General features: G+C 38.8%; 4 protein-coding genes and 1 long non-coding RNA gene across 6 annotated transcripts in view; 4 read left to right on the top strand and 1 right to left on the bottom strand.

The window, feature by feature from the left end:
* The window catches only part of LRRC1 (leucine rich repeat containing 1), a 68,205-nt gene extending 2,198 nt beyond the window's left edge, over window positions 1-66,007 (top strand). Inside the window, exons 2-14 of one of the 2 annotated variants that reach the window (XM_050972379.1) lie at window positions 13,172-13,289; window positions 26,824-26,902; window positions 30,057-30,146; window positions 43,899-43,955; window positions 45,268-45,331; window positions 46,102-46,176; window positions 47,910-48,054; window positions 50,676-50,794; window positions 51,798-51,881; window positions 60,190-60,227; window positions 61,157-61,329; window positions 62,839-62,975; window positions 64,787-66,007. In XM_050972379.1, coding sequence (XP_050828336.1) covers window positions 13,172-13,289; window positions 26,824-26,902; window positions 30,057-30,146; window positions 43,899-43,955; window positions 45,268-45,331; window positions 46,102-46,176; window positions 47,910-48,054; window positions 50,676-50,794; window positions 51,798-51,881; window positions 60,190-60,227; window positions 61,157-61,329; window positions 62,839-62,975; window positions 64,787-64,945 — 1,338 coding nt within the window. In that variant the 3' untranslated portion in view covers window positions 64,946-66,007. Of the gene's footprint in view, window positions 1-13,171; window positions 13,290-26,823; window positions 26,903-30,056; window positions 30,147-43,898; window positions 43,956-45,267; window positions 45,332-46,101; window positions 46,177-47,909; window positions 48,055-50,675; window positions 50,795-51,797; window positions 51,882-60,111; window positions 60,228-61,156; window positions 61,330-62,838; window positions 62,976-64,786 lie in introns of both variants that reach the window. The other variant, XM_018919751.3, reaches the window with a different exon arrangement.
* Window positions 66,008-74,069: 8,062 nt separating this feature from the next.
* Window positions 74,070-93,210, top strand: LOC108962763 (protein scribble homolog). The gene is made up of 6 exons (XM_030235771.2): window positions 74,070-74,371; window positions 76,531-76,773; window positions 77,337-77,426; window positions 78,103-78,180; window positions 79,906-80,001; window positions 93,036-93,210. Exons 1-6 carry the CDS (start codon window positions 74,150-74,152, stop codon window positions 93,186-93,188), a joined length of 882 nt encoding a protein of 293 aa, XP_030091631.2. The 5' UTR covers window positions 74,070-74,149; the 3' UTR covers window positions 93,189-93,210.
* Window positions 93,211-100,225: 7,015 nt separating this feature from the next.
* Window positions 100,226-202,025, top strand: MLIP (muscular LMNA interacting protein). Its single transcript, XM_050973066.1, has 14 exons — window positions 100,226-100,304; window positions 140,467-140,625; window positions 142,609-142,977; window positions 148,895-150,523; window positions 155,925-155,996; window positions 165,152-165,217; window positions 165,300-165,383; window positions 165,479-165,538; window positions 167,211-167,255; window positions 169,937-169,981; window positions 175,698-175,823; window positions 192,129-192,182; window positions 199,618-199,652; window positions 201,768-202,025. The coding sequence occupies exons 1-13, from the start codon at window positions 100,242-100,244 to the stop codon at window positions 199,642-199,644; spliced, it is 2,799 nt and encodes a 932-aa protein (XP_050829023.1). The 5' UTR covers window positions 100,226-100,241; the 3' UTR covers window positions 199,645-199,652; window positions 201,768-202,025.
* On the bottom strand, window positions 165,431-196,721 carry LOC127059470 (uncharacterized). Its single transcript, XR_007777365.1, has 4 exons — window positions 196,505-196,721; window positions 196,265-196,391; window positions 167,391-167,488; window positions 165,431-165,505 (listed from the first exon to the last, which is right to left on the bottom strand). It is a non-coding gene; the product is annotated as an uncharacterized LOC127059470 (long non-coding RNA).
* A 7,167-nt stretch (window positions 202,026-209,192) lies between the features above and the next one.
* On the top strand, window positions 209,193-247,602 carry TINAG (tubulointerstitial nephritis antigen). Its single transcript, XM_009094562.4, has 11 exons — window positions 209,193-209,687; window positions 213,983-214,046; window positions 215,073-215,162; window positions 216,719-216,833; window positions 222,393-222,516; window positions 224,216-224,366; window positions 229,815-229,995; window positions 230,432-230,477; window positions 234,922-235,027; window positions 245,545-245,590; window positions 246,805-247,602. The coding sequence occupies exons 1-11, from the start codon at window positions 209,318-209,320 to the stop codon at window positions 246,919-246,921; spliced, it is 1,410 nt and encodes a 469-aa protein (XP_009092810.1). The 5' UTR covers window positions 209,193-209,317; the 3' UTR covers window positions 246,922-247,602.
* The last annotated feature ends 40,756 nt before the right edge of the window (window positions 247,603-288,358 follow it).

Here is a 288,358-nt window from a genome sequence, read left to right as displayed (position 1 = left end):
ATGAACTTTCCTTGTCAGTTCTTTCTTAATGATTTCTGATAAATGAAATATAGCACCATCACCTCATGGAAGTGTTGACTTTGTAGAGTCTTGAGGTACAGAAATAGAGCTGTAGTCCTGAATGTGAAACTAATGTATTGAAGGTGAAACTGATGGGAAGAGCCCTGTTCAACTTTTCTACCAGCCGATAGTTCTGAAAGTTCTCCTCTAGGAATCTGGTTGAGGAGACTCAATGGGAGATCTCTCAGTGGAAGGTAGCTACAGCATCCATTGCTCATTCCTGTTACATTTAAAGGGTAGTGTCAATGCAAAGTACAGATTCAGAATTGGTAATCAGTGCAAAAAGCTGGGGTAGACCATACCTCTGGTAGAGGAAGAATGGGGGAAATCATCAGAGTGTGTAATTAACAAACTGTTGGGTCAGCATAGATAAAAGTGGTTGTTACATCCTTAATTTAGTGTAATTAATTATATTAGTCTGCCCTTACCTTCATTAAGTTTCTTCTCTGTGTACATAAAGTCAGTAATACAAAATCAAGCTAGATTTGGGCTGAGCTGAGGCCTAAACAAGTCAGGAGAATTATGTAATTCTCAGTGGCTGGTTAGTTAGGTGTTTTTCAGTGCTTGATGAAGTCCTAAGTTCACAGTGATCTGTGTCAGTTCCTGGTGAATCACCTGTGGGCTGTGCTGATGCCATAATATAATCCTTCAACACTGATAAGGTGTTTGTGTTGCTGAGATGGTTGTGATGCTCCTTAGGAAATTGCTGCTGTAAAGCCTCACTTGGCACAGTGAAGAGGAATCGCCCTGTAAACTCTTGTCACTTGCAGCAGAAGTTGCCATGGATGGAGGAGGAAACCCCAGCTCTGCTGCTCAGCTCTTCATTGTGCACATAGGTAGTTCAGACTCATTTCCCCAGCGTGGGCAGCTCTGGTCTTTTACAGCAGGCAGGAGGTCTTGTAAAGCTTCTCTGAAACTGAGTAGATATTGGTGAGTTCTTTTACCAACTTGGCCATGGCTACAAGACAGACAGTGATGATGGCTTTATTTCTAGACATCCGCTTTCCATCCACTTGTATTTTTTTTCATCCCTTCAAATGTAAAGCTTTCTGAGGAAGATAAATATCAGCAAGTGGCATGATGAAATATGTGGACCTGCTGCATTTCTCTCAAGCTGATGAGGCAGTTTGTGTTGGATGCACATGCTTCTCCCCTCCCCCCCAGTTCTCTCTGCCCCTGTTTCTATCAAGTAGAAATAAAAGGTGTTCTTTGGTTGGTTTGATCCAATACACCAGTAAAAGAATATACTCTGATACATCCTAAAATCTCCATTTTGAGAAACAGAAGCAGTCCTAGGCTTTGTTTAATTTGTAGTCTTTCCTAACATACTTAAAACCTCTCTTATTCTAGAATAAGCTAGTAGAATGTGGCGTGTGTTAGGGTGTTAATGAAAAAAACCCAAAAGAAGAAACACTCGTAAAAATCCTATCAAAATAGGAAGACAACTTAGAGAATTGCTGTAGCATTTTGAAGGAAAATGACAAGCAGGACTCAGCACTATTGCTGAATTGTTATGAGAGTCGTGTGAAATATCCTCAGGAGAAGCAAGGAGTACTTGAATCATGTTGAGGGAATTATTTTGCTAGTTTTACTTCTGTTCTGTAAGCTGACCAAAATGCATGGTAGAATTCTTCACCTTTTTCTAAGGGGAGAGGGTACGAAGGGTTCATCAGGAAAACACCTGAAAAGAAATGTCTGAGAAGCAGAGAGAGGTGCCCCTGTTATTTCTACTCTTTCCCCCTGTTTGCTTCCTTGTGCATTAACATGTGGACCAGAAAAATAACTTTCTCTGACCCCCTTTTCCTACAAATACTTTTTCTTTTACCAAGTTATATCTGTCAGCATTTTAAGAATATAAGGTAATAATTTTTGTTTGTAGAGTAACTTAAAGGTTTTTTATATAATTTTGCTGCTGCACATTTGGTTTCCCATGTCAGTAGGTGAATCTTTATTGAGGTTTCCTTAGCTGCTCTGCTGGATCCCTGGGCCTCTTCTTTACTCCATTCCCCAGTTACACGATGCAGAACTTGTTCTTATGTTGACAGCGACCTTCTTCTGTCTTTACCACTGGTGTCTCAGACTCCTCACCCTGCATGTTCATACTTTCCCATCCTCCCCCATCCTTCATGTTCCAGGATCTTTCTTATTTCCTCCAACCTAAAAAGCTCTGTCTGCTGTCTGTTGCTGATGCTTTGCTTCCTCTCCTGTCCCTTCTGTGCTGGGTTCTTGACTGCCCTTGCAAACATCCCTTTCCTTTTTACTCTGCTCTTTCCCCTTCCTTTCTGTTGCCTCCTAGGTTCCCTCCTCTGCTCTTGCCCTTCTTGCAGGATAAGCCAGCCTGGTGGGATGTGCTGGAGGAGCAAGCTGTATACTATTAAGCTGCTGGTGGTTTTCCACAATAATGAAGTCTCTCTGAAGCCTTTCTCAGCAGATGTGGCTGTTTTCCCACAGAACAGCAATTTCTAGCTGTCAGCATGCTTCTTGCCACTTCTGTTTTACAAGACAAATTAAAGAGCTGCACCCTTTGGTCTGAAAAGGATGGGCTATGTATTGAGCTGGTGGTAAAGTGTAGCTCTTAACTTGCTGAAATAATTCTTTCTCCTATGTTGGATCCCATGTGCCTTCTGTTGATTATTTTGTGTATCTGATTTTATTGGGGGAAAAAAAAGTGGTTGCCAGTGTGCATAGAGTGACTCAAGAATGTAGTTTTTGTGGTTTTTTTTCTAAACCCATAGCATTTTTATTTTCCTTGGGAATGAAAACTTGAGGAATTTTTCAACTCATGCTGTAATGTGCAGTATATCATTTGCTGCATGTCAAAAACTATTCTTCACTGAAGAGTAGGCTTTCTGGCAAATTGCTTTGATGGAAGAAAATAACACATTCTGCATGATGCGTTTCAATAGCTTTTCTAATGAAAAGCATCAGATAAAAGTAAAATGCTTTCAATTCTATAGATAAGTCTGTAGTTGATGAAATGGTGTTTTCTACTCCCGTACATTAGAATTTAAGGGCAAATACATCCTGTCAGCTTAATTTCTCTGTGATTCAAATTTACAGTACAAAACTGAATCCCAGCATATTTCTTTCTCCAGTGATAGAAAAAAAATCTTAGTAAATCACAGCATTCTTTGCTTTGGTGGGTGGTGGAAATAGCTTATAACACTTGTTTTGCTGCTGTTTTGTCTTGCTGCTGCTCAGTTCTTTAACTCAAAGAATAAAGACCACTTTCCCATGATACTTCTAGCACATGTTGTTTATGGAAAAACTCCAGTGGCAGAAAAAATTTCAAAATTTTTTCTATGCACTTAGTTTAGCCTAAGAGTCTGAGGAAGTTTTTTTTTTCCTTTGGGGAATGATTTTTATGTAGCGTTTGTAAACCTAATGTAGTGCAGCACTGAATCATTTTGCATCTCTGAGCTTACAAATTATATCTGTCATCTGTAATTTTTCTTCTTGGTGCTTCTCTGTAGAGTTACTAGATAGATGTGAGACCCTTTTCCCAAGAGACCTGTTTAAACCCTGGCCTCTTCCTGTGCCCCAGTTTCTTTGTTAGACATGCTGCTGGTCTGCTGCTGCTTGGCATTCAGCACTGTTGGTATCTCTGTTATGTGTGGCATTGAAAGCCAGGGTGCTGTTATCTTAACAAATCATGTGAAAACTCCTTAAGAAATAGTCCCACTGTTCTTCCCATACCATACTTTTGTCTCAGGAAAAAGCCTCTTCTGGACAGAGTTTCACTGTTCCATCATTGTTTCTATCATTATGCAACCATAAGCCTGAAAGGCACTTGTTTGGTCAGTGGCCAGTAATCTGTGGAAAGACATGATTATCATACTATACCTCTCTTTAAATTTGTGTTTATGGCTGCTTAAGTTGTACATATGTAGGAACTTTATTTGCTTTTATTGAATGCATAGATCTCCTTGAGTTTGGAGAGATGTAGTGGGATGTCTCATGTGGATGGAGTGCTACAGTGGATAAACACAGGCTCTTTAAGGACAGGCCAGGAAGGCAAGGATGGGGGAGTTGCCCTTTGGATGAGAGAGTGGCAGGATTCTGTGAAGGTTTTCTTTGGCATGGATGATGGGCCAGCTGAGAGCAGGTTGGGATTAGTGGATGACATTGTTTTGGGTGTCTGCTGTAGACTGCTTGATGAGGATGAAGTAGTAGATGATGGTTTCTTCATGTAACTGGAAGAAGTCTCATGTTTACAAGCTCAGGTGAGGTTTCATATGTGGGTATTGAATGACATGACAGCTGGAAGGACAACACATCAGGACATTAGCAATCCAGGAGTTTTCTGAAGTGCTTTGATGGCTTCTGAACACAACTGCTCAAGGATTTAATGGACAGAGGTGATCTGTTGGACCTCATACTTAAAAACAAGAAAAAGCATGTTGAGATGTGAAGATCAGGGTTGCAGTAGCTGTACTGACCTTGGTCACTTTGGCTGTAGTGCCCATGAGTTGGTGGAGTTCTGGGTTGTGAGAAGAAGGAACAGGACAATAAACAGCATCTTGAGAAAACAAACTGGTATGTTCAGGATTCTCCTTGGAAGAGTTTGGTGAAAAAGATGTTTATGCTGCCATTCATAGGACAGGGAGAGGCTGGAGAAACGGACAGAGAGGAACCTCATGAAGTTCAGTAAAGAGAAATACAACTGCACCTGGAGAGAAATAACCCAGTTCTCCAGTACAGGCTGAGGGCCGACCATCTGGAAAACAGTTTTCCAGTAAAAGGCCATGGGTGACCTAGTGGACAAGTTGTCTGTCAGGCAGCAATGCTGCTTCATGACTGAGAGAGCCAACAATATCCTGGGCTGTGCAACACAAAGCATTGTCAGCAGGTGATCCTTGTCCTCTAGCATTGGGGAAACAGATCTGAAGTGCTTTGTCTAGTGCTGGGTATCCCAAAAGAAGAGACATGGACATACTGGACATGCACTGTAGGGGTCACAAAGACTGTTAAGGGCTTGGAGCATCTCTCAGGAGACAAGGCTAAAGGGCCAGAATAGTTAAGCCTTGAGAAGAAAAAGGCTGATGGTTGTATATAAATATGTGTTGATCAGCATGAAACCTTGCTTGGGGTGCCCCGTGACCTTACAAGAGGCAGTGGGCAAAGGCTGAAACACATGGAACTGTCTGAAATATGAAAATACTTTTTTGCTGTGAGGATGGTCAAACACTGGCATGGATTGTCCAGAGAAATTGTGCAGTCTCTGTTCATGAAGATGCTGTAAACCTGACTGAACATAGTCCTAGGTGACCTTCTCTAGGTGACCCGTGCTTTGAGCAGGGGGTGCACAAGGTGATTTCTAGAGCCCCTTCCAACCTCACCTGTTTTATGATTCTGTAGAGGGCATATCAAAGATTTTGCCTGTCTTTAACTTGGGTGTTTTTAATGATAGAATTGTTGTGGTTTTCAGGATTTATGCACCCTCAAGTGTTTACTTGTTTTACTTTCTGCATTGATAATGTTATGGTGTTTTTGCACATCTTGCTGTAAATCCTTAAAGAAATACCACTGTGTGATTTGAACAAGTATGTATTTACAGTTAGTATCAGAGAGAGAACTGTGCCACTGGGTGAAGCTGAAGCAGACTGTACACACAGAGTAAAAGTAGTTTTAGTGAAAGTTTGAGATTTTTTTCAGTATGACAAATGCTATTTAAAATACTTGCTAAGAGCACTGGTATCTGGAAACTATGTTAACTTTTGTAACCTGTTGTGATTGTAGTCAGTTAGTACTATCATGCAGTGTATATGCTTGAATTATTAAAATCCATAATAGTTTGTAGAGAAGCAACATTGGATCCTTATATTAACATACCTCTAAACATATAGCTCTGTGTTGAAGGCTACAAAGAAACTTATTACCAGTTAAGTATGTCTAGGTTTGCTCCTCCTAGTTTCCAAATTTTTCTGTTGTATTGCTTAGGACTTGAAGAAATGATTTACCTTTGGACATCAAATAAAAGACCACATTCTGATGGAAGCAGAGGAAGAACTTTCTCTGCTGTTTCCTAAACAAAGGAAAGTCATTGTCTTCCCTGTTAGTGTCCCTGTGATTGTTCAGAAGATTTTTGAAGTGTGCTTGGTTTGAAATATTTTCTAATGGCAGTTTTTTGTAGTAACAGCTCAACTCTACTGATTTTTGACCTGAGTTGAAAGTAATTACGTACTTTAAATACATTTCAATACCTTTAACTTTGTTTTTGTAAGGTGTGTGCTGTTGTAGTAAACTGGTAGCATTCCCTTCTCTTTGTGATGTACATAGGTGAGACAAGGTTTGCGGGCAGAGATTATACATCTGTACCTCTAAAATAAATTTTATGATTAACATAGAATTATTTTTCTGATTATATCAGTTGGTCAAAAATAAAGACATTACCTCCTGCCAACAGTCTTGTATACTGGAAAAATACATGCTAGAACTTCATTAGAGAGATTAATGTGGGCTTTGGTTGTTTTTTTCCTCCAAATGGCAAATGCATTTAACTGCAATGAATCTGTATTTCATTGTTGTAGATGTTTTCTGGCCTCTCTTAAAGGCAGAGGTAGTTCCTTTCACCACTGTGCTCTAACTAATAGTTCTAGCATGAAGTGCTTTTTAACCTTTGTTGCTTCTGCTTAATTGACATAAAAAAGAAAGTAAATCCCTGTCTGCCAGGAACAGTGGGAGACAACCTGGTCAATGCAGTGCTTGGTAGGGCAGCATTTTGATTCAGTGCTGCAGTGTATTGGTTTTTGAGAGTGGATTGTCCCCTATTTGTCTTTTAAAAGGAATGGTAACAACTGAGAGTAGGACCTGCAATTGGTCCATCCTTGTCAGTGGTTTAGAAAATGGCAGATGCATTGAAAATAGGGTTTTAGAAGTGTAGCAGATTGATGCTGAATACCAGCTTCAGTGAGGCATTGGTATCATTTTTGCTCTGTCTTCTGTAGGCCTTCCCCCACAGCCTGGCTGATCTTTTGGGCTTTCATTTCAAGTACCCACTGGAGGGAGAGACAGCAGTTGCAGCATCTGGTTCTCTTTAGGATGTGTGCCCATGAACTGTGCTGTTTCATTAATATTTTTATCTTTGTTGTGAAATCTAGTTATTTTATTAATGTTTTGTATGGACTCCTGCTTAAATTTCTACCTCCATGATGTCTTTTATTAATATTCATGATTACAAAGTTGGTAGTAGAATGTTGCAAGACCAAAGGATAGCTTGAATATATTCTGCATACAGGGTTGGGTGTGTGAAGCAGTCTTTCATCATGCCAAGTATATATAACAGTTCTGGCTTTGCTCATGGCATATGTGAAGACAGAATTACAGACCTCAGCTGCATGGAGTCCATTTGCCAGCCTGTCACAGAACAGGCAGGCAGGGTCTGTGTGCTGCTGTCCATCACCAGCTGCTGCTGCATCTCTTCCTGGCTCCAGAGGAAGTCCATCAGTTGCTTCTTTGATGCAGTCATCAATTGCATGATGACCCTGCTTGCTGCACTGTGAGTTCATCCCTGCCCTCAGATATTGTTTCAGTATCTCAGGGAGTATTTTATTTGAAAATTAAAAGGGTGTTATGCCCAGAGGATCACCTGGGATCCATATTTGTGAAACCCTGTTGCCTTTTTCAGCTGTCCTTGCTCTCAGGGGAAAGCAGACAGAGTGACTTGAGGAGTCCTGATGTTGCTAGCAGGCTTTGTGGGAGATGCTGAACTGATGATGCCCATGCTAGGCTTTACTGGAGTCTGCTGAGATCTCTTTTTACACTTCATGAATCCAGAGTAGGATTCAGCTTCCTCAGCATTTTATTGTGCAGCTAGTTTGGATGTGCTTCTGCAGGAAAGGTGTCTGTTTTCTATGCTCTTGCTGGTTTTCCTCAGTGCTCCCACCCATGCTACTAGCAGAAGTCTCTGGGTTGGATTTTAAGACAGGATGTACAGGATTGCATCCTAGAAAGAGTTGTTTTGCTCACAAGTTAGTTGTGGATTTTGACTGAGGGTGATATCTTGAGGCTGGAGTGGAGTGCAGGGTGCATTACAGCTTGCTGAGAACTCCAGACTGGGATGTCCACCGGCTGACTGGAGTAGAAGTAATAATTGGAATCCCACCAGTTGGTGGAGATAGGGCACTGAGTGTCCTATCTCCTTGGAACCCTTAGCACTGAGTGACCCCTACTGATAGTTTGTCAAAGGCCTTTCTGTTGATGCCTTGGATAGAAGTGGAGTGGAGAGGAATGAGGAAAAGCTCACCCTTCCCTCCTTGCCTTTGCCCTTAAGGCAGATGGGGAATATGTGTGTATGCTTGTGCCAGAGTCTGGTTATTAAACCCATTCTGAATGGTTTTTCTGAGGAAGCTGAATGCTTGGATTCAGAGGTGCTGCTTCACTGTGGGATTTAATCCTTGCTTTCCTCGTGGTGTCCTGACCACCAAGCAGTGTATTCACCTAAAGTGGGTTGGGCTTCTGTTGTCTTGCACTAAATAGCATGATGCTCTTACAGGCTTCCTCTGCTGTCACTGAAGCCAAGCAACAAAGTGGTAACTCCTAGGGGCCAGAAGCAAGGGGCTAAGGGACCTTGCTGGGCAGCAGCTATGTTGCAAGGTTATTTCATGGATTTGATGCCTTGTATCTTGTTCACTGCTTTGCTTACCAAAATTACCTCTTCTACTTGTTTTTGCCTGAAGAAAGACCTCAGAAGATCTTTCTGAAGCAGTGTAAAAAGTGTGGGGAAGGATTGGCTGTAATTTCTCTTATCCAATGACCAAAGGAGGACACGTCGCTGGAGATTGGAAGTAAACAAATGAAATGGTGTCCTCATTGATTTTTGTTTACAATGTAGGAGCCTGAAGTAAGGTTTAAAACAAGAATGCATTTAGGAGTTAAACTGTGTTTAAATTACTATGTACCACTTCTTAATTCTAAAGCACAGATAGCCTTTAGTTGGTCATTTGTAAGTTTGGAAAATGGGTGAAATAAATACAGATGTACTTAAGAAACAGAACCTAATAACAGACTCTGTCTTATATCTTACTTAATTCATTTTAATATAATAATGTGATTGCCTGAAGAAGCCTTAAAAGCTGAGGCAGCATGTGTATGTGGAAAATCCATACTGGCATCTGAGGGAAGTCTGACATAAGAGGAAATGCTTACAAATTCCTAATCTTGTCAGGAACAGATTAAGTGCTTGCAAAAAAAAAGTCCTGAAGCAAAAAACCACCAGACCCTCATCTTATCTGGTGTGTGTGTGTAACTGTGAAGCAAGTTAATTTGCAATTTTCTTTCTCCTTTACATCTCATTCTAATTTCTACTGCTTATGCTAGCCCATTGTGAGAATTAGGCAGTGGATTCTGCCTAAAGAGAATTTTTAGTTCTCTCTGCTGCTAGTTGTGGTTTCAATAGCTAGTAGTAGCCTTTTTATGGAAATGTTTTGCTTAACAGAGTAAAACTTTAGTTATGCTACCTGTACCAGATGGGTTTGGAGTGTGACATGTCTCTAGCACTGCAAAGGCTCTAGCAGCTCAGATGATGCTGAAATGTTTCTCTTCCCCTTAAACAGCATTAGCTGCAAATATGTCTTTATTCCCTCCTATGTGTTTTACTTCAACTGTTCATTGTTTTCATGTATTTCCATTAATTTTTTTTTTATTCTCATCAGCTAAGGTGCTGAATTTTCAGGGAAAATTCTCAGGCGTGAGTATTTTTTGTTTTGGGAGAGAACCATTGAAAGAAACCCAGAGATACGTTGTCATGGCCACTTGCACAGAAAGAAATATCCTACTAGTTTATATATATATAAATATATATATTCTTAACTTTTTTTTCTAGAATTGAGTGTCAGTTGTAGTGGTATTCTTAAAAAAAAAAAGGTATAAAAACGAGGGCTGTGGGATCACACTGTCTGTTTATACTTGTCAGTGAGTCATGCACTTATCTGTTACTTTTTTTTTTCTTCTGTTGGCTGACATCGACCCAATTTTGTCAGAATGAAGTTTTTTTTAAATATGTGTCTGGGTGAGAGAGTCTTGGTTAGTTTTCCAGTGAGAGAAGGGATCTGTCCAAGATGTATATTCTTAGAAAATCCATATAACAGAAACCTCCATAAATTCTTTGATAGCAAGAGAAGCTTCAGTTGAGGGTCAGGAACTAGTACTAAATTAAATAGCAAGTTGTAGGCTACTTCAGTGCTTATGCTCACAGCATTATTTTTCTCATTGAGGCACTATTAATTAGGCTGGCTAAACTAAACAGCATTACAAGTGTTGCCAAGGTACTCATAGAGGCATTGGGTCTGCAATCAAAACCAGCTATTAGAGCGTGCTGGGTGGATATGCTGCTCTGGCCGCAGCCCCATTGCACTTTGGATCATGTTTGAGCTTATCAAATAGAGGCAGAACTGTGTTAGAAACATCAAATTAGGAACATGTTTCTTGTTGGCATATATTTTTAAAATCTCAGCTATTTATACAAATATAGATCTATACATACACATATATATATATATGTTTATGTTTGTTGAACTTTATTGAGTAAGCTTTTAGTTCTCTTTGTTCCCTGTTTTCCCTTCGTTCTCTTTGTTGCCTTTTTGAAAGGCAAAACATATATGGGCAAAAGGAGTTGTTTGCCTCTCCAGCAGTGCTTTAGAGCACTAATGATGTGTCTTAGAGAAAGGAAGAACACTTAACGAAATGGGAATAGGATGCACTAAACATGCACGAGTCATTGAGTCTTGTAGTTTAAAGGAAAAAAACCAAAACAAACCAGAAGTTCAAAGAAATGCCATTTGTGTAACTGTAGTTTGATTTTATCTAGGAAATGGTGTCATTCATTAAAAATTGTTAGGCAGATGGAAAATAAACCTTCCAGTTAATTTTCTTTTGAGTAGTAGTCAGCTGAAGAAACAGGAATGTCTTTAAATACTGTGTAATCTTGCAGAGCACATTTAATTAATATGAACTGCATTGACATTGGTAGTGGGAGTGCCCTCAAACCTTCCTGAGGATATCCAGCTCTTTGGATGACTGCTCTGTCTTTTACCATGTTCCTGCTGTCTTTGCTCACTTGCCATTGAATATCTGTCAGGGACAACTGTTGCTCAGACAAGATTTGTAGGAGAACATCAATATTTATAACTTTCATTTAGTATAGCAGCTACACACTGCTTTGAGGAACACATTTGGGCAAGTATTTACTTTCGAGTGTTGGGCAGATTGGGATCTCACTCTGTGGAGTGTTCTCCTGCTGTGTTTTCACAAAAGTGTCTTTAAGTGCTTTTCTAAGCTTCTGATGGATTCTTGGTTTAGTCATATTAATAAATATTTAGAGAAAAGGCTACATTTGTTTTAAGGTAAGAATGGTAATGATATGAAAATGCAGTTATGGATCTTTTGAGGACAGTAAAGGATTAGAAAGCATTTGTGGCTATTTTAATTGGAATATAAGTTTTTAGGGAGCTAGAAATATGGAATTGCAGAGAATTTTACCTTCCTCTTAAAACTTCAGCTGTGTTATAAAACACTTTTAATATCGGGGAAGGTAGAGGAGTGCCATTCTGACTCAAAAATGCCTTTGAAATTCCACATTCAAATCTGGTGCATCTTTTACTGTCGAGTGTTTACAAACTTCTTAAAGCTTTATCCTTCTTATCCCCTGAAAGGAACCCATGTTTTTGAGGGAAAACACATTTGTTTCAGATGTGGTTTATTTTTCTGTGACACAGTGTATACTGAAAGATTGATGCAGAAGTGCAAAACTTTGCACTTAACCTCATTTATAATCTTGACCACTCAAAATAAGATTGAAAACCTGTATTGTAATACAGACTGATGAAACTGCTTTTGCCTTGTGTCCTAGTCAGATGCCTTACTGCCCCTTTTTGTGTCAATCTAAGTCATATCTGAGTGACTTTTAGAGCACATACTCCATCACCTAAATAAAATAAAAACTCAGGAAGAGGTGTTAATTTCCTAGAAGAGATTGCAGATGATTAAATGTAAGTGGGTATCCCAAATTTACAATATCTTCCACTTAGCTTAAGGTGGCAAAACCGTGGGGGTGCAGGCATGCACACATGGAGAGTGGGTGAGATGCACGTGTTTGACTGCTGGGTCAAACTCCCTGTGCACTCCAGGGGCACAAAACTCACTCAGAATTGGGGGAGTCTGTTCAGTTTTGATCAAGATGACTTGTGTGTAGTCATTTCATTCTGCACTAATCCTCACCCCTTGCAGTCACTCTCCTTGAAAGGCCTGCCTGGAAGAAAGGAAAGTTGCGATAAGAGCTCTGCAACTTTCTTAACAATGCCTACATCTCAATATGTTTAAAATGATCCTTTTTCAGGCACCAGCTGCTCCCAGTGCATGGGGCTGACCTGACTTTCAGCTTGGCCTGTTTGATTGTTATTTTGTCTTGGGGGCTGCCAGACCCCCTGAGCCCATAGCTGGGGTCAGGGAATGTTTGCACACTGCACTGTGTGCTGTGTTCTCACGTGGATGGGGCTGGGCTGGCTTTTCCTCAAGCAAAGGAGACCTGAAATGCTGCCCAACTTTCATTAGTCCTTCTGAAACTGGGCCGTAGAACAGAGGGTGTTTGAGGCTGGAAAGAAAGCCTGCTTGGGGGAGGCTGGTTCTGTAACCTAGTTGGTTTTGGTGTTCACTGCTGAAGAAGACCTTGTCAGCTCCTCTTCATCACTTTTCTGGATCTTGTTCTTTAGAAGTCTCCCTCTGCATTAACTTCCTAATGAGCCCTGGTGTGTAATTAGGATGCTTTTAATTACTCTGCTTGGTAGCCTTGCCCCATTAATGACTTAAAGCTGGCACTCTGGATTTTGCTAGTGTCTGTCTGCAATGATCTTTAACAGCAAGCTTTAGGTTTATTTTTTTTGACATACATTTTCATTTTAGGTAAAATACCAGGTTATAGTTTGTCTGCATGTGAAAATGAGAACAAAATGTTTGTTCTGGTACAGGTGTGAAGGAGATCTGCATAACTAATGCCATGTAATGGCTTTAATTAGCTGACATTTTGGAAGTGATTCCAGGTATTCCTCATCATTTATCATGCCTATATGTGAGTTATGTCAATATTTTCTGAAATGTAATTTTTTCTTTCTTTCAGCCTTTCTTCCAGCTTGTGAAGTTACGGAAACTTGGACTTAGTGATAATGAAATTCAACGGCTCCCTCCAGAAATAGCAAATTTCATGCAGCTGGTGGAGCTTGATTTGTCTCGAAATGGTAAGCTCCAAGGTTAATTTGTTAGATTCTACACTGTCCTATGACATGGTCTAGAAAGCTGTGTTAGTAGGGTTTTTCTGTCTCAGAAATTGCTATCTATGTCCTACAGAACACTTTCTTGTCTAATTCATGGATTTACCTCTAGTTCTAGACGGAAAGAGCAGAAGGGAGCTTTTTGGTATAAATACAGTAATATTGTGGTATAAATATAGTAATGAAATGCTGCTTGACTGTAGTTCTGTGTTTCTGAGAGCCTGCTTTATTTTCCAATTTAAAAAATGCTTCATGTGGTAGTTTCATGTGTGTGTCTCTCACAATGTTGACTTCTTTTCCCAAGCTCTCTGAAATGCCTGGCATTTAGAGATTGAAAAAAACAGAAAAAAAGAAAAAAAATAAGTTGAAAAAAAAAGTAAAGCTGCTTTCTGTCTTAAAAAAAGAACTGCCTGTGGGTTAGAAGTCCAGTTCTTTATCTCTGCTTTGCTCTTTACCTGGGATTAGCAAGAGGCAGAGTGCTGGTATTTCTAGTTGTACTTTTGGAAGAAAAATCTGTCTGTTTGTCAACTGCAAAGATAAATTCTGAAAAGAATGCTGGGAGAAACTACCTTCTAAAATGTGTTGTTGGAAACAACATGGGTTTATTGTTTGCTTGCAATGCTTGCTGTGTATATTGGCCTGCATTGTGATGGAGTGAAAACATCTTTTTTTTTTCTGTGGCCTGGTGAACTTACTGGTTCTACAAGAAGTTCAGGGGCTGGTGGGTCACCTTTAAGCAGTCTTTTGACCCAGTGATCTAAAAGCAGTGAATCTGTGTTACCAAATTAGAGCAACTGTCAGCTATTTTTGCTTCCTTACATGCAGTGGATGTGCACAAAATGCTCTCTCAGCTGTGATGGAAGGGGTGGGAGCAATCAAGGTTGTGTAACCTTGTAAATAAATGAGGGTTGTAATTCTTGAATATTTAAGAAAATGAAGAGTGTAACAGGGAGTCTTTTTTTTCTTGATGGCTTAACTTCACATCAACCCTTTGTGACTGAAGAATATTGTTGGTACTTCAGCTTTCTATAGCATATTTCCTTTATTTGTTTGGTGCTTTAAATTCTGTCTTTGTCTGATAATATAATTGATGAAGCGTGATGAGTCTCCAGGCAATTGCTGAAAAATTTCTGTGAACCATATAATTTTATGCACATTTGGAAAACCTTTTAAGAGAAGAAAACTGGAAAAAAAACCCAGAGACTGAAGAGACAAATTAGTTAAAACATTTTAGAAATACATGAACATTAGTTGATGTGGTATTTGGCTACTGAATTTGGCTGAGTTGGGTGCTGTCAGTGACAGACCTCATACGAAAAGAAACCCACTGTTGGCTTAGTAATTCTCTTTGCAAATGAATAACTAGTTGGAAAAGAGCTGGTGGATCAGAGCCATGTGAACTCGTGTCAGCCTGGCCTGGAAGTTGGCTTGAGAACTCAGCTGTAACAAGAGCAGATGGTGTGAATGTTTATGGCTGGCTAGATGCGTGTGTCATTAGAAGTTACTGCACAGGGAAGTATTTTTTCCAGTAATGGGTTGAACTAATGCAGGTGGCAGGGAGCAGTTCCTTTACTAAATCCAAGGTTCAGTGTTAATTACCCATTTTATTGCATTGCTTTCTTTTCTCTGTGGTTCATTGCAGAAGGTGACTGATACCATTTCCCTCTGCTTAATTATGTCACAGTTACTGCATGACTTGACTCTTCAAATTAAAAATGCACCGTGCAATGTGGTGCACGGGGGGCCTATGGTGGAAAATAGCTAGTCTTACTTTCCACTGTTTGGCCATTTTTATGATTGTCTCAGGGTTCTCCAAATGAAAAGGCATAACACACCATCTGGGATGCTGCAGGGGGAATTCTCACAAAAGGTTTTTGAGATTTACAGTACTTTAATTTATTAGCTTTGTATTTTGAATCCACCTACCAGTATGTCTCATTCTAAACCTGCCACAGGTTTGTCCTGTTCAGTTGTTTGCACTCCAAAAGGTTTTGTTTTTCTGACTGCCCAAAATTACTTGGGAAAAAAAAAAAGGAATTCTTCATATTCCTTTCAGGCAGAGGAAAACAGCCCTGCTTTTCAAAATGCAGTATGCTGCATGAATAGGAAAGTGTGCTGGTGACATCTGAGCTTGGGAAATAAGAGATCATTGTTCTGTGTTTTTTGTTGTTCTAGTTGTCTGGTTTGGTGCACTAATTGCCTTCAGTTCTGGCCATTCTGTTTCCTCAAGAGCTTAAAAATGGAGATATAAAATCATTTAATGTTGCATGGGAATAGCTTTTTCTATTTTAATTTCTCATCACAGAATGAGGAAAGGGTTTTGAATAAACCGGGTACTTCCATTTCTGCCATAATGAAATGGTAACACGTCTTTCTTTCTCTACTTTATAACCCTTTGGCCAACATATGGTCTTTGAAGCCATCTGAGATGGTGGGTGTGTCTTGGGGGACTTGGGGGCTCTTCCAGGCTGCGGTGGCCAGCTGTGCTTGGAGGTGCTGAATCTAGAGGAGGGATCAGTCTCTGCTGATCTCTGGAGGTAGCTCTGTATACCTGTGTCATACAGCATTATGTGCCATGTAAGTAGTGTTGCTTTGTAGACACTTGGGAAGGGTCCATAGGGAAACTCTGAAATGTGTCTCTTTTAAATTAATTCTCAGGTGTTCTAAAATGCCCCAGACATGCTAGTATATATGTTAAAAATGGGCTACAATAATAAATTCTTTAAGAAGTTTCTTGGTTAATGTGTGAATCTAGAACTACAAAAATCCTTCAAAGAAATAAAACTAAAAAGTCTTGAGCAGATGTAAATATGATGCTCCCTGTGTATGTGAGAGAAGCCTGGGGAAGGTAAGGATAGCCTCAGTTGTGCAGAAGGGAAAGGATTTGGGAAGGCTGGCAGCCATATATTCTTAAACTTTTCCTGGAGTATTTGCATGTTGATGCTATTTCTCATGCCCTGCAAGGCCCATGTGTTCATGCAGATTTTCCTAGGAAGCATCCCTACTGTGCTTTTCTAGTCTGACTGAGGCTGTTATTTGTGCTAAGGTTGAAAGGATGAATCAAGGACTGGAATATAAGAGGGCAGAGAAGCTGTGCTAAGAAAACAGCATAGTGATGGTGAACACTTTGAAGGGTTATTTGGCAATCCTATTTATTTCTGCTTCTTGGTATCAAGTTGTTCAAAAAGCTTGTGTACTCATTCTAAGGCTAAAGAAAACAGACTCAGTGATTTCAAATGTACACGCCTGAGCTTTTGACTTGCTGGCAAAGCGTGTCTGAAACTCAGAAGTGTTCCCTGAAGAATCTTCTGAGACAGATACTCACCTGCTGTGTGTCTGAAGCTGCTGCTGGTTCCCTCAAGACTCACCAGGGTTGATTAAATTTTTCCCTGGATTCTCATACCACAGATGAATTCTGTGAAGACACTGGGTCACTGAAGCATTCTTGCTTGATGACCCTAAAGTTTGGGAAGGGCTCAGGGGCTTTGCATTGAGCTGCAGTGCAGGTCTCTGCTCTGCATGAGGGAGGGGGAGATTCTGCTCTAAGCACAGTCAGAAGAGCCTGTGTACTACTTTTTTTCCCCATAGCACTCAGACATTGCTCTCAGGTAAGTCCTGAAAGACCCTGTGATTTATAAAGTGCAGTCTCCAAAGATAGGAAGATGTGCTCAAGTGTCTGCAGTTCTTTCCTGGTGCTTCGACTGGCACTTCTTTTAGCTTCCATTTCTTCCAAAGGCATGCCCCTTGTTTCAGATCCTTGTGAGCTGTAGCAGGTTGCTACCCGTGCTTCTCATCCCCCAGAGATTGCCTTCAGTGACTCCATCCCCCCTTTTCTTCTTGCACAACCCCTGGAGGCCAAATTCTTAAAGCTTAGGGCTCTGCTGTCCCGGATTCATTAAAATGTTAATGGCTTTTCTTGTTCTGTAGCTTCTTCTAGACAGGAGGGGCAATGCATACAGTTTCTGTAGTTAATTTAATGCATGCTGATATTCAGGATTATGTATACTATACATATATGCTGTGTTCTGGCAGAGGTGGTGCAATCCTTTTTAGTATCCCTCTTCTCCAAGAAGAGGAGTATTGTTTGCCTTTGACAAATACTAAATCCTCCAAGCTCCACTGATGTGTTTTTTTCATGATAGTGCATGTTCCTTAAAATGCCCTAAAGGTGTTAATTTAACTGTCGTATTTTTACTTGAAAGAAATTTCTATCCTGCACACACTTTTCTTAACAGGTGTGCTGTGGAAGCCAGATTTTTTGTTCCTAATGTCATACACCTTTCACAGCCATTGACAGATGGTCAGCAACTTGTTTCATTCAGCTCTTTCAGCATGAAAAGAGAATCACTGGGAGCTAGGATAGTAGGAATTAGGCACTGGCTTTCCTTCTCTTCCCAGAACCATCCTGTTGTCCATCCCTTTCTCTGATGCAAGCTGACCCCATTGTTTTTGTAGGAGAGGAGCTTCTTGCGCTGCTGTGTCTACCTGTGAGTTGCTGTCTATTTGTGATCAAAGCCTGGCAGGCTTTTCTGCTGCTCCTCTTGCTTCCATTGAAAGTGTATACCAAGGGCTTGGTCATGCTAGCCCATAGCATTGGTAGTTCTCTGTGCTGGCAGTTTTGCCCTGACTGTCTGTAGTGACTTTGCAGCTGGCAGCAGGTAAGGGACTCAGATGGTGTGATCTTCTGTGGAAGTGGTCTGTAACCTTGCAGTTTGGTGTTATGTCCAAGCCCCAAGACTCAAAAATGTGAAAGAGATGCAAGTGTGAGTGCAGTGGGAGAATGAAATTGTTTTTTACCTTATTGATAGATAGATTACTCCTGTTCTGTTTGCTGATTCAGCTCTCAGTGGAGCTGAGATCCATTATGAACTGAGAAGTGATGGGTTTTGCTGTGGCACCTACTGAGGAAATCTGTGTGTGGGCACATCTTTTTAAGCTATATTTGGCTCTGCATGATGCTTGATACCAGACTCTCAACATGTTTTTTTACTATGATAACCAATAAGAATAATACTGTTTGTTTAATGTGTACAGTTCATGTTTTACACCTACCATAGAGATGAATTCTGGCTACATGGTGCATTAGTTGCTACCCATTTGTGTAGTTTCTGGTTAAACTGAGCTTATGACTGTATTGATAGCGTGCTTGTTCTGGACACAAGTCTTGTGACATGAGGATGTTCTAGTGTCAAAACTTTTTCAAACTAGATATTCTGATGGAGGAAAGGCTTGAACACTTGTTTTGGTTCAGCCTGGGCTGGTGATCCAGCTATTTTTCAGTGAAGAGATAAGCTAAGTAGGGAGAAGCACTTTTGAGTCTTCCGATCTTGTCCCGCAGCCTCACGTGGACTCTGCTCTCTTGCCCAGCAGCTGCTGCTGTTGCTTTGTGCCCTTGCCTGGAGTCTGGCTGTCCACCTCTGCTGCATTTCCACAGCATCTGCAGCAGAGACTTCCTCCATGAAATCCTCTTCTTCTTTGCCTTCCACCAGCTGCCTTAAAGTGAATGTGCTGATACAGGTCTGGTGGCAAATAGCAAAGCCTAGGATGCTCAGAAATAGATGGGAATTGATGCTTTCTTGCTCAGTGGACAAGGAAAAAAACCCAAGCCAGCAACCCATGCTGGAAGGCAGTATAGTTGACATATGCATCTATTTTGTTAACATATTCAACTCCTGGATGTTGCTTGTTTGCCTTCTGAACTGATTTGTGTCCAAGTGAGTGCTTACAGACAAACAAGATTTGCTCTCCTATTCCTGCATGGACATGTCTTATCTGATGCAAGAAAGCATCCTGTGAATGCAGTTGCTGCAACCCTGGTGTGTACACCTGAAACTGACGGAACACCCCACCAGAAACTGTTGTGTTTTGTACGGTGGTAGAGTAACTTAAGTGTCAGTCTGCAAATAGGAACTGAATAGTAACTGCATATAGTTGGAGTAGTAACTGGTTTTTGGTTTTGGGGATTTTGGGGATTTTTTTTTTTGTGCTAATGAAAGCAAAACAGACTTGGAGAGAAGAGAATTCTTTGCTCTTCTAGATGGTTGCTTGCTAACAGTTGCATATTTGAGTTTTGATGTTGGGGTTGGGGTTTTTTTGACATATCTAGTTTCTTGTGATGTAACTTTTCTTTGTATTATCTCCTGTTTATCTCTTGAGTTTAGTTTAAAATTTGTGCTTTAAAACATCATCACTTTAATGTCTTACACATGAGGTTTAGGAATTGATGTAGAAAGGAGCATATTAGGGAAGAAAGAAACACCTACTGCAAATTACTTTTGGACTCTGGAGCGCTGCAGAGTGCCTCAGACACGTAGAAATTCTTACTTTGAAGAAATGATGTAAAAGTGAATCTGATTTATGAATCTGTGTTACTAAAATTAATTTGATGTCAGTGGGTTGGAGGAAGAGGAGAGCTGTATATGCTGCAGAAGTAAGGTGAGGAGAGAAATTACTGGATCATGTCCTTGCACAGGGCTTCTCATCAAGGAGAGGAAAGAAGCAGCAAGTGATGGTTGTGATTGAGAAAGAGAAGATAAATGAAATCTCATGATAGAATAATTTAATTAGAGAAGTCTAGAAGATGTTATTTTTAAATGGATTAAAGAAAAGTGGATTTTTCCACTTTTGGAAATGGCATGTTCTGCCAGATTTAACTGTTCTTTCTGATGAGACTTTGCTAATGTACTTATGTGTGCATTTAGCAATAGTGCTTTCATACAAAGTCAAAGAAAAGCTATGGAGAGGAGCAGGCCAAGTTGGAGCAGAAACCTTAAGCCTGTCTCAAGTGTCAGCTGGAGTGTTAAACATCAGACAGTGCATATAGGAGAGATGTAAAATAAAGACTTCATTTTCTGGATAATCTAGATTGGAGATCATAAAAGGGGGCAATCTGTAGACAGAAGTTGTTAGTTCTGGTATTCACAGATTTGCTTGCGTTTCAGTTTCTATTTTATTGAGAATATAAGATAGCATGACAATGAAGTTAATGAAGAATTAGTCTGGAATAAATCAGGAGTTTGCTGTTAAAACACTTAAAACCTTTTCTCTCATCCACAGCTTTGTAGGTAGAAAACTAGTTTTCACATTTTTTACTTTTATTTCTCAGACTGAAAGTATTTAATTCCTGTTTTCCTTGAGGTCCAAGGTGGAAATTCTTATAAAAATATCTCCATTAACTGTTCTGTTTAACTCTTGACTGGCATGTATAAATGAAAAGGTAGAATACATAAATTTGTTTTCAAACATGGACTCTTCCACTCAGTTCACATGGAACTATTGTTTCCTTGTGATCTGGTCTTCCAGCTCTTCCCTCTCTCTCCCTGCCTTCTTTTTTCCTCCTGTTTCAAATTTACAGCTCCTGATCTCTGTTCCTGCTGCTTGCTGCAGCTGAGAAGGATAGTCTGTTGAGTTACAGCATGCTGTCTGTTCAAAACCCCAGCTTGTTCTTATGTCCCTGCACAGTTTTCTTTCAGGTAACATGTCTAACATAAATGTATGAGTGAAATGCTGTTTGTGAGGACTTTGTCCCTGGTGCTTCTGGTATTTTGAAAAGGGATATTTCCAGAAGCAGTGAGGAGGAGAAATGAGACATGTCTCTTCAGTTTCTTGTTAATTATTCAGTAAGGGATTTACTTGAGCAAATGCAACCTGAACCTGTTGGTGAATTTTCCTTAAAGCTTTAAAGACAGGTCTTGAAAGAGCTTTATCTCTTGTGTGTTGTATATTCTCAGCTTCAGAGCCTGAAGAGGAAAAATGTTACAGCCTGTTAAAGAACCACTTAATCTCAACAGACATTGCAAGAACCACATGACTCCTGTCACATTGTGCCCCAAAACTTGTAGCACTTCATTGAAAGATGTTGATTTCTTCTGACTTCAGGGCTAGTAGCAGAGCCTCCTGGTTTTAAAAAAAGGGAAACCTGTCTGATCAATGTCAATGTCATGATCTCAGTATGGAAATGGAAGGAGAGGATGAGTAACCTTCCTCCATCCCTTCCCTCTGCAGGATCAGATGCTTGGGAGCTGCATTTGGCTGCTTTCGGGAGGGTGGAGAGATGTGGTGGGGTCATTTGTGTCACAGCAGCCTGCTCAGCTGGGCTTTCCATCTGGAGAGCCCTTCAAAAAGACAAACAAATGCTTGCAGCACCGATTCCCACTTGAAAGGTATTTGACAAAGTGGGCAGTTTCCTTCCGTGTTTAGTAGAGGGAGGAGAGGTGGAGAGCAGGACTGGAAAACTGAGCTTTTCCAAGAGCAGGCTTCTCAGGGATCCCTCTGAGAAGGTGGGTGGCACAGAGGAGCCCCCCTGGAAGTGACAAGAGAACCTTCAGGCTCCTAAATCAGGCTCCTTTGAATTGAGTAGTGTGGCACTTAATGCTTCAGTGGACCTTTGGTGTGTGGGGGTGTATGTGTAAATGCCGTATTGATAATGTATATTAGATATGTGAAAAGAGGGGGGTGGGAAATAATCTGTGTATTGAATTGGATGGATGAGCCCTGTTTGCTGCTGGTTCTCTTTCCTGAGGGATAATGGTGCATGGATTCATGGTTTTTGAGTCTAGAATGGGTTTCCTTGGGTATAAATTTGGTGTAAACTAATCTGCTGTTAAATTACATTTATGAATTACTAGTAGTTGCTAAGCAGTTAAAGGTGTTTTGTCTCATGTAGAAGTGCTCTATATACCTCTTGGTGGACTTTCCACTATCACCAGGTAAATCAGGTCTGTTCAGCTGATTCTGGCTGGGGTGTATGCAGTGTGCCAGCTCCAGTGCTCTTAACACACGGTGCTCTGTGTTGCCTTCATAGCTGGAAAATATGACTGCATCCAGTAATTGCTCCCTGAAGGACTCTTGAGCCTGGTAAACTCTCCCTGAGGAATGTGGTGCATCTCTCATATCTGAGAATTCAGCAAAGTTCTTGCAAAAATACTTTTTTTACTTTTAGTCTTTACTTGAGAGTCACGGTTTGAGTAGCTCTGGTCTGGCAGCCCTGTCACAGCCTAGGACTTTCCTGGCCATTGCTGTTGTGATATTGATTAGGTGTTGGAAATTATGTTCAATATTGCAGGATGTATAAAGGATGTTGTCTGTACTGTAGCCTTTGTGTAGATGGAATGTTATCAGTTCTTGAAATTTAATATAGAATGCTGGAAAAAAGTGCCATACAAAAATTTTATCCATTTAAAAATAACCCTCCCAGCCATTAGAGGGAAGAAAAGTGGAGGAATGTGGATTGAGTGATGTAACTGTTGTAAAAATCTTACAAAAAAGGTTGGGGGTGGAGGAGGAAAGGATTATCATCAGTCAGAAGGATTTTTAGAAGTAATTTCCTTATCTAGGCAGTACAGAATTCACTAGTGCCAAACTTACTTCTAAAGTTGCTTGTACAGGGCTTGCTAAATTGTTAGCAAATTCTTGTGCAAACTGTAACAATAAACATATAAACATCTGAAGAGGTGTTTTGAATGGAGGACAGGACACATGCTCTCTTGTAGACATGACTGCTGAGCTTGATTTTGATCAGTGCTGCTGCCACAACTTCATTTCTGCTGTCAGTGTATCTGTACTGTCACACGTCACAGGGCTTATGTTTGGTTTATGGCTTTATTATTAGCAGTGCTGCACAATCTGCATGCCAGAACATCTGGGGCATCGTGTAAATGCAAAGCATTCATCAGAGTGTAGCATTAGAAGAATCCTAGATATTTAAGTAGGATTTGAGCTGGTTATCCAGCAGTGGCAAGAAAAGTATTCAACCTTACTGTTGCTGATATTGGCAGGTATGTACATGTTAATGTCTGTAACAAAGTCTGTAAGTCCACACTAATGGTGAAAGGTTCTTAATCCATCAAGTGACACAAGGACTTCTTTATATATTTTAATATCCTCTGTTGCATTCCAGTTGATTATGTCACTGGTTTTATTATGTACTTCTATCTTCTTTGCTACAATGATCACTCAATTTTTTTGTCATATAGTAAAATGTGCCTTTTCTCTTCTGAATTCATTTATTCAATGCAGTGTTACACTAGTCTTCACACGTAGTGATACAGTATCGTAACTTGTGTTTTGCTTGAGAAATCTTTTTAAGATGCTTGGCAATGAAAATGAGTACATTTCAACCTTTTTGAATTCAGTAAATGCATAATGATCCTCGCTTCAGAGAGCTGCACTGAATTTTTGTCCATCCTGTTGTCCAGACAGGCAGAGGAGAGAAACAAATAGTGAAAAAGAATCAAATGAGGGGGAGGAAAATGCCCTTTACAAAATCAGAGAGTGGGTAATGTTGGAAAGGATCACAGTGGGCCATCGATCTAACCTCCCTGCTCAAGCAAGATTGTCCTAGACCACATTGCACAGGATTGTGTCCAGTTCATTCTCGAATGTCTCCAGGGAAAGTGCTCCACAACCTCTCTGAGCAACCTGTTTCAGTGCTTGGCCACCTGCATAATAAAAATCCTTTTCCTTGTAGTCAGGTGGAACTTCCCTGTGCATCAGTTTCCATCTGTTGCCCTTTGTCCTATTGCACCAAGAAGAGCCTGGAAACGTCCTCTTGCCGCCCTCCCTTCAGAAACTGATAGACATTGATAAGTTCTCAGTTGTCTCTTCTTGAGGTGAACAGGCCCAGCTCCCTCAGCCTTTCTTTGTAAGAGAGGTGCTCCTATCCCTTAATCATCTTTTGGAGGTGTTTTAGGAGCTCCCTGTCTCACACTGGGGAGCCCAGAATGTGACACAGCTCAGTGAGTTCTCTGTCCACCTGTCTCTGTCCTCTGTCTCTTCATTCAGTCTGCACCTACTGAGTTTGACTACAAGGTTATTGTGGAAGACAGTGTCAAAAGCCTTGCTAAAGTCCAAAGAGACAATATCCATTGGTCTCCCCTCATTCATCCAGATAGTTGTTTCATTATGGAGGGCAATAAATTTCATCAGGTGTGAATCCATGCTGACTATTCCTGCTCACCTTCTTGTCATCCATTTAGAGGGGTTCAGGTTAAGCTGGCAGGCCAGCAGTTGCTTAGGTCCTCCTTCTTGCCTTTTTTATAGACTGGGCTGACATTTGCTTCTGTCCAATCCTCAAGACACTTCTCTTCATCCCCATGAGCTTTCAGAGATGATCATGAGTGGCTTGGCTGTGGTGTCCACCAGCTCTCTCAGCACATGTGAGCATACACCAACAGGGCCCTTGGACTTATAGAAGTCGAGTCTGCCTAGGTGTTCTCTAACCCAATGCCTCTTGTCCATGGAAAAGTCTTCCTTCCAACATTGCTTTACCCACGTCTCCTGGGTCAGAGGTTATGTGAGAGAAACCCACAAAAATGAAATTTCTCTTGTTTTTGCCGTGTCTGTTTGCATTTCTTATTGAAGAATTTTGCTTGTGTAGTGACTTCATAGTCTGTGAAAGCACATTCTATTTCCAGAACAGATTCAGTAATTTTCAAATGCATCCGAACTATAAGCAGTGCCTATACTGTGTTATTGCAAATGGTATCTTATATATATATTAGAGTAATTTTTTCCTTAGCTTGGATGATTGTTGGCTTTCATGGATGGTATCCAAGACTGTTATAACAGGAAAAGCATGTCAAAATACTTTTGCTAAGAAGGCATATTTTCTGTGTTTTGTAGTCCATTATACAGAAGTACAAGAGAAACTATTTGCAGTATGGCAGTGAAACTATATTTTGGTGGAGGAAATCAGTAGCATGATTAGTTTTAGAAACTTCTGCATTGAGGATTTATCTTCTGCTTTGTATGTTGTATATTTTTATGTGTATATATATTTTTTCCCCGAACAAACTAGGATAGTTATTTTTAGTTCAGCTTTAATTTTTGTTGTTTGCTTGTTGGTTTGTTTTTAATCAGTGTGTATGATTGTCATGCTAAAGCTTGTATTTCTCTTGTGTGTGTACATAAATGCATTTTAAAGTTTGTGGATGCTGGCTTGGTTGCAAAGAAATAAATAATTCTCAGTCCTCAGAAGCATTGAAATAGAGATGTCCCTTACAGAACATTTCCAGCTACTTCCCAGGGAAGAATAGCATGCAGACTAGATAGTGGATGACGTTTTTTACTTGCTGTTGGTTAGCCAAGTTCAGTGTCTGGATTTGTTGTTGCTGTAATGCAAGATAAAAGTTCCAGTGTCTATTTGACTAGATTTAGATGAGATTTTAGGAAGAAATTAACTGCTGTGAGGGTGATGAGGGACTGGAACAGGTTGCCCAGAGCAGCTGTGGATGTCCCATTACTGGAAGTCTTCAAGGCCAGGTTGGATGGGGTTTGAGCAGCTGGGTCTAGTGGAAGCTGTTCCTGCCCATGGCAGGGGGGTGGGACTAGGTGATGCTTTCTTACTCAGACCTTTCTGTGATTTTGTTCTGAGTTGTGAAGTGTTCAAACTAGGTGCTTTTGGTGAGATTACCTGGCAAGAGATATGATCCTGGTGAGCAGTTTCTTTCCTCTTTTCTACACTTCTTTCTCCATCACTCCTCTTTTGGGGAGAAAATCAGAACAAAATACATAGGTAGTCAATTCTGAGTTAGTCATCTAGGTAGGAAAAGAACTAATTTCCTTTTTTTTTTTTCCAATGTACTTAGATCATACATGGCTGGTGAGGTCAGTGGAAATACCAAAAACTTTGAAACAGAAGTCCAACCTTTACTTAAAATTTTACTTTTTAAAAATTAATTTTAAAATCAATCATAAAGATTAATTTTGACATTCAAGGAAACAAAAATATTAATTTTTGCTGGATCTCAGTGACTGTAAACATGTACTTAATCAGAAGACTCACAGCCTGTTTGTGGATATTCATTTTTCTGTGAGAGTGGCAGAAGACAATTTTATTTCTAAGATGTACTTGACTTGAGTAGATATATGCGCTGTATTGAAGTTCCTTGGAGAAAATCCACCTGTTTTCTTCTACAAATATCTCTGTTTACTTCCTGGCATCTGAAATGGTGTAGTTATGGTAGCACTTATTTGCAATTTGTTGGTGTAAATATAATTTTCAAATTACTTAGCTATGGTGTAAAGGAGGATGTTTCTGCTCCATGTGTGTAAGTTACTCATGGAGAGAATTGCACGTTCTCTTCCTCCTTCCACTGTTTTCCTTTCCTGTGTTTCTTCTTCCACTACAGAATGTGGGCAGGTATTGATCATTTCACCAGAGGCTCAGATTATAACTGGTTCTTTAGGGCAGCCCTAGTGTATTGGCTGTCTGATTCTTTTGATGGGCAGAGTCTGATAAAGACCAGGCCAAGGACAGGTCTGAGTAGTAGGAAGATGAACATGGAGCAGGAGCATGGGGAAAATGGGGTGTGAAAAAGCACAAAATGGGTCTGCTTCTGTAGTTCTGTACTTGGACAGGGAGCTGTCTTGCATGTTGAAATGTCTTGAAAGATAGCAGATAACACCTTGCAGTAGTGAGTTACTTACTGACATTAGGCAATAATTTTAATGCAGATGCAGTAAAGTTGCTGACAATTTTTTCCTTTTTTTTCTTCTGCAGATATTCCTGAAATACCGGAAAGCATCTCATTCTGCAGAGCACTACAGGTAGCAGATTTCAGTGGCAATCCACTGACTAGGTAACTTCACCTTCTTCTTAGTATATGACATACCAGAAACGTAGTATTTCTGTAACAAGTTTGATTTTACATAATCCCTTAGAAATTGTGACCTAGAGTGTTTGCCTCTGGCAGGGACTGTAGCAAAAGTTCAGATTTAAAAAGTGGTGTGCATCTTTCTGTGGGTGGGGATGAAATTTGTTAGCCAGCCAGAAAAATCTGACTTGGTAAATCTGATTGTCTATAAAATGATTTTCATTCTTTTTCTTAAGTGCATCGGAAAACTATGTTCATACATGGGAAAGATAGAGCAATGGTTAGAGCCCGTGAATTGGCACAAACCCAGGTGCCTGACGATTTGGAATAGACTTTAGATCAGCTGCTGCAGATAATGGCTTTTACTAATGATTAAAGCTTGGACTAGCATTTCATCACCCTCCCATCAATTGGGACACAGTGACATGCAGTAACATGAGGCAGAAATGGGCTGTGTTTGTCAGTGGCTGCTGAGTCTGCTGCCAGCCTCTGTTCTGAGCAGCTGATGTTCGGAGGTTATGCACACTTCTAGTATGGAAGAGGAGTTTTGTTTACATTTCTCTGTTCAGTTTGCTAAAGAATTTGGAATTTATCTAGTAAAGTGAGGGTGGAACTGGCAAAGAAGAGATGATTTGCCAGTTAAAGCCTTGGAATACTATTTGGAGAACTATTTCTTGAAGCAGCCGTTGCCACAGAGCTCCTTTGTGATGCTGAGCAAGTCACATAAGCCAGAGTGTTCACAGTGGGTGCTCACTGACCTGCTTTGCTTTGTACTGAGATGGCCAGATACTTGCAGGGTTGGCTGCCTGGCTGGGCTGCTGCAGTGCTAACAAACAGGAGTCTGTAAGAGCTTAAGCCGCTCTGGTGGTTTTGCAAGACTGCTTCTCCCACGTGTACAGCTCAGATTCTTCAGAAGTGTGCTTTGAATATTGCCCATAGTGCCTCCTAAGTTCTCTGAAAGTCACATCGCTGAGCATTAAAGGGACACTTGTGATCTTAATCCCCGTGGCTCTGTAGCCTATTTATATAGTGAGGGTAATAATACCACAAAAATCCAGCAAAGCAAACTGAGGCTGAACTGATGTTTAGATACACAAGTGGTGAGGGTCACTGAGCAGTGTTTTTCCAGGCATCAGTTGCAGTGTATAAAGCTCAGATCTGTGTCCCGTGGTATTGAAATCAGAAGTGTCAGTAATAGTGTTCTAGTTACCCTTCTTCATTCATTCTGTGTGCTCAGTAAAGCCTGAGGACTGAGTAATGTGTTTCCTTAAACAATGTGTGTAATGCACAGTTACAGCTTTGTGGAATTCACAAAAGAGTTTTTCAGCGATGTTGAAATAGATCTCATAACTCCGTGTTGATAATTTAAGGGAATTCTAAAAATTCTTGATAAAGTGGCTCCAAAGCGTATGCATGTCCTGGAAAACATCACTCCAAGCAGTCCAAGTTAGAAAGCACAGATTCCAGGAACTGTTTACTTATGGTTGCCAGGTATTTCTGTGATGAGATCCAGAATTTCAGTTTTACCTATATAATAGCCTGTAGGTTTCTGCACTGATTTGCCCAGACAAAGTGGGAAAGTCAAATAGTTATTTTTGTGTAATATTCTGGAACATTTCTTAGCCATTGATTCTTGTCCTTATTTCCTCTAAGCTTAAAAGCCAGTTGGAGATCTTTGCAGTCAATGTCCTACCACTAACAGTATGCTGCCTCATTGTCAAACTTAAATCACTGATGAAACTGAGCATTAAAGATGGCAGACCATTTTTCCTGCTGTTTTCAGATTATTTCAGGTTTATATATTATTTATATCAGTAAAAAGCAAATGCATTTATTTATATTTATGCACATGTATAGATTTATTTTAGATATGAAGTCCACTGCCTGCTGTAGAGGGAATAGTTCTAGTTGGAAGGGACCTACCATAATTATTGAGTCCAACTACCTGTTAACATCAGGGTGAGCAAAAGACAATCAAACTATTTAAACCTGTTAAACCTCCAGTCTTAAACCTGTTAAGAGTCTAAATGGTAATGACTGGTCCCAGTGGAGCTTTTGAAGCTCCATTTTTATGATACTGGGCATCTTCTGTTAATAAGGTCCAGAATATGAAACAGTGCAGTACAGAACTGATCACATGAAAACTCCCTTTCACCCCACACTGTAATTTGCCTTTTTCCTTCTCCCCATCCCCCTGTGCAGAGTTGTATTTGTCTGTTAATATGTCTCTATTTGACAAGTTGCCTGCAGGTCATACCATGTGCCTTGAGCTGGGTGATGGGGAGAGCAGGAACCAAACCAAATGCTACAGCTTGATCTTAGGTTGCATGCTCTGGGGGTTGAGCAGAAGTTGAGTGGCTGGGCCAGGGGCTTCTGCTTCTTTACCTAATTGGCCCCCTTAGCTCATCCTGTCTCTTGTGCAACTGCAAACTGAGCTTCTTGGTATGGCCAGTGAGCAGCAAGTGGCACAGGAGCCCCTCAGTGGGAGGGAAAGGAGAGCCATGCCTTGCAGAAGACCATCTGGGTGATGGACCTAAAGGTTTTGGGAACTTTGGAAGTATTCTGCATGTGACTGCATTTTATACTGTAGGAAGGGGGGGTTAACATGCTGTTGTGCTGTGAACACAGTAAATGTGAAATGCTGTAACAGCAGAACATTGTCTTCATAGTGAACAGCATGTTTCTTCAAAAAAGCAGCAATTGAAGAGCAGCCTAGCAGCTAATACAAAATGGCAATGCTATAAGTGTGTATATTTCTGGAGCCAGAATAAGAATAAAATTTAATCACTTTACCATTTGTTTATACAGGAAAATTACAGTAAAAAAGTTTGCGTTTTTTTTAATGTGTTTGATTTTATTTTTCAATTTTGTTAAAATGCTTAAAATGTTTTCAAGCCCTATAGCATTTTGAAATTGTAAATTGGATGCAGGGAAGAGAGTGGTATGTCACCTGTTCTTTGACAGAGAATAAACTTTAAAGTCCTTAAATCATGGGTAATTTTAATGATCCTTGGAATTTTCTGAGAGTCATGCTAGAATCTGGGCTTTGCTCCCTCTGTGTGTATTTGCTAAATAAAGTCTTACTCACATGAAAGAGAGTACTTTTGAAAGTCTTTGATTAGAATTAATGTCTCCATAGGTTGCCTGAAAGCTTTCCTGAATTGCAGAATCTGACGTGTCTTTCAGTAAATGACATCTCTCTGCAAGCACTACCTGAAAACATTGGGAAGTAAGTTCTTTGCACTTTATTACTTCTTAAATATTGTTTTTCTTTATTGTTGCACTTCTTGCATAAGTGACTCACATAATTGTGTTTAATACACCTATAAAATTATTTACAGGTCTACCTTTATTTTTTCTTTTCTTTCAAGTTGGAGGGATCTGTTTAAAAAACCCCTAAAAATGGCATTTTCACTAGACATCAGCTGGTTAATGTAGAACTTGTAGTGTGTATGTGTACAGTTCAACTCTGTTCTTTAGGATTTAAAATAACTTGGAATTTTAGGTGCAAAATTAATTCAATGTTTTGTCATGCTGATCTGACCTTTTCCTTTCCTAAGTAGACCATTGATCCATTATTGTGAACATGTCAAATGGCTTGCAGCTTAGCTCAAAACCAGGCAATTGCTGGCACAAGAACAGATGGGTAAAAGCTGGCTGTGATCAGGATGGAAATTTAGAAGCTTCCTAACTAGTTATGGGAGCAGTCTGATTTTGAAAAAAACTTCAGTGGGAGCTGTGGAGATGAAAACTCATGGAACAGCTTTGAAGATGAAATGTTATATGTTTTTAAGGTGTTTGTTCACTTTGGAAGGTAGATCAGCATTGCAAGGAGAGACTTTCAAAGTGGATACATGTAGAAAGTAAAGTGAGCAGTGTTTATGTGCCTCCTTTTGAGCGAAATAAACATCCACGCTGGCAGATGGGAAATCTCTTTCCCCATAGTGGAAGAAGGGTGTCTCTTCCAATTTGAGGGAGAAGTCGTGGTTCCGTGTCTCCTCACTTAAACATATGAGAATGACTGTGCTGATTCAGCTCAAAGGCTCATCTAGCCCAGCTTCCTTCTGCTGTGTCCCTAAGTAGATGCCTGGTGAGAACAACGTGTGTGTGTGTGATGACTCTTTTTTCCATCCCCTGACTCTTTCTGGTTCAGAGGATTTCCTGAGCTTTGGATTTTGGTTTGTCTAATTGATAGTCCATAATGAATCTGTTTTGTGTACTTGTCCAGTTTCTCCTTGAGCATATGTAGACATCTTTAGTATTCTCTTCTGGCAAATAGCTGCACACAACTATTACCCATTTTACTGGTTTGGTGTTAGTTCAGTAAAATCAGATGTTTCTAAAGAGAGGAGTCCTGCAGAAAGGATCTTAATCATAAGAGCTCCTGCAATGTAGTCAAGTTCAGACTGGAATTCCTTTAGCCACTTCCCATGGGTATGAAAGCTCTCAGCTGGCAGCACACCAGCTGCAACAGAAGTGGAAAATCTCTTTTGAAACCTCCCGCAAGCACTAACAGGTACAGATAGTGTGTGCCCAGTGACTAGGGCAGAGTCTTGCCTAAAAATTGCATGGGCAATGTTGTGATGTTCATACTGTGATATATTGTGGTATTCTTCCTTCACTATAAAACTTCACATAACTTTTCATGCAGCTTTTTCAGCACTGGCAGCTAAGAAAAGGCCTGTTCAGGTTTTGCATTTACTGAAAATCAAGGCAAAAAAAATTTGGGATCCTGGGATTCTGAAAATAAATAGAAGAAAACATGACAAGCACAATTCCCAAAAGCATGCTGTGAACTGCTGCTTTGCAGACAGTAGCTGCAGGAAGGCTGTTGGCTTCCCTGAGAGCCCTCTGGCTGTGGTGGCTCTGGCTTCTTGGTTGTTCTGTCTCTCATTTGGTAGTTTGGCTGGTGATAGTCTCTGTTTTGGAGCAAATGACTGGAAACAGTCATTTTTGTCATGTTGATATGAGGAGCTGTGCAAGAAAGGTGAAAATTTGCCTCATACTATCCTAAGCAGTTTCAGTATGAGCTCTCACAGAACAGAGCAATGCAACCCATCCTCTTTTAAAATCAGTATCTGATCCTTGATATTGAAACTAAAAATGTGGCATCCTCACTTGTGCCAGGGAGAGCCACAAGCTTGTCCTGGTGGTCTTGGTGAATTCTTATGGAGGGATAGGCTTTATTCAAGTCTGACAGGCCTGCTTTGATCTGGGAAGTGTTCCCACATTAGCTGTTTAGAATATGAATATTGTATTTTTACAAAAGCACTTTAATCTCATTAGTAGAAACTTTTATTATCAGGTTTATTTTTTAAAAAGCAGAAACAGATGTGTGGTGCTGTTGTTTTTGCCTTATCAAGTATTCAGAATAGGTGGGAGTATGTTGGGAAGTCGACAGGAAGCTTGGGCTGAAAATGCATGGTTTTGAACTCAGGAGAATGATAATGTTGCATGAGGGAAACTCATGGGGTGTCCACCCAAAATGTAACTGTTCCTGAAGTCTATGGAGCAATGTCCAACAGAGAGATCCTATCTGATTCCAGCTTGAAATTATTGGGGGGTCTTGTAGTGAGGTGGAACTGCAACCTGAAGTTGTTATGGATCACTTCTGGGAGTGAATTTTACTGACTTTTTAGCATTAGATCTATAAGTAAGAAAATTTTTTTTTCAGTCTGGCTACCAACACGTGCAACTGTCCTGTTTTAGTTGCCAAAATTTTCATCATTTACTGGAAGTGAATTTGATGGTGCTGCCAGTCGCCTTGTATTTGGTAAAAGCAGTGGAATGCTCTGTGGCTTTTCCAAAGGTAAAACCCACAAACTTGTACTTGTTGTTCCTTCCTTTGTTCTTCTTCATCTGCTGGACCCCATTCCCCCACTGCTGGGAATTGAAAGGTAGTGCTAATTTTGTTTTTCTGGCTGAGCAGACTGAGTAAGTCTGTAAAAGGTGTTTGGATATGTTTGCAAATGCCTTATTGGAGTTTCACTATGCTTTGGATAATAATGCATGTTGTTATTTGATGGAATAGGCTGGACCAATGGGCTCTACATGAGATCTGCCAAATAGCCAGCAAATATATACTGGTGTTTATTCTACTAGAGTTGGACTCGTTCGGGGAAAGATTTGAAGTCCCTGTGCTTGCTGCAGGTCTTCTGGCCACTAGAGTATGGGGAAACTTGGAGAAATGCATCCTAATTGCTTACAGTCTTATGGTGCTGTCTAGGAAACTGCCTAGAACAGCCAGTGAAATCTCTAACTCATCTTCATGTTGTACAGAGATCAGTATGTACTTAGTGTCTCTCCACTTTTTTTTTTTTTTTTAAGCTACCTACTTACAATCTTGTGGTGATGGAAATTTGCCCTTAAATGGGGAAAGCAGCAAAAGCAATGGCAAATCTTTTACAAACAGCAATACTTTAACGTTAGTAAGTTCTTACTAATGGCAGATAATAGACCTGAATTGCCTTGTGGCAAACCCTTACTGGAAGTGTGTCTTCCTTGTGCATTCAGATCTGTTTTTCCCATGGTCTGATGTATGAGTGCCAGAGTTCAGCTTCACTGTCCCAGGCCAGTCTCTGAACTTGTTCAAACTGCTGATATGTAGAGTTCCGTCAGTACTTTCACTGTGCTGTTAAGCATTCTTCTGCACAGATCTTTTATGTTTTTATTTTCCTTTGTATTGCCAAAAGGAGTATTTTTAAGGATCTTTGAAGAACATAGGCAAGGCTTTCCTTGAACCTTTTGTCTTTCCTCTTGCTTGTGCTTAGCCATGCTCTGAGTATGTCAGCTTTTCTTGCTCCATGTGACCACTTCAGTCTGCTTTCCTGGTGCTGTTACATGTGCTGTTTTCTCTTGCTGGATTAAACCTACTTCTTTTAAGCTCGTGTATTGTTTCAGGGCTTTCTAGAAAGATGTATGATGAACACAGGACTGGATAACAGCCTAGATGTCCTAATATTACCAGTGCTGCTTTTTCCGTTTCTCTGTGATTTGTTCTCTTAACTTGTGGTTTGGTTCCTATTTGGAGTAAAGCAGTGAGTGCTGTTGCATGGGAGATACTTAAGCTGATAATTAGGTGGGTGCAGTTAGGAGCAGGACTTGTCCTGTTGGCTAGTTGAACCATTTGGGGAAACGAGTTACACCATTTAAGCTGTGAGTAGGAGGAGTGTCTTTTACAGCCTTTCTCAGACTAATGAGAGCAAGTCTAATTTCCTTGCTTATTCTGCAGGGCCGTCTGTGTCTAGAGCTGCCCAACAAGCAGGCATAACCTGTTCCTCCCAGCGTGGGTAACATTTAGGAATTTCCCATTGCTTCTAGGATTATTTTTCTTCAATACTTCCTTATTCACATAGCAGCCAAAACACAGGGCATGACTTTTTCCTGAAATTGAAATTCAGAGTATTTGTACATAAGGATATTTGAATAAATTGGGATGTCTGTGAGGCTTCCTAGGGCATGTCTTATAATAATAGTATGAATATTCCAGCACCTTTCTTGTCCATATGTGTTCATCCTGTAGTGTTGGCTTCAGGCCACTGTAATATTGGCTTTTTCCCAGTAAAGACTGATGATTTTAGAGATCTGCATAGTGGTCTTCCGGCTTAATGTCTAGAAAGAGAAGAGAGATTGTGTCAGCTTTGTGTATTTGTTATTTATTTGTGGTTCTTAGGCTTGAATAAGATCCAGGTACCTTCTTTGGAAAGCCTTTTATGTGTCTGTAATGTTTAATCTAGCATAGGACTCTCAGAACAGTACTTCATGAGGAATTGGCCTTAGCTGAAAAAACAGTCATTTCAGCATGAAATGCATATCTGAAAAAGACAGTTATCTGTCACATTCTCTAAGGGTGGCAAAATTAACTCAATTCTTAAATGGCTGAAGCAAAGGGCAGGGCTTACTAGTGTAGTTTAAATTCTGATTGAAGACCTGCTGCCCATTGGCATGCCAGACACCTAACTCATATCCAGTTTTTAGCTTTCACCATTTTTTCAGCAGTCTTGTCTGTGCCTGGGAAAGATAAAGATTACCAGATTACTTTTTTTTTTTTTTTTTTTTTTTTTTTTATGTTAAGCTTTAAAGTAAAAGATTATTCATGACTGGCAGGTAGGGTATTTTGAAAGTTCCCTGCATGGCAGATGAAAAAAGCTTTCCTCGGCTATACACAATCTTTACTCTTCTCCTAAAAATATACAGATGGTCTCCTACTTGGACATGATTTCAAAATCCTGAGGATTCAACAAAAGATCACAGAAATATAATGATTTGTAGTATTCCCATCATTCACAGTTTCCCCCTCCCCCTCCACTCCCTTTTTTAAAGACAGTTGAACAATCTGTGATGCAAGAAAGTAGTGTAGCTTTATTTTAGCTTCAGAAACTTTTGATGTGGGGAGGGGTGAATTTCTTTAGATGTGAAGGATATTCTGATGCTGATGACTGATGAGTCTGGTTTACCCCCAAGCTGCAAGCAGGCTGAATGGATCTGTGGAACGTTACTACTGAAAGGGAATTACCAGGTAAGCAGAGATATTTTCCTCTTAACATTTGCAGCTAGCAGGTAGAATGCTGAAATAGGCACTTCATTATGAAAGTGAACATAATGAAAAGAATAGAACAAATGTTACTGTGCTTTAGGAGCATTGTTTTGCAGAAAGATTTGTTACAGGCATGCTTTTCAACAGTCATGGAACCACAAGTACCCAGAGATTTCATGTTAGTCACTGTGGGTGATGTTTTTTGCATATATATGTTTAATTCTAGAGGTATCAAAGTTTTCAGCAGCTCCTGAAACAGAATCTCTAATGTTGATCATGGAAGAAGTAGCTGGAGAATAAAAGATCTTCAAAGGCAAGGGTGAGCTGCTCAATACAGATGGTGCAGAAGCAGATCAGAATGGCATCATACTAATCCTTAGAATGGGTTCTCGGGCCAGTCCGTGCCTGTGTTTTTCTTAGTGTATGCCTGGATGTTTCAAGTATAGATAATGCATCTGGTAGCATCACACACAATGGAAAATGTTCTTTAAATTGTGTGGAACAAGACAATTTAATTCTCTTTTCAGGTTTATCCTAATAATGTCTCATTAACATGGAGTCTTAGATGACAGGACAGAAGTGATGGGGAAGCTTATCTCACAAATACGTAGGAGGAGGACTATATGTAGGTGGTCTGGCTAGGCTGGTATAGATAGTATTAAAAACTCCTACTGTGGCTTAACTGAATTTAGCATGGCAAGAAATATTTGCAGTTTTTGTACAGAGTTTGAGTAGGTAGAGCATTCAGTGTTAATCACAGCTGGCTGGTAAATGACAAAACTGAATGTCAAGGACTCGGAAGTTGATTTCAGGAGCTCTAGCAATGTAATAGTGAATGCAGTGCCATCTGGCCTTCAAATAAGAGATGTTGCATCCATTATGTTAAACAAGAAAAAGATATTTAACATATATTTAACAGTATTTTTAAAAAGTGAAATAATTTAATTTTTATTGAAGTAATTGAAAATGGGTGTTGCATGAGTGGACAATATTTTATAAACAAAAATTTTGTTGTAATAGTGGGCTGGCTTAGCCTTCTCAATCAATTTCAGTAGTCTTGATAAGCAAGTAAGACCAATTTAGACTATCTTTGTAACACATTTAGGGAATTCCTTGGCCATAAAATGTGGAACTTAATTTTAAAATTTGAATGTGACTTGTACTATTGGCCATCTATTGAGGCTTTCCCTCCCTTAGTGGCTGATTACAATGCCTTTTTATCCTGTTTTTACTTGTGGAAGATCTGTTGCTTTTTATGAGCCAATTAATAGTATTGACAATTCAGTTCAAGTAACTGACTAAGCAAATGCACTTTTCTCTGACTTTCAGTCAGAGAGTCCTTTCTGTTAAGATCCAGGATGACATAATTGTCAACTTCACTTCTTTGGTTCCTATTTAAAATCAGTCTTTGGAAGGACTATTTCCCCACCTAATTTGTGTCCAATTCTCCCTGCTCTGTAGAAATTACAAATGTTAAGAACATAATCCTTAATTTCAGATACTGCTAGGCTGCTGTTCCACTTACCAAACTCCAGAAGTGGACTGCTACAGAAAGCCTCATGCCTTTCCCCTGGATATTATACATGTCAACTTGAGAAGAAAGAATAGTGTTTAATTTAGATACAAGTTACATGAAGTTACTTTGCCTCCAGTAAGGAGGATAAGGAAGAGGAAAGCTTTCAAAGATATTTCTGGAAGAATGGTCTTTAACCCTACTGGTGAGATAAAATAGCAATTTCATCAAAAGCAAATCTAGTTACTTTGGTTTCTGGTTGCTTTTCCAGTTTCTTTTGTATTCCGAGGTAGAACCACAGGACTTCATGTATGTGAAGATCAGTTTGTTTTGAAATAAGGAAGTGCCCTCAATTAGGAAATTATTGCTTCCTGTAATTTCTAACTCATCTAAGAATTTCGGGCATTCACTACCTGAGGGTTTGCGTAGATCACTCTCCCCTATTGCATGGTTTGGGCAGAAGGTCTCTTTTTCAGTTGTGTCAGATTAGTTTTACAAAAGTTCATCAATGCTCTTTTTTATCATTCACATTGTAAAACAAGTTTCTATGAGCAAAAAGTAACAAAGGCAAGGCTATTCTGCTATTTGTAGGTTGCCATTTAATGGATATGAATTCTTATGTGGCCAATACTGCTTCTGTTGCATTGGAAATATCATGATTCCAAAAATTCACATGGAGCTGGTTGTTCAGACCCAGGGAACAGTGGCAGGTACAGTAACTGGGTGAAGTAAGGCAGACTCAGAGAAGAACTGAAGTGGTAATTAACTCTGAAAATGGGTACATGCTACAGGAGCTCTTGAAACAATCCAACTTTAAGCACCTAATTTGATAGGGTGGTTTGGTTTGGGTTGGTTGGAAGAGACCTTCAGAGATCATCTAATCCAACCCTTCTCTTGTGGGCAGAATGCCTTTCATTAGATATGGTTGCTCAAAGCCCTGTTCTATCTGACTTTGGCTTCTAGGGAGGGGGCCTCTGCAGCTTCTCAGTGTCCTGTTACAGTGTCTCACTGCCCTCACTGTAAAAAATTTCTTCTCCTGACTGAAAAATGCCAACTCTGCAAGCCTGTCCTCACAGGATAGGTGCTCCAGGCCTCTCATCATTTTTGTGGCCCTCCTCTGGATCTGCTCCAGCAAGACTGTGCCTTTCCTGTGCTGGATGCAGTGCTCCAGGTGGGGTCTCAGCAGTGCTGAATAGAATCAGTTCCCTCGACCTGCTGGCCACACTGTTTTTTATGCAGACCAGGATGATGTGGTTGATGTAGCCTTGGGAGTTTGGACATTTGGTCTTTTCAGGGTCTGTTGCAGTGGAGGAAACAGTCAAGAAAGGAGAAGAGAAAGAAGTTGTTTTTGGGAGTGACTTGGAACAGGAGCCCATCACAAAGGTATATGCTGTACCTTCAAATACTTAGAGTCTGAGTAAGTGGTATTTTGAGAGCTAGCTAGTTATTGATTAACTGTCATTTTCTTGGAGAATAAAAGCTGCTAAACACCAGGCTCTTGGTGCATTGTTGATCTGCAGCTGGAAGCCTTGTGGGATGGGAGTAGCTTACTAGGATTCTGTCACATGAGTCTGTAGTCATCTAACTGGTGTGTCCTGGGGCAGGGTCATACATGTTACTGGTAGTTTTATTTGGCCAGTGGGTATGGGATGGAATATATTTAAATATGGCTAGTTTAATCCATTTATATGCCATTGTCAGAGTACCACAATTACTCTATGTCTTGGAATACCCTTAAATAGACAGAGAAACCATATTCCTTTTCTGCACAAAAAAAAAAAAAAACAAAAAAAAAAAAAACCCAAAAAAAAAAACCAGGACAGTAAATTGCCTAGTTTAGACTCCTTTCCTTCCCAGTTTACTGTCATGATGGATGTTTCAGTGTATGTGCTGTATACCCAGGCAGGGTGTCTAAGTACCAGTAATCTTCAGATGCTGGCCCAGTGAACTGAAGTCATTTGGAACTGGTGCACTGGTCAAAATGTGGACTAAATTTCCCATTTCTGTGTGCTGCATCCTTGGGCTGTGTTTCGTTGTCATTGCTGCTGCACAAAGAGTGTAATACCAGACCATATTCAGAATCTATACTGTGTTCTCACATTACCTATCCTTACTGTGCAGGACCTTATCTTATTCTGTATAAATATGGGGGCTGTGCCCATTCTCCTGTCTTCCCCTTCTTTTTGCAGTTTTACAAATGTGAAGAAAAATTGCATTTGGGATTTTATATTCCCCCAACCAGCTGAAACTTGCTGGAAGGGGGGGTGTGTATTGGGCCATGTATTTCTGCAGGTTCTTTAGATCTTCATCTCTTCCAACTTTGCTTCCTTATTTCCCAAAGCCTGTACTCTCCTTGTGCTGGCTCAGCTGTGTGCTGCTTTTGACATAAGGTGAAAAAATGTAGCTTTTATTAATCAAGAGAAGGGCATTGTTCAGGTTTTATTGACTGAGCATCTTCAGCTTTTATATCAATTATTTTTTGTCATCTTATCTTTGATTTCTCTTACCTTTTCCCACATTTCTCTTTCCACTTCCATAATTAAAGCATTTTTTTCCTCCCACAAGGAAATAGCATATGTCTTATCATGCGTCCCAGTTGCTCTCTCAGAAACCTTTGCTGGTCTCTGCCAAGGGCTTGGAGCTCCTAGTCTTTTTGCAGGGACTGTGATAGAAATGGGGTGTGTGTATTGTGCTGTCTATTGTTAATCTTAAGGTTGACTTTCCGTCCCCATGGATAGAGGAATATGCTGCAACTGTCCCTCAAGTTTAAAGTTCTAGGATAAATTCATAGCAGTTTTGCATTTTATAACTTTAAAAAATAAATACATTTAATGTCTGCTGTACACTGAAAGTGTAATTTCATCCAGAGTAATTGTAATAGCTGTCGTTTTTTTCCCTCCTGTTCTTTTTTTTTTTTTAACTTCAGTGATGTTTTTAAACCTATTGCAGTAAATCTCTGTTGTTTACAGAGTCATCTGTCTGTGAAAAGGTTGTTTTGTGGAGCATGGTGGTGCTCATAATCTCGTTGTAATCAATCCAAATGGACTTGCTTTGGAAGAAAAAGAACAACAGGCTTTGTTTCTGGTTTTGGTGGATGATTCCAGTCTGCTTTTTGTTTTAGAGCAGACTGCTGCAGTTGATGAAGGAATATTTGTGGTATTCCCTCTCTGTAGATTGTGTTGAATTGCATGTTTCTCTTTCAAAACTTGACAGGAATGATCAGGAAAGACACTTCCAGCATTTTCATCTACGTTGTTGCTATTAGTTTTGTTCCCAGTTACTGATTTCACATCCTCTTCATTGCTCTAGCTCACACATTCACACAATGAATGCCAATATTTGCAGTTACTGTAGTTATATTGCTGAACTGACATTTTAATCCATGTTTACCTTTGAATTCAACTTGGTTCCAGCCTTATTCCAAAGTCGTCTGGAATGCTGAGATGGAAAACTTGTGATTATTTCAGTTACCTTCATCCTCTGCTTGGTTTGCCTGTTTCCTTGTGCTCAGTAATTTCACACACGTGCTCAGTGTTTGAGGTCTGTGTGGTAGCTTTTGTAGTGAGAATTATTACAATATTACTGCTTTTTTCAACCATGGTGAAATAGTATCTTCTGATAGCGGGTTTTTTTGTATGTTTGTTTTTTACTGGTTTTTACCTCTTTTTGTGTTGTTTTGTTTTTTTTTTTTTTTCCTCCTTTAGAATATAAATTACATTTGCTTTTGCATTTTCTGTTGGATTTTTTTTTGGGGGGGAGTGAGGACGGTTCATTGGAAAGCAGCCTGCAATGCTCTATGGTGCGTTTGCATTTCTAAATGCAGTTGGTGAGCAGCTGCTAATGGATCTTTCTTTAGTCTGAGTAAATTAGATTGCTGTTGCCTTTGTGTTTATGGTAACTTCCCATGACTGATTTTTCTCTACAAGATGGAGATTAGAATTAGGGGAAGATTCTGAAATCAATAAGGTATAGCTTGCTTTAGTTCATTTCAGGGACTTTAGAAATACTGGACTGACAGTGCACCTGTAAAATTAAGGGTGTAGGGAAAAAAGGAATTATTTCATTTAGTATATTGTGAGAAATAGCTATTTGTAGCCAAGAAGAGGAAGGATTGCACTTTCTGGAGAGAGTGTTTCTAAATCAGAAAAGATATTTAAAAAATAACAAGAATTTTCAAGAATTCATGTAGAATTTTTCTTGCAAAAGACTTAAAATTGTGTTTCTTAACAGAACGTAAAATGAGAACAATGTTAGTACATACACAATTTGTTAAGACCCCATTGGTAAATTTAAGGACAAGCTATACATGTGCTTTTTTATGTACTGGAGATTAGTGCTTCAGTGTGTCGGCCTGTCTTTTATATGGTACTGTTTTATATGGTAGCTGGCACATTTTAGGTTGCAGCACATAGGTTTGCTGGGAGCCGTTTCTGTAACTTGTCAAGATTTAAGAATAAAAAGTGGCAAATTTCCTTTCATCTTCTGACCTTTTTATGAAATGGATCCATCTTAAACATAGTACTTCACTCTAATGATGCAGCTTTGCTGGTTTAAACTTCATAGAATTAGGTCTCTGTATTGGTGGGAAGCCTAATTTTGCTTATTGGGGTCTGCTTATATTGGACTTGGACTCAAGACCTTGGAAGAAGTAGAAAGGATAAAGGAGGGTGGGGCAGTATCTTTTCTTTTGTTCCAGGCTGAGTTAGGGTTGTGAGCATGCTCTGGGTGAGAAAAGCTGTAGAATAAATAAAGCATTTCTCCCTCAGAAAGCTGTGTCCTTAGAGATGAAAACATAATCTGGTAGGTTGCTGACTCCCACAGGAGGAGAAGCTAGGCTGGGACTGTGGTGGGCCACAGTCTCTCTGCAGAGATGCTCACAAGGGCACAGCTGCCAGTGAGTGCTCACAGTGCTGCAGCACAGCTGCCTTCCTTGCACCTTCTTGGCAGCTGTACTGGCCCAGGTGTTTAAGGGGATTTAGTCTGTTTTAGACTGGGGATCTGTGCTACTCTCCTTGCGGGGTTATTTTTAAGCAGGATCAGTTTCTTGAGCTGATTCACTGGCCTGCCCCAGTCTAATGCTATGATGCAGCTGGTAAAGATGGTGGTTCCGGAGTTCCTGCTGTTAAATATGCTTTTCTGACAAAGATTTCTGTTCAGCCACAGCCAAAGTGGTGTCTGAGGTAAGAAAAGAAATTAAGAGATTGCACCATTTTACTCATCAACGCTTCAGCGTGATGGGGAGGGAGATAAGCAGATGCAGGGTGATGTGTAAACACAAGATTACAAGGCAGCTTGGAGGTGTGCACATCTCTTTTGTATTCTCTTGATAAAAATGAATCATGGACCTCACCTAATATAAGCTTGAAGAGAAAGTGGAACATTCAAAGGAGGGTGGAAAGAGGTTTCTAGAAAACCTGTAAACACGGATGTAATGGCAGTCTATGGGTGGCAATGGCAGCAAGACCAGACCCACATTCCTTTTGGAGAGAAGTGGTTCTCATCACCCCTTCCTTCTCCCACTTTTTTGGCTTCCTTGAGGATGTTGGATACCCTGTCCTATCTTGACTTGTGTTTTATAGTGTTAAAATTTTTATGTGTGAATATTCTCTTGTGTTGTTGGAGTGGTGGCTTGCTTATTTCTGTCAATGATTTTGAGTGGCAGTAGCAGAGTTATTCTCGCTTATCTTTTAATTGAATTTGCAATAGACTTCTACTAAAGTGTTTTTGCTTGTATGGTATATTTAAACTATACTTCTGGACGGATACAGAACCCAGTGAGTAAATTGTGATTATTTTAAAAGCTGTAATCAAAGCTCCCATGAGATTTCATTCACTGTTTTTTTGAATGCAGTATGAAACAGGTGCATGAGATAAGGATTTATTTTTCAGACACCATCAAAAGTCATTCCATGAAAAATCTTCTTTCCCTTTTAACTAGTTATTACATCAGTTCTGTTGCTTTTCTCTGCTTAGATAACTGTACTGAAGTTGCAATGTGAAGATTTCTCTATTTCTCTTTTTTTATTTTGAGGCTTAAGTTTTATTATCAGCTGGTTTTTTTACTGGAGCTACCTATTCTGTAATTTGGTAAGCTGGTATTGTTTGAGATGGGAAAATATTTCAGTTTTATGTAGTCTGAATGCATGGACTTGTTTGTTTTTGTTTTTTTTTTTCCCTAAAGTGTACAATTTAGAATTAACATCTATATCAAATTTAGTGGAATTCTTGTTTTTTATCTAGATTTTATTCAAGGTCTAGCCCACTGTCCCCCTTCCCTGCACACCAGGACAGAAGACAATTCTGTCGTCGAAAACTTATTTGCAGTCACCATATCTGATTTTCATTTTTCCCTGGGATGGCGGAGGATTAGAGCTGATTATAGTGTTGGGATAATGTCTGACTCCTTGTGTTCCATTTAGTCATAAATAAACCCCTGAGAAATCTGAATGTTGCTATGGTGATGCTGGTAAAAGCCTGGGATCTGGAGTAAGCGAGCCGCTTAGCAGCATAATGTCACTTAGAGTAATGAGCACGCTGTCATTAGGACAGTGATGGGTTTACCTGGTGCTCTCTAACTTTGGTAGCCCCTGCCAGATTCTGAAAGCCAGTAAGTAAAAGCAGTTCAGATATGATATAGTATACTCTGTTTTGTAGCTTGGTACTGCAAACCTTTTAACAAATAGAAATCTGTGCTTTGTCTGTTTCCTTTCTTGCTTTAATCTGTTGAAGTGTCACAGAGAAACAAGCAAAAGGTTAGTCTTTCTATTCTGCCTTTCACAAGATGATCTGGTGTAATTAAAACAACAAAAAATCAGTTTATAGCAACTTGTTTTAAACTGTGTGAATGCACACTTTTCTTCACAGAATGTGGAATATAAAAAGTAAGGTGGTATTAAAATATGGTTTTTTTGGTTTTTTTTTTTTTTTTTTAGTCTTTATAACCTGGCTTCACTGGAACTGAGAGAAAATTTGCTGACATATTTACCTGAGTAAGTCACATTGTATGTGTTTCATTGTATTAACATAAAATGTTCTTCTTAAAATCTGCTAACATGAAACCAAATGACAGCTGGAAAAAATATTCAAAGCCAATTGACAACATGAGATCCAGCCTTCTTTTAGCAACATCTACTTACATCCATTAATTCTAGTTGTACTTGGTTAGTAGCAGGAACCTGCAGTCTGCATGGATTCTGTTCTATAAAACATATTCTGTATGACCTACAGTGTCACCAAACATATCCTACATCTCTGTACTTTCTGTATCATGGCAGAGGAATTGGTGGTCTTTTGTTAGACTAATATGGTATCTTATACTTTGGGGATCCTTTTTTGTCTGCCTGGGAGCAGCCTCATCTTTCTCTAGTGAAGAAATTCCCTTCCTTCCTTCACTACCTGGTAGCTTCTTGCAAGAGTTTTAGTGACTCCTGTTCTGCTTGTTTAGGTAGTGTAATAGATATTGTAAAAGATTTAACTTTTTTAAATCAGAATTTCTTCCCCAGTTGCTTTTGGGGTAATTTTTTCCTGTTAATCTACCCAAGTGCCTTGGTTGTGGCTCTTCATAGCAGTGAGCCACAAGACACTTTGTCAGTGGTCAGAAGACAGGAATTGCTAGGTAAGTTTGGCCATGCACAGTCAGTATGAGGCTATCAAAAATGTTGACAGTTTTATTGCTCCATGAAAATTCTGACTGTCAGTAATGGAGCTGACAATTCTCTCTGGTTTTTGTGCTACTGCAGCTTTGGGGGAAGTAAGCAAGAGCTTTATGAGCCTGATTTGAAGGGTGGCCCTCTCTTGTCTGTTGCTTGAACTTTTTTTACATCCTTTTGTGCTTCCCTCTGTTTGCAGTCTCAAAACCAGAAGTATTTCAGAAACTGATGGATCATGTTGAGAAGATAAATGATGGATATTGAGTCTTGAGTCACATAGTTATGGGATCACTATGGGGAATTTTTATCCAGTTGCATAACTGTAAATTTCTCCTAAAAGTAAATCTAACTAACTGTGATAAAGTATGTGACATTTGCTGCCCCCAGGGACTTATTGTTGAAATAAAAAAGGTAATGATTTGATTGCCTATACTAAGTTTTTAAGTTTCAAGGTCATACAGTTACCGACAAACCAAATTATTTTTTCAGAAAGATACAACTGCAAACAGTCTGTGCCTGGTAAAATAACTGTCTGCCTACAGTACATTGTAATTTGAAATGCAAGTTTCAGTAAAATGAGCTTATTCAAATACATGGGGTTTCTGTTGCTTTAGTCTTATGTGGTTTTGTTTTGATTTATCTCATCTCACAGATCACTTGCCCAGCTGCAGCGACTAGAAGAACTTGATTTAGGAAACAATGAACTTTATCATTTGGTAAGAGAACATACCACTGAAACTGCACATTGGTCTTGTTTTATGCATAATTTAGATTAAATAGGTTGTAGGATGTCCAAAACTGAAGAAACAAAAATGCATGGAGGGAGAGTCTTTTTATAGGTACAGATGAATTTTGACAGTGAGCTGGTGCTTTCATATCTGTTTAGTCTTGTTCAGTACTGTATCACTTTACTCAAAAACTGCAGCTGATCTCTAGAAAATGAGAATGCAGCACAGCTTTTTTTATGGAAATAAGAAGGAGTGGGGGGGACACAAAATCTTGTCTGTGCTTGCAGTTACAGTGACCACATGGACTTGTGTCAGGAGCTGGATGGGCTAAGCACAGAAAGTTAAATTTCCAGGGTGAGAGTGGGAATCTTTGGGAAGGGGCTGAGGCAGAGCTGAGGGTCAAGAGGTCACACATTGTCGCAGATTGATCTTCCAAAAATGTATCTGTCATCTCCTTAAGGTGATTCAGGTGAACGTTGGATGGATTTTCAGTAGGGCAGGGGTGTGCAGGCAGTTAAATCCTCAAGAAATCCTTGAGGATTTCCTGGTGCATGCCAGGAAAGAATGGTATATTATTAATCTATAGCAATGAATTTGTGTGAGTTCCCAAATACTTACAGTCACCCTTGCTACTTCTAACCAAGGCACCTCTAAATGGTGCAGTAAGAATTGGTTCACTTAGACTGTAATTGTGGGGTAGCAATTTTTTTTACTTGAAGCTACTATGCTACTTAACTTTACTGCTTTTTATGTTATAGCCAGAAACAATTGGTGCACTTTTCAATCTTAAAGACCTTTGGTTGGATGGAAACCAATTAGCTGAAATACCTCAGGTAAAAATGAGCTCTGCTGCTACTGTTTTGAAGATGTTTTTGAAAGAAAGCATGTTCATTCATTCCTACAGGGAAGTGCTTTAAAATGGAATATTTTCTCAGTCTACTTTGCCTGGGTTTGGTTTTGGGGTGTGTAAGTGTTTTCTCTTGAAAAATTCCTCTGCAAGGGATTGGCCATGATACTGTATGTTGTCAGAAATTTTCTTTTAAGCATTTTGACAAAAGAATTGTTTCCTAATAGGCACATTGTTCAGTTTGTAGGATGACACATCCTCTGTTTATAGTTCTTTCCCTAAGATCAGGGAGCCATAAGTTGTCTGAACTAACCCACACCTTGTGTATCTATCTGAATTGCAGTTTTAAAGTTTTGAGTATGAATTTTTTTTTGTAGTCATCTTCATCCATTTAAACATGGTGTTTAGAAGAAGTACAATAATGGAACCAGTGCCATAAATATTAATTTTGATTTATGGAGGCAAATCCCCCATCTGACATCAGTCACAGAATGAGGGATCTTAGCATTTAAAGTGTATAGGGCTCCAAATTCCCTTTCTTAAGAACTTTTGTAACATGTAAGATGGTTCCTCTTTCCTCTTTTTCCCTTACAGCCAAGTCAAAACCTGTTTTCTTCTATTCCTCCTGCAGTTTGATGTTACTTGCTGTGTGGATCTCATTGTCAACTGTGTGTCTTGTAAATCAGTTAGAGTTTAGTGGATTTAATTGACTTTGTTTTTGTTGGGTTGGCCTAATAAGTAGAGATGATCTTTCATAAAAGGTCAAGTGTGACTTCAGCAGCCATTTTTATTGAAACTGGCCATTATTGTGTATTTTTTTTCCAAAGTTGAAAGGATGAACTTGTAGGATAAAGGGTCCATTTTTAATGAAAGATCTTCTTGAGGGGCAGACAGTTCAAAAGTGAAAGAACTGATCTAGTAAGTTAGAATCAAGGCCATTGCTGTTTGAAAATTTCATATATGTAAAAGTAAAAGGCACTTCTTCATCAGCTGTGCTATTCTCTGAAAGGTGATTTGGATGACTAAAATGAGATTTGTCTTCAATTGTGTATAGGGATGTCTGTGTGCTTGGGGTATGGGGTTGCTCTGATACCTAACAGAGACAAAGGTATTTCTCTGTCTAATGGTTGGATTGCCATGATAAATACTCAAGTAGTCATTAATAGTAGTAGGTGATGGCAGTATAACTTGGCAGTTCAAATATGCCTGCTAGAGCAACACCCCCAATTCTTATTTCTACATTTGTTGTAGTTGGGAGATGTGAAGATATGAAATCCCTAGATGTTGTGGCATGTTGCTGTAGCAGCCAAGAAAGACTAATTCTAATTTGCCTAGGGTTGATTGGGAGGAGTAGACTTTAATTATGTAGTGGTTGATAATCTGCCATTCTGAAAACACCAACTCTGCAGTCTTTACTTGAGGAAAACTCCAGGTTTGGCTGGTGCTTGCCTGGGTGTGCTCAGTGTAGCTTGCCTGACAGCTGAAGCCAGTTTAATATTTAAAATCAGAAAGTGTGACTGGATCACTTGGTTAGTTTATCATACGTAAAGTGTAAGTATTTACTTTTTTTGTGCTTTTAGAGGTCATACAAAGAATGGCCAATTAAGAGGTCATACAGATAATTGTTTTTCTTTGTGGAATTTCATTGTGATGGTACATTTTTCAAAGTGCTTTCTTACGTGTTTGGGCATGACTTAAATTTTTTTCCTTGTATCGCAGGAAGTAGGAAACCTGAAAAACCTGCTTTGTCTGGATGTTTCTGAAAATAAATTGGAATGCCTTCCTGAAGAAATTAGTGGTCTGACTTCTCTAACAGACTTGCTTGTTTCTCAGAATTTACTTCAGGTCTTACCTGATGGCATTGGTGAGTCCAAAGTGAATGCTATCACACAGAACCATTTAATCCACTGTAACTGGAAGTCATTTGGGCTTTCCAAGTCTTTTTGTGCAAGAGATGAGCTTGTCTCATGTTGGTTTTTATTCCTTTTGCTGAGTAACAAATGCATAGCTCTATTAATGCTGCATTTTAACTGTCTGCATAATGACTCCCCCATAATCCTCTTTCAGTTTTCACTTGATACCTCTCAAACAACATAAATGTTAATATGTCCCTTCAGTTCCCATTGTATCTATATCCCCATCAGGTCTCTTTAACACTGTAAAATTTTAGCTTGTAACATGCTGTGGGTCAAGTGATAAGACTGGCTGAAAGTATCACTACAAAAAATACAGAATTTGGAATGGTGATGTGTAATTATCTTCAATGGACAATGTGATTAATCCTCTACTGAACCTAGTGGAAGACTCTTTGCCTTGCAGCACATTAATCCTTGCCTTGAGGATTCAAACTACAACCATTCTATGTCTGATCACTTAGATTGGGTTCAGTAACTAAAGAATGTTTCCTGAAACATTACCAGTGTCTTTTTTAAGGTGTGTGTTTTTTACCCATGCAGTGGTTGTGACAAGTAGATGAATGAGCATTTTTTTTTCCCCTCTACTCATCAGCTGTTTTTCTGGAAAGTTGCACATTGTAGGAGTATGCCTTCTCCTTGAGAGGACTTTTTTAAAAAAAAGAACAAACCCAAAATAAAGGTGTAGTGGAAGGAGGACTCATGAATATGGTTTAACTATATTTAACATCCAGAAAAGAGTGGTCAGACCTTCCCCCTTCCTATATATATTCTATATAAGACTAAGAAAAGTTGCTGTAGAAATTAGACTTGGGGGAGTGGGCTGACAACTGTGGGTCCTACAGCTGCCTAATATGTGTTTGACAGGGAGTGTAGCAGCCCTCTCTGAAGTGTGCTGGCCAGTAGAATTGTTGTACATCAGAAATGGAGCTGCAGCTTCAGAAAGTCAGCAGCCCATGCAGCTGTCTGGACCGAGCTTGTTGGCAGAAGAGAACCTTGCTGGCCTCTGTGGAAGCTCCTGGCATTGCCCAGCTGATCACTGAATCGTTGGTGGGACTGGTGGATCTGCAGAGCTCCTGTAGCAGGGCTCCCACCAGCACCAGTGGCTCAGGTTAGCTGTGGCTGTGTCTCCTCAGTGCCCAGAGCTCTGATGGAGCTCCAGCACCCCCAGGCAGCCTGTGCCAGTGCTGCACCACCTCCCACTGAGGAAGCTGCTCCTCATGTCCAGATGGGATCACCCATGCTGTGATTTGCAGCCCTTGCTGCCTCACCTGCCCCTGCAGAAGAGGGTTTGGCTCTGTCATGTCTGTAACTGCCCTGCCAGCAGTTCTGGGCAGTTCCCAGATGCCTTCTTGGCTGTCTCTTGGTGGGAGTCAACAAAGCCAGCTCCTTCAGCCTCAGCTCACATGTGCTCTGGCCATCCTGATAGCTCCCTACTAGACCCCCGTCACTTGAACAGGGGAGTTGAAGGGGAAGACAGGACATCACATGAAACTGAGAATGATTTTACAGGTGTGGTTTCACTAATTGCAGGTTGATAGGATACAGCAACTTGCATTGATCTGTTGGCTATAATTCTAATGTAGTCTAGTTGGTGTTTGTTTCTGATCAGACCTCACTGCTGTTTACTATTTAGCCTGGTGCTCACCATGGTATCCGTGTCCTTTTCAGCAGGGCTTTTCTAGCTGTATATTTCACTTCCCAGCCTGTGCTGGTGCACAGGTTTATTCTGTCTGGGTGCAGAGCTCTGCACTTCTCTGTGCTAAACCTCGGGTTTCTGTTTAGGTTGCTATCTTTCTGTGTCAGACATCTCTTCATGCTTTAGTGTCATCAGTGAATTTGATACTCCGGATTATTACAGCTGTTTAGGACCACAGAGGGATGGCAGTGAGGTATCAGCACCTAGTATTGTCTCCTGAATTCTGTGTCATGGGCTCTGCCTGAGTCAGCTTTTGCACCAAAAGACCATTCTGATACAAAGGAGTAGAACAAATTGAGTTTTCTGGCCTGAAACAATATTTTGTTCTTCATGAGAGAATCACCTTCAGAGAAGTTTGGTTTCTCATCTGAAGAATAAACTTGGGTTTCCTGTCTGACTAAATAGGTTCTCTGTTAGGACAAAGAGACCTTGATCCTGTTTGGGTTTGGGCTGTCACTTCAGTGCAAGATGGTCTCACTGTGGCTGATTAGGTGTAGGTGATCTTCTGAACATTCCTTTATTAATAAACATTGTATAATTGAGGAACAAACAGATAATTTTCCTATAGGCATTTGGGTAGACACATCCTTGATGTTTATATGAGATATCCTTTAGATTGTAGCTTAATTACAATTTATTATGCTTAAATGTTGGCTATGAATATTTATATTGAGTATGAATTCAGTGATACTAAAATTTGCAGAAATAGTGCAAGCACTAAGTGAAGCAGTGCTTGGGTTATTTCATTTTACCTAAAAAAAATAAATTCATTGTTTTAGAAGATTTCTGGAAGTTTTGCAGCAGTAAAAATGTATGTATTTAAAAGTATTGGAGGATACTAGACTAAAAATCCATGTTGTTTTTTCTGTCCAGGAAAATTGCGGAGGCTGTCCATTTTAAAGGTTGATCAGAACAAACTGATTCAACTAACTGATTCCATTGGAGACTGTGAAAGCCTTACTGAGCTAGTTCTCACAGAAAACCAACTGCAGGTATGCATGGTCATGGCTGCTCAAATGGCAGGTGGTAAAAGGAGCTGCTGTTAAGTGCTGAATCACTTAGCTCATTAGGTTACTCACCCTTGCTACTGCTAAGCAGTGCATTTTCTTTAAATGCATCCTATTTCTTACCTGTTAAATGAATGTGGAGAATACACTCTGTGTAGTAACAATCCATCCTTCAAATGCTTAAGCAATTACATATTCACTCTTGAGTCTTTCATGACCACTGAGAGAATTGGAGCCTGTGGAGTGCAGGTATCACTTACTTAGTTGTGGTTTTGATGTGGGGGTTTGTGCTGTATTGCATTATTGCCAGTTTTTGCTGTGCCTTATCTGGATCAGTCTTCCTGGAACTGAATAAAAGCCCTGAGCACTGCAGAACTTGTACTGCTCCTTGTTCTGCTGATCTGCTCTAGACAGGTGTTAAATATGATACGTGGCCAATAAAATAAAATCTCAGAATTCCTTCTGTTAGGTGTTTCCTTCCATTACTTTGAAACTTCATGTGATACTGACACTTGGAGAGTAGCTGTCTTTAAAGAAACTAGGTTTGAGCATTTCTTAAGCCCAGTTGGTACTTGGTTGACTTAGAAGCTTAAGACTGTTAAGAAGATGCCTCTCCAACAGTCAGTTCATAGCACCCGAGTTAGGAGATAGCTAGCTGAGAAGCAAATTTGGAGGTGTAAGGTTAGATAATACATCCTACATACAAAACAATAGATCCTACATACATGCATTCTGTACACAGCTGTTGTGCGTCTATTATTGTAGTGCAGAGATAATTAATGAGTGAATTTGTGTTAGAAACTGGTATTCCTAGACACTTGCTCTGCAGTATAAACCTTTGGATCTTCTTTGGAAAGTCTGGTAGTAATGAGGATTAACTCCATTTCAATTTTGAGAGTCTGTTAATTAATTTTAAAAGTGAGTTAAAAATTCCTGACTCTGTTTATTTATGAATTGCTTGTATATTATTTTCTTTTTGTTGGCACAGTCATTGCCGAAGAGCATTGGAAAACTAAAGAAGCTGAACAATCTGAATGCTGACAGAAACAAATTAACATCTTTGCCCAAAGAGGTAAGTTTTGTGCAGATGGCATTGTAGAGACAGAAAACTCTTGATTTCAAATGCCTATGAGAAGTAGCAGGCAACTTTGGTCCACTGGGTATTCTTTCCAAACTGATCACAGCCAGGATCTTGTCCACTAGATCTGAACTGTAGTGATTTGGTGGCTTGAAAGTGCAAAATGTCTTTGCAGTTAAACAGAAAGGCTTGGATCTAATTAGCTCATAACTAACTTGGGTCTAATTTAGCTTTTAACTGGTAGTTCCCAGTGTTGATGTCAAGTCCTGCACTATTTGAAGACTTGGAGTTCTGGTAAGGTGAATGCAACAACATGTCTGTTCTGCATGTAGTATGAAACTACTGCCACACTCTTCACCTCACCTCGCTCCTGTGACCAATATCAAAGGGAAGGTTTCATACTCTGAAAAGTGGCTCAGTGACTGTCTTGACAGTCTTTTTGGTGTTGAAGATTTCTGGACTACTTCTGCCCTTAGATATAGGGACCTGACATGGCCAAGATACCTCAAATTTTACAGCTATGAGCACTAGGACTTCTTGTCTGTTGTAACAGTATGTGGAATGAAATGAGGCTAGAGTTTGTGTTGTGAAACTAAATATAATGAAGGCTTTACAAGTTTAGTTCTGCAGTAAATTGTGGAAAGAAGTTGGGAAAGCAGCATCCTGTGATTGGAGCATGGAGCTGTGAGTTGGTTCTGTTTTTACTATTTTTTCTCTGTAATTTTTATCCAAGTAATTCTCTCTCTTAATTTTCATATCTAACATGTGGCTCTGAGCTTTTGTTCTCCATTTTCAGTCACTTAAGGAGAAGGAGGGTTTTGTACTCAGGTGGCAGCCAATGGATGGAAATTGAGAGGAGGACTATCAGTCCTGGCTCACTTCCTTGTGGAGCTTGGACAGCTCAGGAAGGAGGTGTGAGAAGGAAGTGAAATGGCAAGGAGATGGGTGAGAGCTGATTGAAGAAAAGGGATCAAGCAGAGGCAGACGATGCTGCTGTGGCACAATTCTGATGTCCTGGGTCTGTGCTGCCACAGGCCAGTCACCTAACTGAGGGAAGGTGAGGGGTGAGACATGTGAGTACTGCAGCTTTTCTAGCAGAACAGTGTCTTCCCTGCTGTGGTGCTTCTGGTTCTGAACAAAGAATTGTGACAGGGCTTACCCAGACAGGTTGCATGATGGCTAGCAAGAGACAGGACCCTGGGAAGACTACTAGGATTGGTATGTGATAGCAGTTTTCATCATAAGATATGCTGAGTTGGAAGGAACCCATCAGGAGTCCACCTCCTGGCCCTGCACAGGACACCCCAAGAGTCACCCCATGTACCTGAGGGCATTGTCCAAACACTTCCTGAGCTCTGCCAGGCTGTGCTGTGACCACTGCCCTGGGGAGCTGTTCCAGTGCCCAACAACCCTGGGTGAAGAACTCTTCTCTAATATCGAGCCTACACCTCCCTTGGCACATCTTCAGGGCATTCCCTCAGTTCTGTCACTGTTCACCACAGACAATAGATCAGTGTCTGCCCCTCCTCTTCCTCCATGAGGAATCTCTAACTGCAGTGAGGTCTCTCCTCAGTCTTCTCCTCTCCAGGATGAACAGACCAAGTCCCCTCAGTCGCTCCTCATGCAGCTTCCCCTCAAGGCCCTTCACCATCTTTGTTTCCCCTCTTTTGGATGCTCTCTAATAGCTTCATATCGTTCTGATCTTGTGTTCATTCAGCAGAAGACTTCCTTTGCTAAAATACCTGTACTTTAGACTTGTGCAATTTTATGTCCACTTCACCTTTGAGCAGAATTGTTCTGAGTTTTGCATGGAAAGTTTTACCGGTACAGTTTATTTCCAGACTGGCCATGAATAGCTTGTGTAGTGTATAAGCAGTTTTCTCAGTTAATGGAATATATGGTATTGGAGGTGGTGCATAAGGGCAATCAGTGTGGCTTGGAAGAAGCAGGGACAGGAGCAGGCAAGAGGAGAAGGCTCAGCTGCAGAAGCAGGTAAAGCAGGGTGAGTATGGAGTGTGTCTGTTTGGGGGTATAGTGGGGTCAGGAGCTCAGTGCAGAGTGATAGAGGCATTGATTCTGAAGGCTTGGAACCAGCAATGTTTTCCAGAGGTGGAATGTGTTGCTCGGTTGGTGAAGGAGTTGGGGGATATCCAAGGGTGAAGTGAAGAATGAGAATGTGTCTAGAGAACATCTGGGCACCTGCGAGAGGGGGGGACACCTGCACAGAAGTGGAATGAAGATAGGGATGAGGCTGTGTTTGGAGAAGGTGAATAATGAGAAAATGGAAGGTAGTGTCTGGAATGAGGTGAGCTTTGGGGCGTTGTGGAAGTCCAGTAAATAAAAATGAGAGAGGGTGGTTCCCAAGGGAGCTTGGCAGGGAAACAGAGGAAGCAGTGCTCTTTGGCTCCCTATCAACCATTTTGAAATAGAATTTTTATATTTGCTTTAAAGGTGTCCACACAAATGGGTCTGTCTCATTAGAACAAATGCCTTGAAATTACATGTAAAGATTTTATGCTTTGCTCTGCCAGTATTTAATTTTTTTATTATTTAATTTTAAAGGAAGTCAGCCCTTCTCTAACTGTGGGGTCATCTCACTCTTGATCAGTACGTTTGAATTCCAAGTTGGTAATGTGCTAATAGAAAGAATAAACAACTCAACCACAAGCTTCTGACAGAAGTAATTTTAAACACCCCTGCCTGCTCTGTGTTGCTTAAGATGTTTTCTGAGACAGTATGGCCAAGAGTGGGTCTCAGACCTCTGCACTTCAAAATTAGTACTTGTATTGTACAAAATGAATACTTGTGAGTACCAACTCACAGAAGCAGAGTTGGATGCAGAAGTAGAGTATGCACTGGAGATATTTTTCCTCAGTATCTTTTCCTTTATGTGTGTTTCTTACCTCTTCCATTCCTTCTCTGCCTTACAGAGTGCTAGAGCAGCTGTTCATATCTGGTCTTCATCCTGATAAAAAATGGATGTGGGAGAAGCTGTTACTGGTTTCTGTTGGAGAGGGATAGAGACACAGTCTTGTAGTGTGTGTAGAAAAAAGTGGAATTCAGCTGGAGAGAAGAGTACATGCACCCAATACTGTATCTGCTTGGTGTTGCCAGAATTAGTCCTGTAGCAAAGACCACTTTTATAGGTAGGATGGTGGAAATTATGTGCCTGGTGAGATAATCTTTGATTTTTAGTTTTTCTGTGGTAGTGTGTGTTTTTTTGGGGGGAAGGGGGAAGAAGGATGTTGATTTGGTTTTGTTTTGTTAACAGTTTGGGAGAATTTGATTTGAGTCAGTGTGTTAAACCATTACATTGCAAGATGGCTTCAAGGCACACTTGTAAAACCATTCTTTTTCTTTTGGTGTAAAACGTCTTGACTTGGGATTATTGAGGAGTTTGTATGCAAATATACCTTCAAAGTTTCCTGGTTCAAAGGTTCTTCTGTATTGTGTGGTGATAAAGGTAAAACCTGGAAGAACTGAATGTATGACCAAGGCTTGAGTCACTGACAGATTTCATCTACAGCATCTCATTCTGCAGCTTAGTGCCTCTCTGTGACTGAAGTGGTAGAACAGACTTCAGCAAGAACTGAGAATGTCTAAACCTGTACATAGTTAGAAATGTTTTTCCCCTTAAACTTGAAAGACCTGCCTGGTGACTCTTTGGTATTGAAATCCCACCCTGGCGCAGGAACGCTCATGAAACTGGTGTGTTGACTTTGGCACTTGCATAAATAACCTCCTTGGAATGTTTTCCAGTTTATATGCTTTTGTTAATGAGTCTTTACACCCAGCAGAGATCTGGTAACGTGTCCTTCCTGGCTCTGAGGTATATTGTGAGAATTATTACTCAATTAGGTAAAACTACAGGTTTTTTTTTTTTTTTTTTGGCAATAACTGTGCTTTTTAAATTTTTTTATTTTTTAAACTAGTGGGGACTGCTTTGTTTTTTCTGATTTTAACTTTTGATGTCCCGTCTCTTCATTTGTGTAGAAGTATGTATGTCTCAGAGGTTAAAAAAAAAATGGGCACTAAGGAAAAGTGCAGGAAAACTTGACTTGAGTCAGAGGGCTGAGAAGCTCCTCTCCTACTATTCACCAGTGGTGCACGAGGTGTTGAAGTGAGTTCGCTGAAGATTTTCGTAGCCAATTTAAAGTTAATAGCAACAACGGAATAATAGTTAATAATAATGAATTGGGCAATTTTTTCCACCCCTAAATGTATTCAGTGCTTGCATTTAAAGAATTAGTATACTTTATGTAGAGCCAAGAAAAATTCTGACTTTATTTACTTTGAACCTAACCAAAATTTTGGATATGACATGCTGGAAAAGATTTTGCAACACAAGAGGGACTGTGTTTAAATTACCACTATATTTATCAGACTTGTGTAAGTCTGTGAGAGTTTTTGGTGCTGACAGCTGTTTTGAGAGTTGAATAAAAGAGATGTGTCACTGGACTTTTAGCTATTCACATGACAACTGAAGACTGATCATTACAGTGTTTGTCATAATGTATTTCTTTTGCATTGCTTATAGCTGTGTGAAAGATGCTAACTGGTAAAGGACAGCAGAATTGATTCACAACTTTTGAGTAGTAAACAGATGTACTTCAGAGTCATTAGAAACACCAGCAGAGAAGCATTCTGTTAAGTCTTGCACTTTCTGGAGGACTGTCTAAGATAGACTAGTAGTGGGTGTATGAATGGCAAGAAGGCAGGAGGGTGAAGTGCTAAATGCTGATCGTGATGAGAACAGGGGGGGAGTTTTAGCAACCGAGCTGACTTCCTGTCTGTGTTTGTCCAAGCCTTACTGTTTCTCCAGAATGAGTAAGCTGTTAGAAAGGTGAGCCTCAGACTGAGATAGAAGAAAAGAGCAAGAAGAGCATCTATTAAAGGGTTTAAAGGGTTGAAGTTTGGTGTGGAATCCAGAGGTCTCCTAGTGACAGTCATCCTCTCAATCAAGCCCACCTGAATGCAAATATGCAGTTTTATTCCATCTTCATAGTACCAATGATCTTAAAATTAGCACTTCATAGTAATGACCATTTACTGCCTGACTGACCTGTGGGCTTTGTTTTTGTGGTTTTCCTTTATCTGGGCTCACTATTCTTTGGAGTTGGTGTGATGTGACAAGTCAATAACCCTTAAACTAAAGTTGCTAAAATGAACTAAGTCTCAGGAGCACGACTTAGGCATGCACAACTCATGTGAGATCTTTTCTTGATGTCCTGCTCACTACAGAAGAGTGTGAGGACTTCTTTAAGCCTTGGAACAGTTACTGATGTGCCTATAACTAAGCACATGCTTGTCCCCATTAAGTGAAGTCTGTGCTGGAAATGCAGCGTGTGCTTAACTGGTGAATGGGCTTGTGGCCTCAGCTGTGTCCTTGGTGCACATGTGGTGGTCTGGCACAATTTGTTGTGAGCATGTCACCTTGGAAAGCATGGCTCTTCCTCAGTTAGCCACTCTGAGCCAAACCAGTGATGTTCCAATACTGTGTAACTTCAGTGTTTTCCTTTCTGCTTGCCATGTAGTGTGTGCACATTGCCTCTGTGGTACGGCTTCATGTTTAGGTTTTCAGACATTGGACCTGATGTCTTTCTGTACTGCTGGATGGGTGCCATCTTTGTTTGAAATGACAAAGATTTTTAATTGTCAGCTTGTCTTTTTTTTCCTTTGTAGTATCTCACTCAATGCTGCTCGTTAAATGCTGTCTGCATTTTCTAAAAACAGTTTCAGTAAAAAAATTCAGTGTCTCTTTTTTATCTACCCTACTACCCTATTAAAATAAAAGGTCTTCACTACCTTTGAATGAAACAAAACTTTTGAACAGCAGCCTGTTGACTGATGATAGAGAGCAAAGTTAAACTAACTGAAGTTTAAATGATTTAGGAGTTACAACCCTCTTTGGCAGTAGAAGAATGAATGTTCTGTCTCCATTTGTTGGCATGCTCTTGTCCAGTATGGATAAAGAAAAATAGATTGAACATGTCTTGTATTTTCTTAATTGTTAGCCGCTTGGAAAATTATGGGTCAGGTAAATTGATAACCCTGTAAGTATTCTTCAGTCCATGGTTCTCCTATTACCTTTCATTAAGCTCCTTTAAATGCATGATGGCTCAGGCTGTCCCAATTCCACTGCTGCATTTTTCCATTGTCAAAAGTATAGAAATGTTGGTCTCATCAGGGCTGCATGGCTTTACTTTGTTTGTTTGGCTAACCTGTTTGGATCTCCATGCTCCAAGACTGAGTAACACAAACTTCATTCACGAAAAGGGAACACTTTGTGTACACTGAGGGCATCATTGCCAGCTCATTAACATTCCCTAATTGTATTTCTTGCTTTTCACCGCTCCTCATGTTAGCAGCACCAATGAGACACTTAATGTGTATATATTGTTTTTAATATCACACTGTGTTCTGTGAACGTGTGAAGGCACATTATTTAAGAATTTATACATGCTTGAAAGCGAATAGCAGAATTCTTGAACCAAGAAATGTTTGCTTACTATTTGAGTGCTGGTTTCTAAGGGCTTTGATTCACAAGCTAAAATGGCTTGCAAGGTTCATGCTTCTGTTGTACACACAGGGCTGGGAAAACTGATAATCTTGTGAAATAGCTGCATCTTAAGAGTGCAGTGATTTAAGGGAAATAGCACAGATTTTGTTTTGTCAAGAATGTAGCACTTTACCTTTCTGCTGTAAATAGCTTGTGAATCAGAAGCCTTGAGCAGCTGATTGCTGTTTTCCTCTATTAAAAAGCATTTATGATACAAAGGAAGGTGAGTGGAATGTAAATGCTCAATTTTTTATTTTTATTTTGTGAGTCACAGTTTCATCCTTTAAAAGCTGCTTTTTCCTTAGTAAATAGTGTACATTAAATCAACACTATTTTTCCTTTGACTAGTTAAAGTGTTTTGTGCTGTTTGTCCATAATCTCAGTCTTGGGTTTGGACTGAATTGTGGGTTTTGCAAAGACACAACTGACAGTTAACAAGAACACAGTAATTTCAGCTTAGTTTTGGGAACTCCTGGCCAAGGTGTAGTTACATATTGGCAGTAGCGTGAGAGGAGAACCTTCTCAGATGTATGTCACTATAGATGTCCTCTAATTTTTGAACTGAGATTTTCCACTGTGTTTAGTTTGGACTCTAACTCTATAATTAGATTCTAAGTCCACTTAACTTGAAAGCTTCAAAGGGCATTGGGATATTTTGCCTCTATTATTTGAAGTAAGAAAAGAAAAATCTTTTTTCCCCTTCTTATGGTGAGTTTTGGAACTGGCAAACAAACAACAGTGCTTTTTGAAACTCTGTATGATAAGCAAACAAAGGTAAGTTTCCTTTGTTAGTAGGAACAAAGAGTTACTTGAAGCAGCTCATGAGTTGCTAGAGCTAATATTCTTCCTGTTTATGTTCCAGAGGGAACTTCTATAAAGAGTTGGAAGAGGTTTTTTTTAATCAGCTGTGGGGGATTTGTCTTTCTGAAAGCAGCTACTTTTGGTGCAAGATGCAGATTTTTAAAGGTAAAACTGAAAAATCCCATCTTTGCACCCAAAGTATGCAAATGCTTATTTTTGGATAAATTGATAGGGACAGAGGATATTAGGTTGAAATAGATTAAAGAAGGCCAGTTCATGTGGGAATTGTGTTGAAATGAGGTGCATTTCTAATGAATCGGGGCATCAAAGATTTTACTGAGTGTTCTGCTTCTAGTGAGCTCTTCATTAATCTTTGTGGACTCAAGAAATTTTGGGAGTTGGTTGGTATATTTAGCATTTTGCCTTGCTTCAAGGCCCGTTACACTTGCTTGGATATAAAGTTGCCATGAGGAAAGAATAAATTGATATGTAAAACGTAGAGCAAGAAAATGTTAAATGTAGGGGTTTTTGTGAATGTTGGGCATAGAGTAGCCTCTGTGTGATTACTGGTTTCTAGATGTGGAAGGCTCTGAAAGGTAGCTAGAATGTGACCTATATTTGAAGTTATCCATTATTTGCAGATACAGATGTTCAAGACAGTGCTCCTACAGATTTGCTTCAGGTCAGACTTCTTGGAAGCTGACACTTGTTTGCAGTCTGTACCTCTGGGGGAAGTGTCTGGCAGGCACTGTAACTTGAATGTGCTGTGACACACTCAGTGACCCACACTGCATGCCTTTGTTACACTGTGGTACTGCAACAAAACCAGACTTGCTTTTTTTCCCCCCCTCTTCTCAAATGTAGGTTGGGGGCTGCTGCAGTCTTAACGTCTTTTCTGTACGTGACAACAGATTATCTCGAATTCCCTCTGAAATTTCACAGGCCACTGAACTTCATGTCCTGGATGTTGCTGGAAACAGGCAAGAGATTTTTGTATTTTCATGTTCTTTTGCTGTATTTACTTAATTCTTTCTGATAGCAAAAGATATTATGTCTAAGAAGAGAGTAATAAAAAACCAGTTATGACATTCATGTTAGTGTTACTGTTGAAATTGTCAAAGTAGTCTTCCCCCTGGGCCAAAAGTAGCATAAATTGTGTGTTGTCATGAGTGTGATTTTTGGATTACTTTGATCCTGAGGAAGAAATTGGATTTTTTTAAAAAAACCTCTGGATTCATATATTTCTGTATTAAAACTGAGAATCTAGGCAATGGCTAGAGCTTCAGGTGAAGCTACCAAGCTGTAATGTCAAGTGACACCAATATTTAGTGTTGTATCTTCATGATACAGTGTGAGTAGCAAGGAAAGCCACTTCAACCTTGCAGCTTCTCACAAATCTTAGTGCTTCAAACACCAAAAATAAGTGGAGTAAAGCATAAACCAGCAAATTAGTTCAGCTTCTTAGGAGGAAGTTAAATTAGAAAACAACCCCAGAACAGAAGAAAAGTGAATGGTATCTCATCTATGCAATATAATTGTCTCACAAGCCCTTACACATTTCTGTTCTAGCCAGTGTTCACACGTAAAGCTCTGATGGGAAGCAGCTGTCTGCCTTCCAGGGCACTTTACTGCAGTAGGGAAAGCTCAGCATACTTTTACCTGGTTTTCTGCTTCAGAGGATTATTAAGTTATAATAAAGTTAAGCTGCATGTTTATTGTTTTTTTGGTTGTTTTTGTTGTTTTTTTTTAAGAATGGAGTAGTTGATGACTTGCAGTGCCTTCTGTTAGAGGCATTAATTTCAATCCTGTTTGTTCCAACTCAATGAGATATGCTTGAGTTGACTTCATGACCATCTATTAAGACTTCCAATGATTGCCCTGACTTTTTTGCTTTTCTTTTTTGAACTAGGCTGATGTATCTTCCCATTTCTCTGACTACGTTAAGGCTGAAGGCTTTGTGGTTGTCTGATAACCAGTCCCAACCTCTGCTGACATTCCAGACTGACACAGACCCTGAAACAGGAGAAAAGATTTTAACCTGTGTATTACTTCCTCAAATGCCTTCTGAGTCTGGTTGCCAAGGTAAGTGCCTAGAGTCAGTTCATTATGTACAGAATTATTACTTCTTTGTTTACTGAGTTGTCCCATAAAGGTTTGTAAAATGTGCATAAGCTCTAGTGAGCAAAGTAGCAAAATTCTAGATGAATTTTCAATATTAAACCTTTTTTTTCTATTATCCTGTTAGTCTTCAGAAGACTTCAAAACTTGGCACTGAGTGTTATTGAAAATGCAGTGACAGCTACAATAAATCCAGATCTGGAGGAAAAAGACTATTTTGAGGCTTGCCAGTGGGCCCAGTAGTGGTGTCCATATTTGTGTACATTATAAATATATATATATATATGTGTGTGTGTGTATGGAAAAATGGTGGCTTTCCATCTTCAATCTCTTTACCAGCAAAATAAATTGCATAGCAAATAGTAAACAGTTGACTTTTTACTTTTTAGCAAGCTAATTTTCTTTCAAACAGAGGTGTCTTACAGTAACTTTATTATATTCATTACAAGTGTAGAATTGCAGTATAAGTTGCTTTTACCTTTTGTGATGAAACTTACCTCTGGGCTAGGTGGAACCATAAACTCTTTTGTTAGCTGTGTTGCTTCTCCAGTAACTTCTGAATGTTTTTTGTCTTCAAGCTTTTAGAGCTGTATGTGAACATTCAAGGGGATTCATCTGAGCTAATATTTAAATTTCTGCTGTAATGACTGGAGAGTGATTTATCCTCTCCAAGAATGGAGTTTTGAAAGAAAATCTTGTGGATTCTTCTCCACTGAATACAAAGGGGCCTGAGGAGAAAAATTCAGCTCTGGGTATCTGTATTGTAGGTACCCAGGCTTAATTCCAATGTTTCAATCATATATGGCTGGAGCAAATAGAAAGCATTAAAGCAATAGGGGTGTAGAAATGTCTCTGTTTTCAGCTCTTGGATTTTAAGAATAGTTAAGAATTAAAACAAATGTATGAATTAACTCCTTTGGAATTAGACAGGATTAAGCTGGTTCAAGAAGAGTAACAGAGGTTGACTTGACTTTCTCTAAAGACCCACTACTAGAAAATTAGATTTCTTCCTCTCCAGGTGAATCTCATGGCTTCAAGGGTAGAAGGCATGGAATTTAGATTGCTGGATGTGTATGCCTAGCAATACTCAAAGGATGAGGTTAGTTAAAGCAATGATCCTGTGTTGTGGAATGCCATTTAGGGAACTGGCTAATGTCAGCTGGCAGCCATGTTCCACAAGAAAAGCATGCATAGTGGCAAGTGTATTAAATTATATAACCATCAGTCTAAAACTCTGAAATGGTCCAAGTACAGAAATACCTAATTTATACAGAAACCATTTAGTGTATGTACTTGATAACAGAAAACTAATGCAAGTTCTGTTTTCTTCAAAAAACAGTAGAAATAGCCACTTGTAGGTATTGGATGACTGATTGTACAGATGTTGCAATTATGAACAATAAATCATGTTGATTTTTTGACTTCACATGCATGTTGCTGTGAATCTTGAGTTACATTTTCCTGTTCTAACAGATAACCTGCCACGATGTGGTGCGTTGGAGAGTTTGGTAAATGAGATGTCAGATGAAACATGGAATGAGCGGGCAGTGAACAGAGTCAGTGCAATTCGCTTCTTGGAAGATGAGAGAGATGAAGAGGAGAATGAAATGGTATGTTTTCCAAGCCTTTGGATACCTCCAGACACTGTGACATTAATGCAGAAGTATAAAAAGTGTCTGAGCATTCTTGCTGTAAATATTTCAGCTTGGCCTGCATGCTTTGTGTGTATGTTTGGAGAAGAAACTGTTCATGTTGGCTGCTGAAACTTTTTATGTTGACTTTGAGTGCCTTTGTTTTTTCTGCTTTGAATATGACTTTTATATTCTGATGCAGGACAGTCTTCTGTTTTGCTTTGTTTTCATCTGTCTGCTCAGGATGTTTTCTTTCCAGAAAGAAGATAGGATCTTTCTCTGCATCTGGGAAACTTTACTGCCTGAAAGTATATAGGGTCTGATTTAGGATTCCAGCACTCTGGCATGTGTCTCCATTAAGTTTGCTGTTGTTTGTCTCTCTAATTTCTATTTCCAATCTCTTTTGTGCTCTCTCATTCTTTTTTTTTTTTTAACTCCACCATTTGCATTGAATCAACCATAGTGTCCATAAACAGCAGGAATGTTGCTCATTAGCTTCCCACTTAAAGGATGTGGGAACATCTGTCACTGTACTTATAAGACCTCTCCATTAAGTTGGGCTCTGCATATCCTGAAGATCAAAACACAACACGATCTGTCGTTTTACTAGCTTTTATTAACAATTAAAACTCCTTGTAAAGATTAACACTGCTTCAGTCACATTTTCATTGTGCTCTGATGCTCTGAAACGTTGCTGGTGGTCCTCATTAGATCTCAGCTTGAGATACTTCAGGGCACTATCTGGATTGTTTTAGTGAAAAAAGTGACTACAAAAACTCTTTCTTTAATTTGGAAACGAGCAAGTAAGGTAGTTGATGGCTCCAAAGCAGCAGAAACAAAGTGTCTCTTAACAGGTATGGTTCACTGACTGATAGGGAGTTCAGGATGATGCTGCTTAACAGCCCTGCCAACCCGAGAATGTCCATAGAGTAGTGAGGGCTCAGGTGCTCAAGATGAGTGCTTGATTTGCCTGATTTGAAGCAAGAACCTTCCTATGAGAAAAAAATTTATGATCTTTGTGAGGAGAAGGAAAGGCAAATTTCTGAAGCAGTCTTGACCAAAGCACTCATGTTTGGGTCATCAGTTCTGCTGTTCGCTGCACAGGTTACATGCATGCCACTAAAACGTAATTGCATGTATACATGTATTATACTTATATTGCATTTGTGGTGTTCTGTTGTCTCCAGCCTGGATGCTAACTGGAGTTTTTGTGAATCTTGTTTTCCCTGTAAAGGTTTCAGCACAATGATATACATTCTTCTATCTAAGGTGGGAGAGAAATGGTCCCTCTCAAGGTGCTTGTTCTCAATTAACTAGAGAACCAGACTGTGTGATCAGGCTGAAAGGCAAATGGAGCTCCACACAAACACTATTTAAAACCATAAAGAGATCTTGTGGGATTCTTTCAAAATCAGATGAAATGTTTTAAGTGTGATCTTAAATCACTTGTATGGTTTTGGGGAGAAAAAAATCCCCAAGTATAGTTATGAAAGAATCTTCACTTCATAACTTGTAATTGTACTTCACATGAGTGGCTTTCAGATTAGTAGTCCAAAAGAGGACAAAATTTGCTCTTAGACAGTTCTTAAAACCTCTTTCCCTATCTTCAGAAACAACTAGCTTTTAAAGTGATGCTCAGCACAGAGCATTGTAGTTTGAAAAGGAAAAGGGGGGGAAAAGGAAAATAATTGATACTTACTATTTGGTATGTGAATGCTGAAGCCTTGCAAGTGTATGTTGTTTTGCAGAGAGACAAAGGCAAAACCACTTATTGCACTGTTTATTTTTAGAGAACACTTCTAAGGCGAGCCACTCCACACCCTGGAGAATTAAAGAACATGAAAAAGACAGTGGAGAATTTACGGAATGATATGAATGCTGCTAAAGGACTGGATTCAAACAAAAACGAGGTCAATAATGCCATTGACAGAGTGACCACTTCTGTGTAGAGTTCCATCTCCAGGTTTTACCTCCTGTGTCTTCCCCTGCTGTTGAAATGTTCCTGTTGTCTCCTGGGACCTCACTGAGCCCCTTTTTGTTTTTAACCAGAACCTGATTCATCGTCTCCATACACACGAAAAGTGCAGCCTGCTGGAAGAAAGTGCCTTATTTCATCCAGGCAGTGAACCAATAATTTCCAAATCAATATTGTAATTTTAATAGTCTAGGCTTTTTTAAGTTTAATACACTACTGTATGCAGAATACAATATTTTTGTCTTAAACACAGGGGAAATAATGCTTTTCTTTTCCAGAGTGCTGGGATATCTTCTTCCCAGTGGCTGGATGTGCTGGTGAGAAATATAGTTTTGTGGGAAATCGATACACTTTTTTTATTTTTTTTTGGCAGCTCAGATGGTGTAAATTTTAAATTTTTGTATAGGACTTTCATAACAAGATGATGTATTTCATTTTTAAGAGAAAATTTATCTTGAGCGGTACATATTTTAGTATTTGTGGAAGAGACCAAGTTTCATGGACAACTGTATTCATTTGTTTGTACCACCCATTGTGCCTTATTGTGTTTGGTATGTCATATTAGTCTTAAATATAGCAATTCTTGAGGAAAGTGAGTAGATTTGGTCTCCTGCTTTAGATATGTGTTTCTTTCTGGACAGTAATTTGTTGGGAATTTTACAGCAGAGAACTTATGTTTATATTATGGGATCTTAGGTTGTGAAGCACAAATGTTAGTTTTGTTGTAAACAGAATTAAGATGAAATGACCAAACTGCTATTGTTTATTACATAATGCACTCACACTTTAACTTAGTTGTAATGAAACATCTTGGTTTGGATGCCTTGTTGCATTGCATTCACTAGAAATTCATGCTTCCATTATTTTTTTTTAAATGTGCCATCTGTAAAATAACTTGAAAAACAGCACGATAGACTTTGAGAAGCACAGTATGAAATTAGTTTTATGTATTACACAAGAAAGCATGATTCTTTAAAGTGCTTTGGTGGTTTTATAAGTTTATAAAACCATAATAAAAACATCTTTAAAAGCTTCAGTAGATGTGATGTATCATTAAAACAGCAATTAAAGTATCTTTGCATTAATGCTGTCATTGTAACTGTGTTGCACTTCAATTGTCCAAGGTTGATTTCAAAGTCCTACTAAATCTGTGGGTTCTGGGTTGTTTATAAAGGTGAGTATTAACTGAGTTTAATTCAGTAAATTACAATTTTGCAAAAGCCTGATAAAGCCTGATGTTGATGACTCTGGGTTCTGTTCATTTCTCTTCCCCAAGATTCCTCATTTAAGCTTCAAAACATGGTTTTGCAGGAGGATCCTGGAGGTTTGTAGGTGTTAGGTCAGTTCAGTGGTAGTGCAGTTTTGTTCTTCTCAAGGGTGAATTCTCCTGGTTATTCTTGGTAAGCTGCTGTTAAAATAAAACCAAAAATAAAATCAGGTTTTGGTATGGCTGACTCCAGCCTTGGGTAGAATGTTCTTTTTAAAGTACTTACTGGAATTGACACAACAGAAGTTTAAAAATGTAGTAAACCCTGTACCCAAGAAAGAAGCAACAAACCCATTTGAGATGAAAGGAGGTTCCTAAAAAAGACAGTTCCTAAAAAAAGCCAAAGACAGCAAGACTCTGTGATGCCAGTTTCTCATTTGGAAGCTGTGGCTTGTTTTGTTTTTAGTGTCTGCTCCATCAGCAAGATGAATGGGTAAAGCCTGGATTGGGGCCTTGCCTGACCTGCCACCAAATGAAAATAATGAATTGCCCTTGTGCACCTACTGCAGTCAGAACAAGATGTAAATCCTGTTGCAGCTCTGTGATATGTGCTTTGTCATTGGCTCTTGGTACATTCCAGCAGGCTCATGGAGGCTGTTGCAGCCACAAACTCACCACAAGGCAAGCACTACTTGCTGCATCCACTTTGGCACAAAGTAACTGGTCAGCAGTCAGTATTTTTTACTTTGGTGGGTTTTTTTTTTAATAGTGGAAGGAATATTTGTTGTGGTTTCTCTGGCTTCAGATAAATGAGTGAATGATCCAGTCTGGTTGCCTTCATTTGGAACAGTTTCACACTCCTGCCACCAAGGGTGGCTGATACTGTGTTCTTGTGGTCATCTCAGCCAAAGATGGGTGCTGTGATGGGTGTATTGCCTATTGAAGGTGTTTGCCTAATGAGAGATTAGAGGAGCTGAAGTCCATCATCAGACCAGCCAGCTGCTATCCCCAGAGGAGTGTTGGCATTCCTTGCTTTTCACTTCCATTTCTTCACTTTGTTAACCTGTGTAGTGGAAATCTGGATTTTTGTTGTGCTCTTTTCAGTCAGTGTCTGGGGAGAGATAAAGGAGGAGGTGTATTTTTTACTCTTCTGCAGTAATACTGTGTAGCACTGTATCTCATTAATGTTTTTTGTTTATGCTTTTTGGTGAGGCAATTTGAGATTCTGCTCTGCTGCAGGTAGTTCAGCAGTGTGTCCAAGGCAGTGTAGTGTTTGAGTCTGGCAGTAATTTCCAGGGTACACCTTGAGGTGTGGCAACAGCCAGGGGTGGTGTGGAATAAGAGCAGATGAAGTGTTGTTTTTCAGGGCTGACAAGGTGCTTGGATTCTTTCTGTGCAAACAGAGAAAAGTAGCTACCCTCTCTCTCTCCTCCTAATGCTGGTTCAGAGTGACTTGCATGTCATTCTATTTGATCAAACCCCCATCAGTCTAGACCTCAGGAGTCCCTCTCATCTCTTGAGTGAGCCATGTGTGTGCCATTTTATAGAGTGGCTGAAGTACCTTCTCCACCCAACAGCGCTGATAACATTACAGGCAGTTTCAGCTCTGTTTTATAGCCAGAAAAAGTCTTTGACACATGTTCTGATGAAGCAAAGTCTGTCCTTGAAAGCATAAGCCCTCTCTTCCCAGTCTCTTGTTTTTTTTCTCTTGCTGATGCTGTGAGGAGCCTGAGTAGTGAATGTGATTGTAACTTCTTTCTCTATAAACTTTTCCTTCTTTACTTTGTCTTTTGAGAGGTGGGTTTAATGGAAAAAGGCTACAAAATTTGCATGCTGTTTTATTAGCTATGAACAGGTAACCAGGGTAAATTAACTGACCACAGTGGTGGAGTGGATTTAATATTAACCTGCCAGTTACTGCATGCAAGTTCTCTTTATTCAAAGTCACAATTCCTAGTGTTAAAAGAATAAGAAGCAAAAAGGCACTCTTGTGCTACCATAGTTAGTGTAGCAATGGATTTTTCCATCCCCTGTGCTCCAGGCTTTTCCCACAACTTCCCACAAATTTATGGGTTGAGATTATTTTTCTGGTTTAAGTTCCATATTTTTGATAATCAGTGCATTGTAGGAAAGTGTGTACTTGAAACTTGTATAACACTGTTCTTTCCAGCAAGTGACTTGTTTGTGTCTTGCTTGGCCTGCTTCTGGTCTAGCACTGATGCTTTACCAGTGCTGGCTGAGCAGCTTTTTTGCTGATCAGCTGCTTAACAGGTTTCACTACTTGGAGCTCGTAATTTCAGTTTTTAAGGGAGAGTAGTGACGCCAGTGCATTTTTTAGTGTATTGGTTGATACTCTCCAGGTTTACTGTAAATGTCTGCCTCCCACTGAGACAGAAGCACACTGTTTATCAGAAATGTCTAGACCTTTTGTTAATGGACAATTCACCACCATTCTTTGCCTTGACTCCAGAAATTAAAATTACTTTAGTTTTTTGATTGACTTGATAGGAGTGTTTCCCATCTTCAGTTTCTGACAAACACACACAAATCTGTTTCTGTGCTTGGATTCCTGTCAGGGAATGACAAAAGCTGGTCTTGAGTATCAGTAATTGTTTTGGGTGTTCCCTTTCTCCTGGAACAATTGTGAAATTTTCAGTGGGACAGTGCCTCCATCTTTTGTTGTAAAGTCAGGACTATAATCATTGTTCCACCAGCTGAATGAAGAATGTGATTTTTTTTTTTTTTTTTTTTTTAGAGTGGGTAGCATGCGCCTTATTTGAGCTGCCTCTGTGAGCTGCTTAGCAGGAGCCATCCTGTCTCCTCTTCTGGTGGGTGTTGGAGGCACTCTGTGTTTCATTCCCTGTTGTGCAGTTCTTGTGGCACTGGGCTGGGCAGTCCTTCCTTGGAGGAGGGAGCTTCATGAGTGTCGCTGGACTGTGAGCTAACTTCAGGTTCGAGGGTTCATGGCAGTCTGGTTTTGAATTTGTAACCTCATCAGGGTGTTTGCCTCTAAACACTGTTGTTACTAGTCCATTAAACTCTTAACAAGCAGTTTATCTTTTCCCAGGAGAAGACCTCTCCTGAAAATACAGTATCCCTGCTGTCCATGGAGAGAACTGTGTGGCTCCTCAGTGATGTTTCAGAGAAGGTTTTAGCAAACCTTTCTCAGCATTAAAACCAGGAAATGGACACCTGATGTACAGTAACCTCTGACACTGTTTCTCTGATGTGCTCATCTGTTGCTGGGAATGTTGTCTTGGCTGAAATCTGATGTACAGCTGGTGCTAACAGCCAAACACAAAATGTTAGCAACATGCACTGTGGAAGACCAGTGCAGTAACTTCCCTCAAGATCCACAGAGCTTGGAAATACCACTAAAGCATCAGCAGCTTGGATTTCAGTTTGTTAGCATCCCCAGTATAATGCAGAGAAAGTTTTAGCTGGACACAAAACTTATTAAATGCTTCAAAGTCCCGTCTTCTTTTTCTCCTGAAGCAGACTCGGGCAAGTTGTGGCGATGTGCTTGTGCTGGAAACAGACTGGTGCTATGAGCATGCTCAGTAACTTGCCAGTTTCACTCAGTTCCAAAATAAATGGGCTGCTTTAAATCATTCTGAAGTTGCTCATAGGAGATAGGATTGTCCTATACTTCTGGGACATTAAACATTATAACCATGTCTAGATGATTATAAACATGAGTGAATTTCTTTAAAGTTTGTTAATGGCATCCTGGACTTCTACCAAGCAACTTAAAACCAAATCCAAATGAACTAACAGAAAGGTTTGTTTGAATATTACTGATGACTTTTCTTCATTCATAACGGGAGAAAACTTCAAGTCTGAAGAGCATTTGCATAGTGGATGTTTTTAGGATAACCTACAACAATTTTTAAAATTGTATTTTCAGAAAATATAAAATATCTTATCTTGATAGCTAATACTTAAGTATCTGAGTTTGAAATTAAATTGTGTATTTACTGCTAGCAAACTGTATAAGGCTTGCTTCCATAATCATTTCAGGCAGCTTTTATACTGCCTCTCCTCCAGTGGAAGCATATTCAAGGATGCCTTTGTTTCAGCAGCATTTTGTTTAGCTTTGTTTTCATGTGAGTTACACAAAGCTTTCTTAGAAACAGCCTTTTGTACTTTAAAAAGGGAATGAGTCTGAAATAGTTTTTGATTAGTAGAATATGTTATGTATAGTTGTACTATGTTCTAGCAAATGCATCCTTAAAACCATTTTCTCTCCCATAATTGTGCTATTTAAGCCAATAATCTTTTAAATAGAAAAATAGGTGAGAATGTGTTTGGGGTTTTGGGTTGAATTGTAGTAGCAGGTGTATAACCATTGAAATGTTCCAGGTAACTGGATTCTACTTGCCAGTGGAGACCAGGCTGTGGCTGTGGGTGTTTCACTGTCACTGTGATTTCAGAGACAAGGGAGGCTTTCATATCTTGGCTTTTATTGTTAGGCTGTTTTGGATTCTCTTTCATTTACCAGAATGTTTTAGGGTGATGCATAGCACTTGCACACCATTGTTTTCTGGAGGAAATTTGTTCTCTAGGGCATCTCTTAGTGAGATCTTATCAGAATAGACACCTTGTGCTTTATGAGAACAATTTGTCCTTTTAAGTACAGGGGTATGATACAGAGCAGTAGTTATGTTATGGAGAGACTGCCTTTGAAAAGATGAAAAACATGTTGAAAGGAGGTAAGAACATCACTTGACTTGCTGGTGAAATACTGAAGCAAAATGGTCTGTTACCAATCAGTTAGACTCATTAACAGTGAAAGGAGAAGAAAAATGTGTTTCCATGGAACATAATAACTGCTAGGCTGATAAATATTTTCTCGCTCCAAACACTTCTGGTTTTACAAAACAAGCAGTTACACCACCCACATACCCATGAAGCTTAAAGTCCTAAATACAGAATTTGCCTTCTTTGTTTCATTCCAGTTACTGTTAAGAAAATGTAAGTTCTGTGTGCATCTCACTTTGTGTTTGCTGCTAATGACTGAAACCAATCACATTAAAATTTTTTTTGGTCTTTCCCACATTCAAAACAGAAGAAAGAACTTCCAAACTCTACCTGTATAGTAAGAAAACCAACTATAATCTGTAAAATTCTGTAATGAGAGCTGACCTTTCTTCATATTAGGGTATTTGTAGCCTCCTGTCTCAAAGTATAGTCTTGTAGTATTTAATAAAAAGAGAACAAGCTAATAAATTACTGGAAGTTTTTAAAGAGAGCTTCCTTTTTGGAGTACAAATCTGCTGTCACCTGAACAACACTGAGGGGTAATGGAAGCTTGTTGCCTATCTAAATCAGTTTTCATTAATACATCAGAGTAAGGAATTGGTTTTATTTTTGGCAGGGAGAAAAAAATCCAGTTAAAAAATCAGACTGAGAGGTTGAATTCACTAACTTATTTCCAGCCCTCTCCCTTTTCTTTTATCAAAAAGGATCAAGTTGTAAAAAACAATTGGGGGTTAAGATTTGTTTGCAAAATAATTTTAGCCTGCACTCCCAGCAGTAGTATTCATTGGCTTGGCTACTCCATTTTACTTTGTGGAAGTGTAATTCATGTGTTTTGCATATAGCAGCTAGGTGCAAGTATAGACTAAAGGGCATTTCTAACTGTTCCATTCCATCTTTTACTATTGATACATCCAAATCGTGAAACTGCTTTCATAAAGATAATGCTATCCACTGTACTATGCAGATCTGGTGAAAATTCTTTGCCAGAATTCTTCTGTTGTTTCTATTTTTACCTTCTAGTTCTGGAGATCAATAATATTAAAGACTGAAATTTCTTGGGTTACAAGTGTTAAACAGGTACTGAATTTTCCTTACAGCTGTATGTCAGCATGAGGAAAAGCTTCCTGCCACAGGAGAAGGCAGACAGGGAGCAGGAGTGCCCTGCAGCTCTGTGTTCTCAGCTGAACTGCAGGGGCATAGGGATGTAAAATCTACTGATGTTCATCACCTCTGCCTACAGGAGGCTGCCACTGCAGCTGAGGGTACGCCTGAAATGATGAAGGGATTGTCAGCATAAGTTGACAATTTGAAATCTGTCTGTTACTTTGAGAGAATAGTCTTTTACTGGTTTTACAGAATTTTTCAGGCTGAGTTTGAGAAGCTGTTGTTTAGGATTAGGTGTCAGGGTCAAACAAGGATGAGATGTTTTCCTGGAAGAAGTTAAATGCTTCACTGTACCCATGTTTATTTTTAGAGTGAAATTGCTTTATGACTTCCTAATGAGCTTAAAAGTTGACAAGGATTTGAGCTGTGTCTTGAAATACCCCGAACATTGAGAGATGGCACATTAGCTAGTCTGCAATACAACTGTCCAAGCCACTGGCAAACAATTTCACTGAGTGTACTGTTTGTCTGTCTGATTAGAATTGCTATCCCCCTAGTTAATATTCACAGAAAGCAAAGTTTCTGTTTAAGGTCACCCGATGTTTTCTTATTCAAGACGAGTGTGAAGAAATACCAGGAGATATCCTGCCTTGCATTTTGAATGGTCAGGAGGAAAGGGAGCCACTGCTGTGTTGTGATTGTTTGTGCTGCTTTCCCATTGATCAGCTAAATTGACAATCAGCTCCACTGTCCTGAGCAATGTGGTTTAGAATAACTAGAAATATGGGCTATTTACCAGCAAATAGCAATATCACTGAGTGTCAGTGCAGTTCAAAATGTGGTTTAACAGCAAATTTCCTGCAGGAAAAGGCCAATCATGCCTTCCTTGTACAATACAAAAAATCCTGTTATGGGGTTATCATCTCTTCAAGACTCACAGGAAGGTCTAGGCTGCTTTCCAATGAGATGCTGGGGTACTTCCATTTCCATTTCTCAGTGTTTTCAGCCATCCTAAAACTGAAAGCAAATGAAGAATCCCCAGGGGACAACCTTCTTTGGCAGCTGAAGATGAATCAGTGTGTCCAGCATGTACAGTCTTGTCCTATTTCCTTGTCTTTTTCCACCTTACATCTAATAGAGATGGTGACATCTGGGTTGCTGGTGGCAGCAGTGTCTCTGTGTGTGTGAACGTAACCATTCTGCATTTAAAAAGGAAAACAGAAACCTAAAGAACTGTTAAATCTGAATCAAATACCTGTTAAAGCATGTGAAAGTCCCCATGTCCTTCTGATTGCCCCACCACAAGCTTGCTGAAAGTTTGTTAGTTTGTTTTCTCCATTGATGTATCATATTTGTTTGGCATCAGGCTGCTTTTTGCCATTGGATTTGTATTACTGTAAGAAAATACAGAAGTGAGATTTAAAGAAAGCTTCAAAGAAAGACAAATGTTACTTTGAAAAATTAATTAATTAAAATTCAGTGAAATTTAAATATGTAAGCAACCTTGACACAACTTGTCATGTCTAAACTTCTGAGCAGGAAAGGTGGAGTATTTTGGATGCAAATAAGTAATGGACATTTTGGGATAACTGAACTATAGTCACTTTGTACATCAGCAATCCTTAAAAGATCAATTAAGTGTTGTGCTTTCTATTGGTACCATTCAACAAATGAAACATTTAATTTAATGAATAATGAAGAGGGCACTGACTTAATAGTTTTTTTAACTCAGGTCATGTTAAGGTGATGATGAGGTGGTCACTGAAGGTCTGAGTACTCTTGTTTGTTTTCTCAGTAGCACACTGTATTGAAGGCTGCTGTCCATCATTAATTCTTCTTTACGATGCTGAAGGTAGGCTTGGTCCCATGCTCTTGTAAGTCTCTAAAGGCTTCCACTATTTTCAGCAGCCTCTGCTTGCTCTTTGTATCACCAGTAACACCCATTAACTGGCAAAGGCTCTCTGTGGGACTGAAGGAACTTCTGAAGGTAAAAAAGGAAAGGCAGTATTTGCAAGGATCTAAAATACCTTGCAGAACTTGCCAGGAGTTTCTGCACTTACATACCTCATCTGCTTTCTTAAAATCTATTCATTGCCTTTTTTTTTAATGTCCTCTTTCTGTCAGGACTCTATTAAGTGGCTTCCCAAGTCTCCTAAACTGTACAGTGGCCATCACTGGAGCTCCCAGGGCTCTCGCTGGGCCTCATTGAAAGGGAAGGAAGGTTTTCCTGGTGGTAACCTGCACAAATTCAGCTCTGCTAATGGAAAATGGAGAGAAGGAAGGATCAGTCCCGAGCAAGAAGCAGAGGAACTCGAGGATCCTGATGATGTAAGTAGTCTTGAAATTGAGAGAGACAATGTGTATCTGTGAAGAGGCTGTAGCTGCTCACACTGCTGTGCAGCAGAGCACGTTGGGTTTGTGGGACCTGCACTGCTTCCACTCTCATGTCCTTGCTTGTGCAGAGGGTACAGAGCTGTGTTCAATGTCCTATTCCTTCACTTTGCTTGCAATTAATTCATCCCATCCTCAAGAGTACAGTTTGACCTGGAGGTTAAGATGAGTAACCTGAGCAGTGATGAGACACATTTTTTACTTTACTCCTGCTCACATCCCTAGTTACCAGGCTCCCTCCATCTCTTTCAGGTAAGTAGGTTGCTGGCAGCTCTTGGGGCTCAGCATCTCCCTAGGCCTGGCTGGTAGAAAAGTGAGGTTGCAGTGCTCCTGCACTGCATGTTGATTTGGGGTGCTGCTCTTCCAGGGTGCTGGTATCTGTGAGTCCCTGCCTGCTATAATTTCCCCAGCCCATGCCTGCCAGGTGCCTGTCACCTGTGCTGCAGCCTGGCTGTCCTCTTGGTCCTGGCCTGGGAAAAGGAGGTGGTGTTTGCACTCTTGCAGCCTTTCCCTTTCAGGGCATTGCTCGCCATTCTTCCTGATGTTACCTGGGAGATGAGGCAGGAATGGGGGCTCCTGCTCCTCTTCCAGGACCTCTGCTTCCCTCCTAGCCCCCGTGAGTGCTGCTGGTGTGCCCCCTCCTCCAGCCCACACTTCTGGCTCTTGCTCATGGCCTTCTTCCCTGGCACCCACAGCCCTGCAGAAGTGCCCAGGTTAGTCAGCCTGGCACTGTAAAGAGAAATCTCTCTCAAGAGAAGAAAGGTAATGAATGTTTTATGTGAGTCAAAGCTAAGCAAATTCCCTTTTAAGTGAAAGTGGGAAGCAATCATGCCTTGTATGCTTTCCCTGGGCTTGGCAAGGCTTTTTTCCATCCTAACCAAAAAGAGATTGTGGGAAAGTGCCAGTATAGATTGAAAAATAAACTGTCCAGTGGGGTTCTGCACAGCTGTTCAAGGTAATTCCACTGCTTTTTATTTTGGTATTAAACTTCCAAGCTTAGAAAAACACTTATGGGGTTTATTTTCAGAAGTGTTGATGTGTGCTTGCTGCATCATTTTACTGCCAGCAGAAGATAGAAAGATTTGGGCAGTAAGAAGATCTGATTTGACATGAACCCATCCAATTAAGGAGCAAAAATCAGCTAAATATAAGTAAAGCATTCCTAAGATGTGAACAGAATTTGAGCATTGTGTCTGAATTTAATTTAGCCCTTTGCCAGGAATAAATGATACCTGGAAAACATCACTACATTTTACAGTCAAACTTGTCTGAAGCTTTAATTATTTGGTGGATGTATTAATTGTGTATTTCTCTCTTCAAGCCCTTGTGGTTTAGCTAATCACAGGGTGACATTGTGAGCTCCTCACTGCATCTCAGAGTAGGTTAACCCTAGGGCCAGGCTTCAGAGTAGGCTTTGGTATGCATCACCTTAGAGGTTCTATTTCCAGGGGACTCCTAAATCATTTCAGTGTGCAGGTCTCCACTCACTGCCATTTGCAACTGAGGTCAATTCAATGAAACAAAGTCTTCGATGCAAAGACGTAGATGCAAGGTGGGGCCTTGCCTTCCCTCTCACACCTGTGCTCCCAAGAATGGAATGTGAGTTTTGAGGAACTGTAAGAAACATTTTATTTTCTGTATGGAAATATCTTTCCTTTGCCTTATGTGTGTGATTCCTTCCCCCAGAACAGTGGATTCAGTGCTACAGAGCTGCCAGAAGCTGTCCAAAATAGTCTCGTTCTCATGCTCTGCTATTTTCACAGGGCATTGCAGGATTTGTGCACATATGGATATGTGTGTGTTACCTGGGCTTGTGTGTGCCAGGGAATCTAGTGAAAGGATGTACAAAATCCCAGCCCTCTCCCTGTTCCTACAATTTCAACCCCAGCACTGAAGGCAGAACAGGCCCAGAGAAATAATGGTAAAAGAAATTTTTGTGTGTTTGCTGTAAAGTTCCAGTTTTGTCTTCAGTGAAATAAATTCTTTCATACAGCAGTGTGAGAGTGAGGAACAAGTTCACGTTAGCACAGGTTAGGTGTGTGTTTCAGATTCTCCTTGCTGTTTCTGTGTTTACCTTTTTTATCTTTAACCCTCAGGAACCCGTTTCCAAGTTTTCCGGCAGCCTTTTTGATAGCAAGGAAAGCCTGCGAGATCAAAGAAATACCAGAGCGACGCTTCAAGAAAAGCACAAGCTGGCCATGAAAGGGAAGGCTCCTCCAGGATCTACCAGCTCTTCCAGGGTGCAGCCACCCGTGTCAGCAGCAGGCAGCTTCCCCAGCCAGAGCGGCCGGGCCGCCGAGGAGCTGCGGGTGCTGGATGTGCCGCAGCCCCCGCTGAAGGTCTGGGGCTGCTGCAGGGGCTGGGCTTGCTGCTCCTGGGGGCTCTGCATGTCTGGGGCACTCCCTGTGCCTGTGGGGCACTCCCTGTGCCTGTGGGGGACCCCTCTTGGGTGAGGCGGTGTATGAAAGATGCAAAGAAGGGGGGGACGTTGCATGGCAGATGCAATGAAGCCTGCCTTAAGGAGAGTAAGCTGAGGGTTGTCACTGCTCCCCATGGCTGACATGGGAAAAGAATTTCCCATTAAGAAACCCCAACAAAGCCCACTTTCCTTGCAGCCGTGCATCTCACTTTATATATCCAGTTTTGGTGTTTTGAGGCCAAGTCAAAGGTACGTGCAGGTGGGCATGGAGCTGAGTCTTTGTTCAGTCCATGGTTTCAAGGCAGTGCTGATAAGTCTTGCATGTGCCAGTGTTGAAGTGTAGCACCATTTTTCACAGGGCTGGGCTCTCCAGGGGCATGTCTGTTGGTGTTCAGAGTGGGAGGCAGATTTTCAATGCTCACATAATTAATAGGCCATATTTTTGATTAAGCAGGTCACTTATCCATTATAATTCTTTTCCAGGTAACCATTACTGTGTGCAGTCAAATGGGGAGCCTTGGTATTAGCATTGCTGGTGGAAAGGGCTCATCTTCTTGTAAAGAAAGCGAAGAGGTGCATTTCATTACTAAAAATTTGTCTAGTGATTGTTAGGAATAGACTGATGAGTAGTTCCTTGAGTTACTGTATTTTGTTGTTTGCTTTCTGAGATTGTCCTTCATGTAACATTTTGGTCTTTCTAAAGCTAACGAGGTTATACACAGGTAGCTTATTTCCCAGAGTAGGATCTGGCATTAGATTTTGATGGAGGGATGCTCCAGGAGGGATGATTTGGGAGAGATACCCAAATGTAAACCAATGATTTTGCAAAGACAGCCTGATGGCTGAAACACTGTTGTCTAATTCTCACTTTCTGCCTCAGTTTGGGGTCACTCCCTTGGCAATCTACATGCCTCTCCCATCTCTTTTGCTCATGCCCAGGAGCTAACTTGATTTGAGAGAAATGTTTCACACATCTTCTCACTCATTTATCTTTTAAATAAATCTTTGTTTTCCAGTCTGTTCCCCATGGCACAGTGTAAACAATTACTGACTTTTGTTCATTGTTGTATGTGTCAGCTATGGAGGCTTTTTTTTGTCTTGCTAATGTGCTAAGGCATCTAGTTTTTAATTGTATGGAGGAAATAAAACAATAAGTCTTGAAAATTAATTACTTCCCATTTGCTTTTTATATCAATGGGCGAACAATGTGGAAACTGTCACTTCTGAAACCTGTGTTTTGTGTTACCAGGGGATCCTGATTGCACGGCTGCCAAAAGATGGTCCACCAGACTTGGCTGGTGTACAAGCAGGAGACAGAGTGGCTGAGGTAGATGGGTTGTTTGTCACTGTGGAGTGTGTTCTCTTGTTGTTGTCTTTTAATCAAACCACTTAGAGTTTGGGAACTTGGCATCCAGATCTAGGCTGGCCTTAGCTTTTTAGATGCTTGCCATTATGTAGAAGTTATAATGACATTAAATTGTTGTATTCTTTCTTATTGTGTTCTAGTTGTCAGATCTTTATGTTCAAAGAGCTTAACAAAATATCATTCACTTAAATGAATGTTTTACAAAGGAAAATAATGGTCTTAAGTGGTTATGTAAGTATAAATGAAGTATTTGATCCAAGAAGCTTTCTTGTGACATGTATTGGATTTACTACATGAGTTCATTACAGTTGCCACAAAGTAATATAAACTAGATGAGCTTGTTTCCCCAAGGTAATGTTTGGTGGGAAGAGAACAGCTCAAAATAACTCTCCTGATGGAGGCTTGCAGTGCCAAGGGATAAACGTGCTCCTTGGGCTGCTCTACCTCAAGCCTCATCTTTACTAGCAGAAGCCACATTCTTGAGCTTCAGAATTTCCCAAGAACAACAGGGAAAAAATGATCACATATAATTTTATATTATATACTTTTGATGTACTGTTTGGTTTCTACCTGCTGAGAATGGTGGAGTAGGAAGAGAACCTCTACAAAATTACTTTAAGGTGAAACTGGGCCATATTTCTTTCAGTTCTTCTCTTAAACTGTCATTTATACTTGGTTAGAGTAATAGTTTTACTCCAGCATAGTTCATGTTGAATTAAGGTGGGATTGAGCAAGAAATATTGCATGTCTGTTAAATTGTTAGGAGTAATGATACAATCTGTATCAGCCAAAGACTTTAATGATAAATTAATCTACTAATTTTGTAAAATTATGCTATGGAGTTATTAATGGAGTGTGGTGTTCCATAATATGTAAATATTGTGTTAGTTTGACAGTTCTTGAAAGGTTAATTGTAGATAAAAATCTGTATAATTTTGCATTTTTCCTTTGATGAAAGGTATTGTAATAAATGGGACAGAATGTAAATAATTCTCTACATATTTCACATTATCAGATGAGTGGGAAAAAAACACAGGATTTTTAGTTGCTGTACCTTTACCTTCTGAGCAGAGTTTCTGATCAATGTAGGATCTTAAAAATCAACCCCATTGCTCAGGTTCCTCCATGAGGCTATAATTAATTATTTATTTTGGAGACTATTTGAAATATACTAGGTGTTAATGTCTGTTTACTTAAGCAATAGTGAAATAAGTGAAAAAGAAGAAATTTTGGTTCCATCCTGTTCTGCCCTGCTGTTACTGTACAAATAGTTAGAATTTCTCCATCTCCCACAAGATGGCAGAATCATTCATCTGTTTAAAGAATATAGAAAACAGCACTCTGCTTTGTGTGTGTGTGTGTGTGTGATGAGAAGGAATTAATGGGGTGTGCTATAGAAATAGCTGCTATTCTTACCACAGGACTAATCTGTGTAAAAATAACAAGAATTTTTCTCATGACACTATGTGTTACAACTTCTTATTCTTGTACTGGTAATTTCAACAGTTCAAGTATAAAATTCACCAAAAATGGGAAACAGCAGGAATTACAATTTCATTTGCTTTTGTTATACAACCACATGTAGCAATAAGGCCAGGTGTTTGTGTACTAACTTGAGAGGGAGGGATCTCCTCTTCTTAAAGAGCATTCAGAATAAAAATGTGTTTCTGGTGTTTTCTTTTGAAGGCAACCTTTGTTTCAGAGCCTGCTGTCCTTAATGCTGGTCCTACTGAAGCTTCCCCCAAGGGCAGCCCCTCCCCAGCAGTCAACCATGTCATAACAGTAAGTAGGTTGCCCCCAGTAAATAGCAAGCCTCTCTTACCCCAAAAATTTGTGTTGTCTTAATGTTTGTGTTGTCTTTATATTAATGGTAATAAAAATTGGCACAGAACTCAACACGTGTCAAAGATCAGAGACCCACCAAGCATTTAGGTGGCTGTCACTGCAGCTGGGACATGGCTTCTGGAGGAGCTAAGCTCCTGGGAGAGCACCCCATACCAGAGCAGAGCTTTTGAAGCACTCTGGTTTGGGGACTTCAGGGTGGTGTCCATTCCCCCCAGTCTGAGTCATCATTCTGCTCTCTGGACTCTGTCTCTAGCTAAGGCAAGGAGCAGCATTTCCAGGGTCCCTCTTTTAGGAGGGAGAGGGTGAACTGCTACCTGGAGGTGACCATTTTCATCTTCTGACGGGAGGGGGAACTTGTGTCACAGGCTGAGACACGCCTGTGTTTTGGGTGAGTGGTGAGAGAAAGCTTACTGCACATGTCACAGAAGGCACAGCTGAGCCTGCAGGGTGGCTTTTAGAAATGCACTTTTTTGAGCTTCTCTAGCAAGTTCAACTTTCTGAAGACCTACCCTCATCTTGGTCATCTATGGGCACCACTGAAACTATGGCTTCACTTGGAAGATACAATAAGATCAAGGTATCTGAATAACTAAGGTCAAAAAGCATCTTACTTGTGTGGAGCTTGAAGTACCAGGAAGCAACAACTGTTCTTCCTGCAGCAAATGCCAGAGGAATGCTTTGATTCCTCTTCTTTCAGTCTTTGTTTAAATCTTTTTCCGTGAATACCATTCACAACATTTTTTGCTAATGGCAAAAAAGGAAAGTATGTGTATTATATAAAAGACTGTAATCAATGACCATATCAGTTTTTATTAACCATTCAGATAACTAATGTGATTTGTTAGTCAACTGAAAAAGTGAGCAAATAGATCATGCAACTGTTTTTCTCTGGTTTCCTGTGTTAGTCACTATTTGACATGTTGAACTACAGCTTTTGTCCATAAGGTAGACTAAGAAAGGTTTTCCCTTCTATTAGTTGCTTAAAGAAACTTATTTTGGGGCCTCTGGCCTCCAACACCATCTTGTAGATCATAATTTAGACCAGTTTTATTTTCCAGCTTAAAACACTCTCATCAATTGGGGTTTTTTTTGTCCAGTTTTACCTGGTAGCTGTTTCTTGGTCTTTATCAGCATTGCATGAAGCATGAGGCTTCCTGTTAGAGGGGCCACTGTTGGGAGGGTTTATTCATACATTGGTGGTGGCTTGGATCTGTTGCAGCAGTGTCTTTCAATATTTTCATCCAAAAAGGAGAAATTACTGTTTTTTTATGTTGTATGCCTCCCTTTAATGTTCTTCAGGTGTAGTGGGGGGAGGAGGCAGATTAGACTGAGATACTTAGAGCAGAGTACTCAGAGGGAGTCAAGTGGCTGAATATGTCCCAAGTGTCAAAAATGCAAATCCTTTTGTGAAGAAACATTTGTATTTCTGGTTTTGTTTCTTTTTTGAAATCAAAATCTTGGTGCTGTAGCAAATGGTACATGTTATTGCCTGTAACCTGGAGCAGCATTCATCAATTTTAGGGATTATGGGCTTGTGGGGAGTATTCTGCTGACTTGGAACTGTTCAATTTCTCATCTGTTCTCACTTTGAAGTCCCTCTTATTTCTCAGTAACTGAAGGAAATCCTATTATCTGAAAAATGTTTAGAGCCTGGCTTCTCATGGAGGACTTGCTTTGCATGTTCAGACAGGCAGGTGGTGATAGGACCTTAATGTAGAATCTTCTTCTGTGCTAGAAATATGGGAAGGTTCATTTCCTTTGTGTTTCTGATCAGGTTTCAATAGAAGATGGTTGTGTCTACATCAAGGGAGGGAAGGATTGAGGCATAGTGGCAGAGAAAACAGAGACTCCTATTACTATTCTGCAAAATCTGAGTATGTGCCAGATGGTGTCATCTTTCTTCTCCCTCTCTTCCATGTCATCATCCTGCCTTCCAGCAGATAATGTCTTCATCTGTTTATTTTTGTTGAATTTTAATAAGCATCCTCTTTGCATATGCTCTCTGTGATAATATTTGTCTCATTCTTGCTTGCCACAGCCCACCCCATCTCTGAGCCAGCTGCTCTGGCATTACAGCAGGCAATGCTGCTGCCAGGTTCAGGTTTCCTCTCTGCTTTCCACAGGCTTGGTTGCTCTAACTGCTTCTAAAAGGCTCATGTAATTGTTAACTCATCCAGCCAAACTCAATTTTAAACCTTTTGTGTCAGCTTTAAGATTTCATGACAGTGTGAATGACCAGTAATTAATTGGACAAACTAAATGTTCTTTCACAGTGAGTCATTGTTTTGCAAAGGAAAAATGAGAATCTTCCTTGGTTTTAATTATAATTGAGTATTTTGCTGACATGTAGATAGAGGGCTCAGAACTTTAATTATTTAAAGTAGATAGTTTTTGCATACAGTACATTATAGACTTGCCTCAGTTATGGAGCACCTCAAAATTATGAAAATACACTTTATTTAATATATATAAAAATTTACAAACATTTGAATTTAACCTAAACAAAAAAAAAAAATCAGGGATATAAACAAATGCCCATTCTGACTTTAACAGAAGGAACTATAACTTGGGTTATGAAGTCTTCATTTCCAGTTTTGTTATTCTTTCCTATCTATCCTCTCAAACATAGAGCCAACTCTTCACAATCTTTCTCCACCATAAATATTTTCATTCAACCTCTGACTGAAATTCCCAGAGGATTTTGTCTGACTGAATGGAGAGTGTTCACAGGTTTCAGCATTTTTTATAATTTCATAACATGCATCATCATGCCATCTTCTTTGACTCATTTTTGGGGCTATTAACATAATAAGGATATTAGGTAGTTTGTAATTAATATCAAGTCTTCAAGATATTTCAGTCTAGTATTTAACTTAAATTCTTAGCATATTATTTGATTTAATTGTATGCCTTTGCCCTGGGAATTTCCTCAATTATATTTTTTCATTTAGTTCACCAGGGGTACAAGTGTCACTGATACTGGGATTTTCAAGGAAGGGTAAAGTAAGAATTACTAGTTAAAAGTGATTGTGTGGATAAATAAATAAAAGGTGAAGCTTACATACTAAAAAAATCTGAAGAACTTCTTTAGAAGGCTAAAAAAGCCAAATTTTTTGGCTGCTCTGTTAAAGATACCAAAGAGATACCAAATGTTCCTAAATCTGCTGAGAAAACAGACAAGTGTACTAGAACCTGTTACATGTATCAAAATGAAATCTTCTTGTGCCTGCAGAAGGTGCATAAGCAGGTGCACCATCTCTCACAGGATGCAGTTGCAGGTCTTCTGCCTTTGTCTCATATTGTTCATGTGCAAGTTGTGAGAAGTATTACATGGATGAGAATCCCAGTAGATCTACCTTCTTCATTTCCAGCTGATAAAGACTTTCCAAGAAAAAACCTTGATCCACTTACATTAGTTAAAAATCTTCAAAAATCGAATTATCAAGCCCTTTCTTAATTCGTCTGAGCATGTTCTAAACATATCAGGAAATTGAAATCATACAGCATAAAATAAAACTTGCATTTCTTTAATCATTGTCTTTGTTGAATTCTAAAAGCAAAGCCAGTGGAGTACTCAGGTCAGAGGAGCAGAATAAAAGGAGACAACTAAAGTCAGATTCAGAATGTCCTTATCATGAACAAAGCCAGGTTTCTTCTTAAGCTTGTTCCAAACAGGAAAGACCTTGCTCACATCACATACAGTGTTTGACTGACCTATAGCACTATAAGATCTACTGCTTCAAGTTTCTTATGAGGAACTGCTTTATCCCTTCTCCAAAACATTTTCCTGGCTCTTTTAATCTTGTCAGGTAAGGGTGTTGGTGTTTTTATGTTATTCTTTTTTCTCTTCTGACAAGCTGAGTTTGTTTAAGAAGTCAGGAATCTGACTGTCCCTTGCATCTGCCTTGCATCTTGTGCAGGTTTCCATATGTTTCTAAAGAAGCCTGTGAGCCTTGTTGGGTGAGGTAACCTCAGTCATCCTGTGAGCTCCAGTGGAGTGTGAGCACCCATGTGCCATGGGACTGCCTCCTCCATTTCATCTCCTGGTTTGCTTCTGCTTTTATCTAAGCAGCTGAGTATTTCTGAGTCGTGATGAAAGATGGAACATAAAAGGTCTGTGTTGTAGATATTGTGTTGGCCTCCACAGTGTAGTGGGTAGGGAACTTATTTAGTGAATTTGAAATTAAGTTCCTGCTCCCAACAAATGCTTCTGTTTGCACAGTGAATCTTTTTCCTCTCTTCCTTTTAAGTAGTTTTCTCACACGCTCAGTCAAAACTGACTCATTTCAAACTTTAAGTTCTTCATTTTTGCAGAGCTTGTAATTAACAATGCTAAATAGGAAAAACCTTTTAAAAAGACAGAACGTTAATTGATCTTTTCAAGTTACCATATTAAAATATGTCCAAGTTAGAGAAAATCTACAAAGTGAGCCCATCATAGGGTAGACAATATAAGCACTGCAGACAATATAAGCAAAAGCATAAAAAAGACAAACAGGCTCAAGCAAGGCACCTTGAACTGTGCTGTAGAATAGCTTATTATTTGAGAATAAAAGAGGATAAGTATTTAAAGAACTACACAAATAATAAACAATGTCCTCCCTGGTGAAAGGCATCCTCATGGACTCTGGGAGAACTGCAGGGGAACAGACTGCACTGAGTTCCTGCAGGCTTCCAGACAGCCACTGCCTTCCACAGGGGTGATGAGTTTTCTTCAAAAAATCCAAGGGTTGGCAGCTTTTACCACGGGTAGCACTGCTTATGGGGGCAATGCCTTTTAAGGCTCTTGATGTGGTCAGAGCAATGCATTTTCTTTGATGTTTTCATAGCATCAGGCCATAAATGATCACTCACTTAGATGAAAATCTACAAGTCAGGTTCCAGTGTCAGGGAAGTCACTATCCAGTGGTACATTAGAAGATGAAAGAAATGGACCAAGGACAATTTTTCATACACAATTTGAATCATATAAAAGCCTTTTGTGCTTGACAGCATTGCAGATATGACATGATGAGAATTGATCTTCCATTTTTGTGTTGAGTTCGACAGAGCTCCATCTCTCTTGTCTTGTGCATTGCCCTTGGGAGGCACTTGGCAGAGAGCAAGAACAGAAAGAAGCTTTGCTCTAAATGTGACATGACCAAATGTTATATATACTGCATGCTGGAAGACAGATGAAACATGCAAGATGTTCTCTTGCTATTCCAAGAAGTAGAGAAAATACTCAGTTTTAAAACTGGCCTATAAAATATATCAATACCTAGAAAATTCCCACTGAGGAAATTTGCACAGAATCATAGATTGGCTTGGGTCAGAATGTACCTTTAAAGGCCATCTTGTACCCCACTTGTAGTGACCAGGGACATCTTCCACTAGAACAGGTTGCTCAGAGCCCTGTCCAACCTGTCCTTGAATATTTCCAGGAATGGGGAATCCACATCTCTCTGAGCAAGCTGTTCCATTGTTTTACTGCTTGTCTGGTTCACTGACTTGCAGGAAATCATACTGGGCTAAATTAGATTTTGGAGTTAATCACTGTGCACAGTGTGGGAACAACAACAATGCAGAGGGATGGGCTGGTGGGGTAGCTGCTGCTCAGGTCCCTCTCCAGGCTGCTGCACACAAAACTGAGGCAGCACTTCCAAAAGCATGGTGCCAGAGCTCCTCTGTCAGTGCTTGAGAGTGGTGTGGCTGCTCCAAGGGCAAGGATGAATGAATTATGTGCTGCCCTTTCCCAGCCCCAAGCAACAAAAGGTGTTGCCATGAGCCAGTTGCTCCCTGAGGGCAGCAGCACAGGTCACACACATTTCCTTCTGCAGAGGTCTTCTGTGGCCAAATGTATTGAGGTGCTTCATCCATGCCTCACCAAAGAGTTATCTTCCCCAGAGTGTAGGAGAGGTTTATACCTCTGTCTCCATCTGACTTTACAATTTCTGGGCTTTGGCCAGAGGTCAAACACAGCAGTAAAACAGCAGTAAAATGGCATTGTAGAGTGCTGGGGAGAGGGATGCAGCCAGGGATTTCTACGACCAGGAGAGTTGAGAGCACCATAAAACACGTAAAACACCTGCTTAGTGAAACGTCCCTGATATGCTGTGAAAGGGGAGCTGTGTTGAACGCCTGGACAGGGTTTCCAGGTTCCTGTGTTCTCATACACAGCTGGGCATCAGCTGGTTTCTGTCCCCTTGGCCCTGCCCCAGCTGTGCCCTGGCTGCTGTGCCCACTCCCACCTGGAGCTGGGGTTGCTTGTGAGTGATGAACTGGATCTCGTTCTCTCTTGTATTTCCTTGTTCCTTTCTGGGGAGAAGGTTGGTTTTCTCTATTGCTGCTGATATCAGTTAAGAACAGCATCAGATGCTGGTTTGTTGTGAACTGTGCAGCTCAGGTCTGCCCTTTCTCTGCTGTTCTGTTGGATGCATTTTTGCATCCTCTTTTAAAATTTTTTTTTTTAAAGTCCAGTTGTGTAATATTTTTTAGGCATGAGTAAATGCCCTACTTTAATAAATTAGATTTAGACAGTTTCTTCTGTGAATACAGTCATTATCAAATGTCATCTTTTCCATCTAGCAAAGGACTGTTTCCATTGTTTAGTGAGAAGTCTAAATTTCCTGTTCAGGTCTAAAAACCTACTTCCATCCCCAGCGATGGCGAAACAGGTAAGACCAAGTAAGAAATCATAACATTGTTCATGAGGTTTACATAAACCCCTACACATGCTCTCAACTGTTGATAATTTTGTTTTCCCCTGTTTTCCCCAGTTAAGGGTACCATCCTTAGCAGTGCAGTCACTGCAGATCAGCTGTAAAGTCAAATTTTAAAAATATGCATGATTTAAATACAAATTTCAATATGAGCAGGGCTAGGCAGGCATCCCTATTACAGGTATTTTCTAGCTGGGGAACATTTTCTTTTAAATTTACCTGTTGGAACTAGAGTTAAAAGTATGTCTGGTTTTCTTGCTAAAAAAGGTCAATCCAAATTCTTTCTTCCTGCCCTTATTCCATCAAACGTTAGCCTTTCATGTGTCATTTCACCTTCTGATTTGTAGCCTCTGTCCCCAGCAGCTGGCCTTGCTGCCAGCTGTGATTTGCCCTGTCGCTGCTGGCTATGCCTTTGATGAGAATCTTGGCTTGTAGCTGTGGCTGTTGCCTTGAGAACTCCCCTCTCTGGTTGATATTGGAGTATGGATCTGTGGGCTGGCAGAGGCCAGGGGAAGGGAAAGGCTCATAAAAGAAAAACAAGATGATGGGGTTTGTTCTGTTCAGTTTTAGTTTTGAAAAAAATGATACAAAGACATAATGAACTGTCTTTTGGGGACTGTTCTGCAACGTTTTGGACAGACAATTTGACTAGAAGTAAGCAAGGAAAGCATCTGGAAATTAAATATAACTGGATGTTAACCTGTTGGCAAGACATCTAATTTATCACGTTTTATTTTAAAAACTGCTTTCAAGCATCATAGCTAGTTGTGGGATTGTTTCTATCCCGTTTCAGTATGAAAGAATTTTTGCAGCAACACTGCAGCTGAATTGTCCCTAGTTGTTTAGATGGCTTTATTTTACTTCTTCCTGCAGAGGTCCAGGAGTGCACGGGCAGCCCCCGGTCTGTGCTCCAGCTGAAGGACTCTGAGTTTCAGTGTAGGCTGTTAATCCCATTAAATGAGTGTGTCTGAAATAATTTGATTTTCAGTTATGTGTGATTCAAACAAAACTGAATTTAAGTGTAGAAAGTCTTAGTGGTTTTGTTAAGAAAAGTGACACAAACAAGGTAATGGAAGAAGTTTCCACAGAGAGCCCACTGGTTTTGCTACAGGACATGTCCATTTTGAAGTTTACTTTTTAGGCACTGAAAATGTAATTTTGGGGGAAAATGAAAAAATAGTAACTTGTTTCAAGTAATTAATGATGCATTTTTCTGGAAAAGTATTCTATTTATTTTGACAGTTTGAGATTGAATAGTAGTTCCAATATTATTTAAGTAATGATATTTAAAGCATGATGATAGAAAGTGAGTAGGAGGACTTTGCAATTTCAACAGAAGAATTTTAAACAAGCTCAAACACTGCTGAGTAACCACCAGTGGAGAAAACAATGGAATAATAGAAAATCTAGATAATTTGTCCTCCTACACTGGCATCAATTTTTTTTGCAGAATTATCTTCAGAAGATGGAAGTTTCACACCTTCCCACATGCCTTAAACAAGCAACTCAGGTGCCTGTACTGGAAGGGTTTTCCATTGCCATCCTGAATGTCTCTGTGTTGCCCTGTCTGTAATGGGCAGTGGAAATAGTTTTCTTCCTCTTTGCTGTGCCATTTTTTCACATAGGAAATCTGTTCTATCTTCCCTCAGTCATGCTGCCCCAGGAAATTACGTTCAAATACAAATAGTAAAGAAAAGCTCCAAGAGCAAAGCTTGCCTATTTAATAGGGTAATGCTGAGGTCAGTGAAGATAAGCAGGGAAATAAGAAAGTGAAGGTAAAATCCCTCTGGGATTCTGGGAAGAGAAGCACTGGGTTTGAGAAAAGGATAGAGCAAAATATAATGCAAGTTTAGAGTTGTTGAGTTTTGTTACTTTCATTTGTTTGTGGTTTGTTTTGTTGTTGTTGTTATTTTGTTTTGTTTTAACAAAACAGAAAGAGTAAAGGAAGCTGATAAAGCTTATATAGTGATGCTCCTGGAGCTTGAATGTGAAGGCAGTGATAGAGGGTGCTGGGTTCTTAGGGGATGGTTGGGGAAGGTGGTTAGGCCACTGTGGTTAGAAATGTGATGTGTGTTGCTTCCATCCATTTTGTGTTGTTTTGCTTTATAGAGGAGCTTGATTGATAACTTTTGCTGCAAGGAGAGAGAGACTAGAGGCCTGACCCTGAGCCTCTTTTCATTGAATTAGACCTTGAACAAATGCATGCTCTGTTACTTAGTTGTATTTGCAATTGCAAAGTTGGCACCATCCTCAGCTGGGAGTTGTTTTTCTCATTGGTCCCCATGATTCAGATTTGAGGAAGTGGGCTCCTCAGCACCCCATCAGGGAGAGAGGCACACAGGAGGATGACTGGCTGCAGGGGAAGGAGCACCATGGTGCAGGGACAGTAGTGGCATGGGATCCCATGGGGTTTCAGAGGGAGAGTGGGCAGGGAGATGTGCAGGAAGCAGAGGGGCAGAGATCCAGTTGCACTTGGACCAGGGCATTTGACTTGTTAGAAAGACTCAACAGAATGTCTCCAAATCTGTGAGAATCAGTCTGTGTGAGCTTTCACCTGCCTGGAGAGGGCACAGAGGGGCTGCTGTAGATCTCACCTCAGCACACCCTTTTCCTGGGAGTGCAGGTTTCCAGCCTCTGCAGCACCTCTGGGCTGAGACACTGTTCAGCCTCTGCTGTAGAAAATTGGTTGTTCATTTAGTGTTGCTTCCTTTTCACCTGCAGCAACATGAAACACTAGATGTAAGACTTCCCCAACAGCATGTGTTTTCTGGAGCAGTTACCACAATCACCTCAGAAATGTTGAAGGAGCACTTTTCATCAATTAAATTTATTTTATAATTTTCAGACCTAGTTCCATCATAATATTTGAAAGATAGTATGCAAGCAGTCACGAAATGTTTGAAAAAAATCTCTTTTGGAGATTTAGTTTTAGTTCTTTGGAAACTGGGCAGCAGGATTCCATGCTGAAAAAGAGTACTTAAAAGACTAATATTCAGAATGGCTAAGATCTGTTCTTCAAAATGACAAAAGATACAGGTGACTCAGCATTGCTATTGAGATACATGTCAGCCATGGGGAGGTGTGCACATAGCTATTTTTGAGCAGCACAGTACACAAAGAAAATTCTTCCCTGAGCTGTGAACTGACAGCTCAATGAAATGCAAAGCCTGGTCCTGGATATGACCCCAGGTAACTTAGAGCACAGACCTCTGCAGTAGTTCTTGAGGTGTCAGACCTTCATTATGTGACCCAGCAAAGCACCTGTATGTGTAGGTGTGCATTTGCTGCACTGCAAAGCAGCTGGCTGTTTTCAAGCGAGAAGGAAAGCTTGCTTATGTCATGTGTGCATGACAAAAACACACCTTCCCAGGACTTGTAGCTTTGCCAGTGCTTGGGATCCATATAGGTTATTTAAAGCTTCCAGAAATGTGCCCTTCTTAGTTTAAACAGAAGAAGGGGGAAAAAAGGTATATAATTGGGTGCTAGTACACCAGGGTATGCACTAAATTTATACATGGTTTTAAAATTAGTTTGCATCTATCAGGGGTGAGATTCAGCTCTGCACTGACACCTGCACTTTGGTGTCTGTGTGTAGTGGGCTGTGAGCTGAGGGGAGTCAGACCTAGTGTCAGGGGAGCCTGGGGAATAATTCATTTTACTTCAGTGCAGAAACCCCCTGGCTGAAAGTGCAAGACCACAAAGCATCTGTATGCTTGTGTCATTTCCTAAATTAAATAATGTACAGTGAGGAAATAATAGATAAACAATCAAATTGTGTGATGTCAGTATTAAATGTTCTCATGAAGTAGAGGTGGCTGATAAATAAGAAATTCTAACTTTCCTGAAAATTTTCACGCTGCTAGTAATTTAGCTACTTTATTTATTACACATCATCATCTTACCTGTTTGTTAGATACATTGGCTCACCCTTATATGTTTTCATTAAATGTTAAACCTTTTTTTGGAAAGCAGTAAAAAAGAGGATGATTTTGTGCATCAGAGTGAAATTTGTAATAATCTATTCATTGATGAAAACAATTACTGATACATTATATGACTATACATCAAGAACCTGACACTGTTTTTTTTTCCTCAGTTGCAGCATTTAAATGAATTTTAAAACATTGCAATACGATTCTCAAAGAACACAAAGTTCTTGTCCAAAAAAAAAAAAAAAAGAACCAAATCCATGTATGCATATTTTACTTACAAATTTAAACATTTATATTTTCGCTTAATGTTTCCCTTAAATATGTTTTGTCAGTAAAGAAACTGAAATACCCAATTTTTCAACGATCAATAATTGATATGATTTATGGTTCTTAATTAATCCTTTATTGCTTTCAGGGGGTTGAATTGAATGAATTATGAAGTTAAATTAATTTTTCATATTTACTTGTCTTTATTTTTAAAGAGTATCTTAATCTTTTTTTCACTAGAGGAGGTTTTTTAAAAGATTAGTTAATGAGAGGAAAAGGCAATTTATCCTAATTTGGCTTCATCAATGGCTTTTTGGCATAAACCAAAAAATGAAAGGAGGACTAAGGGGAATCATCCTTTATTGGAAGTGGTGAGAAACAGAGACAAAGGATAAGGAAAAGTCTGAGGTGCTTAATGCCTTCTTTGCCTGAGTCTTTAATAGCAAGACCAGTTGTTCTCCGGGTGCCAGTCCCCTGACCTGTAACACAAGGATAGGGAGAATCATGAGAGCCCCCTAATCCAAGGGGAAGTATCCAACACCTGCTGCACAAGTTAGACACACACAGGTCCATGGGGAATCCAGCCAGGGGTACTGACTGTGCTGGTGAAGTGCTCCCGAGCCCCTTTCATCCTCCCTTGGCACTCCTGGCTAACTGGGCAGCTCCCAGCTGACTGGAAGTTGGCAAATGTGATTCCCATCTAGAAGAGGGGCTGGAAGGAGGATCCAGGAAACTTCAGCCTGACTGACCTTCTATGACAAAGGGACCCCCTTAGATGATGTCTACCTAGAATTTAATAAAGCCTTTGACTTAATTTCCCAGAGCATTCTCCTGGAGAACCTGGCTGCTGATGGTTTGGACAGGGACACTGTTGCTGGGTGAAAAGCTGGCTGGATGGCCAGGCCCAGAGGATGCTGATGAATGGTGCTACATTCAGCTGGTGGCTGGTCACTGGTGGTGTTTCCCAGGACTCAGTACTGGGGCCAGTCCTCTTCAATATCTTTATCAATGATCTGGATGAGGGGACTGAGTGCCCCCTCAGTAGGTTTGCTGGTGACACCAGGCTGGGTGGGAGTGTTGATCTGCTGGGGGGCAGGAAGGTTCTGCAGAGGGATTTGGACAGGCTGGATTGATGGTCCAAGGCCAGTGGTGTGAGGTTCAATGAGGCCAAGTGTCAGGTTCTGTCCTTCAGTCACCACAGCCCCATGCAGAGCTACAGGCTGGAGACAGAGTGGAAAAGGACCTGGGGGTGCTGGGCTTCAGCTGGCTGAGCATGAGCCAGTGTGTGCCCAGGAAGGCCAGTGGCATCCTGGCCTGTACCAGCAATAGTGTGGCCAGCAGGAGCAGGCAGGGATTGTCCCCCTGCACTCAGCACTGCTGAGGCCACAGCTCCAGTGCTGGGTCCAGTTCTGGGTCCCTCACTGTGAGAAAGGCACTGAGGGGCTGGAGCCAGTCCAGGGAAGGGCAGTGGAGCTGGTGAAGGGTCTGGAGCACAAGTGCTGTGAGGAGCAGCTGAGGGAGCTGGGGGTGTTTAGCCTGGAGAGGAGGAGGCTCAGGGGAGACCTTATCACTGTCTGCAGCTGCCTGAAAGGAAATTGTAAAAAGCTGGGGTTTGGTCTCTTCTGCCATGTAACAAGTGACAGGGCAAGAGGAAATGCTCTGAAGTTGTGCCAGGGTAGGTTCATACTGGATATTAGAAAAAGTCTTTTATAGTAGGTTTATATTGGAAATTAGAAAAAAGTCTTTACAGAATGGGTGTTCAAACATCAGAACACATTGCCCAGGGAAGTGGCTGAGTCACCATCCCTGGAGGTATTTAAAAGACATGTAGCTGTGGCACTTAAGGACATAGTTTAGTGGTGGGCTTGGCGGTGCTGGGTTAGTAGTTGGACTTGATGATGTTAAATGTCTTTTCTAACCTAAACAATTCTGTCATTCTCTATGGTGTTATACCTCTCACATATTTTTTTCTCATCACCTGTTTCCCCTGTCCCTTTAAAATATTCCTATTAAACACTTCCCTGCTCTTGATGTGATTCTCTTCTCTGAAATCTTTCCCATCTTGCTGAAGATACCTCGGATAATCCTCACGCGCCCATCCACTTCTGACGAAGATGCCGACCAGTTGCCCCCCGACCCTGAGGACTTTGAGCCCGAGGAGCCTGACAGCACAGAAGGCCATGTCTATTCAGACTGTCTGAGCAGTGCTTTCTATCCTCCCTAATAAAGAAAGTACTTTTCTGGCAGGAGTCCATGGGTGGTTTTCTTTCCCATTGTTTGATTACATTTAATGTAGTACTTGAACCGCTATGCCTTATTTATAGTGAAAACCATGACGTGGAGAATGGATTTGTGGGGAGAGCCCTGCTTGTATTTCTTTGCCTTGAACTTCCTTCAGCAAGAACTTGTGAACCTGAAATGAAATGCACTGGGTCAGGTTTTGTGAATATCACCACATGTTTTGGTAGCCACTTGTAAAGGTACCCTGCAGCACCTAAATGTAATGGAGAAAAAAGCAGGTGATTTTTGTTCAGAAGGTACTTTACCCATTTGGAAACACACTGAAAACAATTGTATAGTTGGGTGGGATTTTTAAAATCTTGTGTCCATGATTTGTCTATACAGCTCATCCTTCCATCTCCCCCCAGGTTCCTTTGATTTGTCCCTTTTTAATGTCATTTTCTATGAGAATTTAAAAAAAAAATCTGTCTTTAAATAGTCCTGGTTTTTTGTTTTTTTGGTTTTTTTTACCCACTGAGTAATGTTATCTGTGTTGGAATTCTGTATCTCATTTTATTGTAATAAAGAACAGTTTCTCCAGTTATATCAGTAATGTGAATGTATATCAGATTTGTACAGGACCTGTAAGTTGTATTTTATTTATTTTATTGGGATCCAAATGCACGAGGCACCTTATGCAGCCATGTACTTGAGAGTGAAGTGAGAAGGAATTTCTTATGCATAAGGAACTGTCTGAAACTTCTTTTTTTCCCCTGACTTGCATATAAGCAGAACACTTAATTTGCCTTACTGCAGGAAGCCTGTATTTCATGTATATGTATGTGTGTGCATATATATATATGTGTGTGTGTGTGTGTGTGGTAAGCATTTAAGAGCAAATTGTCCTGTACAACACTTTTCAATCCTTTAATTCTCTTCACTGCTATTCAGTGCATTGGTTTCTAATGCATTTTAAGCTCTTTAAGAGGAACTTTTTGGGGCTGTTTTTTCTTTGGGGTTCCACGGTGCTGCCTTAACTCAGAGGTGGGGTCTGGCCCTGCTAGACTTGAATGCCATGACTTTTCTTCATGTACATTAAGTGTGCATTGATGGTTTTTATGATGTTTATACAGTTTATTTTCCTGTAAATGTAATATAACACGACCCAGTGACCTGGTAAATGCTCATATTTTATTCACATTCTTGAGAAAGATTTTTCAGGTGATCATCCATAACTTCAGTGCTGGTAGCTGGCTTTTACAGAATTAGAAAGTTCCCAGGAGAGCTGTCACAAAGAGAACAATATCTCCTTCTAACAAAGGGGATATTTTTATTTTGAAAAGATGGATTTGTGCTAACAGTATGATATCAAGTCAACGGCATCCACTTGTTTTTTTATTATCTTGTACATCTGCGATTTAATTGATGATAGCAATAGGAATATTAAGCTAACTTCATTCATTTGCAAAATGAACATTATCTTAGAATCTCCTATAACTGTAATATTAAAGACTGTATCATGTGCCTAAGCATAGGCTTGAATGATATTGATAAATGAAATTTTATTTAAAATATTTGTTTTCCATCTCTTCTCTTCCTCCAAAATATACAGGGTTCTTCCACTATGACTTAATTTTGATCAATGCATGTTGCAAAAATATCAGTCTCAGAACCCACAAATGCTTTGGCCCTCTCACTAGTAATGCACCATTTACTACGACTTTATTTGGTTCTTACATTAGACACAATAAAGACTGCAAAAAAACCCAAAACCACTCAGCTGTTATAAAACAGCTTTAGACTGCAGAACAAGCTAGTAAAAATAGGAGTTCTGTTGAGAACTTGGTATTTTCTTCCTTTTTACTTCCCATGTGCAAGAGTTTGTTTTAGATTTTCCATTAGATCTTGGAAATCAAAACAGTTGCTATCAAAATGACAAGCTTTTTACCAAATTCTGTCGCCATTCAGGTAAGTTTTAAACACTGAGATTTTTATCTGTCCTTCTTCACTGATTTTCAAGGCAAATTTCATATTGCAGTGTTGAAAATTTTGCTGTGAGTATAAACTTACAGTGGTAACACTCTCTGCGGATGTGCAGCTCTACAAAATATATCAATCAAAGCCTATGCTTATTCAAGCTTTCATTAAAGAAAAAAAAAAGCCAGTGGCTGTTGATTATGTTTTGCTTTTGCTCTGTGAAAGAGGAGCAGAGGTAAAGGTCAGAAGGAGGTGTCCTTATCAGCACTGAGTAAAGTCTCTTGAGGTTTGGCTGTTTGAGAAGAATGGGCAGAGACAGATGGTGGAGAGGCTCAATGGGAGTTGGTCTGCTAATGACAGCTCGTGTCCTGTGTCCTCATTTCCTGCTGACCTGGGAGGTGACTAGAAAAAGCTACTGCCTGGCTATGGACTACTTGTTTTCTATGGGGAATGGGCTCCTCCTCATTCTCAGCTGCCACATCATTTAAAAGATAGCTATGAAGGTATATAATGATTTAGTAGTGTGTTTCATTAGCCCAATCTCATTATTGTTGCATCCATCGTTGTGGAGGAAGGCATGGCAAACAGTACCAATCAATATGGGAGGGAAGATTTTTCTTTGTGCAGCTTGATTGATGTATATTTTACAGCCCAGGATAATTTGGTTTGCTGGGATGTAGCAGGATTATTCAGGGACATCATGTATATAGCTGAAATAATGGATATCTGACAGAAGTCTGTTGTTCCATTCCTGTCCTTACTGGAGGACAGTAGATGTAGGACCTTGCCAGCACAAGGATAGTCCACTTTAAAACAATTAACTTAAAAGACCTGCAAAGAGAAGAATGCATGTGCAGCTTCCCAGGATTGCCATGTCAGAAAAGGACCTGAGCTCTTGGAATCAAATTACTGTAATGCTGAAATAACCTTCCTTGTTTTCATCCTCAAGCATGAGCAAACTTCTCTCTTTGGAGAGTATTTGTCAAGGAGCCTTCTGCTCCCTGTCATGACATGTAGGACTCTGCTTCCTCACACACAAGGCACAGACCTGTGGTGCCTGTGCTGTTTTCCTTTCTCCACACCTGCTCTCTCCTGCTCTGGGAGTGTTTGCAGAGCCAGTGGGGCGGACCAGGGAGTGACAGCAGCAGCTGTCAGGTGCTGTGGCAGGAATGTGGACCCATCTCTCCTAAGGATCAGCTTCCCACCCTTGGCTCCAGGCTGCCTGGAAGGTAAGCATGCTTCATATGCTGTCTCTGGAGCTCTGTCATGCTCTTCATTTCTGCAGGGATCCTGCTGGAACAGCAGCTCGAAATGCTGCTGGGTCCTGTCGTTTCCAGGCGTGTGCATGTGACCTTGGGTGCATGTGACCTGGGGTAGCACAGGGAATGCTTGCTGCCAGGGCACAGTGGGGCTGAGAGAAGGGTGAGCACCAGAAATAACCTGGGAAGCTCTGCTGGCTGCTGGACTGGATGTTACAGAGGCACTCTGCTGACTTTGGTGCTTGTTGTTCCTTTCAGCTTTTCGATTGAAGTGCGGGACAGAAATGCTCTCCGCATTTAGAGCTTTAAAAATCACTGTGAAAAGAATTTCTGTGTTAGTTTTAGGGTTTTTAACTGGTAAATGTGACTTAAGTAGATGGTTTTCAACTGAGTATGGTCTCATTGACCACATCAGTATCAATATAATCAGAATTAGTGCTTCTGTTGAATTCTTATGATGTGTCTGATGCTGAGCAAATAAAAGCTACAGCCTTAGGAGAGCAGAAGGGCAGATGTGTGACGTGTGGTGCAGCCACTGGCTGGCAGCCCTGGGCAACTGCTGAGCCAGGCTGAAAATGAAAATGTGCAAATTTAAAGAATTGCAGGAGCCATGAGAGTGAAAACACAGCTGAGAGTGACACACAAACTTCATGATTGCATCACAAGCATTCACTTGCTTCCTTCTCCAGGAACAGCAGATCAAATGAGCACAGAAAACACATCTGTTTAAGTGCCTTATTTACACAATGCTGTTATTTGGGATATTCAGCACTAGCATCTTACAAGAAAGCCCACAGCCCTCTCCTCCATCAGCTTCTTCTCTTGGCCTTTTGTTGTTTCTCTTCTCCTGCTCTGAGAAGAGAAACAGGTGTCAAGAGATGAGTAACTGTAATAAAAAGAAGCAATTGGAAATAGCACAGTAATTTAGGCAATGTCTACAACATTCTTTTTACTTAGCACCTGTTTGCTCTGTTTCCCCTTGTGAAATAAAACAGGAAATATACAGTTACTAACAGTGTCTCAGAAAGTTCTTGGAGTAGCATAACGATTATTTCTCTGTAGGAAAAAGAAATTTACTCTCATAATTATATAAAACCATGGTCTTTCCTCAGGTTTGGTGATGAAATGCCATGCTGAGCAAAGTGTGGTAGATAATAAGGTGATGTCAGATTTTCTATGCTATCTCCAGGGTCCTTATATAAAATAGCATTCAGGCTACAGAAGAGCTCTCCATCCAGTGTTTCCTGGGCTCCTTGATTTTAGTGTGATGGGATGAAGTTTGGTGTCATAATCCCTTGAATTCATAGCCTTTTTTCCATGTTCCCATCTCCAATGCAGTTTGCTCCAAGTGCCTTGCAGTTGCATGGGCAACTGCATGCTGCATCCAGAATATGAATTTCCATTCATGAGAAGTGGAGATTCTCAAGTGAATGCTTTAGATGCTGTTTCAAGAATGCTAATGGGAAACCCACTCATGAAATTACATACTGTCATCACTATCTTATGTTAAAATTATTGAGTACAGTTCACACCATAATCAATTCCTTGTGTCTTTCTGTAGTGATTGTTTTCTATATCAAAGGGTGAGCTGACATGAAAACAGTATTAGACCCTGCAAGTAAAGACTACAAACATATTTGAATATTAAGTTCTAGGGTAATTAGGATGAGTGCTAAGTTACATGCAACATAAACACCAGATAAAAATCTGCCATTGCTTGCTTGTATACATCTTGAGTCCTGCATTGCTGGTTTCTTGCACCGCTGAGAGCCTGCTCTCTTACCAACATGGGTGTCTGTTCCCCATCCCAAGGAGGAAGTGACTCCCCTGGGAGCCAGTGTTTGGAAGCCTGCTGACATCCAGGGTCTCCCAGCTAGCAGAGGGACAGGGCTGGCAGGGCACCGAGCCCCGCAGCTGAGTGTGCCCACCTGAGCTGCTCCTGTCCTTGTCTGTCAATTAAAACCATTGCAAATGGACTTCATTGCAAATGTAGATTAAGGGGATTGGAGGGGCTTTAGCTTCTTCACCTGCCCTGCAGGAATGGTCAGTAATGTAAGCAGCAGCACAGTGTGAGCTGCTGTTTGGAGCCCACTGAAGAACTCCTTTGAGGTCTTTAAGTGGTGCGAAGCCATTATGAAGTCCCTTGCCACAGGGATAGGTCTCAGCTTCACAAAAAGATTATGGAGCTATGAACTTTTTATTACTGTTTGCCTTCCCACTGAAGAGTGGAGAACTGCAGCTTTCCTCTGGATATTATGTCACTTACTCTCACTCCTTTTGTCCCAGCATTTCCAGGAGACTCAGTGGGGTGTATTTTTACTTCATGACATCAAGCTCATATTTATTCCCTCTGCTGCAGCAGCCCTTGCAGATTTGACTGGTTCTTTGCATTTGCCTTGCCATATTTACTCTTCTGATGGCTGTCTTACACTTCTAAAAACAGGTAAAGTAAAGGGTGAAGAAAACTATTGTCACTGAAGTAACTTTTTGTTTGTTCTGAAGAATGTTTCAGAACAGGAGCAGTCTAAGGTTTTATCAGCTTTTCATATATAAGATATAAAGACTGTTGGGAGATGACTGGCTACCTTTTCTTCCTATTCAAGGCTCTAAAGATCACGTGAGTATAGCATCTCTAAGGAAACATGCAGAAAGGAGTGTGCCTAGTTAGGGCTCTTGAAAAATTATAGATGAAAAATGGCTCAATATTCATTTATTCATTTATCCTATCTCCTTATTTGTCTATTTTATGAGAGTCTTCTTTTGCCAATGTGTTGACAGGAAGAGGTGGAAAGGATGTGTGTTTTCTGGGGATTTAGCGAGATGCTTAAACAGCCAGATTTAGAGGATGTCTAATGAACCTCACATTACCAGGGAGCACATTCCTGTTTAACAGTAACAAACATTTTCTGTGTTAGTCTGTGTCTTCATGCTTCCCCTTCCCTTGCAGGTACATGCAGAGCCAGGCTTGTGTGGGAATCACACCTTAGACAACACGATCCCAGTTGATGTGGCAACAGAAGGGTGTTGTAAACCTTGGCATCCTCAGCAGAGCTGCTGAGAGGTTCCTCCAGCCCTGCAGTTTCTAATATTGGCCTCCTGACTTTGTCACTGTGAACCAGAGCCAGGTTGTTCTTCAACACTCAGCTAAAACTCCACAGCCACCCTCGTGTGGCTGTCTGCTTCACGTTAGTTGTTCACTGGTCATTTCCTCATAGTGCCTGCTGGAAGTTCAGCAATTCCTCCTGCATTTCAAAAGTGCAAGGTGTCATTCTCATTATAGGATAGGAGAGTACTCTCTGCTTGAGGGGATGTGGGGATAGCTCAGTCCCAAACACTCAACAGGGAAAGATCAATAGTTTTGGTAAAACACTGTTTTAAAGTGCTTTTCTGTACTTTTGTCTTGGCATAGCACATATGAATTATATTCATTATCTTGCTTGTTTAATAATCTCTGTGAACTCAAGTTTGTGCTGCTGAGACATATAGCTATTAATTTTCATGGGCTTTTTTTGGTATGAGCTTTTGGGATAGAGGGAAAAATGGAGAGAGTGAATGGGGCTGGTAACCAAAATCCATCCTGAACAATCTGCTGTGATACCAACTCGATGTTTATTGTTATCAGAGGCAGCTGTCTGCCCTCTCTTCACACTTCTATTTGTGGATTTTCAATGGCTATAAATGGAAACACACGCTGACCAGAAATCACCACAGTGCTCCTGATACTTTTCTGTCCCGACTCCAAAAGTGCAGGGATATCTAACATGCAGTCAGGTTCAAGCACTTCTGCTCAGGATATTAGGTGATTTTTATTCCTCTGGGAAATGGAGTTAGGAAACCATGAAAGCAAAGCCTCAGGAAGAGAAGCTTTAGAGGAAAAGAAAATGGTAAGATATGTTGAGAAATGCTGATATTTTAAATTTTTAAAAATGTAATTATAAGCAGGAAAAGAAATAATCCATTGTACTTTACAGGCAGGGGTATTTCCTGTTTTCCTTTAACCACTGACCTTGAAGATTAAAACTTCATTCATGTATATTAAATTAATTATGACAGCGCATTTCTGTGGAAATTATGGAAATTTGTGAATTCATTTTTGTGTGCATGTGAAATGCCAAAACTGAAATCTGGTTAAACTTAGTTATCATAACCCAAACTGATAGCTAATATGGGTGGTTTTCTTGTATTTTTCTTAAGGGACTATGTCTTTGCACATTATGTTCCATAACTTTAGATCAGTAACTGGCAGAAGAAATTGTTTGTGTCTGGAATGAACCTGAAACTTAGTGAAAAAAGGTGTGACAAAAACAAATTATCACGAGAAAGTGAAAACAGTCAAAACACAGCTTATTCCTAATTAGCTGAGGCTTGCAATGCAATTTATAATTTGCCTTGCATTAATGAGTTTTTTTCTTGATACCACAAAAAGGGCAGTTTATTCTTGGCTTTGCAAAGCTGTGAAGAAAAGTGGTCGTCACTCTTGCTAAGAAACAAATTAGCACTGATTTTTTAGCACCCGAATGGTGGTATTGCATTGATTTGGTTTCGTAGTGGGCCAACATTTACTCCTGTTTGATCAAATGTTGGCCTCTACCAGCCTCAGTTAGATTAGTTTTGGCAAGCTTGTGTGTTGGTTCACAGTTTTCAATACCCCTTCACCAAGGCAAGGTGCATTGGGCAGGAAATAAGGAAAACACCGAAACTGAAAGTAATGACCTGGTCTTATAGTACCTTTTCTTAAAAAAAACCCCAGTATTTATCTAAAGAGTAATATCTGAAAGAGCATTGCTAAAGCTTCATTGCTCAAGTTCTAATGGGAATATTATTTATTGTTTTAATTGTATATTTTCTCATTAATAATGAATTAATTCTTTAGACAGTGACCTTATTTTCAATTTGTGATTGATACATAAAATATAAGGAAAACTTCAAAACTAAAAACAACTATAAAATCCACTTGATCTTTAAGGAAGGTTTCGAAGGAAACCTTTGACATTTTGTTCTAGCTCATGCAAAGGGAAAATGCATAGCAATTTAATCAGCCTGTATGGTTATCTAATTGCAGACCATATCCTCATGCACAAAGAATTGAGCAGCCAACCTTAAGTAAGGCTTTTCCAGAATGCAGAGTGCTTCATTTGGAACACTAATGATCTGCTGTTGACCTTCTTTGTGTGCATCATTTACTAATTTTAAGAAGAGCAAACTGGAGCAAACAGGGACTGCACTGCTGGGAGCCATGCTAACACCCATGTCAGGTCACACACACTGTTCAGTAGCTTCAAAACTAAATCCTCCCAACACTGGAGAGTGTCCCTGAGCAGTGGCAGGGCACATTCCTGTGGGTGCTCAGCAAGGGGATTGAGAAGCCTTGGCTCAGGAGGCTTCACAGCACTCTGCTGACAGTGGAGGAATACCCCTGCTCTGTCCTCCCAGCCCCTTCCCTGTCCCCTTCCAGCTGAGCCCCAGCTTCCTCTGCATCCCACCTCAGCTGTCTCTGCCTGTTTAGTCTTAATGCCTTTCTTTCTGTTTGCTAGATTGATTTCCCTTTGCCCCCACATTTCTTCCCTAGTTTTGTATTGCCTGGATTTTTATTGATTCTGCCTTTTACTCTTTGTTACATGCTGGTCAACTGACTGCAAGGGAGCAGTGTCAGTCTGAGTTACAGATGCTGTTTGTACATGCTGCTGTGGATGTCTGTTCACATATTTAACTTCAGTACAGCAAATGCATACACTGTTTCATACTCTGCTTCCACCTCCTGTGCTGCCTTTTTGCACTTCACCTCAGTCACAAACTCGCTGTTTTGCCACCCTGGTGTCCTGGCAAGTCTGCTGGTATTCCTGAATCATGAACAGCCTTGCATGTGTAAGAGGTTGTTTTCAAGGACATGACAGCTTTCCCAAATTCCCTGTTTCCAAGCTGCCTTCTACAGTATCCCACTTACCAGCTCCTGGATAGGCTGAAGTCTGTTTTCCTAAAGCCCAGGATGTGTGTTTTGGTACTTGTCTTCCTCAATTCCCCACAGGGTCTTAGCCTCACTATTTCACAGTCACTACAGCCAAGCCTGCCACTGAGTGCACACATCCACAGCCACTTCTTCCTTGTTTATGAATGACAGATCCAGCTGGGTGTGACACTGCTTGGCCCACCCTGTGCCCACATCAAGAAGCAGTCCTCGACACCCTGCAGAAATTGTCTGCATTGCTTGTGCTGTGCCATTTTGTTCTCTGCAGGTGTCACAAAAGCATGTCTCATGTGAAAAAACCCAAACAAACAGGGTGTGCAGTCCAGATACTTCCTTGAGTTGTTGAAAGAAATTGTTGTGAGGAGCACTCTCTGCTTCCTCACCCCTTCCAGGCTGTCTGTAGCCCAGTCCCACTGCGATGTCATCCTCACTGAACTCTCCCCTGATCCTGACCCACATGCACTCACCCAGCCCTGCTCTTCAACCTGTACAAATGTTCTCCACATTTTAGCTGCTGCTTCACACAGAGACTGTTCTTTTCCCTGCCTTTCTGTAGAGCCTGTGTCCCTTGCAGCACTACAGCCATGTGAGCTATCCCACCACATCTCTTATTTCTGTAATGTTGTCGTTCTATGAGCTATATGTATTTGTGTGTGTAAGACCAATCTTGGATTTGTAGGCCTTGTTACTGATATTTTCTAGCTATTTTCAAAAGAACAAGGTCTATGTCTTCCTGAAAATGCTCCGATTGTAGCACGTCGATCAAACAGAGAGCAGTTCATGCTCAGAGTTTAACACAGAAGACAGCAGCACAGACAGTTTTATGAAGTGGTATTGTACCTTTACATTCACTGCTTACTGTGCATGAGATAAATACTATAAAATTCTCTACCACTTCAGGCTATTTCACGTAATATTTCACATAATAAGAATTCTTATCCTTGCTTCCTGGAGGAAGACTGGGCAGCCAGTCGAGAGAAGAGAGTCTGAAGAGAGTCTTTGTGTGGAGCTGACTGTGAGAATGGAAGATAATGGAGGGCCCATTTTGTGAAGGGAAAAGAGAATGACTCACTATAAAAGGGATTGGACTAAGCAGATGAACATACTTGCCCTTTTCAGAGCTTTGATAGCTCAGAAGGACCCAGTAATTCCAAAGTTCCCCTACTGAAACAACAGCTCACCTCAAAATAGTCTGTTTTCATTCTGAAGTCCTCATCCCTTAATGCATGTTGCCTTGTTTGAATTTATTATAATTCTATTTCACACTTGCCTCTTTCCTATTTGATGTCTTCTCTTCTCATGAAAAACAGCACTATTGCATTTAAAATAATGTTTACATTGGTATGTTTAATGGGGAACATTTAATCTTTGTACTTTAGTTTGCATTATGAGACTTTTTCTTTACTTTCTTCTTGCATGGACTAGCAGTAAAGAACAGTTCTGTAGTGGAAATAGATCAACCAAATGGATATATGAATCAGAAAGGATGCCATGCACTCCTTAAAAGGTTAGGTTTTGAATGACAGAGTTGCAGGACTTCATTCAGAGAATTAGCATTTGCTTTTCACAAACAGGATGTGTGCATACAGCTTTACAGAGCAAGGCAATTTGGATCAATGAAACAATGGTCAATCTCCATTCTCTGATAGCAACATCAGGAGTCCTGACAATATCAGGCCTTCTCCATGGCAAGTGTGGGAAGTAAAGATTCCTTGAAGAAGGCAGCCTGTTTCCTGAAGTTTGCCACCTAAGGGAGCCCAGACAGAATGAGGAGGGTGACTAATGAGGTGATGGCAGCTCCTGCTTGCAGGTTATGTTGTTGATTTAACGATGTGTAAACCAGGTGAGAAGCGAGTATGAGATGGGAAGGGCAGTTTGAAAAGGGACAGATAAGGGAGCTGGGTGGAGGCTGGTGGGAATGGGCAGGGCAGGAAGCGCTGGGTACAGCCGTGCCCCATGGAAATCCTTCTGCCAGGTCAGCCTCGCTCTTGTGCCGTAGGGATGGGGTCAGGGATGGCAGCACAGCACTCCTCCTGGGATCAGGGATGGCAGCACAGCACTCCTCCTGGGGCCAGGGGTGGCAGCACAGCACTCCTCCTGGGATCAGGGATGGCAGCACAGCACTCCTCCTGGGGTCAGGGGTGGCAGCACAGCACTCCTCCTGGGATCAGGGATGGCAGCACAGCACTCCTCCTGGGGTCAGGGATGGCAGCACAGCACTCCTCCTGGGGTCAGGGATGGCAGCACAGCACTCCTCCTGGGGCCAGGGATGGCAGCACTCCTCCTGGGCTGCTGGGCTCTCTTCCTTGCCATGGCCAGTCTCTGCCAGGCTCCCTGGGTGTGCAGCAGGCAGGTGTGCTGTGGCCCAAGGTGGGCTGGGACCACAAGGAAGGAGGTGGAGCTGAGGGAAGAACCAGTGTTTGTGCACAGACAGGGGCTCAAACGCCTGGACAAGGGGATCTGCTTTGGCACAGCAGAAATCTCCGTGGCTGAGGAGCAAAGGATAGTTTGATAATTCAGTGCTGAAGTTTGAGTATCGTGCTCATTTCTTGACATAAAAATAAATAAACACAAAAGTCAGAGAAGGATTTATATTTGGTGATATTTAAATTATTCCTATTTATCTAAGAGGAAGGTTTTAGTTCTTGCTGTGGAGGGTGTGTGTGACCTCCTCTGGGAGATTTTGTCTTGTAGCTGGATTCAGGTGGGTGAGTTGACCCACTTCAGGCGTTTTGTGCTGCTTTGTCCCAAATTACAGCAGCTTTGGCAAAAAGGGTTGCTTCAGAAGAGGAACTTACAAATTACCCAGAGCTTTGTAGATCAGGACTGAGGCTTTGCAGTTGCTACAGCAATAAGATCCTAACATGGTGACAATTGCATCTTGCTGTACAGGTGTAGGACAGTGACCAAGGCAGAGCTCCAGCCAGAGGACCAGCATTTCCTCCTGCATACCTAGAGCTGCATTCCTGCCTCTGTGGAGGCATGGATTACTTCAGCAAGCAATCACCCAGAAGGAGGAGGAGGAGGGAATAAATTGGAGCCTGCACGTAGCAACATATTTTTAGCACTGTTGATGTGACATTAAACAGGACAAAAGAAAGTGGGAAGCACTGAATCTTGGTCTGCCCTTCTTTCTAATCCTGTCACGGAACACAAATGCCATGAAGCAAGAGCTGCCTTCTCTTTGGGCTGACACCAGTCTTACAGAGGCACTGCTGGAACATTTGAGGCAGGCTTTGGTTGTATCAGTGGGAAAAGAGCTGTCTTGGAGAGGTGTCATCAGTGCATTTTTGGTTGGAGGTTAAGAGAAACGATACCATGCAATATCCCACAGGGGTTCAGAAGAGGAATGCAGCAGATTCCTGCAGGGTCTTGAGTGTTGTGGTAAAAGAGCCTTTTCATGAACAAGTAGCAATTGCCTGCTTTAATGTTTTGGGGTGAGGAAAGACAAGAACCCCTGTGCCCCTGTAACAGTTGCATCAATTGCATCACAAAGCTACACAGGGCAATTCAAGTGATTGAATTTTGGGTGAGGCATCAAGAAAAAGTGTTAGTATGGAGAGACAGCCTGTGTTGATTAATTGAAGCAGGGAGATAGTTCTAGGCATGAAACTCTCTAGAAATTAGTTAAATGGAAATTTTTTCTGTGGTATTGGTTTGAGGCTTCCCTGAGTGATGCTCAGGTATAACCTGAGAGTTATAATGAATGAGAGATCATTTTCAGAAATAAGTTTGGCCATGGAGACTGGTATTTAGAACAAAACAATTTTTTCCAAAGATATTCCTCGCGAATCTCTGAGTTATGGGTGATACTTGTGAAGAGTTCACAGCTGCTGCTCACACTGACATTCAGAATGAATTCTAGGAAAAGCTCCTTCATTAGAAGTAAAGTGCAGCACTGGAACAACCAGGGAATTTGTGGACTATCCACTCTGGGAAGTTTTCAGGACTTAGCCACATGAAACCATAGCCTTGCTTTGGCAGCAGTCTGAATCCATATGCTGGAGTGGATGATTTTTGGAGGTTCCTTCCAAGCATTTCTTTGATTTAATTTTGAAGTTACACTACAGCATTTGTCATGAAACATGCTTATAGCTTTTCCCATCTGGAAATCTCCTTTAACACATTTAGTATGGATACACAATGAGACTGTACTTATCATTAAGGCATCCTCATTCCAACATTTTAAGCCTAATGTTTTCAATTCACTGTTCTTTGAATTCTGAAAGCACTCAATAATAGAGTGGCAGCATTAAATCTTTTGCTTTTGTATGAATTCCTGAAAATAGAGAACTTTGTGGTTTAACCCCAGACAGCAATTAAGTGCCACACAGTTGCACCCTCCTTCCCCTTTCCCAGGAAGGAGAAGAGGTGTGGAGGAGGATAAAAAACCCCAAAAAACTAGTGGGTTGAGATAAAACCAATTTTTATCTATTTAATAAGTTTATCTGTTTAACAAGTTTAGTAATTGAAGCAAACAATAATGGCAATTATAATGAAACAGTCAAAGGAATAAAAGCTAACAAAGACACGTGATGCACAATACAATTGCTCATCACCTGCTGACCAATGCCCAGCCTGCACCTGAACAGCAATCAGCTCCTCCTGACCAGCTCCTCCCAGTTCATGTACTGGGCATGGTGTTCCATGATATGGCTCCTAGCTTTGGCTGGATCAGGTCAGCTCTTGTGTGCCTGCTCCCTGGCAAGCAAGGGAAACTGGAAAGTCCTTGATTTAGAGTAAACACTAGTTAGGAAAAACTGAAACATCAGTGTCTTACTAAGACCTGTATCCCAGCTGAAACCAGGACAAACTACTTGACAATGCACAGAATAAAAAGAGAGGAGTGGTAAATGAAAGGGATAAAGAAGACAGATGTTAATGAAGCTGGGCTTGGAGGACAACGTGTGTGTGGTGTCCCACATTCCTCCATAAGGGGAGGAGGCACCCAAGATTCACAGATGCCTGTAGTCAAAAAGGAACGACAAAAGTCAGAGGGTTCACAAAAATTTGCAAAGTTTTATTATGGCAGGGCAACCAGAGTGTTAGTCCCTTATGATATAAACACACTGCAGTGGATTTTGAGTAAGGAGTGGGGGGAAAGAGGAGGGAGAGAATAAAGAGAGGGAGAAGGAAGGAAAGAAAAAAGACCACCAGTCCTGGCTCCAGCATCAATCCTGCTGATGGGGTGCCCAGGGTCCTGGGTCATATGTGTGCCCAGGTTTTGTGGAGTTACATTTTTATTGATAATTTTTGCCTGCTCTGGAGCTAAGTGTCTCCCTTTCAGTGCAAATTAGTTGTCATGTGCAGTTCATTCTTCTGGATCCTTCTGGAAACAGGTTGGAGGACGTTGGGGGTCTTTGGTGGTCTTGATCCCCCTCTGCTGGGTTGGCCTTTTGTTGGCAGCCCATTCCTGATTCTAGACCTGATTCTGGCACTTTGCTTATCCTCAGAAACCAGGACAAGGATGTTTATCCCAGGAAAGTGCTGCCCTACCTCAGTATAGCCTCTTCTCCAGTCACATTAAGTGAGGCATCGAGCCTCCCTCAAGTGATGGTTGCTTTTCTCTCCTTGAGAAGAGGATTCCACTGGATGAGGAGAAGCTGCAGTAGGGCAGCCTATATTTCACTTTGTAAGCAGGTGGTCTGCTGCTCTGAGGTAAGCAAAGGCAGGCTGAAGAAACACAAACTGTGTGTGGAGTGAGTTTGTGCCCCAGACCGATGATGAGGCACTGGTGGGTACCTGCCCCTTCCTAACAGGATGGAAAATGGAGCAGTGCCTGGTGGTCCTTAGTTTCTGGGATCACCCAAAACCTTTCCTTCCTGTTGCTTCTCCTTTAGAGGGAAGCACTATCCTAACCCCCAAGTTCTCGGTGTCAAGGGAGCAGAGCTTCAGCTCTTGATTGAACATGGAGGTCATGCAGGAAACTTTTCTGCCTTTAATACTTCATTTTTGAGAGTTAACTGCTACCTTTTTTGAAAGAACTGATGGTCACCTGTAGTACATACTGCAAAATAATTTCTGATGGAAATTTTACTATATTGGTACCTTCCTGGACACAAAGATTCATTCTTGAGGAAAAAGAACAAAAGCAAATTTGCTGAACATGGGTGAAAAATTAATTTTGCTCAACCACTTTTAATTTGTTTGGGATTCTCAAAAGTAGAAGGTTGAAGCTTTTCCTATCTTGAATTGTACACAAATGAATGTATTCATACCCCAGAGCTGACAGAAATCCCCAAAGCAATTTCACATTTTTCTCTATGAGACAGGAAGTGAATCACTGCCATTCTCTCTTTGCTGTACCATGCTTCTTGTTCTTGAAAAACATTTGGAAACTAAACATGGGAAACTTATAGTGTTTTATAAATGTAATGTTTTTAAATTATGTGAAATGAGCCAATGGGTTTGCTTTAAACATTTAAAACTGAAGATTCAGGGAACGGCCATCAAAAGTTTTCCCCTGTTGAACAGATTTAAAATTGTTTTTATAGAAACTCCATGCATCTCATAAAATGTTACTGACAGTACATTTATCACCATTTTACTCCTTGAAAATACACCTGTTGGTGATGATGAAAGGAATGTTTGAAAAACATCATTAGATTTTTCAGCCTCAAGCAAGAATCAAATGGCTTAATATACTTTTTTAGTAAATACACCTTAAAATACATCCAGATCAAACCCAAAATATCAACTGAGTTAAATGATAATCAGACAAAGAGTAACTCTTAGCAAAGCTCCTGAGCCTAAACTCAGTTCTTTCAGTCTGAGCAACAAAAGCAAAATGCAAAGTCTCTGTATTTGAAGTTCCAGCAAAGGAAAGGACATGATTTGTCTTTCCCACTGCTTTTCTTTAATAGATCATGTTTTCACTAATGTGATGGAACAGAACTCAGTTAAAAATACATCAGCTTTCCTTATAGCAATCTTATTAACAACCTTTTAGGTGAATTGACACTGATATATGCATATTAAAAAAATCCAAAGAAAATGTCAGTGTTTTTTATTGGGAGAGAAGTGGCTAAATCTAACAAGAAAGATTTTCTTTTTTAAAATTTCATTTTATTCTTAATAGTAATATATTCTAGTTTACTGTGTCTTTTTCTGAGAAATAAAGTGTATGTGCTGAAGAATTATAATGATAAATGATTCATGTAATGATTTTCAGCTCCTTCCCAGTTTCTAAGTGTTAGAAGTCAGGGCTGTGCAGCTCCAACCTTGCCAATGACTTGTGGTGACACAGAGCTGCATCGTGTGATGGATTGCCTGGGGTTTTCAGAGGCTCCAGTGCACTTTAAAGTTTGGGAAATAGGATTATCAGAGCAAATTTAATTTTCACTTGGTTGTATTTGCTTTGTTTTATTCATAAGTGTTATGATAAAAGTGTCAGTAACAGGATCACAGGCTGTTTCTTTGTTCTCCAATGGTGATTGTGCTTAGGAATCACCAGGACCAGCTACATCAGGATACAATGGGATCTGAAAGAGAGTAGTTACCCACAGTGGTATAGTAAGTAAAATGCAGTAAAATAAAACCTACTATTTCATCATTCTGTTTTCAATTGAAATTTTTTTTCATTTTTTCAGAATGTGCTTTTGACATATGTAGAAAATCTAAGTCAAATGATTGAGATGTCCAAAGAAAGGGAAAGTTGTAATTTTCACTCTTCCACATAATGCCAATCAAAGGGATGTGTCCAGAAAATGATTCTGCAAAGTGCTCTCAGAAATTACCCCCTGGCAGCAAGTGTGTGGGTAACACTCTCCAAATTACTAGGGACAAGTTAAACCAGTTTCTTAAAATCAGCTAAATTTGTAGATATTAGTCATTTTTAAGAAGAATAAATGGTCAGACTGCATGACTTCTAGGAGCACTGCCTCTATGAAGTGCTCAAGTACTGCAGATATGAGTGTCATGTAAAAGTATGGAAGTAATTTTCATGACCCTCTGGGCAGTGCATGTCTTGGGAGGGGTGTGAGATTGGGATTTGCAGAAATAGGATGTGCTTTGACACATGCTGATTTTCAGAATATCCTCTGGTGTAGCAATATTACATATTCCTCAAAATTCAAATCTTATTTGAAATGTTGACCCCAGTATTCTGAAGGAATCTCTTTGCTGTTCCTATGTTGGAGCTTCTTGATAGGAAACTCTAATAAGAACAAAAGTACTTATATGCTGTTATATTTGCTGTGTGTTGTAGACTTCCTGTAAAAAATTATTTGTCTATGAAATGGTATATTCATATTTTCTAATTAATGTTCTTTTGTTCTGTTTTTATTACTATTTCTCATGCAAGACCTTACAGGTTTAGGTGTTTCTTCATTAATGCAGGAGATAGTTGCCTTCTTTCAGATTTCTTAAACAAGAACAATTTGTTCCAAGAATAGAATTATATTTGAAATAATGGCTTTTGTATAAAACATAAATAGTTACAGTACTTATCTCACTGGGCTGTCTCAGGATGGCAGTGATTTGGTTTGACAGTTGTTTGTCTTCCTTTGTAAGTGCAGAGATTGTCTTATTTGTAGCTACCCTCTTTTTGATGTCTGTGAGAGGGTACAATTCTAAATGGATATCCAGCAGCTAGCATGTGTGGTCCAAGAATTTCTCATCTTTTCCTCATGTATAAATGGTTTAGAAGGCTTGTCATGGATATAAAATTTATTATATAGAAAATAAATTTATTTATATCAATGCAGATGGCCACTTTCAATCAATGTGTGAGTGAGCAGATGATGATTTTCCAGTAAATCTGTTGTCACTTACATGTGTATGTCTTGCAAATAGACTGTATTTTATGTAAAATGATGGTCTGTGTGGCATGGCTGAAACACTGCCCTACAGTAGATCAGATGCCAACAATGAAGAGCACTGTTTTTGTATTTGCAGGTGTGGGACAGAATTTGCAGCATAAAGTGTGAAAGGAGTTGATAAGCTGCTTTGTAAAACCAGCTTTCACTTTTCAAGCAGAGTGCAAAGGTATTTTTAGCATTATTGGATGTTTCTGAGTTCAGTGCACCAGCTTTTCCTCCCAAAAGAAGGGACCAGAACTTTTTCAGAGTGTGACTGTGACTGCTTCTGAGAGAATCAGGCCATTATGGGAAGTATCCTAGCCAAATATTCTTTTTTTTATCTGGGAGCTGGAGGAAATTGTGAGAGGATTTTAGTGCTCCAGTTTAGTGAACATAAAAGGAATCAGATAATATTTGAATTCCAAATGATTGTTTTGGAAACCAGTGGAGAATCAAAATCATTGCATAAATATTAATAATATTTTCATCATCATTAGCATTATTAACATTGTGATTTTCTGATGTATGTTGCAATTTCAGCCATGAATCCTCTACATCAGGGCCTTTTAGCTCAAGGATAGGAGTTGCCAATGACTACTTATCTGCAGAGCCCACTGCACATGCTATTGTATACTAAATTCTTCTTATGAGCTCTCTGTAAATGCCTTTCAAGTGAAGATGTTTGCTATTGAATATGTAGAAAGGGCATGAATTCAAGGGATCTTGAAGCAATCTTCAGAAGACTATGACCAGCTAATTTTTTCCCATCTGATGCATAAATGAACATCCCAAACTGTTCTATTCTTGAATTCAACAAATAGTTCTCTAATTAAATGTGTGTAATTAAAAATATGTAGATTTCATGAACAGAAAGTTATTTCCATAATTTACAATGTTTTTGTGCTGGAAAATGAGGCACGATTTAAAGCAGTTTTAATGAAGGTTTAAAACCATAATTATATAATTAGTTTAAAATGTTTTCTATGCTGTTACTTTCATTTCAAAGGAATGAACATATCTGACAGAAAAATAATCAGAAAGTACATTTATGTGTATTAGCTGTGTGCTGAAATCTGTTATTTAGAATTTCACTGAAGTGACTGGCTGGATATTATGTGGAATGGCAAGGACTTGAGCTGTTTGGGACTATTAACCCACAAAGAAATTGAAAGACACTTTTAAAATAGACACAGGTTAATGAACTATATCTCAGTGAAGTTTATTTGCACCAACCAGTTACTTTTCAAATTTGTTTTATTATGTTATCACCTCCCAGTTTCACATTTTTGGCCTGTTGCTGTGGTGTGTCATCCCTGCCTGTCCTCCTCCAGCTGAGCAGCAACATTCCCCTGCCAGAAATGCCTCTGGTTTCACAATGTGGCTTTTCCTGAGCATGGCTGCTGCCTGCCAGGAGATGTGGTCTGTGGCACCTGAGTGATAAACCCAGCCTGGCTTTGGGTGTGAGATGAGCACCCAGGTGGGTGAGCTGAGCCAAGGCAGTGACAGCTTTGGATAAGCAGCAGTGGTGGCCTGGGTACCTAAGGATGTTTTGTCCCCATATTTTGGCACATGTGAGTTCACAGGTGTGGAAGAGGGATGAACACTGAATGGAGGAGGAGCAGGGGTTGAAAAGTTGAGCTTGGGAGAAGCCTAAGTGCTATTTTGAGTTGCTAAATTGGTTTTGGTGGGGAGCTTCAGCACTTCATTGTTTCCTGAAGCAATGGGACTTAACAAAAGCCTTTTACTCTTTGCTGCATATGTCAGTAAAATCAGTGCTGCAGGGAAAAGTACTGGTGATGAAAGAAGTGGGGTGAATCTGGGGGGCTCTTTGTACTCACTGGTGCTGTGGCAAAATGTGGCATGCACCACAAACCTTTTTAGTACTGCACACCAAAGGCATGGTTGTGATACACACATTAGACAAGACTTGAGGAGAAAGCTGATAATAAGACAGGAGAGGCAGGGAGTCCTAAAAATTATTAAAAGAAGGTGGAAAAAGAGTAATTAATGTAATTCTCCTTGAAATTGGAAAAATGAAAGAAAAGGGAAAAAAGGTAATTACTTTTGAAAAATGAAGTAAAAAAAGCCTACAAGATGGTGGGAGTGAGAATTAAATAGATATCTGTGAATTAAAGAAATTCAAGAAATGTGGGAATAGAGATGGAGAATGAAAAATAGGGGATGTGTTGGGCTGAATTTTCAGCAAGCTTGTCTTTTAATAATTGATGTTTGACTAGCTGTATTTTATTTGTCAATGTAATAATTCCATCCTTTGGGCCTACTATTAAGTTTCCTCACACTTTTGGTGAATGACTATGAAATATTCACAGAATACTTGGGAGAACACCTGTAAATATCTTCTAGTTATGGCTCAACAGCAGAAACTCTTCTTCTAATGTGTTTATAGCAACCCTTTGCATTGGTAAGTGATTCTCCCAACATCTGTCAATTCCCCACTAGAAACTTAGAAGCCTCTTCCATGAAAAAGTTCAGTTGTGTTTTTTCAACTATTACAGGATAAAAGATTTCAGTGAGGAGACTAAAACCTTGTTGCATTTTTCTTGCTGGCTTCATCAGCACAGTTTTCCACATGGGTTGATGCTGATACCAGGGAAAAAACTTCTTTTCCTTCTGTACAAACACGTTTTGCCATTGATTTCCATACCTGAGCCTTGCTCAACTGTAAACAAGATTTCCCTCCTTTCCCTGCAGCACTTTATATAAAACACTCAGCTGCTCTTGTAACTGAGTCATAACCAATTGTTTTTCTGCTGATCTACAGAAATAGATGTAGATAGGTAAAGATTTTATATTTATAAGAAGATTTTATTTTATAACAAGATTTTATATCCTGCAACTGCTGTATGACTAGAAGATATATTTCTACTCAGAAAGCTGGGAGTGATACTTTGCATCATATCTTAAAGTGAGAATGCTTCATCTCTTTTCTTGATTTATTTTGTTATTATTATTTCTATGGTTAATATCCCTCCAGCATTGCAGACAATCCTCCTTTGCTGCTACTCTCTCAGTGACTGGCTGCCTTCTCACTCGACAGCACTAGGCAATGTGTCATATTTTTGACTGACCTCTTGTTCTCCTGTGTTTTCTGAAGTGTTTACAGGATTTGTGGTGCTCCTGCTCGCTGCACTCCAGGCAGCTGCTGTGCTCCAGCCTGGCAGGAGCTTTGGGCATGATAACAAGAATTGTCCTTTCACAGCTTTGCAGTGCTCTGCAGTCCCATGGTTGGTTCTTTTTGGGAGTACAGAGATATCCTTGTATTTTTTCAGCATTAGGAAGCCTGAAGTAATATCAGATAACACAAATTAGATTGTGCGGTTGCCCTTGTTGTTTGTGGGCTCTTACAAGATTGTATTTTGGTTCCTTTATTTTCATTTTGGTTGTCTTCTGTCACTTTCAGGAGCAACAGACTGACTGCTATTAATTTCTGACATATTATTTATTTTTTGGCATCTGGTTGGCACCTGTTTCTCTCTGATAAATACTTAGGGCTACGACTTTGTGTGGATCTGTGCACACACTTCATTAGCAGCACTCCTCCACTGATTTTGTTTGGATTGTTTCTGTGATTTACTATCCATAGGGACCGGAGTTTGCAGTTGAAAAATTTGATAACTCCATGAAGATTATTGTTGTAAGCACTGTGTGTCTGGCTGCTAATACTGAGATGAATGTAAGCACTGACTGTGTGTCCCTTTAGGAAAAGCACTTGCACTGTTAATTGCTAGTGCTCAGCTTCATGTGGCTCCTTTTCTACAAATGTAGGCAGTTTTGATTTTATGCCATTTTGTTTTGATTGAAGGAAAACAGCATCAAGGCCCCAAACACTACAGATTTTTTTTTTAAAGCTTACCACCACAGAATGCAGGTTTATCCAGACAGCTGGCTTGCATCCTGATATCCTCCCTGTTCCTGCCTGTTGTTATGGGCTCTCTGTACAGGCTTGGCTGCAATAAACATGGGTAAAATTGGGGGGGAACCCCTCAAACACACACAAACCTTTTTTTAAAAGGATTTTCTTAAAAACACTTGTAACTATTTCCTGGTCTTAGCAGCATTTTAATAATCCTGTTAGGGTGTGTGTGTGTGTGTGTGTATCTATTTCTACACATTTTTAAATAACTAATGTACATTGATTGTACTGGAAATAACAGTAATTAGTTTTTCTCTGAACAGAATGGGATGAAGGGAATGGTAGTTAGTGCAAAAAAAAAATATTCCTGTGTTTATGGATTTTTCACTTTTTTCCTGTAGAGTGGACTCAAAAGTGCTCAGAAGAAATTCAATTAGCACAATATGACAGTTTTATTCCCTAACATAATTATTTCAGTCAGGAAGATGTATTTAATATAAGGGATATATGTCTCCTTCAGCTTGGCATAAGAGTTCATATTTGGTAGTGCATAGCAGCAGTGACTGCTGAAATACAGTAGTTAGCCTGATGGCTAATTTAAAAGTAGAAGGAAAATGAGATGTTTGGACAGAAGGAAAAAGAATGTCATATGTAAAATACTTTTTATCATAAACAGGTCAGAGCTTATTTTGTGTTGCAATGATAGTTCACTACTGAGCTCCATTATATTACTGGGAAATCCCCATGTGTCTGATTCTTCAGAAAACAGGATTTAAGAAGAGGGTTTTGAGCCATAGTCTGGTGTTTCACTGCCATAAAAAATAAAAGGGAAAAGAGACAATGTAATAAATAAAAAGAAACATTAGAAAAAGAAACCTTGTCTCTTACTGTTTGAATTCTCCCCTAAAAAGATGGAGGTAAAAATTCAATTAGCAGCATTAGTCACAGGCTAAGATTTGAGTTCCCTAGGAAAAAAACTCTGCAGTCAAGTTCTGCTGCTATTTTTAGCAATTTTTCTACTTTGCTCGAAAGGATGGAAGATGAGACCACTGCTGGTGACTCACACTGATGACAGAATGGATAATATCAAGTAGGTGTTTGGCTCCAACTCTAACTCTCCTCACCAGTAAATATCTCTCCTGAAATAATGTGTCAGGAATGGAGGACTGGACCAAGTACAAATGTTTTGAAGTAATGTTGTGAAAGCAGGTAAGGTGATGCTTGCATTTTTCGTTTATGCTTTGGGTGCTTCCTGTGTAAAACTGAGGCTTGACCTGCATTTGGTAATCCTGGAAAAAAATGGTATGAGTGAGGTAGGACTAAAATATTCCTTGCTTGGCTCACTGCTGTAAGAACAGTGTTGCAACATGATGTCAGAAAACAAGAATGGATTTCTGAATTGGAGATCCAGTCTATCTAGCTCAGTCCTGTCCTCAGCTGTTACTTGAGCTTCATGTTTATGATTAAAAAAAAAAACAGAGTGAAAAGGACAGATATTCCTGTGTCTTCCTGTCCCCCTGAGCTTAGTGTAAGTCAGTGGATCTGTACACTGTGGATGTATTTTCTTGGGTTTTGATCTGTTTTTCTTTTTGGCATCTGGAACTTCCTGATGCAAGTTTCATAATAATTATGTGTTATGTGAGCTGACACTTTAGTTTGCATGATAAATTCATGTGGTGCCTCATGGCAATTTTGTTCTTATCCCAAGAATCCATGACACTGTAGTAGAAACTTAGCTTTATACAGGTCTGTTTTTCTATACAATATTATAGTAGTCATAGTCTTGTTCCAGGCACCCACTGGCTCATATTTACAGGGAAACTTGTGCATGAATGGTCCAAATAATGTTGCTTAGACAGGAGTCATATTCCCTCTTTGAGATGTCTATAATGTACATCTGAGTGAGAAAATAATCTGATTTTTTTAATATCAGTTAAAAAAGAGACGATGATTAAACTGACCCATATTAAACATTTACCTTTGGGTAGGATGGACTGCATCTCAGAAGTGCCAGTTCCTCTCTCTTGTATGTAGAGACAACATGGCTTAGATGTAGATTTCTGTTCTGGACACCTCTGCATTGGTCAGATGAATATTGCTTTTGGGGATATCAGTCACTGCAGTAGGAGAAATATACATTATCCTGGGAAAAAAACCAGCTTTATGAATCATTCTCCATATAATAAGCTGGTAAAATGCATTTTACTTTCTGTCCTACCTCAGACACTCTTTGGGCAAGGGGTAGCCAGATGCTTTGGGCACTGGCTACAGTGATTTTGCAGTACAGAAGGAAATGGCAAAGGAGATTTTATACAATGAATACTCTTAAGCAGGGTTTTTTTCCTTAATGCCTGGCATCATGATGTGCCCACATTTTTTTTTTTTTTTGGTGGAATTGTCTGTAACCTCAAGAGAGCCCATTCCTTGGATGATGTGTTTCATTTAGATTGTGAAGAGAGCTCCCAGCACAGTGTCTCTTCAAAGGTCACCCAGAACATTTTGATTAATGCTATCTTGTGTCTGTTTGGCAGCTAACAAAAGGGAGGGAAAGAAAACAGACCAAAAAAGCAAGGCAAGGTGAAAAAAACACTTTGCTCCTTTAACTAAGGCAAGGTGGCAGATAAATGTTATCGTCACAAGCACATGGTGTGCAGTGTGCTGAGGAATAAGAGATGATCCCAGGGCCAAGGGAAGAGGAGAGCTGCTCTCTGCACCTGGGAGATAGTGAGGCCTCAGCTTGCAGGTGCTTGGTGGTGTGCCTTTAATTGAGAGCTTGCCATCTTAGATCAGTTCCAAGCATTTGATCTCCCTGATGGCTGAGGAATCTGTTGCTGCTGCGCTGAACACTGGCACAAACACACTGCCTGCCAATTGATGGTGCCCTCCTGATCTCAAGCCTTTCCTGCTCCTGAAGCCAAATCCTGAGAGTTTGATTCCACTAGGTCATTGGAAGCTGTATTTTGATTTTAACCATTTTCTAATAGTAAAATACAAGAGAAAAAGTTATTCAAAGACATAAACAGCCCTAGATTGAGCCACCTGAGTAAGCTTCAAGAACCTCTAGCATTTGACTTACCTTGGTTCTGCAGTTTCTGTAACTAACAGCAAATGATATTTAGTTCCTGGTTGTGCTTTCTGACATTCTAGCACTAAGCTTTCTTCAAAAAAATCAAAAAAGAACTTCGGACCTATTTCTTGATATTTCTGGCATTCCAGCATTCATTCCCACTACGCTTTCAGCTGCCAGCGTGATATTTCAATGCAGATATTGTAAAGAAATATCAGAGTACTGTTTAAATTTTATTCAAGACCTATGCTATGAACTTTGGATGTGGAAGGCAGGCTCTAAGTGTTTGAGACCTACAGAAGATTTCAATATTTTACTTGCTAGTCTTCAGAAATAATTGAAGAGGAGAGAGTGGGTAGACCCCAGGTTAGAGTCATTTTTCTCCAACTACTTCAGAGTCTGACCTTGCCTCAATTACCTGATTTTCATTCCCTAAAATCAGTAATTTAGAAATCCTTATTTTAGCTAACAGGGCTAATCAATAGGCTGTGATTCCTCTCTCCTGAATTGAGACAGCTGCATTTACACCTGAAGAGGTTGCCCAGGCTCCTGTTGCACTCAGTGGAAGGAAGTAGGGTCTTCTTGGGCATTATTTTCTCATGCAGTTTAGATGCCTATCTTCACTCTAAGTGTCTGATCTCTCTCCTTTGGCCCTAATGACACCTTGAACAAGCTCACATGTAGATTAGGTGAATATATTAGGTAAATACCTATGTTTCCTAACTGTTTGTATAGGAAACACCCCTTTAAGTTTGCAGAAACTTTGGCTTTTCATGTTATTGCAATACTATTTTTTTTTGTCTGTCAATTCATTTAATTCATTGCTCAGAGTTATATTTGATGTGGAGCAGAGGTATCAGCAGGTACACCAAAACTTTAGATGTGAATTTCAAGATACACACAAGTGAAAATGCAGGGAAAATTTAGACTGAAGGCACAGTCCCAAGAAAGCAGCCGTTGACATTCCTACTCCTGTGGAAAGTGTTAGGCTATATTAAGAACCACTGTTTTTGATTGATAGCAGAGGGGATTCCAGTCTGGAAAAGTATTTTCAGCATGTTAAGTATGTGAGGCATTTATTATCTTACACATTCTTGTCTTTTTTTCATGTTTTCCGAAGCTGTTTTTTCCCCACAACCTCTTTTAATATCCTACTACACCCTATATATTCTTTCTGGTGCATTGGGCAAGGCTCAGTGTTCCTCTCTTGAACACTAAAGGATCAAAGGGTCAGAAGAGCATTCAGTTTGTTAATTATGTGAATTTAAGTACTGCAGTTTCCAGGTTGTAATAATCACAACTCCTATCTCTTAGATAATGTTGCCATTTAGACATCACCATTGCAGTGGGGTTGATCCACAAGGCTTTATTCCTTTATTGAATTGTCAAACAGAATATCCTGGGAGATTGCTCTTCTTGCTGTGTTGTGAATTCAGGACAGTCTCTGATTTAGTAGGTACTAGTCAGGAAAGAAAAACTTGTGAAGGGACATGACATGTCCTGAGAGAGGGCAATCACACCCACAGAAAATAATGGCTGTAGGATAAATGTAATTATCTTTTTTTTCCTTGGCAACTCTATAGTGTTTTGAGAAAATAGAATTAAGAAATGTGGAGAAAAAAATCTGCTAATGGGATGATTTACATGTACTTAATAAATGCTTTTCACCCAGTATTCATTTGTTAGGAGGAGATGGAAATAATTTAACTACTGTGTATTCAATGATCATCACAGATGCAGAAAAAGAACAAAGAGCAGCAGTTCTTTTCCAGCTCTCCTCCAGCCCAACTCCTTGTCTGCAAGAGATGTTCTTTGTCTCCTTAGTTCAACTTTCCAGATTTTTGCTTTACCTTAGGCAATGTAGAATTTTTCCCTTGAAAATTAAGTTTTGTCTGGACAAAACAACATAAGAAAAAATAATTTCAAAAAACTACTTGCAAAGACTTCTGATTTCAGTCCAATAAGTGCAAGCACAAGGGAAATTAGGTTAATCTGACACCAGGGGCAATGAGTCAGAGTATCTGGTTCAGTCATACAGGTACTGAGTGGGTTTACCTGCCATGGGTACCATGGTCAGTACCTTTGATAAGTATCATGGAGTCAATTTCTGTCACTACATGTCTATTGGTACAAATGTGTCACTCCAATAATAACCCTCTCTCTTCCTACAAACATCCTTTATTTGTAGACAGAGTGTCCTTTGTAAAGTTACTCTTGTTTAAATGAGAAAACCTGTTTTGTCTGTAAAGATTTTATATTGCAAGGCATTTTTCCCTAGAACTGAATTTTTCTGCATTATGATTTTCTAACAGAATTAGAAAGCTAGATGAGAACAATCAGCTGGTTCATCTGTTGCTATATCAATTCTTGCAAGAATTTTTGCAGAGTTCCTGCATAATTTTACTGCTTTAATTCATACTCAATAGAGTATTTACACTCTGAAATTTAGCAAAATTCAAGCAATGGATGAGTTTTACCTCTTTAATGAACTCCTCCTCAGATACTTCAGATTTTTTATGCTTTCTTGAAGCTGCAGGATTCATTCTTTACTATTGCACAATTTTAGCCCTATATAAACTTTGCTCCATCATTGTTATAATGCTTTCTCATAGGCACAGCAGAGTCAGATTTTTTTCTGTTTTTCTTACTATTACCAACATATCTAGACAGCTTTAAAGAAAAAGAAGAGACCTGTAATGGTTTCTGTGATGTTGAAGTGCTGCTCTGCAGCAGAGTGTTCCACAGGAAAGGTGCAATATGGTAGGTAGTGCTTTGTATGGAATTATGCATGCACAGATATTATAGGTGATAACAAGTCTGAAGCTGGTTTCTAGGTGATCTCTGGTTTAACCAAGACTTGTGTTAATGAGCCAAGCTTTGTATTTCTTAAGAGATTCTCCACCCCAAAGGAACAAATATCATGGTGATTTTGTGGTTAGAAAGCTATTTGCTACTTTGTCACATTTGAGGTATAGTTTAGGATTTGCCTACAAGTTGTGGGGACTTGAAGAATATGGGTCACTAGCTTTCCCTTTCCTCAGTATCATGTCCTTGTCAATTTTTAGGCTATTTGGTTTAATTTAAAATTGTCTTTCATTGCAGTACTTACTCTTACTGCAAGGATCAGATATGTTTTTGGGAATGCCTTTAGAGAATTAGGGTTTGACAAGGTGCAGTGATATTTATGCACATTTATGTACATTGAGGCATGCAATTGATTCTTTTTGGAGACAACAGATAGATCCCGAGACTATTGCCTTTATACTGGTTTTCTCTATCACTAGAGAACTTGTCTGGCTATCATAAAAAATCTTAACTTTTGTAACAGGCACAGAAATGTAGTTGCTTTTGTAGATTTGCACACCATAAGCTCAAGGGCTCTAGTGTATTTTATCACAGTTGGAGTTGACTGATGGAGATTAACCTCATGCTAATCACTGTAAATGTAAAACCTACTGTCTCAGTCCTTACTACAAAGATCACTGATGCAATTTGTTCATATAAACAACAAGGTTTTTTAGTTGTTTAGTAGCCTTTGTAAAATCTGACAAACTAATACATGACTTCTGACCATCTATAATATTTATGGTGCACTTTCAGTCATACAAGATATAGTGCTCTTCAATTGGACAGAAAAGACAGAATTTAAACCCTTTTAAAGTTGACAGCATTTAAACCCTTTAAAGCATCAAATTTGTGAATAATATTGTTAGCATTTTTGTAAGTGATTATTCAAATATTTTAGTCCCTGTCATGTGTCCTGCTTAATGAGATGGATATTTAAGCCAAAAAAGAATAATAACAAGAAAGATTTTTATTCTGGAGACTCATATAAGGAGTAATACATAATGTATATTTTACATTTAGTTCTGAATTTAGCAGAGTAATATCTAGCCTTGTTAATGGTGTGTTCTTCTGTCTCATGTTTTGGGAGGATCTAGTGAAGGGTCAGACAAGGTTTCCATGACAGAATATAACCCAAGTCCACCCTGTGCTTTCTTTTCTCTTTAGAGAAAGTAAGAGCAGCACATCTGACCTCACACAAACATTTTCTTTAAAGTACTCTGGAAAAAATTTGATGACATTTCTTCACTGAGATCAATGAAAATCTCAGAGTGCAAATCTCAGAAGCCTCTCTGGTTCCAGAATTTCCACCCCACCTCTCCTCTCCTCAGCACTCATAATTGGTTTGGGCAGATACAGCCCTACATTGTCCCCCTTTGGTCTCAGAGAGCCATGGACACGCTGGCCAGTGGCTGTGACCTGAGCACCTGCTGCCACCACTGCAGGCAGTGCTCACCAGAGCCCGTGCAAGAGGGAATGAGCTACCAAGGACTGGTGCCAAGTTGCCAGAGATTTAGGGACTAGTCTTTCCTGAAGGTGATACTTGGGCCCAGAAAAGCTGCTGCCATGCATATGAGTGTTTTTTAAGGGGTATTTTTATTTTATGAAGGCTGGAAAACAGTAGTTGGGCTAAAATGATGCCTAGAAAGTTTTTTGTCTCCTTTATTGACAGTAGAAAATGCACTGTATCTCTTGCAAATGTGTTTGCTGTGGACCTTAATAAAATCTTCACTGGGATAAAACCTGTAAAATGATTTCAAGGTCTTCTATAGGTAATCAGGCATTTCTGTTATACTGCCATTATTGTATTACTAGATGGTATATGTGGTACTAAAGAATGAGGCATTTTCATAATATAAAAGCTATTAGAATATTCAACTGTAGTCACTGCCAGCCTTTTATAGTATCTACATTGGCAGAACCTTAGTTTGCTTGTAATGCTTGAAAGTTTATTACTTATTCATCAGCATCTCAAATTAGACAGCCTCAGTATCTCAGCTCTGTGTAGCAGGGCATGTTGATTAGTGTTTCTAGAAAGATTTGGCATAAGTTAGGTTGATGCTGGCAGAGAGAGGTGGGTAGCATATGCAGTGCATTATCACTATACGTTTTCAGTGTCGACAGGAACAGAAGGAAGCTGACATAACACATCTTGATAAGTAATACTGCTATTACCACTGTCACTTTTATCACCAGCTATGCAAAACATTGACCTAGCACTCTGATTTGATGATAAAATAACATTGGTGTGTATTGACATATATATCATATTGATTTTGTCATGACATTCCTTGGCAGGAATATTATTGTATATTGCTTCACTTTACTTGTTAGTGTTGCCCTTAATATCTCCTTCAGAAGGCAGGAGTTATTTTGTGCCTTTTTTCCATCCCTAGTGACAAAGATAGTACTTATTACTTTGGATATGAAATGCTTATAGGCAACTTTTTCATATGAGAGGCTGTCAAACAATTAATTTCATCACCAGCAATTCAAGTAATGAACAGATTCAATGTCATTCAAAGATTTTTTTTTTTAGAGCACAAATCCATTTTTGATAATTCCGTCAAAATTTGATGTCTGGAACAGCATAGTTTTTCTGTTAAAAATGGAATTTTACTATTACTTATGTAGTGATTGATGCATCTTTAAGATTTGCCAATCATTTGATTGCAATTTAAAGCTGATTAGAAGGTGCTGACTTCTGAATGTGAATGACTGGTATCAAAACACTGGGCTGATCTAGTAGAGCTACTCTGGAAAACAATGTGCTGCAAATTGCATAACCCTCCAAAGCACAGGAATTTTAGGGTGGTATAACTGGCATGGACTCTGAATGGGTGGTGGGAACCTGAGCTGAGAGGCATTAGCTTGCACAGGTTCATGATGACTTAGCACTCCAGACCTCACTGGAGTTGATTTGGCCCTAGACTTTTATTTTCACCACGTAGGTACTATGGGTTCGTACAGAAAGTGTGGGGATCTGTCCTGGGCACAAACAGCTCAGCAGTGCACATTTGGACAAAAAAGATCTTTTGTCAGAACTGAGGGTTGCTTGCTGGAACCTCTGAGACGTGAGAGGTGGGACCACAATGGCTCTTAGTCCGGTGCTGCCTTTGCAGGACTCATCTGCAGGTGCTGTGCAGTGCTTTGTCCATGCACACAGGCACATCCCCTCTAAAGCCTGGAGGGCCACGTTTAAGGGAGAGGAGACACCACCATGCTCCATCTGGATGGGAGCCACTTTGGTGTGGAGGATGAGTCATTTGGCTGGCACAGAGCTGTGCTCTCCTTATTAAATTAGGTGACGTGTTACACAATTAGCCTGTATTTGCAGGGCTGGTGACCCAGACTGGCTCAGGTCTCCCGAGCTCTGGAGCTTAGGAAGGGATAATTTGGATCCATCTGTAGTAATCACCCAAGAAAGTTGTGTCCCTGGAGTGGTGAGCTGCCTCGGGGAGCCATCAGGAAAGCTGGCTGTAGAAAAGCGCCCAAGCCCCGGCCTTTGGAAGCGGTAAGGAGCCGACACGGAGCCCCGGGGAGCAGCTCGCCCTCTCGGCATTCTCAGCTGTGACTCCTTCCAAATTTAGGCCTCTAAACAGGGGATCAGTTTCATATGAGAATGAGAGTGTGGAAACTGCCCCGCTGGATCAGGCGGAGCGCAGCTGTGCATGGCCCTGTCTCAGGCTGAGTCTGAGCACTGGCACCAGAGAGCAGCGGGGCCAGAGCAGAGCTGAGCTCACATCTCCCCATTTGCTGGGCAATTGCAGTACTTCATCATTAGGCACAGAGTATGTCAGGGAGTTTCTCCTAATGAAAGTCTTTCATGCTGTTTAATTAATTGAATATTCACTGGGCCAGAGCAGGGGACCTAAATTGTCCTTTCCATTCCCGTGTCCTGATCAACAGCTAATCCTTAGCTGCTTCTACATTGCTCTAAATATTAATGATTTATTTGGTTTTTTTTGGTGGAATTTCTATGTATTTGTTGAATGAATCCCTCTTTGTTGCCCTCTATTAACCTAATATTTTAACTTTTTCTCCCTTAAATATTCTGATTATTGTCTTCCCCCCCTCCAATGTTTCAATTTTCCTCAGAAAATTTTGAGAAGATTTAAATGTTTCATTGCATTTTGAACAGAATTTGTGTGTTTAAAAATCTTTTACATTTGATGTCAAAATCTAACAGCAAACCAATACTTGCTGACTTTTTTGTGCACCTTCCTTTGCTGCTACATGAGTAAATGACATTCTTCACACATTCTTCAAAGATGTCATGCCTCTATTTTATTTTAGTTTAGATTTCATTTTTCATTGTCATTTTATAATATTAATAATAGTGAAAAAGCTTTTGATAGGACTAACTCTCATTAGGCTCTCAGAAGTTGTGTTTGATAATTTAGTGAGTGCATTTTTACAATTCTTGGGAAAGTGTGCAATCAGTGTGAACAGATAAGAAAAATGGAGCTTTACCAGAGGGTTTCTCTAACTAAACAGTTGCAATGATGGATGCAGGGTATAACAATTCTTTCCCAGAATATACTTTCTAAGTGTGTGTCTGTGTAACAGATGTTAAAAAAAAAAACAACAAAAAAAACCCCAAAAAAAGAAGATAAATGTCTTAGAAGTGATGTAGAATTCAATGTTGCTGGCTAAGAAATACTGCAAAAGAGTTTTTCAGTATGTTTCAGGCTTGTTTTAGCAGGTATGAAAGGCCGCATGACTGCAACTGCTTGACTAACACATTCAAATAAGTCATCCCCTGTTAGCAGAGACACATTCTCATGCTACCCAGGGAAGAAGTAATGGTAGGTTATTTAAATAAATCCATTTGCACCACAGTATTTTTTTATTTTGCAGTTGTGGATGTCCAGCAGTCCCTAGATGATTGATTCACTATCTGTACCTCCACTGATGGATAATAACCTTTAAAAATAGTCTTGCAATCAGATGCTCATGTTACAAGAGAGATAAACTAAGTTTGGATGAGAAAACAACTTCTGAAGTGTGCCACATTGGTAATTAGAGTTGAAACAAGCTGATGGAGTTTAGAATTTGGTCTTCTGAAGTGATACAGCATAATTCTTATGGAACTGTTCCTTTCATTAGTCTTCATGGAATGAAGTGTATTTTAAAGTAGCAGGTGCAAATGCATAAAAACCTATTTTATTTTTATTTTGATGCAATCTCAAAAACATCATAAAACCTTGCTCAAGGTTAATTTTTTTCATTTAAAAAATCCATTAAACTGTGGAGTTTCATGTGAACAAGGCCTAGTGTATTGTTATAGGACAAGTATATAGTCTGCTGATCTAGCTGTTTGCAAAAGCAAATCCCAAATTCTTGACACTGCACCTCCACCCACAGAACATTCTCCTGTCTTTCCTTTGAGCACACACACGCACAAAGACATGCACTTGCTCCAGAAACCATGCCAAAGCCTCTTAATCCTGAATGCTCTATTGAATGTTTGAGGTTCTAGTAAATTTGGAGTGAAAAAGCAATGACTAAGAAATAGTTTGTGTCCTGTGCAGCAGACAAGGAGTTCTTAAGCAGATCTGATTTTGTTTTTGTAGCACAAATCACTCTCTATAAACCTTTTTGGCTGTTGAATTTTGCCAAGAACAGCTGTGGGTCACTACAACCTTAAATCTTGTGTTTATTTAGCATTAGTGAGGAGCCAAACAAAAATGTCTGCCATTTCCTTCAAATCTGTGATTATGTGCAATTCTCAAATGCACTGTTTTGGAAGAAGAATAAAGGCTGATGGCAGGTCAGTTGTGCAGATCTTTCACCTGCAGCTTTCTGGCTTGTTTGTGACCATCTGGTGTTGCAGTGGCTCTTGGCTGCTTGCAGGCAAAAAGCAGGTTCCAGTGAGTGCTGCAAAACAAAATCTGTCACCTCAGAATAACCTAAATCTCATTTCTTGCTCCACACATCCTTCTTCCAATGCCTTAGTGTCAGGATTTTTGAGTCAAATGCTTCCCCGACTCTGGAAAGTTGTAACACCATTATAACATGCAATAATTGTGTCTGACAATTCCGACTAGGAAAAGACTTCAGCAGAAGGAAGGCTTCAACCTTTGGCAATCTGTTTTCTGATGCTAATGGTGGAAGACCTCTTTCAGATCTTGTGCTGAAAAACACATCTGAGAGAGAGACATCTGAAAATAGTCTGGTAGCTGGGTCATTCATCAGCACTGTAGGAAACGTGGGGTGAGTTTACTCTTGTCATTCAGAGAGACATTTTCAAAATCAGTTCTGTCTCTCCATTCTGGTGCTTCCACCAATTATTCCCTCCTGGATTCAAGGCACCATCTAGATAAAATGAATGAAGCCAAATATGTTCTGTTAAAAGGTTTTGCTCAAGCAAACTGACTTTTTAGTGTGGGAGAAAATACTTAAATGAAAACTTCCTGGTCCACTGAAGAAATGCAAAGGAGATGGGACCTCCTATGTACAATGGCAATATAGAGTCTGTTGAGGCAACATGCAACAAAGCACAGCACCTGACTTCTACTGACATTAAAGGCAACCTTTTCAATTGATGGAATTTCATAATCTACTAGTATACTTGGTAATTTTCTAAAAGAATCTTTCTTGGAAAGAAGAGTAAAAGTTATTTTTTGGTACAAGAGGTCTTTTAAAGTTACTTCATAAAACAGCTTCATTGATTTTCTTTTAAATTCTTTTCTTCATGCCAGTTTCTGGCTAGTTAACAAGCAAGACCTTATGGACAGGGCAGATGCAAAGTCAGAGACTGGAGCTGGGAGACCAATACTGCATGAGGGTTTTTGGGAGAACACATGCCAGTGATCACACTTGCTTTAAGTGTCAGAGAATGGGTGTTTTAGGGAAGAGGGCTGGGCTTGTGGGTATATCTGCCCTTTGCTCACCTCGGGTGCCTGAGTTCCCCCCTTGACTTGTGTTCTCTGCTCTAATCAAAACCTCACCTGGACAGCTGTGGCAGGACTCAGCTCCTCACCACTTTTTTTCCTGAAGAAAGAGCTGTGGTCAATAGGGGCATAAAGTCCAACACTATGAAAAAAAATTTGGCATAAATAGTACAGCAGTGCCTTTTTTTGGTAAAAACTGAGTTTAGAATATTTTAAAATAACCCAAAGATTTAGTGAAAAGTGTGAATAATTAAAATTTTATTGGATTGCCAATACATTGCTGTTAGGGTGGTTTTGATACATGACCTAGAGTTTTAGGGGTTTTATTTATTTATTTATTTGTTTTTAATTTGAGACTAGCTATCCTTCTGTGTTATGTAAACTAATTAAGCTGTTCAGAAGATATTGATTATGAACCTTTCACAGATTGTGCCTTGTGCAGGCAGATAGGAGAGCTTTATTAAAAATGCTTCTCATTTCTTAATATTGCACACAGGACATATAATCTCTGGGATAAAGAATACTTGCAAGAGTCATTTGCTGATGCAGAACAAGGACTTTTATTAAGTCCAAATCTGTTTATTATCTGTAAATCTTCTAACTTGTCAAAATATTGGATGAAAAAATAATGCATGAGTTATAGGGTCTTTTCTGTTGAATTTAAATGAAGGATATATATTTGATGTCTGGTTTAATGATCCCTGCTTTTGAAAATTAAAACTATGACTGATATCTCAGACTTAAAAACTGATAACTGAATTGCTTTCACTTTTTAAAATTTAATATTATCCTCCTATTTTACTTAATTTGAATTTCAGTTTCAATTTTCACCCAAGATATATTTCTTCCCTTTTCAAAGCAAAGACCAAGTTCAGAAACTCAGAATCATACTTGTTTTCACTCAGTTCTTGGGTGAAATTTGACTTATTTCAAGCAACTTTAAGAAAGAATGGTCCAAAGTTATTAAAAAAAAGAACAAACCACCATTTCTTCTGAAATCTTGTAAGATTCTCTTCAATCCAGGCATTTTAAAGCACTGCAAGTAAGCAAGGGATGTTTTCCCTGAACCTGTCACCTTTGCTTTTTGGGAGATTGCAGATTCATCTCCCACTAAGGTAAAAGGAGCAAAGGTCTCTTTGAATAGCTACAAAATTTTGGGCTCTAAAGCCTAGAGTCTGAAGAAGAGGGCATGTGTCTTTAGCTAATAGAAAACACAGCACAAGAGAACCTTGACTTATGAATGTTCCTAACGTCATCAAAATGCGAATTGTCCTTTTCAGGAGGAGGGACAGAATCCATCCTATGTAATGTATGTCAGGATTGTCACTTAATGCACAGCCTGAGGGTAATCAGTCCTCCCTGGTGATGAAGGTGGTTTAAGAATCTTATGAATATACTGGAATTACTGCCAGGGCCAACCTTGATTGTACTGAGTTTATTTTGTAGTATTATGGGAAATACAGGCTTTGAACTATTTTAAAGTAACAAAAATATTTATAAAATCTCTGATATTGTAGTTCTGCAGTAAATTAATTCAATTGCTTCTTTTATCTAGAGCTATGATTATTACATTCATGCCTTCCTCCAATTTCCTAGAATGAAGATACAACATGACAGTACAAATACATAGGAATTAAGTACTGAACCTACATTGTTTCTTACTACCTGCCAAAGTGGTTTCCATTGCATTGTCACCTGGATTCTAATATTGGGAACTCCTGAAGAAAGCTGAAGAAAGTATCTGTAGACAGCACGTAGACTTTTGTTAATTTCAATTAGGTCCCCTCCCCTTTTTTATAATCCTTTGAGCCTCTGATCCTTTCAGTTAGTTTGCAGCATCTATGCAAAGAGTGCTATTTACACATTTTCAACTGAAACACCAAAGTATTCTTTGTAACACTGACAGGGTTTTGCTTAAATTTGGGAGAGTCTTTAGAGCCCTGACTTTAGTAGCAGGCTTGGTCATGAAGTGTTTTCTCACTCCCCAGATTTGTTGTCTAAAGAAATTATGCTTGGTCTTGGTGCAAAATGTACAGTCTGCTGTTCTCCTACAGTTCTTCTATTCTTTCTCCTACACTCTAAAATATCTGAGGAATGGTACATGACTGTGTTTAGTGAATTATTAAGCCAAAGAGGAAAAGTAACAACTGTTTTTTGGATGAGACAAAGTCAAGTTTGTATATATATATATAACGTAAAATTATTTAATAAGTAAAGGTATTTAATTGGAACAAGGGTAACTATTCTTCCCAATAGATAAAGTCACATGAAAATGACCCTAGCACTGTCAAACATGCATTATTCTTGATATCTGGGAAAGCTCAAGTTCAATGCTTGAAGACAGCTGCTTTTAAATGATTAACACAGAGAAGAAAACAAGATTCTCAGTTTATTATCATGCCCTCCTGTGAACGTGCAGAAGAAGCCAACAGCCATTCAGCTTTACCTTATTGTTTGCTAGTAGCTGAGGGCCAGAATAATTACTCTTTGTAGCCAGCATTCTTCTGGGCCCACACAGACCTACTCAGAAAATAGCTCATTAAAAGGACCTCTGAAAGTCCTTGCTGAGAAGGGGAAAATATGACCTCTTCTTCAGTTTTGTCATAGACATTTTGTTGCTGCTTTTTTAATGTTCATTTTTTATTTATCTTCCAACTGTGCTCTACATACTACAGGCAGCAGTCTGCAGAAGGAGGCATCTGAATTATCAACCCTCTGAGTTTTATTAGTAGGGGACAGGTAAGAATGCTTGTAGATGAGCTTGTATTGATTGTTCATTAAATGCCTGGCACAGATGACTGTAAAGGGTGCAGCTTCTGATGAGAAGCCTATTGCTGATAATACAAGACGAAACAATCAATTTCTTAGAGATTAAAATATTAACTGCCTTCCCTTATGTGTGCTTTGTTTAAAAGCTGAAAATTTAGCAGCAATTTCCAAAGTACTCTGTGTATCCCTAATGTACCATCAATGAGAACTCTGTTCTCCTTTATGGAAGGGAGCTGAGGAATATGGGCTAGCTGGTATTACAAGACTTTCACTGCTGTCTGCTGAAATGACAGTAGAAAAAAAATGATGTCAGATTAACTAGAAGCTTTCAGTCTGGTCATATATGGAGTAGATAAAGACTAAGGTTTTAATTTGCCTCTGTTGAAATCTATGACAGCATTGCTTTTCTCTTTTCAAAATACCCTTTTCTGACTGATAAAAAATTTGCAAAATTCAGATGGCTTTTTGAATCTTGGAAAACATATTTGAGAGTATGTCATGGTCATTTTGTGAGGTAACACCAAAACATGAAAGATGTGCTATTATCTGTCATTGGCACGTGGGTGGCAGCTATATGGCCTTTTGAAAATTTAACACAACTCTTTATTAATATTCTTTGGATCCCAGCTCCAAAAATACAGTTCCTCAGCAGTACCAGTGCCCAGACACTGGTTGTAGCAGTTTGGGAAAGGAGATACCTATTGAAGATGTTATTCTTATTTTAAAACAATAGTAATTGCAGAGTTCAAACACAGGAAGGAATATGTGCTGCCAGAAGCAAATCACATCAGCCTTTACTTTCCTCCTGCCAGATCAACTATTTTTAAATGAATATTTACTTTCCAAATAAATTAAACTTGTCCAAAACTTGTCTCAAAATCTCTTATTTTCTACAGTTTTAAAAAAATGAAAATATTTTTATAAACTAAACTGAAAAAGCCATCAAAAACTTAAACATACTTTTAACAAGTTTTTTTTAGCTGAGAACAGACAGCAGTAATAAATGAGGAATATTAGAGGAAAAGGAAACTTTTAGGAAATCAGGAAATCAAAATGAGGAGACAGCTGTCAGTGGAGACATGCATGTAGTAGCTGCAGGTTGTGTATGAGTCTATCACTGCATTTTGGTGTCTGGATGAGAGCAGCTGGAGCTGGTTGGTTGTATCAAGGCAGGAGGTAATGACAGGATCTGATAACCTGGGGCATGGGAATGGGCACATTAAATCTTACAGAGGTAGCTGCAACCTCTGAGGGGGGAGTGTTGGAAACTGTCTTGTATCCTTTCTTGGAAAGAATTTTCTTTGCTGAAAGTGCTGGCAGTGACAATGAATTTGAACCTGAAGTTGTTGTTCTTTGGGCTAGAGGACAATTTTTCTTGGAGTAAATGCTACAATTAACAGGTGGCCATGGTACAAAGGGCCATGGTTGTTCATTTCTTCCTGTCAGACTTGGATGACTGGGGTGTTCACACTGTGTTGGAGTGTTTTGGATGGAGTTATACCTGGGGAAAAACAGAAAAAAAAATGCTGTTGTGAAACAAATGATGTTGTTCTTTCCAAAATATTTGCTGAAGTGCTCTTGCTAAGAGCAGGTTTGCCCCAAAGTACTGAGAGCCCTCCATCCAGCATGTCCTCAGAAGGGTCCATGAGGGATTTCACACACAGCTGTTAACCTGGAGAAGTTTGAAGTGTAACTCATCTGCTGAAGTGGGGCTGTACCAGTCCTCCTCTAGCTGCATCCAAGCAAACCAGCCAAGCAGTGCTTCAAAACCAAGCAGAAACCTTGCTCAGGTGGGAAATGCTCAATCTCATCTCCTGAATCCAAATCACTACCAAACCTCAAGGGAGGTAAGACCAGGCACCTTGTGCAACTCATGCAAGCTAGAGAAGCACATACAGAGGTGCAAAAATTCCTAGTTACTCTAATTGGAAAATTACCAGTCTAATCACAGAGTTATAATGTTATTAATTCCCTTTTCCCTGACAGGAACAAGTTGAAGGAAACACTTCTCAAAAACAATATTTATACGAACCATTTTGATAGTCAAGGTATTAAGAGAATAAGGTTGTTATTAAAGCAGATAATTTTTCACAGGGTGTGTTTGGTTACTCAAGCAGCTTTTTCAAACCCTCATGTACTAACTCATACCCAGCTGGAGCCACAGCTCTTTGTGCAGAAGTAGAAAGCTTTACTACTGTGCCTTTGGCCTCCTAGGGAGTGAGCTGTATGTGTAATCCTGTGGTCTTTGGGTACAGCAGATACAGGGGGGGTTTGACTTGTTCATTGCTGGTTCCAGTGTGTCCTGGTGGTTTTGGGCTGATGCTTGGTATTCTGAATTTATTATTTATTTTGTATTCAACCTGACCACTAATCCCCTGAGTTTATCCATTTAGGAAAGACTTTTGTGCACTACCTCTCACACTGACCCTCTCTTCAATCTGTTTTCTCTCAGCACCTCCTCATGGTACTGTTCACCCAAGTGCACACAAACTCTCACGTACACAAGACTTATATTATGGTGTAGTCTAGGTACAGACATACACTTAAAGTCCAAGTGGTCCTATTATTGCAGCTCATTCCCAATAATCTCACAGCTGAAAGCAACCTAGACAACTTTCTCATTTCTACCTCTTTTATTTTCTATGTATTGTTATGGAAGCTGCCAGCATCTCCAGTTGTTCACAGGAAGGTGGATGGAGATGGGATGGGGCTTACCCTGGGCTTTGGGCCCACTTGAAGCTACTTTACTGTCTTTGTTAACGGTTTACTTATTCCTCCTTCATCAGCCAGAGCATCCTAAATATAAATTTAATAGTGTTTGATAAGTTTTGGGTATGCCACATACTGGTTTTTTGCTTGCTCTGTTATCCTTCATACCAACACACAAGGTTACATTCCTGTAGAGAGTAATAACTTATTATTAACAATTTGTGCTTGTAACCCTAAGGCTCCTATTCCACACTCACACTTTCAAGGCTTCTGCTATTTTCTTGTCCTTGTACTTTTGGAAGCATCTTTTAAAATCCCTTGTTTTTCTTCAGCAGCCTTCAAGCTATGAGAGCATGACATGTAGTATTAGCACATACATATCCTTTTTCTGGAGTCACTCTGTAGTTAATCCAGTGTACAAAATTAATGGTGTAATGGTCTGCTTGGAGATAAGCTCAATTGGTTAAAAACTATGCTAAGAATGCCAAGGTTGTGGGTTCCATCCCTGGCCACTCACAACACAAAAAATGAGTTGGACTCATTGATCCTTATGGGTCCCTTCCAACTCAGGCTATTCTGTCATTCTATCAATAAGAGGGTGTAGTTTTCAACACATGCAGGGGTATGTGCAGGCATAGCTGTGGTGCTGGGCACCACCTGCTTCCAAACTGCATTGCTGCAACAATGTCCCTGGTGTGCTCCCTAACTTGCTCTGCAATGTGTTTTTGGAAGGAGAACAGCAGAGATGCTCACCTGTGGTGGCTGCACCACTGGGCTTGGTTCTCCTCAGGTGTGGCAGGCAGGACTGGCAGTGCTCAGGGTGTGGTGGCAGAATGTCATGGGAATTGGTGGCATGTGAGCCTCAGCTTGGCTGGGAGGGAGCTGCTCTGGCTGAAACCCCTCTGCCCCTCAACCTCTCAGACATTTTGTGACACCAAAAGGCAAATGGGATGTAGGATACTATAAAACTGAAGTTCCTTGCTAGCATCACCCCACAAGACTGATGTCTCAGCTCTGACAGATGTAAGGAGGGATTTATTTATCCTTCCCAGTGATTGTTTTGAAAAAACATCCTCTTATTCATGGGCACAGCTTTTGGGAAAACACAGTGAGGGGAATTATGTCATATAGATTAATGAGAACGTGCTTTAAGTTTGCTGTGAGGGTAACAGCAGCATTTTGGGACTCTCTTACAGGGCTGAAATTGCAAGAAACTTACAGGAAAAAGGAATAAATTCTAATTTTCAATTTCTCACTCAGTAATCAAGTCAGAATTGTTCAAAAATGGACTGTAAAATGGGGATCTGTTTTGCCTCTCTTCTATACTAACCAGTGTTCAGCCTTTTTTGTTGGGCAGAGGTATCATGACATTGCATAAGAATATATTATGGATATCAGTTTTTAATGTATCTGCTAATGTGCTAGTATGAATGCTTTACATTTGAAGGCATAAGTCCTATGACCTTGTAAGGACTCCAGTTGCTAGGCAGATATTTTTCTTTATCTGCAGGCACTGGATTTGATCTGAAGCCTCACATTTCCCAAGAAGTCTTCTGACAATGATCAACATAAAAAATTTGATAAACAATCCATGTGCATGTTAGACAGCGCCAGTTTTTTGTTTTGTTTTGATTTTTAAGTAGTTTTCTTTTGCCTTCAAACTTTTTCAGTCTACTTTTGTCAGTCCTTGACTGCCTCCTGTGGAAGGCCAGATGGCAAGCCTGGCCATACTAGTGCAAAATCAGCAACAAGATTTCAGCTTAATTTCTGGTTGATCCACACAGCAAAACGAGCACAGGACAACCAGAAGGAAGTGGTGATTGCCTGCTGCAGGAGGAGCTAGGGGCAGTCTGGGTGTGGGACAACCTAGCTGTGGTTTTGTACATGGGTGATGGACTAGAGCAGCTTGGAAGTTACAACACAGTGTTTTAACTTGGGGGATGCTGCTTCTTAGGAAGTTTAGGAGACTGAAAGCAAATAAGCAGTTTAAGGGTGTCAGTGACACTAGAAATATAATTTAAAGACCCAGATCATCTTAGGGTCTAATATTTTATCACCATTTAGTCACACTACATTTAATTAAGTGACAGGCAAGGTATTTTACTTGCTTTTAGCAAAAGGAGGAAATTAAATGTTATTTTTACTTACTTTTCATCAAACTTAGCTGCATATGTGTAGAGCAGTATCAAAGAGCAATTACAGTTGTATAAAGTCTACTGGGCTGAAGAGCTAATTAAACTGATGTTTGAAAAAAACACTTAATCTGAATGAGCTCTTGCATTTTGAATAATAGATTAATTTTTTTTTACTATTATTCATTTGCTCTTTCTAGTGCTTTGCACACATCACACATTAATTTTCAAGAGATACTTGTCTGCATTTGAGTGTGTGTTGATGTAATGAAAGAAGCACAAACGATTTGCTGAAGGTGATAAAATGGGCACATCACAAAGCTTGGGGAAGCTTCTGGACCACAGTTATCCTTGAGAACTTTGGCACAAACTTCCTCCTGACTGTAATTTCATTCTGGACTTTTGGAGTGGGTTTAACTGTTTCCTCTGAAGTTTCACAGTGAGAAAGCTGCTGTTCAAATGATGATCTGCTGCTGTTTGTAAAAGGTTTTAGAAAAGCCAGAGCTCATTTCACAATAAGCAGCTAATCCATATTAGGTTACTGTGATAGCTATAATGAGTCAGGATATGAAGATAGGCTAAAGATTCTTACATCTCATTCACTGATAGTTCCATCTGACTGGATTTTCCTCTGTCTCTAGGAGGAGGCAATGTCTCTTTGTGGTTTGACTTTAGTCTGGACATAGAAAAGGAGTTTAAGGAGAGATTGCAGAACTCAGGCTTTGTTTTTGGATGGCCCCTCTCCCTAGCTGGGTGAATGAGAACTGTGCTCTCTCTAAGTGTCAGAGTTATATTTATCACTCAAGAATTGTGGGCATGTGAATTTGTGCTCTGACCAAAACAGTACTTCAGTCAAAGTGTTTCTGTTTCATGATGTACACACTTGTTATTTGGCTGTTATTTACTCATAATTTCCTTTTCTGTCCTTTTAACAAATAAATATCTTCAAAGGAAGAACTAGATGTTTCAAGAATGAGGTTTTCTCAGGGTGTTGTTTTATTAATAGAATGACTTACATTAACAAATCAGTGGAAGAAGTGGTAACGTGAACCAGCATATTGAATTTCACTTTAGCAATCTGTATTCCAGAAGGAAGTCCTGAGAAGCAATCACTGACAATAGAACCTCTATTTAAATTACAAAATAGGCAGTATGCTGAATGCATATGGAGCATATGAGAGATTAAATAGAAGTGTTTGTTTGTGTTCATAAGGTAACCAAGACAATAAAAATGGGCTCTACAACTAAGGACTACAGAAGTTGTGGTAATGAAAACAATAATTAATATGATTTAAGTTACTATCCCCAGGGCAGCTGTAAATTGATGGTATTAATTATGCAACAAACCTGTTTGTAAATTGATGACATAGGAGCTCATGGAAGTCATCCAGAATAAATTTTTCATTTTGAAGCTTTTTTGGCCATATATTACGTAGCTGCCAATAGACACCAATGGATTTTCAAAGGTTATTTATATTAAACTCTATATTTTTTAATTTTCAAAAAGCTAATTATTATGAAGGCTGCAATTATAAACAATCAGTTATTTCATGTGCATAAGATTAATTATGTAATATAAACCAGAATTCCTTAGTATTGAATTCAATAGATGTCACATTCCTTAGTACTGAATTCAATAGATGTCATATTTTTCTGCAACTGTAACTGTATTGATTCAAGTGAATTTCAGCAGCAGGGAATGTATGATATTGAATTACCTCTGCTGTTACTACTGATTACAGAGAAAAGATGATAAGAAGTTTAATATATTTTTTTATATATATTTGAATTTTAAGCTTTTTTCTTTTTTGTTTACCTCCACATATCAGAGTGGCTATTAACAGATGTAATGAAGCACTGGAGGTCCAGCCTCTTCATTTCTTTTCAATTCTTCAAGGCTAGAAATATCAGCCAAAGAGAGAGATGGTAAATGAGATGAGTATATAAAAAAGGTGCAAAAATCTTTTTTCTACCTAAAAGAAGGAAATAGTACGTAACAGTTCCTTCTGCTTCACATTGTTAAATGAAAATTTAAATTTTAAAATGTCAAAGTATTTTTGATATTAAAAGAAAATATGCAAAATGAAAGTAAGCACTTAAAAATAATTCAAAGCCACAAATATTTCTCATTTGTTTTCCCTCAGTGGCGATGCTTGTGTTTTCTGGCTAGTCATGTGATATTTGCTTGTCTAGGTTTCTGTGAAGCAGCTTAGATTGTGTGACCAGTTTTACCTGCTGGAAGTACTTGTTTCTCAATTGCTATGAGTGAAACTAAGAGGAGCACAGACCTGTCACTGCCTAGTGCAGTACCTAGCAACTTGAAACTGTCTGAAATGCAGTAATTGTATTTGCTTGTGTATGCTTCTAAACTTCATGAAAATAATATACACTAGGGGAATATAAATAATGCCATGATTTGATGGCATCTCCCCCCGAAAAAAAAAAAAAACTTGTTTGTCTACTTTTATGTATTTTCCAATCATAGTTTTAGCTTGCAAGCAATTTTGGTGATTATTTCCACAATGTCTTTAGGCCAAAGACAGCAAGGTTTACTTTGTGAGTTCTGTAATTTTTCCACCAAAGCAATAAAATTGGAAGTGCAGGGTAAGACACATACAAAATAAGGTGATATCAAGATATCTCCATTACTGTGCAACAGCCTGGAGCCTCTAGTCTAATTTCTTGTTTGCATTTTCTCGTTACAAATATTCAGATAAAATAGTGGGAGTTTAGCAGTGCTGATACATTATATTGGAATTTGCCACAAATCTGTTTGTGTTTGGGCTTGCTCTTTGTACACTTATTCCCTCTCTTCCTTTTTCTTTTATAAGGAATATTTTGCACTCTGACTCAAAAATGTCCAGTGATACAGAACAGCTGCTGTCAAGTGTCAAAACAAGAGCATGACTAAAGGGTGAGGTAGAGGGGGAAGATGTTTTTAGAGGCAACCAAGGTAGTCAAAGTCATCAGCTGCACTTCCCAATTAGAGAGAGAAGATGAAAGCAGAACTACAGGTCTCCAGGAAAGCAAAGGCCACCTCTAGCTGATTTTAGTGTAGAGCCAGGTAGGGCGTAAGACTGCAGTGAATTGTGTTAGCTGTACAGAAATCACTGATGCTGATGTGATGCTCCTGCCTGTGTGCAGGTAATCCTGCCCCTTGAAGGCACCTTTGGGTGCAGCAGGTGCTGGGCTGGAGGCTCCATCCCTGGCTGTGCCATGGGGAGTGGCAGCCGCTGGCCAGCGAGTGTCCTTGAGTACTGATGGTACTCGGCTGGCTTGGATCAGGTGCAAGGACTAAGTGCTCATTGTGCTGGCTAATAATATTTAAAAGCTATGTTGTTCTGATATGAAAAGCAATGATCAGACTCAAGTACCTTAGCTCCTGAGACAAGGACAGAACTGTTGTTTCTCCTTCACATAAAATAACATCCCGAGCTCCTGGCATGGTGCAGCATTTAGCTGTTATTATTTCAGTGTTGATTCAGGCCATGCATTATTTATTCCAGTGCTTGGTCACTTGTGGGAAATGGAGGGGGAAGTAAAAGTAGGAGAGCACCTTGTACCTGCACACCTGGATGTGTCTGAGAGAGCACAGTTGTTCCAAACTGCAGAGGAAAGAGCAGTTGACAACATTTCTACATATAACCTGCCTCTGTTTTGCCCAAGCAATCCAGGAGACAGCAGTTAGTAGAAGTAACTAATATTTGCCTAGAGTTTTTTAAAACTGGAAATCTGTGTCCATCATTTTAATGTTCCAGCCACAAGATGATCAAGTAATGTAAACCATAATTCTGCTCTGTTCCATAATTGCTATTTACTTATGGATGCAAATTACAAAGAAGCATAATGAGAGTCATAGCTCTTCAATTTGTTTCACTTCAAACAAGCAAGCAAGCAAAAGAAAAAAAGCTGAGTCAATAATCATGTTTTCCTGTGTGATTCAATACAGTTCAACCTTCTGCATTTTAGAGTTCATTGAAAAGATGATTAACAGCCATCAGATTTACATAAGATATAACAAAGGAATATCAATGTACTTCATAGTTTTGAATCAGAAAAAATAATTTTTTACACCAACAAGTAGTGGGGAAGTCAGCGTGTCAGCTTCAGTGGTTTGGGTGTGGCTCCCTCTATTTACCTGGTGAAGGCATGTGCAGTTCCTCTTCCTGATATCTGGCAAAGCAACTGGGAGTTGTATGATGATGTGGACTTCTTCTGCCTGGTCTATCTCCTCTGAAGGGGATTCAAGTGATCAGAGAGCACTGTGATAAAATCAAACATTTAGGTGAAATTGCCTTCATTTAGTCTCTCTTGTCTTTGATGCATTCAGGCCCTATATACACTACTGAAAGGGCAACAGGGGGAAGGATAAACAAGCAGACAGACAAACAACTAGTTGGTGTATGTGGCTAGGAAGCCCAAAGAAAATGGGGAAGATACTTAAATTGCAATTTATTTCTGATATTGCTCAGAATTAGCTGCATTTGCATTAGAAAATGTGAACATATTTTGCTTTTTTTTTTTTTTTTTCAGAGCAATAAGATTTTCCAATTTGGTTTTTGTTAAGCAAATACTCTAGGGGCTGTAATTTGCCCAGATACACTGGTATAATTGAATTTTTGTTCTACTAAAGTGGAGTTAAACAAAGATGAAAACAGCCTTGAAATGGAATAAATATGGTTTCCTGATTTTGTTATGGAAAATTGAAAGAATAGCAAGCTATCAAACAGAAGTTCTCCTGCCTGCTGAGCCAAACCACTAGAATATAGAGAATGTTGATGAGTACAACTAAGACAGTGTTTTGTCTGTTAAATAAGGCTTTAATACTCAATTAGCCAGTTAAAAAACCTCACCAAAACAATGACAGGCAGACTTAAAAACAGACATGTAAGTTATATAAATTCATTATTTCATGTTACTCATATTATCTCAATTCTGATAAAAATTGTCTTTATTTGGATAAAGAAGATGAATTAATTTTGTGTTTTGTAGGTCTCTTCTCAAGAATCTGGGACCAAACCATTGACCTTCACATTCATACCATCCATTGGACAGCTTCCAACTCATTTTGAGGTTGTGGATATCTCTAAGTTCCTTGTGACAATTCCAGAGGAACCAAAGGATCTGAGCAACCAAAACATTGTAAATAAGGTAGATTTTTGTTTGCATTACTTTTTACACTTCTTCAAAAGATAAAGAAAATTTTATTCTGAGCATTGCTGAACTGAAACCCTTTCCCCTGAATGGTTTCTTGGCTTGTGCTTAGTTTAATTACCAAGATGTGGAATCATTGTGCAAGAGAAGGCAAGTGTCTGCTCAGTAGCTTGCTTTGCCTTTGGCAGACTTTATATTGGAAGGAAACCCTTGATCATCTCAATTCTGTGCTCTGTCAGTCATGCAATGGCAGAGGGGGATTCCTTCTAGATCTTCATGACAGCAAGGGTGGTGTGCAAGGAGTGTTATCACAAGGGAATTGACCAGGAGTTGTTCACTGGATCCTGGTTTCAGCAAGTGCCAGTGCTGTGGCTTCCAGAAAGGTGCCAATTCCTTTCATAGCTGCATAGTAATGCATCAAAGTGGAAGTGAGCTTTTGATTTTTGAAAACTTGTCCCTGTGATTTCCTGCAACAGTGGAGCCAGCTGCACAACATTCCTGGCTCTCCCTCCTTTAGTCAAGCCTTTGTTTGTTCCTTTCCTGCCACACAACACTTAATGTGTTATTTTATTCCATGCTGCTTGAAAGGCTACCACAATCCTCAGGTTAATATTAGTGCTTCTGGCAATTCTGCTTTTGTGTAACAGCTCTTTCCCTGGGGCATTGCTGGGGCTGCAGTTCTGGGTGCTTTGCCATGTAGTAAAATTTTCAGAGGAGTTCACAGCCCTCTGACCTGAACATGTTCCAGCATTTCAATGACCTATCTGTTGAAAAAGGGGTTAGGTCTGGGCAAAGGATGGATGTATTTGAAGAGACATTCACTGGAATATTATTCCCAGGTGGTTTAACTAATTAGTTACATTTCCAGCTGCTCAGTATTGGTTTTGTTATAAGTAATGCCCAGGCTAAAGCAGAATCAGGTCTTCCTGTGTTTCTCTTCCCCACGTGTTTCTCTGTAGTCAAAGGAAACTGTTCTGACAGTTGATGCAGTTGTGAGGCCTTCATAGCACAGATTAGTCCTTCTTCTGAAATGTCTAGACCTTGAACAATGTTTTGACAGCCAACATCAAATTATCAAAATAACATTGTCAAACTCATAGGGGTGATATCCCCCTTTGTGGTCCAAAAGTTTTTCTAAGAACTGAGCTCCAGGACTCATGGAGCTGCCAGTGAAGTGGAAATTTGTAATTACTGTGTTCCTCAAGCAGCATTCAAATATGAGCCCCATCTGTAGGCTTCCTCTTGCAGTACACAATATGTCTATTCATTTACCTGGTTCCTCCTCTGAGGGAAACATGATTCACAATAGCAGTTTCGATACTGAATGCTTTAATGATATGTGTGTCATGTGTGCAGTCTGCCCTATTCCTGCTTTCATCTGAAGCATGCTTGAGAAGTGACATACTGGATGTGGAAATTGCAGAAAATACGAGGAACAATTGTGGTCTGTGCAGCGAAGCTTGAGCATACAGCAAAGCTCTCTGACCTCTGAGTCCGTTTGCTCTCTTCGAAGAATGCCTTGTCTTAAGGGCCTTTGTTTCTTCATTAATATGTATAGGTTTTGTCCCAGATTTGTCTGTCAGACTCCTCTGAGGAGCATTGTCTGCTCCGTGGATCCCGCGGCCGGGGTGCCTTCCCACCGTGTCTGGCGTGGCGCGGTGTGACAGCTCACTCGGCTCGGCTGCACCCTCTTTCCCGGCCCCTGTGCCAGCCCTGTCTGGGGCCACCACTGTCTCAGAGCCCCCTGCTGCTCTGTGAGCTGCTGGGAAGGCAGCCCCCACAGCACTGGCTGGGGGCTGGAAGCTGGGGCTCCCCGGGGAAGTGGCTTCTGCTGTGTACTCATGCCTAAATTCTTCATTTGCCTACTGCACTTTTGGTGGTGCAGAGACAGCCGCTACCTAAAGCCAAAATCACTTCACAATTTGGGGAACACAAATAAAATGCAGTTAATTGGGATCTTTTTTCTTGTGTCTTTTGCAGTCTGACGCAGTCTCTGATGAGCTGGTCTTAAAGAGTGGGGCCAAACAAGGCTGTGTGTCCACTGTCTGTGCAGGCAGCACCCGAACGGCTTTCCCGCCCCTGGGGTGTCATTCAAGCAAAGGAGAAATGCAGGAGAATGACCTTTTTAAGGCTGAGTTTATCCTGATTACGGACTCTGGTGATGAAGATGAAGTAGCTGCTGCCTCAAGCAACGTTCATCAGCCTTCCAATGGCTACAGTCCCATCAGTGCTCAGCTGCTGACCACATCCCACGTTTCCCCTGGCACCGAGGCAGGGAAACCTCCTGGCGATGGGCACCTTCCAGGTGTTGCACTTTCCCACGGTCCTACTGATCCCCAAAAACATCAGGTAACGAGCTCTTTAGACTCTAGAGATAACCTTTGCTTTCTAAACCTTTCAGGATATGGAGCCAGTTTGTGCAGCAGCTGGGTCAGTTTATTCTTTAATTAACATTTTCATTGGCCATTTCTGTAACATTTGGACCTTAAGGAGGTGGCCCAACCCTTTTGGCTTGCTGCCTCTCCATATGATACTGGTGTGTGTGTGGAGCAGATGAGGCAGATCTATTCTTTCCTTTAAGAGCAGCTCATCATGACAGCAAGTTAATCAGGAGATGTTAGATTCCTAGCTAGCCTAAATTGGGTAATCAATGGAGTCTCAAGATCATTTGAATTATTAGCATCAGACTTTCCCAATCTAGATTCTTTTTTCTCCTAAGCACCTCTTGCAGTCCTTTATGCAAAAGAAGGAAGCTTTAAAAATCCCATTATTCTGGTTGTTGGTTGGTACATCTGACTTTGCACAGGTGTAGAGAACTAATGAAGATGACATTTCTATTTTATGTGGATCTTTATAGGTGCATTTATCAACTTATTAAATTTTCAATTCTCCCTGGGGCATTTCCAAAAAGAGTCTTTGAAATGTTTCATTTACAAAATGCATCAATCCAAACTACTGCATGAAAAGTTAATGTCTCCCCTCTTGGGAAGAATACTGATATATACTGAAGGGGTTATATGCAGTGGAAAATTCCACCTTTAACAAAATAGGAATGTCCATGTCACATGAAACAAATTGAGGCATTTCCTTTGACCTTGACTGGGTTACCATCACTTGAAAATGCAATTCTTCATTGATAGTTTAAAAACAAATGTTAAGCATGACTATTTTGTTTCTGAAAATGATTTCCAGATTTCCTATATTGTGTTGAAATACTTTTGCCACTCATTTTTTCATAAAAATTCAGAGTCAATTTATGATAGAAGACATTGTGGATAAGAAATCCACTCTGGTTTGGGATTCACAGCAATATGAAATGTTCATTTCTTCTGAAAAACTCCCAGTAAAGTCAGTGAGAATTTTCCATGAGGAAGGTTAAAGTCATAGGTAAGCATACATAGAGGAAGCAGCCTGTAACAGAATACTTGTTCTGAGGAAATACAAATTTACTTTAGCAATGTTCAGACTTACTTGGGTATTTTTTAGAAAAGCTTTTACAGAAATTGGGTGAATTTTGGAACACTATACAGAAGAGTTCCTATGTTGGATTTTTCTTAAGCTTCTTGTGACTTGAGAAGTAAAGAGGGGTTTGGCAGGTGAGGCAAGAGAAGATAAAGATTGCACAGAACAAGAAATTAAATGCAGCTTTGATAACTGTTCACCTGAACAGGAAGAGAGGCAGCATGTAGTATGGGTAATTGCATATCTTGTAATTCTTCTTTAGTCACAAGTTTTCAAGACTGTACTTCCTCAGTCTTCATTATCTCAGTATCTTTAGCCATCTCTATTGCTTCATAAAAAAGATGTTTTTACTAAAAAGCTGCCTTTCACTGTTGTTCTGGTTCTAAGGTGTTTCCTTAGGCATCACTCTTTCGACTTGTTATCTAATGAAGGATCATCAGTTCTGAAATGAGGGAAAAACTACAAAAAGATTAAAGGGATGAATTGTTTATCTGTTGGTACATTTCCTTTTTACAAAGGACTCCATATATGGACTACCTTTTCAGTTCTTGGATTATAAGGACAATATCATGTCCCTTTAAGGAGTTATTGCATGTAACATTATGTTAACTTAAAAACATAATTAGACAATGAGTTTCCTGCCAGAAGTGAAAAGAGCAAGGACCAGTATTGGGGACCATTGCGTTGCAGAAGGGATCACTCTAACTGACCCAGAGGGCTCATTCAGCTCCATTCATTTCTGACTTTGTTTAAACAAAAGGAAAAAAGGAAAGCATTAAAAATTTGGAAATTTCTGTTCTGTGAGACATAGAGGTCCTGACTGATGTTGGAAAATGCCATGCTATATTCAAAGTCTGAAAAATAAATTACCTGTTATTCTAGTCACATTTGGAACTTTTTGGTAAGAGTTTAGTGTTTATATATTGTGTTAGGGTTCTTCGGGGCTCTTTAGCCCCCCCCCCCCTTTTTTTTTTTTTTTAATGTTAGAGAGAGTCTAGCCATCCAAGAGAGCCAGACTGACTCCTGCCTTTGGGAGTTTACCCTTCGGCTTGAGGGGGATGTCTGCTTCCCTGAATGTCAGGGCATGAGCTCAACTTGGAGAAATTTCTTGACTCTCTGTAGGGATCAGTAACCAGAAGGATTTTTAGTTACTTGAAGTCACTTGACATTCCTCAGTCCCTTGAGGGACATCTGGTTTGTCTTTTCCAGACAAATGAGTCAGGGGTCCCTGCAAACTCATGCCTTTGCTTGAACAATGCACCTTCCTTGTTGGGAGAAACTGGACTGAATAGCATTTATGTTAATTGGGTGTCACCTCACAGTCTGATTTACTGTGCTGTCTCTAGGAATTTTTTCAAGTTTTCTAGAGTTTCTGGTGTTTCCTTATGACTTTCTGGTTCTCAGGTTGCAGTCTTTGTAGGTAATTTGTTTTTATTTTTTCCTGTCTATAAAAAGATTCTACTGAAGTCAAAGCATGGTAAATTGGGCCCAGGATCATGTCTAGATTGAAGACATGATTCACTCAGACATGATTTGCACACTCAGTTTGCACACTCTTTCCCTTTTCCCGTTTGACCAGCACATCTTTCAGGGTCTTGCTGGTATAACTAACCACATCTTTTGTGCCCTTCCAGAACAGTGTGACCTCACCAGAATGACCATTTTCCTTATCTCCAGGTCAGTTCTGCCATTTCAAATGTGCTAAAGGTCTTCTGGGCAAAGCTCAAATCTAGTATTATGTCCACTTTGAAAATTCTGGAATGATTAACTACAAGGCATCAAGATCTTTTTCAAGTGCCTTTATCCCTTTGTGCTAGCATAACCTTGCCACCTATTTCAACTTTCTTCATACATTTTTGGGACATGTAAAAGTACTCAAGAGGTAAGAGTACTTTTTCTCTCAAGAGCAAGAAAAAGGCTTGCAGTTGAATCACAGATCAAAGAAGCACAAATCTACTTTGGTCACTCACTTTTTCTGCACTAATCCAATTCACCTACAGGAGGGTTTATTCCAGAAGAGAACCTGAACAGAAAAAATTCTACTGATTGAGGGAAGTTATTCTATCTTGCCTGGCACTGTTGAGGCTGCAACTGTAAAGCTGTGCTCAGTTTGGTGGCCAACAACCCTCAAATTCAAGAGAGATGTGAGGAAGGGAATGGGGTCCATCACAAAAGTGTCAATATATGGGACACATGTGAGCTGAGGCTGAAGGAGCTGGCTTTGTTGACTCCCACCAAGAGACAGCCAAGAAGGCATCTGGGAACTGCCCAGAACTGCTGGCAGGGCAGTTACAGACATGACAGAGCCCAACTCTCCTCTGCAGGGGCAGGTGAGGCAGCAAGGGCTGCAAATCACAGCATGGGTGATCCCATCTGGACATGAGGAGCAGCTTCCTCAGTGGGAGGTGGTGCAGCACTGGCACAGGCTGCCTGGGGGTGCTGGAGCTCCATCAGAGCTCTGGGCACTGAGGAGACACAGCCACAGCTAACCTGAGCCACTGGTGCTGGTGGGAGCCCTGCTTTGGGTAGGAGGCTGGACCAGATGACCTCTGGAAGTCACTTCCAAGCCGCTTCGATTATGATTTCCTGATCCTGTAAATAAGAGGCTGATCCTCTATGGATTTGGTTATTAATACTGAGTTGCAATAGCAAAATAATTTCTGAAGGCTTGATTAATGGCTCAATTAGCTCAGCATGTAAATGTTCAGTGGTATTTAAACTGGAAGAATACTGCAAAATGTCTTTATCTTACTTGCAGGAACATATTTGTCATCCAACCATGACCATTTTTGTAGCTGCTTATAAATCTTATTAAGTTTTAACTAATTAGAAGTCAGTGCACATCATATGATTTTATTATGAAGTTTCATATTTGTTCCTCACTTTCTTTTAATCTGTTGTCTTTGTAAGGGAAATTTATCTATTCTAGTTTGAAATACAGAGATTAAATACACTAGCTCTGTTTTGGTAGTTGATTAACTTCCAGAATTCATTATTAAATTCAGGAGGCTGCTCCAAATTATCAGATTTATTACCACACTGCTTTTCAACTTGTTAAATAATTTTATCTTTCATGACATATTTAATAATCATTTTTCATAATGATTAAATGCTGGTAAATTATTTTCAATTTCCAGTATTTTTGCTTCTTCTTCATTAGCAGCGTTTTCAACAAGATTCCTAATTTCTCAATTGAATAGAATATATATACAACGGTATAAACATTAGTTTTTCATATCCAGTATTTGCCCTGCATACATCCATTGACTTTCCACTTTGAAATGGGACACCTTAACACATGTATAAAACAGGGGAAGTTAGTGTTGTTGCAAAGGCATTCAGAGGTTTTGTGTTTATTCCTATGAATCAGAACGTTGAGCTGGCTTTTCTGAATTACCTTATGCAGAAAGTGTCTTTGGTTTAAAAGGCTTGCTATTTGTATGGTATCATTTAGCAGGAAGAGCTCACTGGTTTTAAGGCTAATAGGGTTTTGAAGTGAGGGTTTAGCCCGTATTTAGGCATATTTCTGCCTTTGAAAGCTTTTAAATCTTCCTCTTCTGTCACAGCTTCTTCCAGCATGTGCTCTTACTTGGACAGTAGTTGTTTTGTTCTTATTTTTGTTTTCTAATATATCAATACTATATTACATAATCATAATCATCATAATTCATCTCTATTATTGGTAGGACATATGTATTAAAAATATAATTCATAGGCTGAGCCACAACCATGAACCAGCTGTGTTGAAACTGAATCATATAATAGTCTTTCATAGAGCTGCATAATGTTTTCAGGGTATCTAACAGCAGTTAAATAGGTGTTCTTATATTTACATCAAGTTTTATGAAATTGGAGTCAATTCCCCTGCTTTCAAGTTGCTCAGTGAAATGTTAGGTGACAATTTGTATCCTTTTGGGTTTACAGTAGACTTTAATAATGATTTCATACTGATATGTTTTATTCATATTGTGTATACCTCAGTTTTTAATTTTAGCATTATAATAACTTGGAAGATTTTGAGAGAATTACTTTCTTTAGAAGCATGAAACTGTATAACAGGTTGATAATAAACTTGTATGCTCTAATTAGTTTTGACAAATCCTAATTAGAATAGACCCAAGAAAAAAGACACTCATGAAAGAGCTCATTACTGTTTTATTAGTGTATCGAAAGACTGTGGAGAAGGGGATAAGGACTCTCACATGCCTGCAAACTGTCAAATGCTCTGCTCTGTGAATGACAGCAGAAGTGAAAAGCAGACTGGATGTCTGATTTAAGTAGTTCCAAGCAAATTTCTCATTCTGATATCACAGTGCTGCAGAAGGGCAGTTCAGTTGTTTACTGAATGAGAAAAAGAATACTTGACTTGAATCCTATTTTCAAAAAGGCTGCTTTCCAATGAACTGGCAAAGTGAGATTGGACACTATTGCAATTTTCTTACCTTCCATTGTGTTTACATAATGTGGATGGCATCACATGATTCCAGACACTCATGGCACTACTGTCTTGGGTTTTACCTAAAAGGAAAAATAATGTAGCCTTGAACCTTGTTTACATCAACAAAACTGAAGTGTCATAAACCCAAAGTACCACATAGCTTGTCTGTCTCAATCACCTCCCCATAAGGACCTTATCCATCAGGCTCTATGGCCAAGCTTAAAAAAGCCCTGTGCTTTTAACCCACACAGCAGTACTAATGGAAACCCTATTCGCATGGCCACAGGAATGAATTGTGGGGTGTTTAACAGTTCCACAAGTTCCACCTATTTTAACAATTCTGTTCTTTTTTTTTTTTCTCTCCAGTTAATTTCTACTCTTTCCACCTCTGATCATCTTTCCTCTAAACCACCTGCTGTCCACTTAATTTCTCCAATTAATCAGAAAGTAGCGTGCGGTGCCATGGTTAACATGAATCAAGCCTCTTCGCTGGAAGATTCCTGTAACAACTGGCAGTCAGCAACCAGGTTTTCTAAGCAAGACTCATCTCTCTACTTTCAGTCTGCTTCCCATAGTTCACTTTCCTCAATGTCTAAAATATCCTCTTCTGCATCAAAGAGTTGGTACTCCACTCCTCGATTGTCTGATAACCTACAAACACCAAGTCTCTATAACCCTGACTGTGTTTGCAAAGCGGGAGGCTTCACCACATCCTCTGTTCCGGCAAGGAGTCCAACTCTTTCCTCCAATTCTCCATGTTCAACTGAAATTCAAGGATCTTTAGCTCAGTCTATATCCCCCAGTTCTTCCAAAAAACGGAATGCTCTGTCTCCTCTCCCTGTACATATAATAACACATTCATTATCTCCTAGCCCAAAACCTTTGTCTCCACCCTCTCTTTACGGGTCGTCTTCGACCATATGTAGTATAAATGAGCCTTGCACTCAAACTTTATCCAGAGGAACTTTGGCCAAGTCAGGAGTCAAATCCCCTCTGCCAACCAGACTGACTCTATTGACTGCTATTCTGAGATCAGGCTCCTCTCAGCGGAGGCCGCTTTCTCCTGCTTCTTGTCCCACATTTTCCCCTAGCTCCCTTAGTTCCTCAACACTTACAATAGATCAAAAGTTTAAAACAACTCCCCCAACCCCCAAGAAATCTCTTTCAAGCCCTCCTGTAAGGCCAGATTCTCCCAGCAAAGAGGATTATTGGCTTTCAGGATGGGCTCAGCATCTGTCTTTACCTTCCAAGTCTCATCCCACCCCTCAAGCGAGGTCCCTTTCTCCGAAAAAGCACCCTCCCGTTCAATCACTTTCTCCAGACTGCCGAAATTCTTTGTCATCCCCTCTCTCCTCCCATAGAAGATCAGCTGCCTCTCCAGATTTGCAGCCTTCACCGTATCCTCCTTGTGCCCCAGCTCCCTCTTCCTTTGCATGCCCCACCTCTCCTTTTCCAGAAGGGCTGGGCTATTCTGCCTCCCAGTCCCGGGCACCTCAGAAGTCTCAGAGAGTGCACACTTACTCACCCATCTTTACTTGCCGGTCATATCCTTTGCTTGCTTCTCCCAGTCCTAGTGGTGCATTGTCTCCCCCCCCAGAAAAACATTCATCTCCTTCCCCAAGTTTTTTGCACTCACCTTCTAGATCTAGATCAGATTCATCCCAAACATCTGTTCAGGAGATCAGTGCCTCCTCTCCTACCTCTTCTAGAATCTCAAAGCAGTGGTCTCTCCCACGGCCTCACTCTACCCCACTGGCTCCACGAACTGGTAATATTAATTCCCACTCACTACAATTGAATTCTTCATTGGTGCAAGAAAATTTTAGGTCTAACTCCTCCTCTCCGAGATCTGAGCATTCTGCCACCTCATCAGTGATAAAGTGCAGATCTCCCATCTCAGACAAGTCACCAGGCACACTGCCATCAAGACTCAGAGAGCTGACTTCACCACAGTCTTTTTCCCTGCCTCCTGACCATGAAAACATCAAACCCAAGGTACTCTTGGTGCATGCTTATTTTATAATATTTCTTTGTCCCTGTAGGAAAAAAATCACACCCACGTTGCAGAATACTAGTAAAATAAATGGGATGTGGAAAAAAATGTGGAAAAGGAACAGGTTTTGTATCAAGAGTGAAGATGGTAAAAATGAAATCCTACCCTTGAAATTGCTAGCACTGTGTTCTGTATTATGGAGAAGATGTTGTAGGAATCCTTTAGCATAAAAAAGAAGATACTTTATTCTTGAGTATGATGATTTACTACTAAAGATGGATTTGTGTGCAGTGGCTCTGATGTACATTTGGTACACATATTTGTGAAGCTCATCTAAAATCCTGGTGTATCAAAAATCAACCATGAAGAATGTTCTCTTCACCCCATTCTAAAATAAATCCTTATGCATTCCCAGGGAAAGTAATAGAAGTGTGGTGATCTGAGGTTCAGGGCTGAGCAAGAAGCAGTTTAATCTAATTTATGTGAACTAGCAGTTCTACTGATAAGTGATTCCCAAGCATCCCATCCAGCCTGTCCTCCTCAATTCCCTGGAGGCTTTACTCACCCCAGCCACCCTGGGACTAGCCCAGAGGCAATAATGAGCTAAGCCTGAGAAGAGACTTTGTGGCCAAGGGCAAGCAAGGGAAGATGAGGACAGTCTCCTGCTTCTTCCCTTCCTTTTGCACTCCTCTGATTTTGTAGTGCTAGACAGAGGATGAGGGGGAAAGAAAAGCCAAGCTTCCTACAGCTTGAACTACTGCAAATACCAAAGTCTCACACCTGGCAGATCAGCCAAGCTCCTGCTGTTTGTCATCTACCCAAAGGTGGGAGAACCATTGCAGAGTGAGAATGAGCAAGGATGGCAATTGCTGCAGGAGGGCTTGGGAACCAGTCACACTGTGGATTTAAATGTGTATCTCAAGAAAGAGAAGGGAAGGGTATCCAAAAACAGGCAGCAGATAGGTGAAAACAAGAGGAGCTGCTATGCAAAAAGGAGGAGATTGTTGCAGAAGGCACCAGAGCTGCAGGAGGCTTCCCAACATTTTTTATCTTATTTTTGCACTCTGTGCTTTCCTTGTGCTGTGTTCCCTTCCTCCAGCTATCTGAGCTCTGTCCATCACACAAAGTCTATCATAGTTTATTGATTTATTTCCTCACAGCACAAAATTACAGCCTGGTCTGCCAGATCAAGTTGTGTCAAACTCCAAACAGTTTGGCCATGGCAGGGGTGACTTAAAAAATGTTAATTGGAAATGAGAGGTTAAAATCAGCACAGAGTAGCAATTGTCATGAACGGTTCTTTTAAAATCTAAACAAGCCAAGAGGAACCGTTGTGCTGAGCAAAGATGTAGAGTGTTGTTACACCCTGTCAGTATTAGTTAATGAATCATAAAGAGATGTGAAATTGTAGAAATTCCAAGAAAAAAAGACACTGTGACCAAACTGTAACCCATGACCAAGCCTGCAGATTGCAAAACAGATTTGCTGTTCCTGCTAGCTGGTGCATCGTGCACTGTGAGGTCTCTGGCAGTAAGGAGATTCTCTGCTTGTGACACAGAGCTATTGCCTGGGTTTATATTTGCAGAGGTTGTTATACTTCTGTCTTTCCTACTGTCCCTTTTCCTACTAATTCTGCTTTATCATGCAATATGGTGGCAATTTTGAAACTGGCCCACCATCCCATGGAGACTGGTATCCACCAGTATAACAGACTTGGACCATTAGTCTGGTCTAATTTTTAATCATGTAGACAAAGTTGACTCAGCTGAAGGTGTGGAAGACCTAAAATATCTCAATCTAATGCAGCTGGGTGTTCAGTGCAAGAAAGGTCTCTCATGGCTTTAAAATGTGAGTTGGAGACTTCATCTATTGTTAATAATACGGCCCATTCAACCCCACTTCTGCTCATTTATTTCCACCCCTAGATCATGGTCTGGCTCCATGAACTTTGCTGATGCGTTAATGGTAGCAGGCTGTCCAGTGATACTCCAGCCTCAAATCTCAGTATATTTCCAGAGGAAAAAAGATAATTTTTGAGGAAAAACAACTTTAATATCCTAAGCAGCATTTAGGTATCTTTAGTATTAATCAGCTCAACTTTATAACTAGACAAAAAGCAGATTGCTTTATCTGACCACTGTTGACGCATGACGAAATCTGTTCATGTATGAAAGTGCTAAGTGAACCTCAAGGGAAAAATGCAGCCTCTAGAAGTGCTTGCCTTTGGTGTGTATAATTTGGCATGTGTAATTTTTCAACCTTAATGTTGCTTCAACAGTCATTGCAGCAACATTAAGACACACATTAAACCAACATCTATTAAACTAGAATTCAAATGTGCACCAAATAACACAGATCAAAGGATAACCTATTCATTTTTTTAACTGGTTGTATATACATATATAAGCATGTGCTCTCTCTTGGTTTATATTTGTTAATGATTTAAAAATAGGAATGTTTTGCAAAGTAAATATAAACATAAATCCACAGATCAGTGTGAAGTGTCAGCTTTGGATGACCACAGGAAACAAAAGCCCTCTCCCTAGACTTTGTAGATACTGTGATAATGTCCTCATGGACCTTATATAGCAAAATGGACAGTGAAACAGAGTAGGAACAGATAAATTCTGCAGGAACAGTTTTTAGAATAACAACTTCTAGCTTTCTGTTTTGAAAAAACTTGGTAGTGGTTTCATGGGGTACCATTCTTCTATAGTCTTTGATATTTCCTATTTGAATGTAGCTCAGGAATGCATATAGATCTACCCAAAACAGTTGAGGAACAAGATGACTTTGGCAACATGGACCTCAATACAGCTGCAAAGCCTGCCATAAAGGAGAAAAGATTATGAGGAGCTCTAAGCTACCAAGGTTGGTAGCACTGATTTTAAGCCTTTACAGCACATGTCTAGCAGATTTTGCAGTATCCTGTGGGTGCCCTAGGTGATCATTTGAACAAAAAAGCTAGGACATTTTCCCCCAAACTCCCCAGACTGACATTAACCCAAGCTCTGATGTTGGAATTGGTTTGGTTTTGGCTGTACTGTGGTGCAGGCCAGCAGACCTAACTGGCCATGGCTGTTTAAAATTACTGTTAGATTCGTACAAAGCAGATTATTAAATATATTTAGGTATTGAAAAAATAATTTTAAAAACCATGAAATATGTAAAGAAACATTTTCATATAGGTGAGAAACTGATTTAAAGACTTTTCTCTCATCAAGACCTGCAAAAATAGCACATTCCTCACAGGTTCTAGAGTATATGGAAGTCATGAAGCACATGAAAGCAGGAGAGAAACTTACATTTTAACAGTCTGCTATGTCTTTGTTTAGTTAATATAATAGTACAACTAACCTCAAAGTGATCATAGTTCTCTTTTCATATATGATGCACATTTCATTCTATGTCTTCACCAGCCTAGGAGCTAGTGAAGACATTGTATTTCACATGTTCAATGACACAGTCTTAGTTGGATTTCAATTATAATCAAACAAGAATACATTTTGTGACTACGCCTATTTTAATATTTGGAATTCGATCTTCCATCTCAGTGATCAGTATTTTATTTTAGTTCAAAATCACTAAACATAAGTTTTGTTATGCATAACTAAACTTTTGCATATAGTTTTTGTATATGCATAAATACATCTATGGAGCTATGCAGTGTTGCTAAGTGTTCAAAGGGCAGGATTCACCTCACATGACTTTTAACATTTGAAAGTTACATATCCAAGCACAATTTAGGTGATTCTGTTATAGCTAGTGGAGAGAATATGGTGTATTTAGAAGATGATTTTATTTTACCTTTCCATTTGCCTACTTTGGTAATAGATTAATTCTGTAGAAATGCCTATGATTATAAAAAGCATTAGTGTTGACTGGAGAAACTGAATGGCAGATATCTAAGAGTCACTTAATCTCAAATTAATTACTATCCCATTCTCTAAAGCCCATTACTATCCCATGTTTTAAATCCTCTCCCACCAAAAAATAGAAAAAAGTTCAGTTCCAGCATTTGCATTCATCTGCTTTGTCAAGCTGTTCATTCAATATGATTGCTGTGATTACTGACTTCTTGAATGACTCATTCTCCAGTTTCTGACTGAGTGAAGCCAAAAGCAAACAATATGATCTGTAGAAATAATTAAAATGTTGTGCCCTACACTATTTCAAGACAGTTGTGTCGATAAATTTCTTACCTGAGTTAAAATTTTGCCCACTCTGCTGTCATTGAGACCCTTAATAGAAATAAAGAAAATAAAAAGTAAACAAAAGAATGACCCAAAGTGTAACATGCTGTTTCAGACTGTTTTCTCATAATCACCAATATTTACTGTTGCAGATAATGGTACATTAAAAAACCTGACCTAATTAACAAACAACCTTATTTCTGGCTGACTGTCACAGAAATAATCACTAACTTAAAAGTCTATTTTTGTGTGAATTCATGACTACTTTATCAGATTGTTGCTTAAAAGGAAACAATGTAGCAAATTAATAATAATAATAATAATAATAGTTCTAGCAGTCATGTGATTAAGAATCCTATCTCTTGAGCTCCTATGAATATAGAAAAGACTTGTCAATCTTCTAAAAATTTCTGAATTCAGCCGCTATATTTGTAAAGAAAATGTAAAATATATTATTTGAAAAGATTTAAAAATAGCTGGGAAAACAGATATAGTCTAAAATATAAATTATTTGAAAAGAATAAATTTTAAGGTTCATCTTAAAATTTTGGTACCCAAACCCATACATTTTGTATGGTTTAGATTGCCAGTTCTGTTAGTTTTGTTAGTATGAAAGTTCCTATACTTATTTTGTTTGGGTGGTAGAGTTATTTATTCAGGAGATGAAAAGCTGCATGAAGATTTAAATGATCTATCTACTCAAACAAGCAATTCAGCATTTAAGGATCATAATCAGTCTCATGAGAGCCAATCACAGAAATCTCTCTGATTTCATGGTTCAGGATCACACCACTCAGCAACAGTTGTTGAGGTGGATGTACTGACAGAAGTAGCTGTGTACTTTCATATCAATTCACAAGAAAACTTGGGAAAAGAACTTACAGCCTCCCCTGATATTCATTTAAGGGTGGTAGGCAGGAGAAAGTGGTTAAACTTACTTTGGAAGCTATAAGGTAGAGGGAATTTGCTTTGTCCTACTTCATTACTAAGAACAAAACATGTACGTTACCAGATTTTAAAGCCTTAAGAGAAACACTAGATTTTTAAAAAGAAATAGTTTTTCTAGGAAATATGTAAGCATTGTTTTGTTGCAACATGTCTGCAAGATGATTGTAATTGTCTTTCATTCTGTCATACCTTTCCCCCCTCTCCCCTCTCTCTCTTCTACCCTGTTTTACTTCTCTTCCTGCTCTCTGGTTTACCCTTTTAGCAGTACAAGATCAAGACAAGCTACAAGGCATTTGCAGCAATCCCTACAAACACATTGCTTATGGAACAGAAGGTTAGTGTTTGCTCAAAGACATGGGCACTGCATTGTACATTTGAGACCATTCAACTTTGTGTACAAATTCTGACATGTCTCTTGGGGGATACTGCAGAATGTGAATGCTGGGAACTAACTACTCAGGATTGTAATTCCAGCCATTTTACAGATCAACCCTTTTCACTGAAGATCAACGGTCCACTAATCTGAATTTCTGAAAATCAATTTACTATAGAAAAGGAAAAAATCCCAATGTCCTGAAGGAATTGCCTTTTATCGCAACGTGTCAAAATCTGTTTTGTTATTGGAAAGTGTCTGAAGCACTGCTGTTCTGGGACCTGACAATCAGTAGATGTTGGTCAGTTAATGGTTATTGAACAGCTGTGCTTACACTCATAAATTTAACAACCAAAAATATGATGTTTTTATCTGCTCTCTTGTTAAACTGTGAACCATCCTGGCTATTTTTCTGACCTCTGTTTACTTCCATTCTTCCTGAACACTGTGAGAGCTAGCCAGTGGGCCATTCCCAGTTTGTAGTTTGTGCTAACAATCACTTTCTGTAGGGCAGAAATGATAGATTCAAACCCCGGACTTCAGTGCATTGGTTTACTACCAAAGTCACAGTCAGACAAGGCAGGGCTGGATAGTCTTGTTCAGACAATTCAACTTGGAAAGTCAATTGAAAATTTAAGCTTTGCATTAAGGGTTCAAAATACCCATGGACATTTATTTTTAAAATATTTTTCCCAAATTGTTTTTGCTCAAAAGAATAGCTAAGTTTAATAAAAATTTTCTCTGATGATCAATGAGCTAAGTATCTTGCATGTTTAAAGACATGCTTAATCATGCTGACATTCAGTTTGTAGCTTTATCAGAAAAAGCTTTCTGTTCAGGACCTAGTTGAGGAATTTAGCCTCTGATTAATTTCTTTAAGCATTCCTGACGACACTCCTAAATATTTGTTCATATGTACAGCTCAGCTGATTTCACTAGTAATTTACAAAGCCTGAAGTTATTGGTTAGGGTGAACTTAACTGTGTACAATATTTAAAGATGATGATTTTTTCCTTGAAATGCTACTGATTATGATCTAGTAATGATCAGTTAAATGCTATAAATCAGATTCTTCTTCAGAAAAAAAGAGACATTCCTTTCTTTTCCACTGTTCTTTTAATCTTGAATGATTTTTATAATCTTTTGCATAAAACCTGATCCTTCCCTTACTTAAATCTTGAATGCACTAATGAAGGTTATGTTTGATTTAGCTTGCAATGTGGTGCAATAGAAACAGCTCTGTAAAGGAAAAGAGCTGATGCAGGAGATTCTACACCCCTACAGGAGGGTTTTGTTTGAGCAGAAAGCCTGTTAGCGGGTGGAAGAATTTGGTGGACTCTTGAAGTCCCACTTCATGGTTGACTTCACCTGAAAGGGTTTGTGCACTCTGAGACTGCACCACCCTGCAACCCAAGCCAGGTAGGTGACCCTGAGCAGGGTACTCTAAGATCACATCCTGATGTGAACTAGTGGGTTTTTGTCAGCTGTATGATTGCACTTTTTCATAAGAAAATGGATTTCCTTTTGATGGTCTTGCTGGTGCTGTCTTGGGCACTGACTCACAGCCTGTTACTATATGTTACTTATTCCCAATACATGAAACTGGTTTGTGCAATCTAATGCCAGCACCTGTGGAAAAAGTAACAACTCGAAAGATATCTGTGTTTAGATAGACTTTTAGTTATCCACGGACTCACTGAAAATCGTAGCCTTGGTGTATCCTTCAGTAGTGAGAGCTGTCATGTGTCGCCCTGATTTTCTAGGATTTTCTAAGCCTTCTGATGTTTACCTCCTTGTGGAGAACTTTATCGCACACTGTCTGGAGATAACGCATTGTTTTGCATTCCTTTATGGAGGAGGAGAGACTTGATGGACTGGCAGTTTGTCCAGTGGCGTTGGAGAGGTGGCACTGTCACCCTCCAATCCACTGTCACTTTTGGAAAACTATGAATGTTGGGGTCAGGAAATAAACGCTCTCTTTTGCTCTTCACCTTGGAGCAGCGGTGTATGTCTGGTTCTTTCGTGTTCGTTAGCGACAGTCATGTAGTACTAATAAGAAATCAATTCTCTGTTATAGGATTTGCCTTCAGGAGAGACTCTTGACTAAGTAACTTTGTAAGTGTATGTTTCAGCATTGCCTGAGAATATGCTTTCTCCATATGGGGAGTTATGGATAACAGTCTCCTATTGATCTGCAGCAGCAGTTAATTGCAGTGCTCCTAAACTGGTCCTGTTGTGTCAGCTGATAAGAGTTTGCAGTATGACTCCTATGAGAAAGCACGAAGTAGTTACATGGCACACTCAGGCCCCATTCTACCAAGTCTTAATTTCCAAATATTCTCCTCAAAATACCTCATGATACATTCTAGCTCAACAAGAGGAGTTATGATGTTCCCATTTAATGCAAAGCATTTTATACACAGCGTTAAAAAGAGTGAGATTTAGGACAGTAAGAATTTAACTGCATAAGCAATGTTTTCTTAACAGTCAAATAATTATTATATGATTAGAAAAACAACATAATTTTAGATACATTTTTTACCCTAAGGTGCTAAAAAAGTGTTTTACCATGTGGTTAAATTCGAAATGCATGTTATCAGAAGTCAGCTTTTTCCCACTGTGTGAGTAATTATGTTATTTAATTAAGTGGTCAGGAGAAATAAAATCAGTAAGAATTGTGTTGTTTGTGATCTTAGTAACAATTCACCTGCAGTATTGAGTCCCCTGACAGAAAACTGCTCCTCATGTGCCATGTAAGGTGCAATGACTTGACTGCCTCTAAATTTTCTGTTGGTGTCTAACTTTCTTTCTCAAGTTTCTTTTACGTTTGTGTAGATGCTTTAATTTAAACTGGCATTTTTCAACTTCTGCTTATGAAACCATTAGTCTGTCATCTTAATGTTTTTTCTAGGACATGCTCTTATGCTCCAGTACTCTTACTCAAAGAGAGTTTGAGTACATGCCCATTAGTTGAGAAGAAAAGGCTGATTGGCTATATATGTGTATACTCTGAGAAACCCAGAAGTGGCTTAACCTCATCAAATCTCCTCACTGGCAAACTTCCCAGCTGTTTGAGTTTGTATGAACCTGATGTTTCTCACATAATTTTTGTTTTCTGCTCAGAAAAAGTGCTATTCAGGATATCTCTTGGAAGATTGGGCTGTAACTTCCTTCACAGCCAGAAGAACAATAGTTGTTTTTAAGGGACTATTGTTTTCCTTTTTCTCTGAAGCTTCTCAGCTTCCCAGGAGAAAATCCTGGGCAAAGGGATTTTTCAGAAAATATGACTGTGACAAGGGACTTACCCTCAGCATGGTCAGGCTCTGTCAGGGAGCAGCAAGAGGGGGCTGCTCCACAGAGAGCTGAGCCAGCAGCAAGGATGTCAGGACAATGTCCACACCAGCATGGGCACAGCTCCACAGTGCCTGAGCAGGGGTGGCAGAAATGCTGATAATGAGTTGGTGACACCCAGGCTCACTCAGCAGTGCCATCACAGCTGCACAAATCAGAGCTTTGAGTCAGGACCACAGACTGTGATACTGAGCTCTTCAGCCCAGAGGATCATAGGTTCTGCTGGCCAGAAGAAGAAACTGAACAAGTTTAATATAGGCATAAGGCAAAAATTTGACAGAAAGAATTAATTAACCATTAGGAAAAATTGCTGGAGACTGAAATAGGCTTTTTATCACAAAAAATTGAAAAATCAAGACAGGGCAATTTCTGGCTTCTCATATTTCAGATAGTCCTGTGGTTTAAAGACGTCATACTAGGTGAGCACTGACATTCCTTCTGGCCTTATTAACACTGAGACAGTGAGTCACATTTCTACAGACACTCTTGTGTAAGTTCTACAATTATATGGATGTGGATACAGTTAAATTCAAAGTTCCCTTCTGAACTGGGTATTATTTAAAAAGTACTGTGTCTGTTAATTAGAGGTTGTATTTATCAAGTATCAACTACAATTCAGTCAAAATGGATAGATGAAGAGTTTATTTCCAGGTGCCACAGCAAAATTCATAACTTTAAATACCTCGTGTTAAGAAAGAAAGGCAATAATTTGTGCAGTTGTAGAGTGATAAAGGGCCTTGTTTGTCTGTAATAATAACCAAATGTGCTAAAATAGGAGCAGCCTATGAACTCCTTTCTTTCTTTCAAGGGCCTTGAAAATGGTGTCTTAAAAAAGTACAACTTCATTTTAAGGATTATGTAAAATTTTATATGTAACCCAAAAACTGTTGTAGGCTTTGGATTTACAAACCAAACAAGTACTCTCTTAACAGTTCAGTCTTTGGTCTACAGCAAGCTCTATGCAGGTGAATATGGGTTTGCTGTACCTAGCCAGATACACATCCCCTCTACATACTGATTGTTCCAAATTTCCCTTGTCTGAGCATCATTTTGGTGGAAAAGAAACATGGGCATACAGACTTGGTGCTGTAAAAATTCTGCTCAGACTTCTCTCAGCCTGAACTGAGGATGAAATGTGGCACATGTGTTACAACCCAGGAGGATGGAATGTGTCATGAAACAAACCTGCTTCACAGCTGAGGCTTGTCCCACACTTACCAAGTCTTCTGAAAAACACTAGGTAGGAGTGGCTGTGGATGGAAGGGATGCAAGTGTTGTCTCAATTGGCTTGCATTTATCAACTGATTACAAGCAGACAGCAATAATTTCAATTCTAAGTACATGTGGAAAAAGTAAAAGAGTCTTTCCATATTTTGTTACACTTCCTGGAAAACTTCAAAGATTCTGGTAATTGCATCCCTTCACCTGCAAAAACTAACTAAAGGCAGTGCAGCATATTCTCCTTGTGGAAGAAGAAAGCAGAAAAAGGTATTTTCCTCTGCATGCAGAAGGAAAAAATGAGGGTATGTTGGTTTTGGTTGGGTTTTTTTTTTTTGTGTGTGTGTGTTTTTTTTTTTTAATGGAAAGGAAGAAATGCAACTGAGGAAGTGTGGCAGCATTCAGCTACATTGAAGCTTTAGGTTCTTGCCTTTAGGAAACTTTTAGTTATTGTATTATCAAAAATCCATTGCTATAGGAACTGACCACGGCAAATGCAGGTACTGGTTGCTCCTTGAAATCATACAACGGGAGCCTGGAAGCCAACTATTTTCTCTCAGATGACCTACCTAGCTGCTGCACAATTGGCTATTCAGAGGCATGTCAGAGCTTTCTGGACCTGGAAAGCATTTCTGACAAGACTTTGTTGGGAATATTTTGATAAAAATAGATTTTCCCCAAATACTTCAGGTGTGCACTTACTAGGTGAATTTCTTGCACCCAGATTATGTGTTCACATCAAAGTGTTTCTCAAGGCTAGAGACTAGAGACTAATACCTCATGGTAAGAAAGAAAGGCAGTAATTTGTGCAGTTGTAGGACTAAATATAAGACCTAGTTTGTCTGTAATAATAATCAAATATGCCAATGTAGGAGCAGCCTTTGAGCTCACTAATTTTTCATGGGCCTTGCAATTTTCAATATTAATTATTTTATCAGACAGAAAATAGTAGGTATAATTTCAGTAAACTTTTCAGTATAAGCCCCCAGAATCTTCAAGAGAGAAGTTAAAGGAAATAATGGTATGTGAAGTTCCATTGTAGGGTGGGATTTTTTCACACATGCTGAGGGCTTAGGAAAAGATAGAGATGGGGAAAATATGCTTAGTCAGGGTTTTCAGAATACAGTAGTGCAGTAATTACATATCCCTTACAGAGAGAGACATGATTTTCCCAGGAAAATCCTGGGAAGCTGCGTAGAAGGTATGGGAAACTTAGAGGAAAGAATTCCAACAATTATCTCTCTGTAACCATTGTTTGTAGATATGGCTCTCCAGAGAGTGCTATTCATAGTTCACCAATAGTGTGAGATGTTTCTACTTTGAGACCAATCAGGTATCAGTTTACTGAGTCAGACTATAAAAGTCACAACTTCTTCCTAATAAACGAATTCTATTTTGCCTTCTGATGACTGGAGTCTTCATTCCATCCCTGTCTCAACAGCATCACAGTAAAAAGAAAGCTATGTCAGATCTAGGTCACAAAATTATTTTTTTTCTCTTTCTATTGATGTGGTCCATTGGTGGATGAAATGAAATTCTGTATTTCCTACATGTTGTCTGGACTTTTCAGTCTTCTAATGAAATACTGGGGGTTGTGTTTGGATCATTTACCAGTATCCTTTCAGCTCTGATACAGTTTTAGCAATCAAAAAGGAAGAAAGAGGAGGGAAGGGTTGTAGCCATCAGTGATGTCAATGGCACAAATGCATCACACCTCCAAAATTGCCCTTTTTAGAAAAAAAAAAAAAAAGGTTCAGCATCTGGTTATTTCATTTAAATTGCTTTACATTTTCATTATCTAAATTATGATGTTCTTTTAAATTGTGGTACCACTGTTTTTTTCATATATAATCAAAAATTTGAATGCCTAAATAAGAATGTTCCACTTCTAATATTGTTAGACCATCAGTATAGGAAGTGAATCTTGAGTACTGTTGATAGTGCTAATCAGCAGCATGTAGATAGAAATTAATCATAACATTTTTGCATGATGACACAGTAATTTTGAAAATGTAGAGGTACATTTTTATCTCTTTATTTTTTCTATGTGGAAATGTGAAAGAAGGCATGCTGGGAAAAAAATGAAATATGATTTGAAAAGCTAGCAACAGATTAAGCAGAACCATTTATCTTTGTAGAGGTGATAGGGATAGTTATAGAGAGTATAGTTTCCTGTTTCTGCTCTTTCTTTGGAGAAAACAGCTGTTCAGATAAGAAAACATGGAAAATAGGAAAAAGAAAAATAAAAGAAAAAAAGAAGAATTAAATAGGTGAAAGAGTGAATGAAATTAGGTTAATTGGTTTGAAGATTAAAATTTTCTTTTCCCAAAAGTAAAGTAAGGAAGAACACTGCAGCTTTTTCTAGCATGGCTCCTGTATGATGGCTGTATCTCAGAGGGACTGTGGAGAGCACAGAACTTGGTGCTGTGCTCACCTGCCTTCCTTAGTCACTGAAGGCTCCAAAATTGAAAGATATTTGGGAACTCAGCTTCTGAAATGAACAGATTCTTAAATTAGCCAGTCTTGGTTCTGAGCAGAGACTTCTGGTTGTAGCTGGAATTCCCCTGGAAAGATTCCCCCAAATCTTCAGGTAGTTGCTTCTTTCCTTTGATTTTGTTCACCCGCTATTCTGGTGAAGTGAATATGATACAGAAACTGTAGGTTTTTTTCTTAACAATCCCTTAATTATGTTTATTATCTTGCTGGTTTATTGGAGGCTTTGAGAAGCTTACATAATTCCTTATTCCAAATCCATGGTTGATTAAAAGTTTTTCTTTTTCCTAACTCACATTCAAACTCATCATCCCTCTAAATCAGGCTGTTTTGTAAATCCTGACCCTAATAGGTACTGAAATGAATCTTCTACTTAATTTTATTGCTTATTGAACCAGGGACACTGTATTTGAGTGCAGTGCTGAGCTCTCTTTGGCTGAGTCCTCCTCTTCAACAGGACTGTCAGTCTTTTTTAAACTCTAACTGGGTGACAATGATGAGACTTCAGAGATGAGAAAGGCTATTTATCTTTTCATGGTCTGTCTTGGGACAAGATTACATTAATTTCTGTATATCAAAGTGAATTACTTTTACTTTTCACCTTTTGAACTACAACTACCCTAAGGCCAACACATTTGTCATTTGTCAAGAGATAGAGAGAAAAGAAGTAATGTTTGGAAAGCAATCACTTTTAATTTTAGTAGAAGACATGGTGTTCCACAAATGCACTTTTGTGCAAGATCATTTGTGGGTGGTATTATAATAATATTAAAAGTAAATTTTCACTAACTTTTCTCTTAGGTGTACACAGATGTATGCTGCCAGTAGCTGGACAAGGAAAGAAATCAAATGTAGTCAGCAAAGTAAAACTCAGAAGTATGCTTCTTCTCTTTTTTAATTTTTAAATATTCTGACATTTTCATCACAGGTCCACATGCATCTCCTGTATTTGGTAGCCCTCATACCCACCTCAGTGGCACCAGTCCATTCACACAGAATCCCACATGCATGAAAAAGGGCTTTACTGGAATACTCTTTTTTCTCTTATACTTAAAAAAAAATTAACAAAAGGAAACCTTACAAAAACATAATGTGTTAAACAAAAAAACTCCACAAACCCTGGAGTCCCCTTCCCTGTAGTCCAGCTCCAGCAGACACATCAGCAGGCTTCCAGAGTAATTTTTGGTCTCAGCACGGTGTCTATTTGAAAATCACTTCAAAGCAAAAATGGGTGATGGCAGGGAGAATGTACTTCACAGGTTCTGGATGAAGATGAAAAGGGAACTGAGCAGTGGATTTTGATTTTGGCTTTTGAGGGTGTTTTGTGACCCTTAGAAAGCGATGGGATTGGCAAACTGATTTCCATTGTTCTCAAGCCTGCTCTGAGTAGTGGTATAGGAAAGTGAGCGGTATAGCCAAACACAAGAAGCTTGTGTTTTGTTTTGGAGAGATTGCATATGTGCTTAGTGTGAGATCACAAATAGAGTATGGAACAAATTTTGCTCCATACATTTCTGATTTCAGGTTAAAACCTAAGAATGGCAAACACTATTTTTGTTGCAAAGTGAAACCACCATCCTCTTTAAGCAGGAAACACTTTTCACAGAAAACATCTACTAAAGGGAAAAAAGGGCCTCCTGTGTGTTTGGGTCCCTGCCTTGCCCACCTTCTCACAGGTGGTGGCTCTCTGTGGCACACAGCAGGCAGCTCCGAACACCTCTGTGGCACAAAGTGTACACTCACCATGTCACATTTACTGTGAAAGAGGTGGAATTATTGAAGGAGAAGACAGTTGGAACTGGTAGTTTCTGATTTTCCAAAAGTGAAGATGATTCATCCTGCTTGAATACTCTCTTCTCTGTAAACCCATACCTACACTCTGATTCAGGTTTTGGGAGCCTTAAGAACATCACTAGGTCTGTAATTTCTTTTCTGTCTTTCCATGGTGAAAGAGAAAGTGCCCCCTTTGGAAAGAGAGTATTGGAAAAAGTGTATGTTTGTTCAGTTTTCAGAATTTTCAACTCAGTATCACACCACTATCTCTTGAATTGCAGGCATTGGAAGAGCCGACCAAGCCTGCTAGTGTGACTGAAGGCACTGCTTTGGACACTCATTCAGAGGTAGTGGTGTTATTTATCTCTCAAATCTATATTTGAAATCAAAAAGCAAAGTTTAACTGAGTGATCCATCCTCCCTTTTCAGATGTGCTCCCCTGCCCAGCTCAGACAACAAACAGAAGAGTTGTGTGCTGTCATTGATCAAGTCCTGCAGGATCCCTTGACTATGGTAACCCATCAGTGTGTGGAATGGACTTGTTCACTTCCTTCCCTTTTGTCTTCTGTCATTAACATGTCCATTCTCTGTTGAAAATAATTTTCCAGCGCCGGTGTGAGTCTTCTCCAAGTTTTCTGCAGATGAACACAGAGTCAGATGTTGGCAAGGTAGGTGAATAAGCCCTTATCCACAGGAAGGGCTCTTTTCAAGTAATTATAAAGGCAAGCAAAATCAGTAGGCAGTAGGGACTGCTGCGACAGTAAAACCAATGGCAACTCAGAGCTGCAGCTGAGAAATGCAAAATCAAAAGTGTTTGGTGGCAAAAAAAGCATGGAAAGATGGAACTGTAGCCCTGGAGTCAGGGCAGTCTTTGCTGCAGGACGCTTACCTGAAGTCAGAAGATACATTATGAAAGAGAAAGAGTGTTTTAAAGCTTCAGAGGCTAAAAATTACTCATACCTTGCCTGCCATAGGGCAGGGGTTCTGGCCTTCTCCCAGACTTTGTCCCATACATATGTGCTTACTACAAAGCAACCAATGTTTCTAGCTTTGGTGGCTGGAAGCATCTTTCAGAACATAGGGTTTTTTTCAAGTTCATTATTTATTTTAAAATAATGGGAGTATTAAATTAATAGTTGGACTTGTTCTGAAGTTATGATTTCATTTTAAGTCTCACCACTCCAAGAAGGAGGATGTCTGCAATTTCTCTTTCTCCTGGTTGACTAAGAAATAGATAGTGAGAGGTGGGGTTAATTTTCTATTTCTAAACTTCTGGTTTTATTAAGTTATGCTGATGTGCCTTCTGGGTTCAGAAGGACAGCTAACTAAGGGAAGAAGGTCTTGTATTCAGTTTGTTCCAGGTAAATTAAAGTTACTCGTCACAGCTATAGGAAAATGAAAATGGCAGAAATACAACTAAAATGGCAGGAAAGGAATTTCAGATGAACACATCAAAAAGTTAATATATTCAAAATATCCTGCTGAATGTCCAGTCTACCATACAAGAATAGGGCACAGGTTCAGAATTTCTCAGTAGCTATACTGAATATACAATCCAAATTTAATTTCTGTTTTTTAATGTATTTCTGTCAATCAGCATGCAGTGGTAAATTGGACTCCAAGAGGCTGAAAGGCAGAAATGTGATAGCAGGAGAAGGATGGGCAGACAGTGTAATTGAGTGTGTTTTCAATGCCTGAAGAATCTGGAGTGGTTAAAATGCTGCTACCAAGCTGAGTTAAAATATTCAAAAACCACTTCCTTGGGCAGTTGAGAAGGGAAGGCATCTTTTAGCAGTCATGAAATCAAATAAAGGGGGTGAAAGCTGAGCTTAACAGGATGTAGCCCAGGGACCAAGCTACAAGTGTTGAGGATCTCAGAATGAGGTCAAAAAGTGCTAAACAGAGGGTAAAAGAAGGTCATAGACATGCCTTAGAGTTGTCATAGATTAGTCAAATTAAAGCAAATTCTTGCAAATGAAAGCATGGAGGTGTAATATTTTGTATTCTGTGAGCAAATGTAACTTCAATTTCATGGGACAATGATACCTATGTCTATCTAATAATAAGCATTTTGTTATGAGAATTCTCATATTAAATGCCATCCTCAATAGAGCAGGATCAATGTTTTTGAACAGTAAAATTAAGTAGTATTTTCTATAAACATACAAGTAAATCTTAAATATGCCTTAGTCTCATGTATGGTGTGAATATTTCTGGAAAACTGAAGCTTTCCTGAATTTGAGCAATTAATAAATTCTCCGAATGTTGAAAATCTCTTGGAGTTACTGTTCAGAGTAACTCAATATATTGATTATATATCTATTTGGTTTTTTTTACAAGATGTCAACAACACTGCAGAGAGCAGCTGGGCGTGAAACCAGATATGTAAGTACTTTTGCAATTGCTCTATGTTTTGCATGCAAAAATGCTTACTTTGTGTGCTCCTAAGCAATCCTGGGTGAGTCTGAACAAGCATCTGCTTGTGATATCAGTTGTTGACTAGCATAGACAAGCACATACATTACAGTGCTGGCGTTTGAGACTTGAGGTGTCTTCCCACTGTAGTAAATCCATCCCAGCTGGAGTCTCTTCACTGCTGTGTCTGTTGATAATTTTACCTGTGTAAATATGATGTTAAAATTAACTTCCTCGCACACTTCTTTACTGTTGTTTCCTTCAAGCCTGGGGCAAGAGTTCAGCTGTTTGGTAAACAGACTGTTTGTTATGGGCGCTGAAGGGTGCATTTCTTTGGACTCAGCCTGCACTGTAGGGGATTTGCTTTGGTAGAAGTCCTGTAGTTCTTGCTTATCCTTCAGAGTCTGGGATTGATCCAAACTTTTCTTTCCAAGATACAGAGCTGGCTGAAAACCCACTGTTTAAATGAATGGAAGCTCTTTTGTCACATACACATACATTCCAACATATGTTCAAGATATCTATATTGAGTCATTTGTTCAATTATTGAAACATTGAACCCAATTAAGGTAAAAATTCTCTCTAGCATACACACTTACTGCAGGTTCCACATTTTACTTGCAACTCATTTAGTCATGTGGTGAGAAATCTCAGCTTCCTATTCATCATTAGGCATTTCCATTGAATCTCAAATCAAAGCAGTCCTGGCAAAGCAACAGAGGTCTCCCAGTTTTATGCCAGCACAATGCTTGACTGATCAATTCAATTTTGCTTCCTGAATGTGGCAGTATGCATATTTTATTGCATACTGTGATTTTTGCTTGACAGATTGTGCTGGCTCATGCTAATTAGGAAGAATATCAGAGGAGAGCTTTTTAATGAAATAAAGGAGTGTACTTCAGTCTTTGAGAACAGAGTGTATTTAATAATACTCCAGTGGAAATCCCCAGCTCCCAAAACTGAAATATGGACATATACTATAATTTCAGGCATTCAGCCTGAAAGGGGAGCCTAGGGGTGGCATGGAAAATCACCCTTACAAACACTTTTTTTTTTTTCTATTTCCACCAGAACTTTCTAGATGAATGAAAAAAATCAATATTTTAAAATGCTTGGGAATAACACAGAGGTTTATTGGAAGGGCGATATTTCCTATAAATTGTACAGGGGTGTTGAATTTTTGTGTGTCAGGAGACAGACTGGGGTCCCCAGGCTGGGCTGTGGTGCCTGAACTTGATGGGTCCTGGCTCTCCTGTGCCCTGCCACTCCTGTGCTCTGCAGAAGAGTCTCCTGAGGAATAGATCAGGTGTCTTTAATAGCATGGGTGCATCACAGCTCTTTCTTCCTCCCTCATTCTGCTTTCTTAGCAAGATGTAAGAAGGCTGTTTCTGCCCCAGTTAATATTCCAGGTGGTGGCTTGTCCTCTGGCCATTAGAGAAAGGACACACAGAAATGGTTTTCCATAGAGTTATCTTCTTTTTGTATTTATGATCTCTAATACTGAGATGCTGGTCAAAATGATGCTTTGAAGGCATTTTTGGTTAAAAGAGGAGCTTAAATTTTTTATGAATATAATATAATATAATATCATATCATATCATATCATATAATATCATATCATATATCATATCATATCATATAATATCATATCATATATCATATCATATCATATATCATATCATATCATATCATATCATATATCATATCATATCATATCATATATCATATCATATCATATATCATATCATATCATATATCATATCATATCATATCATATCATAATCATTTATAACCACCACATGTAAAGGTATATGTATGTATACATGGTAATATTGCTAATTATTTCAATAGGTTATACAAAGTAGTAGATTGTGAAAGGATGTTGATATAGCCTGCCATTTAACAATTAAAGTGTCATAGATTTGCCTTGGCCTCAGCTACCTTTAATATTCTCATGAACTTCAAAACCTTTTAAGGATGTAAATGATTGTACAAACAGCAAGTGAGTGTATAAAAAGTATGAAAACTAACTTCAGTTTATACCAGCTGAAAACTAATACTACATTTGTAATTTAATGACATTTAAAACTGTACGGCATTTGAGATTATTCTATTCATCATTTAATAATGATGCATCTCTGTTGGCTTTAGGGATGATACTCCTGATTTTTACTAATAATAAATGATTCTCTAGATAGGAATTTCTCATGATTAACCGGAAAAATTAATGTCCATATTACTGACATGTATGCTCAGGTAGGATTGTTCTGGTTCTCCTACTATAAAGTGAGAAAAGGTTGAGAAGGTACTCAACCCAGTACTATTTATAATGGTAATAACATTGATGTTGCAAATTAACAGACAATGGCAGGCTCAGAAAAATCAGATTTAAATGTCAAGATTAGATCAAGATGAAAAACAGAAATTTTGTTGCACTTGGAAAAAAGAATTCCTAAAATCTTAACAGGCATTTGGCTATATCTATAAATAAACTGGAAATGAGAATGTTTTATATTCTTTCATATCACTGTGTCAGTGGGAAAATCATCTCTAGCTAATTAAGCCTAGTGCTGTTCCTGATTTTTTTTCTGTCATCATTATAATCACGAAGATATTGCATGTAATACTGTATATATTCATCTTTTTTGCAGGCCAACCTTTACAAATCGGTGCCTATAGTAACTGAGAGTCACCTGGTATGTAGAGCACAGCTGTGAAACACTGTCTTTCAAAAGTTGCACAAGCACAAAATTTTATTAATTATTTGCTTTCTTTGTCCTTTGAAAAAAAATCCAGTCAATATCTTTTTACAAAGCTGCATTGCTTCTACAGAGCTGTATTGGGTTTTTTTTTCTGTGCTGAATTACACACCTGTTTCAAGTAGCTCTAAATCCTGAGACTACTTGTAAACCCATGGGCCAAACACCAAACTACAGAGTCGTGCTGAATCTTGAGGTGTATGACAACAGCAGAGAAAGCTGCTGGTTCTTGGACTCTTTTAATATTCCACTTGTACAGTTTTGTTTAAATGTGAAATGATTCTACCATCTATTTTCTTCTTACACTCTATTTTACATCAAAGCTGCTTTAATGAGTGAAAAGCAAAGGTTAGGTTAAATAAGAAAGGGAGAATATGTATCAGATGTTCATTTTAGCTCTGATCACAATTTCATCTTGTTGGAGTCAAAATTTCTGAAGAGTAAGAAAAATCATTGAGCCTGCCCAAGTGACAGTGATCAGTAATGGATGCTTAGGGAAAAAAGGAGATATGGATGAGAAATTTTTCCCTTGTATTTCAACTAATGGAATCTTGGGGATTTCCTGAATCAATTTCCTCTCCTAGCAATCTGACTAAATCTTCTCTCATGATTTTTCCAGTTACTTTTTGAATTTTGCTATGTTTTGATCTTTATAACATTCTCCAGCAATACACGTTACTTTTAAATTATGCATGGTGCAAAATAGTACTTTAGTCCTTTGTTCTAAACCTATGACTTGACCTCAGTTCTTGTACTGAGACAGCAAATAATTTTTCTTTCTTTGCTTTCTAAATAACATCAATTTTTTTCTAGGTATTGCAGTAATATCTAGACCTAGAACAACCAGTCATGTTTGTTTCATGTAGAAAATTAAAAGTTGCTTGGTCATTCTTTGAAAAGTAAGAATCCCATATCATTGATGATCCTTCTTGCCCTTTTCTATATCTTTTTCAGATAATGTTTTTGAGATTGGGAGGCTAAAACCAGAAACTGTTCTTGTATAGCTCTGAATACAGAACTTTCTACTTACATGAGGGTTTGATAAAGTCCTTTATTGTTATTTCCATTCCTTTCTTAACAATTTATAGTTCTTTATTTACTTCTTCCTTCTTGTATTGAGCAGCAAGCCAATGTTTGCACACAACTATACACAAGAAAGTCAAGATGTATTTCCTGAGTAGTGAGACCTGGTTTCTCAGCTAATTATCTATTGGTGCATGAGCATGAGCAAATTTGGGATGCAGCTGAGTTTTTTGCTGTGAAATGTGTCAATGCTGAATTCAGTTATGTTTCACCTGCCTTTTATCATTCATTTACTCAGTATTTTAGGATCTCTCTGTAACTCTTTGCACCAATATTTTTAGTCCCCTAATGAGTATTACCAGCAAACTTTGTTACCTTTCCAGACAATCTTGTCTGTCTGATCTGTGTCCATAATTCAAAGCTCAGATTCCCAAGCAGATTTCTCAGGAACTCTGTGACTTGTTCCAAGCCTGGTGCTGTGGACAGGAACCTTTGACTAGACCACATTGCTCAGAGCTCCATCCAACCTGACAAGGGCTGGGGCATCCACAACTTTTCTGGGGAACCTGTTCCAGTGCCTCACCACTCTTACAGTAAATAATTTCTCCCTAATACCTAATCTAAGCCTGCTCTCTTTCTGCTTCAAGTAAATCTCCCTTGTTCTGTCACTGATGGAATGGGGTTGCAACTGGGACCTGACCCACCAGTTTCAGCAAGATCTCAGGGGCAGGCAGGGTCATAATAACAAGGGAGAAAATTAGAGGTGAATGTGCCCATACCTCTGCCAACATTCAGTCTTCTGACTTTTCAGACAGATATTATGCAAGGCTCATTTTCATGCAAAATACCTTCTGTTCCTGAGGGAGGGTGGCCCTGCCCATGCTGCCTTTAGAGAGGCACACCAACCCAGCCTGTAGATTATTTCTAATTGTGCACTTGCTGACCTGGCCCAAACTCATGCCAGAGAATGCCCTGGCAGTGGGTCAGTATCACTGATTATGGGTCAGCTCTGGAATTTCTGCCTTGGCCCTGTGTATTTTGCTGAAAGTTCTGGGCACATATGATGGCAGCCCAGTGCTACTGCAACAGCCTTTACCATTTTGATGTTGCTGTAGGAAGACCAATGGTTTTCTTGGCAAAACTTAGTTTTAGATTGTTTCTCAGCATGTCAGCTGTGACATTTGTCATCAAAGAAAGAGTTCAAGTTGTTAGTTTTTGGATCAAAGATTTTATGTAGTTTGTCAGGGTGCTAATAAAGTGTTTAGAATTCTGGTTGCTGGCTGATATCTGTCATTCTGTTAGCAGAGTCAGACATAAACATATGACTCAGTCAGCATTTGAGTACATGTTGTTGTTCAGAAAATGCTTCCTTAAAGCATTTTTACAGCATGCATTTGAAGAAGTTTCTTACAAAAGGAGAGTAGCTTATCCTTGATGATTTAGGTACCACAATGGGCTTTTGATTGCATGATTACATGGTGTGGAGGAGTGCCAGAAGACCGCATGTCCTTTGTCTGCATAATAATGACTTGATACCAACTGTATCTTTCTTTTTAAATTTATATTTGCCTTTATTTTGAAATCCAGACATTTTACGGATGCTATTTGGAAATATTGATATGGTGAATCCTACAAAGACATAGTCATGAAATATGGACTAGAAATTCATTAAATAAGCATTGCATCTTTGAAAAAGTTGATCTTTGTAATGGAAACAGTTTTGATCCAGCTTTACAGTTACTACTCTTTAAAAAAATTAGTATCACTGCATGGCTGAATTTTTGCTTTCAGTTGAATATTTTTCTTACTTGATGAGGCAAATGAAGGGGCCACAATCTGTGGAGAGGAGGGAGAGTAGAAAATACAAATCTAAGGAAAGATATTTTGCTCCCTGGACCTTTCTGTGCCCAGGAGTGTTGTGCTCATGCCTGCCTCTGCTGCCTTCACCTCAGACCCTGGGCTGTGCTCTGTCCTTTCCCAGGGCAGAAGCAGAGCACAAAACACCCTCTGGAGCCTCCCCTCCGAAGGACATCCCACTTGTCTTGTCCTTGCTGGATACCTGCAAGGACAAGACAAGGTGACTCATGACTCAGTTTACACGCTATGTCCAGCAATCTCAGCTGCATCATTTTAAGCTTACTTTCATAGTAAACTTCACTTTTTCCAGACTGACTGATGAAGTGTATTGCTCTTAGAAATAGACAGCAGGGTGTTATTGAGTACACATATTTATTTTATAAATAAATCTAATAGGGAATCAAGTTTCCTCTCTGCATTGTTATACCCAGCTGGATACTGAGAATGGGGAGCTGTGACAACACTTATTTCTCAGTCCCAGCTGGGCAAGCTGCCTCTGTGTGCTGCAGCCACAGAAGGAACTCAGCAGCAGTCCTGTTGTTACCTTCATCAGTTGTGACAGAGACCACTTATTTTCTACGACTTAGTCATTACAGAAGAGAATACAACTGACTCATTTAAAAGTTTAAATTCAATCACAGATCTTGGAAGACTTGACTACTTTTGAAATTCCGGTGAGAAGGTGTAGTTTTTCTTCCCTTTTTTGGCTCACTGAGCAGGCCTATTTTAAAATTATCCCTTAGCCTCTATTTAGAATTTATGCCACAATCCATTTTGTCAGATTTTATAGTAAGAATTAAAAAAAAAATCACAGATATACTAAATTGAGAAGGTAATAGTCAAATTTTTTGGTTGACTGGTTGACAACTAAGGCATTTTTTCTTGTTGAAATAATTCAATTTGTCTGAAATGATGGGTATCACGTATCCCTGCTGATCAGATCCTCTAAACTTGTACTTTTCCAATTGAACTCTTAAAGATACTGTCACTCTGTCACCGAGGTGAGTGGCTCTAGTCCTGGCATGATTGGCAGGGGAGCACTGCAGTAGGGTGCACAGAGGAGCTTCCTGAGCCAGGGAAACCTCAGAGGGAGCTGGAGAGAAGAACTGGCTTGATGGCAAGGCTCAGAGCGTGGTGGGGAATGGAGTTAAATCTGGCTGGTGGCCGCTCACAAGGGGTGTTCCCCAAGGCTCAGTATTGATCTGTAAGAGAGGGTTTAATGCACCCTCAGCCAGTTTGCAGGTTGGGTGATGATCTTGTGGGTAGGAGGGTTCTGTGCAGAGGGATCTGGACAGGCTGGGTAGATGGGCTGAGGCTAGTTGTGTGAGGTTCAACAAGGCCGAGTGCTGGGTCCTGCCCTTGGGGCACAACCACCCCATACAGAGCTACAGGCTGGGGCAGAGTGGCTGGAATGGGGCCCAGTGGGAAAGGACCTGGGGGTGCTGGTCAGCAGCAGCTGAGCATGAGCCAGTGTGTGCCCAGGAAGGCCAGTGGCATCCTGGCCTGTACCAGCAATAGTGTGGCCAGCAGGAGCAGGCAGGGATTGTCCCCCTGCACTCAGCACTGCTGAGGCCACAGCTCCAGTGCTGGGTCCAGCTCTGGGCCCCTCGCTGTGAGAAAGGCACTGAGGGGCTGGAGCCAGTCCAGGGAAGGGCAGTGGAGCTGGTGAAGGGTCTGGAGCACAAGTGCTGTGAGGAGCAGCTGAGGGAGCTGGGGGTGTTTAGCCTGGAGAAAAGGAGGCTCAGGGGAGACCTTATCACTGTCTGCAGCTGCCTGAAAGGAGGCTGTAGCAAGGTGGTGGTAAGACAAGAGGAAATGGCCTCAGGTCACATCAGGGAAGATTTATACTGAACACTAAGAAAAGTTTCTTCAGGCTGCACAGGGAAGTGGTTGAATTATCATCCCTGCAAGAATTTAAAAGATGTGTAGATGTGGCTTTTAGTGATATAGTTTACAGGTGGACTTGGCAGTGTCAGGTCATTGGTGGGACTCTTATCTTAGAGGCCTTTTCCAATTAAAAAAAATTCTGTTCTACATGTGTATAATTTACAGTACCTGAAATCAACAGTATTTCTTCACTTTTGGTACTCTGTCTTAAAATTTCTACTCCTTGGACAAAATGTTGTGCAGGTATTTAAAAGATGTGTAGATGGAGTGCTCAGGTCCATGGTTTAGTTTTGAACCTGGCAATAGTAGGTTTATGGTTTATGGGACTCAATAATTGTAAGGGTCTTTTCCATTCTGTGTGATTCAGTGACTCTATGACTCTAAAAAATCCAGCATGCAATCACTGGTATTATTCCCCAGTAAGACTTTTCCTAACATGCTTCTGCCTGGGTGTAAGCTAACAGCATCACAGGTTGTCCTTCCTTCCTTCACAGTTACTGTTTTGAGGAGCCCAGTGGGAAAGCAGATATGTGGCTGTGCATAAAGTGTGACTTGAACTTAACAAGCTGCAGCTGAACAGCCAGAAAAAAAACCAGGCAGCAAAACCCACAAACCATGGTCTGACAGCTCTGTAGCTTTTTTGTCAGTATTAAACACATGCCAGTGCCTAAAAGCAGCTCTTGGCACTTTTTCCCACTATCTGTATTAGAAGTAGTCCAGGCAGCATGACACCTGAATAATTTTGGTGGTGAAACACGTCATTAAGAAATTTTTTTAAAATATAGTCAGTACAGCCTCACCAGAACTGACTTGTCTAACAAATATTCTGTAAATGGTAAGGTGTTTTGTGTGATTCTCTTTTCTCCTGGGTGTGCTATGGGTCAAGACAAAACCTGGTGTTATTCGTCCTGTGCTGGTGAAAGGAAAGAGTGCACAGCAAAAGGAGGAGCCCTATCAACCCAATCCTTTTAAAAAGTACCTTGAAGAAATCAGTGATCAAAATATTGAGCAGGTGAGTAGCTCTCACTCTGAAGGATTTTTTAGCCTCAGATAATTTCCTTAAAGATGAAAGAATAAACATAGATCCTTGTTCTGCTCCCGTTTCTTCTCTTTTTGTTTTTGCAAAGTGAGATGATTCCCCAAGGGGCACCTGGTCCCTAAAGGAAAATCTTCAAGCTGAGATGGGTAGCTGGGCCCTCTACAGGGCAATTTTTTCTGGTGATGTAAAAACCTGTATGTTGAGGAGAAGAGGTTTTCATGTTGTCTGTAAGAAACATTGTAAAAGACAGGGTTGAAATCCTGTGCTTCCCTGCCAAACAGATATCTATATTATACCTACTAGAAAGTGATTCCTTCATCTGGGGCCCAGACCTGAATCCTCTCTGAAGAGAAATGACAGCGAGGACTGGGCAAGTGTCACAACTTCCACTCCAAGGCAGACTGCAGAGGAGCCCCAGCGTGTTTCTGTTTCACTTCCAGTGCATATCTCCCCCAGGGCCATATCTCCCCAGGTCCATGTCCCTCCACAGGCTGAGGATACAGCTGTACCACATGTGATGGTGGTGTACCACAAAGATGCTGTCTTCTCCCACAGCCCTCTGCACGAAGCCGTAGGATCACTTTGCAAAAACACTGACCTGTATGAGGCATTATCTCAGAGAAACTCCAGATAAATGGCTGTGACAGCCTTTCCTCATGCATTTGTGTTTGTGTGTATTATTGGGAAAAAAACCTTAAATATGATACACAATTTGAATCTCCTGTAAGAGTTTGTTATTAACCTATCCAGTATGTTCCAAATCTTCTATCTGGAGGGAAGTAAAATGAAGCCAATAGTCATCTTGTCAGATGCAATGTAAATAAAATACCTTACTAATTGGATTTCTCTTACTCCTGTGCCTCTCTACTCACATTAGACATATTTGCAATGGCAACCCTCTCTTCTTCCTTTTAAAACAGAATTTAATTAAGAATTTAATTTTAGCTCTTTCCATTCCTCTCCATAGCTCTGATTTGATGTAGAAAAATCCAAGAGCTCCTCAAGAGTACTGCAGCAGTACAGAGGAAAATATTTGGGGTATGAGTGCGTTCCAGCAACACATATGGGTGGCATAAGAAGATTTCCATAGAATGTAGAGTTTATATAAAATATAAGAAAAAATGAGTAAAAATAGTGATTTTCAATTTGACTTTGAACTGTTGAGGTTGACAGTGAATAGTTCACTTCAGGGACTACAGGTGAGTTGATAGTGAGTAATTCATGCTTTAACTTACTGAAACTTTCAGATTCCAAGGTACTGTGCTGTCGTTTTCCTGGGATGAAAGAGCAGGAGAGTTAGCTGGACATTTTATTACAGAGCTTTTGTCCCAGGCCACCTCAGCAGAGACTTCCTGTAAAGGCAGAGACAGTTGAGACTTCCCTTTCATCAGGGCTGGACACTGATTATGCTGGCTATAGCTTTACTGATGAAAGTTTACCAAACTCCTTCTTTTCAGACAAATACAAACCTGGGGTTATTGCCAGGGCTTGAAGCATTATGATGTTTGAAGCTAACTGTGGAAACCAATCAACTTACGCTTTATAAATTACTTGTGGCACATATTACTGAAATTCTGACAGCATAATAAGTCTAATGTTGTTGTTACAATAGAAGGAAAAGTTATTTATATGAAAGCTGCACATTAAAATGAACAAAAAAAATCCTCCATTGTCTTTTCTAGATGGAAAAGTTGATTTCACAATAAATAGGTTCAGTTTTGCTTCCTTTATGTAAATGAATTATGTTGTACTCTATAGTACTGATAAGTTGGTATCTTTGTTCTAAGCTAAGTAATATTACAATTTGCTGTAAAATACGTGTTATTTTAGAAGACCTTTATAAAGACATCATTATTTTGAAAAAAGAAGTAATGATTTCTATTCAAATGGATTCACTTAACAGAAACTGGTTTTGTTTGTTTGTTTGTTTGTTTGTTTGTTTCTCGTTGTGGTCTCATAGAATAATTATTAGTATAATAATATGCAGATCTAGGGAAAACACTGAAGTGCCAAACAAGACAGCATATGCTCTTAATTTTAGCTCCTGCCTCCCAGAGCAGGTTCATGGTACTGATATTATATCCCTTGTGAGTGGAGGTGACTTGGATGCCCAAGTGAGGATGTTCACAATCTTTCAACACCTGTGAAACTTTCCTGAGGGATTTTAGTGCCTGTAGGAGGGCTGCAGCACTAACTGTGGAACTGGGCTTGGTGCCAAGTCAAGAGCTTGAAAATTGCTCTGGTTGTCTCTAACTGTGGGTTTTTTAGCCTGTAAAGACTAAGGACTCATTCTCCCCCTTCACCTGCTCTCAGTAAAAGCATTTTTGGCTGTACACTGGCTGACTTCTAAAGAGGGGGAGTTCTTCCTACCAATATTCCCCCCAAATTGGGTAAGTTTACTGCTTGCATGGGATATAAGAGCTGAGAAATAAAACTAGGAGACTGAAGTTAGGCATTCTGTTCTCTGTGGAAGAGCCGGTGTTAATCTTCCCTCAGATAAGAATTTAGGAGTAATTGATTTTGGCTGTGGGCCAAAGTGCTCATACTGTTACAGATTTTTCCCTGTTTTTCTTTGCAGATTTTCCCAATCATGATGGGAGGTTCAGCTCTTACATTTCCATTCTCTCTCTCTCTCTCTCTGAGTTTTCTTTTCCTTTCTTTCTAATACCGTTGCCAACAACAACCTCTCTAGGTAACATTGCTGCCCCTCCTTCACATAGCCCATCTTGAAAGGACAGACCCTTTCAGACTGCATCTTTGAGGAGGGTAGAGAGTATATGTGATTCCAGATGGCATCAGCTTTATTAATTTATCTCTTTTGATTTTTCTTAGACCTCTGCAGTACCTCCCTGCCCTGCCGAACCTCTCAGTGTGACACTGGGCACTGGTGACTATGTGGGTGACATTCAGTTTGAGACATAATGATGCAGCCAGTTGTAACTGCTGACCTTCAGCTTCACATCCCTCTGTTGAACACACCATGTGTTCTGCACAACAAAGAGTAGTTTGTTTGTTTTTCATTTCATGGAGAAATGTCGCTATGTGGAAAAGTCAATTTCCTTTAAAAAGGAATAGCTTTTCTTTTAACAGGTAGATGATCTTGTGCAGACAACCCAAAGTAATTAACAGAGAAAATACTATCTAAATTAGCAAAGATCATCTGGAAAGGATATAGTTCAGCTCACAGATATCTTTCATCATCTGAATTCTGGGCACAGTGTATATAGATTTAGACTCATGTGCCAATAAAATTTATAAACCAAGGAAAATCCCCAGTTTATTTTGGCTTTTTTTTTTCTTCATGTTAGCATATGCTACCAGCTTTTCTTTTTTCCCTGAGGGCCTATACAACTGATATTACTGTTATCAGGTGGATATCCACCCCTCAAACACTTTTTACAGACAGAGTGTAATGTTTTTGAGGTTCCAATCCAACAGTATTAAGCTTCCCACATGTTTAGATGCCTTTACTGGAGATTGTATTTTTCCCATCACGAGAAAGAATTTTTTCCTCTTAGTACATATCAGTAGCATTCCAGGTGTTTTCTAAGTATGTTCCACTTTGTTAAAAAAAGAACCATGAAATACACTGGAACTGGAAAAAATCTGTAACAGTGCTGATTTGACAGCTTTATGAAGATTTTAATTTGAAATTGAAATTGGGCAACAATTTATTTGGAGGAAAGTTAAGCATTTTGCTACATAATAATATAAAATTACTCATAAACAATGTTAGACAATTCATGTGCTTGCAAAATTTATTAGCAAGAATGTTTACAGATCCCTTTGTCATTTAAAAAATAAATTACTTTGGGCAATGGAAAAAGAATTATAAGGATGAACAAAAGAGATATTAGCTCCATTTGGTGTGAACCTGTGTGACCAGTTTGCAAAGGTTTAGCATTAGTAGGAGCAGGCCTTTGAAGAGGCACGGCAGGAGGCAAGGCTGGTGTGAAGTGGCTGGGCTGCTGTGAAGTGGCTGGGCTGCTGTGAGCTCTGATCCTCTGTTTGCTCATGCTCACTCTTTTGGTGGGCGATGCATTAGTTTCTGCTGGAACTAATCACAGTTCTTGTCACAAATTTTCTGGTTCTTTGGCTCAAAGGCACAGCACAGTGGAGTTGTTGGTCTAGACAGCCAGCCAACTTAGCAAGAATCCAGGATGCATTATGTCAACAGCCTTGACAAAATCTAAGTGCAAGATGTGTGCCAAAACCTGGGTATGCCTCCTTGACTCTATCCCAATTCTCTTGAAAATCTCTTTTTAAAAAGGGTTTTATCCTTAGGTGCAAAAAGAGCATACATATTGGGTTTTCTTAACCAGGAACACTATTAACTACTGACAACTTAGAGCAGCAAAAAATATTGTCTATGCACCTTCAGTGGTTTAACACTTAAATGTGTCAAAAGTCTTGTTGGACTCTTGCTAAAAACCCTGGAGTGCTCCTGCTCATATACAGATACAGCTGTCTTTTGTACCTTTCAAACACCTTTTTTACATTGGTTTTGTTCCTGTTTTATTAAATCCCTCAAACATGGTGATTTTAGCCAACACAGGATCCTTTAGGGATTTTCTTTTCTGTAGCTTGAGCACCAGTTTAGCTGCAGGAGGGAGATGCACTGGATCTCAAAGTATAACTGGTTTAATGGGACATCTGCAGGTTTTTGCGTTTGCACTTTCATGCCAATGAAAATGTTTAGTATAGATCAATTATATTGGCATGAAAGTTCAGTACCTTTCCTGGTTAATCATCAAGATCTATGAGACATAAAACCATGCAAGACAAGCACTTTGCTTTCTGCTTAACTTCTTTTTTTGCACCCATTAATTTGTTTCTGTTTACTTTTCTTTTTTTCATAGAAGATTGTCTCCTACACCCTCAGTATCCCACTAAACTGATCTCTCCAACTAAGTCCCCTTTGTGTCCTCCATCCATGTCCCTCACTGACTGTCCAAACCCTGGACTTTCAGCCACTTCTCTCCCATTGTGTGTGATGTTCATGAGAATCCTTATAGCCCTTACAGACACAACTCTTTGTACAATAAGGTGAGCATCAAGTACAGTGTGATTCAAGACCTGTGTGGTCTGGTATCCTTTTAATTCTAGGCAGAATTCAGCTGAGTCATTAGGATTCAGTGCTGGCAAGAGCTATGGGAGATGTATCTCACATAAGCACTGTGTGTCCAACTTCCCTGGAGATATGACAGCTTTTCCTTTCCTTGACACAGCTTGTGTTGGGTCTGGCTCTCTCTAGACCAGCTAGGACAGGCTCCCACCATTTTTCATTCAAACTATTTCTTCTCTAAAGCAGTAGTAATCAATTTCATCCCTCATGCTCAGATTAGTTTTAACATTTACCCTCACTAAAGTAATGGGGTATTTATTTTTTCCTTGGTGATTGAATGAAGGGAGATTAATCTGAGAGAAATACAGACTTTTCCAGTGGCTCTATCTGTCATCCTGACAAGCTGTTTTCTCTTGCCAATAAAAAGTGAATGATATTATTGCTGACATTTTTATCTTCTTTGAAACAGTAGTGGAGAAGTTGGACAATAATCTCTGTAGTCCAAGGTGTGTGGGTAACAGGGCTGGTTAATGGGCTTTGTAAGGTGAAAATTGTGTCCTAAGCCTAAATTGAAGTCTTTTTGATAAGCAGCTGACACAAGGTATTTACAGTACCTCAAGAGAGCCCCTGCCCTAGAAAAGCATCAGTTGGGGAAGTTCATAAAAGATGCTGTTTGAAACCTCTCAGATGCATCTCTTCTACTTCCTCTTTTTCTAACACAGAATCTGGCTGCAAATGAGCAAGCCTCGTTTCCAGGAGAGACTGTCCCACTCTGAGATGTACAGTGTACTTTGTTTGGGACACAAGAGGTTAAAATGCTGGCATTGGGTGCTGTTTCTTTAGGCTGTGTCCTGGTTTCCTCTTCAGGGGAAGTACCAGGATGAAATATGTGTCACTATAGTTTCAGGCATGCTTGACAGGGAGACTGCTTCGGAAAAATGTGTGATCTCTGCAGAGGATACATGTTGATCAGCTGTCAGACTCTAAAGAAGTACCTGGAAATGCCTTTCTCTCTCCATACTAGGAGCATAGTTTAGGTTAATAGGCAATGTCAATAGTGTTTGATATTGGCCCCTTCATCCTGTAGGATTTACGGAATTTACCATTTTACCCACTTATGAGGATGAACCAGAAATAAATCTAGAATTAAAATCAAGCTTCCACTCTGTCTTTGAGACAACCTGAACAAAAGCACCTTTTCCCATCTGAGAGACTGGTTTAAACAGAACAAAAATTCTGTTTAATTTTTTACTGAACTGGGCTGACATATTTACCTAGGCAGAGAAGGTTTTACAATGAAATATTTTGGATATGTTTCCTGGTTCATTGTAAGCATTCACTTGAACAAACAGTTCATATGACAAATAAAACCATTTCTTTATAGGGAAAATACGTATTTATTGTTGCTAATGAAAATATTGCTAAAAACTCAGAAATTTGAAGAGAAAAGTGAATAAATCAGGAAAAAGGTGTCTGAAGGTATCTAAGATAGTGCAAGTTTTTGGTATATCATGTCAGCTGTTCTTTGGCAAACAGAATAATCAGATGTCAATAATGGGCTATTTTAATACAGAGTTATTTTCACCCCAAAAGCAAATATTCATCAGTTAGAATTTTTTTATGCTTCTGTTTTGGTCTATAATATTAACATTCATTGACAAACAAAGGAAGATTACTTTTGATTTTGTTCTCATAATCAATATTTAACATTTGAGTCAGTATATGCTGATAAAATTCCTAACGATATTTGCCTATTATTTTCTGTACCACCCAACTAAAGTCTGAGGTAATAATGTTTTTAAAAAGAAATTAATAAATTTATTGTCATAAATACTTGCAGTGGCGGAAAAGAAAGCACAGCAGACATAGGATAAAGTGTTGATTTTACAAACAGACCCATTCTGTAGACAACATTCTGACAGCATGGGAATTTCTTTCTGTTCTCTACTAACCCTGGACTAATTTCTCTGTTAGTTCCCTGGATTTTCCCCTTTCCACTCCCCATCCTTTAGGATAAGGAATACCATGCAGTGACTCATTCACGGTCTCTCCAGTCACCCAGTAAACACATGGTCATTGTCCACAGGGTCAATCTGTGAATGCTAAGTTTCTAATTACATGTTGTGTTTTGCTTCACCTTCCACTAGAGGGCAAAACTTTCTGGTATAAATTCTTATAACCATTCTAAATATGTTAAAAATGCAGTATTGAAAAGGGACAGGAGGTCACATCGAATTAAGTTATTCTCCACCTGCACTATTGTTAAACAATTACCTTAAACCAGTGTTCCCTCACAAATGGGAAATGGAAACAACCAAAATGATTACCTATGTCTTATATTAGGGAGACTGGATATGGTGAGGACCTAAAGCCAGGATCATGTCAATTGTTGGCTCAGGGTATAAGATAATATCAGCTGTATTGATCTAAAATGCTTACTGTGGTATTGTTTAGGCAGGCTTGACTTTGTGCCAGATTGGTTTTTTGGAAGTACCTGAATCTCCATAGGTGATGAAATTACAGAGATCAAGCTGAAAGGTAGACTGAGCAGTTTTTGTGGATTATAACTGTTTGAAGTGATGAAATACATAATCTGTGTCCCAGATAATTTCACAATGTGGTTTTAAGATTTGATAGAAGGAGGTTGTGGGAACCAAGGTATTGTGTCTCTCTCCAGACATCTGTGCACAGGATACTTCGGAAATAAAAATGTTGTCCACTTCACTGAGCTGATTCTGTTCTTACTTGCCTTGTTATCTCTCTTGTCCTCTCCTTCCCCACTCTATTGCCCAGCCACCAGGTGCTGCTGCTCTTATTTAAACTCCCCAGACTCGAATAATTACATGATTTAAGAGTTTCATTACTAAGAAAGCTCCTTTTCTTTTTGATTGCAACAAAACAACTCAGGAAAAAGGAATGACATGCAAGTCTTGCAGTGATGGAGAGTCAGAGGAAATGTGGAGCTCTGTGGTTTACTCCATAGCATGGTTCTGATGGGAATCCTTTGAGCCTTTAAGGGAGAAATGTGAAGGGTGGAGGAGCACAACACTGCACCTGGGATACTGCGTCCAATTCTGGTCCCAGCAATTCAGAAAAGATGCAGACAGGCTGGTAGGAGTCCAAGAAGGGCTACAGATGTGATCAAAGGACTGAGAAGGGGAACCTGTCCTATTAGGAAAGACTGAAGAAGTTAAGTCTTTTCTTCCTGGAGAAGGGAAGGCTCAGGGAGGACCTCCTCACAAGATTCCAGTACTCCAGGACAGAGGGTTTCTCTTCTTATGGAGCCAGATGGAGAAGACAAGGTACAATTGGTTCAACTAGCAGTAGGAGAGAATTAATCTCGTTATAGAAAAGATTTTTTTTTTTTTTTTTTTTTTTTTTTTTTTTTTTTTTTGTGAGAGGGACTAATCACTGGAACAACCTCTGCAGGGATGTTTAGAATCCCCACCACAGGTGGTTTTCAAGATGTGATTGGAAAGGTGCTAGGTAACATCACCTGGGCTCTATTTCCCTCAAAAGGCTGCGCCCTTCCTATCAGTGCTGCTCTAAGATTCTGTGTTTTATAGGAGGCACAATAGATGTAAATACCTCTCAGGGCAGAGACCACTAGCTTTAAAAAAAAATAGCTATTTTTTGAAGGAGAAAGGAATGGCCTGCTCAAGCAAAGAGGCAAGAAATGAATGACTGTAGCTCCTTCAGTCTCTAAGTCCCCAGTACCTTTCAAACTTTTCTTTCTGTCAACAAGGGCTGAATACACGATTTATGAACACCCCTGTGAAAATCTCCCTTTTTGTTAAATATTTAGCAGCACAGCCTTTGAAAATGGATTGGAGGGAACTGCCTTTTTGCAAGCAGTGTGAGAAATGTTTAAAAAAATTACCATTTCTGCCTGGTCAGGCATTACTTATAACAGTAGCAGAGGACAAGTTCTCTTTAATGTCCAACTTTGTGCTCAAGCCAATTTAATTTTTTTCATAAATGGTCTAAATGGAATTTTCTTGAAACCACTAAATGCAGTCATGCCAAGAGTGTCAACTTTTCATAATCACTTGCAGGTCTCCAGGCTCATAGGTAAGCAGAATATTTAAAGGGAGTCTATATTTTTTTTTAAATGAAATCTGTGGTGTTTACTTCATCATCTAATCTCCTACTCATTGGAGTTTGTATTTGATTAATAGTAGCAGAGTGGGAAGCGACATTCTATGAATACAGCAGCCTTTCAGGGTTACCATGGAAAAAGCACTTTTCTCCCAGACATCATCCCAACAGCTTTTATTTTCTAGAAGACAGTTTCTTTCTCTCTTTTGAAATTTGGTATTTAAATGTTGCACTTGTGTAGGTGTATTGTGGTTAATCATTCTACTATCTGTGACCCAGAAAAATTGCTTTGGTGTAAAAAAAGATATCAGAGGTAAACAAGTCAGTTCATTAGTGCTGAGCTACAAATTGGGAAAATATTAATGAATAATTTCCTCATTGGGAAAATATTAATAATTAATATTTCTGTGTCTTCTTTCTATTTATTTTTATAGCATTTCTTGGGCTTAATGATTTATTGTAATGATATCATATTTAGATGACATTTCCACCACTTTTGACTTGGTTTGATAATGCCTTCAGAAAATGTGTCTAGAGCCCCTGCTCAGCTCATCTTTAAAGAAAGGTGTTTCTCTTGAAAGACTTTTTAGAAAGATCATAACTTTCTAAACATAATCAATTGCTTTCTTTCAAAAGCCGTTGAATTAGCAACAGAACTTGAAGGTATCTTAGCCTCAACAGAAGACCCAGGAACATGCCCTTAACATGGAGGTGTCCTAAGTCTGGCACCACTTGGAATGACCTCAGCTGCCCATTTCTCTGGAGACAGCTCTTCCAATGAAAGAGAAAGGAATTGATTACTGTGTCACCACTTTTGGCATGGGCAGTTAGACAAGTTTGAGAGCCTTTCTGTTCTAGTTCCAGTAGGAGAAGCTGCTGGTAGTAGCACCCTGGCATTTCTTTGGTGTGCTTCTGTTCATTTACAAAACACATGCACAATGCAATGGGATCAAGCCCCAGCAGGCACTTCCTATGCTTAGACACCAAAGTGTGCTTCCTAGTGAGCACATCCAGGAGTGTTCAAGTTTCCTCTTGAAACATAATTACAGCCACTTCTGTTTCTTTCTGCCTTTTCCTTTATACTGGCTGTCTCTGCTAGGACAGATTAAACCAGTCTCAAGCACCAAATAGCACTTGAAGATGTTTTGTCTTTATTCTTAGAAGTCCCTATAAAATAAAAATTTGAGTGAGTTCATCCTTATATGCAGCTTTCTAGGGTAATGGCATCTAGTCTTCTGCAAAGTGGATTTCAGACAGACACTTTTTATACAATAAACATTTCCTAATATAATAGAAATCCTGGCCCTGGCTAACAATTCGCATCTGAGAACAGAAGCAACCCGGAGATAAAGGCTCTTATTAACAACATTAGCAGATATATGTAATTAAGTGAAGAATACCAAATCAGATTTGGTATGTGAGAAACATATGAGAAACAAAAATTACAGTTGTGCGCTTTTAATTGAAAATAGTGAACAAGAAAGGCCAGAAGGAAAAAGAAAATCATAATTAATTGAAAAGCACCCAAAGCTACATCCCAAAGCACCCAGAGCTATACAGACATTTTTATTATATTGAAAGTATTTCTATAATGTATACTCTGAAATACAGTCTTAATTCACTCCAATTTCAGTCATGTCAGATGAAAGCATAAAATATAACTAGTTCTGGTAAAATTGCAAGAGCATACTCAGATCTTGAATTCAATAAGTCAGTATTTACTGATTTGCAGAGATGTTATGAACTAGCTTTTTCTTTTTCTCAGTTAAAACTAGATATAATTTTACTAGTTATTCTATGGGCAGATTATGATCATAATGCAAATTTTTATATAATAGGTGACAATTACAGGTGTGCACTCTTGAAGATTCATTGTAAGTTTCTGGTTTGAACATAAAGTAGCTAAGGTAAAAGATCTCTTGCATCAGAAGCTTGCTCAGAAAACAGGGATTTTTCAGATAATCTGCTAATAAAATATGTGGGGGAAGTCAGCTCTGAAAATTAAATCTGATTTGTTTCATAATGTCACCTGGAAAGCAGTTAGATTTCTTTGGATGTTTTCATTTAATTTCATTTTCCTTTCCTTGGGCAGGAAGCCTCTAAGCAATGACTGTTTTGATGAGTCCATAAATAGTTCACAGTCAATATGCTGAGGGAAATTTCAAACACTTGTGTTGGAAATTCTGACATTTTCTCTCCAATACAGATTGAATTTTGAAAACATTTGAAAATTCCAGAAACCAATATTCATCCTTTGGGTTACATGAACTAACTCTAGCACATAGCTCTAATCCATGTGATTAGAAGAGGTTTTTCTCTGCTGCCCTACCCTATGGATGTGTGGGTTGTGCTTCTCATGCCTGGAGTCTTCATCATGGGTCTGGAATCCTTGTAGCTCCCATAATCACCAACAGTGAAATCAGCCCTGCAAGGAACTGCAGTGCTTCATTAGGCCACAGCAGAAAATAGAAGCTCTTAACATGATTGCCACAAAGAGGATAGTGAAATGCATCTTAGTATTTTATGCAAGTGATCCAAAACGAAACATCCAAGACAGAAAACATAATATTGTAGTTTCAGATGGTTTTTTTTTTTTTGCAATTGAATGCTTCATTTTAATTTTCTAAATTACTAGCAAGAATTTACAAGAGAAATCAAAATAGTTTGCAAAAAGCTTAATTTTTTTGTTATTGGTAGTATTTTTTATTTCAATAATTTTGGTTGAAAATCCTCAGTCAAATCCATCTTGGACTGGCCCTGCATGTGAAGTCGAACTCAATCTGGGAAAAAGCAACCCAAGAAATATTTGTGCACTGCTAGGCTTGCATGAATCTCTCTCCCACTCCACTTATAGATAAGGAATCCTTACTGCAAAGCCCTGTAACTCTCCCAGCCTCTGGAATTCTCTGTTGTTAGGCTGCCCAGAGAAGCTGTGGATACACCCACCCTGGAAGTGTTCAAGGCCAGGTTGGATGGGGATTTTAGCAAGCTGGTCTAGTAGAAGGTGCTTCTGCCCAAGGCAAAAGAGTTGGAACTAGTTGATTTTTAAGGTCCTTTCCAAACCAAACCTTTCTATGGTTTTATGATTCATTCTATTTAGATTCAAATCTCTCAGTCTCACTGCACTCTGGTGACCTCTGGGCCTGTGTCTGGTAAGAACCTGTCAGTAAGCCGTGCCTGTGTGAGAGTTGTTTCTTTTTTTCAGGTTTTTTCAGTACCTGGAAAGAGTTTTGAAATCTTCAAGATAAAAGCACTCAGCTACAATAGTGTAAAACAAGGATTTGCAAGTCTGTCAGGATGGTTTACTGCATAAGTCTGAAGGCACATTGTGAATCTGTATTGTGATCACTATTTCTACTTTACTTTTCCTTTTCATAGAGGTACAAAATTCAAAAGAATTTGGTGCTTAAGGACTGAATCTTTGAAATAGATTTTATACTGTGTCATTTCAAAGAGACAAGAGATATTATGATCATAAATTGGCGCTTTACATTATATTATTTTCTTTCCCCTTAGTTGAAAGTATTCCTTTCTTTGCTTTTGTGGGTGGTTTACCATTTATTGGTACTGAGTATTTAATTTTCATTGTCACTCAGATAAAGCAGAGAGACATAAAACTGTTTTATGAAAATGTTTGCTTGTTTTACATGTTTAAATTAATGTTTTTAGTCTTTGAGAAATCAGCTGTTTTTTCCTATTGTGAAGGAATCTATCTATGTTTAATAATGGTCTAGAGCACCTAATTTATTTTCAAAGGGAATTAAAGACTCGACAGAGTAGTGTAAATGTGAATGTTCTCTGGTTACTATAGTTGAAATATTCTTACATTCTATGTATGTTATCTCTCACTGGTTCCAGTTTTAAGCTGGTGCCTCAATTAGCAAAGGTTGCAGACCCTCCAGAGAGTGACTTAGATATATGAAAAACGTCTTGCACTGAGAACAATTCAGAAAGGTTTATATTAGTTCAGAAGCAGCTGTGATTCATAGCACAATAAAGATCAAGTGACCTTTTAGAGGCAAATATGTCTTGCTGATTACAGAACTAAATGAGCAAAGGTCTAATGAAGATATTATAACCACCTCTTTCTAAGCCTTGTCTTAGTCTGTAAGAGGTTATTTTGAGCAGGTGTGTAATTTCTCTTTGAAATTACATGCTGCAAGTACTTATATATTGTTAAGATACTCTCTTCTCCTCAGTACAATGTTGCAGCCACAAATGCAGATTTGTTTAGTTTGCTTTTTAATTGTTCTTAGAAATAATAAAGAAAAAATGCCACATTAAGAGAAACCTAAGTAACATCTGGAAAAATTAAAAACTTGTTGATTAATCTTGTAAGAGTAATGCAGAATTTTGTAACTGTCTCAGGAAAAAAGAGTAGTAGTTATAAAAGCAATATTCATCTCCCACCATCAACACACACAATATTTTCACAATTGCATAGGACATAGGGCTTCTTGCCAGCTGCTTTGACCTGAAGATGAAAGAATGCCAATGACAGAGCTTGATGAGGTCTCACTGATACTACACACCCATAAAAAGTACAAAGTCCTACTTGCATTCACCTGTCACATCTGGTGGTCACAAGCACATTCCTGTGTGACTCTAAGGGGTGATAGTCATACAATGTCTAGTAAGAAAGGGCTAATCTAGCCTCATTCTGCCTGCTTCATATTCTGGTACTTTAAAGTTGACTGTGTTGTGTGCAGTCAAGACCACAAAATAAAAAAAATCCTATTTTAAGGAAAAATCCGGAAGAACAAGATTCTGTAGCCTTCTGGTTAAACTCAGGACAGGTATGGGACATTTTCTACAGCAAGACAGACACATTTTGGTTTACACTGACACTTGATAGAAATAACACATGTAATCAACCTCTGGGTTTTTGGGCTGATGTCACCCAGGCCAAGGCATTTGTTTCCTTTGCAGCTGGCAGAGGCAGAACTGTATGATTTCTGGCAAGATCTGAACACCTTCCTTTCAAGGACCTACAAGACTAAGTGTTATTTCAGCAGAAACAGGGTGCAGCCCTTGGCTTATGTGTTCTATATTCACTAAAGTACTACTTTAAGTTCTTTATAAATGAGCTATATGTTACTTCCTTAGGACTAAACCCACCTGGCTAGTAGAATGCATAGACTCTTCTATGATAACTTCAAGAGGTTTTGGTTTTCCAGAGAAGCCTTGTGGAAACAGAGAGGACACAATATTGTTGACTATTTTTCTTCATTATTATTTGGTGAATTCCTTGCCTTCTTTTAATTAAAAATCTCCAAAACAATTAATATTAAGAGTACCTCTCCAGAAAATAGAAATAATTTTCCTCCCTATAGAGACTGGCACACAGTTTGGCTCTTTAGTTTGAAAAGAGGATGCTATCAAAATAAGGGAAGAAATCTATTTCTTGGACAAAAAAAGGTAATTACTTTTGTCAGGTCTAAGGATGGACTTGAAACCTCATATTCAAGAAGAAAGGTAAGGCAGAATCATGACTTAGAGGGGAATTTTAGGTTAAGAGGGCAGGCACTGAGTACCAGCAAGGAAGGCCAGGATGAGATAACACAATAGAAGTGCATTTTTCATTGATTTTCTCTCTGTGCAATTTGAGAAAAAGGTGTTCCTTTCTCAGGTTACTGCCTGACTAGGGAGCTTTTCTTTCTTGTGAGCAGTGGAGAATTCCTTTCAGAGAGCTTAGCTGTACATCAGAAAGTGAACAGAATATGAAAAAATACTTTCCTTCTTTTCTTTGTGGTTGACCCTTCTTACTTTGCCTGGGATACAGGCGTGCCATATTCTGATAAGACAATGAATATCTCAACTCTAGGGTTTCTTTCAATGGAATACATTTGCCAAGATGCCACAGGTGTTGCTAGAACTTTGTACCTATGTGTCATCAAGGATTGCTTAGGCTTGGCAATCAAATCATGGGATGCTGGGTTTGGAGGCAGAACTTCTCTTCCACGCAGACCATCAAACACCTCCTCTGTGTGCAGCAGCAGGAGGTGGTGTAAGGTCTGGGGGAAGCCTTGGCCTAATTGACATTGGGAGCCACAGGAGTGTCAGAGGGAGGGATGTTGCCACTGAGAGGATCTAGACACCTTACCCCTTCCTAACCCTTCTTTTGCCTAAATTTATTCCTTTATAAAAATCTATTGAGTAAATAAACTTGTTGCCTAAAAACGTCCCTTCCCTTTTCATTTTTGGGGATAGTAATCACAAAAAATGTAGTTAAATGGTTCAAAGCTTCTGTTGTCACTAAAGTAGATTCCTTCTTCTCTGGAAATAAATCAGGGCAAATTTACAAAGGAAGAGAGAAATATATAACACATCCATAAAGTAATTGCAGAAAATTAGAGTATATTCCACTTCAGTACATTTCTTTGTGTACACAGCCAGTTTACCAGATCAGTTTTGCTACTCAAAAAGCACAGTGTAAAAATCAATTTTCTTAGAAGAGCAATATTTTTTTACAACATATAATTCACTGATTTACTATTTGATCTAAATGCCAAAATAAATTAATGCCTTTGATACACTGAAAATAGCAGGCTTCTTCCAATCTTTTGGAGAATTCTCAAGCACTCACATCTCAGAACTTTCAGCAACCTTTTCTTTAAACATGATGTCTCTGTGTCACTCTATAAGAAAATGTCACAAGCTTATGATCTTAACACTGCCTTTATAAACTTAGGCTGATTTACCTGCATTCTAATTAAATTCTCATTGAAGTTAATATGGTTCTAATTTTAAATAACTTTAAGTGCATTACCTCATACTAAATGTATCATAAAGTAAGCCCTTTTGCTGTGATTTTTACTTCAGATGCCTCTTTGAAATTCAAAAGTGATTTATCCCTTCCCCAGCATTTTAATTATGAGAATATAATATAACAGAAAACAGGCCATGATTTGAAATAGATTTTAATACAGACAAGGAGTAGTGAGAGTCTGCTGAGCACAGATCTCAATGCCTTGCTATCCTTAGTATGTCTGAAGGTATTGGCTTTAATTTTAAATTTTAGTGATATTTTATATAGAAATTGAACTGATAAAGGATTTCTTTTTCCTGTGTTTAACCTCATGCTCTCTCCAAACTGTGACATCTTGGCTCGACAGCCCAGTCTTTCCATGGTGCCTATTCCAGAAAATGAGATGCTCATCTCCAAGGAGGTAATCAGTTTACATTTAATGGGTTTAAGCATTTGCATGCTAGCTTTCTCTTCTATTTGCATAGCCCATATAAGGCTGATCAGTAAAAACGTGCTGAACTTCCAAACCTGCTTTTTTTTCCAGTGCAGAGACTACATAAACATTACTTGTTCTAAATGATCAACGAAGAAAAAACCCAGAGCTATTTTACCAACTGTTGCTTATGTGAATTTGAAATAACAGTAACATTTATGCTTCAGGTTCCTGATATGTGCTGTTGGGATGTTAGCAAGTGGGAATGGCTAAATTATGATGTTTGTTAAATTATGCAGCCATATTTAAATAACACATTCCACAATTTTCAATCACTAATATAGCTTCTGTTTTAAATACCTGGTACTACAGCTACCAGAAGCACGTAGGATAGTTATTAGGAATTTCATAAAAGACAGTCAAGAAAACATAAAATGTAATTCAAGTTGGCCCAGTATCAAAATTCAGTGCCAGATTTTTGGTTTTTTTTACTTTGAAGAAGGATAAAAAAATTAAAAAAATAAAATAAGTCTAAATTCAGTTGCCAATTCCCTATTATATTTATGTGTCTAAACTGTAGGACCATGGTGGTTACCACCATAGACAACTCATTCACTGAGAGAAGATGCAATCTATTAGCCATTATCAATTTTCTCTTGAGACAGAGCATATAAAAAATAAAAAAAGTTCAGCTGGCACTGGCAAGTCCTTTTCCCCAACAAGATCATGAGCATGAAGATGAATGATAACCTCAATGTTGGAATAGACATATGTAATTCAATTAACTATCACACTCTTTCCTCTGGCTTTGGAATGTAATAGGACTTCACTCATAATGGGACATTTTCAATACTATCTTAGAAATTCACCTATGAAAGCATAATTTAGTACCAATAATAGCAGTATGAAAATGTTTATGACACAAGAATGAATTTTTTACCACCAAGACCTCTTTTAACAGGTGCATTCTCACAATTATTTCACTAGTTTTTAAATGAATGTAAAAATACAGATAGGAATGATAATTACATATTTGTAAACAGTTTGGTTTTAATTTATTATTTTAAAATTAGATTCCAGTTTGTCTGAAAACAGCCACATGATAATTTAAATACATTAAATGGATGTTTGCCAGTCATTTCTACCAAATAAGTAACTTCCTTTTAGTTTTGAAAAATATTGTGGGAGTTTTGGGGTCAAGCTCTTCACATTTTGGAAGTAGAGGACTGGCCTGAATTCTGAATTTGTTGAGAACATATCAATATGTCCTCACAGTTTATCTCAGTTTCCACTGGAAAAAAAAAAAAAAAAAGGGGGAAAAAGACAAAAATGAAAAGAGTTCGATATCTTTGTGGTTGGGTGGATCAACAGACTGCAGTTCTTCACCAGGAGTACATAGGCATGACCGTAGCCTCTTAATTCTCTTGTGCATCCCGCCTCTCTGCACAGGGTGTCAGGAACTTGGAGCTATTTCATATCTCTTTTTGTTTGAATCTCCATCACAGTCCTCCAAATCTCCTCCTTTGTTCCTTGCCTTTGACATTTCTGCTTGTTTCTACACTATCAATCCCCTTTCCTCTGCCTCCCAGGACCCACTTCTTGATTCCCTCAAAAGCAGGTGTTTTAGTGCCTGCTATTCAAAGAAAAACCCAAAATGCCCTCACTTCTAAAGTGAAGTTAGACCAAGAGTACTTCAGATCTTCTCAGTTGAGTTGTTTTTTGTCCCTCTCAGCTGTAAAGTTTCAGGAATGTTATTGAAGCAATGGTATATCATTAGAAGGCAGTGAGAGGGACTACATAGTCCTGAGGATAAAATTGTTTTTGAAATTAAGCAGATTGCAGTACACCAGGAACTGTAAAATGGGTATATATACACATACATGTGTACATGTGTATGAGTGTGTGTATATATTTGCAGCCTCTGATGATGCAGAGGATTTTCCTGAATTTGAGAATAGAGGGAAGCAAACAGCTAGATCCTTATGTCTCATCCTTCTACTTTACAATTTGCATGTTGAGGAAGAGTTTTGCAAATCTAATGGAAACACAGATATTTTCAAAGAGAATTCTCTAAGAGACAAGACACATAATTTAACTAATGCATTATTAAGATCAGTTCAGAAAGTGAAGGATCTTGTACTGACACAGGAAAGTCAGACACAAAAAAAGTGCAAAATTCCTTTGGTTAGAGGCCAGCTTGTTCCATTATCTTGGTAAAATATATTAAAACTGTCTTCTAAAAGTTCTCTTATATTTTAAACAACCGCTTTGAACAGAATTTCTATCTAGATTTTTTAAAAAAGCTTAAAAGTAGTACAACAATGGGAGAATTTGCACCATGACCCGTAGAACAACTATATCCGATGAAACTGTGGTTGCATTCATAAGGACCAAAGATAACTGATGGGAAAGAAGAAGATTTTTAAGTGCTGTTATCAGTACACTTTATATTTGCTTTGATTAACGTCTTATTGGATGACTTATAATAATGTTAGCTAGAGACAAATAATTAGCTTTAAGGTTGAAAACATCCGTCAGATACCATTTTGTTCAGTGGAGCAAGATGACTGCTGGTTCCCCGGGGCCTGTCACTAATGAGTATTTTGCCACTATGACTATGTAAGTGGACTCCAGTCCACGTTGAAGTATCAGGAAGAATTGTGTCAGCCTCACCACAAGCTGCTCGAGAAGTAACATCAAGAGATGTCATATTAACTGTTTTTTCTATTACAAATCAAAGAAAGCATTTTTCATAGAACTGCTCAACTCACTTGTACAGAGCAAATGATCCAGTATTTTCCCAAATTTTTAATCCCATTTTTAGCAGGAGGAGGTGACCATGGCATATCATGCTGGCCTTGTGAAGGCTGAGCAATCTCTTTGTCTCTTTAATGGGTGTCAGAGAAGACAAAAATGCATCTAGAGATGATCCCCTTTTTACATTCTCAGTCAAGAAGGAATGAACAAAGACATCTGTTTCCCTTGAGATCTATTGCTGGAAATGGAAGTATTCAGCACTGATACCCAGAAGGAGACCAACATTTATGCTGTCTTGGAGACAGACAGGAGAGCAACACAAAACTAGGAGCAGCTCAAGTAATTTGGGACAATATAGCTGACCTGAGGGTAGTGGCTTCTTGGACATAAATTGTTGTCAAGTTGTGTCTGAAAAACTAACACATTTTCACCATTTTCTCTTTCATGTGGTTGGCTTTTCAGAATTGTATGTTATAATGCTTTCCCTTTCTAGTGCATTAAAAAAAGCAAGGAAGGTCTTGGCTGACAATTTTTAAAATCATAACATCTTTCAGGAACCTGAGTTGTTCCTTTTTATTTGGGAACCTATCTTGACTCTAATAACAGTTTATACCAAATTTCCACCTTATGAGTTTCATAACCCACAAATCCTCACCTAATTTAAAATGTCTTTTTTTTTATCAGTAAATTCTGTTTGGATGATGAACTGATTAGGAAAAATATCTAGAAGTCATAAGTCAAATATTACTCTTACTGCTATCATAAGACCCTTAGATCATTCTCCTATATTATCTAAATTATTATCTGCTCTCTTTATCTAAAATTATATATAGACTCATACTTAACTTTTCCTGCAATGTTCCCCCCTCAGAATGAGAAAGTAAGTGTGATTTGTGCAGTTCCAAAAAACCCAAAATGGATGGGCAGATGCTCTGTGAAATGTAAACACCTCTAGGAAGGAGTGAGAGATGAGGGGAATGTGCTGCTGGTTTCTCCTAAGTAATTTGTATTGTTTTCTCAAAGCAAAGTATTAACAGGAAATAATAATAAAAAAACCCAAAAACCAACCAACCAAACAAAATGGAGGTACCTTTGTATTCAGAAGAATAGCATTCATGGAATTTTAGCATCATTCTGTTATGACATGTACCAAGTAAGACCTGTGACTTATCTGGGAAAGTAAGAAAATAAATAAGTGATATTCTCCTCCTTGTGAAATCTTCCTCTACAACCATGCATTTTAAATGGAGGAGGTCTGAAGGATACTCTTTGAAACATAACCAAGTAATATGCCAATAATTTCTGATACTTACTGTCTTCCTTAGAAGCAAAGCTAGTGTTTGCCCAGGCAATGATGTGTGAATGGTGTTATAATCACTCTCAGAATTTTACTGAGTCAGAACCTTCAAAGGGAACGTTGGGCATATGTACCTGTATAATCTGAAAAAAACCCATTATGTTAAAAGTATGTCCTCATTACCCTTATTCATCTATGATTTACAAAATCCCAAGTCTACAATTACAATTACTAATAAATGACTAATTGCAGTTACCAATACAATTACTTCAGGTCCATGTAATCTTTAGCTGCAGTTGAGTAAGTAATTACTGAGTTTTATCTGTTTGTTCACGAAAGATCTGCAATACTTGAGAAATCAATAGCATTTCTAAAGTCAACATTCATAAAAAAAGACCCCATGAGAGAAAGCTGATTTTATTGACTTCAGTGGCGACAGGATTTTACCAACTGTCTTCTGTGCAAAGCAACAAAAGTTCTTGAAATTTGAAAGTCTATGAAAATGTCAGTATGGTCCAAAGTTCTGTTATACATTGCTCCTAGTCTTTATTTACTTAAGGAGTGTTCCTGCTCAGAAGTCAACAATAATATTAATCATTGATAGATTCTACCTAAAAGAGGAAAATGCACTCATTTTATGAAAGTGTCCTTGTATTACAGAATTTATGTAAAGGGTTTTACTGTAAACAAAAGTTCCAACCTAAATGACATTATCATGGCAAAGTGATGTTCTTCCAGTTAAACACCTGCCTCACTGGACCCTGAATTATTCTGTAATGATTCAGCTCTTGCATACTGCTCAATACCTTTTCAACTTGTAAAGAAGATTCCAGCTTGTCAAAGCAAGGACCTAACAAAAGTAGAGGGAGCTCCACTGGAAACACTCTCACTCAAGTTCAACTTTATGCAAGCACCTACTCTTTCCATTTGGCACTGAGATAGATCTCTCCAGACATGTTGGGGAAAAAGACAGGGTTGCTCCTTGTGCCTTCCTAGGAGGCAGAATCATGGGCTCTTCATGTGTCACATCACAGATGTACTATTCACTTATTAATTTCCATCTTGCACACGTTGGCAGCCTTGCTCCCCAGACAGTGGAGCCGGTGTAGACTGGTATGGCAGAACATTGTTACCCCTTCCTCTCTGGAGTAGGGGTCTCACTGCCCTTGGTTTATTGTGACCAAGCCAAGGAGTGCAACCCTAAGCTTTCTCCATAGACTTATAGCAGTTCATTTGGCTGAAAATTTAATGACCCTGAAAATTAACATTAAATGTATGAATAACTACTGTTTTTACTATACGAGTGGGATTTTCAGGTTTTAGTGGTGACAAATTCTTTAACCTCTAAATTGAATGGGGCATTGAAACAGTAAACTGTTGCCTTCTGATATTTATAAATAGAAAGGCAGGTCACAACAATGCACACTTCTAAAATCTCAAATAAAAACTTTGAATATCAGCAGACAAAATTTCTAGTTACTTTATACTTGAGCAGTGCTTTATTTTTTTTAAGATTTTGCATGTTCAACAGGAAATTTATATTGCAACAAATATTTGGGCAATACTTTAGTCAATTTCAACTATATCTTCTTGTTTTAAGTAAAAAATTTCAGTTATAGCCTACTGACTTGAAAGGGCATATTAGATCACCATGCTGCAACAAGGAGAAAGCATTATATGCATTTATAGAATTTTATTTGTACAGGGATTGCATAAAAATAATTACTGTAAATATATTAGTTTTATAAGTTTACATTTAAAAGTCTGAAAGGGTAGTAATATATGAATGATAAAGAGAAAGTTTGAAATATTAGATTCAAACTGCAATTTGAATCTAATTCCACCTGGCATTAAGAAACAGTTGTTGTTATTGGTCCCCTTCAAAAAATGGCAGGAGTTCTGAAAAATAGTTTTAGAGGAAAAGAACTTGCCTTGAACAGCTAGACAGAACATAACTGTAAGCTGGAAAAGTTTTTTTTTTTTAATTATTCAATACTTAAGCAATGCATTAGTAATTAGAGTCATGGAATCAGATTAAAATTAGCTATAGTGTTTGACCACTCTTATGATATAAAGTATGTTTCTTTATGGCTAATTAAAATTTCCCCACTTGCTGCCTTGTTTTCTTTCACCATGCAAATCTGGGCTGTGATTAAACCTTTGTTAAATGGCTGGAAAGGGAAAATAAATACCCCATAGTCTACTCTTTAGGTTAAACAAGTGCTACCTGTAGCCACCCCTCATCTGTCACATATCATTCCCAGAAATCAACAAACACTTTTAACCATCCTGATAGCTGTCCATTGCTTCCTCTGCTTGCTTGACAAAGCAAAATCTATTTTTATTGTGAGGGCTCAATAATGGAAACTACATTCCACATGCAGCCTCGCTAGTGCCCAGCAGAGGGGAATAACTTCCTTCAACCTGCTGGCTATGCTCTAATTAATGCAACTGTGTATGAGGTTATCCTTCATCACAAGGAGGCTGGACTGATGCACATTCTGTGTGGTGTCAGACCTCACGTTCCTCTCGGCAGAGCTGATTCCCAGTCTGTCTGTCTGTCTGTCAGTCAGTCAATCAGTCACTGTCCTGTGCCATTGCATGAGTCATTCATTTCCTCCATCCCTCCTTGTCCCCTGCTCCATGCAGGATTTTGTATTTGCCTTTGTTCATGGATCTTCTAGCCTGTTCCACCAGTTTGGCAAAGTCCCCCAGAATGGGAGTCATACCCTTGGCATATCAATGTCTCTCATCCTCCAAATTAGGAATATCCACAGACTTCCAGGACACGTAGGCTCTTCAGATCTCTGATGGAGACCACACCCTAGCATCCTCTGAAATACCACCTGGAGCAGACATTTTGAACTGTTGAATCCAGCTTTGTGGACCCATGTCCCAGATAGGGACAGGCTGCATTGGTCCATCCTGTAGCCTCTCCTACTCCTTGGTTTGGGTGCCAGGCTGTTATAGAAAACTGGCAAAATCCATGCTAAGGGGGAGGCAAGTGACACCTGTGTCATGTGAATGCAAGGGTGGCCACAAGCTCTGTCCTCTGAGCAGGAGATTCAAAAAAGAAGTGGAAGGTGGAAAACCAATGTAAATCTGGTGTGTGTTTAGTCAAGGTGATGTTTGTCTGTTGAAATTTCTGTGGGCAGAACAATTCCTCAGGATGTCAATGCATGAAAAATCGTTCCTGGTTCAGTAAGCAGAGCTGTAAATTAAGAGTGGAGCAAATCAGTGATTAAAAAAAAACCAGAGAAGTGCTGTATGGAGTTTTCCACCAGTTTTTACAACTGTTCCCGCATAACATTTGCAGTTTTTATTTTCCTCTTCACTTTTTTTTCTCTTTTTATTTTCATTTTTCTATAGGTTTCCAATGAAAGAGGCTCTGTTTAGATATGATGGTGAGTATTACTATTTTTTAAAAATATGATTTAGTCAAAAATAGAATATGTAACTACTTTGGTGTCACTTTATCAAATTTTTATAATTTTATTTGAAAATATGTTAGGATGCTTTAGATACACAATTCAGTGTTTGGACAATAAGATGGCTATATTTGGTGAGTGATTTTCTATCAATAATTACCAATGCAGAATAATTCCAATTCTTAGCATGACAGAATAAAGTCACAATAGAATTAGTTTTAAGTGGTATTCAATCAAATGTTTGGAAGAAATTGAGATATATTCTGGAATTAGATTGTGAAAGGATGTCAGGGAAATAAGAATAATTTTTTTTTATTTGAGCACATAACCACATACTGCCATTAAATGAATGGTTTGCTTGAGTTAAACAATACCACATTGCAAATAATGTGCTATGTTTGATTGCTGACTTGATGTACTACTTAGCAAGAGAGGTCAGCAAATAGGTGATACTGAAAAGGCTGAAAAGTTCAGTGCCTTTTTTTTTCCTCTTTCCTTGTTTCAGTTTTCACAAAAAAAAAAAAAAAGAGAATAATTATGACTAAAAGTTTATTTCTATTATTATTAAGAACTTGAGAGTAGGATCATGGAGAGAAATGGAAAATGACACCTGAAGGAATACTGAGGTAAATTGGAGTATTCATGATGGAACAGCCTAATGAAATTTATCCTTAAAATACTTAACCTAAGCAATTTCTCAAACACTAGTGACTAGCAGGATGAGTAAGTTCCCAGAAAACTGCAGAAAGGTAAACACAATGTTCTATCTAAGCAGAAGAGGAAAGGAAAATTTGAGGAATCACAGAAAATTCAGTCCTAATAGCATTTCCAAGACACTGAAACAAAGTATTAAACAACACATTTGTGGGCATCTAGAGAAGGGCAAGAAGATAAGATTATTTGCAAATGGACACGTCAGAAACAAATCCTATCTGGTTGATCTCATTTCCTTCTGTGACAGCAGGGCAGATACAAGGATGTGTTTTATACAATGTATCTTCAATGTAGTCTCATATGCCATCCCTAAGCAAGCAAAGCAGATATGAACTTAATTAAATTCACATAAGGTAGATAGGTACTTCATTGGAAAGCAGGACTCTGAGAAGAGTTATTTGCTGCCTGAGTGGGAAAACATCTCAGTGACTTCCAGAATGCTGTCTTCTAGCCCTAGCACTATAAAACTTTGCTATTAATTACTTTCTTAATGACATGGACAATAGGCTTACCCAAATTACAGATAATGCCCACTTGGGAGGATTTGCAAGCAGCATGGAAGCCAGGGTTTTATTTCAGAAAAATTCACTGACATTAAAAGAATGGCTTGAAATAAATATGATGCAATTAATTGAAGAAAATACAAAGAAATATGATGGGTACAGACAGAAAAAGAATGACAATAATACTGCAGGTGAGAATCTGAGGATTATAGGGGAGGCAAAACTGAGTCTGAGTAGAAGTGATGCTTTCAGGGAGGTGTTAAAAGGAATTCTTATAATTTGATGAAGATAATTACTCTTTTTTTCACTATTAGTGCAAAATCAGTGGCATAGGATGTGGGAAACAAATGGGAGATTTAGAAAAGGTGTAAAGGCTACAGCATCTTCAGATAGAAGTTAAGGACAAAAGAAATAAGGACAGAGTAGAGGCACAGCAGTTTCTCTCTTCATAATGGACTATTATAAATGGATATTAGTCACTTTTTCATCTTTCCTATGAATTGGAGAAAAAGAGATGGGTCTAAATTTCAGGGAGAGAGATTTAGTTTGAATTTGAACAGTTACAGCTCTGTGAAAATTTAAGTCCTAAAAGCAGTTTGCCTCAGGCTGCTGCAAAGACAGGCAAGCATCTCATGAGATAAATCTGATCTGCCAGCTCTCATCTTCTCCCATAACTATAGGACAAAGGAGGTGGCTGAATATATCTTCTAGGTTGTTGTTTTTGTTTTTTTTTCTGTGAAACTATGAACTCTATTTGTTAGCCAGATCATCAGGTTGTAGAAATTAGGAAAACTAATCAACCTCAGTGTGTGATGCATCTTACTAATCTGCATTTTTGACAAACTGTGTTCATGCAAAAATCCTTCTTTTGCAGCCCCAAATCAGGATCAAGAGCTAAAACTGAATTTTGAAGCCTGTTTCTATATTAAGAAGGACTCCACAGCACCAGTCTTATTTAAAGCACCATTTCAAAAAATATTGCTTATGGTATGCTAGTTGCAAGGCAGTAATAACAATGAAATATTCTTTCAAGAAATAATCTTATGTACTAGCATAATTAACCCTAGAGATACACACATGAATATGCCATTTCTTGAAGTGCTTGCTGATATAAGAGATGCCCAATATAACACAGCATATTTTCTTTAGAAATAATATAAATATTGAAATTAAATAAAGCTGTATTTTTGTTGCAAAACGTTTTTTGTGATTGATTGTTGTTTTTACTCCTGTAAATCTGGCTCCATGGGTTTCAAACAGCTGAGAACAAATGCCAGCATTGCTGGGAAAGGAATGTTCCTCTGTGCTTTAACTTGGTCACATTTTGCCACCACACAGACACTTGTATATGGTGAAGTAGTCCAGGGATTATTCACGTTGATATCAGCACCCACAGCAGTCAGCAGTGAACATGCACAGTGATTTTCCCCTGCCATGCAATATTCATAGCCCCTTTGACCCAGGCAGGTGCAGAGTGCAGGCAGAATTACCGTCTGCACTCCTGGCACACCAGGAAGAAGGCCACTTTCTGCTTTATGCTGCTGGGTTTTTCATCTTGTGCTGCTTCCACATGATGTTGTACAGGCCTGGATCTTACAGATTTTGCTTTCAAAATGCATTATGAAAGAGTAAGGAAGTTGGTTGTCTATGCTTGCATGAGCTACCTGAGTTCTCCCCAGTGTCTTGGTCCTTTGAACCACAAATCACCCCTTGGGTAACTCTGATAACACGCTCAGGGCCTTTGCATCACAGCCCTGTCCCAGAGTACAGGACTATTTTATCTCATGACAGATTGTGACAGAGACTGATAATTTAATGAGAATCCCTGCTGTTTTCATTAAAATTAATGGGATGAGCTATTTTATGAATAACTACCATAAGGAAAACCATTAAAATTACAATTAAAACCAGCTTAAGTGGAATAGTCCATAGGCTACTCAGCCTTTTGCCCTATTGGAACTGGTGTTTCTTCAATCCAACATGCTTTTAAGCTCTGTACCTGGAAAACAGAGTGGACTCTGTAGCTGTGAAAACAGAAGAAAAGGTCAAAAATCAGTGAGTCTTTCTCTCTATAGGTAGTATATAAATTTTAAGCATATTGTGGAAAGATTGCTACACATTTAAGGGTGGTGTTTTTTGTATTGGTTGCTTTCTCAATGAAAAAATAACAGAAGTTAGCTGTATAGATCTTGTGAATGACATACCTATTAACCAGGTGGTAGAAAAAAACTGAAATAGCATTTCAGTGAGTTTAAGAGTTTGTGGGGACAGAAATACACACATACAAATAAAACAAAAAAGTATAGAAAAATTTAAAAAATAGATAAAAATTCATACATATAAAACCATCTATCACTATAAATGTGTTAAAAATAGGAGGAGCTGTAATAGATTTACCCATTAAGGACCTAATAGTATTTCTTGATTTCAGTAAAGCACTGAAGTGGGAAAAATTGTTTAAAGCCATGTGATCTGTGTGATTTTCTAAAACCTTAGTCTGCTTTCCTGCTCATATTTTTCCAAGGCATTTGTTTTAGTCTGAATTTGTTCCAACCCCAGATTTCTTTTCCTCTTTAATTTCATTTTTGTAGAGCCCAAATCCATTCTAGTATGTCTAGCTGAGACAATTGTTCACAGGGCTTATGTTTAAGTTTAAATTAACCCATGAGATAGATTGAAACCCATAGGTGAAAGGAACACAAGCAAGAGAAGGAACTACTGGGATTAGAGGAAGAACAAAGGAGAAATCCATTTGCTGCCTCTGGGTTTGTGATTTTGTTCATCTGTGTGTACTATAAGAAAGAGTTTCCCTTTCTGTTCAAAATGCTTCCATCTATGAATGAAAAATGAGATTATATTGGCAATCAGTTTCTAGAAATTGTGTCCTGGGAAACCAATGGAAAAAGTATTAAGAAAAAAAAATCTTTAAGGAGAGATTATAAAGAACAAAACAACATGAAAAGTATTTGCTTTTTCTGTAGTACTGAAAGATTAATGGATGCTGCTTTTTCAATAGTGTAATTTATTTAGTCCAGGTTCTGGTGCCTTTACCCTGATTTTACTAATGATTTTCTGGTAAAATACATATTCCCAACAGGATCACAATGGCTGCATATCTTTACTGAGGGTTTATGATCTCCTTTTTGCCTCAATTTCTCTTGCAGTCTGGCATGCCATGTTCACCTCTGTGCATTATTTTGGTGGGTTTTTGTTGCTCTGTGCTACAACTCAAGCTATCAAGAAAATGACTTATTAAAGTTGGCCCAAGTGGTCAGAAGGGAAATGTGTCCAGCACAATAGGTGATTTTGGACAGTGACCTGCTTGAGAAATCTGGATGCTGCATCAGAATAAGGACAGCCCTTGGTCCTAGGGTTCAACTGGCTGGCATCCAAAGCCTGGTTTGGTACGGCACAGATCTGTGGTCTGGACTCAGTTTTAATGAGAAAATTGCTTAAATCTCAGGGAGTTCACAAGCTAAAGCTATGCAAAATGAAACAAGTAAAAGCACAGAGAGAAGGATTTTGTTAGGATGGTAAGAATAGCAACTCAGGGACAGAAAACAAAAAAAAAATTCTGTACCTTAAAGTATAAAAAATCATTGAAAGCAGAGAATCAGAAAGTGGCAACTAGGCAACACTGAGGATCAGCCTGTTAAAAGGATTAAGATACAGTCTTACTAGAAGTAGCTGAGGGAGCTGGGGGTGTTTAGCCTGGAGAAAAGGAGGCTCAGGGGAGACCTTATCAGTCTCTATGAATACCTGAAAGGAATTTGTGGCCAGGTGGGCGATCAGTCTCTTCTTCCAAGTAGCAAGTGATTGGATAAGAACAGCCTCAGTTTGTACCAGAGGAGGTTTAGATTGGGTGTTAGAAAAAGAATTCTTCACTCAAAGGCTGGTCAAGCATTGAAATAGGCTGCTGAGGTTAGTGGTGGATTCACCATGCCAGGTACTGTTCAGTAGGTGTTTGGTTGTAGCACTTGGGGACATGCTTTAGGGGAGAACACAGTGATAGACTCTGTGATTTTAATAACTTTTCCAAAATGAATAATCCTATGATTCTAAGATTCACTGGTGGGATCAGATAGGAGCACACAACTGAGATGAACACCAACATGTAAATTACTTCCTAGCAACACCAGCACAATACTTTCTGAGAGCTCATACTGTCAATGAAATACAGCACAATGCTTGTCTCCTTCATTTCTGTCTGGTTGATGAGGTTTGGGATTGGCAAATTCACAGTAAACATCACGTCTCTGAAGCTAAATGCAGCCATGCACAGGTTAATATGTTCACAATAGTCTGTGCTGATGGCATAACAAAGGTGGCATGTGGTCCATCCTATATTGGGATGCCAAAATTTCTGCACCTGATTGTGTTTCTTGAGAGGTTCCTATTCAGGTATGAGAAACAGTGACTGCTGCAACCTGTTCTGTAAGTCCTAGTGAAACACCATTTAGGAGAGCCCCTGCAATTGTATGACTACATGGACACTGTGCTGGTTCATGCACAGGGTCCCCCACTCTTCACAGGCTTCACTGGGCTGAGCCCACAGTGCGCTGGCCTCGACACAGCACAAGAGCATGGCTGGCAAGAAGAATGAGATGGCACCTGCTTCTTCAAGGCTGACCAAGTGATGCAGCTGGCACAGGAAATATGCATGGTCAATTACTGTGGTGGCTAGGGCAAAAAGGCTGTGAGGCCATAACAACCACGTAATGATAATGATAATAATAATAATAGTAGTAGTAGTAGTAAACCATGTAATGTATATTTGTAACACCTATAAAGTAATTTCCTTTCACCTGCAGTTGTTGACACTCTGAGCTCTTGGGCATTCATGTGTGTGCATCTCTGTGTGTGAGGAATGGGATTTCTTTGGCATGCCCAGTTTGGGTCAGTTGCTCTTCCTCTACCTCAGGCCCTAAATCTGTTGATTCAAATATCTGATGAATTGGAAGAACTGGAGTCAGAGACTGTGAATAACAAGTCGCACTGTGATAGGATGATGAAATTTGTCACTTAAGTGACCATTATTCTGAGTTACATGTAGCTTGGATTAACATAATAAGACTTGAGTTAGGCAGCCCTGAAATTTTGAATTAAAAGTGTCACTGCTTGCTACCACACCAACAACCCACAGCAGTGAGCTGCAGGCTCTTGCCAAACAGGGTGAAGGCGCCTCCATTCCTGTGCCTACTGCAAACATGCAAAGACTGAATTGACAGTGAGAAGATCACTTTAACACACAGCTTGTCTCTGCATAAACACATCTAGGAGCTAATAATTTACAATTTGAGAGGATGAATCCTATCCTGCCAATAGTACAAGGTAGAGACAATACATTGTGGGATAGTACTTTTGTTGAAGTAATTTTGCTTAGAAAACTTTCACTGCACTGCAACCATTAATAAAAAGAGGAGCAAGCATAAAGTACTGTGGCCATTAGAAATCAGTGGTGCGTTCTGTGCCAGGAGTCACCAGTTAAATTTCCATTTGAATCCAATGAAAAGATGGATGGTACCATTGCAGAGTTTAAACTGGAGATAAGCAATTACATAGATTCTCTGATGCATCGAGTTGTGCCTCCTGGCAAATGACTGACCCAGGCTCTGGCATGGTGATTTCTTCCTTAACTGGCCGAGTATCCCTTCATTTTCCTTGCAGAAGTTTATAGTACTGCAATTCCCCCTGCACAAGGCTTGGCTCCAGTCGGCTTGTGGCAGCCAGGAGAAGGGAAGGTATCATGGTTGTCTGATGGGGTGGGCTCAACTATCCATCCTGGGAGTCACCTTCAGCACCAAGAGTCTTGCCAGCCACTGCTATCCTACCCATTTCTGAAGGTGATGAGATTTTTATGATGCCCAGTAGGCTCAGTGAGACAAATTAGGACAGCTTTTGAAAGAAAGGCTATGAAATATCCCTGTGCAGCTTTTAAGAGATTCTTAGACATTTTAATGTATTTTTTTAATTTGTTACTCCATCAATCATTCAGTGCTATTAATATTTGAATTTCTGCCAAATGTGTGGTGTTTCCTGAAGCTCAAGCATAAACACCCAGAACTGCTGAAAGAGGAACTAGACAAACATTTTTGCACTTAACTGTGCCAACTAGAACTAGTACTAGGACCCTAACTCACAATCGTAGGACAGCTGTTATGCTTGGAACAGGCTAATCTTCAATAGAGAAAAAGGATCACGTCCAGCTGTTTCTAAATTATTACAGATAATTCAGTGCATGCTTTCACACAGTGAAGACAGAGCTGCTTGGCTTACAGAGGAAAATGTTAAAAAAAAAATCTATTTGCTGAAGCACAATGGAATAGTTTTGTGGGGTTTTTTAAAGGTTTGAACAGAAACCATCAAGTGGGAAAAATTGGTTAAATCAACTTTGTTGCAAAACAAAGGTACTTAGAGCACAAGCTGATTTTTGTGTTCCTTTAAAAGAAATATAACTACTGTGTAAATGAGCTGAAATTATTTCCAAGCCAATTCCTTGCCTCTGGTTTATCAGCAGGTCTTTAAAGTTAAAAAGAGATCTGCTTGTTCATTTAATCTGACTGACAGACATTTACCACATATTCTTTATTATGCTTCCAGAGCAAGGAGATAACTAGATGAAAGTGTTTCTGAAGATTTATAATACAAAGGAGATTTGAATTTTTCTAATGCCAGTGCAAATCAGAGGTCATTTTCTTGGAGATGACAGAACTGCACAGACATAAGGAAAAGAAATTAATTATAATTTCCAGAGAGTACTTCACTGTTTCCATGAACATATCCTTTCTCATCTCCCTTATATTTGTTGCATCATGGCAGTCAGTGACAGAATTAAGGTTGTCCAAATTTTTCTACTATGAACAAAACAAAACCAACCAACCAAAAAAAAGCAGAGCAAATTTGAAGGTTAAGATTTATGTACCTTTAATGTGATGGACGGTGATTGCCTGTTGCTGACCTTGGCCTTTCTGATCTCTTTCAAACAGAAGATTGCCTGGAAGAGAGAAAAATAAAATGGTGTGGTCAGAGGTAATTTTCCCTCATCTGCAGCTCCTTAGTTGTGACAAGGACAGTGTAGGAGGCAGGTCCAATAAAAGCACTGCTGGCAAGAAATTGTATTGAAGACTTCAATCTTCAATAAACATGCACACATTCTGCCTGTTAATGTCTCTATCATTCATGGCAATGCATCCACACTGGCTGTGCTTTCAAAAGTAGCTGCCCTTTGATGCTGTGCTTTCCCAAGCTGCCCAGCTGAAGTCACAAAGGGAAAAACCCCCTTAATTCCCTAGAAAACAATCCACCATCAACTTCTCCAGGTTCCTCTCCCTTACTAAGAAATGGAGAGAAAAGGATGACTGGTTTTTACCTCTGCTTGTTCAGCTTTGGGGGCTTAAACTCTCTTGTTCAGATCTGAACTTGTGTGAGGGGCTTTTTATTTCAATTAAGCCTTATGTGCTATCTCTGGTAGAAACTTCAAAGTTCTTTGGTACTTTTTTCTGAATATTTTCTTGGAAACAGTACCATGTATGTTTCTTTAAGCTCTCTGTTCAAAAACCTGGAGATGACAGATCGTGTAGCAAAGGCTGTTAGACTTATCTTTGATACCTGCCTTTTTTTTCTCCTTTTTTTTTTTTTTTGTGGATTTATAAATACAGACATTTGCTTTTTAAATAGGAATGAACACTTATCAGTGGGTGTTTATTATGTTAATTAGAATGACTGCCTAGTTCATTTTGACTACAGAAATGCAAACCTTAAAAGAATACCTTTGAGTAATGGAATATCACCTGTTTTTTTTATTTTTCTGAATTTGCCCATTGTAAAACAAGTGAAAAAAGTGAAGCAAATAAGGCTAAGATAGATCACTGGAAATAAAATTGAAACGGGGGATGCAAGATAAGTTTACTGCAGTGATGTCACCCTGCTTATCAGATAGGAAAATTTAGATGAGATACAATCCAGATGTTAAATGTTTTCTAATTATGTGGAGAACATGCTGCTTTTAGGTACACCAAAAGAAAGAGAGCTTTCTTTGACACCAAGTACTCATTCTCACACTGTTTTGATTTTAGAAGTCTGAAGTACAGAACTAAAATGCTGGATCACGTATATTTTGTATGTGTTGAAACTTTGCTATAAACTTTCTCACTTACAAGAGATCACACCAAAGTTTCATCATGATAAATACATAGTTGTGGCTCTGTTTCCAGTACCTCTGTATCTTGGACAAATAAATCTGTTTACAACATATCTGACTAATAATTAACACATGCAGAGTCTTCCTGGAAAACTGTAGTCTGCAGCTTTCTGTTCAGATTTCTTTCTGATTGCTAACTGTAGGTACTACCTGTAGAGTAAATGAATATTTGCTGAGAAAGCGAAGGACAAAAAGCCTCAAAAAAGGCTTCTAGAGACACAAGAATGTGGCACAAAATTCAGATATTGCTCTTATATTGCATTGCCAGTGAAGTTTCAATGACAAAACGTCTTGATTCTAGAATAAATTCCCCCCAAAGACTTTATTCTGTAAAAGACAGTGGTTCTGCTAAGTGGAACAGGATTAAAAGGAGTGTGTATCAGGGAAGTTCCTGCAGGATACGAGGCTGTTGCACGGGAAGAGATGATGACTGCAGCTTCACCATTGTCTCCAGAGGAGCTATATGTTACTGTGACCAGTACTGCACCTCGGGCTCTCCTGGGCCTGTAGACTGCTGTACTGACTACTGGGATGTCTGCAACCACCCCGTGGAGCCCACCAGGTCAGAGGAGCCTTGGCCGCCTCCAGCATGGGGTAAGTGGAGGGAAAATGCTCAGTTGACTTTAGTGCATCATAGTGAAAATATACACAGAAGTAAAATGCTGAAAAACTGACTAAAGTCATAGTGGACAAAGACACTGAGCATGAAACTGGAGTGAGAGTTATACTTGCTGTTATTTCTTTGTCTCTCGGACATTAGTGTTGCTTTGATTGTATTTCTCTTGGACTCTGTTTTATTTGAAATGTCTCAAATAACCTAATTGGGTCAAAATTAGTGTAAACTGAAAAATTTCAGTAGGGTTTCACAGATTAACTCGAGATGAACAGCAAATTCTAAATATTTACCTCCATTAGTACAAACAAATCATCAACAAAACTGAGGGTTATCCTGAAGGATACTGCCCTGAGGTGTTCTGCAATGCTTTTGATTCAGCATAGCTTTCCTGTAGGACACTGTTTTTCTGTCAACAGCTCAGGTGCAGGACTAAATGAAGGGATGTGCTCAGAACAAGGTGAAGGGATGTGTTTAGAACAAGGATTTGTGGCATATTTTAGTTTCTGACTAGTTTGCAGCCCAAGTCCCTCCAGGACTACTCTAAACCAAGTCTAATTATTTTTAGCACTAAAGATTGCAAAAAAAAAACCCAAACCAAACTAAACTGAACCAAAAACCAAAAACAAAACAAAAAAAACCCAACTAAAAAAACCCAACTAAAAAAACCCCACCAGTTTTTCACCAGTTTTTCAAACATCTGATCCTCCCTTGGCTTGTGTATAGGCCAAATCTCTGCTGGTGGAGAACATTTGTTATTGTGAATTTTAAGACTACGTAGCTTCTTACTGTCAGTACACCAAATCTGGCCAAACCTAAGTTTCAAAAGCCTAAAATCAATAAAATGCTACTGTGATTTTTAAAAATTAACTGTCTCTTTGCAATAACCTTGCTGCTTGCAGTTCAGCACTCAGAACACAAACTCTTCAGGAGGTTGTACTCTTAGAAGTGCAGCCAAAATCTGATAAGTGGGAGTGACAGAAATGCTGCAAAACATATTTGATTTTCCAAAGTGTTTCTAATAATTTGAAAGAATGTCATAAGGCTCTATGTAAATAAAGACATTTCTTTTCATTTTTATTTGGTGCAGTGTTGTATATTATTTTTGACATGAGGTTTCATTGTAAGCTCTCTACTTAAACATGTAGTTGTATTTCTGCCTAGAGCTGAGAGCTGGTGAGTCTACTTTGGCAAACTGTCTCGTGGAATTGAATCATTACAAAACCTGCAGCAGTTTGCCACATGGTCACTGCCACGAGTCTACCTCTAAAAGGTAGAAGTGTAACAGAAGGTTTAGATAAGGGAATGGGTGAGAGGTAATCTTTTTACTGTGTTTTTAATCCAATTTTTTCCATTTGTGTCCTCTGTTTGCAACTCCTAACATACCTGCCAGGGGTAGCAATTATATTTACAGTAGCTTTACTTGTCCTATAGATGATCTTATACTCTTTTTTAATATGTCATCTTTAAAAGGATGGAAAGTCTGAAATTTTTAAAAATCTCTTTATTGGATATTCATTATGTAAGTAATTTAGAGGGTAAAAGATGAATAATAAAACCAAATTAAAGCAGGGGAAAAAAAGGTAACAAACAAAACCATCTCTAAAGGATCTTTGTAGAACTGGAATATCTGAGGAATTGGAATGAAAAGAAGGAGAAACAAGCAGGACTAAATGCCTGAAGATTAAGAAAATTAGGAAGCATCATTAGAAATGACATAAGTACACTAGCTGACTTTTAGGAACTGAGACTACACTTCTTCCTTAGGATAAGAATTATTTAAGCACTTGAAGACCACATGTGCCAAAGTACTTTTTACCCGGAAGATCTTGATCTTTTGGTTGCCAGAGGTTTTGCTCTCAGAGCCTCCTGAGTCACAGTTCTTTAAATAAACCAATAAAGCTAAGTGTTTTACATGGGCTGGAATGTACAGCAATAAAACTGCTTAGTGTTTTTTTTCCGGATCCCTGCATATTCACTGACAGTGTACAGCAGAAACAAGCTACACTGTGACTTCTTCCATGTGTGTGCACCATGCTGGGGGTCAGTATTGATTTAAATGTGTGGAACTGCTTTGACTCTGCCTTTATAAACCCAGCCTTTAGTTTGTTTCTATGGCTTTCATGTGTAGTTTCAGAGGAAACTGCAGATTCTTGCCTTAAATACTGAATAGAAGTTCAGGGTCTCTTTATTATAGTCATATTTTAAATTCTGTTGTTAGAAGAACTTTTTGAGTTTTATCTCAGGACTTTATCTATTATTTATTTTATCTATTTGTTTCATTTATTCTGACAGTACAAAAAGCCCTGTGAAAGCCCACACACTGTTGGTGGTGTAAAAGTGACATCCAGTGAGTTTGCTGATTGCTTTTACATGACAGATGTGATCTGACCTACAAGGGTCTCATAAACCTGGAGATATTTCATTGAAAAAAGTACTGACACCAATGCTGGGAACAAATTAAATAAGATTAATTAAATCAAATACCTTTAAGGGTATATTAATGTTGGACTGTGAAGGAAGTCTCCATTTCTCAAATTTTCTTCTTTCCATTAATGATTTTCACATCATAAAATCTCATTCAAAAAGTCATCAAGCTGCATCTTCAAATTAATTAATTTCCCACTTAATGTATCAATATGCCAACCTAATACAGTAAGAGCCAGACAACCTCCCTCTATTCTCATGTGTCCTTTAGCTCAGATAACTCTGTTGTCTCACTGATGCCTCAGGCAGTACTCCTGGCCCACAAAATATTAACTTGGCTAGGCTGAAGAAACTGCATAGTGTTAATTTTCAATTCCCTAAGCATACATCATTATAAAGCTGCCTCTGTACTAGTCCAGGTTTGTGTTTTATCTTGGGCACAGGCAGTGAGCCCTGCCAGCAGAGCTCCAATGAGGGGCTGTTCCATCTCTCAAATGCTGCATCAATACTTCCTTCTCTTGATATTTTTGAAATAACTTGCTTGATCCTCCTTCCAGCTACTGTCTGATGCTGACTTAGTCACATACTATGACAAAGTATGGCACGTGGGTGATTTGCTTTGAGAATTCTGTGAACAATAGCTCAGCTCTTAGCTGAAGTTGGCTTAGCGCAGACACTCCGGGCCTCAGACTGCCTCGGCGGGATCCATTTTACCTGCGCTATCTCCCATAGCCTGCTGAATTAACAACAGGGAAATAAAGGCATTTATAGTTAATACTCACTTTAAAATCACCTCTAGTTCCCTTCTGCACTTTGTTATGAAATCATGTGGGGCTCAGATGCGTTTCTGTCCTGGCAAGGAAGGGGGTGCAGGCAGCAGAGGGAGGGGTGTGCGTGTGCCTGGGCAGTCAAGCTCCAGCCCTGGCCGTGAGAGGGGCATGGCCTCCCTCACAATCCTGCTGGGGAAAAGCAGGCTACCATGCCAATGTGCAAGTCAACACCATATTAGAGCTTCTTGAGTATGGAGGCAAAGGGAGTCCAAGCCCTGTCAGCAGGGGGGAGGCACGGTGTCTGCAGGCCCACCTGGCAGGACAGGCTGGAAAGGCAGAGCCGTGTGGGAATGCGCGGTGCTCGCTCCTGACGCAGCCCAAAGCCGCGCAGGCCTTCCGCATCGTCCTTCCTCTGAAGCTTTGGCAACCAAACTCACTGAAGAAACAATTCATGGGGGAGATACTGGAACACACCCAAAATCTTGTCTCGGTGGAGTGGTACTAAATAAAAAAAAAATGAGAGGGATGTATTTTTTTGAAGAACTCATCCCTCAATTTATGTTTTATAGTGGGTTTTGGAGGGTGCATGAAACATACATTTGCCTTGAAGTGCAATTGATCTGTTTGTTTTTCAAAGAGGAATTAATCTGGCAAGGAAAAAGAATTTACTACAATACTTTTGGAGTATTCACTAGTTTTAAAATTCTATACCTGTAAATCTTATTTTTATTTTAATTGCCATTTCAAAAATAATCTTTATTAGAAATATTTTTTTTAATATTGGAAAAGAACTTTATTTGAAGAATTTTTTCATTTATATGTAAGATAGTAACTTTTCAGTTGTTGTTTTGAATCTCATGGTGAATTTATTTACTATGAATGATAATATATTTTCTAAAAAAATAAAATATATTAAACTGCCTTCATTACTTGGAAGAAACTGGAACCATACTGCTGACTTTCAACTAAATAATTCAAGCATACTGCATAAAACAAATTAATGCAATAGTAGCAAGAGTTTTCAGTAATTCACTTGAAGAATTATTTTATTTTCACACATCTATATGTTATGTTGGCAGGTTGTTATAAAGATGGCCGATATTACGGAGAAGGAACAATAATTAAAGACAACTGCAATTCCTGGTAATGTTTCAGAGAACTGCAAATTGAATTTTATCTAGCATATGTCATGAAACAAGAATTAAGGTAGAGAGCATCTTTAAATTCATATTAAACATGTAATCAAATTAAAATGGCTGCAAAAGTAGTGCTAAGTATTAAGGTTTTGTGGAGGTAGATTACAGTCAATTTAGAAGAACAGCAAGAGGGAAACTGGAATTTCTAATCAAGATATGAGTATTAGACGATTCAAATCTCTTCCTCACGGGCCTAAATCTGCTCCTGCTTAGTCAAACCTAAATTGAAATGGTTTCAGTCTAGACCTGGGCATTGAGCTGAATGCAGACCAAACAAATATAACAAACATCATTAAACTTTATTGAATCCTTCCTCCTTGGTGTTTTTTTTGTTTTTTTTTTAATGAGTTATGAGAACTTATATTAACCTGTAAGGAAAGAATATATATATTACATATATATATATATATATATATATAATATTTATGTGGAAAGGGGTGAATTGTTTGAGCACCCTTTTCTCTGCCTTGGGACAGAGCAGACAGAGCAAGCAGAGGATATTTGCTGACAGCTTTTGTCTCTCCAAAAACCAGCCCTACCCCGGAGTAGATATCCCAGGGCTTCAGCCCAACACAAACAAGGCTGGAGATCCCACTGTGCTGACTTTAGCCCAGGGTCCTTGGAGCACAATGTCTGGGGCCACAGAACCCTTTCTGGGTTTCCAGAGTAAAACTTCCTCAAAACATTTTTTCAGGTATTCAATGTCAACTTTACATTCCCTGGTTTGGTCTCACAAAGATGGAAACAAAATATTTCAGATATGACCTTTCTCACAAACTGTAAACCTTCCCACCTTGTTCCAACTCATTGGACGGTGAAGTAGGAAGAAATGATGCTATGTTTTCATAAACTCTGTGACAATTATATTGTTCACACTTTCTTCCCCCTCCATCTGCCTTCTGCTGTTAAAGTGCATATTTTTTCCTTTGACAATTCTTTTTTTTTTTGTTTAATTATATTCTTGTCCTTTCAGCAAATGTTTCAACAGTCTCTGGAAATGTTCAACAGACGTATGCCTTGTTCGCCAAGACTTAATTCAGCACATCAATTCTGGAGATTTTGGGTGAGAACCCTTTTATTTTAGTTTTGTTATGCATCACAGTATTGCTCATTCTGTGTATGTGCAAATTACAAGGCATGCAATCTTCCCCACCCCTTCTTTTTCCAAATACATTACAGCAATTTGACAGTAAGTATGCATTTGTGAAACTTTCCAAATCACTGACAGATTACAAAGCTTTAAATGGAAAGATACTGAACATCTCATGCTGGTAAGAGAACATCTGCTGTTAACATGTATCTAAAATATTCTCCAAATTTAGAACAATTTCTTTTCTTTCAAAACAAGATTTGCATTATCTTCCCCTATCTTCACTGTGTTTATTACTTGGGATAGATATTTAAAGTAATTTTTTCCTGCTCCCTTGAGAGCACTGTTTCATGTAACAGGACTCTGTAGCACTGGAAGTGGAGAAGATGGGTGAAATGGATTATCAGAACTTGTGGAACTTGGTGTTTTTCTTACTAACAATCTCATTCCTCTGGCTAGTGCACAGAGATTAGGGACCTCAGTACTGGATCTGTGCCTTGGGAGCCTGCTGGCTGTTTACAGACAGAGATTCAGGGGCAGCCTCCCTAGGATCTGGGGTGCCCAATTTGCCAATGAAGCCTGCCCAGATTTCAAGCTGTAAGGAGTGCTGAAACATTTTGTACTTCATGGGAGCCATTTAAAGCAACTGAATTAGGATAAAAAAACAAGTTAGGCCCCTGGAGTCTGGACCTATCCCTTGTCAGTCATGACCCTTGAGATATATCACAGGGTGATAGGTGAGATGACTCAACTTCTCCACGTGCTAGCACTTTTCACTGAGCACAGGGAGACAAAGAGCAACAAGGCTTCTTTGGGCAGCATAAATCCCACTCCTTGTTCTTCTTACAAAAGCAAGAAAGGAATGGGTAAAGAGGATGCTCTCTCTCCTGTCACTCAGCCCTTATCCATTAGTAAATTTCAGTGTGTTCCAAATGTGAATGGCCGCAAGGCTTGTTTTCTTTGTGTTGTGTATATAGTTTGCACATCAGCATTGTAGTCTGAGTCAGGTCCAACTGAGAAAAGGAAGGGAGTACTTGAGGAAACATGGGGAGCCCTTTCCAGAAGGTGTCAGCTGGGCTTTTTGCTGGGTTCAAGAGTATCTCTCTTCTGGTGCACCAGAGATTGAAGGTGCACTGCAACTCACAACAGAAGGCTGCTAGTTCTCTGTGGGAATCTGGGCTGGAGCATGACTTGAGCATAACTTCAAGAGAACAGCAGTATTTTGACTGAGTGTCTCATTTGCCAGTACTGCTCTGAATTACTGCACACTCATGTCCTGCAGTCTGATGTGATGCTGACCCCAAATCACTACTATTCATATACTTGTGTTGCTCCATCCTGCACTTATCTGCAGTGGAAAAGCCCATAGCAAATATTTTCTCGTACATATTGAATGCAAGATTTTGAAATGCAATTTCAAAAATTTATTTCTGGATGCTTTTGCAGTTGTACTCTTAAATGAGCAATGTGTTAATGTGAGTGTTATCTCTAACCTGGGTCTTGCTTTTTGGTTTTCATCTGTGAGGAAGATGGAAAGCTGACAACTACAGTCAGTTCTGGGGAATGACAGTGGAAGAAGGTTTCAAAAAGCGCCTGGGCACCTTCCCTCCATCTCATTCTTTGCTGAATATGATAGAAGCTCCTGTAAGTGTCACGTACACTTCTTAATTTTTTTAATAATTTTATCACATGGAAAAATAAATGTGGACATTTATAAGAGTATGATTCAGGGTTTTGTCACTAAATGTTTCCATGTTGAATATGATGTTCCTGGAACAGTTCTATAAGTCATAGAATGTCTGGCCCTATTAACAGAAATCAAACAAGAAGGAGCAAAAGAAAATCCTAATCCTTGTAAAGCTCTGCAGCAATAATAATTTATCCTTGTGGTTTGCTTCCTTAAGAAGGCTCCATATTAATTCGCTCCATTTCCTAATCATTGCACACACAGCTGTAACCACAAAAAAATACATCTGGGCATAGTTCATTAAGGCAAACAGCTGAGGCTAAACAGCAGTCTTTGATAGAAGCTGTGAAAGCTTTTTTTGGGTTTTGAACAAATGGACAGCAAAATTATGGAAATCATTGCAAAATGAAATGGTTCTCTACTACCAGCTTTCTAAATCCCTTGGCCATGACAATTTTTGTGACAGTTAAATAAAATTTCCTATCATTTATTTATGCTTAAATTAATTTGGCATCAAAGCAAATATACTTAAAGTTATATACATTGGTTAAGCAATTTAAGAAAAAAATACAAGCTATTGAATTCAGAATGATTTTTCCAATGCTTTGGATCAGTTAATTTCTTTTTTACAGGACACAATTTATGGAATTCACAGACCAAAAAACTCCACCTAACTAGCTAATTTCACAGTGAAATTAGAAGTAAGGTATAAACAGATAGATCCAAAGTTTGCAAAAGAGTTAAGTATAACAGGTGTTTTATCTTTGCCTTCAATATAGCTCAGGCAAGTGATGCCATTTCATCATCTATTAGAAATCAATTGCTGATGCTTGTTTATGTGTTGTGGTGTTTCTAAAATCAAAAGAAAACTTTCCAAACAATATTAAAGGTGGTAATATAAAGAGCAGTTCTTTAATGAAAGCTTTCAGGTGCACAAAATATCTTTGTGCATTCTCAATATGGGATTTCCACAAATTTTGTAGGTTTAATTAAATAAGATATCTAGCAAGTACATCCTATAGGAGAGCAGTTGCCCTGGTAACCACCCTTGGGCCTGCCCCTTAGTGTCACTCCAAAGGATTCTCAGCTCTATATTTTGTTATGTCTCCTGTGTGCTGGTGCAAAACAGGGTGCTCTTGTTAGAAAAGCTTTTCTTGAAAATAAGATTATTTGTTTAAACAGAATTTCAAGCAGGTGGCATAAATGTGTGAGGAAGGGTAATATACTATTCTTAAGTGTGAGAAAGCATGAAAAATTATACAACTGCATATTAAAAATCTACAAAGCTGCATATATATATAAAACGTAAAATCTTTAGACATCAGTGACAGAAGGATTTCCACATGATAGAAGACCCTATGGTGACAGAGTGCAGAACTGCCTCTTGAATGGGTTTTGGGGAAAGAGGGCATGGCCTCTGCAATAATTTTGAGCAGTCCTAACCCTTTTGCTTGATTCAGACCATTCTTGGTTACACACAATGTCAGCTGCCTGCACCAGCAGAGTGAGGCATTGTGTTCAGGACCAGATTGGCCAACTCAATCAAAATTGCACTCTGAAGGGTTGCCAGAGCAAGAAGTGGACAGGAATTAAGCTTTGGAGTTTTGCCTTGTAGGATTTTCTGGACTAGTCTTGGCAGCCAAAGAAGGATCATTTGATTTGAAGATGGCAGGTCAAAATAAGACAATGGCATAAAAGAGTTTAACTAAATTTAGTAGATGTCTACCTTAAGTTACCAGTGAACTGCACTGAGGTTCAAAAGAGTGAGATTGATTTGTTTTTTCTGGCATTTTCCTTGAGAGATACAGTGTAAAGCTTATATAGCACAGGCAAAAAAAGGATATCACATACCCAGCCCGGAGATTGACATCTCAATTTCTAGGTACCTAGCTAGGTGAGACAAGTCCCACCTACGAAAATAGGAAAGGGGAATGTTTCAAGAAATTCTTCATGATACTTCCTTTCCTCTGTTCAGTTTGTAGCAGCTGTTTACTCAGTAGTCCTGCATTATATCCAGCTAATTGAATCATTGTTATTAAGCTTCCTGCAGCTACTTTAAGTATTAATTATTACACTTAATTATTAATATTAGATATTAAACTTAAAGAATTATCTATTCTTTAAGTATTAAGTGTATTCTGCTACACTTCTTACACTCTTTGTTCCACAAATACATTTCTCAGTCATATTTTCTCTGTCTGCTGTTTTATGAAATCTGTGAGCCACAACCCAACTCCCTTTGGCACCGCCAGGCACCCAAGGAGATTCAATTCATTTTTCTCCAGAAATCCAACTTGGCAAATTCATGCATTTAGTCATCATGAGACTTCCTTACATGTTGCTGGAATCACATACCTTCCACAGGATTCTAGGAAATCTTTCTACTTACAAAAGCTAAAAATATAAAATAATACTCTCTGTATTATTTTCTCAGCTTCTGCAATATTAGGGAAATCACAAACTTCCTGAAGTTGCTCATAGAGCTTTTAAAAGTTCTACTTTTATTAAAAGACTTTACCTGCTCAACAAGGTGATACTTTTTTCTGGAAGGGAAGTTTGTCATGATGGTACATTAGAACAGCCAAAAGACAATGATATGGAGCAAGAACCAAATCTGAACTTAGGACCCTCTGTTGGGGAGTATGGCTGGACCTGAGTATAGACCAACAGCTAAATGCACCACTGAACCTGTTTGGCTCCTGACAAAGCTGAAACTCCTCCATCTGAGAAGGTGTTTCCACTACAGGAGACAGTACAGTCATTCCTGAAGTTCCATGTAGTACAAGAGTAATTGCAACACCTTTAAAAGCATTGTGATGCGCTTTTGCTGGTATTCTGTCCTGGCAAGAGGTACATTGCAATGGTAATGGTTTGCACCCCCAGCAACAAGGGGCTCACCTGAGTGCCGTCTTACAAGAATAAATACATAATTCAGTAATAAGACACCATTTTCTCAATAAATATCAAAAAGCTAAAAAAAACCAATTGGGAAGTAGATGAAGTACAGCCTCTGTTCCACTGGTATATGGCTTTTCACAGTAAAAGCCCTCAGCAGTTGTAGTTCTCTTGCAAATTGAAGGTCATTCATGCCCATTTGGTCTCTTCACAAAGCAAGTGATGTCCAGGATCTTTTTGGTACATTAAAAAAAAAAAAAAAAAAAAAAAAAAAAAAAAGCTATTCCTCAGGGAAACTATTTCCACATTTGCAAATTCAGTTATCTTTGGCCTTTTTTCTCTTATTGGTCATCTATCTTTTCTGAAGAAGTCATTGTTGAAATTAGAGTGCTCTTTTATGTCCTCTTACCTTTCTGCTTTGTCCAGGCTGCTAACTTCACTGCAGAGAGTACATATAAGGTTTAAAAATAGTTCACCAGTCATTTTGCTGATTGCCTTGTGCTGTCTGATGCTGGTCCATGGAGCATACATTGAGAAGCAGCTGTCTAGACTTGATATTTGCCACAGACCAGAAGAACTTCTCAATATCAGGGTAGAAACTTTTTCAGAGAAAAAGCCAATGTTTCTGGCTACAGATCAGTCTTGTATTTCTAAATTACAAGGCTGAGGGCTAATGAAGAATTTGCTCTGGGATTTACAATATGAGGCTAATAAATACATTGACAGTAGGTTAGGAATACAGAAAGCAATACATTGTCAAGACTGGAGATCTATTTAGAATCTTGCTTTTCTCATTGACCTAATTTGTAATGAGGCATCATAATGAGCATTATAAGCAGCCATCACCCACACAACTGTGCTAAATATTTGCCAAAATTTGTTTTTTTACTGGTTGGTAGCGAACAGTCTCATCATATAAAAGAAATTCTATTTGTATGGGATTTCTCCTGTACATTTCATCTTCAAAGGAAATCTTGAGCTAGTGCTTACTCACTAATAATGAATATAATGATACTTTTTCAAGTTATTATTTAAACTAGTTGCTGCTTCCCGAGTGTCTCTTGATGTTGCAAGTCCAGTGTATATAAAACTCTGAAACAACAGTCTTTGAAACTGATTAAGCAAAATAATGAGATTAATATTTTAGCAAGGCTTAAAAAATTTTTGGCCTTGCACGGGTGGAGGTGAGACTTTCAAAATCATTGAAGTGACCTAACAGCTTGCAGTGTTCCTTCATGGATTCAGGACTCACAGCCTGCATCTAACCTGCTCAACTTAGAACCACTGGGTCTAGGAAAACACATGGACTGTATCAATTTGCCTGTTGGGGCTGTATCCCAGCCTAATGTCAGATATGCAAGTGAGGTACAAGGTTCCTTTTCCTCACCCACTTTTTCTCAGCTGGGAATTCTCTGTGGCAAATCCATGTGTACAAGCTGGATGGAGGCGCTGCTGTTTCACAGTGTACACAACAAAGTGGTCTTGAAACAGGCAAAGGACTAAAATTTGGTTCTCCAAAGAGTCCTAAAATAGTTTGAAAGAACTGGCCTCAAATGTTTAAATAATCTTGGCAAAAGATATGTTTTATGATTGTAAACCACATGAACAATTTATAAAAATGTTTTAGGAAGGGTACCCAGAATTTAAACAGGATAGAAGCCATTTTGCTTCACAATTTCAGCTTAATTATGAGAAAGAAACACAAGTGAATGTTTTGCTTAGGAGCAGATTATCTTATTTTGTATATTGTATTTCCTTCTGAAACTGAGTTTTTTGAAACAGACTGATTGCATGGCCTAATACTGCAGTTTTCTGTGGCCATTCCTATTTCCTAGCACAGCATAACCCATCATTCCATGAAGTTCAACAGTAAAAAATAAATGGGTCAATAATTTTGATATGTTGACCACAGAGCAGATTATTAGCAGTTGTACCAGACGGCTCCTGCATATGCAAATATTTGTTCAAAGCTTGGACGACTTTGGAGTGGGACGTAAATTTAGGCTGAAAGATGAAGGTGCCAGAAATGGCTGGCCAAATTGCTTTAGTGAGCAGATGATGAATTTTCATGAATTCACTATCAGACTGAAATGCAGAAGAAAAATCACTGATTTTTATTCTGGATAAGGAATAATTGCTTTAGATTGAAGAACCCCTTTGTAAAAGACAAATCAATGATATGCTGTACTTATTCCTCTCCCACAGTGACTAAAATTTTTAACCTACAGCCACGTGTCTGGGTAACAGGTATTTAACTTCAACTCTATTTGTAGCGAGGGCTTTTCTTTCCAAAAATGCCAGCTGGGTCACGCTTAGCAAATTTCATAGGGAATTACTGTTTGAGATAAAAATCAGAGAGGAACTGGTCAGGTTATTCAGGTTGGCAGTCTTGGAGCTCAGCTTTTCAGCTCAGTTAAGGGAGTGCCAGATCCCTCCTGCTCTCAGGAGTCTGCAGCACCCAGCCATGGGGAAGCTACCATGGATTTGCTTGGGATGTCACAGGGGCCAATGTTTTAGGTTTCCCCAGTCTAAAAATTAAGAATTTTACAAACAAAATTCAATAAAATTTATGATAAAAATAGGAAGTTAAGCATATACAGATCTTATGCATTTTGTTTTAGGGAAAGTCACTTCCAGAAGACAAGTTTCCTGCCATCTTTTCAGCCATTTATGAGTGGCCTGATAGGATTCACGATCCTTTGGATCAGCGAAACTGTGGAGCATCCTGGGCTTTTTCAACCGCAAGTAAAATTTCTTTTTACTCCCTTTGAAAGTATCATGATGTTAGATGTGTAATGAAAATTGTAGTGGTTTGTAACAAAATAATATCAACTTACTTTTCACCTTTTATTAACAAATAGGAACATTTGAAATTCCTACAGCTTTTCTTCTATAGTGTCCCAAAGTCTTTAAATGTCAGTCTAAGCTGCAGCAGTTTGATTTTCATAAAATTGTGTAACATAAGCATGCGATCAATCTTTATGACTTAATTTGGCCAGTGGGTCCTCACAGGTCCAGGTTTTTGAAACTGTTTCTGTAAATCACAGCAGTAAGAGAAGGAAAGGAGTTTTGAGGTCAGCTAATCCCAGCTCCCAGAAAAATCAGACTGAACTTGCTCTTTTTCTGATATATCTTATCTACTGCAGTTTTAAAAAGAGAAAACCAAGACAGCTTTTAACAGCTCTTTTGACAGATAGCTGCAGAGATGAACAGAGATCAGTGAAGGAAAGACTTTGCAGATATTGTGTCTAATTTTTCCTTTCCATAAACAAACTTTTTTATTTTGATTCACATAATTATTTTCAAAGCTGTGTAGTGTGAGATGCCTTCACATATTGTTTAGGTGCATCTAACATTTTCAGTCTGAGTTTTCAAGGTTAGTTGTTTCTCAATGAACAGACAAGCACTGCTGTATAATTTTTTCTTATCGTGAATAATTTCTGTAAGTACTCCAAAACTTTACAATAAAAGGCTTTTATACCTACGAAAATAAATTCATTATCACTGGGCCCCTTTGCAAAAGCACAAAATACAGTTGCCACCTGATGTCAGCAAACTTTGTTTTCTGAAGTCTTCCTCAGAGTTCACCAAAGTTAGTGTTGGTTTTGATGGGGATTTTGATTTCAAGATAATTTTTAAAATTTTATTTTAAAATTGAAAAATGTGGGGCTAAAGGTAATACAAATAAAATTTAATCATAGGTAATGACTTGCAATGAGGCTTAATGATTGTTTCATTGTCGTTTGATAAAGAAAGTAGAAGCACCTTAGTTTCACCCACAACTTAGTTAACCTAGTCTGCCTTTAAATCAGTTCATAAATATTTAAATACTAAGAATCATGATTATCTTATTGAATTCAGATAAGGTATCTATGTCTGAGGAATAATTTTGTGTTATAAGGGAAGGAGGCACAAAGAGTCCCACAGTTACACTTCAATATGAACATCTCCAAATATTCTTTGCAATCAACCCAAAATATACTTTCAGTCTTGAATTTTCCTCTTCATAGGACTGCTCTTTATTTTTCTTTCCCCTCACATAAAAGAAAGAAAGGTTGAAAAGAAAGCAAAGAGATTTGGAGATTGAGCTGCAGAAAGTTGGGAAGTATTTTTTTCTTCTGCTGAAGACAACTAGATGGGAATATGCATTTGCAAACAAGATACAGATAATTATGCAAATGTCTCATCTGTTATTTAGGTATTTGTGACTTTTTAACAGCCAGTAAATCTAGGAATTTGTCATATAACAGCAAAGTTGCTCATGATGCTTTGCAGTTTCACAATCCTCTCTCACAAAAGCCTGGACAGATTATATCAGTATTTAGTGAAGATATCTGATGGACAGAAAATATTGAGATTGAATTTCTGTCAGTCTTTCACAAAAACAAAGGCAAAGTTGTGAGTAAAAACTTGATTTGGTAACAGAAATTTTATTTTCATACAGGTGTTGCAGCAGATAGAATAGCAATTCATTCAAAGGGTCAGATCACAGACAACCTTTCTGCTCAGAACTTGATCTCTTGTGATACCAGGAATCAACATGGATGTAATGGTGGAAGTATTGATGGTGCCTGGAGATATCTGCAAACACATGGGTAAATATTTTATTTGTCTGTTTAGAATATTTTAAATTGAAACAGTTGCTTAATTTGCAATAAGCCAATACCATAAATGTACTTAAAACTTTTTTGTTTCTTGGGATATAGGCTCTTCATTTGAAACAGCCTTGAGTAAGCAGCCAGTTGCATGAGACAACATTGTGACTATTCAAAAGAATCAAACATTTTTTCTCTATAAAGCAGCTTGTAATCATCTCATTCCAAGGTTGTTCCAGAGTGCAACGCTCTATTAAGGATTGTACCTAGATCCTTCTTTCTTCATATCAGACTAATCAGAGTTAAGAGCTATCAAATTCCCCATGAAAAGCTAGAAACTTTAAAATGGGATATAATCATTTATGGAATCACAAAATTATTATGGTTGGAACTTCGGGGGTGACCTGATCCAACATTCTCAAAGCATGACTTTGAAATTAGATCAGGCTATTTAGGCCACATCCCTGGACACATTTTGAGCATCTTCAAGGATGGAGGTGCCACAACCTTTCTTGCAGCAGGTCAGTTTTTTGACTAATGGTCAAACACTTTTTTCTTATGTCAGCATTTTCCTTGGTAGAACTTGCGACTGGTACCTTCCTTCCAGCTTTCCACTGTGCATCTCCAAGAGTTTTGCTCTTTTTTCTCTATATCTCTCCTTATGTAGTGGAAGACAGGAATGATATACTCTTTTGGCTTTCTCTTCTCTAAACTGAACAAGTCCAGCTGCCTCAGCTCCAGCCCCCTTAAGTGTCTTCCAGTGGATTTGCTCAGTTTGTCAGTGGCTTTCCCAGGGAACACATAAGTTAAAATACAGCTCCATCTGCCAAGTAGTAATTTGAGGGGAAGGATAATTTTTCACAATGTTTTGGTTATGTTCTTGGTAGCACAGCCCAGTATTGACCATCCACATTTGCCAAGAGGGCTCACTGCTCACCTACTTTCAACTTGCTGTTTCTCAGGACCTCATGTCCTTTTCTGTTAAATAACTTTCTACACTGGCAGTGCCCTGAAAGTACCTGGGCAGTTCTGGCTCAGAGGCAGGATTTGCCATCTGTCTTTGCTGAAATTCAGGATATTTCTGTCAGGCTCATTTCTTCAGCCTATTAACATTGCTCTGAACAGCAGCCATGCATACTAATCACTCCCTAAAAGTTTTACATTCTCCACAAACTTGCTTAAGGTGCCTTACACCTGGCTGTCCAGATTGTTAATAGAGATACAAAAGTGTTGCTTTTGTGTTGTCACCTGGGGAATGCCGTTAATAAACAGACACCAGTCACTTTGATCTGTTGGCCATTCAACATGCCAGTCCACAACTGACCTTGTAAGCAATTTACCTAGTCCAATAAACTAGAGGAACACCACAGAAACCTATGCTGAAAATGTCACTAAAGACAAGGTAAATGATAGGTACTGCTTTCCTTATTCTCTATGGAGCCTATAATTTCATCATGGTCAGGCTGTCTCATCATATCATCATTACCTGTCATGGTAAATCCGCACATCCTGCTTTCAGTCCACTCCTTGAAGTTTGTATGCCTGGAAATCGCTTCTAGGAGAAGTTGAATAACTGCAATTTAGATACTATATAATTAAATCCTGCTGTTTCTCACATTACCAGATTTTTTTAATCCTTTCTGTTCCATACCGAAATCTATTTCCTGTTTTGCTTTCATACAATCTCATCCCTTACTCTGACATGTCTGAAACTTACAGACAGAGGGATCTCAGGTGTTCTCTCTGTCAACTTTTGATTTTATTTATAACACAAACAAACAAACAAACCATGTCAAGAGCAGGAGAATGTATGATGTGATGTGTCATAGTTGACATGGCACTCTGGGGATTGAGGAGAAGACCTGTCACACTATACAAGTGATAATTCTGCTTTCTGCAAGTGCATCAAACTGTTTCTGATATGACAAGGACTTTGTATTGTTAAGGGGGGAAAGTTTACTTTGAATGTTCCTCTGTCTTTTTCTCTTAGGGTTTCAACACTAAACCAGCTTTCATTTAGGTTTTAAGAAGGAGAACCCTTCAGCTGAGTGATTAGCAAAGGCCCCTCAGCACCTCAGGAGCTAAGGCAAAAGGTTTCATTAATGAAGAAATGCAAGTAATAAGTAGGCATTTTAATTGTGAGCACTTTTTAGCTGCAATGCTTTTCTGTAACTAGAAAACCAGTCTCATTTTACTCAGTACCTCATGTTTTTAGGAGAGTAGTTGCAACTCTTTCTCTCTGGACTGTTTCCTTGACAGTTAAAAATAGGAGCATGAGAATTGCTGGTGTAGGTAAGAGAAGAGAGAATAATTTTTATGAGCATTATCTCCACAAGAGTTAAAACATATTATTTTTAGAGGAAAAGCTGTAAAGAATGCAGTGATAGGGCAATCTCCTAGTTTTCTATTTCCTCTGACTGTTACCCCTGTACAAGTACAACTACCATGAGCCCCATCTTGATGAAATTCTTCCTATGCCATAATGTAGTATTATTTTGACCTTAGCGCTGTGGTTAGTGACATGGCCTGATATACAGAAGCAATATAAGTATAAAAGAGTTAGCTTATTTTTAAAAAAAAGCAAGACAGGCTGAAGCTCTACAAGGCACTTCATTATCAACCTAGCTGTACCTTTGCAGGAGCTTGTTCTGGTGTGAATTCAATAACGTTATGTTTGACCTGACTGAGCAGCAGTGTGACAGTGGTGTGCAGAGCAGACTTTCTGACTGATGTGAGCTTGGAAACACGGAGCCACAGCACCTCAGCTCACACAGCACACTTGTGAACCTTCTTTCCACCTCCGCACTGCCGAGTACTTGCTGATTGCACAGCCTCATGTTAGTCACCGGCCTCTTGCAGCTGATCATCTCAGTAAACAATCTGAAGGGCAGTTGTGAAAACCATCATGAATTTTTGGAAACTATCTAAAGCTCCAACAAATCTCAGCAATCCAGGATTGTTTTCTTAGTCATTTATTTTGCTTTTTTGTTGCCATGGAGCTAGCTCCAACATGTACAACATCCCTGTGCTATGACAGACCTTTGCTTGCTACCCATTTTAATCCCTGATCACTGATTTGTCATCAAAGTACTACACATGAAAGTATCCCTACTTACCTATTTTTATAAACATTTCTACATTCTGCTTTTCTTTCCTCAAGTTCTAATGATATTTCAAAACCCATTCTAGCATTTCCAGATACAAATAAACACATTAAGGGAAATATCCAAATATCTTTAGAACAGATACTGGAAGAACTCATGAACAGCCCTTCTGGGTCTGGAAAGTGTCAATCTAGCCCAATGTTAAGTCTGTGACAATAGCCAAGAGAAAATAAGATCAAGAACAACAATTAAAAATAAAAATTTTGATTCACTGGACTCATAATTTAATTAGTTTGTAGCTAAACCCCATAATCCATAACCTTTTACCTGTGACAATGAAAAAAATTTGAAATTTATGGCATACAAGTGAGAAGTGTCTTTTTAATGAGCCCTGTCAAATAATCCTTGCTTCCACACACTTTCAGGTGACTTATTTTTAGGAATCTTTATATTGCAATCATTGTGTCATTATCTTCATACCCTGCAATAGGGAGAAAACACATTGTTTTCTATGGGGCCTTGTAAATTATCACAGCAGGCATTCAATGCGGTTTAAAGTTTCTGCTGTTTTGATTTCTGGAGTGTGCTCAGCTCATGTTTTTGACAGATGTTCAGAAAAATCAAGTGCTGACCTAAACTATCCCCAGTGAAGACAAAAAAAAGATTTCCATAAAGCTCAAGGAAGCTAGGCCAGTTCTGAGACCTGACTTTTCAGAATCACTAAACACCCAATTAGCAGTGAAATTTGCTGTAAGTGGAGCTGAAGCACTGTTTAAATATCACTTTCTCTTTGTCTTCCTCCATTAATTAAAGAATAAATACATATTCTATTACTAATTATCATTAGTTTCAAGTGTTTCAGTTACAAATCATAATTTGGGAGAAATAAGTGCTCTTGAAAGCATCTATTTTAACTAATAAGGAAAACAAAAAGGTTATATTCATCAAGAATGAGGAAGAAACACTTCATTTTGAGGTGGTATAAAAGTTAGACATGAATGTAAATAGTTCTTCCAATCCCAATAGGGCTTAATCTGATTTGTACGTTGGGCTCTTGGCAGCTGCAGGGTATCAGAAAGATGTTATTGTTATTACCCAGCTTGCTAATAACATAGTCTAATGTTTAGGATTATTTCTTATCTCACTATTCAAATATATAAATGCAATGAATCCACAAAAATGTCATTAGATTGAACACACAAACATGACCAAATAAATTCTCTCAAGAATGTATGAACAAACTACAGAGTTTTCCTAGTTGGCCCTGGATCCTGCTTGTTTCTAACATTATTTTTGTATATATGTATCTCTATTTTTGCATGTAAACATATTTACACCTTTTGTTTTTCTTCTGTGACTCTTTTGGAAGGGTCTTCTCCTTGAAGTGTTTTTAATGTTTACTGGTGTGCTGATGCTTCAGCACATATGACATTATTCTTCAGCACATATGAAATTGTGCTTCAGCAGAAAGCTGTTCAGTTGTGTTAATCAAGGCTGCAGAAACTGTGGTGCTGAAAAGATTCAAACGTGGCTCTTAGTTCAAAGACCCTATCTGGATTACCACACAGCTCCAGTGTGCTGCTGTGTGTCTGTGATCTACTTTGGGCAGGAAGAAAAAGATATTCTCAGATTTTCTATCACCAAGTGCTAATGGTAAAATGTGATTTCTTATTCAAAACAGCTGAGGCCTATATGGGCTTATCTTGTAAAACTCCTGACAGCTAAGTATACACTGGCAAGCATAGTTATACTCCATATTGTGTAGAAATATAGTTTTCAATTCCTCTGGTTCAGAAAGTCCAGTATAATTGATGAGTATACTTAAATACAAATGCTTTTTATTGGGCTGACTACTTTAAAGTATTCTGCGCAGCAAAACATTTGATTATGCTCTGTAAAAGAAATCCTCTCATGGTCCTGCATGGCATTAATGCAGAAATGTGTATATTGTTTCAGAAATGTCTAACAGCATTCAATGTATTCCATTGCACAAGCCATTTTTGATAAATGAAGCCCATTGACAACATTGGTAATTTATTGATCTTTTTCAGTTTGAGCTTTCATGCATCATTAATGAGATGAATGTACCAGATGACAATTACTAAACAGTTTTTTTTACCCTATCTCTCTTTGAAGAAATGTGGGGAGAGGACTACTGTAATGGAGACTTAAACATAAATATCATCTATATCAATTGAAGGAAATGCCATCCAGCTGAAAAGATGCCATCCACGTTTCTAAAGAGTATTATTTAAAATACAACAGTTGCAAAATAATTAAAAGCTTTAAGTAAAATAGCTAAAATTTTTGAGTGAGCTTCTTATCAACTCTTATTTTTGACCAGGGTTGTATCATATGCTTGTTACCCATCATTTTGGAACAAACATCTGGGGCCATCAGCTGAAAATCAGTGTTATGTGTCAAGTGAATCTGGAAAAAACTATACAAATGGGCCATGTCCCAATCCTTTTGAAAAATCCAATCGGTTATACCGGTGTGCCTCTCACTACAGGGTGTCCTCAAAAGTAAGTTAATGAAATTCATCTGTTGTCTCAACAATTTTACTCCTTTGAGGTTTGATTAAAACATGTTCACTTAACTTCAAGACTTGAGCTGTGAATTTTCCTTTATGTTGCCCTTGAATTTTACTATGAGTTAAAATTCTTTATAGTTTCTCAGTTGTACATAATCTCTTTAAAGTTGATACTTTGTGGTCCCATAGAAATTTGAGATAGAAAAGAAAGTATGCAGTTTTAACAGTGCAGCTGTTCTTATTTGTTAATTTGGTAAACAAAATATTCTCCAGCAGAAATACAAGCACAAAGGCATATTTCTATACCTCTGTATATTGTGTGAACTATATATATGTGCACACAATGATAAATTAATATGAGTTTTAATTTTATTTAATAAATATAATCTTCCCTTGCTCTCTCTGTTGCTGCTCTCACCTCCTCTCAGGAAACTGATATAATGAAAGAAATCAAGGAGAGAGGACCAGTGCAAGGTACGGTAAGTTTAAAGGGTGATAACATTATTGAGATAGTTAGACTGTGCAATGACCTTGTATGAAAATATTAGAAAATGCAAATTATATGCCACAGTGAAGAAAATAGGGATGTTTGGTGGGTAAATAGTGGCCCTAAAGGCAGCATGACTGCATCAGAGCCTGTAAAGAGTAAAACGACCTTGAGCTGGATACGTTAAAAATTTGTGCAAAATGTGTGTGCAGGAAATCTGTGTGCCTTTTTTCATGACAGTGCTTTGGTTATTGGTGAAACAGCAATTTATGGAATTAAATGTTAGCCAAACTTGGTTCTGTAGGGCTGGGGAGGATTCCTCCATGGCTAAGGCCAGCCCACCAGACCTGCTCTCCTCTTAAGATAATGCTGAACTATATGGGCCTTCCAGCAAATCATCCAGTACTGAAATAACACAGAATTTCTCACCTCAGAGCCCAAATGGTCTTGTTAATGCCTACCAGTTTTGAATTTTTCTGCTGAACTCTGCAATGAATGATCCCTGACCTCTCAGAGGTCAGAAATATAGAAACTTCACTCAGAGACTCAGCATTGAGTAGGGAACTGCAAATTTTTAATTTTTTTTTTACCCTGGGTGCTGTCCATAGGTGACCATGTATGGTGCTGGCACCAGATGGAAATGCAGGTTCCTGCTCAAAGCCTGGGCCAGTGCAACTAGAGAGATTGATGGATGTGGGGCTTGGGATGATGGAGAATGGTCACAGGGCAGGATCTCCACCTCTCTTGGATGGCTGGCTGATGCAAAACCAAAGAATTTTACTTCAGGGGACTTCTGCTTTTCTACTGCCTTTAATTATATAATGAATTGTCACAACCTTCAATTTATTATTCAAATGGTTTTGATTATGAGACAGAATTCATTTTGGTGCATCATGTAGTTGAAATTACTTCTTAAAGCTCTTTATGTGGGCAGCTGCTTAATCTGAAATTCAGACTTAACAAGATCAACATCACCAGGTTTTTTTTTTGTTTGTTTTGTTCTGTCCAAGTTTGTTTGCTCAAGGAAGATATTATTTCCCACACTGCATTTGGTCTAGATGCAAAGACAGTAATTTCTGCCAGTTTTAGAAAATGATAAAAATTAGGATCCTCAAGACAGAGTTTTAAACCTCAAACATTTTTCTGGATAAAATCTACTGGTACTAAATTTTACACATGAAATAATCAATATTCAATCATTTGTTAGGATTTAGCCATTCAACAATTCAAATTATTAAAAAAAAATTTAATGCTTTTGTGTGTCAGGTTAAGGTAATGTTGTTTGTAGAAAAATCAAGGTCTACATAATGGCATACAACTGAGAGTATGCATCACTGAGTGAAACCACTTGCTGTTTTTTCTTTTGGCTATAATAAGAGTTTTAAATGAATCACAGTTATGACCCTGTAATTTGTCACTGATCCTCTCTTCTATCTTCCCATATTACAAATGCAACCAGGGCAAAAGTCTAATTTTAAAACCATATCATACTTTTTCTGCAAATGATCTTCAAATACTGAAGGAGGTTTTCCATTATTCATTCACATGTCATTCCTGACGAACTTAAAAAGTGCTTAGGGACAGTCTTATCTAATGTACTAAGTAATGTTTAATAGCAGGGAAATATTCAAGATTCCTTCAAGATCATGATGATGAATGGATTTGGATTTTTGGACATATTCAAAGTTAAGAAAAAAATTGGTTTTTTTAACAACTGTGAAGCACTAGGTTTAGGAATGTAATTGAATATTTTATGTTATACAGCTTTCAAGTTTGAATGACAATTTCTCTCTGACTTATGTCATTGTCTTACATGGTACTGAAATGGAGCAATTAGCATTTTTTGATTCAAAGATGAAATTCTATTTTTTTAAGAAATCCATTTTCAAGTAAACATAGTGAAATTTCACCAATAATTTGAAAACATTCAGATGGACAATCCTAATATTGCCCATTCATCTCTTTTTTTTTTTTTTCATGCACTTTTTGAAATACTCTGATGGTTATAATGCTGATGTAGGAAAAATTATCCTCTCTGACACATTAGCCAGTCTCGATTAAAAGAAAGGCTCACACATTGTTGGCAATGCAAGAGAGTTTTTACCCCACAAAACTTACAATTTCAGCTATGATCTTGGGAAAAAATTTTATATGTGCTAAAGAAAGCGAATCTGTATAAAGATGAAGAAAATGATCTTTAAAAAGCACTTGGCTGTATTAATGCATAGAGCTAAACTTTGTTTCCTTTTGTAGCAACTAGTTTTCATTTCTTGTGTCTTTGTATGATTAAAAAGAGACAGAAAATCCATAAAATTTAAGAATTTTATGCAGGGGAATCCATAGTGGAATCAATCTTTTAATCTGATGCATCTGTATTCGTAGATCTGACAATCTCAGCATGACTGAAGTAGCTCATGCATGAACTATAGAAAATCTTGTGAAAATTGCTGCCTTTTCTGATTAATTAATAATTAATCTGTTCATTTTGGGAACTGCAAAGTCTTTCCTATGTGAGAAGGAACAAAATTAGGTGGTGGACTGTGATCATCTTGTCTTGTCCAAGTCACAACCTGTATCAGGACAAAGTCCCTGAATAAATAAAAATATCTCAGTGCTAGATCTAGAATTACCATCATCTTTGTCCATCCAGTACTTCATGCACCCAGACCACTCTAACTCCAAAAACTGTACCATTTTTTAGCTCCTCATTGCAAAGTATTACATATACATAGGTATATATATTTGCACACATATAAAAATGTGTGTGTACACATGTGCCTAGGTGTGCAATGTATATATAACATACAATCATGGATAAAATTCTATCACATCAACTAAAGTTATTCTGAAATACACTTCAAACATTTCTACTTCATTTCAATGGAAAAAATTTAGGTATGATATCTCTTCACAGACAAGAATGTGTCTCATTTGGGGCACAAGTTATATTCTCCTTTGTACTTACATTTGAAGGCAGCAACATTGGAAGAAACAGATGGGCTGAGTCTATTAAGACATCATAGCTCCATGGCTGGTGTCACAGGTCAAATGTTGGGGAGTTTTGACAATGGCATGGCCTAAGCACCAGGCATGCTGGCATCAGATGGGACTCCCCTTTCTCAGGGAGGAAGGAGAGTCCTTGCTCAGGAACAGTGGGTCTCATTGCCAGAGCTTCAACCAAGCTGTGATGGGGAAGGGGCACAATATCAGGCTTGTCCATGGCAAGGCAATTGGCCTCATTTCACCATGTTTTGAGAATTCTCTCCCATCCCCTAAAACTTTTGACTGTTTCATATCTTCAGCCAAATATGATAGAGGTTCTTTTGAATATAGTTAATTTCCTTCAAGTTTATAAAAATATTCAGGTAGGAAAAAGAAATTTACAAGCATGCCAGACAGAAAAAAATGGCAGCATGGTCTCAACTTACTGGATACTGCAGATCTATACCAGGCACATATATTAGAAATGGTCCAGCCACATAAAAAATGGTCAGTGAGACTTGTACTTTATGACACTCCCAAGATGCAAGACTAGGAAATTGGATTTCACTAATTCTCATCTTCCAAGCTGTGTGGCAGTTAAAATCATAAGCTAAAAATAAAATGGAATGAAGCTTTTTTTTAATGCTTTTAATTCACTGGAATCTAAAGGTCATGTAGACTTGAAAAGTATTTTCATTTCTCTGGATCTGGTAGCCCACCATAATGCAAATGGTACTAAGGTGACAGAAGATATGAAGAAAAGAAACCTTGAACTATTTTCTTAATAAACAAATGAATGATGCTCCTAATAAATAACAAATAGGCATAAAATGTAACTTGGAATCTTCATTCTCTTGCACAAAATTTTCAGTCCATCAGCTTTTTCACCTTACATTTTTATGAAAAAAGGGGTGACTTTTTCCACACTTTGAACTAGCAGTCACAATTTAAATGAATACCAACACAATCTAGTTTTCTTTGAGGAGATTACTGTGTATTTGATGAACTTTAAGGTTCAGAAAAACACATTTCACTCCACCATATTTCACAGGATATACATTTTCTGTTAAATACTTTTCTTGAATATGCAGTTGCTAGTTTGAACTGAGTAGTTTATATATTAATCTTAGGGAGATTAATGTTATTGAATTAGATTTCAAAATTTATGTAAGCCTTCATGAGGCAATGTTTTCTCTTACTGCATTGGAAGAAGTCAGTGAGAAGGAGTTTCCATAACAAGGAAAATTAACAAACTTGATAAGAAACCTTAGAGAGAGCTCTGTTGAAATACTTCTCTTGGTTTGCTTGCAGCAGGACACTTCTGAGTGGAATTACAAAGTACACTTAATGCAGTCCAACACACATCAAGAATTTCACTGGTAAAATGAAAGGAGCAAAGAATATTAGAAGTTATGTTTGCTGACTGTGTTTTTTCCTATTGTTTTTCAGCTATAATGAAAGTGTATGAAGATTTTTTCCTTTACAAAGAGGGAATATATCGACACTCCCAGAAAGCAGGATCTAAATGGAAAACTCATTCAGTCAAACTCCTTGGGTGAGTAAAGCACATTCTTTTACCCTTTTTCTCTGCCAGTCATGAGTGTAATGAAATGTCAATGACCAGTCTGTGACCCAAAGATTTGACTGTTACAGATGGAATACTGCTAGCTCCCAACATGAGACTGATGTTTCATATTCGCCTTGTCTGTGAGTTTTAGAGAGTATTGAAAAGAGGTGTAGACCCGTCATCTCTTAATCTATTCTTATATTTGTTCAAAAACTTCAAATATAATGTTTATAGAATAAACCATTAAACCCCATATAAATATAGTTAAAACCCACATACACACAAACATATTAAATATATATATATATATATATATATATATATATATATATATATATATACGCACCATATAAAAATACTTGGTTGAATATTCACAAATATTCCAAGTACACATCAAGTTGTGAACAAAGCTGATATAATTTTCTTCAAATATGCCACCAAACAGCATGCAAATAGAAATATGAAAATTGACAACGACCTCCCACGTAAATGGCATAGCTTACTGGCACAGCAGTCTAGGCTCTCTGTGCCCTGAATAGAAACTAACTGCTGCTGAGATGCTGCTGATTTTATTTGGAAAACTGCTTCAGAAGCATGTGTGCAGTACACTATTGGATTTCCTCTCAAATGTAGTCCAGGGCCACTATGTTGAGAAGACAAGTGTCTAACAATGTGTATGTTTGAATTACTGAACCCACCATGAGGTTTTATTCTTTGCCATGGAGGAAATACGCAAGGATGATTTTTTATTAAATCTGTGAGTGAATACACAGAAAAATGACTGTAGAATCTCAAGAAAATATTTTGTTGCTGGTCTAGAATATCATATAAGTAATGATTCCATGTGTGCTAGGAAAATTACTGAGACTATTTTCAACAAATACTTCAAGAACATAAAATTGCAAAATAAGGTTAATTTTGTTCTTGTGATCTTAGTGAAGACGTCTTCATGAAGGGCATGGGAATGCCCTTCATGGTTGTGGAAACTGCTGGCTATGGATTACAAGAGTGTGCTTGATAGTGGCATAGAAGCAAAGAGAAGCAGCAGGCTTATGCCAGATCTTCTTTGATACTGCTGCAAAAAGTATTGACTCAGGCAAATAGAGGAACAACTCATGATCATATTACTACAGAGAATATTGTGCAGCAATGAAAAGAGAAACTGGAATTTATTGTAGAAAAATGGAGCAATAAATTAGGAAAATATGTTTATGGAGAACAGATGGTAAGTGTTGGTTTTAGTATGTGTATTTAAGGTAACAGCCGTGAGAAACCAATAACATTAGACAGTAAAATGTGCAGTGCAATTTGAATACTTTAGCTCTGGAATGAACTGCTGAGAGGCTGTGAGTTCAGGTGCTGGGAGGGCTGTGAAGTATGCTTGGTGCAAGCAGAGGGTGATGAGAACTCTTCCCTAAGACAAGCTGCTCCACATTTGTGCAGAATAACCTACCCATATGAGTGATTATGCAAGAATAGCACCAGGGGACAAAGTGATGGCTGAGGAGGGAAAGAGGAGGAGATAACTAAAGTGCCAGCCATATGTACCAACCATATGAAGGTCAACAGAGGAAAGTGCCAAATTCTGCACCTGAGATGGGGCAACCCTGGATGTACAAACAGACTGGGAAGTGAGATGCTTGAAAGCAGTGCCACAGAAAAGGACCTGGGGAACTTGTCTGATTGAAAGCTGAATAGTGCCCTGGAAGCCAAGAAGGCCAGTGCTGGGTGTTATCAGGCCCAGCATGGCCAGCCATGAAAGTGAGGGGATTGTCCCTCTTTGCTCTGAACTGGGGCAGCCTCACTTCAGGTGCTGGGGACAATTTGGGGCACTGCTATATAAGACATTAAACTACTAGAGGGAGTCCAAAGGAGGGCAAAAAAGGTGGTGAAGAGCCTGGAGGGGAAGCTGTATGGGGAACAGCTGAGGAGACCTCCCTGCAGTTACAGCTTCTTGTGAGGGGAGGAGGAGGGGCAGACCCTGATCTCTTCTCTGAGGTGACAGTGACAGGACCCAAGGGAATGGCCTGAAGTTGTTCCAGGGGAGGTTTAGGTTGGATATTAAAAAGAGATTCTTCACCCAGAGGGTGGCTGGGGACTGGAACAGCCCCCCAGGGCAGTGGTCACAGCACAGCCTGACAGAGTTCAAGAAGCCTTTGGACAATGCTCTTGGGCACATGGTGTGACTCTTGGGGTGTCCTGTGCAGGGTTAGGAGTTGGACTTAATGATCCTGAAGGGTCCTGTCTATCAGCATATTCTATGATTCTGTATTTCTGTGCTGAAGTGGATGCTGATTTAAATGGGAACTGACAGGCTGTGCAAAGAAAATATAGCAATGCTTAGGCAAGGGACAACTATGAGCAAAATCTGAACACCTTGACTAAGACACAGGACTGTTTTGAATGGCCACTGGTAAACACTGAGAAGGAGGAAAGATAAGTGATCTGATGTACTGAAAAAGAACTTAAGTGAAGGAAAATGAAGAAAGCTGAAGATTATATTATATATGAAACCTCAGACTTGTTCTGAGTTTAATATGGGAGAATGCATTTTCTTACTAACTCATTTATTTAATTTGAATATTCCTGAAGTATCCAATGGATCCAACAGTATAAAGATTTACCAATCCTGGAAATGTCTAAGGCACAATTGCTGAAATGTTGGGGCCTCCAAGGTTGTGCCATACAAAATACTTGCAGACCTGTTTCAATGTAAAAATTAAATTAGATCTTGACAAGTTGGAGGCTGCTGGAGTCTTAAACCAGGTGTTTCTAGCAATGATAAATCCAGCCATAAAATGTGATTCTTCATCATGAACTTTAAACCACTTAATTGTATAGATTTTAATGTCTTCAGGATTAAGCCATCACTTTTTAATATAATTTATTAGTTTCAACGAATTTGAATGCAAAAAATGTGTTTTGGGTATAAGTTCTTTGTCACTAATATATAGCTTGGAAGCAAAAGAAAATTTAGACTCCTTGACCTCAATAAAAAACTCATGGGAATATCATCATAGTTGTACTTCAGATAAAAATACTGATGAATATTTTCATTTTGCTTAGCTGAGATGGCTCCTGGGGAGACAAAAAGGAGCAGAGACATGCTGATAGATGGGATAAAATATGCAGTTATTTGTGGGCTTATTTTTATTTAGAATCCCTTCCATAAAAGACATTCAATATTTGTAAAAGGCAGCCATAATAATGACAGACTGAATTAAGATGATATTTGTAATATCTCAGAAACATTTTTGAAAATGCCTTAAATTGCCCATGAATTGTGCAACATATAAGGCAATGGAGTGATGAAATGTAAATACATTTTGGTGATGTTTGCAAGAGCTATTTGTACAAAACCAGAAGTGCACATACAAACTGCTTAATTGATCATTGGACCGGAAGGATTTTAAATGTTAGACTGGCTTCCCTTGTTCTGCAAAGGGGAAATTGCAAGTTATTTTCTGTCATTCAAAGGCTTATTTATAAAATCAGCTGTGACAAGACTGGGAGTCTCTCTCCAGTGAGGTACTGTGTGACCTCAGGCTCAGGGAGAGAAGGTGAAAAGACAGAAAAGCATGGAAGGAAGAGAGGAAAGTGTGGAAGAGCCAGATGGAGGCTGTTGTGGGTAGCAGAGTGTTTGGGTTTGGTCACAGTCTCTCTAGTGAAATAGGGTTTTCAGTAATCTGAAGGCGGCATGGACTGACCCACTGATACTCGGAGGGAGCAGGATCTCTCAGGCAGTTTCTGTGTCTGTTCTAGACACAGGGAGATAAGCAGAAAAAGGGACTAATGGAGACTGGGATACATAACAGTTAAATTTTGATGTAGTAAAGTTAAATTCCTATGCCTCTGCATGTTTCCTTTATCTATTATAGATATTCATCTGCTCTAGCTCAAGTATCTAAAGGTGAGCTGAATTGCTTTGTTGGATCTGATTTCTCCTTTTAGACTATAATAGAATTTGTGGGAAAACATCACACTTAAATAGTTAAAATGAAAAATTCTAGATTAGATTACAGAAATCCCACATGCAATGGCATCTTAAAGTTACTTAAAATCAAAATGACTGGTGAGTAATATTCATAGTAAGACTATTTTCAGAATCTTGCATATGTATGTGTATGTGTACATACATGCATTCATGGATCCATACATACACAATTCCAGCTCTAAATGGCACCAGAATGAAAATCAGTTAAAGAGGCACAATGAAACTCCAAATGGCGAGTGGGACTAAAGAGGAAAAACTATCTGTTTGGTAATTTTAATTTTTTCATTGGCACTCTCTTATTTTAAGAAGATTGATGCCTGAAAAATGACATACAAAACTGTCATTTTTATCTCAAGGTCTCTTTATAAAAAAAGAATAAAGATGAACTCAGTGGTAGATTTCTTTCAAATCTGCACATTTAAGCTAGGATTTCTGATCAAACCTGTCATATTTGTTCTCTACCAGATTCTCTGCAATTTTTTTTTGCTGTCGGTTTGTTCGCTGTCTGGGTTTTTAAATTTTATTTTCTCTTCTTTCTAGTATTCTGGCTTTCTGAGTTCCAGCTAAGAAAAGAAATGTAATGTCTATAGGAAAAGAAAACCTGGGGCAGATTTCTTGGTATAAAATCCCATGGTCTGTTTGTTAAAGAAAGTACAGTTCAGTCAAGGAAGTACATTGGATGGAGTAGCTGTGGTTCTAGTTCAAACAAATCCCTTCAAAGTTAGTGAAGTAAAGTACCCATCCTGAATATTTGCAGCTTTTTCAGACAAATCTCTCATACTTTTATTTCTGAATTGCTTTAGTATCAGTTCCAAGCTGCAATATATGATCCATACCTTACTGAAGAGCTACAACTGCTGAAGCCATGACACTGAAAAATCCAGGAAGGTCTCAAAAGCCCATGCCTTTGGCTGCAATTAATCTATGGACTATCACTTTAAGGCTTGGAGGAAGCAAACAAATATTATTAAAAGCCTTGATAATCTTTCATGAACAAGATAGATTTTCGACGCTTGGAAGGAGCTCAGAATGACAAAAGGGTTTAATAAGAGGACACTGAGATGTACATTAGCTGGAAACACATTTCCCCTCTATTTTAATTAGCAATTCACTGAAAGATTAAAATGGAATAGTGCAGCTGATTAAATGGCTTGGCCAACTACTAAACTGAAACTTCTATGCCCTGAAAAAGCATTGGTTGAATGTTTAACACAAAAAGCCATACTAATGGAGATAAAATTGATATGTGAGGCAAAGAGCTTGTGGTTTAATGTTGAGGAGACAGCCAGACAGAGCAACAACATTCTGAGATTTAATACATAATTAAATGATTCACCTATCCAAAGTCCAAAGTCTTGACTACTCTTAGTGGTATCTGGGGTTTTGGCTTTGGAGACTGTGTTTCTCTATATTTTTCTCTTAGCTGACTTCACTTGATCTTACACTTAAAATTACTACAAACAAGTAACATCTTAAACCACCAAAATTCATAACCCAAACTGTTTTGTTCCTGAATAAAGAAACCTGAGCTTGAGTTCCCTTTTTCTTTCATGGGGAAAAAAAAATATTTTTCACTGTCAGACAATCAACATCAGGTAATAAAGTTAAAAATTAAACAGTAACACTCAAACATTGTATAGCAAAGAGAAATACATGAGGGGATCATGGGGAAAAGATACAGTGTCTGATGATTCATGCTGTTAAATCCATGAGACTATCTCCCATGCAATTCATGTGGGATCTGTGGGATCTATGGAAATGATTTGACTCTTGGCTCACTGACACAATTTGACTCACCTCTAATGTTGAAAAGTCTGTGCAAAACTACAATTTCAAATTCCAGCAACCATTTTCTAAGAAGCTTTCTCTTTCTCTTGTGGTGAATATAAATTAGTGGCCCTAACTTTCTTGTATTTATATAAGATTAAGAATTAAACTTTTGTCCAATTGAGTAGATAAAATTGCTAATTTTTGAAGTGTACTAGGCTGTTGTGATCCAGCACTAAGAATAGGACATGACCCACAATACTTACAACTTTTTTCTCTGATAGCATTATGATAGTTATACAACCAAATCCAGGGAAGAAACTGAGATGAGAAGTTTTTGGACTGCATATACTTGTGTCCAGCAAGCAGTTTAAATCCTTGGTTAATGCAAAGTATAGACTTCTACTAATAACAACTAGTCTGCAGAAATTAGCTTGAGATCCAAAACCTGCCATTGCTCTTTATTTTTAAGGCCGTACTTGTTTTCTGTTCATATTTTCAGTCTTAAGGAGACAGCTTGTATAATATTATTTAGCACACTCTTCAGAAGTCTTCACTGTATTTGCTGTTAGGAGCATTTTACCTACAAAAGTGAGTGTAAGCACTCTTGAACCTAGTTTCTGTTATCTGCCAAAACACCTTAGTTTTGAAGCCACTGCTGATAACCCTTTTCTTGTGTTAGGTTATATTTTCCATTTTTTATTATTTTATTTGATGATTAATTATCAGCTTACTTTTTCCTGATAGCTTTCTTTATGCTTTTCTTGTGAAGTCCAATTACATTTTAGTGATGTAATTTATAGAAAAACATGCTGGGAAATGTTCAAATAAAACCAATTAACCCTACTGAAACAGTCTATGTATTCTAGTTTTTTACCTGTCAGGCAGAGTTGTGTATTCAGGGCTTGCTCCTACAGAGTTAATGTCAAGGGAAAGTTATTACTGAAAAGGACAGCTAAGGTGCCTCTACTATATAAAATTGGACACAAAATTATGAAAATCATTTTATATAAGACCACAAGAACTCATTCTTTTATCTGAAAGGGCAGCAGAATTCTTTTCACAGAGTCACTTGGAGCAGGTTTCCTTGGAGTAAATGGAAACACATTGCTTATTTTTTTCCTGAAGGGGATTGAATACGATTTTGTGAAATTACTTTTTTTTATTCAAGGTTATTTTTGATTGAAGATCATTATAGTTTCTTTTGGAAAGGCTAAGTGGAGTATATCTCACAGAATATTTTGTCAGAGAGAAGAAAACTCTCTTTCAAAAATAATTTTCAGTAATTGATAAACAGATCTTAATGATTTCTTAAAATCTCTTCTTTTTCTTCTAAATAAAAATGGAAAGTTTGGATATGAAAAAGTGTCATGATTTAAGCCCAGTTGGAAATTAAGCAGTCACTCTCTCAATTTCTTCTCTCCCCCCACACACCCCAGTAGAATGGGGGATAAAATGAAAGTAAAACTTGTAGATTGAGATAAGAACAGTTTAATAATCAAAAATAATGTAAAATACAATAATAATGGCAAGTGATAATAAAAAGGGAAAATGAAGTGCTGTATGATGCAGTTGCTGACCACCTGCTGACCAGAACACCCTTCCTGAACCCAGACTGGATGCGTTTCTGGGTAACTTCCCCCAGTTTATATACTGGGCATTAGTTCTGTGGAGGGGCATATCCTTTGGTCACTTCCAGCCACCTGTCCTGGACAGGGTCTTTCCTAGTTTATTTTGCATTTCTCTTCATTGTTAAAGCATGAGACAAAAAGAAAAAAAAAGTCCTTATTTGGCAAAACCCCAAAAAATCAGTGTATTATCAACATCACTCTCATTCCAAATTCAAATGACAGTATTGTAACAGCTACTGAGAAAAAAACCAAAACCCTCTATTCTAGTCGAAACTAGGACATAAGTTGAAAGGTTTTCTAAAAAATACCAAAGGTAGGGACCTTAGTGATCTAAAGCTTTGTAAAAATATCCCTGAGAAATTCCCTATCTGTACAAGCCTAATAAGATCCAGCATCTCTTGGCTTTTAAAATGGCATTAGTTTGGAGTAAATACCAAGCTGGAATAATCAAAAAAGCAAACAAAAGAGTGTGATTAGATTATTTTGGTCATCTTCCAGAAAATACAATATTTTTGTTCTCTAATGGGTGTTGTTGAAGAAAGTGTCACTTTAAAGTCTCTGTGAATTCTACTTGGTAACTAATTCCACTGGGAGTTTAGTTACTTCATTAAACTCCTCCAGGATTATGCTTTTTATTTTTTTTTATTTTATTTTTTTAAATTTTGGTTTTGAAGATTCTGAGGGACTGATCAACTGATCAACACTTTCTCTGAGCTGCTACTCTGCAGGGAAGATGATCTTGCTATCTAGAGTAAGCTGGATGCAGCCATCACTACCTCCACTGAAGGTTGAGGTTCAAGTAGGGGATGTAGAAGAGGAGCAGTGGGGGGGACCACCAAAATGTATCAGGAGAGTCTGTTCTGTCTTCTCTTTACCCACCTTTTGTGGAGAAGAGGACAACAAATATATCTGCCCTGAGTCTTCTCTCCTGAGAGCTGAACAAGGCCAGCTCCCTCAGCCTCTCCTCATACATCATGTGCACCAGACCCCAAACATCTCAGTGGACTCCTTCTGGTCTCACTCCAGCCTTTTAATGCCTTTCCTGTGTGGGGAAGCTCAAGTCTGTGCACTGGACACAGAATGGCAGTCCCAAAAAAAGGAAATCTGCCACTTCTCTTGACCTGCTGGCTGCACTCTATATTTTAATTTACTTTAATTTAGAGTATTTGATGAATACCCATAGGCATTGATTAATTAGAAAGCAGCTCTTCTTCCTAAACTGTAAATCAAATGTATATCTCAAGTGCCTATGTATCTATGATGACACAAACCCTGGGAAACTAAATTCATGGGTGCGTTATAGTCAAGGATAAAAAAAAGGTTCCTTTTCTATCATGGCTTATAAGTCTTCTTTTATCTGGAAACCTCTCTAAGAATCAATGAATTCCTATCAATGTATAAAACTAGAAGCTGACTTTTTTAGAAAATCACAAATGTTAAAAACCATTTAATCACAGGAATGTGACCCTATGGGAACTGGTCATTGTCATACTCAAGCAAGCAGGAGAAATTTTGTGTAGTATGAAATGCAGAAGTACATGAATATCAGTTCAAGGCAATTTTCTCTGTCTTTGAGGCTAATTTAAATATTAGACTTTCACATTACAGCTGAAGTATTTTTTTTAGTAAAATGACCATTAGTAAAGAAGTAAATCTGAATCTGATATGAAATTCAAAAGCCTACAACTTCCTTAAAAAATTATGATTATGACAGATTGTATCTGAAATATTTGGCAAAGAAATGGCAATTATTGATAATCCTTGAACATTCATGTGGTAATGAAAAGAAAATGTATCATGATGCCTCTTTAAAAGAAAAATAATTGCATTCCAGGGTCATTATGACGAACACTGTTTTTATGATTCCTTGAATTTAATGATCAGTAGCTGCAATTTGTGCTTGCAACTACAATCCACATTTCATCTCTCTGCTGATCACCAATTTGTCTTCCTTTCCTTTTTCCCTTTGGCTAAAAGTGCAAGTATTGTATGTAAATGATGGTTCACTTTTAACCAAGGAGAGCTGATGTCACTGTTGCTGTTCAAACAAAAGGATGACAGAAAAATCCCATTTTCCCCATTCACAGTGTGGGATTTCTCATCATATTTTTTGCTGGTTGCCTTTGAAAATGACTGGAGCACTGCAAATACAGCTCAAACAGGCAGTGTTGATGGGATATACACCAGTAAACACCCTGTCAATGGCATTTGATATATCCTAGGATTAACTTCACACTGGGGAAAAACCATCTAAAAGTGCACATCTTTGGTTTTCTGTTTATTTGTGCCCTTTCATAGTCACCCAAGCATCAGGAGCTGTGAATACTAACTAGACAAGCATTTCTTGTATAAATTAAAAACAAGAAAAAACATGTGTACTTAACTACCTAAGGTGTGCAGTGCAGCTCTTGTTCACTGAAATACATCCAGGTGATTGGGTTGGAACTTCTGCCCTGAGTATAAAGTGCGACCTAAAAATCAGAGTAGTAAGGAGTTCAGCTACAGCTATACCCCTGTGAAAATCCTATCACTTGGCAGGTGGGGATGGCAGGTGGGGAAAATTTCTTGTGTGATTTCACAGATATTTCCACAAAAGTTAGCGCTCCCTCAAAGATGACAAAAACACCTACACCCAACCCCACCCCCCGTGCCCAAAATGCAATGAAATAGATTAGGCTGTCAGCTGTCATCAGTCCAATTTAATCTGAGAAAACCTAGGAATATTTTCAGTCCCAGCTCACCAGCTATTTCTGTGAAGGTGCTGGATGAGACTTTTAACAAAAATGTTGCTAGGGATCTTCAGCTGAGTTGAAGAAATATGCTCACAAGAGTTTCAATATTCCTACACAGTTCAGTTCAGCAGGCAAGCTCTCCAGAAGAGGGATTCTGTCAATGCAAACAGGTTTTTGCAATGAAAAACTAAAACTAGACTTGTGTTAACTGTTTGTAATAACTAATGGCAATTTGACTTGTGGTTAGCAAGTCAGCAGGTAACCTCACCTGAATCATCAGAGTTTGTTACTCAGGCATTGTTCTGTCACTGATAATGATTACAACTAATGCTTGCATTTTCTGACTGCTTGTTTCATCAAAGTACCATTCTTTTCTAAAAGGTGGGGAGCATTACCTGACAAAAATGGACAGAAACAGAAGTTTTGGGTAAGTGAATACTTAGGACAGGGTTTTGAAGCAGATGAAAAAAATCTCAACAGCAGAGATCATCTAAAATCTACTTCTTTACTTTCATTCACTCTCTCTGCATCAATTTTTTTCCTTCACCTTAAAGTGTCCTACATAATTCTATTCCCTCTCTGGCAACCTTTATCATGCTGACCCTCAAACTATTGCATCACCTGCCTCAATTTCAAAGCCTGTTTTATCCCACCTATCTGTGGGATCTGTGGTTTTTCCTACACTGCCTTTTCTGTTTCAAATCTTATTCAATTTTTCCAGGTGTTATTAAAAATTTCTATGAAGAGTCAGTTCCTTTTGATGTCTGCAAATGAAAGTCAGTAAAATTAATCAATTGTAATTGTTTAATTCCAAAAATATTTGGAAAAGACAAATTTTCAGTTTAAACAGTGTTGGAAATTGTTATGCAGCCATCAGAATAAGCCCCCAAAACTAAAACCAATCAAACTAAGAGCATTTCCTTTAAGCCATTTAGAGTAAGTCAAATTTTATCACTTGTACTATGAGTAACAGCTTGTCCCATTATTCCTGCATTCATCTGAAGGTACTTTGGTGTTTACACAGCTGATGGCAGGGCTGATGGTGAGTGGTTTCACTGGTATCAAAGGCCAAACCTACTGAGACTACTGAGATTTCATCAGAACATAAGTTGCTTAGTATGTCAATAGCTACCTGAATAAAATTTCAGTCTTTAAAAGTCATCTTATCTATCTATCTATCTATCTATCTATCTATCTATCTATCTATCTATCTATCTATCTATCTATCTATCTATCTATCTATCTATCTATCTATCTATCTATCTATCTATCTTTGGTGCATCTCTGACAGGTTAGTTGGAATTGTGACCATTGTTGTTTCACTAACCACTCTCAGCAGTAAAGAGTTGAATATTCATTTAATGATTTCTGCTCCAATGTATGAAACTGTCTTGTAGAAATACTATTGCATTTTTACTAACCCTGATTTTGGAACAGAGATATTGATCAAACCAAAAAAGGAACAAATTATTACAAATCTGAAAAAGATACATGCTAATTCTCAGTGTACCCAATCTGAGAGACCCTCTTCCTTAAAAAGGAAACTAACACAAAATATTCATTTTGTATTTTACACCCTGCATTTTAAAATAATATTTTAAAATTAAAATAGATTTTTTTTTCTGTTTTGTTTACTTTTAGATTGCTGCAAATTCCTGGGGAAAATCCTGGGGAGAAAATGGTTATTTTAGGATTCTTCGTGGACAAAATGAGTGTGATATTGAGAAGCTGATTTTAGCTACTTTGGGACAACCATAGTTTATCTGTGCCATCTGCTTGCTGTATCTATTCTTTCCATCATTGTATATTGAGTTTTATGGGGAAAAAAAGCATGTCTTCTCTCTAAGTTACCTTTCTATTAGCCCTCATGAGGTCTTCCTGGCTTGAACACAGACATCAGAGCACTCTTGGATCTCACCTGATAGAAAAAACCCTTTAGACTAAAAGCATGTTATATCCAGGACTACTGAAAACCTTGATGTCTCACAGAGCAGGAAGTTCCTTCCTCACTGAACAATGCCTAAAAAAATGGAGGTACAATGTTAGCATTAATCTCTTAACAGTATATATACTCTGACCAGAAATGATTTCAGAAATATTAGGTGCTCTTCCAAACAAAATTGGCCCAGACAGCTCATGGTCATAGTGGATAACAAATTCCAAAGAAGTGTAAGTAGTTCTGATCCTGTAGTTGAAGAAATATTTCCTATATGCCTTTACTTAAAACTAAGTAGATAAGGTGATCTATGTATCAATATGTCATCCAGAAAATTAATTTTTTTCTAGTAGATCCCACAAAGTTGATGCGTTCAGTGTAATACAAAAATAGCTTGCAATGAAAGAGTGCGTTCTTGTTCCTGCAACCACAACTAAAATGGTACAATTTTAATAATGTTTTAATTAAAATAAAATAAAGAAGAAAATGTAATTTCTCCTCAATTCAGTCTAGACTAGACTAATTTCTGAACTGCTTGCCTTCCACTCCCTGTTTCACCTGAGAACAAGCATGTGCCAACATTCCCAAAAGCCTGTTGCAAACAGAAAAAGATGGAAAAGATATTCTGTTGTTTGTCTTGACTAAAATATTTGTAATCCAGGTACAGTTCCTGGTGTTGGTGATCAGGATCTCTAGTGCAAATGAGACACACAGAACTTTCCATAGCTACTTCTGTCTGAAGAAGCAGCTTCTTGACCCACATTCCCTCCTATAAGTGTTGCTGTAATCTTGACAAGTTTGAGGACTCTTTTACTTATTTGCTAATTATCAATATTGAAACTATTGGCATAAGAAGAAATTAAATACTTTCTAACCCTTTCTGTTTCAATCAATGCAAATACCAAATGCCAACTGGAATAAAATTATGAAAGAAAACATGGCATATTAAATAAGTAGGGGGAAAGAACTGCCATGAAATATCAGTGAACAAAGACAACTTCTAGATGTACCTTCAGTGTGTTTAATAATGCTTATTCTTTGTAGAATAAGAACGTGTTTTCTAATGTCATCAGCAAGTTCTTTCAAGAATTTTTCATGGCAGTGGTATATGACAAATGCTCATGTCTCTGAACTAACCTCTCTTAATCTAAAGTTGGGTGGCAATTTATGTTGCATCACTTACAGGAGCTATTGTTAAAATGTCTGTCCCATACTAAAGCACAAAAAGCTTTCTGTGGCCTTTAGTGTCAAACTGGATTTAGATACAAAAAAACCCCTTTATCACTTGAAATTTGTAGCAAATTGTAACACAAGCAATTTTAGAAGCTCTAAATGCTGTGGAGAAATAACTCTTCTAGCTTTACTGAGCTAAGCCAGTACTTGAGAGGAAAGAACACTGAATCATCTGCACACCTCTTTCCCAACCTCTTGGTATGTATTGATTCCATAAATGTCAAGATTTCAGACGAATATAATTTAACTTTGAAGTGAATGGCACTGTAAAAACATGTTCTGCGAACTCTGGGGGGATTATTTATTTCAACTTCAAATTGGCTTGCACTGCTGTGGCTTTTGCTTTTGCCAGTGGCTGCTGCCACTCCTGATTTCTTTATGAGACCTTCTTAAGATCTGGTCTGTGATGTTAAGCTTCTAATTTAGGATAGTTGCTTTGTCCTGAATGCTCAGAGTGAGATTCCTCAAGGAGCGCTTCCTCTGGGCGTGCTGAAATTAGGGAGGTTTCACAGCTTCAAGCTTTGGGATTCACAGCTGCAAAGCTTTCTGTGCAGCTTAGTGCAACATGTTTTATAAGAACACAACCTGAAACAAGAGGAACAAGAGCTCCCATGGTCATAAGGAATTCGCATCTAGAGCAGGGATGAGACAAGCCCTGAGAATGACAAGGGAACTGTTTTCCTGTGGTTGCAGGGATCATGTAAAGTTGCCAGACTAAGAGCAATCCTGAAGAGAGGAGCTACACTTCCAGAAATCAGAATAAGAGAAAGATTTGTTTGTAAATCTTTTCAGTGCAATGTTTTACTAGAGATGTGACAGGAACTTGCACTTGGTCACTTAATGCTATACCTACCATTTGGAAACTGTTTCCTAAATGAACTTACATCTTTGCACCCATTCCTCTCTGCAAGGACCAAGCCTTTATCAGGATGGAGGCTGTGTCTCTGCCTCAGTTAACAGAAAATTTTGACATTGCTTTATTCTAAAGTGCTCCTGCATGCCCTCACTCAAGATACACCTGTATTCAGTTACCATGTATTTTTGCAGACAATGTGGAGACTCCCAGCTCTCAACATTTTCTAGGTCCCATGTTGTTCGGCAGTCACCCCGAATCAAGGATGGTGGCAGAGGTCAGTGAGTGAGGGCTGCAGAGCAAGAGCCTCTGACTCAAACAACTTTTAATTAGGGCATATAAGAGACAGAATGAATGCAATGAAAGGAATAAATTTTCTCTTTTCTTTATAAGTCTAGCTGTCAAATACACACACCATATCACAGTGAATGTTATTGCTTCATCTATAACAATTTATTGTTTTGTCTGGAAATCTTCATCATGGAGCAGCACTGTGCAAAGCTTTTCCTGGAGAAGGCAGCTAAGGAAGAAGCCTGAGGCAGGAGGTCAGACTAAGCTCAAAAACTTAAAGTTTTTGTGGCTCTTGAAGCTGTGGACTGCCTCAGGCTCTGTATGAAATATTTTAGGCTTATCTGGATGGTTCATTCAGCTCTTCCAACAGCGACAGCCACACAAACACATAGGTAGAAACTCATTAATTTAAACTACTGCCTTAATATAAGCACAACTGAAATTTCATTGCAAAACTCTAGAGACTATAATCTTTTATATCTCACTGCAGCAAAATGAGCATAAAACCACAAGTACAGTTCATTATGTCTATCAAATCATGATACACAGCCTGATGTGTTATCAAAGCAAAATTTCTAGAAAACTTATGAGTAGAAGACAAATATTTAGCCTTAGTGTGCTGTATCATCATACTGTGAAGGACTCAGCTGTTGGTCCAAATTCATCAGCAATATTGCTATTGCATGTAGTTATAATACTGTTCTCTCTCAGAATCAGAGAATTGGAAAGGACTTCTAAGGTCATCAAGTCCAGCCATTGACCTAGCACTGCCAAATCCCTAACATGCACTTTTAAATGGCACATCTTCAGCTCGTTGAAATACTTCCAGAAATAGGGACTCAACCACTTTCTTGGGCAGATGTTTCCAAGTCTTGAAAACCCTTTCTGTGAAGAAACTATTCCTAATATCCAATATTAGAAATTATTCCTAATATCCAATGTAAACTTGCCCTGGCACAACTTGAGGCTATTTCCTCTTGTTCTGCCACTTGGCAGAACAGACTAGCTCCCCACTTTTTGCTAAGATGCTCCTCCAGCCTCCTTTTCTTCAGGCTAAACAAATCCAGTCTCCTCAACCTTGTAAGAATTGTGCTCCAGCCAAATAGCTTCTCTTCATCAAGAAACTTGGAAACAGCCAAACTGGAAAATCAAGGTTTTAGAAACTGCACATCTTCTTTTTTATACTACAGAAGAAGTTTATTAAGAGCACTGTGTGCTACTACCTAGCAGGATCCACTACATGTGAAAAAGTGAATTAAAAGTGTGACCTCAATAGAACCCAAATTGCTGAAGCCTGTGAAGGTCTTGACATCAAAAGTAAGGCAAAAAGGGTAGAAGAAGAGGGAGGGGAGAAGTGGTTTAATAACTGTGTTTGATTTCCACCAGGTATGGAAGCAAAAGTAATTCTACTTTTGTCTTGGAAACAAAATTCAGCAAGTTTTGCAGGGCTTCAGCTCAGTCTAAAGCAAAAAATAAGACCATATTTACAGATTTTTCAGCAAGTCTGGGCCAAACTTTGACAAAGTCTAAAGCAACAATATGTTTCAACTGGAATCATCATCTCGTTATAGTTTCACTCCACCGAGTCTGGCGTGAAACTCACCTGTTTCACTCTGATTTCCTCCTTGAAAAACTAAACAAAATCAAAATGGACTGTAACAGGAGATTATCTCAACTGCACTGAAGGAATGCATCAGAAATTAAAAAAAAAAACAACAAACAAACAAACAAAAAACTCCCTTCGCATCTTTAGAATCTACTAAATACAGACCCTGCCAAATTTCATACAACACTGCTGCAAACAAAAAATACTAGACCACCACAGTGGTAGCTGCCCTGCTAGTGACATTTTCAAGGTAAATAATTGCATAAGGATTCATCCAATAAAAAAAGACAGAGGGAAAAATCACAACTAATGATTCATTTTTTTCAAGCCCTGAATAATTTATTGTTCCATTAAACAGGAAACCTTCCTTCTTTGAGTGAAATTTGAATGAACAGATGGCATTTCACTAATTGGCTACTTTTAATGTGGATTTTCGTTCACTGTTCTGATGCTTCTTTGTCCCTAGTGGTGAACTGCCTTTCAATGTGTTTGCATTTCTTGTGTTACCTTGGTTGTTACTGACATGCTAATATTTGGGACACTGAAAATATTTAAATAAGGTTGCAGGCAAGCCATCTGTGCATACTGAAGAACTTGGGTTCCCATAAGTTTCTATGATATTTTGGAAAGGCTGGTGGAAGTTATTTCAGGAGAGCAGAAGAACAAGAAATTTAATGGAATTTCTGTGTACTGAATTTTCTCAATAGACAGACTGCCCAAGTGCTAGTAGCAGAAAGAGAAAGAACATAAATGGGCAAAACTACTTTGATTTCAGTCTGACTCTGTTCCGCTCTTTCACAGACTCATAAGATCATGGAACCACCAAGGTTGGAAGAGAGCTTTAATACCATCAAGTCCAACCGTCAACCCAGGACCACCACTGTAACCCCATAATCACTAAACCATATCATCCAGAGCAAGATCCAGATGCTTCCTAAACACCTCTGGGGTTGGTGACTCCACCACCTCCCAGGGCAACATAACTGTGGTAGTGTCCACAAGGGTCCCAGGATGAGGGAAGAGACGAGAAAGTTGACTCCATGTATCAGAAGTCTTGATTTATTATTTTATGATAGATAATATATTAAAACTATACTAAAAGAATAGAGGAAAGGATTTCATCAGAAGGCTAAGCTAAGAATAGAATAAGAATCAATAACAAAGGTTTGTCTCTGACTGAGACAGTCTGGGCAGGTGAACTGTGATTGGCCCTTAATTAAAAACAACCAGATGAGACCAATCACAGATCCATCTGGTGCATTCCACAGCAGCAGATAAGAATTGTTTACAGTTTGTTCTTGAGGCCTCTCAGCTTCTCAGGAGGGAAAAATCCTAAGGAAAGGATTTTTCATAGAACATGTCGGTGACACATACCAGCGAAATGTTTTTCTGATATCTAATCTGAATCTCCCCTGTCTCAGTTTAAAGCCATTTCCCCTCATCCTCTCACTGCAGACCCAGCAGAAGAAACCAGCCCCTACCTCACCACAACCTCCTTTCAGGTAGTGTAGAGAGTCCCCCATGAGCCTGCTCAACACTTAAAAATCCCAGCTCCCTCAGCCACTCCTCACAAGACATGTTTTCTAGACCTTTCCTTCATCTAAGTGGGCCACTTTTTCACAGAAGGAGATCAGGTTGGTCAAGCAAGACCTGCCTTTGTAAATCACATTGGCTAGGCTTTATCCCATAGTTGCCTAAGTTGTGGGATGGCGCTCAGGATGATCTCTTCCACAACCTTGCCTGGAACAGAGGTCAGGCTGGCAGGTCTGTAGTTCCTCTGATCATGCTTCCAACTCTTGTTGATGGGCATTGCATTTGCTAATTACCAGATAACTGGAACTTCTCCAGTTAACCAGGCTGTTGGTAGATGATCGAGTGTGGCTTGGCAGCTTGATTCAGCAGTTCTGTCATTACTCTGGGGTGGATTCTATCAGGGCTCATAGAATTCCAGCCTGAGCCTGCATGCCAGCTTCCCTTCTATGCACGGCAGTGATGTTCAGCCTCCCCAGAGTCCTCTGCTCACTCAGTGTATAGCTCCAACAGCAGAGGCTTTTCTGTCACAGTCTCACCCTAAAATGAGGTAAATTATTGGAAGAATTGAAGAAATTGGAAGAAATTTGAAAAACTGATCATGCAGGAAAAGATGAAAAGAAAAACCTTTGGTTTAAGCCTGAAAGCATACGCTGATGTTGGTAAAGCAAGGCGGTGGAAGAGTTCAGGTTGGCGGTCCAGAACAATATAACATACATGTGGCTTTTTACTTATAACTTCCTCTGTGTGAGATACTCTCCAGTTTTCACATGTGTAAGTACAGCTTCAGGGAAAGCTATAGGATATTTGGGAAGTGAGTGCAGCAGAAAACAAACTGGGATCACACTAGCGGGCATGACAATAGCTGCAGCACGTGGGTGTGTCTCTGGATGTGTGGATCTGTGTGTTTGGATAAAGATGAGACTTTTTTCTCCATAGCACTATCTTGTGTCTAGAGCTCTTCTGCAGGAGGATTTCAAATCAAAATGATGGGTAATACAGGGTGTTCAGAAGTGCACAAATCTCAGGGAAGAGAAGGTTTTCTTTCTAAAGGCATGTTGCTCAGTCTACAAACTATGAAGGTACCTGTGAAGGTACAGAAGAGATGAATTTTCTTTGCTGAGAACACTGACTGACAAGTTAGGCCTGTGTAACTCTTTACTGTAATTTTTCTTAAAATACTCTTTATAAAACAATATATTTGCAGCCAAAAGTCAAGAACTTTAACCCTTTTTGTCACACAGAAAGCTCTGCAAAAGCATTACACTCTTCAGTATCAGGAAGAAAAAAGAACAGACAACAAGGAAGCAATCCTGGTGCAGATCCCTGCCAGGCCCAGGGCCTGGTAGCACATGCTACCAAAAAGAGTACTAGTGTCAGAAATGGTACTACTTCACAATAAAACTGCTCCTGCAAAAGTCAGTGGAGCAGTAAGAAAGGCCTTGAATGGTTTGTTTCTAAAACAGAACATAGCACTGGGTGTGAAAGGTAAAAGCTGTGAATTTACGTGAAAAACATGGCAACAGAGTTTGCTCAAGAGCAGGGCATCATGTGAGATGAGCTATCTGGCAATTTTTTTTTTTAGAGCTTGTGTCTTCTGGGTGTGGTCCCTGAAAGGCCCCTGATGTCACCAGGGAGTCATTGTGACAGCTGCGACAGCAAGGCTTTTGGTTCTACAGGGCAGTCCTGAAGGGCCACAGTGCCTGGCCTCCTCCACCAGGGACAGACATCCAGCTGTGTGCTTTCTAAGGGTGCGGAGAAGATTTGCTAGACAAGGACACTGGCTGGGCCTGGGGCATGTCTGTGCCTCTTTGGGGAGGAGTGAACACCATCAGTGGGACCGCCACATTTGTTTCATTGAACTGCAGGGGACAGGGAGCCAAACCCCGGGGTGGTCCCACAGCACCTGGCACCAAATACCACGGGAGAAGCTAAGGAGGATGGAACACATTGTGGGTCAAGCTCTAGGCTCTGAACGCGATGACCCAGCGTCAGGGAGGAGCGAGCGCCGCCAGCGAGGACGCCGGGTTTCTTTCACCGAGCCGCAGACATCGAGGAGCCGATCCCCGCAGAGGTCCTGCAGCACCTGGCACCAAACACTGCTAAGGGAGAAGCTAAGGAGGATGGAGCGCGATGAGGGACGAGCTCTGAGACCCGAGCGGGACAGCCCAGCCTCCTCGGCGTGGAGTGAGCACCACCAGCGGGGACGCCGGATTTCTTTCACTGAACCACAGGTGGCAAGGAACTGATCCCCATGGAGGTCCCACTGCCATGCTGGGCACGAGCCTGGTAGCACACCCTGCCAACAAGGGAACTACTGCATGCCCTCTTAACAGTGTCAGGAATGATACTACTTTAGATAAAATCAGCCCCTACTAACAATTGCAAAAATAAAGTCAGATCCCATGCTCAGGCCTCAGGCCAAGTATCTATTCTCCATCAAAAAATGCATCTGAAAATCTAAAGACACTCTTGCAAGGCCTTTTTAGGTTAAGAAGATATCAAACATGAAACTTGAGGGCTGGTTTTGTCATCACATTCTATTTTACGCTGTTCTATAAAATGTGGTACCAAATATAATGTATGGGACTCCTTTGTTACCTATATTGTATTTCCACAGTGTTATCAGCTGAAGACGTTACCACTTTTTCTCCTTTTTGCCCTGATATCAACAACACCAATGGCTTATTAGAAAAAGCTTTTGTCCTCCAATACCTGTTTTCTCATGCTTTACTCCAAGTATCACCCAGAATATCTTTTCCTGTTTTTTACGATTCTCACAAGGTGGCAGTGAAAAGTGAAGTCAATTTACAGTTACTCTGTCTCACACTGCCTATAATGCCAATCTAAATCTAATGCCTGGTAGCAAGCCTCTGAAAAGCTTTCTCTTCTCCTGCTTCCTTAGAGACTTTAAAAATAACCTCCAAAGCCTTCATGGAGAAATTTGCCCCCAAGCTGTGCCCTGTACAAAGCCTCAGGTTTAATGTCCAGCATGGCACTACAGGCTACAGGTTCTTCAAACCATGGCCGAAGACTACCAAAGTCATCAAAAAACAGTGTTACACCAAGAACTGTTACTTTCAAGTAAGACTGGAGCAAAAAGAGGAGTCTTCTCAAAAGACAAGTGTTACAGTACAATAATTACTGGACAAAACCCCCCTCTATTCCATTTTTGTATTTAACTGCAGTTGACCTCTAATTTGTTCACTCTTTGTGTCCCTCCATGACTAGTACCACCACAGAATAGAAGCTTTAGGATGCCATTGTGAAGGAATTCAGATGAAGATCAAGCTGCCTTCTTCTGGCTCACAGATTTGATGTGCAGCAAGTTGCTTCAATTATAAATTGTGACCTGCCGACCAACAGGGAAAACTATAGTCACCTGCAACGCATGCTGAGATAACAGAGTCAATGATTTTAGAGAGATTTTTCACTCATTGCAGCCCCCATATTTTTGTTTAGCTTGTTAGTTGTCTATGCAGTCACTAATAAATCCCCTAAAGAGAAAAAAATTAGGATGTGGAGATCTCATGGATGACCAGTTTCCATGAGGCAACTTCCAGCCTGGAGGCAGCAGTCTGAGCCCCTCCTCACAGGAGCTGCTCTAGTCCCTTCATTGTTTTTGTGGACCTTTGCTAGAGGCTCTCCAGTGTGTCCATCTCTCCTTGTGGTGGGGAGCCCAGCACTGGCCAGAGTACTCCAGGTGTGGCCTCACCAGCACTAAGCAGAGGGGGAGACCTGCAAAGCCTGCAAAGGAGTAAGAAATGCCTTGAGATTGTTTATTTCTAAAACAAATCAGAGTGCTGGGTATGAATGTGAAACCTGTGAAATTATATTAAAAAAAATAGGACAAGAAACACTCCTTTTTCATCTGTCTTCTTAAATAGAAAGTTCTCTTGTGGTGTCATAATTTATTCACCACCTCCTTTTCCTGTCCAGAAATGCATGCAGAAACCCAGAGAAGCAGTGTCACCGTACTGAGTATACACAAAAAATTATTCTCTGACTAGACTTCAATGACACTGATGCTCGGACTGTAGACCTAGCTGAACTGGGAAAAAATATTGCTTTCCTTTTTTTTTAAACGTCTTTTTCTTCAAGCCCCTGAAACACTTTTGGTTAGTGCTGCTCAGTAGTCATGTGGTTCTGAAAGGATTCACAGAACAATGAATCAGAACTGGACAGTGCCAGTCTGGACAATATTTGTTTTTATTCAGAGAAATCAAGCTCTGTATCAGAAGCAGCTGTAACAACCTCTAAAGTTCATGTACATCTACATGTGTGAAAGCTATCTCTTTGGGAATGCTTTAAAGGTTTGTGTATCTGATCAAGGATGTTAATAATTTTGTCTATTTAAAAAAAAAAAAAAAACAAAACAAAATTTCATCTCTTAATTTTACATCCATCAGAGTGGGATTTACCAACTTCCCATATATATTCAGCATCTTTGAAATATTATAAAACACCTAAGGAAACAGCAGCACTGTGTAATGTTTTAAACCCAGACAGAAATTAGGGTACCATGCAGCCATTCGCTCACCCTGCCCCTCCCACTCCCTCACCTTGGTGGGACAGGGAGGAGAATCAAAAAAAATCTCCGGGTTGACATAAGAACAGTTTAGTTATTGGAATAATAATGACAACAGCAACAACAGTAACAACAGTGATAATAAGGGTGATAACAAAAAGAGAGAGAGAGGAATAAAATCCATAAAAGAACCAATGCAAAATGCAACTGCTGTCTGCCCACGGGCCAGTGCCTATTTTAATCAATGCCCAAGCAGTGACTGGTACCTCCTGATAACTCAGGTAATAAACTGAACATGATGTTCCTTGGTATGAAATAACACTTTGGCCAGTTTGGATCAGGTACTGTGGTCATGCTCTGTATCAGCTTTTTGTGCAGGTCCTCTCTGGCAGAGCACGACACACTGAGAAGTCCTTGACTTTATGCCAACACTGTTCAGCAACAATTAAAATGTTAATATGTTATCGACATTATTCTCATGAAAAATCCAAAACACAGTACTACACCAGATACCAGGAAGAATATATCCCAGCTGAAACAAGGACACACTGTAACAGTATGGTACAAGTCATGTCAAATTGTATTTGTTGGAAAATGAAACTATTCCTGACCCTTCTCTGAACAAGTAGACATCTCTGGATGTCAGTACACCTTCCTTGGCTGACCTGCCCTCCTGTAATCCTCTCTGCCCCCCTCAAGGTTTGGTAATGGAACAGAATTGTCAGAGATGCAGTCTTGGACCATTCCAAGACTGAGGTAAGGAAGGAAGCACAATCTCAATCTGTTAATTTGGTTTCCAGGGCTGATATTCACTCTGAATGGGATGAAGCACTGCCTTTGCTCAGAGCCTGAGCCAGGACAACTTAACCCTCGCTGCAACTCCCCTTTGAGCTGGCCCCCCATTTCCATCTGTGTTTTGCACTGACCAGGTCTGTTGCACTCCAGGTCAGTTGTGTTAAAGCACCTTTTGGAGGTTGGGCAGTGGTACATCTGGCCGTGTAGACTTACTAACAGACCCAGAGGCAACCCAAACCATCATCACATTGGTCAGACCATCTTTTTTTATTCAAGTACACTTTCAAATCATCTGCTTTCAACACAGAGAAAGTCTTTGTGAGTCATTGATTGCCTTTTTTTTCCCCCACAATGCTGTTTCTCTTGCTCCTGTATTTAGAAACAAATGGGCTGTCTGTAGTATCAGTCATCATTGATATATTCAATACCAGACATGTGACTAAAGTCCTTTGGAAGTGCTTAAGAAAGCTTCAAGTCAAGTTCTACTGATGCACAGGAAAGTTGGGTGAATTATTTATGAGTGCTTATGAAAAGCCCGCTTATGTGTATTAGAAAACTGATTTGTGTTCATAAAACTCCACTCTTTGCAGACACAATGTAACTTAAAATAGCATCCTAATGGAGTCTAGCTAGAACCAAAAATCATATTTCAGTTATCCTAAAGAGAACCTTCGCTTTCCAAAAGGCACAAAAAATAGTGTCTAAAATAAGGAATTGAGAGGTTTTGCCTGATAACATCATGCAATCCTTCATCCACTAGAATTGTCATGTGATATCACCCATTTTCTTTACTTTTCACTTCACACTGTCCTTCCTTTTGATATCCACAAATTGATAAACATTTTCAAGCTCATAATTAAGCATCTGATTTAAATGTAGAGGTACACAATTTTGTGTATGAATTTACACACAGGTTCTTGTACTGGTGGGGGAGATTTAGATTGGGTTGTTCCACACTTGGTGAGTCTAACCTCAGATCTCCTGTCTCCTCTGATCCACCAGAACAACTGTCATCTTCTAACAACAATGGCAGGTAATCATTTATTTTGTGTCATTTATTTCTGTGTGGTATGTAGGACTGGTTTAAATGAGGGATAGTAAAGGAAATTTGTCCTCATAATATCAACATTATTGCACATACAAAATTTCTTGTGGATTACCAGGTGCACACAAGGCATATACTTTTTCTTTATTCCTACTTTGACATTCTTAAGCATAGTAAATCCATATGTCTTAGATTCTTCCACCTCTTTACTTGTGGTCTTTACTTGCCAGATACATACTTCTGGAAATTATGCCTGTGCCATTTGGAAATTTTTGCCCTGAGAAGGAGTGAGGTTGATTTCAACACAAATGTAGTGAGCATTCTCTTAAGCTGTATGAGGCTAAGAGAGAAGATGGACATGCATGCAGAATCCATAGTGATTCACAAGGTCCTGAGTGTGATCTATGAGGCTGGAATTGTTTATTACATGAGCTGGACAAAAATAATTGTTTAAGATTATAACCACGCAGAAAAAAAAATCTCATGCAGGAATTCAGTTTCCAGGAGAAATTAAACTTTACACAAAATGAATTGTATGGAATAAATAACAACAAAAATAAAAAAAGACAGAAACATTTTTTAAGTTTTGAGTGGCACTTGATTCCCTTTGCAATTTCTCATGTGCAAATCCCACAATGATAACAAGACACACGGATTTAACTTTCTTTTCTTTTTTCTGACAGATAAAGCTCCTTACCACAGAGACGAATAGAGGGTCCTTCACAATGGTTAATATAGAATTCTTTAATACCAGAAAACATTGTAATACATTGATGTCTTTCCACAACGTACTTGTAGCTACATTTCCATTTCCTTCAGCCTCCAAGAGGCACAGGCATTACATTTCAAGCTGGGGTTTCTATTTTTAGAATGGCATTAAGTTTCTTTTGCAGTTTCTCCAGGCTGGCTGTCCTGCTGTCTGAGCTAAATGGATCTGAGCAAATGAAGTCATTCCATTCATCTGCTTCTTTGCATGTTCGTGGTTTAAATGGTGCTGGTTTGTTGGGCTTTATTTAGCCTGACTGCAGTTTGCACTCAGTACAGCAGCAATGGAAAGACAAGAATGGCTGCAATGTTTCAAAGCAAAAGCAACATTCACCCATTGCGTTCTTCCTCAGATGTGTCTTGCAAAATCCTACATTTAAATATTTGTAAGTCAGATCTCATAGAATCAAGAGATTAATAAAAAATGAGTCATCAATTTTAAAATGTTTGAGATTTTTTTCAGTTCAAAAGACTTTTGGTTTACATACAGACCATGTACTTCAAACCCTTTCTCGCTAGGATGAGCTTTTTATTAAATTTAAAAATGGTAAAAATTATCTAAAGCCCTCCCAAGGACACTTTGCTTCAGGAGCATAAAACTCTTGCTAAGCCTTCAGGATGTAAAGTATAAAATGTGAAACCATTTATCACTCCAGGTGGGTGCATTTATTATACACATATTTATTTCTTAATTCAGTAAAGGTAGTATTCTTAGTGTAAGTGCACATGGTATACTCATTAGGAAATAATGTAGTAGGTTGTGGCAAGTTGATTTCTTGCCACATTTCTTTCTTATTGTCAATATTTATTAGCATTTCCATTTATTCTATTATTAAAAGATTGAATAAACAGGATTTTTAAAATATATTTTTGCCTCACTTGGGTGGTACTACATTGCCCTTTCTTCAAGAAGAATTAAAGATGATGTACCACTATTAGGAGTTCTTATATGCTTGGACCTAGAGGAAACCTTCTTACTGAAATAGAAAAGGGCTTTTTAAAATCACCATGATCATCTCTTCCCTATGAAAATATAATAATATTTTCCCATAAAAATATAATAATCAATTAGAGTAGGAGTTTCTTTCCCAACTCACTTCAATAAAATGATCCTGTCACAGCTGGACTTTAGGTGGCAAGGTGAGTTACATTTCAGTTTAGAAGATAAATGTATAGTACAGTTACAGGAATTCATTTCTGTCAGTGCTCTTTGTGTCATCCTGCAGAAGGCTCAGCATTCTTCTGCACTTTCGTTTCCCATGTATAGAAATACTTATTCTCTGACCTCACAGTGCCCAGATGCATCCAGGATACAAACCTTGCTCATAACAGTCTGGGTTTATTTGAGAGAGGTCATATAGGTCTGAATGATTCTGCTGTCATCCAATTGAGCATAATTTTTCTCATTACTGTAATTTTGACTAAGTAGGAAAAATACTGTAACATATAAACCCAACAGCTGTGACATACAGGAAAGAGAGGTGTTTCTTGTTTAATATGTATTTTAATATTAAGCATTTGACACTTCTATTTCATCTTACATCAAGGTCTTACAATTCACACCTATAAAATATTCATCAAAATGAATGAAAGAGGGGATTGTCAAAAGGCACTGACTTATTAAAATTTATTTCCTTTAACTTCCAAAATTCTTAGTTAGGAATATAAATATAAAGTCCTGAAACATGAGAAAATGTTATGTGGAACATTTGTACTGGTTCAAATGGATTTTGTCTCTCATAAAGGTAAAATTATGTGCCTTGGAGGGATATGCACCTATCTATATTTTTTTAGCTATGTATTTTTGAGAATTTATTGATTGATATTTTTGAATGTAGAGCTGGATGTCTAAGTATTCAATATTCCCAAGTGGAGTTCCTAATTCTGATTATTAAATATATCAAATTGCCAAATGTCAAGTATGTAATCTTCAAAATATCTTGAAGATATTAAAATGTTTTGATAAGTAAACCTTCATAAGGTGCAGAAACATGAATGTTATTTCAAAATGGAGGAAAAAGTGAAGAAAAGTGACTTTCCTGTCACCCAGCAGTTTGGTAGAAAATAGATGTTTCTGCTGTATTGATATGAGCGAGTACATTGTCAGTAGAACACCCCTGGAATTCATCTGGCAATTAAAAGAAAAATAGTCATACCTTATAATGAATTTTTAATGTTCAATTTAAATTAGGGTTGTGTTTTCTTAAATAATCCTTACTTCTCTAAAACACCATTCTCCTGTAGCTGATTTTACCTTGGATTTTAAGTGGTGAGCTTGAATCCTTCCTTAATAACTTATTGCCAGTTGTAACCTATTTTAATGGTAGAAGATCCACAGAGATATTAATTAAATATTTAGGAACTTAATCTAAAGATGCAAGCAGAAGCAGACCTGATTTTACTTCCTGTGAGGGTAGAAGAACCCCTTATTGTGCAATGGATAGGTCACACTAAGGGGAAATAATTAAAAATGCTTTGAAATCTTTCACTGAGTATTTGCTGCACTTTACACATACTTTAAGAATAATTTAAGACACACTGCCACCTCTCCCCCCCAAAAAATTATTCCAAAGAAAAAAAATTAAATGTCCTTACTTCTATTCACACTGAGTCCACCTGCACAGATATTTTTGTGAGTTTCTAATGAAAGAGCATGTGGCCAAGACACAGCTCACTGAGGTGCTACCTGGAATGTTAGCATTTGCATTTAAATAATAAACCATGGCACAGTAATTCTGTGGACAGAAGTCTACTGCTGAGAGGCCCAACCAGCTGCCTTTCTCCCTCTTAATATACTGTTTCAGTCACTTCCCATCCTGCCAGTCAGGCATTTGCAGAAAAATCTCAGAGTCACTTTAAATACCTGAGCAAAGATATGTTCAGCAGACTTCTCTCAAATGCAATTTTCTTTTTCCAGTGACACACAGCTTCATCCACAGTGCTCCTTTTGCAAGCTCTGTTAATCCATTTTCATGTAGTTACCCTCTCTTACTGCATTTTCCTCCCAGCCCTCCTTAGTTCCAAATTCACTTCATAGCTGTTGATCACTCTCTGCTTGGGAAGTCCAGTTTCCAGTTGTGCAGTAAAAAAGTGCACCTGTGAACTGAACTGCTGATTGCACTGTAAGCAACAACATTTATTAAAGTTCATTTCTGTGTTAGAACCATTATTCTAATGTGGCAGTTTCTAGAACACTAATATCATGCATTGCTTGTGCTCTGAGCTGTTTTCCCACCTTCCTTCTAAGAGAAAGGGTTTATAAGGTCTGTTGGGATGTGTGGGGGTGAGGTTTCCCAATTGTATAAGGCTTGTCTGTGTTTCTATGTGGGCACTTGAACAGTTGCCTCAGGTCTGAAAATTATTTGGATTTAGCTCTTTGTAGTTTTTCTTGCATCTGAACATTAGTTAGATCTGAATCTTGAGTGTGGAAGTACAGATGTATCTCTTCCAGGCTGCCTCCGGAAGGAACTTTGAGGGTGCTTCAGAAATGTTTGTCTTTTCTCACAGACATGACCAAGTGACATTATTAGTTACTGAATTTCTTTTCTTCCTGTTCATTGACATCTGGTTTGTACTGTTGCACCTGTTGCAAGTTCCCAAATATCCAAGTTTTATCCCTCTTCTGCTTTTGCCAAGGAACTCTCCAGGCTGGTGTCAGTAAGCAGAAGACTCCTCTTTTACATAGCACCTGTTGGAAAGTACTCCTGAGCTAACCTGAGCAAGCTAGCACACCTTGGCTGCTCTGGAAGGTACTACTGGGTACTACTGTGAGAACCTTTCCCTTTAGGTTGTCTCAAAATCAGTGTCCTGCAAGACAGTTTATGGCAAATGTAAGTTTTTAGTTGAAAAACTAAATACAGGCATCTACCTGGCTGGGAGATGGCAGCACTTTCTTTCTTCCTGATGCTCCAATTTCAATACACTAATTGTATTAAAACCACAAAAAATGGAAACTTTTGCTCTCTCTTCTTACACTGAGAAATTTGACTTTAATGCCGACAGTATTCTTCTTCTTTCCAATTATGAGTAATATAAAATATAAAAGTTTTCATGGGGCATTTCCCCCCCCCCTCCTCCGCGCTTAGTAAAAAATATATAATTTTTTAATAAAGGGGGTTATTTGAAAATCAGTTATAAAAAAAAGAATATTTCTGAATAGAAATATAGCTAATAAAATTAATCAGAGAAGAAAGCATACTAAGAGGAATCACTGGGTATATACTGTTTCTTATGCTTCTTTCTAATGCACCTGTACTGAAACCTGTCAGACAAGATGCTGCATTAGGCAACTGGATCCATTAGGAATGTTGAAAAAACCATATGGGATTGCTAAGTGATCATCCATTATGCATTTCCTATGGCTAGAAGATTCACCCTGAGCACTGTTTTCTTTTTATACTTATGAAGGCTGGATTGTTCTTTTGAATAAAATATGAGAGAGAAAATTTCATGGGCTTGGATTATGCCATTTTCCTGCAGCCTGAAATATGAATCAAATTCTGTCAATGAATAATAGTCTAAATATTTTGAACAAATATGGAACACTATTCTTCCTAATTAAAAAGCAAAACAATGTGAAGCTCTTTGTTTCTGGAATGAATTGCTATGAGGACAAGCAGAGGTACAGAAACAGAATTCACAGTCAAAAAGCAGTAACTGCCTGAATGCTATTGAGATAACAAAACAATATGTTTCCAGCTGAGTGACCATAATTCTTTGTAGAATAGACATCCATTAGGCAAGCAGAATTTACAGATCATTCCAGCCTATGTGTACTTCCACTAAAAAAACCTCAAAATATGATGTCAAACCCAGGAAGTTGCAGATGGCCTTAGTCCAGCACAGGAAAAAGCTCAAGTGGGACTCAAAGTAATAGAGAATATTGCTTTAGACCTCAAGGATATTTAATTCAAGTAAAAGTCTTTTTGAAAACATTTGGGATGGCAGTATGATTGATTAGTTACATTGCACAAGCCCTATACTGTACTGAATGAGAAATATTATCAAACTCTCAGGACCACAAACTGGGTTGTGCTGAAAGGACAGAACTGAGCAGTTTGGAGTATATGCTGTAGACAAATAAATTAATGCTGAATTTTAAAATATGCATAAAATATCAATAAAGCACACATATTTTAGCAGGAAACAAATATTTTCTCTAATGACACTGACACAAGTTATCCAATGTAGCCAACTGTTTTTAACCTGTAGGCTCTTTTATTTTTAGAATTTTTCTCAGAATCACAGGAAATGAGATGGGAATCAGAAAGTCCATCTCATTTTTAGTTCTTGGTTTGAGGCAAGACTGGCTGTATCTAAACTAGTCCTGACAGATATCTGGTAAGTTCTTAAAGCTTGCAGAGGATGATGTAGTACATTACTGCTAAGCAATTTACTCTGGTACTTACCTGTCTTTCCCATTAGATATTTTTCCACCTGTCTGATGTACACTTCCACTGCTGCAATTCTAGTCCATACAACTTGCTTCATTCTCAGTAGACATGGAAAAAGCTTTTCCCCTTCCTTCTTTTTCAGCAGCTTTTTAAGCTTGCCATTATGTTTCCCCACAGATTTCTCCTGAAAAACCAAATTACATTTTTATGTTTCCCCATTTATTGTCTAATAATTCTTAAGGGCTCATCCTTTTGACTGTGTTGCATCCAAATTGGAAATGGCAGTCCTGGGGAGGTCATATCATTGCTGAGAAGAGCAGAATGATTACTTCCTGTGATTCATTTTAAACAATGCTGTTTCAATCTTTCAGTATTTCAGTAACATTATTTAACTACAATTGAATATAGTTTTGTAAACAATAATTATTTAAATTCTTATTTGCACTGATATGGTATGCCATTGACTGCTATGTATACTTGATTTTTATTGTCACTCTTTCCTGTCTAGGACAGTTTTTTTGGTAGGTTTTTTCCCCTATTGTTTGTCTTGGTATTTTTGCTTGTTTGTTTTTGGTTTTGACTTTGTTTTGATTGTTGCTGTCTGCTTTTATTTCTTTTGTCAATATCCTTCATTCTAATATTCCACTTACAGTAAGCTCACAACCACACATGGCTTGCGCATTTAATGCATTGGATTTTGTTTAGGTTCCTAGTAAAATAGGAACCTAAATAAATAAAAATGTTTGAGAATATGGAACCATAAAGTCCCCCTGTAGTACTTATATCCTTTAACTTTTGACCTATTAATTTTTTTTTCTCCAATTACTTATCCATTTTGTGAGAAGCTAATCAGGAGTGTGCTTTTGGAGGAAGTCAAGTGAATATCCTGTTGGACAGGGTCAAATGTCCTATTCAATTCAAAATATCTTCTTTCACCCATCTTTCAGGTTTCCTGTCATGTCAAAAAATTTAGTTGGTTCATCAGGATTTCTTTTTGACAAACCCATATTGATTATTGCTTATCAGTTCGATGTCTTCTAGATGAAAACGTTTTCAAGTAGTTTCTTTCTAATATTTCTTTGACAATGGAACTTACAATTATTGCAGAAGATTTTAGTCCTTTCCTATTGTTCAGTCTCCCTTTTTCTCTAGGAATGAAACCCTGAATAATGTTATGATTAATGTCTGCCATATTGCCAGTTTTCCAAAATTGTTCAGAACAATTTTGTTTGAAGAAAATATTATTCTTTGGCTATGTCTTAACTTCCTGGATCTAAAGACATGTCCTACTTGCCTGTTGTATAGTCTCATTCTTTATTCAGTGAATCAGGAGTTAGAAACCTGCCATTAACATCAAAGCCTATCTGTTAGACGATGGTGCTAACACTTTTTCCCTTTTTTTTTCCTAAAGCCTTCTTCCACTTGATCTTGTTAATTTAGAAGCCAGCAATGGACCATATCTGATGGCAACCATATCTGATTCTTGGGTTTTTTTCCTTTTATTATTGTGTAGAGATTTAATGAGTCTAAATGTCATTATATTTTGGATTCAGTGAAAGTGCATGTAACTTGATAGATAAAATTCTACCCCAAACTTCTTAAAAAGTGGCATTATTCACCAGCATTCATGTTATAGAAGTGATCAACTGAGTGATAGTTTTGGTGCTGAACTAATGTTGCTTAAATTCCTATATGTGTTACATACATACATTTTTGTTCTTTTTACTTTGCTATAGTTCTCTTTCCAGTGTAGGTGCATCTAAAATCTTGCTGATACTGATGCATCTTTTCCTACCTAACCAATTCCCTCTTCACTAGAGATTTGCACTTTCATTATGTTGATAAGCTCCTGGTCTTCTAGAAGCTCATTAACCTACAATCATTCAAGTTCTCCCACTCGATCAGTTTAATAGCACACATCTATCCCACCAGATGAACTTCCTGACATTTTTTCCTGGCAGGAAAAAGGAAGACAAATTGTGTGAAACGTGAGCCAAGATACAGTCTGAGAATTCTGCCTCTGTCAGACAGAAGGCATTTTGACAGTACAGCAGTACCCTGCCAATTTGCTTCTTCCTCCTTGAGTCTTTGCAAACTTGAATGTTTGCTTCATGTGTTACAGTTTTGGGATCAATACACAGAAAAAACTAAATGGGTGTCCTCAAAAGGGCTGCAAAGGAATTGAGGGCAGCCTATTAAGCATGTGTGTAACATCATGAACCCCACTGGAAGTGTTTTAATGGAAGTGTCTGTTGTATATGGGGCTGGAGGGGGAGAATATTTTTTTTTTTCAGAAAATGATGAATCAAGATCCACAGTGTTATTTTTTTTTTTTTGACCAAACAGTGCTAGAAACAATATTCTAGTTAATAGCTCAAATCCCTATGCATAAGATTTAATTTCTGAAAATACAGAAAACCAAATGACAAGAATACCCAACAAATGTGTAATAGATTAAATGGATAGACATTACCCATAATTTACCCTCAGAAAAATGGTCTCCTTATCAGTTATACCAGTTATAACTCATGGCATAAGAGACACCACCTCTTTACAAACAGGATAATTGCTCTGGGGGTTTTTTTCTGATTATGAAAGGTCTGACTGAGATAATTTGCATCAAAAGTCCCCCAAGAAAAGTACCTATAACAAATACAATTTTTTAAAATTTTGTTTTCTGAGGGATGTTTTAGTGTCTAACTTATGGAAAATACCTTTAGGACTTCTCTGTAAATTTAAACTATACAAATAAAATTTGATATTAGAGGGATGATAAGTGTTTCTTCATTATAAATGCATTAAAGTAAATACAGTAAATTTTGGTTTTGAGAGCGAAATGGTGTAAACAAAATGTAACAGAAAATGTGGTCTGATTGTGTTTGTCCCCTCATTTCAAAATAAGAGCAAAGGCATTAAACAAGACCCAATTGCAAATTTTTATGTTGTAACCAAAACCAGAAATATAACCAAGTGAAATGCATAGAAGAGCTGCTTGTAACTGATGAAGAATACAATGTAGAACATCCATTGATGTTATAGCATAGAGAAAATATGCTCCATTGTTGGAAATAGAGGTCACTGAAGTAATAATTTCAAACGAGCTAATCTATGTCTTAAAACCTGTGGGATCTGCCATGCTTTCATTGAAGCCAAGGTCAAAGATAAGGGCTATGCTCAGCAGGCATACATCAAAGTACAAATTACTGCAGCCACTCATTTGAGTGCTTTCTGAATAACTACTACCATCACTGTGGGATAGGTCAAAACAATTATCATTTTGAGCCCCTCAGAAAGCTGTTATATAACTAAGTATGTCTTATATATCTAAGTGCCAGACTCAAATGCATACTTAAGACTTAGAGGAAAAACAAGCAAGGAATATGAATCAGTGAATTAGAGGTTACATCTTTCAGATGGTAAGAGAGAGTCTTGCATACAGGTCAAGCTCCCAAAGTCATTACTGTTTCTTGCTTCTCATCCACTGCTAATGTGAAATATATCCCAAGGAGAGGATCAGGGCTTCTTGTTTCCTGCTTCCTCCTCCTGTTATCACTGCCACCCACTTTTAACTCTCCAGAGCAGGATCTGCAGTTGGGGAAAAAGATATCTGACTCCAAAAACTTCTTGAGACTTGCTGTAGGCCCCTGAGTGCTCATCCCTTCTTTACCCAGGGAACCCAACAAGAAGGATGAAATATGGGCATCTTCCTAGAAAGTGCCTACATGCTTCCACTCCTGGAAAGCTAGGTAACAAGGTATTGTGAAGTGTTAGTGCCTGAATCCTAACAGGGAAATCTGGATACACAAGCTCCGTGCACTGCAGGGAGTTGAAAAGCATTGCTTGTAAGCTCTAAAGGCAACATCTCAATCTTACAAGTAATTGTAATCAGGAAACTGTTAGGGGAAACAGCTGAACTGTTATTAAAAGTCACTGAAGCATAAGTAATTTAATTTAGTTTACTCAATCAATAAAAAGCCTTCTGACTAACTGTAGGGCTTTGTCACAAGCCCTTACAATCTGTGGCAATTTCTTTGTGTCTTTCTGAATGTAAAGGCAAAGTGAAGACTTTTCTCCACATCATGGAGAAGAATTGATGAAACAAGAGACCAAAATTAGTACAGGATTTTAGCTGAATTTGGAGCTAGGCTCCAAAACTGATCCTGAAAATGTCTTGTCTTTTTTGGATGCTGCTGGACCCTGAAGGTACCTAGAGGAGACCAAAATGCTGACTTTGGTCAAAAAAAACTGCTGAACTTTTTAACCAACAACCACCAGAAGCTCTGTTTCTGGTCACTTGGGCATTGCCTTTGCTGGCAGGAGTGAGGGGTCAGGAGTGGGGTCTGGGTGCCCAGATCCCAGCCCTCATCCTGCTTTGCAGCTGTGAGAGGGGGCTCTCCACCATGGCCCACCAGGTCACCAGCCTCAGCTGCTGCCAGAGCACCACACACCTTACAGACATTCCTAGGACTGGCACTCAGAACACGCTGAGTGGTATCTCCTCTGGAGCAGGGAAAGTTGGCCTGACTGCAAGAGAAAGGTCACAACAGTCACAACAGTCATTCAAAAACAAGTAACCCCAAATTCAAAACCCCATCCCCTCAATTTTATAAATCTTATCTGGTGGCTTTTTCAGTCATTGGCCACCAGGTTCTCTTCTGGCACATTTTTGTCCTGGCACTCAAGGGAAGCAAAAGAAACCCTGCTATTTGTGAACTTCCATTTCTATCTATGACATAAAGGAACCCTTAGTATTTCAGAGGCATTGTATGTAGCTAAGTTTAATAAAGCTGGTGAGGTATGTATATTATTATATTATATTATATTAATTATATTAGATGGATTATAAGTAATTATACTCTATTAAGTATAGTAATTATATTATATGAGATGTAGAGGATATTATATTATATTAATGAATTAATTACATGACAGTACATGAAGTACATTACATTACATTACATTACATGACATTATATTATATTATATTATATTATATTATATTATATTATATATTATATTATATTATATTATATTATATTATATTATATTATATTATATTATTATATTATATTATATTCTATTATATTATATTATATTATATTATATTATATTATATTATATTATATTAATTGAGGGAAGATAATTGTCAAAAGGAATGGAATGGAATGGAATGGAATGGAATGGAATGGAATGGAATGGAGAGGGGTGAGAGCATGGGATGGCTGATAGAGTCACAGAGCAATGTAATTTAGCAAAACAGATGAAGCAATAGAGACCAACCTACTCAGCTCAGGGAGCTGCTGGCAGCTTGCTTACCTCATGCTGAATGCTGCTCACTGTTTGATCAGTCAATATATGCTACTCATTGTTTAATCAGTGACTGTTTTGGGGGAATCAAGGGCAGAAATATTGAAAACGTGTTTTGCTGCATTAATTCTAAGGCTCACTTTTGACATTTCTTTAGTACCATCAGATGTGACTTCTATGCATCACCTCAACAATAAAGCACTGCTATTCAGTCTCAGTGTATTTTTTGACAGATTTACAAACTGAAAAGGGAGTGAAAATAAGGAATCTGTCATAGGACTGGCCAAGCAGCAATTTTCCATCAGCACACAGGCAATGGAGTAGTTGTCCTGTTGGCACACTCCAGCAGGGTGTTTTAGAATGTGATCCTAGTGATGACATCAGTTTTAGGAATATGGTTGCACTGGCCAAGTCTTGTGTCCTGAGCATGCAGCCAACGCTGCTGGCTCTAAGGTTTGCACTTCTGACTCTGAAACCCTTGATACATTTTGCTGCCTCTGCTTTGGAGTCCAGTACACCAAATACTGTGATGGATATTAGAAAATTCTCTAACAGCAACCCAGCAGGAGAGGGGCTCCCACTCCTTATGCTCACGCTCACAGGCAGAAAAGAAAGTGGTCCACCAGTTTTGGGACATAAAAGAAATAAATAGAGAATGGAAATGCTTTCATTTAATTCTAAAATTAAAACTCTGGATAACTTTGTTTCACTTCTGATTAATTTAAAACTTTGATTAACCAGGCTGGCTTTTCTTTAATAGAGACTAGAATTATAAATAAGTTGGCAAGCCAAACGAGTCAATGTGGTTTCTTAAGTCCAGGTCTTTATAGATCTGGGTAAAATAAATGTTTATGCAGGTTCCAGCCTACATGTTCCCAACCCAGCAAATTCTGAGTACTTCACCTTTGTGCCCTGTCTGATCCTACTGTCTCGGTGCTCTTCCTCCCCCTCAAAAAGAAAAAACCAAAGGCTCTTTCATTTAAAGGCTACAAAGCTCCTAGGTAAAATCCCAGTGTTATTGAAGGCAATGTCAAAACTCCCACTGAGTCCCATCAGGGCAGGATTTCACTGCTTGGTTTTGTGAAGCAGATGAGTAAGAGGACGTGGGATATGGGTATATAAAACAGTCACAAATCACACTGTGAATCATGCACTGTAAGAGCTGAGCTTTTATATTACAAGAAATAGGTCATCCTGGGAAAATAAGAGTTGCAAATCTAAAGCTGATAAAAGCAAAGTGTTTTTATCTCATGCATAGTCACTTTTGGAACATCATAGCACAACTTTCTCATTGCTGAGTGAAGTGCTTAGATTAACCCAACATTAGCCACTGGATAAAATTTGACTAAATTTAAAAGGGGCTATGTAGTAAAAAATAAGCAGTATAAATGTCTATGATAAATAAAAGAAGATAAAAACCCCCAAACCAGATGAGCTTTGGCAAAACATTTAGGGAATGGACAATTATTGCAATACCTTCTCCAAGGTATTCCTATTTGCCATTTTAGCTGAAGGATACAGCATGCAGAAGAGATTCCATAAGTTCTGTTGGAAAGAGCAGATGCTGTGAGAAGAGATGATTCTCTGAAATTAGCCTGTGCATTATATGCCCCAGCAATAACTACCAGAGTTTAACACTGAGTAATCTCATGTCTCCCCATGTGGACAGGAACTGCACACTGTGCCCTGCCTCTTACTGTCCCATCTCTGCAGAGTGACAGCAGCTTAAGGAAAAAAACAAATTTACTTGAGGCAAGTAAAAGCCAAGTCCTTATCCAATAATTTAGACAGAAAATTTAAAAAAATAAAAAAGACACAAGTAAGGGAGGTGGAGTAAGTGAGCAGAGGTTCCTTCTGACCTGAATTATCTTTTTCTCCTGTGAAAACACAAGAATCTGCAAACTCAAAATGCACAAGATCACAACCTGTTTTCAGGGCAGGAAGGGATTTCTCTGACGCATTTATTGGCTGCAAGAGCCCAACTGGATAATTCTGCTCCTTACATCCTCTCTGCAGCACATCCTTATTCATCTGCTTGTTGGTAGTGGGGCTCTTCTTCAGCTACCTAGAACTTGTGAAAAGTTTAGTGGTTGCTCTTCAGGTTATCTGAAAATTAGTGAGAGTCTCCTTTCCTTAATGCTAATTTCTCTATCCATATAAGCCTTTTTCTCCTAGGAAAGCAACTGACTTGAAGCTACAAATTCACAGCTGCAGTGTTTTAGAAATTATGTATCTGAGAGCTATGTTCTTTCTTCACAGGGGTCTTTCTCTCTGCTGGCTTTTACAGGGACAGTTAATGGCACATGAATTTATATATTCTTTAAAGGCACCTTGTCACAGTATAGTATTGGTCTCCAGATCAGTAATATGTTAATAAACTCACAGTGTTAAAAAACAGATATATTTGGGTTTTGGACAAAAACCTCCAAAATTAAAATAGCAGCAGCAGCAACAACAACAATATCAAAACATTTTCATTAAAAATTCACATTTTTAAAAAAACTTGAAAATTCCAGTATCTTTCAAAAGTCATTGATGAGTTTACATGATAATGTGTCAGTTACCTTAATCAGTGATTGCATTGGTTGAGTAGCAGCTCTCAATTTTCTTTTTTCATTCTTTCTGGATTTTTTTTCATTCTGTCAGAGGAAGAATAAAAGATGAAGACTTTATCTCTGTTTTACCTGCACTTAGAAACTGAAATGTTTCTCCAAATTGGGTACTCTAATGCTTGTTCCTGCCTTACAACATTCTACAAAGGAAGTTCCAGCACCGGGATTTTATCTAAAGACTTTGGGCCAGATCCTGGAACACAGAGCCTGTAATAGCAGACTTACCATACAACTGATTCAGCTTTGATTTAGTTCAGAGTGTCTGGCTTTTAATTGCATAGAAATCCATAAGCCAGGAGGGAAGGAAAAAGAATCATTGTGACTCATCTAAAGGCTTAGATAGCAATCGTTTTTGTGGTTCCTCTCCACATGAAATTAACCTTTGCAAACATGAATTGATATCATCCTCTTGCCAAAGTAAGTCCTCCCCTTTTAACCCAGGGAGAACCTTATCAAATTATGAACGACACCTCCACTGCAGATAAACTCAGTAACTGAAGCTAATGACCACAGTTATTTTACTGTTTAAGAGAGAAAATCCAAGAAGAGCCAACATGAAAGAATACATAACAAAAATGTCTAGTTTGGCTACAGCCTCATTTTGGTATCTCTGCTTTAAGAGCTTTGATGGAGAATATTCCTTTAGGATAGCTCCGTCCTGCAGTAGGATTGAAACTTATGAAATTTATTTAATAAATTCATAGCGTTCCCTTCCAGTGTAACAAACATTTTTCTGCTTGTGTTTTCTAATAGGAAATTGAAGGGCCTCAGATGCAGCAATAAAAAAGAATCTAGGTGTGATGTTAGCTGCAATTTGGTTTTTATTGTTTTATTTTTTTGCTTTAAATCCTTTTCTATGTATTATTTCCACTGAAAACTGGTCACTTCTCTTGCTTTGATGACTTTTTGTTGCTCTTTATTAATTTCCTTTTAATTTTGCAGTACTACACAAGGTGAGATAGATTTGAACTAAAACTACGGTCATTGAACACATTTTTGATACAACTGCATGCATATGGAATATGCTTAAAAATAAATCTTACTAAAAGTAATTATAAAGATCAAATATCTGTAAAATTCTATTGTCTCAGATACTGGAGTGAACCAAAACCTAATAATTTAATAATATTTTGATAATTTATTTTATCTTTTTGTGCAAAGATTGAGACTTTGCCATCTAAGTGACTGTACCCTTTGAAATAACACTAAACCTTTATCATGTTTTAGTGGTGTTTTTTGCTTATTTGCTATTTTTGACATTTTCAGAGAAAAAAGTGCCCCAAAATTTGGGTAAGTATTAAGGGTTTTGTATGTTTTCACATGTAATATATAAATACAGGCACAATTGTAACTCACTGAGGGGTCTCAAATATCCTTGAAGCTTGGTCAGTGTTTTTACTTTCTTTTTTTTTTCTAAATTAAAATGTTTGTACAGTCCTGTTTTAATGCTGATGACATGCTGGCTACCATACTGTAACTGATGCCATTAAATATGCAACAGTGCCAGTTTAAATTTTTTTCTCCGTTATAATAATTGGAGGAATTTTTCATGGGAGTTACTGTTTTTAAATTTGAGGTGAAAAGTTACCGATATCAAAGCCTTCATAAAATGTCTGAATCCATCTAAATTACAAATGCCATCTTCAACTCTTATCCATGTTGAACAGTAGAAATGAATCAAATATTGCTTCAGGATCTGGAAATAGCTGGAAGCTTCATCTTTAGACTCCCATATTCCTGCATCTTTATGACATTTAGGATTTTGAGGCAGAACATATTATCTCTTAGAAGTTTGACCTTTTAACCCATGGTAACCAGTTCATGCAAGAATTGAAGTTTGGTCTCTGTATGACCTATGTCAGATGTATGTAAACTGTGTAAATGTATTGGGTACAAAATCTGAGCATGGTCTTCTGCAACCTTCACAGGGATATACGTAGTGTCCAAAATTTGAATAGATATTAAAAATATAAATATTTTCCTCATCAGAAAACCTGCATTTTTGGGGTTGGCTATAACAATCCAACTTCTCTGCTTTATTTTTCTCTTTTCTCTCTTTTTAGAACTCTCTTTTAGTGCATCTCATTTATTAGGTATATCTTGAAAGCAAGCCCAGTTCTACAAAAAACCCTTTCTTTCTGCTACTGGAGTTCCAAGACTGCCCATCCTTGTCAGTGAGTACACTGAAGCCCAATCAAGCAGAGATTTAAGCAAGGCAATGAACGGCTGTTTTCTAAAGTTCTGCCAGTCATTGCTGCCTTAACAAAATGAACACATTGTCTCTTTCCTTTACAGTTGCCCTTTTCCTCATGTGCATTGCATTTCAGATGTTTGTACATTTAAAGGCCAAACTGTGCCTTGACATGCAGCTCGTACAGCCGTGACCTGGGAGATCGTGTGTTCTGACACATTTACAACTGTTTGCCTCACTCACTAAAGAATGATGACAAAAAGAGTCACCATTTTAAGGCAAAACCTTACATTAAAAGGCCCCAAATCTTAAAATGTGCAGGCAACTCATCACTGGTATTTGGTCACCCACCAGAAAGGACTGAGCTCAAAAGCATCAGTGCTGACTGAGTCTGTGTCTCTGCCAGAGGGCACAGAACCATGGGAAGCAGAAGCAACCTCCCTGAAAGAAGATTATACCATAAAAGCATAAAAATCCACTTCCAGTGGCAGAAGGCAGGTCAAATTAATCTATGCTTTTAACTTCAGTTTGTTTACAGGGATGTGAAAGCCAAGATGAGATGCTTCCTGAAATTCCTGTGGCAGACTGGTAAGCAAAAAGAAACATCAAAACACCAAGCAGGAGACTGAGTAGTGAAAAAGGGGTTGTGAGTGCCAGCTTTCCATTTGGAGCTGGATGGACATGGCCAGGCAACTGGTGGGAATAATTCATGTCTGCCAGACCATCCAATAGGTGAGCACAGCACATGAAGACAAGATGGAAAGGCACAAATGAAGGGGTGAATAAGGGTCCTGAATAACACACTGGGCACTGATTGCAGGTTACACTCCCTGAACATGCTTCAGAGACAAATGCCTGAGCTTTGCAAACAGGACAGTTTCAACTTTATGGGAATATTAAGGATTAAAATGTGTTTGTGCTCCCATACCTAACAACAAGGGCTAAGGAAATCATATACAACTGGGAAATTTGTATGGCTTTCTCTGAAGCATCATACTCATTATTAAAATCCTTTTTTTAAGTTTCTAGACAAAATGAAGCACCACCATATGCTGAAAGTCATTCTTACATGCTTTGTGCTCGTCAGCAAGTCTGGTGCCTCATTAAATGTTGCTATTGAAATGTTTTATTGTTAATGTGCCATTAGGGATGCTCTGATCACTTCTTCAATTTTCTTCACTGTTCTCAATAGTAATCTTTTCTGTATTTTTACTTAAAGATTTTTTTTATAATGCAAGATATTCCATTTGATTAAAACAGATTAAATTAAAGATATTTCATTTAAATTTTTGTACTTTATGACTATAGAATAATTTAAGGAATGACTTATAGTGACAAACTTCTAGTCTGTTTGTTTTCCATCAAGGATGTGTCTGCCATCAAGTACCTTGCTATAGAAACAAGAGCGCTTTGTGCCCTCTCTTATAAACTTAGATAAGAGAAAAGTAAGTCTCAAAAGAACAAGTTAATAATGAATATATTTGAAACAAAGATAATTCAATTTTTCAGGGAAACAGATAAGCTGTAAGTCTGATTTCCTACTGCAATAAAAGCAACTGGAAAAAAGATTGCAAGCAATAAAAATCAATTATATCAGATTCTTAAATAGACTAGGACCTGTCAAATATTCTTTGATGATTGGTGACCTGGAAATCCTATAGCCTATTTTATCTTCATTGGTTTGGTTGCACAGTACTGGAAAGCCAATATCTGTGTCCTAATTCAGCTTCTCTATATTGTTCCTGTTTGTGCTCCTGGGACTGCAGTAAGCAATAAGCCACTGCATTTTACAGTAATATATAAAAGAAAATCCAGATCCTTAAGTGTATCTGGTTGCTCTATATTACGTCAAAACAAAGAAGATGTGTGGGCTGATTTTTTTCCAGATAATTTGTTTATAAATCCTGTCAAACATGAAAAAATAAACAGTTTGGGGGTTTTTAGAGTATTCAAAACGAAATTTGCACAGAATTGACATTCAGAAAATTAGAAAATGAAAAGATAAGTAAATTGAATGAAACAGAAAAAATATGTCATTCTTTTAAAATGTCATGATACTGGAAAAAAACTAGAGGTCATTCCAAAGACTGGGATCTCACATTCTTAAAAATAACTGGATTATTTATTTGGGCTGTGAACCTGACTGATGATCTGCACAAAACCTTGTAGTAAAATTTTCATTATACCTTTTATCATCAATTCTATCATTCTTCAGAAAGCTATATTGATTTAATTCTTCTTTTGTAAATGAAACTGTTCTTAAAGAGATGCATTGACGTGAAAATATTTATTGTTTTAATTTAAAGAATGACACTTCAAGTGGGGTTGTCCTTTCAAAATCACTTAGTTTATTACTATTTTGCCTTTCTGTTTCCTCGTGACAGTATAGAATAGCACATCAATAAGTAGTAATTCACAATAATATAAATATTGTTGGGCTTTATCATGTCTCAAATTTTAAAAGGAAGCCGATACTTTAAACTGGTTGAAACTACTGATTTTCTAGAGCTTATTGTCTCCTCTGTTCTTGTGAGAAAACACTTTGGCTTTTAAAACCCAAAGGAAAATAAACTGAAAATATATCAATTACATGACTAGAAACTTTCAAAACCATTTTATTGGGTTAGGATTTTTTTTAGAGTGAAAACAGTTCAGTGTTTATTTCACTTGTTTTGAGATAACAGGAGTACTCATGCCATGTACCATGAAGGCCCTGATTTATCAGTCTAGTCTCTCTTTCTGTCAATATAGTTTATGGACAGAAGTGTTTAACTGCAGTCAGTAAGAAGACAAGCTTGAAATTCTCTAAAATGCTTGTATCTCACTACTCACTGAAATGAGATCTTAGGATAAACAGGCTTCCAGTTTAGGGATCTAAACTGAAATGCTTAATGTAGGCAGAGTAAATACCATCTTCATCCAGAACTGAAAAATACCTAGCCAAAATACTTTGAAAAAATTCATAAATAAATAGAATAATTATATTATGCCGTAGCATATTATTGGAGATATAATGATAAATTGGGTTAGATTGCTCAGAACAATGATATTTAAAAGGATGCATTGTCCAGTCATGCCAACCATAGATAGCCCAAGGAAGATTCAGACTAAAATATTCCTCTTAACCATAACATCCATTAAATGCTAGGATATGTTTTGTAGGGACAGTGCAGTGGAGTTCTGGAGTAGACTAATTTCTTGTCGCTGTTTAAGAGCAGCACAAATTAAAAACTGGTACTGCTGATCAGAAAATATAATCACAAATTAAAATCTGCTGGTGAAGTTATTTTAAACATTTTCAGCAGCACAAATATCTGCTTTGAAGCTGTATTATAGCTTTTGGTGTTTCACAGGCACAATACACATTCAAATGTGCTGCTAGACACAGAAGACCACTGACAGTGGCCAGGCCACACATTCTCTGTACTAATTTAATGTTTACATTTTTTGTGTTCTTTTGAGTGGGTGGTTCCACTTTTCCAGTTTGGTGTGCCAGTGTGAACTCTGAGTTGTCAGACAGAGGGTGTCAAAGCAGCTCACACCTTAGTTGTTATGCTCTAGAGTCAGGAACACAATCTTTATTTTCCAATATGATTTTCACCCGTACCCACTGGAATTCCTGGCTAGCTGTTCCTCAGTAGATGTTTTCTTGAATCATGGTGGTTTATATGAAAATATAGGAGCATTTTTTAAAAAAATGTGGATTTATTTTTTCTTAATGTACCACAATGTTTGGAAGCTTTTTTGTCAGGCACTGAAATATTTTTTCAGGAAATAATAAAATCTGTCTGATTATTTAACAGATCTATCAATGCTTCAGCAGGTGTGTACTTTTCATGTTAAGGAATAAAGAAAATTTGTTTATTACCATTGTAATAAACTGTTCTTTACACCACAAGACTGATGCTTATCGATTTGTGATTTAGGAAAAAATTTACTCCTTGTCAAGCATCTGAAATACGTGCCTTGTAAAGTGTAATGTGAAAACGCATGTCTTTTAAAACACATTTGAAAAACAGAAACCATACATTAGAGTATTATTAGATTAAATTGTTACTATTGTGTATACAACCATTTTGGCCAATATCCAGTGGAATTAAATGTTTTCAAACATGTCTCATGCCATCATAGCTTCACAGGATTATCTTGACTGTATCTTTCAATTCTTCTGTGTATTCAACATGCCTATTTGTAAACCATTGTGTTCAGTAAGCCTTGATAACTCTGAAAATGATCCCCACAGAAATTCTGGATGCCTTTAGGGGTCCACTGGCAAGTCCATTGGCATAACTGAAGAAATACTTTATTTCTTTAGGAGCCATATTTCTTTTTATGTATTGAGGATACAATTGCTGGTTAATGTACATTTTCTGCAGTGATGGCTGGTTTTCAACCATAATCACAATTGTGTCTTTTCTGATCAGCAAGACTGATAGGTAAAGTCAGGATGTGAATAATATCTCTCAGTCTCAATTTATACAGATGGCCATGGTTTATAGGAGTGAGATTGAGTCAGGAAACACAAAACTAATAATTACTGTACACAGTCGATGTGTATAGTAATTGTGTACTGGAAGAAGACTGTAGACATGGCTGTTAGATTGCAAAAGAAAAGAAAAAAGGATAAGGTGGTTTATCCCATTTCAGTACTGGGATTAGTACTTGTATCATGTCTTAATTAATGGCCTAGATGAATGGAAGTGTTGTCCTCTGGGCAAGTTTGTGGGCAACACCAAGTTAGAGGGAATAGTCAATAAGTGGAGGCTGTAGAAATGGGTTGACAGGGACCCATGTCCTGCAGCTGGGTAGGGATAACCCCCACAGCACAGAAGGCTGGAAGCAGCCCTGTGGGAATGGGCTGGAGATCCTGGTGGGTTACAAGGAAAGCCTGAGCCAGCAGTGAGCCCTGGCAGCAGATATGGCCAACAGCACTGGGGGCTACACCACAGGTCCACAGGATGGTCCTTTCCCTCTGCTCAGCACTAACAACCTATTGTGATTCCCACCACAATTTCTAAGTAATCTTCAGCATTCCAAATTTCCTGTACAAACAAAAACCTCACATTTTTAGCAGACTTTTCTCCATTTATTTAAATGTTAAAATTTTGCCTTCTTCATAAATCCTTGTCCAGAATTCTGATGCATTAATTGAGTTTTGGTTTAGGGGTTTTTTGCCTCTGTGTCATTACATTGTCACTTATATTTAGTTCTGAATTGGCTTATGTCACCTTGTATTCAGTCTCCTCTGTTCTGCAGTCTGACAGCTGTCAAGAACACTTTTTTTTTGTGTTTTGACTATCTGTATTAATTTACTTGCTTTTTGTTTCCTGATTTTGCCTCCTAACGCCTCTCCCATAAAACATCACCACCTGCTCAGACTGGAAGCAATCTCTCACAAACCACCAAATTTGGGTTCAATCTGGCTGTTCAAGCAACAGGTTCAGGCAGAAGTCCAAAATGTATGAACACAGAGATAAACTTCCCTAGACAATACACTCCTCAAAAAAAGGTGACAGATGATACTGCTAGTTAAAATGAAACCAAAAAGCTAGGAACTTGAATGAGGTTTGAATATCTCCATCTCTCTTTCCTTTCAGTCTCAACAGTTTCTGAGATGGCTTAGGTGCAGCTCTCTTACACTGCAGTTCACCCCTTTAAAGCACAAAGTAAATAATGCCTCATCCTTGCAGGGAAAGGGAAAGATGACAACAGACCAGGACTTTTCAGTGACTGCTTAGAAATTTAGCAGTATAAAAGTAGTTAATTTTAACATTTTTCAGGTTAGGTTTCCATAGTTTTTATTGGAAATTACTCCTATGAAAAATTCACAGGGTTAAAGGATGCAATATAAATAAACTAGTACCTAACTGTGTAACATTGATGTATTGAGAGGCAAAATCCAATACTAAATACTGTCCTAAATACTCTTGCAAGATTTGATTTCTTTCTTGAAAGGTAGGTATGTGTCATGTAGAAATGAAACTTCACAGCATAGAGGAGCAAGTGATTGCACAGCAGCAGCTACTAAAGTTATGTGAATATTTAAAAATATACCTTCTTAGATTTCCATCTTCCACCCTTTCTTCAGAGAGTAACACAAAGCAATAACAATTTTTAATTTTCAAATCTTGCTTGATGTTTGTTGTGTAGTCCAGTGGAAGCTGCATTTCACCTCCATTTTTGTGGTTTGTTTACAAGGCAGGGATTTGCTCTGGTGTAGCAGATCATGTGGAAAGATTCATAGCTAAAACCTCATTTTTAGTATTCAATAATTGATAAGCAGTCTAAAAGTACTAGAGATAGCTTTCAAATATAGGAACCAATTATGTACTAGTAACACAGCAGTAGTCACCTTTGAGTAAAGTACCTTTGAAAGGCTGCCTCTAGACAGATTGTTCTGGATCCACCAGACTGATCAGACTGGTTCTAGAAAGCTCCAAGATAGGAGATGGGTGACTCTTCCAAAGTGCTTGAATGAGAAGAACATGGATACTGATGGCATAGATGCAGGGGAAAAAAAAAATCCTGGCAGAAAAGTCCCAGCAGGGGAAGATGCTACTTACCACTCACCGTATCTGCTTACAACACAGTTGCTCAAACCATACCTTCATTCTTCTCTGTACAGATGTCACATGGAAATACTTGTTGATTTTATTTTGCTGGTATTACTCAGCTATTTATGAACTTTGGAAGTTTGACAGAAGCCTTGAAAGAAACAGCTGCAGCTACACCTGTGATGGATGGAGCACTTCAGAGACTGCAGGGCCAGGAGGAGCTGCTGAGATCAGCTGAGATCAGCTAGGCTGACTCCTGAGGCCCTCAGCACACAGCAGGTACCAGACCAGGAGGCAGCCCCAAAACTCAGTGTAACTGCAAAGTAGCCCAAAAAACCCAACAGACCTCTCCTGATTCATCAACAACAGGTGCACAGGGTTTGGGTGTATTTACGAGAGCAATAGGACAGAGACCACAGACAGAAATAAGAGAAGGGGTTTTGGAACACGCTGACCTTCCTCTTTTAAGGCTCTGTGATCAGCAGTACCCAGAGGCTGCAGTCAGGGGCATTGGGGTAACAGTGACACAAAGGGTCCCCAGCCAGAATGATTGCTGAGCCTGCCCCCTCTGCAGGCTGAATCATCCAGCCAGGAGAGAAAAGTTTATACAGGAATGGATTAAGTTTTTAAGGCATGGATTCACACCTTGTGGAGGAGGACAACACATCATATTTCACACACTTTGTCATGTAGCTGGAAAATGACAGCTGTTTGGATTCTAAAATGCCCATTTGAAAAGAGACCAGACTGGTATCAATCACAATAGATAATTTCCTTCATTCTTCAAGTAGACAATGCACATACAAATACTATAGAGACAGTTCAAATTTAACTGAAGACCTACCCAATTTAGTTTTATATATTAGGCATGCAATCATTTTTTAGCACCCTTCCAAAGACACAAATCTGTCTAAAGGATAAAAGACCAGTTGAAAATTACTGTTTTTCTGCAATATGGAGTTTTCTGCCTTATTTTTAACACACACACACACAAGGCAACTGCTAGTTTGTGTTTGCCCTGTATTTCACTTCTGTAAAATTCCTTGACAGCTGTATATCAAGATGAATGCATAATCTCATCTCAGCTACAACATCCAGAAAACTGAAGAGCTAAACTTAAAATGCATGGTAGATTTCCTTTTGAGGCAGTATAAGGTATTTAAATTACCCACTTAAGGTGTTTAAATCCCACTCACTGAATTTCTGAGATATGTCAATTTCTTCTGTAGTTCTAATGTTTCTCATTTCACTTACATTTATTAGAAAAGTTATGTTTATAATTCCTTTTTAACAATAAACTCAATATATATAAAAAGACAACAATTAAAAAATCAGAATATTAAAGTTCATAAATGTCAAAATTTCACCTGCTTTGGGGCAATACTGAGATAATTTTCATCTGAAAATACAAAACAATACATATGGAAGCTTTCTCCATCTCAAACTAATCAGAACACTGTCCTCCTCTTGTCTTCAAAACAATCAATTAACCACCTGACTTTACCACAAACAATTGATACATATTAAATATGGTGGTCAGAATACAGATTAGAAGTTTTTATCATAACTCATCTTAGTGTTGCACTGAAAGCAGAGCCTTTCTCTTAATAAAGCATTTCAGTCAATATCTGAATATGCAATGAGCACAGGAGGCTTGAATACTGATGACCAGAGTATTGATTAAAATTTTTTTGGAAGGCTTATTTCCTACTGAGACAATGTTAATTAATATGCCCCAATTCTTGCTGGAAACTTGAAACAAGCAAGGGGCCAGATCCAAAGTGAGGCTTTCAGTAATTAAAATAGAACTTATGATATTATAGAAATTCATATCCAAAACCATGTTGCTGAATAACAGCTCACAAGCTGCTAAATTTAGAATATACATTTTTTACACCAAAGTGAATAAATACTCCAGGGTTCATGGATGTATTCATGCTCAGGCCAAGTCTGGCTGAAGAAATCAGTCTCATTAGACTTAATAAAATTAATGCACCTTAGTTCTGAAGGGCCCAAATTCATCCAGCACACTCACAGAACCAGTAGCCTTCCCTCCCAGCACCAGGACTCTTTCTCTTAGCACTGCATAATGTTTCACCTTTGCCCAGAGAGGGCCAAGGTGCCCAGCCAGGAGTCACCTCCTCTTGCACCTGGGGGGAACTTGCTGAAGGAGAAGGTCGGATCTGACTAAGGCAGGAAAAGCAGAGGACCTGCTCTTACCCTCCCACCCAGCTAATTGCACACACTAATTGGAAAATGGAGCATCTCTGACTAGTTCTTTCAGAGTGTTTTTAATACTTATAGCATTGAGTTGCTGGTACTTATAGTTTTGACTGGCTTGGGGAATTCCAGAGATCAAGTTCATGTGGATTTTATGCAGGCAACACTTCACTCTTTGACTGAACTCCAGAAGAGGGTAACAGCTCAGGTGATCACTGATGAGCATTTCTGACATACAGGAATGCCAGCATGATCAAGGAATAGGCTTGGCATTGGTCTCCCAGACTACAAACAAGAGATCTCGCACTGTTTTTGACCAAGGGTGGGGTTTTTGCACTTTAGTCAAATTCACAGATCTTAACTAGAAGCAGAAAAATTATTACAAACCGAGGGGTTTTGAAACAAAGTATTTCAAACCACAGTAGTGGTGTGGCTTTTCTTCTCCTCCTTTGTCTCAGGGAAATGAGATCTTATGGCCATATAGACAATTGGAGTGAATTTCATGTTTATTGTCTTTATCATGGACTTTTGGCCATATGATTTAAAGGGCTATCAATTAGGATTGACTTCAACTTTGGATAAGTAATCTCCATTTTTCATTGTGATATGAGCCACTCTGTACCAGACAGGCCTGCTGAAATTACTGCTTTAGCTCCATATCCATCTGACCAATGAAAAAAATGGCAATGTTTATTATCATTATTGCTATTCTCATTATTTATTATAATTATTGTTATTGTTATTATTATTATTCCTGTAGTTCACGTCATGTTTAGTTTTGTATGATTTAAAAAACAGAGTGGTTTTAAACTCAGCTGGTGAGGACAGACACAGTAAGAATAGCACATCCTCATGTATAACAGACCTTGGGAAGCTTCTGGTTTGTTACCAACTCCTCACCATTAAATTACAATTGAAATGGGTCAGGTTAAAGAAATAAGCAAAGAAAGAGCAAAACCATGTTGTGTGAGAATTGTGCTAGTATCTCATTAATAGCCTACAGTAAGCATTTAATCATTTAGATACAAAATAAGGAGCTTAAGCAGTGTCAATTAGCATGAAACAACATGGATTTTCAGGATTTTGCAATATGGAAAAAAACCTTTCTCTAGATTTTTCACCTTTCTCATTCCTCTCAGCACTCAGGTCAGTGAACATACTGCTTTGCACAAAATGACCTTACAAGAACATTAAATCAAAAGCTAAAATCCACCTGATACAATTTGGAAGATTTTTTGAAAATAAAGGGTAGCATTCTCTTGTTTCTATCTCCAAAACACAGTAGAAACTGACCTTGACAATTACAGCCTATAGAAAACACTTGTGGCATTGAGAGCAGTTGGAAGCAATGCAGTACAAGCACATGAAATGAAGAAAGACTTGCTTTTCTTTACACACATTTGCATTATACCTTTCTTCAGTTTCTTCAAATCACTTATGAACTGCAATGCAGCAAATTGACAGAACCACTGGCACTGTCTCTTCACCTCACAGCAATGCCTGTGAAATGGAAAGAGGATTCAGAGGCAAGCTTTATCTGAAAACTGGTCTGATAGCTGACTAATTAACCTTTTAAAAAGGGATTTGGGGAATGAAAGCAAAGGACTTCATAAAAGAAAGCTATTATTCTATTCTATTCTATTCTATTCTATTCTATTCTATTCTATTCTATTCTATTCTATTCTATTCTATTCTATTCTATTCTCCCATCTTTCTAAGTTGACAGACATTTATGCTTTTAAAACAAGCAATGAGTATTAAAAGTTGCATCTGTGCAGAGCAATGATTGTGAGCTGAAAAGTGTTGTTACTTGTACTCAAGACTTTTGAGCTTTCTGGGAAATGCACTGAGCAGGAGCTTTTACTGACTCAGTAATTGCCACTGCATTACATTAAGAAATTACTGGGATAAAGTCTTAATGGAGATTATGATTCAAAATGAATGCAGCCAGATTTTCCCAGGTACTTTACAAAGTTTAAAGACATTTTTTTTCTGCTTTTAGCTGCTGATGATAGACAATCCTTGTACTGAAGTAGGTGAGAGGATGGAATAGAAGACACATTCAAAGAGATTCAACAGAAATAATCCTGTCACATCTGCCTCATTATCATCCTTACTTCTGAAGCATCTGATGTCTGATTTATGTTCTAGGTGGAGAATCTCAGTGTTAAATTAAATGGAGTTTTAGTGAACATCATAACAGAATAAAGGTCTGTGTCAGTTCTTATAGTCACAGCAATCAGCTCATAAGTAACTGCCAACAGTTTTGTCTTAACTATGAGCTTGTCTCAGTCTTTCATTCAAACAAAAGCAATAAGCTGTTTGCATGTATTCTGTTTGTAAGCTGACATGATGATGATTCATACCATTGATGTTACAACTTGCATTGTAAAAATAATTTGATGGAAGACTCTCAGCTGTCATCCCACCCTTTCCATAAATCCTGTGCAGTTTGTGCCATCCTGAACATGATGATCTCAGGTATCATGAAGGACAATGAATGATGCAAAAAACCCGAACCTAGATGATAAGCAGAGGTTTTACAACCCCAGGTTGTACTGCTGTATTCCTTGATGAGCTGCAGGGTTCAGGCACTGAATCAGGCTCAGTGATGCTTTTGCTGTGTTTGCAACCATGTGAAATACCCATCCAATTTTTTCTGTTTCATTGACATCTAATCAATGAATCATAGCATGGTTTGGGTTGCAAGAGGCCTGGGAAGTCATCTTTGTGCCACAGGTAGGGACACACTGCTCATATGTGAGAGGCAGATCCTGCAGCAGCTGGGCTCAGATATGCAGTGTGACCTGGAGCTGCCCTTGTCCCCAGTCTCCTCAGCAGTGACACACAGACAGGCAGGCTCCCAAGGCTGCAGCCCTGCTCCAGTTGCTGGTTCCAACCATCACACTGGTCATGGCTTCCTAGGTAAGTAGGAAGAAGTAAGGAAGAAGATCAGTACATGGCAATAGAGGGAGAGTGAAGAAAGCAGCTGAAAAACGAGCATCATTTGAATTTTTTTTATAAGAAAAAGTTGTAATTTGACGAGATAGCAAGGTTTTCCTGGCTGTTGTGATAGAGTTGCTGGTTGATGTATAGAGCTGGAAAACTGAGATCACTGGGAGTGGGCAGCAGAAGTGTCAGAGTCAACACAGAGTTTTCTACATCATGCTTTGTAATACCACAATGTGGAAAGTACTTCTGGGAAATACTCTTGGTAAATCCCTAGAAAAGCTTAAAGATGACTACAATCCCGAGAAAAGGCAAGCCCAAGCCCAGAGGGAGAAATGATGCCTTAAATTTTAGCTTTTATATTTTTCATATCCTGTGCTGTTTTGGTGTGTGGTTCTGAGCTTCATAGTAAGGGATGGTAAGTGTGACATTCACATTCTCTGAAGAGAGAGAGACATAATTCTCTTCCTAAGGATTTTTCCTGGGAAGGTAGTGAGAAAGCACTGAGAGGAGAAGAGAAAACAATTCTTATCTCTATTCACTGCTCCTGTTTTTGCACATGTGGAATGTGTTATGGAGATTGTTTACTGAAAGTGATTTGGTTAATTGGACACCGGTGAAAGTTGTTTTGAGTGATTAGACAATCATTCCAAGTTGTGTCCTGGCTGTCTCAGACAGTCACAGGTTTTCTTTAGTATTCTGTAGTGTAGTATCTCTTTAGTATGGAATTTAGTGTAATAATAATGGAATATAGCATAGTTTAAACAAAGTAATTGTTCAGCATTCTGAATTGTGGACTCAGAGCACATTATTCCCTGGCTGGGGGATCACCTATTTCTACAATAGGTAAACTCTCTTCACAGAGTGGGTAAACAAAACAATTCCTTCTCTAGCTTGGGACCATGGACAACCGATCCAAATTTCAGGCCCAAGAGCGTAAACAGCAGTGGACTGAGGAGAGAAAAACAAGAAGGATGGGACTTCATAACCTAGAGCTATAACTGGACAATGAACTCCAATATGCAAATGAACCTAAACTTATAAAAGTGAGAGACCTCTTGACTGGTAATCCATTTTGTGACCATCTTAGGTCCATCTTGGGTGTAGCCCTGGCCAGGCTCTTGTACTGCCCCAAGTGAATCCATTAAGGCCTTTTAATAAATATCTACTTTAACTCTGTCTAGCCTCTGTTCTAGGTCAGCCTTCTCAAGGCACCACACAGACAGGTGGCCCTGATGGCTGATCTAGAAAACAGTCCACTGAATCATTTATTTTTTTAAAGTCATATCCTAAAAGTCAAAATGTCCATGGGGAAGAAAATACAGACCTACTTAGAAGTATAGTAATTTTCTTCAAATACAAAGAAAGCAAGAGATTAAAATTTGTC

The sequence above is a fragment of the Serinus canaria genome, chromosome 3 (assembly GCF_022539315.1).
Source record: "Serinus canaria isolate serCan28SL12 chromosome 3, serCan2020, whole genome shotgun sequence".
NCBI classification, from domain to species: domain Eukaryota; kingdom Metazoa; phylum Chordata; class Aves; order Passeriformes; family Fringillidae; genus Serinus; species Serinus canaria.
Note: the sequence above shows the minus strand (reverse complement) of the source record. Positions and strands in the feature narration are given on the sequence as shown.

Coding starts and splice junctions, on each gene's coding strand:
- LOC108962763 (XM_030235771.2), top strand. CDS start 74,150: ATGTCCTCTTTCTGTCAGGACTCTATTAAGTGGCTTCCCAAGTCTCCT. Junction 77,427..78,102: donor CTTGTAAAGAAAGCGAAGAG/GTGCATTTCATT, acceptor TTGTGTTACCAG/GGGATCCTGATTGCACGGCT. Junction 80,002..93,035: donor CAGTCAACCATGTCATAACA/GTAAGTAGGTTG, acceptor ATCTTGCTGAAG/ATACCTCGGATAATCCTCAC.
- MLIP (XM_050973066.1), top strand. CDS start 100,242: ATGGAGTTAGGAAACCATGAAAGCAAAGCCTCAGGAAGAGAAGCTTTA. Junction 167,256..169,936: donor CTGGGCGTGAAACCAGATAT/GTAAGTACTTTT, acceptor TCTTTTTTGCAG/GCCAACCTTTACAAATCGGT. Junction 192,183..199,617: donor AGATGCTCATCTCCAAGGAG/GTAATCAGTTTA, acceptor ATTTTTCTATAG/GTTTCCAATGAAAGAGGCTC.
- TINAG (XM_009094562.4), top strand. CDS start 209,318: ATGTGGCACAAAATTCAGATATTGCTCTTATATTGCATTGCCAGTGAA. Junction 224,367..229,814: donor AGATATCTGCAAACACATGG/GTAAATATTTTA, acceptor ATTTTTGACCAG/GGTTGTATCATATGCTTGTT. Junction 245,591..246,804: donor GACAGAAACAGAAGTTTTGG/GTAAGTGAATAC, acceptor GTTTACTTTTAG/ATTGCTGCAAATTCCTGGGG.